We start from the raw sequence: 274,658 nt of genomic DNA, 5'->3' as shown, positions 1-274,658 counted from the left end.
ACCATTGCATTTTTCTCCCAAACGAAGGACACTAGAAAGAACATTTTAAAGCCTCCTGTTAGGCCATCATCTACACGACATAGCCCTGAATTTTCCAATGCGCAGCTCTTTGCAAAAGAGAGATATTGGCAAGGAAAAGCTGTCTTGTACCTTTGCATTTTTCTCCCAAACGAAGGTCACTAGAAAGAAAATTTTAAAGCCTCCTGTTAGGCCATCATCTACACGACATAGCCCTGAATTTTCCAATGAGTAGCTCTTTGCAAAAGAGAGATATTGGCAAGGAAAAGCTGTCTTGTACCTTTGCATTTTTCTCCCAAACGAAGGACACTAGAAAGAAAATTTTAAAGCCTCCTGTTAGGCCATCATCTACACGACATAGCCCTGAATTTTCCAATGCGTAGCTCTTTGCAAAAGAGAGATATTGGCAAGGAAAAGCTGTCTTGTACCTTTGCATTTTTCTCCCAAACGAAGGACACTAGAAAGAAAATTTTAAAGCCTCCTGTTAGGCCATCATCTACACGACATAGCCCTGAATTTTCCAATGCGTAGCTCTTTGCAAAAGAGAGATATTGGCAAGGAAAAGCTGTCTTGTACCTTTGCATTTTTCTCCCAAACGAAGGACACTAGAAAGAAAATTTTAAAGCCTCCTGTTAGGCCATCATCTACACGACATAGCCCTGAATTTTCCAATGCGTAGCTCTTTGCAAAAGAGAGATATTGGCAAGGAAAAGCTGTCTTGTACCTTTGCATTTTTCTCCCAAACGAAGGACACTAGAAAGAAAATTTTAAAGCCTCCTGTTAGGCCATCATCTACACGACATAGCCCTGAATTTTCCAATGCGCAGCTCTTTGCAAAAGAGAGATATTGGCAAGGAAAAGCTGTCTTGTACCATTGCATTTTTCTCCCAAACGAAGGACACTAGAAAGAAAATTTTAAAGCCTCCTGTTAGGCCATCATCTACACGACATAGCCCTGAATTTTCCAATGCGCAGCTCTTTGCAAAAGAGAGATATTAGCAAGGAAAAGCTGTCTTGTACCTTTGCATTTTTCTCCCAAACGAAGGTCACTAGAAAGAAAATTTTAAAGCCTCCTGTTAGGCCATCATCTACACGACATAGCCCTGAATTTTCCAATGCGTAGCTCTTTGCAAAAGAGAGATATTGGCAAGGAAAAGCTGTCTTGTACCTTTGCATTTTTCTCCCAAACGAAGGACACTAGAAAGAAAATTTTAAAGCCTCCTGTTAGGCCATCATCTACACGACATAGCCCTGAATTTTCCAATGCGCAGCTCTTTGCAAAAGAGAGATATTGGCAAGGAAAAGCTGTCTTGTACCATTGCATTTTTCTCCCAAACGAAGGTCACTAGAAAGAAAATTTTAAAGCCTCCTGTTATGCCATCATCTACACGACATAGCCCTGAATTTTCCAATGCGTAGCTCTTTGCAAAAGAGAGATATTGGCAAGGAAAAGCTGTCTTGTACCTTTGCATTTTTCTCCCAAACGAAGGACACTAGAAAGAAAATTTTAAAGCCTCCTGTTAGGCCATCATCTACACGACATAGCCCTGAATTTTCCAATGCGTAGCTCTTTGCAAAAGAGAGATATTGGCAAGGAAAAGCTGTCTTGTACCTTTGCATTTTTCTCCCAAACGAAGGACACTAGAAAGAAAATTTTAAAGCCTCCTGTTAGGCCATCATCTACACGACATAGCCCTGGATTTTCCAATGCGCAGCTCTTTGCAAAAGAGAGATATTGGCAAGGAAAAGCTGTCTTGTACCATTGCATTTTTCTCCCAAACGAAGGACACTAGAAAGAAAATTTTAAAGCCTCCTGTTAGGCCATCATCTACACGACATAGCCCTGAATTTTCCAATGCGCAGCTCTTTGCAAAAGAGAGATATTGGCAAGGAAAAGCTGTCTTGTACCTTTGCATTTTTCTCCCAAACGAAGGTCACTAGAAAGAAAATTTTAAAGCCTCCTGTTAGGCCATCATCTACACGACATAGCCCTGAATTTTCCAATGAGTAGCTCTTTGCAAAAGAGAGATATTGGCAAGGAAAAGCTGTCTTGTACCTTTGCATTTTTCTCCCAAACGAAGGACACTAGAAAGAAAATTTTAAAGCCTCCTGTTAGGCCATCATCTACACGACATAGCCCTGAATTTTCCAATGCGTAGCTCTTTGCAAAAGAGAGATATTGGCAAGGAAAAGCTGTCTTGTACCTTTGCATTTTTCTCCCAAACGAAGGACACTAGAAAGAAAATTTTAAAGCCTCCTGTTAGGCCATCATCTACACGACATAGCCCTGGATTTTCCAATGCGCAGCTCTTTGCAAAAGAGAGATATTGGCAAGGAAAAGCTGTCTTGTACCATTGCATTTTTCTCCCAAACGAAGGACACTAGAAAGAAAATTTTAAAGCCTCCTGTTAGGCCATCATCTACACGACATAGCCCTGAATTTTCCAATGCGCAGCTCTTTGCAAAAGAGAGATATTGGCAAGGAAAAGCTGTCTTGTACCTTTGCATTTTTCTCCCAAACGAAGGTCACTAGAAAGAAAATTTTAAAGCCTCCTGTTAGGCCATCATCTACACGACATAGCCCTGAATTTTCCAATGAGTAGCTCTTTGCAAAAGAGAGATATTGGCAAGGAAAAGCTGTCTTGTACCTTTGCATTTTTCTCCCAAACGAAGGACACTAGAAAGAAAATTTTAAAGCCTCCTGTTAGGCCATCATCTACACGACATAGCCCTGAATTTTCCAATGCGCAGCTCTTTGCAAAAGAGAGATATTAGCAAGGAAAAGCTGTCTTGTACCTTTGCATTTTTCTCCCAAACGAAGGTCACTAGAAAGAAAATTTTAAAGCCTCCTGTTAGGCCATCATCTACACGACATAGCCCTGAATTTTCCAATGCGTAGCTCTTTGCAAAAGAGAGATATTGGCAAGGAAAAGCTGTCTTGTACCTTTGCATTTTTCTCCCAAACGAAGGACACTAGAAAGAAAATTTTAAAGCCTCCTGTTAGGCCATCATCTACACGACATAGCCCTGAATTTTCCAATGCGTAGCTCTTTGCAAAAGAGAGATATTGGCAAGGAAAAGCTGTCTTGTACCTTTGCATTTTTCTCCCAAACGAAGGACACTAGAAAGAAAATCTTAAAGCCTCCTGTTAGACCATCATCTACACGACATAGCCCTGAATTTTCCAATGCGCAGCTCTTTGCAAAAGAGAGATATTGGCAAGGAAAAGCTGTCTTGTACCATTGCATTTTTCTCCCAAACGAAGGACACTAGAAAGAAAATTTTAAAGCCTCCTGTTAGGCCATCATCTACACGACATAGCCCTGAATTTTCCAATGCGCAGCTCTTTGCAAAAGAGAGATATTAGCAAGGAAAAGCTGTCTTGTACCTTTGCATTTTTCTCCCAAACGAAGGTCACTAGAAAGAAAATTTTAAAGCCTCCTGTTAGGCCATCATCTACACGACATAGCCCTGAATTTTCCAATGCGTAGCTCTTTGCAAAAGAGAGATATTGGCAAGGAAAAGCTGTCTTGTACCTTTGCATTTTTCTCCCAAACGAAGGACACTAGAAAGAAAATTGTAAAGCCTCCTGTTAGGCCATCATCTACACGACATAGCCCTGAATTTTCCAATGCGTAGCTCTTTGCAAAAGAGAGATATTGGCAAGGAAAAGCTGTCTTGTACCTTTGCATTTTTCTCCCAAACGAAGGACACTAGAAAGAAAATTTTAAAGCCTCCTGTTAGGCCATCATCTACACGACATAGCACTGCATTTTCCAATGCGCAGCTCTTTGCAAAAGAGAGATATTGGCAAGGAAAAGCTGTCTTGTACCATTGCATTTTTCTCCCAAACGAATGACACTAGAAAGAAAATTTTAAAGCCTCCTGTTAGGCCATCATCTACACGACATAGCCCTGAATTTTCCAATGCGTAGCTCTTTGCAAAAGAGAGATATTGGCAAGGAAAAGCTGTCTTGTACCTTTGCATTTTTCTCCCAAACGAAGGACACTAGAAAGAAAATTTTAAAGCCTCCTGTTAGGCAATCATCTACACGACATAGCCCTGAATTTTCCAATGCGCAGCTCTTTGCAAAAGAGAGATATTAGCAAGGAAAAGCTGTCTTGTACCTTTGCATTTTTCTCCCAAACGAAGGTCACTAGAAAGAAAATTTTAAAGCCTCCTGTTAGGCCATCATCTACACGACATAGCCCTGAATTTTCCAATGCGTAGCTCTTTGCAAAAGAGAGATATTGGCAAGGAAAAGCTGTCTTGTACCTTTGCATTTTTCTCCCAAACGAAGGACACTAGAAAGAAAATTTTAAAGCCTCCTGTTAAGCCATCATCTACACGACATAGCCCTGAATTTTCCAATGCGTAGCTCTTTGCAAAAGAGAGATATTGGCAAGGAAAAGCTGTCTTGTACCTTTGCATTTTTCTCCCAAACGAAGGACACTAGAAAGAAAATTTTAAAGCCTCCTGTTAGGCCATCATCTACACGACATAGCCCTGAATTTTCCAATGCGCAGCTCTTTGCAAAAGAGAGATATTGGCAAGGAAAAGCTGTCTTGTACCATTGCATTTTTCTCCCAAACGAAGGACACTAGAAAGAAAATTTTAAAGCCTCCTGTTAGGCCATCATCTACACGACATAGCCCTGAATTTTCCAATGCGCAGCTCTTTGCAAAAGAGAGATATTGGCAAGGAAAAGCTGTCTTGTACCTTTGCATTTTTCTCCCAAACGAAGGACACTAGAAAGGAAATTTTAAAGCCTCCTGTTAGGCCATCATCTACACGACATAGCCCTGAATTTTCCAATGCGTAGCTCTTTGCAAAAGAGAGATATTGGCAAGGAAAAGCTGTCTTGTACCTTTGCATTTTTCTCCCAAACGAAGGACACTAGAAAGAAAATTTTAAAGCCTCCTGTTAGGCCATCATCTACACGACATAGCCCTGAATTTTCCAATGCGCAGCTCTTTGCACAAGAGAGATATTGGCAAGGAAAAGCTGTCTTGTACCATTGCATTTTTCTCCCAAACGAAGGACACTAAAAAGAACATTTTAAAGCCTCCTGTTAGGCCATCATCTACACGACATAGCCCTGAATTTTCCAATGCGCAGCTCTTTGCAAAAGAGAGATATTGGCAAAGAAAAGCTGTCTTGTACCTTTGCATTTTTCTCCCAAACGAAGGTCACTAGAAAGAAAATTTTAAAGCCTCCTGTTAGGCCATCATCTACACGACATAGCCCTGAATTTTCCAATGCGTAGCTCTTTGCAAAAGAGAGATATTGGCAAGGAAAAGCTGTCTTGTACCTTTGCATTTTTCTCCCAAACGAAGGACACTAGAAAGAAAATTTTAAAGCCTCCTGTTAGGCCATCATCTACACGACATAGCCCTGAATTTCCAATGCGCAGCTCTTTGCAAAAGAGAGATATTGGCAAGGAAAAGCTGTCTTGTACCATTGCATTTTTCTCCCAAACGAAGGACACTAGAAAGAACATTTTAAAGCCTCCTGTTAGGCCATCATCTACACGACATAGCCCTGAATTTTCCAATGCGCAGCTCTTTGCAAAAGAGAGATATTGGCAAGGAAAAGCTGTCTTGTACCTTTGCATTTTTCTCCCAAACGAAGGTCACTAGAAAGAAAATTTTAAAGCCTCCTGTTAGGCCATCATCTACACGACATAGCCCTGAATTTTCCAATGAGTAGCTCTTTGCAAAAGAGAGATATTGGCAAGGAAAAGCTGTCTTGTACCTTTGCATTTTTCTCCCAAACGAAGGACACTAGAAAGAAAATTTTAAAGCCTCCTGTTAGGCCATCATCTACACGACATAGCCCTGAATTTTCCAATGCGTAGCTCTTTGCAAAAGAGAGATATTGGCAAGGAAAAGCTGTCTTGTACCTTTGCATTTTTCTCCCAAACGAAGGACACTAGAAAGAAAATTTTAAAGCCTCCTGTTAGGCCATCATCTACACGACATAGCCCTGAATTTTCCAATGCGTAGCTCTTTGCAAAAGAGAGATATTGGCAAGGAAAAGCTGTCTTGTACCTTTGCATTTTTCTCCCAAACGAAGGACACTAGAAAGAAAATTTTAAAGCCTCCTGTTAGGCCATCATCTACACGACATAGCCCTGAATTTTCCAATGCGTAGCTCTTTGCAAAAGAGAGATATTGGCAAGGAAAAGCTGTCTTGTACCTTTGCATTTTTCTCCCAAACGAAGGACACTAGAAAGAAAATTTTAAAGCCTCCTGTTAGGCCATCATCTACACGACATAGCCCTGAATTTTCCAATGCGCAGCTCTTTGCAAAAGAGAGATATTGGCAAGGAAAAGCTGTCTTGTACCATTGCATTTTTCTCCCAAACGAAGGACACTAGAAAGAAAATTTTAAAGCCTCCTGTTAGGCCATCATCTACACGACATAGCCCTGAATTTTCCAATGCGCAGCTCTTTGCAAAAGAGAGATATTAGCAAGGAAAAGCTGTCTTGTACCTTTGCATTTTTCTCCCAAACGAAGGTCACTAGAAAGAAAATTTTAAAGCCTCCTGTTAGGCCATCATCTACACGACATAGCCCTGAATTTTCCAATGCGTAGCTCTTTGCAAAAGAGAGATATTGGCAAGGAAAAGCTGTCTTGTACCTTTGCATTTTTCTCCCAAACGAAGGACACTAGAAAGAAAATTTTAAAGCCTCCTGTTAGGCCATCATCTACACGACATAGCCCTGAATTTTCCAATGCGTAGCTCTTTGCAAAAGAGAGATATTGGCAAGGAAAAGCTGTCTTGTACCTTTGCATTTTTCTCCCAAACGAAGGACACTAGAAAGAAAATTTTAAAGCCTCCTGTTAGGCCATCATCTACACGACATAGCCCTGAATTTTCCAATGCGCAGCTCTTTGCACAAGAGAGATATTGGCAAGGAAAAGCTGTCTTGTACCATTGCATTTTTCTCCCAAACGAAGGACACTAAAAAGAACATTTTAAAGCCTCCTGTTAGGCCATCATCTACACGACATAGCCCTGAATTTTCCAATGCGCAGCTCTTTGCAAAAGAGAGATATTGGCAAAGAAAAGCTGTCTTGTACCTTTGCATTTTTCTCCCAAACGAAGGTCACTAGAAAGAAAATTTTAAAGCCTCCTGTTAGGCCATCATCTACACGACATAGCCCTGAATTTTCCAATGCGTAGCTCTTTGCAAAAGAGAGATATTGGCAAGGAAAAGCTGTCTTGTACCTTTGCATTTTTCTCCCAAACGAAGGACACTAGAAAGAAAATTTTAAAGCCTCCTGTTAGGCCATCATCTACACGACATAGCCCTGAATTTCCAATGCGCAGCTCTTTGCAAAAGAGAGATATTGGCAAGGAAAAGCTGTCTTGTACCATTGCATTTTTCTCCCAAACGAAGGACACTAGAAAGAACATTTTAAAGCCTCCTGTTAGGCCATCATCTACACGACATAGCCCTGAATTTTCCAATGCGCAGCTCTTTGCAAAAGAGAGATATTGGCAAGGAAAAGCTGTCTTGTACCTTTGCATTTTTCTCCCAAACGAAGGTCACTAGAAAGAAAATTTTAAAGCCTCCTGTTAGGCCATCATCTACACGACATAGCCCTGAATTTTCCAATGAGTAGCTCTTTGCAAAAGAGAGATATTGGCAAGGAAAAGCTGTCTTGTACCTTTGCATTTTTCTCCCAAACGAAGGACACTAGAAAGAAAATTTTAAAGCCTCCTGTTAGGCCATCATCTACACGACATAGCCCTGAATTTTCCAATGCGTAGCTCTTTGCAAAAGAGAGATATTGGCAAGGAAAAGCTGTCTTGTACCTTTGCATTTTTCTCCCAAACGAAGGACACTAGAAAGAAAATTTTAAAGCCTCCTGTTAGGCCATCATCTACACGACATAGCCCTGAATTTTCCAATGCGTAGCTCTTTGCAAAAGAGAGATATTGGCAAGGAAAAGCTGTCTTGTACCTTTGCATTTTTCTCCCAAACGAAGGACACTAGAAAGAAAATTTTAAAGCCTCCTGTTAGGCCATCATCTACACGACATAGCCCTGAATTTTCCAATGCGTAGCTCTTTGCAAAAGAGAGATATTGGCAAGGAAAAGCTGTCTTGTACCTTTGCATTTTTCTCCCAAACGAAGGACACTAGAAAGAAAATTTTAAAGCCTCCTGTTAGGCCATCATCTACACGACATAGCCCTGAATTTTCCAATGCGCAGCTCTTTGCAAAAGAGAGATATTGGCAAGGAAAAGCTGTCTTGTACCATTGCATTTTTCTCCCAAACGAAGGACACTAGAAAGAAAATTTTAAAGCCTCCTGTTAGGCCATCATCTACACGACATAGCCCTGAATTTTCCAATGCGCAGCTCTTTGCAAAAGAGAGATATTAGCAAGGAAAAGCTGTCTTGTACCTTTGCATTTTTCTCCAAAACGAAGGTCACTAGAAAGAAAATTTTAAAGCCTCCTGTTAGGCCATCATCTACACGACATAGCCCTGAATTTTCCAATGCGTAGCTCTTTGCAAAAGAGAGATATTGGCAAGGAAAAGCTGTCTTGTACCTTTGCATTTTTCTCCCAAACGAAGGACACTAGAAAGAAAATTTTAAAGCCTCCTGTTAGGCCATCATCTACACGACATAGCCCTGAATTTTCCAATGCGTAGCTCTTTGCAAAAGAGAGATATTGGCAAGGAAAAGCTGTCTTGTACCTTTGCATTTTTCTCCCAAACGAAGGACACTAGAAAGAAAATTTTAAAGCCTCCTGTTAGGCCATCATCTACACGACATAGCCCTGAATTTTCCAATGCGCAGCTCTTTGCAAAAGAGAGATATTGGCAAGGAAAAGCTGTCTTGTACCATTGCATTTTTCTCCCAAACGAAGGTCACTAGAAAGAAAATTTTAAAGCCTCCTGTTATGCCATCATCTACACGACATAGCCCTGAATTTTCCAATGCGTAGCTCTTTGCAAAAGAGAGATATTGGCAAGGAAAAGCTGTCTTGTACCTTTGCATTTTTCTCCCAAACGAAGGACACTAGAAAGAAAATTTTAAAGCCTCCTGTTAGGCCATCATCTACACGACATAGCCCTGAATTTTCCAATGCGCAGCTCTTTGCAAAAGAGAGATATTGGCAAGGAAAAGCTGTCTTGTACCATTGCATTTTTCTCCCAAACGAAGGACACTAGAAAGAACATTTTAAAGCCTCCTGTTAGGCCATCATCTACACGACATAGCCCTGAATTTTCCAATGCGCAGCTCTTTGCAAAAGAGAGATATTGGCAAGGAAAAGCTGTCTTGTACCTTTGCATTTTTCTCCCAAACGAAGGTCACTAGAAAGAAAATTTTAAAGCCTCCTGTTAGGCCATCATCTACACGACATAGCCCTGAATTTTCCAATGAGTAGCTCTTTGCAAAAGAGAGATATTGGCAAGGAAAAGCTGTCTTGTACCTTTGCATTTTTCTCCCAAACGAAGGACACTAGAAAGAAAATTTTAAAGCCTCCTGTTAGGCCATCATCTACACGACATAGCCCTGAATTTTCCAATGCGCAGCTCTTTGCAAAAGAGAGATATTAGCAAGGAAAAGCTGTCTTGTACCTTTGCATTTTTCTCCCAAACGAAGGTCACTAGAAAGAAAATTTTAAAGCCTCCTGTTAGGCCATCATCTACACGACATAGCCCTGAATTTTCCAATGCGTAGCTCTTTGCAAAAGAGAGATATTGGCAAGGAAAAGCTGTCTTGTACCTTTGCATTTTTCTCCCAAACGAAGGACACTAGAAAGAAAATTTTAAAGCCTCCTGTTAGGCCATCATCTACACGACATAGCCCTGAATTTTCCAATGCGTAGCTCTTTGCAAAAGAGAGATATTGGCAAGGAAAAGCTGTCTTGTACCTTTGCATTTTTCTCCCAAACGAAGGACACTAGAAAGAAAATTTTAAAGCCTCCTGTTAGGCCATCATCTACACGACATAGCCCTGAATTTTCCAATGCGCAGCTCTTTGCAAAAGAGAGATATTGGCAAGGAAAAGCTGTCTTGTACCATTGCATTTTTCTCCCAAACGAAGGACACTAGAAAGAAAATTTTAAAGCCTCCTGTTAGGCCATCATCTACACGACATAGCCCTGGATTTTCCAATGCGCAGCTCTTTGCAAAAGAGAGATATTAGCAAGGAAAAGCTGTCTTGTACCTTTGCATTTTTCTCCCAAACGAAGGTCACTAGAAAGAAAATTTTAAAGCCTCCTGTTAGGCCATCATCTACACGACATAGCCCTGAATTTTCCAATGCGTAGCTCTTTGCAAAAGAGAGATATTGGCAAGGAAAAGCTGTCTTGTACCTTTGCATTTTTCTCCCAAACGAAGGACACTAGAAAGAAAATTTTAAAGCCTCCTGTTAGGCCATCATCTACACGACATAGCCCTGAATTTTCCAATGCGTAGCTCTTTGCAAAAGAGAGATATTGGCAAGGAAAAGCTGTCTTGTACCTTTGCATTTTTCTCCCAAACGAAGGACACTAGAAAGAAAATTTTAAAGCCTCCTGTTTAGGCCATCATCTACACGATATAGCCCTGAATTTTCCAATGCGCAGCTCTTTGCAAAAGAGAGATATTGGCAAGGAAAAGCTGTCTTGTACCATTGCATTTTTCTCCCAAACGAAGGACACTAGAAAGAAAATTTTAAAGCCTCCTGTTAGGCCATCATCTACACGACATAGCCCTGAATTTTCCAATGCGTAGCTCTTTGCAAAAGAGAGATATTGGCAAGGAAAAGCTGTCTTGTACCTTTGCATTTTTCTCCCAAACGAAGGACACTAGAAAGAAAATTTTAAAGCCTCCTGTTAGGCCATCATCTACACGACATAGCCCTGAATTTTCCAATGCGCAGCTCTTTGCAAAAGAGAGATATTGGCAAGGAAAAGCTGTCTTGTACCATTGCATTTTTCTCCCAAACGAAGGACACTAGAAAGAAAATTTTAAAGCCTCCTGTTAGGCCATCATCTACACGACATAGCCCTGAATTTTCCAATGCGTAGCTCTTTGCAAAAGAGAGATATTGGCAAGGAAAAGCTGTCTTGTACCTTTGCATTTTTCTCCCAAACGAAGGACACTAGAAAGAAAATTTTAAAGCCTCCTGTTAGGCCATCATCTACACGACATAGCCCTGAATTTTCCAATCCGTAGCTCTTTGCAAAAGAGAGATATTGGCAAGGAAAAGCTGTCTTGTACCTTTGCATTTTTCTCCCAAACGAAGGACACTAGAAAGAAAATTTTAAAGCCTCCTGTTAGGCCATCATCTACACGACATAGCCCTGAATTTTCCAATGCGCAGCTCTTTGCAAAAGAGATATATTGGCAAGGAAAAGCTGTCTTGTACCATTGCATTTTTCTCCCAAACGAAGGACACTAGAAAGAAAATTTTAAAGCCTCCTGTTAGGCCATCATCTACACTACATAGCCCTGAATTTTCCAATGCGTAGCTCTTTGCAAAAGAGAGATATTGGCAAGGAAAAGCTGTCTTGTACCTTTGCATTTTTCTCCCAAACGAAGGACACTAGAAAGACAATTTTAAAGCCTCCTGTTAGGCCATCATCTACACGACATAGCCCTGAATTTTCCAATGCGCAGCTCTTTGCAAAAGAGAGATATTGGCAAGGAAAAGCTGTCTTGTACCATTGCATTTTTCTCCCAAACGAAGGACACTAGAAAGAACATTTTAAAGCCTCCTGTTAGGCCATCATCTACACGACATAGCCCTGAATTTTCCAATGCGCAGCTCTTTGCAAAAGAGAGATATTGGCAAGGAAAAGCTGTCTTGTACCTTTGCATTTTTCTCCCAAACGAAGGTCACTAGAAAGAAAATTTTAAAGCCTCCTGTTAGGCCATCATCTACACGACATAGCCCTGAATTTTCCAATGCGTAGCTCTTTGCAAAAGAGAGATATTGGCAAGGAAAAGCTGTCTTGTACCTTTGCATTTTTCTCCCAAACGAAGGACACTAGAAAGAAAATTTTAAAGCCTCCTGTTAGGCCATCATCTACACGACATAGCCCTGAATTTTCCAATGCGCAGCTCTTTGCAAAAGAGAGATATTGGCAAGGAAAAGCTGTCTTGTACCATTGCATTTTTCTCCCAAACGAAGGACACTAGAAAGAAAATTTTAAAGCCTCCTGTTAGGCCATCATCTACACGACATAGCCCTGAATTTTCCAATGCGCAGCTCTTTGCAAAAGAGAGATATTGGCAAGGAAAAGCTGTCTTGTACCTTTGCATTTTTCTCCCAAACGAAGGACACTAGAAAGAAAATTTTAAAGCCTCCTGTTAGGCCATCATCTACACGACATAGCCCTGAATTTTCCAATGCGTAGCTCTTTGCAAAAGAGAGATATTGGCAAGGAAAAGCTGTCTTGTACCTTTGCATTTTTCTCCCAAACGAAGGACACTAGAAAGAAAATTTTAAAGCCTCCTGTTAGGCCATCATCTACACGACATAGCCCTGAATTTTCCAATGCGCAGCTCTTTGCAAAAGAGAGATATTAGCAAGGAAAAGCTTTCTTGTACCTTTGCATTTTTCTCCCAAACGAAGGTCACTAGAAAGAAAATTTTAAAGCCTCCTGTTAGGCCATCATCTACACGACATAGCCCTGAATTTTCCAATGCGCAGCTCTTTGCAAAAGAGAGATATTGGCAAGGAAAAGCTGTTTTGTACCTTTGCATTTTTCTCCCAAACGAAGGTCACTAGAAAGAAAATTTTAAAGCCTCCTGTTAGGCCATCATCTACACGACATAGCCCTGAATTTTCCAATGAGTAGCTCTTTGCAAAAGAGAGATATTGGCAAGGAAAAGCTGTCTTGTACCTTTGCATTTTTCTCCCAAACGAAGGACACTAGAAAGAAAATTTTAAAGCCTCCTGTTAGGCCATCATCTACACGACATAGCCCTGAATTTTCCAATGCGCAGCTCTTTGCAAAAGAGAGATATTAGCAAGGAAAAGCTGTCTTGTACCTTTGCATTTTTCTCCCAAACGAAGGTCACTAGAAAGAAAATTTTAAAGCCTCCTGTTAGGCCATCATCTACACGACATAGCCCTGAATTTTCCAATGCGTAGCTCTTTGCAAAAAAGAGATATTGGCAAGGAAAAGCTGTCTTGTACCTTTGCATTTTTCTCCCAAACGAAGGACACTAGAAAGAAAATTTTAAAGCCTCCTGTTAGGCCATCATCTACACGACATAGCCCTGAATTTTCCAATGCGTAGCTCTTTGCAAAAGAGAGATATTGGCAAGGAAAAGCTGTCTTGTACCTTTGCATTTTTCTCCCAAACGAAGGACACTAGAAAGAAAATTTTAAAGCCTCCTGTTAGGCCATCATCTACACGACATAGCCCTGAATTTTCCAATGCGCAGCTCTTTGCAAAAGAGAGATATTGGCAAGGAAAAGCTGTCTTGTACCATTGCATTTTTCTCCCAAACGAAGGACACTAGAAAGAAAATTTTAAAGCCTCCTGTTAGGCCATCATCTACACGACATAGCCCTGAATTTTCCAATGCGCAGCTCTTTGCAAAAGAGAGATATTAGCAAGGAAAAGCTTTCTTGTACCTTTGCATTTTTCTCCCAAACGAAGGTCACTAGAAAGAAAATTTTAAAGCCTCCTGTTAGGCCATCATCTACACGACATAGCCCTGAATTTTCCAATGCGCAGCTCTTTGCAAAAGAGAGATTTTGGCAAGGAAAAGCTGTCTTGTACCATTGCATTTTTCTCCCAAACGAAGGACACTAGAAAGAAAATTTTAAAGCCTCCTGTTAGGCCATCATCTACACGACATAGCCCTGAATTTTCCAATGCGCAGCTCTTTGCAAAAGAGAGATATTAGCAAGGAAAAGCTTTCTTGTACCTTTGCATTTTTCTCCCAAACGAAGGTCACTAGAAAGAAAATTTTAAAGCCTCCTGTTAGGCCATCATCTACACGACATAGCCCTGAATTTTCCAATGCGTAGCTCTTTGCAAAAGAGAGATATTGGCAAGGAAAAGCTGTCTTGTACCTTTGCATTTTTCTCCCAAACGAAGGACACTAGAAAGAAAATTTTAAAGCCTCCTGTTAGGCCATCATCTACACGACATAGCCCTGAATTTTCCAATGCGCAGCTCTTTGCAAAAGAGAGATATTGGCAAGGAAAAGCTGTCTTGTACCATTGCATTTTTCTCCCAAACGAAGGACACTAGAAAGAAAATTTTAAAGCCTCCTGTTAGGCCATCATCTATACGACATAGCCCTGAATTTTCCAATGCGTAGCTCTTTGCAAAAGAGAGATATTGGCAAGGAAAAGCTGTCTTGTACCTTTGCATTTTTCTCCCAAACGAAGGACACTAGAAAGAAAAATTTAAAGCCTCCTGTTAGGCCATCATCTACACGACATAGCCCTGAATTTTCCAATCCGTAGCTCTTTGCAAAAGAGAGATATTGGCAAGGAAAAGCTGTCTTGTACCTTTGCATTTTTCTCCCAAACGAAGGACACTAGAAAGAAAATTTTAAAGCCTCCTGTTAGGCCATCATCTACACGACATAGCCCTGAATTTTCCAATGCGCAGCTCTTTGCAAAAGAGAGATATTGGCAAGGAAAAGCTGTCTTGTACCATTGCATTTTTCTCTCAAACGAAGGACACTAGAAAGAAAATTTTAAAGCCTCCTGTTAGGCCATCATCTACACGACATAGCCCTGAATTTTCCAATGCGTAGCTCTTTGCAAAAGAGAGATATTGGCAAGGAAAAGCTGTCTTGTACCTTTGCATTTTTCTCCCAAACGAAGGACACTAGAAAGAAAATTTTAAAGCCTCCTGTTAGGCCATCATCTACACGACATAGCCCTGAATTTTCCAATGCGCAGCTCTTTGCAAAAGAGAGATATTGGCAAGGAAAAGCTGTCTTGTACCATTGCATTTTTCTCCCAAACGAAGGACACTAGAAAGAACATTTTAAAGCCTCCTGATAGGCCATCATCTACACGACATAGCCCTGAATTTTCCAATGCGCAGCTCTTTGCAAAAGAGAGATATTGGCAAGGAAAAGCTGTCTTGTACCTTTGCATTTTTCTCCCAAACGAAGGTCACTAGAAAGATAATTTTAAAGCCTCCTGTTAGGCCATCATCTACACGACATAGCCCTGAATTTTCCAATGCGTAGCTCTTTGCAAAAGAGAGATATTGGCAAGGAAAAGCTGTCTTGTACCTTTGCATTTTTCTCCCAAACGAAGGACACTAGAAAGAAAATTTTAAAGCCTCCTGTTAGGCCATCATCTACACGACATAGCCCTGAATTTTCCAATGCGCAGCTCTTTGCAAAAGAGAGATATTGGCAAGGAAAAGCTGTCTTGTACCATTGCATTTTTCTCCCAAACGAAGGACACTAGAAAGAACATTTTAAAGCCTCCTGTTAGGCCATCATCTACACGACATAGCCCTGAATTTTCCAATGCGCAGCTCTTTGCAAAAGAGAGATATTGGCAAGGAAAAGCTGTCTTGTACCTTTGCATTTTTCTCCCAAACGAAGGTCACTAGAAAGATAATTTTAAAGCCTCCTGTTAGGCCATCATCTACACGACATAGCCCTGAATTTTCCAATGCGTAGCTCTTTGCAAAAGAGAGATATTGGCAAGGAAAAGCTGTCTTGTACCTTTGCATTTTTCTCCCAAACGAAGGACACTAGAAAGAAAATTTTAAAGCCTCCTGTTAGGCCATCATCTACACGACAGAGCCCTGAATTTTCCAATGCGCAGCTCTTTGCAAAAGAGAGATATTGGCAAGGAAAAGCTGTCTTGTACCATTGCATTTTTCTCCCAAACGAAGGACACTAGAAAGAAAATTTTAAAGCCTCCTGTTAGGCCATCATCTACACGACATAGCCCTGAATTTTCCAATGCGCAGCTCTTTGCAAAAGAGAGATATTGGCAAGGAAAAGCTGTCTTGTACCATTGCATTTTTCTCCTAAACGAAGGACACTAGAAAGAAAAATTTAAAGCCTCTTGTTAGGCCATCATCTACACGACATAGCCCTGAATTTTCCAATGCGCAGCTCTTTGCAAAAGAGAGATATTGGCAAGGAAAAGCTGTCTTGTACCATTGCATTTTTCTCCCAAACGAAGGACACTAGAAAGAAAATTTTAAAGCCTCCTGTTAGGCCATCATCTACACGACATAGCCCTGAATTTTCCAATGCGTAGCTCTTTGCAAAAGAGAGATATTGGCAAGGAAAAGCTGTCTTGTACCTTTGCATTTTTCTCCCAAACGAAGGACACTAGAAAGAAAATTTTAAAGCCTCCTGTTAGGCCATCATCTACACGACATAGCCCTGAATTTTCCAATGCGCAGCTCTTTGCAAAAGAGAGATATTGGCAAGGAAAAGCTGTCTTGTACCATTGCATTTTTCTCCTAAACGAAGGACACTAGAAAGAAAAATTTAAAGCCTCCTGTTAGGCCATCATCTACACGACATAGCCCTGAATTTTCCAATCCGTAGCTCTTTGCAAAAGAGAGATATTGGCAAGGAAAAGCTGTCTTGTACCTTTGCATTTTTCTTCCAAACGAAGGACACTAGAAAGAAAATTTTAAAGCCTCCTGTTAGGCCATCATCTACACGACATAGCCCTGAATTTTCCAATGCGCAGCTCTTTGCAAAAGAGAGATATTGGCAAGGAAAAGCTGTCTTGTACCATTGCATTTTTCTCTCAAACGAAGGACACTAGAAAGAAAATTTTAAAGCCTCCTGTTAGGCCATCATCTACACGACATAGCCCTGAATTTTCCAATGCGTAGCTCTTTGCAAAAGAGAGATATTGGCAAGGAAAAGCTGTCTTGTACCTTTGCATTTTTCTCCCAAACGAAGGACACTAGAAAGAAAATTTTAAAGCCTCCTGTTAGGCCATCATCTACACGACATAGCCCTGAATTTTCCAATGCGCAGCTCTTTGCAAAAGAGAGATATTGGCAAGGAAAAGCTGTCTTGTACCATTGCATTTTTCTCCCAAACGAAGGACACTAGAAAGAACATTTTAAAGCCTCCTGTTAGGCCATCATCTACACGACATAGCCCTGAATTTTCCAATGCGCAGCTCTTTGCAAAAGAGAGATATTGGCAAGGAAAAGCTGTCTTGTACCTTTGCATTTTTCTCCCAAACGAAGGTCACTAGAAAGATAATTTTAAAGCCTCCTGTTAGGCCATCATCTACACGACATAGCCCTAAATTTTCCAATGCGTAGCTCTTTGCAAAAGAGAGATATTGGCAAGGAAAAGCTGTCTTGTACCTTTGCATTTTTCTCCCAAACGAAGGACACTAGAAAGAAAATTTTAAAGCCTCCTGTTAGGCCATCATCTACACGACATAGCCCTGAATTTTCCAATGCGCAGCTCTTTGCAAAAGAGAGATATTGGCAAGGAAAAGCTGTCTTGTACCATTGCATTTTTCTCCCAAACGAAGGACACTAGAAAGAACATTTTAAAGCCTCCTGTTAGGCCATCATCTACACGACATAGCCCTGAATTTTCCAATGCGCAGCTCTTTGCAAAAGAGAGATATTGGCAAGGAAAAGCTGTCTTGTACCTTTGCATTTTTCTCCCAAACGAAGGTCACTAGAAAGATAATTTTAAAGCCTCCTGTTAGGCCATCATCTACACGACATAGCCCTGAATTTTCCAATGCGTAGCTCTTTGCAAAAGAGAGATATTGGCAAGGAAAAGCTGTCTTGTACCTTTGCATTTTTCTCCCAAACGAAGGACACTAGAAAGAAAATTTTAAAGCCTCCTGTTAGGCCATCATCTACACGACATAGCCCTGAATTTTCCAATGCGCAGCTCTTTGCAAAAGAGAGATATTGGCAAGGAAAAGCTGTCTTGTACCATTGCATTTTTCTCCCAAACGAAGGACACTAGAAAGAAAATTTTAAAGCCTCCTGTTAGGCCATCATCTACACGACATAGCCCTGAATTTTCCAATGCGTAGCTCTTTGCAAAAGAGAGATATTGGCAAGGAAAAGCTGTCTTGTACCTTTGCATTTTTCTCCCAAACGAAGGACACTAGAAAGAAAATTTTAAAGCCTCCTGTTAGGCCATCATCTACACGACATAGCCCTGAATTTTCCAATCCGTAGCTCTTTGCAAAAGAGAGATATTGGCAAGGAAAAGCTGTCTTGTACCTTTGCATTTTTCTCCCAAACGAAGGACACTAGAAAGAAAATTTTAAAGCCTCCTGTTAGGCCATCATCTACACGACATAGCCCTGAATTTTCCAATGCGCAGCTCTTTGCAAAAGAGATATATTGGCAAGGAAAAGCTGTCTTGTACCATTGCATTTTTCTCCCAAACGAAGGACAATAGAAAGAACATTTTAAAGCCTCCTGTTAGGCCATCATCTACACGACATAGCCCTGAATTTTCCAATGCGCAGCTCTTTGCAAAAGAGAGATATTGGCAAGGAAAAGCTGTCTTGTACCATTGCATTTTTCTCCCAAACGAAGGACACTAGAAAGAAAATTTTAAAGCCTCCTGTTAGGCCATCGTCTACACGACATAGCCCTGAATTTTCCAATGCGCAGCTCTTTGCAAAAGAGAGATATTGGCAAGGAAAAGCTGTCTTGTACCTTTGCATTTTTCTCCCAAACGAAGGACACTAGAAAGAAAATTTTAAAGCCTCCTGTTAGGCCATCATCTACACGACATAGCCCTGAATTTTCCAATGCGTAGCTCTTTGCAAAAGAGAGATATTGGCAAGGAAAAGCTGTCTTGTACCTTTGCATTTTTCTCCCAAACGAAGGACACTAGAAAGAAAATTTTAAAGCCTCCTGTTAGGCCATCATCTACACGACATAGCCCTGAATTTTCCAATGCGCAGCTCTTTGCAAAAGAGAGATATTAGCAAGGAAAAGCTTTCTTGTACCTTTGCATTTTTCTCCCAAACGAAGGTCACTAGAAAGAAAATTTTAAAGCCTCCTGTTAGGCCATCATCTACACGACATAGCCCTGAATTTTCCAATGCGCAGCTCTTTGCAAAAGAGAGATATTGGCAAGGAAAAGCTGTTTTGTACCTTTGCATTTTTCTCCCAAACGAAGGACACTAGAAAGAACATTTTAAAGCCTCCTGTTAGGCCATCATCTACACGACATAGCCCTGAATTTTCCAATGAGTAGCTCTTTGCAAAAGAGAGATATTGGCAAGGAAAAGCTGTCTTGTACCTTTGCATTTTTCTCCCAAACGAAGGACACTAGAAAGAAAATTTTAAAGCCTCCTGTTAGGCCATCATCTACACGACATAGCCCTGAATTTTCCAATGCGCAGCTCTTTGCAAAAGAGAGATATTAGCAAGGAAAAGCTGTCTTGTACCTTTGCATTTTTCTCCCAAACGAAGGTCACTAGAAAGAAAATTTTAAAGCCTCCTGTTAGGCCATCATCTACACGACATAGCCCTGAATTTTCCAATGCGTAGCTCTTTGCAAAAAAGAGATATTGGCAAGGAAAAGCTGTCTTGTACCTTTGCATTTTTCTCCCAAACGAAGGACACTAGAAAGAAAATTTTAAAGCCTCCTGTTAGGCCATCATCTACACGACATAGCCCTGAATTTTCCAATGCGTAGCTCTTTGCAAAAGAGAGATATTGGCAAGGAAAAGCTGTCTTGTACCTTTGCATTTTTCTCCCAAACGAAGGACACTAGAAAGAAAATTTTAAAGCCTCCTGTTAGGCCATCATCTACACGACATAGCCCTGAATTTTCCAATGCGCAGCTCTTTGCAAAAGAGAGATATTGGCAAGGAAAAGCTGTCTTGTACCATTGCATTTTTCTCCCAAACGAAGGACACTAGAAAGAAAATTTTAAAGCCTCCTGTTAGGCCATCATCTACACGACATAGCCCTGAATTTTCCAATGCGCAGCTCTTTGCAAAAGAGAGATATTAGCAAGGAAAAGCTTTCTTGTACCTTTGCATTTTTTCTCCCAAACGAAGGTCACTAGAAAGAAAATTTTAAAGCCTCCTGTTAGGCCATCATCTACACGACATAGCCCTGAATTTTCCAATGCGCAGCTCTTTGCAAAAGAGAGATTTTGGCAAGGAAAAGCTGTCTTGTACCATTGCATTTTTCTCCCAAACGAAGGACACTAGAAAGAAAATTTTAAAGCCTCCTGTTAGGCCATCATCTACACGACATAGCCCTGAATTTTCCAATGCGCAGCTCTTTGCAAAAGAGAGATATTAGCAAGGAAAAGCTTTCTTGTACCTTTGCATTTTTCTCCCAAACGAAGGTCACTAGAAAGAAAATTTTAAAGCCTCCTGTTAGGCCATCATCTACACGACATAGCCCTGAATTTTCCAATGCGTAGCTCTTTGCAAAAGAGAGATATTGGCAAGGAAAAGCTGTCTTGTACCTTTGCATTTTTCTCCCAAACGAAGGACACTAGAAAGAAAATTTTAAAGCCTCCTGTTAGGCCATCATCTACACGACATAGCCCTGAATTTTCCAATGCGCAGCTCTTTGCAAAAGAGAGATATTGGCAAGGAAAAGCTGTCTTGTACCATTGCATTTTTCTCCCAAACGAAGGACACTAGAAAGAAAATTTTAAAGCCTCCTGTTAGGCCATCATCTACACGACATAGCCCTGAATTTTCCAATGCGCAGCTCTTTGCAAAAGAGAGATATTGGCAAGGAAAAGCTGTCTTGTACCTTTGCATTTTTCTCCCAAACGAAGGACACTAGAAAGAAAATTTTAAAGCCTCCTGTTAGGCCATCATCTACACGACATAGCCCTGAATTTTCCAATGCGTAGCTCTTTGCAAAAGAGAGATATTGGCAAGGAAAAGCTGTCTTGTACCTTTGCATTTTTCTCCCAAACGAAGGACACTAGAAAGAAAATTTTAAAGCCTCCTGTTAGGCCATCATCTACACGACATAGCCCTGAATTTTCCAATGCGCAGCTCTTTGCAAAAGAGAGATATTAGCAAGGAAAAGCTTTCTTGTACCTTTGCATTTTTCTCCCAAACGAAGGTCACTAGAAAGAAAATTTTAAAGCCTCCTGTTAGGCCATCATCTACACGACATAGCCCTGAATTTTCCAATGCGCAGCTCTTTGCAAAAGAGAGATATTGGCAAGGAAAAGCTGTTTTGTACCTTTGCATTTTTCTCCCAAACGAAGGTCACTAGAAAGAAAATTTTAAAGCCTCCTGTTAGGCCATCATCTACACGACATAGCCCTGAATTTTCCAATGAGTAGCTCTTTGCAAAAGAGAGATATTGGCAAGGAAAAGCTGTCTTGTACCTTTGCATTTTTCTCCCAAACGAAGGACACTAGAAAGAAAATTTTAAAGCCTCCTGTTAGGCCATCATCTACACGACATAGCCCTGAATTTTCCAATGCGCAGCTCTTTGCAAAAGAGAGATATTAGCAAGGAAAAGCTGTCTTGTACCTTTGCATTTTTCTCCCAAACGAAGGTCACTAGAAAGAAAATTTTAAAGCCTCCTGTTAGGCCATCATCTACACGACATAGCCCTGAATTTTCCAATGCGTAGCTCTTTGCAAAAAAGAGATATTGGCAAGGAAAAGCTGTCTTGTACCTTTGCATTTTTCTCCCAAACGAAGGACACTAGAAAGAAAATTTTAAAGCCTCCTGTTAGGCCATCATCTACACGACATAGCCCTGAATTTTCCAATGCGTAGCTCTTTGCAAAAGAGAGATATTGGCAAGGAAAAGCTGTCTTGTACCTTTGCATTTTTCTCCCAAACGAAGGACACTAGAAAGAAAATTTTAAAGCCTCCTGTTAGGCCATCATCTACACGACATAGCCCTGAATTTTCCAATGCGCAGCTCTTTGCAAAAGAGAGATATTGGCAAGGAAAAGCTGTCTTGTACCATTGCATTTTTCTCCCAAACGAAGGACACTAGAAAGAAAATTTTAAAGCCTCCTGTTAGGCCATCATCTACACGACATAGCCCTGAATTTTCCAATGCGCAGCTCTTTGCAAAAGAGAGATATTAGCAAGGAAAAGCTTTCTTGTACCTTTGCATTTTTCTCCCAAACGAAGGTCACTAGAAAGAAAATTTTAAAGCCTCCTGTTAGGCCATCATCTACACGACATAGCCCTGAATTTTCCAATGCGCAGCTCTTTGCAAAAGAGAGATTTTGGCAAGGAAAAGCTGTCTTGTACCATTGCATTTTTCTCCCAAACGAAGGACACTAGAAAGAAAATTTTAAAGCCTCCTGTTAGGCCATCATCTACACGACATAGCCCTGAATTTTCCAATGCGCAGCTCTTTGCAAAAGAGAGATATTAGCAAGGAAAAGCTTTCTTGTACCTTTGCATTTTTCTCCCAAACGAAGGTCACTAGAAAGAAAATTTTAAAGCCTCCTGTTAGGCCATCATCTACACGACATAGCCCTGAATTTTCCAATGCGTAGCTCTTTGCAAAAGAGAGATATTGGCAAGGAAAAGCTGTCTTGTACCTTTGCATTTTTCTCCCAAACGAAGGACACTAGAAAGAAAATTTTAAAGCCTCCTGTTAGGCCATCATCTACACGACATAGCCCTGAATTTTCCAATGCGCAGCTCTTTGCAAAAGAGAGATATTGGCAAGGAAAAGCTGTCTTGTACCATTGCATTTTTCTCCCAAACGAAGGACACTAGAAAGAAAATTTTAAAGCCTCCTGTTAGGCCATCATCTATACGACATAGCCCTGAATTTTCCAATGCGTAGCTCTTTGCAAAAGAGAGATATTGGCAAGGAAAAGCTGTCTTGTACCTTTGCATTTTTCTCCCAAACGAAGGACACTAGAAAGAAAAATTTAAAGCCTCCTGTTAGGCCATCATCTACACGACATAGCCCTGAATTTTCCAATCCGTAGCTCTTTGCAAAAGAGAGATATTGGCAAGGAAAAGCTGTCTTGTACCTTTGCATTTTTCTCCCAAACGAAGGACCCTAGAAAGAAAATTTTAAAGCCTCCTGTTAGGCCATCATCTACACGACATAGCCCTGAATTTTCCAATGCGCAGCTCTTTGCAAAAGAGAGATATTGGCAAGGAAAAGCTGTCTTGTACCATTGCATTTTTCTCTCAAACGAAGGACACTAGAAAGAAAATTTTAAAGCCTCCTGTTAGGCCATCATCTACACGACATAGCCCTGAATTTTCCAATGCGTAGCTCTTTGCAAAAGAGAGATATTGGCAAGGAAAAGCTGTCTTGTACCTTTGCATTTTTCTCCCAAACGAAGGACACTAGAAAGAAAATTTTAAAGCCTCCTGTTAGGCCATCATCTACACGACATAGCCCTGAATTTTCCAATGCGCAGCTCTTTGCAAAAGAGAGATATTGGCAAGGAAAAGCTGTCTTGTACCATTGCATTTTTCTCCCAAACGAAGGACACTAGAAAGAACATTTTAAAGCCTCCTGTTAGGCCATCATCTACACGACATAGCCCTGAATTTTCCAATGCGCAGCTCTTTGCAAAAGAGAGATATTGGCAAGGAAAAGCTGTCTTGTACCTTTGCATTTTTCTCCCAAACGAAGGTCACTAGAAAGATAATTTTAAAGCCTCCTGTTAGGCCATCATCTACACGACATAGCCCTGAATTTTCCAATGCGTAGCTCTTTGCAAAAGAGAGATATTGGCAAGGAAAAGCTGTCTTGTACCTTTGCATTTTTCTCCCAAACGAAGGACACTAGAAAGAAAATTTTAAAGCCTCCTGTTAGGCCATCATCTACACGACATAGCCCTGAATTTTCCAATGCGCAGCTCTTTGCAAAAGAGAGATATTGGCAAGGAAAAGCTGTCTTGTACCATTGCATTTTTCTCCCAAACGAAGGACACTAGAAAGAACATTTTAAAGCCTCCTGTTAGGCCATCATCTACACGACATAGCCCTGAATTTTCCAATGCGCAGCTCTTTGCAAAAGAGAGATATTGGCAAGGAAAAGCTGTCTTGTACCTTTGCATTTTTCTCCCAAACGAAGGTCACTAGAAAGATAATTTTAAAGCCTCCTGTTAGGCCATCATCTACACGACATAGCCCTGAATTTTCCAATGCGTAGCTCTTTGCAAAAGAGAGATATTGGCAAGGAAAAGCTGTCTTGTACCTTTGCATTTTTCTCCCAAACGAAGGACACTAGAAAGAAAATTTTAAAGCCTCCTGTTAGGCCATCATCTACACGACAGAGCCCTGAATTTTCCAATGCGCAGCTCTTTGCAAAAGAGAGATATCGGCAAGGAAAAGCTGTCTTGTACCATTGCATTTTTCTCCCAAACGAAGGACACTAGAAAGAAAATTTTAAAGCCTCCTGTTAGGCCATCATCTACACGACATAGCCCTGAATTTTCCAATGCGTAGCTCTTTGCAAAAGAGAGATATTGGCAAGGAAAAGCTGTCTTGTACCTTTGCATTTTTCTCCCAAACGAAGGTCACTAGAAAGAAAATTTTAAAGCCTCCTGTTAGGCCATCATCTACACGACATAGCCCTGAATTTTCCAATGCGCAGCTCTTTGCAAAAGAGAGATATTGGCAAGGAAAAGCTGTCTTGTACCATTGCATTTTTCTCCTAAACGAAGGACACTAGAAAGAAAATTTTAAAGCCTCCTGTTAGGCCATCATCTACACGACATAGCCCTGAATTTTCCAATGCGCAGCTCTTTGCAAAAGAGAGATATTAGCAAGGAAAAGCTTTCTTGTACCTTTGCATTTTTCTCCCAAACGAAGGTCACTAGAAAGAAAATTTTAAAGCCTCCTGTTAGGCCATCATCTACACGACATAGCCCTGAATTTTCCAATGCGCAGCTCTTTGCAAAAGAGAGATTTTGGCAAGGAAAAGCTGTCTTGTACCATTGCATTTTTCTCCCAAACGAAGGACACTAGAAAGAAAATTTTAAAGCCTCCTGTTAGGCCATCATCTACACGACATAGCCCTGAATTTTCCAATGCGCAGCTCTTTGCAAAAGAGAGATATTAGCAAGGAAAAGCTTTCTTGTACCTTTGCATTTTTCTCCCAAACGAAGGTCACTAGAAAGAAAATTTTAAAGCCTCCTGTTAGGCCATCATCTACACGACATAGCCCTGAATTTTCCAATGCGTAGCTCTTTGCAAAAGAGAGATATTGGCAAGGAAAAGCTGTCTTGTACCTTTGCATTTTTCTCCCAAACGAAGGACACTAGAAAGAAAATTTTAAAGCCTCCTGTTAGGCCATCATCTACACGACATAGCCCTGAATTTTCCAATGCGCAGCTCTTTGCAAAAGAGAGATATTGGCAAGGAAAAGCTGTCTTGTACCATTGCATTTTTCTCCCAAACGAAGGACACTAGAAAGAAAATTTTAAAGCCTCCTGTTAGGCCATCATCTATACGACATAGCCCTGAATTTTCCAATGCGTAGCTCTTTGCAAAAGAGAGATATTGGCAAGGAAAAGCTGTCTTGTACCTTTGCATTTTTCTCCCAAACGAAGGACACTAGAAAGAAAAATTTAAAGCCTCCTGTTAGGCCATCATCTACACGACATAGCCCTGAATTTTCCAATCCGTAGCTCTTTGCAAAAGAGAGATATTGGCAAGGAAAAGCTGTCTTGTACCTTTGCATTTTTCTCCCAAACGAAGGACACTAGAAAGAAAATTTTAAAGCCTCCATCATCTACACGACATAGCCCTGAATTTTCCAATGCGCAGCTCTTTGCAAAAGAGAGATATTGGCAAGGAAAAGCTGTCTTGTACCATTGCATTTTTCTCTCAAACGAAGGACACTAGAAAGAAAATTTTAAAGCCTCCTGTTAGGCCATCATCTACACGACATAGCCCTGAATTTTCCAATGCGTAGCTCTTTGCAAAAGAGAGATATTGGCAAGGAAAAGCTGTCTTGTACCTTTGCATTTTTCTCCCAAACGAAGGACACTAGAAAGAAAATTTAAAAGCCTCCTGTTAGGCCATCATCTACACGACATAGCCCTGAATTTTCCAATGCGCAGCTCTTTGCAAAAGAGAGATATTGGCAAGGAAAAGCTGTCTTGTACCTTTGCATTTTTCTCCCAAACGAAGGTCACTAGAAAGATAATTTTAAAGCCTCCTGTTAGGCCATCATCTACACGACATAGCCCTGAATTTTCCAATGCGTAGCTCTTTGCAAAAGAGAGATATTGGCAAGGAAAAGCTGTCTTGTACCTTTGCATTTTTCTCCCAAACGAAGGACACTAGAAAGAAAATTTTAAAGCCTCCTGTTAGGCCATCATCTACACGACATAGCCCTGAATTTTCCAATGCGCAGCTCTTTGCAAAAGAGAGATATTGGCAAGGAAAAGCTGTCTTGTACCATTGCATTTTTCTCCCAAACGAAGGACACTAGAAAGAACATTTTAAAGCCTCCTGTTAGGCCATCATCTACACGACATAGCCCTGAATTTTCCAATGCGCAGCTCTTTGCAAAAGAGAGATATTGGCAAGGAAAAGCTGTCTTGTACCTTTGCATTTTTCTCCCAAACGAAGGTCACTAGAAAGATAATTTTAAAGCCTCCTGTTAGGCCATCATCTACACACATAGCCCTGAATTTTCCAATGCGTAGCTCTTTGCAAAAGAGAGATATTGGCAAGGAAAAGCTGTCTTGTACCTTTGCATTTTTCTCCCAAACGAAGGACACTAGAAAGAAAATTTTAAAGCCTCCTGTTAGGCCATCATCTACACGACAGAGCCCTGAATTTTCCAATGCGCAGCTCTTTGCAAAAGAGAGATATTGGCAAGGAAAAGCTGTCTTGTACCATTGCATTTTTCTCCCAAACGAAGGACACTAGAAAGAAAATTTTAAAGCCTCCTGTTAGGCCATCATCTACACGACATAGCCCTGAATTTTCCAATGCGTAGCTCTTTGCAAAAGAGAGATATTGGCAAGGAAAAGCTGTCTTGTACCTTTGCATTTTTCTCCCAAACGAAGGACACTAGAAAGAAAATTTTAAAGCCTCCTGTTAGGCCATCATCTACACGACATAGCCCTGAATTTTCCAATGCGCAGCTCTTTGCAAAAGAGAGATATTGGCAAGGAAAAGCTGTCTTGTACCATTGCATTTTTCTCCTAAACGAAGGACACTAGAAAGAAAAATTTAAAGCCTCCTGTTAGGCCATCATCTACACGACATAGCCCTGAATTTTCCAATGCGCAGCTCTTTGCAAAAGAGAGATATTGGCAAGGAAAAGCTGTCTTGTACCATTGCATTTTTCTCCCAAACGAAGGACACTAGAAAGAAAATTTTAAAGCCTCCTGTTAGGCCATCATCTACACGACATAGCCCTGAATTTTCCAATGCGTAGCTCTTTGCAAAAGAGAGATATTGGCAAGGAAAAGCTGTCTTGTACCTTTGCATTTTTCTCCCAAACGAAGGACACTAGAAAGAAAATTTTAAAGCCTCCTGTTAGGCCATCATCTACACGACATAGCCCTGAATTTTCCAATGCGCAGCTCTTTGCAAAAGAGAGATATTGGCAAGGAAAAGCTGTCTTGTACCATTGCATTTTTCTCCTAAACGAAGGACACTAGAAAGAAAAATTTAAAGCCTCCTGTTAGGCCATCATCTACACGACATAGCCCTGAATTTTCCAATCCGTAGCTCTTTGCAAAAGAGAGATATTGGCAAGGAAAAGCTGTCTTGTACCTTTGCATTTTTCTTCCAAACGAAGGACACTAGAAAGAAAATTTTAAAGCCTCCTGTTAGGCCATCATCTACACGACATAGCCCTGAATTTTCCAATGCGCAGCTCTTTGCAAAAGAGAGATATTGGCAAGGAAAAGCTGTCTTGTACCATTGCATTTTTCTCTCAAACGAAGGACACTAGAAAGAAAATTTTAAAGCCTCCTGTTAGGCCATCATCTACACGACATAGCCCTGAATTTTCCAATGCGTAGCTCTTTGCAAAAGAGAGATATTGGCAAGGAAAAGCTGTCTTGTACCTTTGCATTTTTCTCCCAAACGAAGGACACTAGAAAGAAAATTTTAAAGCCTCCTGTTAGGCCATCATCTACACGACATAGCCCTGAATTTTCCAATGCGCAGCTCTTTGCAAAAGAGAGATATTGGCAAGGAAAAGCTGTCTTGTACCATTGCATTTTTCTCCCAAACGAAGGACACTAGAAAGAACATTTTAAAGCCTCCTGTTAGGCCATCATCTACACGACATAGCCCTGAATTTTCCAATGCGCAGCTCTTTGCAAAAGAGAGATATTGGCAAGGAAAAGCTGTCTTGTACCATTGCATTTTTCTCTCAAACGAAGGACACTAGAAAGAAAATTTTAAAGCCTCCTGTTAGGCCATCATCTACACGACATAGCCCTGAATTTTCCAATGCGTAGCTCTTTGCAAAAGAGAGATATTGGCAAGGAAAAGCTGTCTTGTACCTTTGCATTTTTCTCCCAAACGAAGGACACTAGAAAGAAAATTTTAAAGCCTCCTGTTAGGCCATCATCTACACGACATAGCCCTGAATTTTCCAATGCGCAGCTCTTTGCAAAAGAGAGATATTGGCAAGGAAAAGCTGTCTTGTACCATTGCATTTTTCTCCCAAACGAAGGACACTAGAAAGAACATTTTAAAGCCTCCTGATAGGCCATCATCTACACGACATAGCCCTGAATTTTCCAATGCGCAGCTCTTTGCAAAAGAGAGATATTGGCAAGGAAAAGCTGTCTTGTACCTTTGCATTTTTCTCCCAAACGAAGGTCACTAGAAAGATAATTTTAAAGCCTCCTGTTAGGCCATCATCTACACGACATAGCCCTGAATTTTCCAATGCGTAGCTCTTTGCAAAAGAGAGATATTGGCAAGGAAAAGCTGTCTTGTACCTTTGCATTTTTCTCCCAAACGAAGGACACTAGAAAGAAAATTTTAAAGCCTCCTGTTAGGCCATCATCTACACGACATAGCCCTGAATTTTCCAATGCGCAGCTCTTTGCAAAAGAGAGATATTGGCAAGGAAAAGCTGTCTTGTACCATTGCATTTTTCTCCCAAACGAAGGACACTAGAAAGAACATTTTAAAGCCTCCTGTTAGGCCATCATCTACACGACATAGCCCTGAATTTTCCAATGCGCAGCTCTTTGCAAAAGAGAGATATTGGCAAGGAAAAGCTGTCTTGTACCTTTGCATTTTTCTCCCAAACGAAGGTCACTAGAAAGATAATTTTAAAGCCTCCTGTTAGGCCATCATCTACACGACATAGCCCTGAATTTTCCAATGCGTAGCTCTTTGCAAAAGAGAGATATTGGCAAGGAAAAGCTGTCTTGTACCTTTGCATTTTTCTCCCAAACGAAGGACACTAGAAAGAAAATTTTAAAGCCTCCTGTTAGGCCATCATCTACACGACAGAGCCCTGAATTTTCCAATGCGCAGCTCTTTGCAAAAGAGAGATATTGGCAAGGAAAAGCTGTCTTGTACCATTGCATTTTTCTCCCAAACGAAGGACACTAGAAAGAAAATTTTAAAGCCTCCTGTTAGGCCATCATCTACACGACATAGCCCTGAATTTTCCAATGCGTAGCTCTTTGCAAAAGAGAGATATTGGCAAGGAAAAGCTGTCTTGTACCTTTGCATTTTTCTCCCAAACGAAGGACACTAGAAAGAAAATTTTAAAGCCTCCTGTTAGGCCATCATCTACACGACATAGCCCTGAATTTTCCAATGCGCAGCTCTTTGCAAAAGAGAGATATTGGCAAGGAAAAGCTGTCTTGTACCATTGCATTTTTCTCCTAAACGAAGGACACTAGAAAGAAAAATTTAAAGCCTCTTGTTAGGCCATCATCTACACGACATAGCCCTGAATTTTCCAATGCGTAGCTCTTTGCAAAAGAGAGATATTGGCAAGGAAAAGCTGTCTTGTACCATTGCATTTTTCTCCCAAACGAAGGACACTAGAAAGAAAATTTTAAAGCCTCCTGTTAGGCCATCATCTACACGACATAGCCCTGAATTTTCCAATGCGCAGCTCTTTGCAAAAGAGAGATATTGGCAAGGAAAAGCTGTCTTGTACCATTGCATTTTTCTCCCAAACGAAGGACACTAGAAAGAAAATTTTAAAGCCTCCTGTTAGGCCATCATCTACACGACATAGCCCTGAATTTTCCAATGCGTAGCTCTTTGCAAAAGAGAGATATTGGCAAGGAAAAGCTGTCTTGTACCTTTGCATTTTTCTCCCAAACGAAGGACACTAGAAAGAAAATTTTAAAGCCTCCTGTTAGGCCATCATCTACACGACATAGCCCTGAATTTTCCAATGCGCAGCTCTTTGCAAAAGAGAGATATTGGCAAGGAAAAGCTGTCTTGTACCATTGCATTTTTCTCCTAAACGAAGGACACTAGAAAGAAAAATTTAAAGCCTCCTGTTAGGCCATCATCTACACGACATAGCCCTGAATTTTCCAATCCGTAGCTCTTTGCAAAAGAGAGATATTGGCAAGGAAAAGCTGTCTTGTACCTTTGCATTTTTCTTCCAAACGAAGGACACTAGAAAGAAAATTTTAAAGCCTCCTGTTAGGCCATCATCTACACGACATAGCCCTGAATTTTCCAATGCGCAGCTCTTTGCAAAAGAGAGATATTGGCAAGGAAAAGCTGTCTTGTACCATTGCATTTTTCTCTCAAACGAAGGACACTAGAAAGAAAATTTTAAAGCCTCCTGTTAGGCCATCATCTACACGACATAGCCCTGAATTTTCCAATGCGTAGCTCTTTGCAAAAGAGAGATATTGGCAAGGAAAAGCTGTCTTGTACCTTTGCATTTTTCTCCCAAACGAAGGACACTAGAAAGAAAATTTTAAAGCCTCCATCATCTACACGACATAGCCCTGAATTTTCCAATGCGCAGCTCTTTGCAAAAGAGAGATATTGGCAAGGAAAAGCTGTCTTGTACCATTGCATTTTTCTCTCAAACGAAGGACACTAGAAAGAAAATTTTAAAGCCTCCTGTTAGGCCATCATCTACACGACATAGCCCTGAATTTTCCAATGCGTAGCTCTTTGCAAAAGAGAGATATTGGCAAGGAAAAGCTGTCTTGTACCTTTGCATTTTTCTCCCAAACGAAGGACACTAGAAAGAAAATTTAAAAGCCTCCTGTTAGGCCATCATCTACACGACATAGCCCTGAATTTTCCAATGCGCAGCTCTTTGCAAAAGAGAGATATTGGCAAGGAAAAGCTGTCTTGTACCTTTGCATTTTTCTCCCAAACGAAGGTCACTAGAAAGATAATTTTAAAGCCTCCTGTTAGGCCATCATCTACACGACATAGCCCTGAATTTTCCAATGCGTAGCTCTTTGCAAAAGAGAGATATTGGCAAGGAAAAGCTGTCTTGTACCTTTGCATTTTTCTCCCAAACGAAGGACACTAGAAAGAAAATTTTAAAGCCTCCTGTTAGGCCATCATCTACACGACATAGCCCTGAATTTTCCAATGCGCAGCTCTTTGCAAAAGAGAGATATTGGCAAGGAAAAGCTGTCTTGTACCATTGCATTTTTCTCCCAAACGAAGGACACTAGAAAGAACATTTTAAAGCCTCCTGTTAGGCCATCATCTACACGACATAGCCCTGAATTTTCCAATGCGCAGCTCTTTGCAAAAGAGAGATATTGGCAAGGAAAAGCTGTCTTGTACCTTTGCATTTTTCTCCCAAACGAAGGTCACTAGAAAGATAATTTTAAAGCCTCCTGTTAGGCCATCATCTACACACATAGCCCTGAATTTTCCAATGCGTAGCTCTTTGCAAAAGAGAGATATTGGCAAGGAAAAGCTGTCTTGTACCTTTGCATTTTTCTCCCAAACGAAGGACACTAGAAAGAAAATTTTAAAGCCTCCTGTTAGGCCATCATCTACACGACAGAGCCCTGAATTTTCCAATGCGCAGCTCTTTGCAAAAGAGAGATATTGGCAAGGAAAAGCTGTCTTGTACCTTTGCATTTTTCTCCCAAACGAAGGTCACTAGAAAGATAATTTTAAAGCCTCCTGTTAGGCCATCATCTACACGACATAGCCCTGAATTTTCCAATGCGCAGCTCTTTGCAAAAGAGAGATATTGGCAAGGAAAAGCTGTCTTGTACCATTGCATTTTTCTCTCAAACGAAGGACACTAGAAAGAAAATTTTAAAGCCTCCTGTTAGGCCATCATCTACACGACATAGCCCTGAATTTTCCAATGCGTAGCTCTTTGCAAAAGAGAGATATTGGCAAGGAAAAGCTGTCTTGTACCTTTGCATTTTTCTCCCAAACGAAGGACACTAGAAAGAAAATTTTAAAGCCTCCTGTTAGGCCATCATCTACACGACATAGCCCTGAATTTTCCAATGCGCAGCTCTTTGCAAAAGAGAGATATTGGCAAGGAAAAGCTGTCTTGTACCATTGCATTTTTCTCCCAAACGAAGGACACTAGAAAGAACATTTTAAAGCCTCCTGATAGGCCATCATCTACACGACATAGCCCTGAATTTTCCAATGCGCAGCTCTTTGCAAAAGAGAGATATTGGCAAGGAAAAGCTGTCTTGTACCTTTGCATTTTTCTCCCAAACGAAGGTCACTAGAAAGATAATTTTAAAGCCTCCTGTTAGGCCATCATCTACACGACATAGCCCTGAATTTTCCAATGCGTAGCTCTTTGCAAAAGAGAGATATTGGCAAGGAAAAGCTGTCTTGTACCTTTGCATTTTTCTCCCAAACGAAGGACACTAGAAAGAAAATTTTAAAGCCTCCTGTTAGGCCATCATCTACACGACATAGCCCTGAATTTTCCAATGCGCAGCTCTTTGCAAAAGAGAGATATTGGCAAGGAAAAGCTGTCTTGTACCATTGCATTTTTCTCCCAAACGAAGGACACTAGAAAGAACATTTTAAAGCCTCCTGTTAGGCCATCATCTACACGACATAGCCCTGAATTTTCCAATGCGCAGCTCTTTGCAAAAGAGAGATATTGGCAAGGAAAAGCTGTCTTGTACCTTTGCATTTTTCTCCCAAACGAAGGTCACTAGAAAGATAATTTTAAAGCCTCCTGTTAGGCCATCATCTACACGACATAGCCCTGAATTTTCCAATGCGTAGCTCTTTGCAAAAGAGAGATATTGGCAAGGAAAAGCTGTCTTGTACCTTTGCATTTTTCTCCCAAACGAAGGACACTAGAAAGAAAATTTTAAAGCCTCCTGTTAGGCCATCATCTACACGACAGAGCCCTGAATTTTCCAATGCGCAGCTCTTTGCAAAAGAGAGATATTGGCAAGGAAAAGCTGTCTTGTACCATTGCATTTTTCTCCCAAACGAAGGACACTAGAAAGAAAATTTTAAAGCCTCCTGTTAGGCCATCATCTACACGACATAGCCCTGAATTTTCCAATGCGTAGCTCTTTGCAAAAGAGAGATATTGGCAAGGAAAAGCTGTCTTGTACCTTTGCATTTTTCTCCCAAACGAAGGACACTAGAAAGAAAATTTTAAAGCCTCCTGTTAGGCCATCATCTACACGACATAGCCCTGAATTTTCCAATGCGCAGCTCTTTGCAAAAGAGAGATATTGGCAAGGAAAAGCTGTCTTGTACCATTGCATTTTTCTCCTAAACGAAGGACACTAGAAAGAAAAATTTAAAGCCTCTTGTTAGGCCATCATCTACACGACATAGCCCTGAATTTTCCAATGCGCAGCTCTTTGCAAAAGAGAGATATTGGCAAGGAAAAGCTGTCTTGTACCATTGCATTTTTCTCCCAAACGAAGGACACTAGAAAGAAAATTTTAAAGCCTCCTGTTAGGCCATCATCTACACGACATAGCCCTGAATTTTCCAATGCGTAGCTCTTTGCAAAAGAGAGATATTGGCAAGGAAAAGCTGTCTTGTACCTTTGCATTTTTCTCCCAAACGAAGGACACTAGAAAGAAAATTTTAAAGCCTCCTGTTAGGCCATCATCTACACGACATAGCCCTGAATTTTCCAATGCGCAGCTCTTTGCAAAAGAGAGATATTGGCAAGGAAAAGCTGTCTTGTACCATTGCATTTTTCTCCTAAACGAAGGACACTAGAAAGAAAAATTTAAAGCCTCCTGTTAGGCCATCATCTACACGACATAGCCCTGAATTTTCCAATCCGTAGCTCTTTGCAAAAGAGAGATATTGGCAAGGAAAAGCTGTCTTGTACCTTTGCATTTTTCTTCCAAACGAAGGACACTAGAAAGAAAATTTTAAAGCCTCCTGTTAGGCCATCATCTACACGACATAGCCCTGAATTTTCCAATGCGCAGCTCTTTGCAAAAGAGAGATATTGGCAAGGAAAAGCTGTCTTGTACCATTGCATTTTTCTCTCAAACGAAGGACACTAGAAAGAAAATTTTAAAGCCTCCTGTTAGGCCATCATCTACACGACATAGCCCTGAATTTTCCAATGCGTAGCTCTTTGCAAAAGAGAGATATTGGCAAGGAAAAGCTGTCTTGTACCTTTGCATTTTTCTCCCAAACGAAGGACACTAGAAAGAAAATTTTAAAGCCTCCATCATCTACACGACATAGCCCTGAATTTTCCAATGCGCAGCTCTTTGCAAAAGAGAGATATTGGCAAGGAAAAGCTGTCTTGTACCATTGCATTTTTCTCTCAAACGAAGGACACTAGAAAGAAAATTTTAAAGCCTCCTGTTAGGCCATCATCTACACGACATAGCCCTGAATTTTCCAATGCGTAGCTCTTTGCAAAAGAGAGATATTGGCAAGGAAAAGCTGTCTTGTACCTTTGCATTTTTCTCCCAAACGAAGGACACTAGAAAGAAAATTTAAAAGCCTCCTGTTAGGCCATCATCTACACGACATAGCCCTGAATTTTCCAATGCGCAGCTCTTTGCAAAAGAGAGATATTGGCAAGGAAAAGCTGTCTTGTACCTTTGCATTTTTCTCCCAAACGAAGGTCACTAGAAAGATAATTTTAAAGCCTCCTGTTAGGCCATCATCTACACGACATAGCCCTGAATTTTCCAATGCGTAGCTCTTTGCAAAAGAGAGATATTGGCAAGGAAAAGCTGTCTTGTACCTTTGCATTTTTCTCCCAAACGAAGGACACTAGAAAGAAAATTTTAAAGCCTCCTGTTAGGCCATCATCTACACGACATAGCCCTGAATTTTCCAATGCGCAGCTCTTTGCAAAAGAGAGATATTGGCAAGGAAAAGCTGTCTTGTACCATTGCATTTTTCTCCCAAACGAAGGACACTAGAAAGAACATTTTAAAGCCTCCTGTTAGGCCATCATCTACACGACATAGCCCTGAATTTTCCAATGCGCAGCTCTTTGCAAAAGAGAGATATTGGCAAGGAAAAGCTGTCTTGTACCTTTGCATTTTTCTCCCAAACGAAGGTCACTAGAAAGATAATTTTAAAGCCTCCTGTTAGGCCATCATCTACACACATAGCCCTGAATTTTCCAATGCGTAGCTCTTTGCAAAAGAGAGATATTGGCAAGGAAAAGCTGTCTTGTACCTTTGCATTTTTCTCCCAAACGAAGGACACTAGAAAGAAAATTTTAAAGCCTCCTGTTAGGCCATCATCTACACGACAGAGCCCTGAATTTTCCAATGCGCAGCTCTTTGCAAAAGAGAGATATTGGCAAGGAAAAGCTGTCTTGTACCATTGCATTTTTCTCCCAAACGAAGGACACTAGAAAGAAAATTTTAAAGCCTCCTGTTAGGCCATCATCTACACGACATAGCCCTGAATTTTCCAATGCGTAGCTCTTTGCAAAAGAGAGATATTGGCAAGGAAAAGCTGTCTTGTACCTTTGCATTTTTCTCCCAAACGAAGGACACTAGAAAGAAAATTTTAAAGCCTCCTGTTAGGCCATCATCTACACGACATAGCCCTGAATTTTCCAATGCGCAGCTCTTTGCAAAAGAGAGATATTGGCAAGGAAAAGCTGTCTTGTACCATTGCATTTTTCTCCTAAACGAAGGACACTAGAAAGAAAAATTTAAAGCCTCCTGTTAGGCCATCATCTACACGACATAGCCCTGAATTTTCCAATGCGCAGCTCTTTGCAAAAGAGAGATATTGGCAAGGAAAAGCTGTCTTGTACCATTGCATTTTTCTCCCAAACGAAGGACACTAGAAAGAAAATTTTAAAGCCTCCTGTTAGGCCATCATCTACACGACATAGCCCTGAATTTTCCAATGCGTAGCTCTTTGCAAAAGAGAGATATTGGCAAGGAAAAGCTGTCTTGTACCTTTGCATTTTTCTCCCAAACGAAGGACACTAGAAAGAAAATTTTAAAGCCTCCTGTTAGGCCATCATCTACACGACATAGCCCTGAATTTTCCAATGCGCAGCTCTTTGCAAAAGAGAGATATTGGCAAGGAAAAGCTGTCTTGTACCATTGCATTTTTCTCCTAAACGAAGGACACTAGAAAGAAAAATTTAAAGCCTCCTGTTAGGCCATCATCTACACGACATAGCCCTGAATTTTCCAATCCGTAGCTCTTTGCAAAAGAGAGATATTGGCAAGGAAAAGCTGTCTTGTACCTTTGCATTTTTCTTCCAAACGAAGGACACTAGAAAGAAAATTTTAAAGCCTCCTGTTAGGCCATCATCTACACGACATAGCCCTGAATTTTCCAATGCGCAGCTCTTTGCAAAAGAGAGATATTGGCAAGGAAAAGCTGTCTTGTACCATTGCATTTTTCTCTCAAACGAAGGACACTAGAAAGAAAATTTTAAAGCCTCCTGTTAGGCCATCATCTACACGACATAGCCCTGAATTTTCCAATGCGTAGCTCTTTGCAAAAGAGAGATATTGGCAAGGAAAAGCTGTCTTGTACCTTTGCATTTTTCTCCCAAACGAAGGACACTAGAAAGAAAATTTTAAAGCCTCCTGTTAGGCCATCATCTACACGACATAGCCCTGAATTTTCCAATGCGCAGCTCTTTGCAAAAGAGAGATATTGGCAAGGAAAAGCTGTCTTGTACCATTGCATTTTTCTCCCAAACGAAGGACACTAGAAAGAACATTTTAAAGCCTCCTGTTAGGCCATCATCTACACGACATAGCCCTGAATTTTCCAATGCGCAGCTCTTTGCAAAAGAGAGATATTGGCAAGGAAAAGCTGTCTTGTACCATTGCATTTTTCTCTCAAACGAAGGACACTAGAAAGAAAATTTTAAAGCCTCCTGTTAGGCCATCATCTACACGACATAGCCCTGAATTTTCCAATGCGTAGCTCTTTGCAAAAGAGAGATATTGGCAAGGAAAAGCTGTCTTGTACCTTTGCATTTTTCTCCCAAACGAAGGACACTAGAAAGAAAATTTTAAAGCCTCCTGTTAGGCCATCATCTACACGACATAGCCCTGAATTTTCCAATGCGCAGCTCTTTGCAAAAGAGAGATATTGGCAAGGAAAAGCTGTCTTGTACCATTGCATTTTTCTCCCAAACGAAGGACACTAGAAAGAACATTTTAAAGCCTCCTGATAGGCCATCATCTACACGACATAGCCCTGAATTTTCCAATGCGCAGCTCTTTGCAAAAGAGAGATATTGGCAAGGAAAAGCTGTCTTGTACCTTTGCATTTTTCTCCCAAACGAAGGTCACTAGAAAGATAATTTTAAAGCCTCCTGTTAGGCCATCATCTACACGACATAGCCCTGAATTTTCCAATGCGTAGCTCTTTGCAAAAGAGAGATATTGGCAAGGAAAAGCTGTCTTGTACCTTTGCATTTTTCTCCCAAACGAAGGACACTAGAAAGAAAATTTTAAAGCCTCCTGTTAGGCCATCATCTACACGACATAGCCCTGAATTTTCCAATGCGCAGCTCTTTGCAAAAGAGAGATATTGGCAAGGAAAAGCTGTCTTGTACCATTGCATTTTTCTCCCAAACGAAGGACACTAGAAAGAACATTTTAAAGCCTCCTGTTAGGCCATCATCTACACGACATAGCCCTGAATTTTCCAATGCGCAGCTCTTTGCAAAAGAGAGATATTGGCAAGGAAAAGCTGTCTTGTACCTTTGCATTTTTCTCCCAAACGAAGGTCACTAGAAAGATAATTTTAAAGCCTCCTGTTAGGCCATCATCTACACGACATAGCCCTGAATTTTCCAATGCGTAGCTCTTTGCAAAAGAGAGATATTGGCAAGGAAAAGCTGTCTTGTACCTTTGCATTTTTCTCCCAAACGAAGGACACTAGAAAGAAAATTTTAAAGCCTCCTGTTAGGCCATCATCTACACGACAGAGCCCTGAATTTTCCAATGCGCAGCTCTTTGCAAAAGAGAGATATTGGCAAGGAAAAGCTGTCTTGTACCATTGCATTTTTCTCCCAAACGAAGGACACTAGAAAGAAAATTTTAAAGCCTCCTGTTAGGCCATCATCTACACGACATAGCCCTGAATTTTCCAATGCGTAGCTCTTTGCAAAAGAGAGATATTGGCAAGGAAAAGCTGTCTTGTACCTTTGCATTTTTCTCCCAAACGAAGGACACTAGAAAGAAAATTTTAAAGCCTCCTGTTAGGCCATCATCTACACGACATAGCCCTGAATTTTCCAATGCGCAGCTCTTTGCAAAAGAGAGATATTGGCAAGGAAAAGCTGTCTTGTACCATTGCATTTTTCTCCTAAACGAAGGACACTAGAAAGAAAAATTTAAAGCCTCTTGTTAGGCCATCATCTACACGACATAGCCCTGAATTTTCCAATGCGCAGCTCTTTGCAAAAGAGAGATATTGGCAAGGAAAAGCTGTCTTGTACCATTGCATTTTTCTCCCAAACGAAGGACACTAGAAAGAAAATTTTAAAGCCTCCTGTTAGGCCATCATCTACACGACATAGCCCTGAATTTTCCAATGCGTAGCTCTTTGCAAAAGAGAGATATTGGCAAGGAAAAGCTGTCTTGTACCTTTGCATTTTTCTCCCAAACGAAGGACACTAGAAAGAAAATTTTAAAGCCTCCTGTTAGGCCATCATCTACACGACATAGCCCTGAATTTTCCAATGCGCAGCTCTTTGCAAAAGAGAGATATTGGCAAGGAAAAGCTGTCTTGTACCATTGCATTTTTCTCCTAAACGAAGGACACTAGAAAGAAAAATTTAAAGCCTCCTGTTAGGCCATCATCTACACGACATAGCCCTGAATTTTCCAATCCGTAGCTCTTTGCAAAAGAGAGATATTGGCAAGGAAAAGCTGTCTTGTACCTTTGCATTTTTCTTCCAAACGAAGGACACTAGAAAGAAAATTTTAAAGCCTCCTGTTAGGCCATCATCTACACGACATAGCCCTGAATTTTCCAATGCGCAGCTCTTTGCAAAAGAGAGATATTGGCAAGGAAAAGCTGTCTTGTACCATTGCATTTTTCTCTCAAACGAAGGACACTAGAAAGAAAATTTTAAAGCCTCCTGTTAGGCCATCATCTACACGACATAGCCCTGAATTTTCCAATGCGTAGCTCTTTGCAAAAGAGAGATATTGGCAAGGAAAAGCTGTCTTGTACCTTTGCATTTTTCTCCCAAACGAAGGACACTAGAAAGAAAATTTTAAAGCCTCCTGTTAGGCCATCATCTACACGACATAGCCCTGAATTTTCCAATGCGCAGCTCTTTGCAAAAGAGAGATATTGGCAAGGAAAAGCTGTCTTGTACCATTGCATTTTTCTCCCAAACGAAGGACACTAGAAAGAACATTTTAAAGCCTCCTGTTAGGCCATCATCTACACGACATAGCCCTGAATTTTCCAATGCGCAGCTCTTTGCAAAAGAGAGATATTGGCAAGGAAAAGCTGTCTTGTACCTTTGCATTTTTCTCCCAAACGAAGGTCACTAGAAAGATAATTTTAAAGCCTCCTGTTAGGCCATCATCTACACGACATAGCCCTAAATTTTCCAATGCGTAGCTCTTTGCAAAAGAGAGATATTGGCAAGGAAAAGCTGTCTTGTACCTTTGCATTTTTCTCCCAAACGAAGGACACTAGAAAGAAAATTTTAAAGCCTCCTGTTAGGCCATCATCTACACGACATAGCCCTGAATTTTCCAATGCGCAGCTCTTTGCAAAAGAGAGATATTGGCAAGGAAAAGCTGTCTTGTACCATTGCATTTTTCTCCCAAACGAAGGACACTAGAAAGAACATTTTAAAGCCTCCTGTTAGGCCATCATCTACACGACATAGCCCTGAATTTTCCAATGCGCAGCTCTTTGCAAAAGAGAGATATTGGCAAGGAAAAGCTGTCTTGTACCTTTGCATTTTTCTCCCAAACGAAGGTCACTAGAAAGATAATTTTAAAGCCTCCTGTTAGGCCATCATCTACACGACATAGCCCTGAATTTTCCAATGCGTAGCTCTTTGCAAAAGAGAGATATTGGCAAGGAAAAGCTGTCTTGTACCTTTGCATTTTTCTCCCAAACGAAGGACACTAGAAAGAAAATTTTAAAGCCTCCTGTTAGGCCATCATCTACACGACATAGCCCTGAATTTTCCAATGCGCAGCTCTTTGCAAAAGAGAGATATTGGCAAGGAAAAGCTGTCTTGTACCATTGCATTTTTCTCCCAAACGAAGGACACTAGAAAGAAAATTTTAAAGCCTCCTGTTAGGCCATCATCTACACGACATAGCCCTGAATTTTCCAATGCGTAGCTCTTTGCAAAAGAGAGATATTGGCAAGGAAAAGCTGTCTTGTACCTTTGCATTTTTCTCCCAAACGAAGGACACTAGAAAGAAAATTTTAAAGCCTCCTGTTAGGCCATCATCTACACGACATAGCCCTGAATTTTCCAATCCGTAGCTCTTTGCAAAAGAGAGATATTGGCAAGGAAAAGCTGTCTTGTACCTTTGCATTTTTCTCCCAAACGAAGGACACTAGAAAGAAAATTTTAAAGCCTCCTGTTAGGCCATCATCTACACGACATAGCCCTGAATTTTCCAATGCGCAGCTCTTTGCAAAAGAGATATATTGGCAAGGAAAAGCTGTCTTGTACCATTGCATTTTTCTCCCAAACGAAGGACAATAGAAAGAACATTTTAAAGCCTCCTGTTAGGCCATCATCTACACGACATAGCCCTGAATTTTCCAATGCGCAGCTCTTTGCAAAAGAGAGATATTGGCAAGGAAAAGCTGTCTTGTACCATTGCATTTTTCTCCCAAACGAAGGACACTAGAAAGAAAATTTTAAAGCCTCCTGTTAGGCCATCGTCTACACGACATAGCCCTGAATTTTCCAATGCGCAGCTCTTTGCAAAAGAGAGATATTGGCAAGGAAAAGCTGTCTTGTACCTTTGCATTTTTCTCCCAAACGAAGGACACTAGAAAGAAAATTTTAAAGCCTCCTGTTAGGCCATCATCTACACGACATAGCCCTGAATTTTCCAATGCGTAGCTCTTTGCAAAAGAGAGATATTGGCAAGGAAAAGCTGTCTTGTACCTTTGCATTTTTCTCCCAAACGAAGGACACTAGAAAGAAAATTTTAAAGCCTCCTGTTAGGCCATCATCTACACGACATAGCCCTGAATTTTCCAATGCGCAGCTCTTTGCAAAAGAGAGATATTAGCAAGGAAAAGCTTTCTTGTACCTTTGCATTTTTCTCCCAAACGAAGGTCACTAGAAAGAAAATTTTAAAGCCTCCTGTTAGGCCATCATCTACACGACATAGCCCTGAATTTTCCAATGCGCAGCTCTTTGCAAAAGAGAGATATTGGCAAGGAAAAGCTGTTTTGTACCTTTGCATTTTTCTCCCAAACGAAGGACACTAGAAAGAACATTTTAAAGCCTCCTGTTAGGCCATCATCTACACGACATAGCCCTGAATTTTCCAATGAGTAGCTCTTTGCAAAAGAGAGATATTGGCAAGGAAAAGCTGTCTTGTACCTTTGCATTTTTCTCCCAAACGAAGGACACTAGAAAGAAAATTTTAAAGCCTCCTGTTAGGCCATCATCTACACGACATAGCCCTGAATTTTCCAATGCGCAGCTCTTTGCAAAAGAGAGATATTAGCAAGGAAAAGCTGTCTTGTACCTTTGCATTTTTCTCCCAAACGAAGGTCACTAGAAAGAAAATTTTAAAGCCTCCTGTTAGGCCATCATCTACACGACATAGCCCTGAATTTTCCAATGCGTAGCTCTTTGCAAAAAAGAGATATTGGCAAGGAAAAGCTGTCTTGTACCTTTGCATTTTTCTCCCAAACGAAGGACACTAGAAAGAAAATTTTAAAGCCTCCTGTTAGGCCATCATCTACACGACATAGCCCTGAATTTTCCAATGCGCAGCTCTTTGCAAAAGAGAGATATTGGCAAGGAAAAGCTGTCTTGTACCATTGCATTTTTCTCCCAAACGAAGGACACTAGAAAGAAAATTTTAAAGCCTCCTGTTAGGCCATCATCTACACGACATAGCCCTGAATTTTCCAATGCGCAGCTCTTTGCAAAAGAGAGATATTAGCAAGGAAAAGCTTTCTTGTACCTTTGCATTTTTTCTCCCAAACGAAGGTCACTAGAAAGAAAATTTTAAAGCCTCCTGTTAGGCCATCATCTACACGACATAGCCCTGAATTTTCCAATGCGCAGCTCTTTGCAAAAGAGAGATTTTGGCAAGGAAAAGCTGTCTTGTACCATTGCATTTTTCTCCCAAACGAAGGACACTAGAAAGAAAATTTTAAAGCCTCCTGTTAGGCCATCATCTACACGACATAGCCCTGAATTTTCCAATGCGCAGCTCTTTGCAAAAGAGAGATATTAGCAAGGAAAAGCTTTCTTGTACCTTTGCATTTTTCTCCCAAACGAAGGTCACTAGAAAGAAAATTTTAAAGCCTCCTGTTAGGCCATCATCTACACGACATAGTCCTGAATTTTCCAATGCGTAGCTCTTTGCAAAAGAGAGATATTGGCAAGGAAAAGCTGTCTTGTACCTTTGCATTTTTCTCCCAAACGAAGGACACTAGAAAGAAAATTTTAAAGCCTCCTGTTAGGCCATCATCTACACGACATAGCCCTGAATTTTCCAATGCGCAGCTCTTTGCAAAAGAGAGATATTGGCAAGGAAAAGCTGTCTTGTACCATTGCATTTTTCTCCCAAACGAAGGACACTAGAAAGAAAATTTTAAAGCCTCCTGTTAGGCCATCATCTACACGACATAGCCCTGAATTTTCCAATGCGCAGCTCTTTGCAAAAGAGAGATATTGGCAAGGAAAAGCTGTCTTGTACCTTTGCATTTTTCTCCCAAACGAAGGACACTAGAAAGAAAATTTTAAAGCCTCCTGTTAGGCCATCATCTACACGACATAGCCCTGAATTTTCCAATGCGTAGCTCTTTGCAAAAGAGAGATATTGGCAAGGAAAAGCTGTCTTGTACCTTTGCATTTTTCTCCCAAACGAAGGACACTAGAAAGAAAATTTTAAAGCCTCCTGTTAGGCCATCATCTACACGACATAGCCCTGAATTTTCCAATGCGCAGCTCTTTGCAAAAGAGAGATATTAGCAAGGAAAAGCTTTCTTGTACCTTTGCATTTTTCTCCCAAACGAAGGTCACTAGAAAGAAAATTTTAAAGCCTCCTGTTAGGCCATCATCTACACGACATAGCCCTGAATTTTCCAATGCGCAGCTCTTTGCAAAAGAGAGATATTGGCAAGGAAAAGCTGTTTTGTACCTTTGCATTTTTCTCCCAAACGAAGGTCACTAGAAAGAAAATTTTAAAGCCTCCTGTTAGGCCATCATCTACACGACATAGCCCTGAATTTTCCAATGAGTAGCTCTTTGCAAAAGAGAGATATTGGCAAGGAAAAGCTGTCTTGTACCTTTGCATTTTTCTCCCAAACGAAGGACACTAGAAAGAAAATTTTAAAGCCTCCTGTTAGGCCATCATCTACACGACATAGCCCTGAATTTTCCAATGCGCAGCTCTTTGCAAAAGAGAGATATTAGCAAGGAAAAGCTGTCTTGTACCTTTGCATTTTTCTCCCAAACGAAGGTCACTAGAAAGAAAATTTTAAAGCCTCCTGTTAGGCCATCATCTACACGACATAGCCCTGAATTTTCCAATGCGTAGCTCTTTGCAAAAAAGAGATATTGGCAAGGAAAAGCTGTCTTGTACCTTTGCATTTTTCTCCCAAACGAAGGACACTAGAAAGAAAATTTTAAAGCCTCCTGTTAGGCCATCATCTACACGACATAGCCCTGAATTTTCCAATGCGTAGCTCTTTGCAAAAGAGAGATATTGGCAAGGAAAAGCTGTCTTGTACCTTTGCATTTTTCTCCCAAACGAAGGACACTAGAAAGAAAATTTTAAAGCCTCCTGTTAGGCCATCATCTACACGACATAGCCCTGAATTTTCCAATGCGCAGCTCTTTGCAAAAGAGAGATATTGGCAAGGAAAAGCTGTCTTGTACCATTGCATTTTTCTCCCAAACGAAGGACACTAGAAAGAAAATTTTAAAGCCTCCTGTTAGGCCATCATCTACACGACATAGCCCTGAATTTTCCAATGCGCAGCTCTTTGCAAAAGAGAGATATTAGCAAGGAAAAGCTTTCTTGTACCTTTGCATTTTTCTCCCAAACGAAGGTCACTAGAAAGAAAATTTTAAAGCCTCCTGTTAGGCCATCATCTACACGACATAGCCCTGAATTTTCCAATGCGCAGCTCTTTGCAAAAGAGAGATTTTGGCAAGGAAAAGCTGTCTTGTACCATTGCATTTTTCTCCCAAACGAAGGACACTAGAAAGAAAATTTTAAAGCCTCCTGTTAGGCCATCATCTACACGACATAGCCCTGAATTTTCCAATGCGCAGCTCTTTGCAAAAGAGAGATATTAGCAAGGAAAAGCTTTCTTGTACCTTTGCATTTTTCTCCCAAACGAAGGTCACTAGAAAGAAAATTTTAAAGCCTCCTGTTAGGCCATCATCTACACGACATAGCCCTGAATTTTCCAATGCGTAGCTCTTTGCAAAAGAGAGATATTGGCAAGGAAAAGCTGTCTTGTACCTTTGCATTTTTCTCCCAAACGAAGGACACTAGAAAGAAAATTTTAAAGCCTCCTGTTAGGCCATCACCTACACGACATAGCCCTGAATTTTCCAATGCGCAGCTCTTTGCAAAAGAGAGATATTGGCAAGGAAAAGCTGTCTTGTACCATTGCATTTTTCTCCCAAACGAAGGACACTAGAAAGAAAATTTTAAAGCCTCCTGTTAGGCCATCATCTATACGACATAGCCCTGAATTTTCCAATGCGTAGCTCTTTGCAAAAGAGAGATATTGGCAAGGAAAAGCTGTCTTGTACCTTTGCATTTTTCTCCCAAACGAAGGACACTAGAAAGAAAAATTTAAAGCCTCCTGTTAGGCAATCATCTACACGACATAGCCCTGAATTTTCCAATCCGTAGCTCTTTGCAAAAGAGAGATATTGGCAAGGAAAAGCTGTCTTGTACCTTTGCATTTTTCTCCCAAACGAAGGACCCTAGAAAGAAAATTTTAAAGCCTCCTGTTAGGCCATCATCTACACGACATAGCCCTGAATTTTCCAATGCGCAGCTCTTTGCAAAAGAGAGATATTGGCAAGGAAAAGCTGTCTTGTACCATTGCATTTTTCTCTCAAACGAAGGACACTAGAAAGAAAATTTTAAAGCCTCCTGTTAGGCCATCATCTACACGACATAGCCCTGAATTTTCCAATGCGTAGCTCTTTGCAAAAGAGAGATATTGGCAAGGAAAAGCTGTCTTGTACCTTTGCATTTTTCTCCCAAACGAAGGACACTAGAAAGAAAATTTTAAAGCCTCCTGTTAGGCCATCATCTACACGACATAGCCCTGAATTTTCCAATGCGCAGCTCTTTGCAAAAGAGAGATATTGGCAAGGAAAAGCTGTCTTGTACCATTGCATTTTTCTCCCAAACGAAGGACACTAGAAAGAACATTTTAAAGCCTCCTGTTAGGCCATCATCTACACGACATAGCCCTGAATTTTCCAATGCGCAGCTCTTTGCAAAAGAGAGATATTGGCAAGGAAAAGCTGTCTTGTACCTTTGCATTTTTCTCCCAAACGAAGGTCACTAGAAAGATAATTTTAAAGCCTCCTGTTAGGCCATCATCTACACGACATAGCCCTGAATTTTCCAATGCGTAGCTCTTTGCAAAAGAGAGATATTGGCAAGGAAAAGCTGTCTTGTACCTTTGCATTTTTCTCCCAAACGAAGGACACTAGAAAGAAAATTTTAAAGCCTCCTGTTAGGCCATCATCTACACGACATAGCCCTGAATTTTCCAATGCGCAGCTCTTTGCAAAAGAGAGATATTGGCAAGGAAAAGCTGTCTTGTACCATTGCATTTTTCTCCCAAACGAAGGACACTAGAAAGAACATTTTAAAGCCTCCTGTTAGGCCATCATCTACACGACATAGCCCTGAATTTTCCAATGCGCAGCTCTTTGCAAAAGAGAGATATTGGCAAGGAAAAGCTGTCTTGTACCTTTGCATTTTTCTCCCAAACGAAGGTCACTAGAAAGATAATTTTAAAGCCTCCTGTTAGGCCATCATCTACACGACATAGCCCTGAATTTTCCAATGCGTAGCTCTTTGCAAAAGAGAGATATTGGCAAGGAAAAGCTGTCTTGTACCTTTGCATTTTTCTCCCAAACGAAGGACACTAGAAAGAAAATTTTAAAGCCTCCTGTTAGGCCATCATCTACACGACAGAGCCCTGAATTTTCCAATGCGCAGCTCTTTGCAAAAGAGAGATATCGGCAAGGAAAAGCTGTCTTGTACCATTGCATTTTTCTCCCAAACGAAGGACACTAGAAAGAAAATTTTAAAGCCTCCTGTTAGGCCATCATCTACACGACATAGCCCTGAATTTTCCAATGCGTAGCTCTTTGCAAAAGAGAGATATTGGCAAGGAAAAGCTGTCTTGTACCTTTGCATTTTTCTCCCAAACGAAGGACACTAGAAAGAAAATTTTAAAGCCTCCTGTTAGGCCATCATCTACACGACATAGCCCTGAATTTTCCAATGCGCAGCTCTTTGCAAAAGAGAGATATTGGCAAGGAAAAGCTGTCTTGTACCATTGCATTTTTCTCCTAAACGAAGGACACTAGAAAGAAAATTTTAAAGCCTCCTGTTAGGCCATCATCTACACGACATAGCCCTGAATTTTCCAATGCGCAGCTCTTTGCAAAAGAGAGATATTAGCAAGGAAAAGCTTTCTTGTACCTTTGCATTTTTCTCCCAAACGAAGGTCACTAGAAAGAAAATTTTAAAGCCTCCTGTTAGGCCATCATCTACACGACATAGCCCTGAATTTTCCAATGCGCAGCTCTTTGCAAAAGAGAGATTTTGGCAAGGAAAAGCTGTCTTGTACCATTGCATTTTTCTCCCAAACGAAGGACACTAGAAAGAAAATTTTAAAGCCTCCTGTTAGGCCATCATCTACACGACATAGCCCTGAATTTTCCAATGCGCAGCTCTTTGCAAAAGAGAGATATTAGCAAGGAAAAGCTTTCTTGTACCTTTGCATTTTTCTCCCAAACGAAGGTCACTAGAAAGAAAATTTTAAAGCCTCCTGTTAGGCCATCATCTACACGACATAGCCCTGAATTTTCCAATGCGTAGCTCTTTGCAAAAGAGAGATATTGGCAAGGAAAAGCTGTCTTGTACCTTTGCATTTTTCTCCCAAACGAAGGACACTAGAAAGAAAATTTTAAAGCCTCCTGTTAGGCCATCATCTACACGACATAGCCCTGAATTTTCCAATGCGCAGCTCTTTGCAAAAGAGAGATATTGGCAAGGAAAAGCTGTCTTGTACCATTGCATTTTTCTCCCAAACGAAGGACACTAGAAAGAAAATTTTAAAGCCTCCTGTTAGGCCATCATCTATACGACATAGCCCTGAATTTTCCAATGCGTAGCTCTTTGCAAAAGAGAGATATTGGCAAGGAAAAGCTGTCTTGTACCTTTGCATTTTTCTCCCAAACGAAGGACACTAGAAAGAAAAATTTAAAGCCTCCTGTTAGGCCATCATCTACACGACATAGCCCTGAATTTTCCAATCCGTAGCTCTTTGCAAAAGAGAGATATTGGCAAGGAAAAGCTGTCTTGTACCTTTGCATTTTTCTCCCAAACGAAGGACACTAGAAAGAAAATTTTAAAGCCTCCATCATCTACACGACATAGCCCTGAATTTTCCAATGCGCAGCTCTTTGCAAAAGAGAGATATTGGCAAGGAAAAGCTGTCTTGTACCATTGCATTTTTCTCTCAAACGAAGGACACTAGAAAGAAAATTTTAAAGCCTCCTGTTAGGCCATCATCTACACGACATAGCCCTGAATTTTCCAATGCGTAGCTCTTTGCAAAAGAGAGATATTGGCAAGGAAAAGCTGTCTTGTACCTTTGCATTTTTCTCCCAAACGAAGGACACTAGAAAGAAAATTTAAAAGCCTCCTGTTAGGCCATCATCTACACGACATAGCCCTGAATTTTCCAATGCGCAGCTCTTTGCAAAAGAGAGATATTGGCAAGGAAAAGCTGTCTTGTACCTTTGCATTTTTCTCCCAAACGAAGGTCACTAGAAAGATAATTTTAAAGCCTCCTGTTAGGCCATCATCTACACGACATAGCCCTGAATTTTCCAATGCGTAGCTCTTTGCAAAAGAGAGATATTGGCAAGGAAAAGCTGTCTTGTACCTTTGCATTTTTCTCCCAAACGAAGGACACTAGAAAGAAAATTTTAAAGCCTCCTGTTAGGCCATCATCTACACGACATAGCCCTGAATTTTCCAATGCGCAGCTCTTTGCAAAAGAGAGATATTGGCAAGGAAAAGCTGTCTTGTACCATTGCATTTTTCTCCCAAACGAAGGACACTAGAAAGAACATTTTAAAGCCTCCTGTTAGGCCATCATCTACACGACATAGCCCTGAATTTTCCAATGCGCAGCTCTTTGCAAAAGAGAGATATTGGCAAGGAAAAGCTGTCTTGTACCTTTGCATTTTTCTCCCAAACGAAGGTCACTAGAAAGATAATTTTAAAGCCTCCTGTTAGGCCATCATCTACACACATAGCCCTGAATTTTCCAATGCGTAGCTCTTTGCAAAAGAGAGATATTGGCAAGGAAAAGCTGTCTTGTACCTTTGCATTTTTCTCCCAAACGAAGGACACTAGAAAGAAAATTTTAAAGCCTCCTGTTAGGCCATCATCTACACGACAGAGCCCTGAATTTTCCAATGCGCAGCTCTTTGCAAAAGAGAGATATTGGCAAGGAAAAGCTGTCTTGTACCATTGCATTTTTCTCCCAAACGAAGGACACTAGAAAGAAAATTTTAAAGCCTCCTGTTAGGCCATCATCTACACGACATAGCCCTGAATTTTCCAATGCGTAGCTCTTTGCAAAAGAGAGATATTGGCAAGGAAAAGCTGTCTTGTACCTTTGCATTTTTCTCCCAAACGAAGGACACTAGAAAGAAAATTTTAAAGCCTCCTGTTAGGCCATCATCTACACGACATAGCCCTGAATTTTCCAATGCGCAGCTCTTTGCAAAAGAGAGATATTGGCAAGGAAAAGCTGTCTTGTACCATTGCATTTTTCTCCTAAACGAAGGACACTAGAAAGAAAAATTTAAAGCCTCCTGTTAGGCCATCATCTACACGACATAGCCCTGAATTTTCCAATGCGCAGCTCTTTGCAAAAGAGAGATATTGGCAAGGAAAAGCTGTCTTGTACCATTGCATTTTTCTCCCAAACGAAGGACACTAGAAAGAAAATTTTAAAGCCTCCTGTTAGGCCATCATCTACACGACATAGCCCTGAATTTTCCAATGCGTAGCTCTTTGCAAAAGAGAGATATTGGCAAGGAAAAGCTGTCTTGTACCTTTGCATTTTTCTCCCAAACGAAGGACACTAGAAAGAAAATTTTAAAGCCTCCTGTTAGGCCATCATCTACACGACATAGCCCTGAATTTTCCAATGCGCAGCTCTTTGCAAAAGAGAGATATTGGCAAGGAAAAGCTGTCTTGTACCATTGCATTTTTCTCCTAAACGAAGGACACTAGAAAGAAAAATTTAAAGCCTCCTGTTAGGCCATCATCTACACGACATAGCCCTGAATTTTCCAATCCGTAGCTCTTTGCAAAAGAGAGATATTGGCAAGGAAAAGCTGTCTTGTACCTTTGCATTTTTCTTCCAAACGAAGGACACTAGAAAGAAAATTTTAAAGCCTCCTGTTAGGCCATCATCTACACGACATAGCCCTGAATTTTCCAATGCGCAGCTCTTTGCAAAAGAGAGATATTGGCAAGGAAAAGCTGTCTTGTACCATTGCATTTTTCTCTCAAACGAAGGACACTAGAAAGAAAATTTTAAAGCCTCCTGTTAGGCCATCATCTACACGACATAGCCCTGAATTTTCCAATGCGTAGCTCTTTGCAAAAGAGAGATATTGGCAAGGAAAAGCTGTCTTGTACCTTTGCATTTTTCTCCCAAACGAAGGACACTAGAAAGAAAATTTTAAAGCCTCCTGTTAGGCCATCATCTACACGACATAGCCCTGAATTTTCCAATGCGCAGCTCTTTGCAAAAGAGAGATATTGGCAAGGAAAAGCTGTCTTGTACCATTGCATTTTTCTCCCAAACGAAGGACACTAGAAAGAACATTTTAAAGCCTCCTGTTAGGCCATCATCTACACGACATAGCCCTGAATTTTCCAATGCGCAGCTCTTTGCAAAAGAGAGATATTGGCAAGGAAAAGCTGTCTTGTACCTTTGCATTTTTCTCCCAAACGAAGGACACTAGAAAGAAAATTTTAAAGCCTCCTGTTAGGCCATCATCTACACGACATAGCCCTGAATTTTCCAATGCGCAGCTCTTTGCAAAAGAGAGATATTGGCAAGGAAAAGCTGTCTTGTACCATTGCATTTTTCTCCCAAACGAAGGACACTAGAAAGAACATTTTAAAGCCTCCTGTTAGGCCATCATCTACACGACATAGCCCTGAATTTTCCAATGCGCAGCTCTTTGCAAAAGAGAGATATTGGCAAGGAAAAGCTGTCTTGTACCTTTGCATTTTTCTCCCAAACGAAGGTCACTAGAAAGATAATTTTAAAGCCTCCTGTTAGGCCATCATCTACACGACATAGCCCTGAATTTTCCAATGCGTAGCTCTTTGCAAAAGAGAGATATTGGCAAGGAAAAGCTGTCTTGTACCTTTGCATTTTTCTCCCAAACGAAGGACACTAGAAAGAAAATTTTAAAGCCTCCTGTTTGGCCATCATCTACACGACATAGCCCTGAATTTTCCAATGCGCAGCTCTTTGCAAAAGAGAGATATTGGCAAGGAAAAGCTGTCTTGTACCATTGCATTTTTCTCCCAAACGAAGGACACTAGAAAGAAAATTTTAAAGCCTCCTGTTAGGCCATCATCTACACGACATAGCCCTGAATTTTCCAATGCGTAGCTCTTTGCAAAAGAGAGATATTGGCAAGGAAAAGCTGTCTTGTACCTTTGCATTTTTCTCCCAAACGAAGGACACTAGAAAGAAAATTTTAAAGCCTCCTGTTAGGCCATCATCTACACGACATAGCCCTGAATTTTCCAATGCGCAGCTCTTTGCAAAAGAGAGATATTGGCAAGGAAAAGCTGTCTTGTACCATTGCATTTTTCTCCTAAACGAAGGACACTAGAAAGAAAAATTTAAAGCCTCCTGTTAGGCCATCATCTACACGACATAGCCCTGAATTTTCCAATGCGCAGCTCTTTGCAAAAGAGAGATATTGGCAAGGAAAAGCTGTCTTGTACCATTGCATTTTTCTCCCAAACGAAGGACACTAGAAAGAAAATTTTAAAGCCTCCTGTTAGGCCATCATCTACACGACATAGCCCTGAATTTTCCAATGCGTAGCTCTTTGCAAAAGAGAGATATTGGCAAGGAAAAGCTGTCTTGTACCTTTGCATTTTTCTCCCAAACGAAGGACACTAGAAAGAAAATTTTAAAGCCTCCTGTTAGGCCATCACCTACACGACATAGCCCTGAATTTTCCAATGCGCAGCTCTTTGCAAAAGAGAGATATTGGCAAGGAAAAGCTGTCTTGTACCATTGCATTTTTCTCCTAAACGAAGGACACTAGAAAGAAAAATTTAAAGCCTCCTGTTAGGCCATCATCTACACGACATAGCCCTGAATTTTCCAATGCGCAGCTCTTTGCAAAAGAGAGATATTGGCAAGGAAAAGCTGTCTTGTACCATTGCATTTTTCTCCCAAACGAAGGACACTAGAAAGAAAATTTTAAAGCCTCCTGTTAGGCCATCATCTACACGACATAGCCCTGAATTTTCCAATGCGTAGCTCTTTGCAAAAGAGAGATATTGGCAAGGAAAAGCTGTCTTGTACCTTTGCATTTTTCTCCCAAACGAAGGACACTAGAAAGAAAATTTTAAAGCCTCCTGTTAGGCCATCATCTACACGACATAGCCCTGAATTTTCCAATGCGCAGCTCTTTGCAAAAGAGAGATATTGGCAAGGAAAAGCTGTCTTGTACCATTGCATTTTTCTCCTAAACGAAGGACACTAGAAAGAAAAATTTAAAGCCTCCTGTTAGGCCATCATCTACACGACATAGCCCTGAATTTTCCAATCCGTAGCTCTTTGCAAAAGAGAGATATTGGCAAGGAAAAGCTGTCTTGTACCTTTGCATTTTTCTTCCAAACGAAGGACACTAGAAAGAAAATTTTAAAGCCTCCTGTTAGGCCATCATCTACACGACATAGCCCTGAATTTTCCAATGCGCAGCTCTTTGCAAAAGAGAGATATTGGCAAGGAAAAGCTGTCTTGTACCATTGCATTTTTCTCTCAAACGAAGGACACTAGAAAGAAAATTTTAAAGCCTCCTGTTAGGCCATCATCTACACGACATAGCCCTGAATTTTCCAATGCGTAGCTCTTTGCAAAAGAGAGATATTGGCAAGGAAAAGCTGTCTTGTACCTTTGCATTTTTCTCCCAAACGAAGGACACTAGAAAGAAAATTTTAAAGCCTCCTGTTAGGCCATCATCTACACGACATAGCCCTGAATTTTCCAATGCGCAGCTCTTTGCAAAAGAGAGATATTGGCAAGGAAAAGCTGTCTTGTACCATTGCATTTTTCTCCCAAACGAAGGACACTAGAAAGAACATTTTAAAGCCTCCTGTTAGGCCATCATCTACACGACATAGCCCTGAATTTTCCAATGCGCAGCTCTTTGCAAAAGAGAGATATTGGCAAGGAAAAGCTGTCTTGTACCTTTGCATTTTTCTCCCAAACGAAGGTCACTAGAAAGATAATTTTAAAGCCTCCTGTTAGGCCATCATCTACACGACATAGCCCTGAATTTTCCAATGCGTAGCTCTTTGCAAAAGAGAGATATTGGCAAGGAAAAGCTGTCTTGTACCTTTGCATTTTTCTCCCAAACGAAGGACACTAGAAAGAAAATTTTAAAGCCTCCTGTTAGGCCATCATCTACACGACATAGCCCTGAATTTTCCAATGCGCAGCTCTTTGCAAAAGAGAGATATTGGCAAGGAAAAGCTGTCTTGTACCATTGCATTTTTCTCCCAAACGAAGGACACTAGAAAGAACATTTTAAAGCCTCCTGTTAGGCCATCATCTACACGACATAGCCCTGAATTTTCCAATGCGCAGCTCTTTGCAAAAGAGAGATATTGGCAAGGAAAAGCTGTCTTGTACCTTTGCATTTTTCTCCCAAACGAAGGTCACTAGAAAGATAATTTTAAAGCCTCCTGTTAGGCCATCATCTACACGACATAGCCCTGAATTTTCCAATGCGTAGCTCTTTGCAAAAGAGAGATATTGGCAAGGAAAAGCTGTCTTGTACCTTTGCATTTTTCTCCCAAACGAAGGACACTAGAAAGAAAATTTTAAAGCCTCCTGTTAGGCCATCATCTACACGACATAGCCCTGAATTTTCCAATGCGCAGCTCTTTGCAAAAGAGAGATATTGGCAAGGAAAAGCTGTCTTGTACCATTGCATTTTTCTCCCAAACGAAGGACACTAGAAAGAAAATTTTAAAGCCTCCTGTTAGGCCATCATCTACACGACATAGCCCTGAATTTTCCAATGCGCAGCTCTTTGCAAAAGAGAGATATTGGCAAGGAAAAGCTGTCTTGTACCATTGCATTTTTCTCTCAAACGAAGGACACTAGAAAGAAAATTTTAAAGCCTCCTGTTAGGCCATCATCTACACGACATAGCCCTGAATTTTCCAATGCGTAGCTCTTTGCAAAAGAGAGATATTGGCAAGGAAAAGCTGTCTTGTACCTTTGCATTTTTCTCCCAAACGAAGGACACTAGAAAGAAAATTTTAAAGCCTCCTGTTAGGCCATCATCTACACGACATAGCCCTGAATTTTCCAATGCGCAGCTCTTTGCAAAAGAGAGATATTGGCAAGGAAAAGCTGTCTTGTACCATTGCATTTTTCTCCCAAACGAAGGACACTAGAAAGAACATTTTAAAGCCTCCTGTTAGGCCATCATCTACACGACATAGCCCTGAATTTTCCAATGCGCAGCTCTTTGCAAAAGAGAGATATTGGCAAGGAAAAGCTGTCTTGTACCTTTGCATTTTTCTCCCAAACGAAGGACACTAGAAAGAAAATTTTAAAGCCTCCTGTTAGGCCATCATCTACACGACATAGCCCTGAATTTTCCAATGCGCAGCTCTTTGCAAAAGAGAGATATTGGCAAGGAAAAGCTGTCTTGTACCATTGCATTTTTCTCCCAAACGAAGGACACTAGAAAGAACATTTTAAAGCCTCCTGTTAGGCCATCATCTACACGACATAGCCCTGAATTTTCCAATGCGCAGCTCTTTGCAAAAGAGAGATATTGGCAAGGAAAAGCTGTCTTGTACCTTTGCATTTTTCTCCCAAACGAAGGTCACTAGAAAGATAATTTTAAAGCCTCCTGTTAGGCCATCATCTACACGACATAGCCCTGAATTTTCCAATGCGTAGCTCTTTGCAAAAGAGAGATATTGGCAAGGAAAAGCTGTCTTGTACCTTTGCATTTTTCTCCCAAACGAAGGACACTAGAAAGAAAATTTTAAAGCCTCCTGTTTGGCCATCATCTACACGACATAGCCCTGAATTTTCCAATGCGCAGCTCTTTGCAAAAGAGAGATATTGGCAAGGAAAAGCTGTCTTGTACCATTGCATTTTTCTCCCAAACGAAGGACACTAGAAAGAAAATTTTAAAGCCTCCTGTTAGGCCATCATCTACACGACATAGCCCTGAATTTTCCAATGCGTAGCTCTTTGCAAAAGAGAGATATTGGCAAGGAAAAGCTGTCTTGTACCTTTGCATTTTTCTCCCAAACGAAGGACACTAGAAAGAAAATTTTAAAGCCTCCTGTTAGGCCATCATCTACACGACATAGCCCTGAATTTTCCAATGCGCAGCTCTTTGCAAAAGAGAGATATTGGCAAGGAAAAGCTGTCTTGTACCATTGCATTTTTCTCCTAAACGAAGGACACTAGAAAGAAAAATTTAAAGCCTCCTGTTAGGCCATCATCTACACGACATAGCCCTGAATTTTCCAATGCGCAGCTCTTTGCAAAAGAGAGATATTGGCAAGGAAAAGCTGTCTTGTACCATTGCATTTTTCTCCCAAACGAAGGACACTAGAAAGAAAATTTTAAAGCCTCCTGTTAGGCCATCATCTACACGACATAGCCCTGAATTTTCCAATGCGTAGCTCTTTGCAAAAGAGAGATATTGGCAAGGAAAAGCTGTCTTGTACCTTTGCATTTTTCTCCCAAACGAAGGACACTAGAAAGAAAATTTTAAAGCCTCCTGTTAGGCCATCACCTACACGACATAGCCCTGAATTTTCCAATGCGCAGCTCTTTGCAAAAGAGAGATATTGGCAAGGAAAAGCTGTCTTGTACCATTGCATTTTTCTCCTAAACGAAGGACACTAGAAAGAAAAATTTAAAGCCTCCTGTTAGGCCATCATCTACACGACATAGCCCTGAATTTTCCAATGCGCAGCTCTTTGCAAAAGAGAGATATTGGCAAGGAAAAGCTGTCTTGTACCATTGCATTTTTCTCCCAAACGAAGGACACTAGAAAGAAAATTTTAAAGCCTCCTGTTAGGCCATCATCTACACGACATAGCCGTGAATTTTCCAATGCGTAGCTCTTTGCAAAAGAGAGATATTGGCAAGGAAAAGCTGTCTTGTACCTTTGCATTTTTCTCCCAAACGAAGGACACTAGAAAGAAAATTTTAAAGCCTCCTGTTAGGCCATCATCTACACGACATAGCCCTGAATTTTCCAATGCGCAGCTCTTTGCAAAAGAGAGATATTGGCAAGGAAAAGCTGTCTTGTACCATTGCATTTTTCTCCTAAACGAAGGACACTAGAAAGAAAAATTTAAAGCCTCCTGTTAGGCCATCATCTACACGACATAGCCCTGAATTTTCCAATCCGTAGCTCTTTGCAAAAGAGAGATATTGGCAAGGAAAAGCTGTCTTGTACCTTTGCATTTTTCTTCCAAACGAAGGACACTAGAAAGAAAATTTTAAAGCCTCCTGTTAGGCCATCATCTACACGACATAGCCCTGAATTTTCCAATGCGCAGCTCTTTGCAAAAGAGAGATATTGGCAAGGAAAAGCTGTCTTGTACCATTGCATTTTTCTCTCAAACGAAGGACACTAGAAAGAAAATTTTAAAGCCTCCTGTTAGGCCATCATCTACACGACATAGCCCTGAATTTTCCAATGCGTAGCTCTTTGCAAAAGAGAGATATTGGCAAGGAAAAGCTGTCTTGTACCTTTGCATTTTTCTCCCAAACGAAGGACACTAGAAAGAAAATTTTAAAGCCTCCTGTTAGGCCATCATCTACACGACATAGCCCTGAATTTTCCAATGCGCAGCTCTTTGCAAAAGAGAGATATTGGCAAGGAAAAGCTGTCTTGTACCATTGCATTTTTCTCCCAAACGAAGGACACTAGAAAGAACATTTTAAAGCCTCCTGTTAGGCCATCATCTACACGACATAGCCCTGAATTTTCCAATGCGCAGCTCTTTGCAAAAGAGAGATATTGGCAAGGAAAAGCTGTCTTGTACCTTTGCATTTTTCTCCCAAACGAAGGTCACTAGAAAGATAATTTTAAAGCCTCCTGTTAGGCCATCATCTACACGACATAGCCCTGAATTTTCCAATGCGTAGCTCTTTGCAAAAGAGAGATATTGGCAAGGAAAAGCTGTCTTGTACCTTTGCATTTTTCTCCCAAACGAAGGACACTAGAAAGAAAATTTTAAAGCCTCCTGTTAGGCCATCATCTACACGACATAGCCCTGAATTTTCCAATGCGCAGCTCTTTGCAAAAGAGAGATATTGGCAAGGAAAAGCTGTCTTGTACCATTGCATTTTTCTCCCAAACGAAGGACACTAGAAAGAACATTTTAAAGCCTCCTGTTAGGCCATCATCTACACGACATAGCCCTGAATTTTCCAATGCGCAGCTCTTTGCAAAAGAGAGATATTGGCAAGGAAAAGCTGTCTTGTACCTTTGCATTTTTCTCCCAAACGAAGGTCACTAGAAAGATAATTTTAAAGCCTCCTGTTAGGCCATCATCTACACGACATAGCCCTGAATTTTCCAATGCGTAGCTCTTTGCAAAAGAGAGATATTGGCAAGGAAAAGCTGTCTTGTACCTTTGCATTTTTCTCCCAAACGAAGGACACTAGAAAGAAAATTTTAAAGCCTCCTGTTAGGCCATCATCTACACGACATAGCCCTGAATTTTCCAATGCGCAGCTCTTTGCAAAAGAGAGATATTGGCAAGGAAAAGCTGTCTTGTACCATTGCATTTTTCTCCCAAACGAAGGACACTAGAAAGAAAATTTTAAAGCCTCCTGTTAGGCCATCATCTACACGACATAGCCCTGAATTTTCCAATGCGTAGCTCTTTGCAAAAGAGAGATATTGGCAAGGAAAAGCTGTCTTGTACCTTTGCATTTTTCTCCCAAACGAAGGACACTAGAACGAAAATTTTAAAGCCTCCTGTTAGGCCATCATCTACACGACATAGCCCTGAATTTTCCAATGCGCAGCTCTTTGCAAAAGAGAGATATTGGCAAGGAAAAGCTGTCTTGTACCATTGCATTTTTCTCCTAAACGAAGGACACTAGAAAGAAAAATTTAAAGCCTCCTGTTAGGCCATCATCTACACGACATAGCCCTGAATTTTCCAATGCGCAGCTCTTTGCAAAAGAGAGATATTGGCAAGGAAAAGCTGTCTTGTACCATTGCATTTTTCTCCCAAACGAAGGACACTAGAAAGAAAATTTTAAAGCCTCCTGTTAGGCCATCATCTACACGACATAGCCCTGAATTTTCCAATGCGTAGCTCTTTGCAAAAGAGAGATATTGGCAAGGAAAAGCTGTCTTGTACCTTTGCATTTTTCTCCCAAACGAAGGACACTAGAAAGAAAATTTTAAAGCCTCCTGTTAGGCCATCATCTACACGACATAGCCCTGAATTTTCCAATGCGCAGCTCTTTGCAAAAGAGAGATATTGGCAAGGAAAAACTGTCTTGTACCATTGCATTTTTCTCCTAAACGAAGGACACTAGAAAGAAAAATTTAAAGCCTCCTGTTAGGCCATCATCTACACGACATAGCCCTGAATTTTCCAATGCGCAGCTCTTTGCAAAAGAGAGATATTGGCAAGGAAAAGCTGTCTTGTACCATTGCATTTTTCTCCCAAACGAAGGACACTAGAAAGAAAATTTTAAAGCCTCCTGTTAGGCCATCATCTACACGACATAGCCCTGAATTTTCCAATGCGTAGCTCTTTGCAAAAGAGAGATATTGGCAAGGAAAAGCTGTCTTGTACCTTTGCATTTTTCTCCCAAACGAAGGACACTAGAAAGAAAATTTTAAAGCCTCCTGTTAAGCCATCATCTACATGACATAGCCCTGAATTTTCCAATGCGCAGCTCTTTGCAAAAGAGAGATATTGGCAAGGAAAAGCTGTCTTGTACCATTGCATTTTTCTCCCAAACGAAGGACACTAGAAAGAACATTTTAAAGCCTCCTGTTAGGCCATCATCTACACGACATAGCCCTGAATTTTCCAATGCGCAGCTCTTTGCAAAAGAGAGATATTGGCAAGGAAAAGCTGTCTTGTACCTTTGCATTTTTCTCCCAAACGAAGGTCACTAGAAAGAAAATTTTAAAGCCTCCTGTTAGGCCATCATCTACACGACATAGCCCTGAATTTTCCAATGCGTAGCTCTTTGCAAAAGAGAGATATTGGCAAGGAAAAGCTGTCTTGTACCTTTGCATTTTTCTCCCAAACGAAGGACACTAGAAAGAAAATTTTAAAGCCTCCTGTTAGGCCATCATCTACACGACATAGCCCTGAATTTTCCAATGCGCAGCTCTTTGCAAAAGAGAGATATTGGCAAGGAAAAGCTGTCTTGTACCATTGCATTTTTCTCCCAAACGAAGGACACTAGAAAGAAAATTTTAAAGCCTCCTTTTAGGCCATCATCTACACGACATAGCCCTTAATTTTCCAATGCGCAGCTCTTTGCAAAAGAGAGATATTGGCAAGGAAAAGCTGTCTTGTACCATTGCATTTTTCTCCCAAACGAAGGACACTAGAAAGAACATTTTAAAGCACATTTTACCGCTTGGATATAGACGCCTAAAAAAACATTAGCATGGGGATTCCAACCACATCACCACTGGAGCAAATGGTGAGATGATGGCCTAACAGGAGGCTTTAAAATTTTCTTTCTAGTGTCCTTCGTTTGGGAGAAAAATGCAAAGGTACAAGACAGCTTTTCCTTGCCAATATCTCTCTTTTGCAAAGAGCTACGCATTGGAAAATTCAGGGCTATGTCGTGTAGATGATGGCCTAACAGGAGGCTTTAAAATTTTCTTTCTAGTGTCCTTCGTTTGGGAGAAAAATGCAATGGTACAAGACAGCTTTTCCTTGCCAATATATCTCTTTTGCAAAGAGCTGCGCATTGGAAAATTCAGGGCTATGTCGTGTAGATGATGGCCTAACAGGAGGCTTTAAAATTTTCTTTCTAGTGTCCTTCGTTTGGGAGAAAAATGCAAAGGTACAAGACAGCTTTTCCTTGCCAATATCTCTCTTTTGCAAAGAGCTACGGATTGGAATATTCAGGGCTATGTCGTGTAGATGAAGGCCTAACAGGAGGCTTTAAAATTTTCTTTCTAGTGTCCTTCGTTTGGGAGAAAAATGCAAAGGTACAAGACAGCTTTTCCTTGCCAATATCTCTCTTTTGCAAAGAGCTACGCATTGGAAAATTCAGGGCTATGTCGTGTAGATGATGGCCTAACAGGAGGCTTTAAAAATTTCTTTCTAGTGTCCTTCGTTTGGGAGAAAAATGCAATGGTACAAGACAGCTTTTCCTTGCCAATATCTCTCTTTTGCAAAGAGCTGCGCATTGGAAAATTCAGGGCTATGTCGTGTAGATGATGGCCTAACAGGAGGCTTTAAAATTTTCTTTCTAGTGTCCTTCGTTTGGGAGAAAAATGCAAAGGTACAAGACAGCTTTTCCTTGCCAATATCTCTCTTTTGCAAAGAGCTACGCATTGGAAAATTCAGGGCTATGTCGTGTAGATGATGGCCTAACAGGAGGCTTTAAAATTTTCTTTCTAGTGTCCTTCGTTTGGGAGAAAAATCCAAAGGTACAAGACAGCTTTTCCTTGCCAATATCTCTCTTTTGCAAAGAGCTGCGCATTGGAAAATTCAGGGCTATGTCGTGTAGATGATGGCCTAACAGGAGGCTTTAAAATTTTCTTTCTAGTGTCCTTCGTTTGGGAGAAAAATGCAATGGTACAAGACAGCTTTTCCTTGCCAATATCTCTCTTTTGCAAAGAGCTGCGCATTGGAAAATTCAGGGCTATGTCGTGTAGATGATGGCCTAACAGGAGGCTTTAAAATTTTATTTCTAGTGACCTTCGTTTGGGAGAAAAATGCAAAGGTACAAGACAGCTTTTCCTTGCCAATATCTCTCTTTTGCAAAGAGCTGCGCATTGGAAAATTCAGGGCTATGTCGTGTAGATGATGGCCTAACAGGAGGCTTTAAAATGTTCTTTCTAGTGTCCTTCGTTTGGGAGAAAAATGCAATGGTACAAGACAGCTTTTCCTTGCCAATATCTCTCTTTTGCAAAGAGCTGCGCATTGGAAAATTCAGGGCTATGTCGTGTAGATGATGGCCTAACAGGAGGCTTTAAAATTTTCATTCTAGTGTCCTTCGTTTGGGAGAAAAATGCAATGGTACAAGACAGCTTTTCCTTGCCAATATCTCTCTTTTGCAAAGAGCTGCGCATTGGAAAATTCAGGGCTATGTCGTGTAGATGATGGCCTAACAGGAGGCTTTAAAATTTTATTTCTAGTGACCTTCGTTTGGGAGAAAAATGCAAAGGTACAAGACAGCTTTTCCTTGCCAATATCTCTCTTTTGCAAAGAGCTGCGCATTGGAAAATTCAGGGCTATGTCGTGTAGATGATGGCCTAACAGGAGGCTTTAAAATGTTCTTTCTAGTGTCCTTCGTTTGGGAGAAAAATGCAATGGTACAAGACAGCTTTTCCTTGCCAATATCTCTCTTTTGCAAAGAGCTGCGCATTGGAAAATTCAGGGCTATGTCGTGTAGATGATGGCCTAACAGGAGGCTTTAAAATTTTATTTCTAGTGTCCTTCGTTTGGGAGAAAAATGCAAAGGTACAATACAGCTTTTCCTTGCCGATATCTCTCTTTTGCAAAGAGATAGGCATTGGAAAATGCAGGGCTATAACGTGTAGATGAAGCACTAAAAGGAGGCTTTAAAATTTTCATTCTAGTGTCTTTCGTTTGGGAGAAAAATGCAAAGGTACAATACAGCTTTTCCTTGCCGATATCTCTCTTTTGCAAAGAGATAGGCATTGGAAAATTCTGGGCTATAACGTGTAGATGAAGCACTAACAGGAGGCTTTAAAATTTTCATTCTAGTGTCCTTCGTTTGGGAGAAAAATGCAAAGGTACAACACAGCTTTTCCTTGCCGATATCTCTCTTTTGCAAAGAGATAGGCATTGGAAAATTCAGGGCTATAACGTGTAGATGAAGCACTAATAGGAGGCTTTAAAATTTTCATTCTAGTGTCCTTCGTTTGGGAGAAAAATGCAAAGGTACAATACAGCTTTTCCTTGCCGATATCTCTCTTTTGCAAAGAGCTAGGCATTGGAAAATTCAGGGCATTAACGTGTAGATGAAGCACTAACAGTAGGCTTTAAAATTTTCATTCTAGTGTCTTTCGTTTGGGAGAAAAATGCAAAGGTACAATACAGCTTTTCCTTGCCAATATCTCTCTTTTGCAAAGAGCTAGGCATTGGAAAATTCAGGGCTATAACGTGTAGATGAAGCACTAACAGGAGGCTTTAAAATTTTCATTCTAGTGTCTTTCGTTTGGGAGAAAAATGCAAAGGTACAATACAGTTTTTCCTTGCCGATATCTCTCTTTTGCAAAGAGATAGGCATTGGAAAATTCAGGGCTATAACGTGTAGATGAAGCACTAACAGGAGGCTTTAAAATTTTCATTCTAGTGTCCTTCGTTTGGGAGAAAAATGCAAAGGTACAATACAGCTTTTCCTTGCCAATATCTATCTTTTGCAAAGAGCTAGGCATTGGAAAATTCAGGGCTATACCGTGTAGATGAAGCACTAACAGGAGGCTTTACAATTTTCATTCTAGTGTCCTTCGTTTGGGAGAAAAATGCAAAGGTACAATACAGCTTTTCCTTGCCGATATCTCTCTTTTGCAAAGAGATAGGCATTGGAAAATTCAGGGCTATAACGTGTAGATGAAGCACTAACAGGAGGCTTTAAAATTTTCATTCTAGTGTCCTTCGTTTGGGAGAAAACTGCAAAGGTACAATACAGCTTTTCCTTGCCGATATCTCTCTTTTGCAAAGAGATAGGCATTGGAAAATTCATGGCTATAACGTGTAGATGAAGCACTAATAGGAGGTTTTAAAATTTTCATTCTAGTGTCCTTCGTTTGGGAGAAAAATGCAAAGGTACAATACAGCTTTTCCTTGCCGATATCTCTCTTTTGCAAAGAGATAGGCATTGGAAAATTCAGGGCTATAACGTGTAGATGAAGCACTGACAGGAGGCTTTAAAATTTTCATTCTAGTGTATTTCGTTTGGGAGAAAAATGCAAAGGTACAATACCGCTTTTCCTTGCCGATATCTCTCTTTTGCAAAGAGCTAGGCATTGGAAAATTCAGGGCTATAACGTGTAGATGAAGCACTAATAGGAGGCTTTAAAATTTTCAATCTAGTGTCCTTCGTTTGGGAGAAAAATGCAAAGGTACAATACAGCTTTTCCTTGCCAATATCTCTCTTTTGCAAAGAGCTAGGCATTGGAAAATTCAGGGCTATAACGTGTAGATGAAGCACTAACAGGAGGCTTTAAAATTTTCATTCTAGTGTCTTTCGTTTGGGAGAAAAATGCAAAGGTACAATACAGCTTTTCCTTGCCGATATCTCTCTTTTGCAAAGAGATAGGCATTGGAAAATTCTGGGCTATAACGTGTAGATGAAGCACTAACAGGAGGCTTTTAAATTTTCATTCTAGTGTCCTTCGTTTGGTAGAAAAATGCAAAGGTACAATACAGCTTTTCCTTGCCGATATCTCTCTTTTGCAAAGAGATAGGCATTGGAAAATTCAGGGCTATAACGTGTAGATGAAGCACTAACAGGAGGCTTTAAACTTTTCATTCTAGTGTCCTTCGTTTGGGAGAAAAATGCAAAGGTACAATACAGCTTTTCCTTGCCAATATCTCTCTTTTGCAAAGAGCTAGGCATTGGAAAATTCAGGGCTATACCGTGTAGATGAAGCACTAACAGGAGGCTTTTAAATTTTCATTCTAGTGTCCTTCGTTTGGTAGAAAAATGCAAAGGTACAATACAGCTTTTCCTTGCCAATATCTCTCTTTTGCAAAGAGCTGCGCATTGGAAAATTCAGGGCTATGTCGTGTAGATGATGGCCTAACAGGAGGCTTTAAAATTTTCTTTCTAGTGTCCTTCGTTTGGGAGAAAAATGCAAAGGTACAAGACAGCTTTTCCTTGCCAATATCTCTCTTTTGCAAAGAGCTACGCATTGGAAAATTCAGGGCTATGTCGTGTAGATGATGGCCTAACAGGAGGCTTTAAAATTTTCTTTCTAGTGACCTTCGTTTGGGAGAAAAATGCAAAGGTACAAGACAGCTTTTCCTTGCCAATATCTCTCTTTTGCAAAGAGCTGCGCATTGGAAAATTCAGGGCTATGTCGTGTAGATGATGGCCTAACAGGAGGCTTTAAAATGTTCTTTCTAGTGTCCTTCGTTTGGGAGAAAAATGCAATGGTACAAGACAGCTTTTCCTTGCCAATATCTCTCTTTTGCAAAGAGCTGCGCATTGGAAAATTCAGGGCTATGTCGTGTAGATGATGGCCTAACAGGAGGCTTTAAAATTGTCTTTCTAGTGTCCTTCGTTTGGGAGAAAAATGCAAAGGTACAAGACAGCTTTTCCTTGCCAATATCTCTCTTTTGCAAAGAGCTACGCATTGGAAAATTCAGGGCTATGTAGTGTAGATGATGGCCTAACAGGAGGCTTTAAAATTTTCTTTCTAGTGTCCTTCGTTTGGGAGAAAAATGCAATGGTACAAGACAGCTTTTCCTTGCCAATATATCTCTTTTGCAAAGAGCTGCGCATTGGAAAATTCAGGGCTATGTCGTGTAGATGATGGCCTAACAGGAGGCTTTAAAATTTTCTTTCTAGTGTCCTTCGTTTGGGAGAAAAATGCAAAGGTACAAGACAGCTTTTCCTTGCCAATATCTCTCTTTTGCAAAGAGCTACGGATTGGAAAATTCAGGGCTATGTCGTGTAGATGATGGCCTAACAGGAGGCTTTAAAATTTTCTTTCTAGTGTCCTTCGTTTGGGAGAAAAATGCAAAGGTACAAGACAGCTTTTCCTTGCCAATATCTCTCTTTTGCAAAGAGCTACGCATTGGAAAATTCAGGGCTATGTCGTGTAGATGATGGCCTAACAGGAGGCTTTAAAATTTTCTTTCTAGTGTCCTTCGTTTGGGAGAAAAATGCAATGGTACAAGACAGCTTTTCCTTGCCAATATCTCTCTTTTGCAAAGAGCTGCGCATTGGAAAATTCAGGGCTATGTCGTGTAGATGATGGCCTAACAGGAGGCTTTAAAATTTTCTTTCTAGTGTCCTTCGTTTGGGAGAAAAATGCAAAGGTACAAGACAGCTTTTCCTTGCCAATATCTCTCTTTTGCAAAGAGCTACGCATTGGAAAATTCAGGGCTATGTCGTGTAGATGATGGCCTAACAGGAGGCTTTAAAATTTTCTTTCTAGTGTCCTTCGTTTGGGAGAAAAATGCAATGGTACAAGACAGCTTTTCCTTGCCAATATCTCTCTTTTGCAAAGAGCTGCGCATTGGAAAATTCAGGGCTATATCGTGTAGATGATGGCCTAACAGGAGGCTTTAAAATTTTCTTTCTAGTGTCCTTCGTTTGGGAGAAAAATGCAAAGGTACAAGACAGCTTTTCCTTGCCAATATCTCTCTTTTGCAAAGAGCTACGCATTGGAAAATTCAGGGCTATGTCGTGTAGATGATGGCCTAACAGGAGGCTTTAAAATTTTCTTTCTAGTGTCCTTCGTTTGGGAGAAAAATGCAAAGGTACAAGACAGCTTTTCCTTGCCAATATCTCTCTTTTGCAAAGAGCTACGCATTGGAAAATTCAGGGCTATGTCGTGTAGATGATGGCCTAACAGGAGGCTTTAAAATTTTCTTTCTAGTGACCTTCGTTTGGGAGAAAAATGCAAAGGTACAAGACAGCTTTTCCTTGCTAATATCTCTCTTTTGCAAAGAGCTGCGCATTGGAAAATTCAGGGCTATGTCGTGTAGATGATGGCCTAACAGGAGGCTTTAAAATTTTCTTTCTAGTGTCCTTCGTTTGGGAGAAAAATGCAATGGTACAAGACAGCTTTTCCTTGCCAATATCTCTCTTTTGCAAAGAGCTGCGCATTGGAAAATTCAGGGCTATGTCGTGTAGATGATGGCCTAACAGGAGGCTTTAAAATTTTCTTTCTAGTGTCCTTCGTTTGGGAGAAAAATGCAAAGGTACAAGACAGCTTTTCCTTGCCAATATCTCTCTTTTGCAAAGAGCTACGCATTGGAAAATTCAGGGCTATGTCGTGTAGATGATGGCCTAACAGGAGGCTTTAAAATTTTCTTTCTAGTGTCCTTCGTTTGGGAGAAAAATGCAAAGGTACAAGACAGCTTTTCCTTGCCAATATCTCTCTTTTGCAAAGAGCTACGCATTGGAAAATTCAGGGCTATGTCGTGTAGATGATGGCTTAACAGGAGGCTTTAAAATTTTCTTTCTAGTGTCCTTCGTTTGGGAGAAAAATGCAAAGGTACAAGACAGCTTTTCCTTGCCAATATCTCTCTTTTGCAAAGAGCTACGCATTGGAAAATTCAGGGCTATGTCGTGTAGATGATGGCCTAACAGGAGGCTTTAAAATTTTCTTTCTAGTGACCTTCGTTTGGGAGAAAAATGCAAAGGTACAAGACAGCTTTTCCTTGCTAATATCTCTCTTTTGCAAAGAGCTGCGCATTGGAAAATTCAGGGCTATGTCGTGTAAATGATTGCCTAACAGGAGGCTTTAAAATTTTCTTTCTAGTGTCGTTCGTTTGGGAGAAAAATGCAAAGGTACAAGACAGCTTTTCCTTGCCAATATCTCTCTTTTGCAAAGAGCTACTCATTGGAAAATTCAGGGCTATGTCGTGTAGATGATGGCCTAACAGGAGGCTTTAAAATTTTCTTTCTAGTGACCTTCGTTTGGGAGAAAAATGCAAAGGTACAAGACAGCTTTTCCTTGCCAATATCTCTCTTTTGCAAAGAGCTGCGCATTGGAAAATTCAGGGCTATGTCGTGTAGATGATGGCCTAACAGGAGGCTTTAAAATTTTCTTTCTAGTGTCCTTCGTTTGGGAGAAAAATGCAATGGTACAAGACAGCTTTTCCTTGCCAATATCTCTCTTTTGCAAAGAGCTGCGCATTGGAAAATTCAGGGCTATGTCGTGTAGATGATGGCCTAACAGGAGGCTTTAAAATTTTCTTTCTAGTGTCCTTCGTTTGGGAGAAAAATGCAAAGGTACAAGACAGCTTTTCCTTGCCAATATCTCTCTTTTGCAAAGAGCTACGCATTGGAAAATTCAGGGCTATGTCGTGTAGATGATGGCCTAACAGGAGGCTTTAAAATTTTCTTTCTAGTGACCTTCGTTTGGGAGAAAAATGCAAAGGTACAAGACAGCTTTTCCTTGCCAATATCTCTCTTTTGCAAAGAGCTGCGCATTGGAAAATTCAGGGCTATGTCGTGTAGATGATGGCCTAACAGGAGGCTTTAAAATTTTCTTTCTAGTGTCCTTCGTTTGGGAGAAAAATGCAAAGGTACAAGACAGCTTTTCCTTGCCAATATCTCTCTTTTGCAAAGAGCTACGGATTGGAAAATTCAGGGCTATGTCGTGTAGATGATGGCCTAACAGGAGGCTTTAAAATTTTCTTTCTAGTGTCCTTCGTTTGGGAGAAAAATGCAAAGGTACAAGACAGCTTTTCCTTGCCAATATCTCTCTTTTGCAAAGAGCTACGCATTGGAAAATTCAGGGCTATGTCGTGTAGATGATGGCCTAACAGGAGGCTTTAAAATTTTCTTTCTAGTGTCCTTCGTTTGGGAGAAAAATGCAATGGTACAAGACAGCTTTTCCTTGCCAATATCTCTCTTTTGCAAAGAGCTGCGCATTGGAAAATGCAGTGCTATGTCGTGTAGATGATGGCCTAACAGGAGGCTTTAAAATTTTCTTTCTAGTGTCCTTCGTTTGGGAGAAAAATGCAAAGGTACAAGACAGCTTTTCCTTGCCAATATCTCTCTTTTGCAAAGAGCTACGCATTGGAAAATTCAGGGCTATGTCGTGTAGATGATGGCCTAACAGGAGGCTTTAAAATTTTCTTTCTAGTGACCTTCGTTTGGGAGAAAAATGCAAAGGTACAAGACAGCTTTTCCTTGCTAATATCTCTCTTTTGCAAAGAGCTGCGCATTGGAAAATTCAGGGCTATGTCGTGTAGATGATGGCCTAACAGGAGGCTTTAAAATTTTCTTTCTAGTGTCCTTCGTTTGGGAGAAAAATGCAATGGTACAAGACAGCTTTTCCTTGCCAATATCTCTCTTTTGCAAAGAGCTGCGCATTGGAAAATTCAGGGCTATGTCGTGTAGATGATGGCCTAACAGGAGGCTTTAAGATTTTCTTTCTAGTGTCCTTCGTTTGGGAGAAAAATGCAAAGGTACAAGACAGCTTTTCCTTGCCAATATCTCTCTTTTGCAAAGAGCTACGCATTGGAAAATTCAGGGCTATGTCGTGTAGATGATGGCCTAACAGGAGGCTTTAAAATTTTCTTTCTAGTGTCCTTCGTTTGGGAGAAAAATGCAAAGGTACAAGACAGCTTTTCCTTGCCAATATCTCTCTTTTGCAAAGAGCTACGCATTGGAAAATTCAGGGCTATGTCGTGTAGATGATGGCCTAACAGGAGGCTTTAAAATTTTCTTTCTAGTGACCTTCGTTTGGGAGAAAAATGCAAAGGTACAAGACAGCTTTTCCTTGCTAATATCTCTCTTTTGCAAAGAGCTGCGCATTGGAAAATTCAGGGCTATGTCGTGTAGATGATGGCCTAACAGGAGGCTTTAAAATTTTCTTTCTAGTGTCCTTCGTTTGGGAGAAAAATGCAAAGGTACAAGACAGCTTTTCCTTGCCAATATCTCTCTTTTGCAAAGAGCTACTCATTGGAAAATTCAGGGCTATGTCGTGTAGATGATGGCCTAACACAGCGGTGGCCAACCTGTGGCTCTTGAGCCTCATGCGGCTCTTTCTTTATTCAAATGTGGCTCCCGACACTCAAAGTCACGTGACCACAACAGATTCGTAAACTGCTGCACTCCAGTCAGACAGGCAGCAGCAGCAGCACTACGGAGACTGAGAACTGAGAGAGCCAGATAGTAGAGGTGAGATAACCACTGGCAAACAGAGGACACATAAGGGGCTGTTGCAATGGCGCAAGGTGTGTGTGTGTGTGTGTGGGGGGGGGGCTGTAGTGACACATGAGGGCGCTGGCTGGAATGACACAGCAGGGTACTGGCTGGAGTGACCCATGAGGGAGCTGAAGTGTATTATGTGAATCTGGCTTTTTCAATATATTTTATGTGGATCTTTCTTTCTCAATTATTTTACGTGGAAGTGGCTTTTTAATTGTATTTTATGTTAGATCTGGCTTTAAAAATGTCTTTTACGTGGATCTGGGTTTTTAAATGTTTTTTTTTACCAGGGGCATGACCTAGCAGGCACAGGGGCGCACCCCATTTTTGCATGTGCGCTTTCGGCTCAGTGTCGGCTCTTTGACGTGCCTAACAAGATTTTTTGGCTCTTTGACTCTGACTGGTTGGCCACCCCTGGCCTAACAGGAGGCTTTAAAATTTTCTTTCTAGTGACCTTCGTTTGGGAGAAAAATGCAAAGGTACAAGACAGCTTTTCCTTGCCAATATCTCTCTTTTGCAAAGAGCTGCGCATTGGAAAATTCAGGGCTATGTCGTGTAGATGATGGCCTAACAGGAGGCTTTAAAATTTTCTTTCTAGTGTCCTTCGTTTGGGAGAAAAATGCAATGGTACAAGACAGCTTTTCCTTGCCAATATCTCTCTTTTGCAAAGAGCTACGCATTGGAAAATTCAGGGCTATGTCGTGTAGATGATGGCCTAACAGGAGGCTTTAAAATTTTCTTTCTAGTGACCTTCGTTTGGGAGAAAAATGCAAAGGTACAAGACAGCTTTTCCTTGCCAATATCTCTCTTTTGCAAAGAGCTGCGCATTGGAAAATTCAGGGCTATGTCGTGTAGATGATGGCCTAACAGGAGGCTTTAAAATTTTCTTTCTAGTGTCCTTCGTTTGGGAGAAAAATGCAAAGGTACAAGACAGCTTTTCCTTGCCAATATCTCTCTTTTGCAAAGAGCTACGGATTGGAAAATTCAGGGCTATGTCGTGTAGATGATGGCCTAACAGGAGGCTTTAAAATTTTCTTTCTAGTGTCCTTCGTTTGGGAGAAAAATGCAAAGGTACAAGACAGCTTTTCCTTGCCAATATCTCTCTTTTGCAAAGAGCTACGCATTGGAAAATTCAGGGCTATGTCGTGTAGATGATGGCCTAACAGGAGGCTTTAAAATTTTCTTTCTAGTGTCCTTCGTTTGGGAGAAAAATGCAATGGTACAAGACAGCTTTTCCTTGCCAATATCTCTCTTTTGCAAAGAGCTGCGCATTGGAAAATGCAGTGCTATGTCGTGTAGATGATGGCCTAACAGGAGGCTTTAAAATTTTCTTTCTAGTGTCCTTCGTTTGGGAGAAAAATGCAAAGGTACAAGACAGCTTTTCCTTGCCAATATCTCTCTTTTGCAAAGAGCTACGCATTGGAAAATTCAGGGCTATGTCGTGTAGATGATGGCCTAACAGGAGGCTTTAAAATTTTCTTTCTAGTGACCTTCGTTTGGGAGAAAAATGCAAAGGTACAAGACAGCTTTTCCTTGCTAATATCTCTCTTTTGCAAAGAGCTGCGCATTGGAAAATTCAGGGCTATGTCGTGTAGATGATGGCCTAACAGGAGGCTTTAAAATTTTCTTTCTAGTGTCCTTCGTTTGGGAGAAAAATGCAAAGGTACAAGACAGCTTTTCCTTGCCAATATCTCTCTTTTGCAAAGAGCTACTCATTGGAAAATTCAGGGCTATGTCGTGTAGATGATGGCCTAACACAGCGGTGGCCAACCTGTGGCTCTTGAGCCTCATGCGGCTCTTTCTTTATTCAAATGTGGCTCCCGACACTCAAAGTCACGTGACCACAACAGATTCGTAAACTGCTGCACTCCAGTCAGACAGGCAGCAGCAGCAGCACTACGGAGACTGAGAACTGAGAGAGCCAGATAGTAGAGGTGAGATAACCACTGGCAAACAGAGGACACATAAGGGGCTGTTGCAATGGCGCAAGGTGTGTGTGTGTGTGTGTGGGGGGGGGGCTGTAGTGACACATGAGGGCGCTGGCTGGAATGACACAGCAGGGTACTGGCTGGAGTGACCCATGAGGGAGCTGAAGTGTATTATGTGAATCTGGCTTTTTCAATATATTTTATGTGGATCTTTCTTTCTCAATTATTTTACGTGGAAGTGGCTTTTTAATTGTATTTTATGTTAGATCTGGCTTTAAAAATGTCTTTTACGTGGATCTGGGTTTTTAAATGTTTTTTTTTACCAGGGGCATGACCTAGCAGGCACAGGGGCGCACCCCATTTTTGCATGTGCGCTTTCGGCTCAGTGTCGGCTCTTTGACGTGCCTAACAAGATTTTTTGGCTCTTTGACTCTGACTGGTTGGCCACCCCTGGCCTAACAGGAGGCTTTAAAATTTTCTTTCTAGTGACCTTCGTTTGGGAGAAAAATGCAAAGGTACAAGACAGCTTTTCCTTGCCAATATCTCTCTTTTGCAAAGAGCTGCGCATTGGAAAATTCAGGGCTATGTCGTGTAGATGATGGCCTAACAGGAGGCTTTAAAATTTTCTTTCTAGTGTCCTTCGTTTGGGAGAAAAATGCAATGGTACAAGACAGCTTTTCCTTGCCAATATCTCTCTTTTGCAAAGAGCTGCGCATTGGAAAATTCAGGGCTATGTCGTGTAGATGATGGCCTAACAGGAGGCTTTAAAATTTTCTTTCTAGTGTCCTTCGTTTGGGAGAAAAATGCAAAGGTACAAGACAGCTTTTCCTTGCCAATATCTCTCTTTTGCAAAGAGCTACGCATTGGAAAATTCAGGGCTATGTCGTGTAGATGATGGCCTAACAGGAGGCTTTAAAATTTTCTTTCTAGTGACCTTCGTTTGGGAGAAAAATGCAAAGGTACAAGACAGCTTTTCCTTGCCAATATCTCTCTTTTGCAAAGAGCTGCGCATTGGAAAATTCAGGGCTATGTCGTGTAGATGATGGCCTAACAGGAGGCTTTAAAATTTTCTTTCTAGTGTCCTTCGTTTGGGAGAAAAATGCAAAGGTACAAGACAGCTTTTCCTTGCCAATATCTCTCTTTTGCAAAGAGCTACGGATTGGAAAATTCAGGGCTATGTCGTGTAGATGATGGCCTAACAGGAGGCTTTAAAATTTTCTTTCTAGTGTCCTTCGTTTGGGAGAAAAATGCAAAGGTACAAGACAGCTTTTCCTTGCCAATATCTCTCTTTTGCAAAGAGCTACGCATTGGAAAATTCAGGGCTATGTCGTGTAGATGATGGCCTAACAGGAGGCTTTAAAATTTTCTTTCTAGTGTCCTTCGTTTGGGTGAAAAATGCAAAGGTACAAGACAGCTTTTCCTTGCCAATATCTCTCTTTTGCAAAGAGCTACGCATTGGAAAATTCAGGGCTATGTCGTGTAGATGATGGCCTAACAGGAGGCTTTAAAATTTTCTTTCTAGTGACCTTCGTTTGGGAGAAAAATGCAAAGGTACAAGACAGCTTTTCCTTGCTAATATCTCTCTTTTGCAAAGAGCTGCGCATTGGAAAATTCAGGGCTATGTCGTGTAGATGATGGCCTAACAGGAGGCTTTAAAATTTTCTTTCTAGTGTCCTTCGTTTGGGAGAAAAATGCAAAAGTACAATGCTGCTTTTCCTTGCCGATATCTCTCCTTTGCAAAGAGATAAGCATTGGAAAATTCAGGGCTATAACGTGTAGATGAAGCACTAACAGGAGGCTTTAAAATTTTCATTCTAGTGTCTTTCGTTTGGGAGAAAAATGCAAAGGTACAATACAGCTTTTCCTTGCCAATATCTCTCTTTTGCAAAGAGCTAGGCATTGGAAAATGCAGGGCTATAACGTGTAGATGAAGCACTAACAGGAGGCTTTAAAATTTTCTTTCTAGTGTCTTTCGTTTGGGAGAAAAATGCAAAGGTACAATGCTGCTTTTCCTTGCCGATAACTCTCTTTTGCAAAGAGATAGGCATTGGAAAATGCAGGGCTATAACGTGTAGATGAAGCACTAACAGGAGGCTTTAACATTTTCATTCTAGTGTCTTTCGTTTGGGAGAAAAATGCAAAGGTACAATACAGCTTTTCCTTGCCGATATCTCTCTTTTGCAAAGAGCTACGCATTGGAAAATTCAGGGCTATGTCGTGTAGATGATGGCCTAACAGGAGGCTTTAAAATTTTCTTTCTAGTGTCCTTCGTTTGGGAGAAAAATGCAATGGTACAAGACAGCTTTTCAATGCCAATATATCTCTTTTGCAAAGAGCTGCGCATTGGAAAATTCAGGGCTATGTCGTGTAGATGATGGCCTAACAGGAGGCTTTAAAATTTTCTTTCTAGTGTCCTTCGTTTGGGAGAAAAATGCAAAGGTACAAGACAGCTTTTCCTTGCCAATATCTCTCTTTTGCAAAGAGCTACGGATTGGAAAATTCAGGGCTATGTCGTGTAGATGATGGCCTAACAGGAGGCTTTAAAATTTTCTTTCTAGTGTCCTTCGTTTGGGAGAAAAATGCAAAGGTACAAGACAGCTTTTCCTTGCCAATATCTCTCTTTTGCAAAGAGCTACGCATTGGAAAATTCAGGGCTATCAAATCTAACTACATCAGAGAAGGCCAGGTACCCTACACCATAACAGGGGGTTTGAAATTTTGACTTGTCTACTTAAAGATCAACAAAATCTGATAACAAGGTCAATTAAGTCCCTGGGTGGGATTGAACCACCAACCATTTGGTTAATAGCCTTACACACTAACTGATTGCGCCACAGCGACACTTTGCAAAAGTACATACTGACAAAGGCTAATAAGCATTCATCTAGAACGATTCCTAGAAACATTTTAAAAAGTCAATAATGTGGAGAGTTTTTGTAAGATGTTACTTCCATCAACAAATTAAGAAACATATTGGTACTTTCCCATGACGAGTGAGTGCTTCAGGATCTTTTGCACTTACATGTGCAGCAGAGTACTGTAATGGAAGCATGCTGGGTCCATAACCCAGAGGTAGGTAGATTGAAACTATCCTCTGCTATATGCATTTTTTTTGTTCATTAAAGTAATCCAAAACTGGGATTGATATTTTAGCTTTTATTTTTACTTAAAGTACAATAACTTTTACCATTTTAATTTGTTTTAATAGTATATTGACAGTATTGTTTTCTTTCAAAAATCCAATTAATTTTCTTTACCCGATTATTAAAATGGTAACTGACAAAAACAAACTGCATTGTCACCAGAAGAGCAATACAAAATGTACAAGTGATATATTAAAATCATCTTTCCAGCTTGAATTTCAATGATGCATTGGGGCAACGATTTTGTGAGAAACATCTTCACCCTTAAATAAAGATTTTCTTAATTCCTTACCTGTGTGCTAATTAGATATCACCTTGTTTTCACATTAAACAGACTTCCACGTGAGAAAGCAGCAAGGATGCAGTGGCGTTAATGTTTCCTGGTGTCAACCTGTATTATTTCAGTAGAATTTGAAATGAGGATGCATCTTGCTGCCTTTCCAATGAAGCAAGTTTAATTTAGTAATAGGTGAAAAACCATCCCTACAAAGGTGTTAATCAGAGACTTGGCTTTGTGGACACTTTTCAGAGAACAAATTTGTTAGCATAAAAATAAAGCCAGAAAATGAAGAGCTGTTAAATCACTCAATTGGATTTTTTTGCCAGCATATTTCTTTTTCTCTGCAACCCACTGCTAAATTGTGCTTCCTAGCTGTTTTTATAAAATCACTGAATCAAATCTAACTCTGATTACATCAGAGAAGGCCAGGTACCCTACACCATAACAGGGGTTTTCGAAATTTTGACTTGTCTACTTAAAGATCAACAAAATCTGATAACAAGGTCAATTATGTCCCTGGGTGGGATTGAACCACCAACCTTTTGGTTAATAGCTGTACACACTAACTGATTGCGCCACAGCGACACTTTGCAAAAGTATATACTGACAAAGGATAATAAGCATTCATCTAGAACGTTTCCTATAAAAACTTTAAATAGTCAATAATCTGGAGAGTTTTTGTAAGATGTTTCTTCCATCAACCAATGAAGAAACACATTGGTACTTTCCCATGATGAGTGAGTGCTTCAGGATCTCTTGCACTTACATGTGCAGCAGAGTACTGTTATGAAAGCATGCTGGGTCCATAACCCAGAGGTAGGCAGATTGAAACTATCCTCTGCTATATGCATTTTTTTTTGTTAATTAAAGTAATCCAAAACTGGGATTGATATTTTTGCTCTTTTATTTTTACTTAAAGTACAATAACTTTTACCATTTTAATTTGTTTTAATAGTATATTGACAGTATTGTTTTCTTTCAAAAATCCAATTAATTTTCTTTACCCGATTATTAAAATGGTAATTGACAAAAACAAACTACATTGTCACCAGAAGAGCAATACAAAATGTACAAGTGATATATTAAAATCATCTTTCCAGCTTGAATTTCAATGATGCATTGGGGCAACGATTTTGTGAGAAACATCTTCACCCTTAAATAAAGATTTTCTTAATTCCTTACCTGTGTGCTAATTAGATATCACTTTGTTTTCACATTAAACAGACTTCCACATGAGAAAACAGCAAAGATGCAGTGGCGTTAATGTTTCCTGGTGTCAACCTGTATTATTTCCGTAGATATTGAAATGAGGATGCATCTTGCTGCCTTTCCAATGAAGCAAGTTTAATTTAGTAATAGGTGAAAAACCATCCCTACAAAGATGTTAATCAGATACTTGGCTTTGTGGACACTTTTCAGAGAACAAATTTGTTATCATAAAAATAAAGCCAGAAAATGAAGAGCTGTTTAATCACTCAATTGGATTTTTCTGCCAGCATTTTTCTTTTTCTCTGCAACCCACTGCTAAATTGTGCTTCCTAGCTGTTTTTTTTATAAAATCACTTAATCAAATCTAACTCTGATTACATCAGATAAGGCCAGGTACCCTACACCATAAGAGGGGTTTTGCAATTTTGACTTGTCTACTTAAATATTACCAAAATCTGATCACAAGGTCAATTACGTCCCTGGGTGGGATTGAACCACCAACCTTTTGATTAATAGCTGAACACACTAACCGATTGCGCCACAGAGACACTTTGCAAAAAGTACATACTGACAAAGACTAATAAGCATTCATCTAGAACGTTTCCTAGAAAAACTTTAAAAAGTCAATAATCTGGAGAGTTTTTGTAAGATGTTTCTTCCAGCAACCAATGAAGAAACACATTGGTACTTTCGCATGATGAGTGAGTGCTTCAGGATCTCTTGCACTTACATGTGCAGCAGAGTACTGCACTGGAAGCATGCTGGGCCCATAACCCAGAGGTAGGCAGATTGAAACTATCCTCTGCTATATGCATTTTTTTTTGTTCATTAAAGTAATCCAAAACTGGGATTGATATTTTAGCTTTTATTTTTACTTAAAGTACAATAACTTTTACCATTTTAATTTGTTTTAATAGTATATTGACAGTATTGTTTTCTTTCAAAAATCCAATTAATTTTCTTTACCCGATTATTAAAATGGTAATTGACAAAAACAAACTACATTGTCACCAGAAGAGCAATACAAAATGTACAAGTGATATATTAAAATCATCTTTCCAGCTTGAATTTCAATGATGCATTGGGGCAACGATTTTGTGAGAAACATCTTCACCCTTAAATAAAGATTTTCTTTATTCCTTACCTGTGTGCTAATTAGATATTACCTTGTTTTCACATTAAACAGACTTCCACATGAGAAAGCAGCAAGGATGCAGTGGCGTTAATGTTTCCTGGTGTCAACCTGTATTATTTCCGTAGATATTGAAATGAGGATGCATCTTGCTGCCTTTCCAATGAAGCAAGTTTAATTTAGTAATAGGTGAAAAACCATCCCTACAAAGATGTTAATCAGATACTTGGCTTTGTGGACACTTTTCAGAGAACAAATTTGTTATCATAAAAATAAAGCCAGAAAATGAAGAGCTGTTTAATCACTCAATTGGATTTTTCTGCCAGCATTTTTCTTTTTCTCTGCAACCCACTGCTAAATTGTGCTTCCTAGCTGTTTTTTTTATAAAATCACTTAATCAAATCTAACTCTGATTACATCAGATAAGGCCAGGTACCCTACACCATAAGAGGGGTTTTGCAATTTTGACTTGTCTACTTAAATATTACCAAAATCTGATCATAAGGTCAATTACGTCCCTGGGTGGGATTGAACCACCAACCTTTTGATTAATAGCTGAACACACTAACCGATTGCGCCACAGAGACACTTTGCAAAAAGTACATACTGACAAAGACTAATAAGCATTCATCTAGAACGTTTCCTAGAAAAACTTTAAAAAGTCAATAATCTGGAGAGTTTTTGTAAGATGTTTCTTCCAGCAACCAATGAAGAAACACATTGGTACTTTCGCATGATGAGTGAGTGCTTCAGGATCTCTTGCACTTACATGTGCAGCAGAGTACTGCACTGGAAGCATGCTGGGCCCATAACCCAGAGGTAGGCAGATTGAAACTATCCTTTGCTATATGCATTTTTTTTTGTTCATTAAAGTAATCCAAAACTGGGATTGATATTTTAGCTTTTATTTTTACTTAAAGTACAATAACTTTTACCATTTTAATTTGTTTTAATAGTATATTGACAGTATTGTTTTCTTTCAAAAATCCAATTAATTTTCTTTACCCGATTATTAAAATGGTAATTGACAAAAACAAACTACATTGTCACCAGAAGAGCAATACAAAATGTACAAGTGATATATTAAAATCATCTTTCCAGCTTGAATTTCAATGATGCATTGGGGCAACGATTTTGTGAGAAACATCTTCACCCTTAAATAAAGATTTTCTTTATTCCTTACCTGTGTGCTAATTAGATATCACCTTGTTTTCACATTAAACAGACTTCCACATGAGAAAGCAGCAAGGATGCAGTGGCGTTAATGTTTCCTGGTGTCAACCTGTATTATTTCAGTAGATATTGAAATGAGGATGCATCTTGCTGCCTTTCCAATGAAGCAAGTTTAATTTAGTAATAGATGAAAAACCATCCCTACAAATATGTTAATCAGATACTTGGCTTTGTGGACACTTTTCAGAGAACAAATTAGTTAGCATAAAAATAAAGCCAGAAAATGAAGAGCTGTTTAATCACTCAATTGGATTTTTCTGCCAGCATATTTCTTTTTCTCTGCAACCCACTGCTAAATTGTGCTTCCTAGCTGTTTTTATAAAATCACTGAATCAAATCTAACTACATCAGAGAAGGCCAGGTACCCTACACCATAACAGGGGGTTTGAAATTTTGACTTGTCTACTTAAAGATCACCAAAATCTGATAACAAGGTCAATTAAGTCCCTGGGTGGGATTGAACCACCAACCTTTTGGTTAATAGCCTTACACACTAACTGATTGCGCCACAGCGACACTTTGCAAAAGTACATACTGACAAAGGCTAATAAGCATTCATCTAGAACGATTCCTAGAAACATTTTAAAAAGTCAATAATGTGGAGAGTTTTTGTAAGATGTTACTTCCATCAACCAATGAAGAAACACATTGGTACTTTCCCATGACGAGTGAGTGCTTCAGGATCTTTTGCACTTACATGTGCAGCAGAGTACTGTAATGGAAGCATGCTGGGTCCATAACCCAGAGGTAGGCAGATTGAAACTATCCTCTGCTATATGCATTTTTTTTTGTTCATTAAAGTAATCCAAAACTGGGATTGATATTTTAGCTTTTATTTTTACTTAAAGTACAATAACTTTTACCATTTTAATTTGTTTTAATAGTATATTGACAGTATTGTTTTCTTTCAAAAATCCAATTAATTTTCTTTACCCGATTATTAAAATGGTAACTGACAAAAACAAACTACATTGTCACCAGAAGAGCAATACAAAATGTACAAGTGATATATTAAAATCATCTTTCCAGCTTGAATTTCAATGATGCATTGGGGCAACGATTTTGTGAGAAACATCTTCACCCTTAAATAAAGATTTTCTTAATTCCTTACCTGTGTGCTAATTAGATATCACCTTGTTTTCACATTAAACAGACTTCCACATGAGAAAGCAGCAAGGATGCAGTGGTGTTAATGTTTCCTGGTGTCAACCTGTATTATTTCAGTAGATATTGAAATGAGGATGCATCTTGCTGCCTTTCCAATGAAGCAAGTTTAATTTAGTAATAGGTGAAAAACCATCCCTACAAAGGTGTTAATCAGAGACTTGGCTTTGTGGACACTTTTCAGAGAACAAATTTGTTAGCATAAAAATAAAGCCAGAAAATGAAGAGCTGTTTAATCACTCAATTGGATTTTTTTGCCAGCATATTTCTTTTTCTCTGCAACCCACTGCTATATTGTGCTTCCTAGCTGTTTTTATAAAATCACTGAATCAAATCTAACTCTGATTACATCAGAGAAGGCCAGGTACCCTACACCATAACAGGGGTTTTCGAAATTTTGACTTGTCTACTTAAAGATCAACAAAATCTGATAACAAGGTCAATTACGTCCCTGGGTGGGATTGAACCACCAACCTTTTGGTTAATAGCTGTACACACTAACTGATTGCGCCACAGCGACACTTTGCAAAAGTACATACTGACAAAGGCTAATAAGCATTCATCTAGAACGTTTCCTATAAAAACTTTAAATAGTCAATAATCTGGAGAGTTTTTGTAAGATGTTTCTTCCATCAACCAATGAAGAAACACATTGGTACTTTCCCATGATGAGTGAGTGCTTCAGGATCTCTTGCACTTACATGTGCAGCAGAGTACTGTTATGAAAGCATGCTGGGTCCATAACCCAGAGGTAGGCAGATTGAAACTATCCTCTGCTATATGCATTTTTTTTTGTTAATTAAAGTAATCCAAAACTGGGATTGATATTTTTGCTCTTTTATTTTTACTTAAAGTACAATAACTTTTACCATTTTAATTTGTTTTAATAGTATATTGACAGTATTGTTTTCTTTCAAAAATCCAATTAATTTTCTTTACCCGATTATTAAAATGGTAATTGACAAAAACAAACTACATTGTCACCAGAAGAGCAATACAAAATGTACAAGTGATATATTAAAATCATCTTTCCAGCTTGAATTTCAATGATGCATTGGGGCAACGATTTTGTGAGAAACATCTTCACCCTTAAATAAAGATTTTCTTAATTCCTTACCTGTGTGCTAATTAGATATCACTTTGTTTTCACATTAAACAGACTTCCACATGAGAAAACAGCAAAGATGCAGTGGCGTTAATGTTTCCTGGTGTCAACCTGTATTATTTCCGTAGATATTGAAATGAGGATGCATCTTGCTGCCTTTCCAATGAAGCAAGTTTAATTTAGTAATAGGTGAAAAACCATCCCTACAAAGATGTTAATCAGATACTTGGCTTTGTGGACACTTTTCAGAGAACAAATTTGTTATCATAAAAATAAAGCCAGAAAATGAAGAGCTGTTTAATCACTCAATTGGATTTTTCTGCCAGCATTTTTCTTTTTCTCTGCAACCCACTGCTAAATTGTGCTTCCTAGCTGTTTTTATAAAATCACTGAATCAAATCTAACTACATCAGAGAAGGCCAGGTACCCTACACCATAACAGGGGGTTTGAAATTTTGACTTGTCTACTTAAAGATCACCAAAATCTGATAACAAGGTCAATTAAGTCCCTGGGTGGGATTGAACCACCAACCTTTTGGTTAATAGCCTTACACACTAATTGATTGCGCCACAGCGACACTTTGCAAAAGTACATACTGACAAAGGCTAATAAGCATTCATCTAGAACGATTCCTAGAAACATTTTAAAAAGTCAATAATGTGGAGAGTTTTTGTAAGATGTTTCTTCCATCAACCAATGAAGAAACACATTGGTACTTTCCCATGATGAGTGAGTGCTTCAGGATCTTTTGCACTTACATGTGCAGCAGAGTACTGTAATGGAAGCATGCTGGGTCCATAACCCAGAGGTAGGCAGATTGAAACTATCCTCTGCTATATGCATTTTTTTTTGTTAATTAAAGTAATCCAAAACTGGGATTGATATTTTTGCTCTTTTATTTTTACTTAAAGTACAATAACTTTTACCATTTTAATTTGTTTTAATAGTATATTGACAGTATTGTTTTCTTTCAAAAATCCACTTAATTTTCTTTACCCGATTATTAAAATGGTAATTGACAAAAACAAACTACATTGTCACCAGAAGAGCAATACAAAATGTACAAGTGATATATTAAAATCATCTTTCCAGCTTGAATTTCAATGATGCATTGGGGCAACGATTTTGTGAGAAACATCTTCACCCTTAAATAAAGATTTTCTTAATTCCTTACCTGTGTGCTAATTAGATATCACCTTGTTTTCACATTAAACAGACTTCCACATGAGAAAACAGCAAAGATGCAGTGGCGTTAATGTTTCCTGGTGTCAACCTGTATTATTTCCGTAGATATTGAAATGAGGATGCATCTTGCTGCCTTTCCAATGAAGCAAGTTTAATTTAGTAATAGGTGAAAAACCATCCCTACAAAGATGTTAATCAGATACTTGGCTTTGTGGACACTTTTCAGAGAACAAATTTGTTATCATAAAAATAAAGCCAGAAAATGAAGAGCTGTTTAATCACGCAATTGGATTTTTCTGCCAGCATTTTTCTTTTTCTCTGCAACCCACTGCTAAATTGTGCTTCCTAGCTGTTTTTTTTATAAAATCACTTAATCAAATCTAACTCTGATTACATCAGAGAAGGCCAGGTACCCTACACCATAACAGGGGGTTTGAAATTTTGACTTGTATACTTAAAGATCACCAAAATCTGATAACAAGGTCCATTAAGTCCCTGGGTGGGATTGAACCACCAACCTTTTGGTTAATAGCCTTACACACTAACTGATTGCGCCACAGCGACACTTTGTGAAAGTACATACTGACAAAGGCTAATAAGCATTCATCTAGAACGATTCCTAGAAACATTTTAAAAAGTCAATAATGTGGAGAGTTTTTGTAAGATGTTTCTTCCATCAACCAATGAAGAAACACATTGGTACTTTCCCATGATGAGTGAGTGCTTCAGGATCTCTTGCACTTACATGTGCAGCAGAGTACTCTAATGGAAGCATGCTGGGTCCATAACCCAGAGGTAGGCAGATTGAAACTATCCTCTGCTATATGCATTTTTTTTTGTTAATTAAAGTAATCCAAAACTGGGATTGATATTTTTGCTCTTTTATTTTTACTTAAAGTACAATAACTTTTACCATTTTAATTTGTTTTAATAGTATATTGACAGTATTGTTTTCTTTCAAAAATCCAATTAATTTTCTTTACCCGATTATTAAAATGGTAATTGACAAAAACAAACTACATTGTCACCAGAAGAGCAATACAAAATGTACAAGTGATATATTAAAATCATCTTTCCAGCTTGAATTTCAATGATGCATTGGGGCAACGATTTTGTGAGAAACATCTTCACCCTTAAATAAAGATTTTCTTAATTCCTTACCTGTGTGCTAATTAGATATCACCTTGTTTTCACATTAAACAGACTTCCACATGAGAAAACAGCAAAGATGCAGTGGCGTTAATGTTTCCTGGTGTCAACCTGTATTATTTCCGTAGATATTGAAATGAGGATGCATCTTGCTGCCTTTCCAATGAAGCAAGTTTAATTTAGTAATAGGTGAAAAAACATCCCTACAAAGATGTGAATCAGATACTTGGCTTTGTGGACACTTTTCAGAGAACAAATTTGTTATCATAAAAAATAAAGCCAGAAAATGAAGAGCTGTTTAATCACTCAATTGGATTTTTCTGCCAGCATTTTTCTTTTTCTCTGCAACCCACTGCTAAATTGTGCTTCCTAGCTGTTTTTTTATAAAATCACTTAATCAAATCTAACTCTGATTACATCAGAGAAGGCCAGGTACCCTACACCATAAGAGGGGGTTTGCAATTTTGACTTGTCTACTTAAATATCACCAAAATCTGATCACAAGATCAATTATGTCCCTGGGTGGGATTGAACCACCAACCTTTTGATTAATAGCTGAACACACTAACCGATTGCGCCACAGAGACACTTTGCAAAAAGTACATACTGACAAAGACTAATAAGCATTCATCTAGAACGTTTCCTAGAAAAACTTTAAAAAATCAATAATCTGGAGAGTTTTTGTAAGATGTTTCTTCCAGCAACCAATGAAGAAACACATTGGTACTTTCGCATGATGAGTGAGTGCTTCAGGATCTCTTGCACTTACATGTGCAGCAGAGTACTGCAATGAAAGCATGCTGGGCCCATAACCCAGAGGTAGGCAGATTGAAACTATCCTTTGCTATATGCATTTTTTTCTTTTGTTCATTAAAGTAATCCAAAACTGGGATTGATATTTTAGCTTTTATTTTTACTTAAAGTACAATAACTTTTACCATTTTAATTTGTTTTAATAGTATATTGACAGTATTGTTTTCTTTCAAAAATCCACTTAATTTTCTTTACCCGATTATTAAAATGGTAATTGACAAAAACAAACTACATTGTCACCAGAAGAGCAATACAAAATGTACAAGTGATATATTAAAATCATCTTTCCAGCTTGAATTTCAATGATGCATTGGGGCAACGATTTTGTGAGAAACATCTTCACCCTTAAATAAAGATTTTCTTAATTCCTTACCTGTGTGCTAATTAGATATCACCTTGTTTTCACATTAAACAGACTTCCACATGAGAAAGCAGCAAGGATGCAGTGGCGTTAATGTTTCCTGGTGTCAACCTGTATTATTTCAGTAGATATTGAAATGAGGATGCATCTTGCTGCCTTTCCAATGAAGCAAGTTTAATTTAGTAATAGGTGAAAAACCATCCCTACAAATATGTTAATCAGATACTTGGCTTTGTGGACACTTTTCAGAGAACAAATTAGTTAGCATAAAAATAAAGCCAGAAAATGAAGAGCTGTTTAATCACTCAATTGGATTTTTCTGCCAGCATATTTCTTTTTCTCTGCAACCCACTGCTAAATTGTGCTTCCTAGCTGTTTTTATAAAATCACTGAATCAAATCTAACTCTGATTACATCAGAGAAGGCCAGGTACCCTACACCATAACAGGGGGTTTGAAATTTTGACTTGTCTACTTAAAGATCACCAAAATCTGATAACAAGGTCAATTAAGTTTCTGGGTGGGATTGAACCACCAACTTTTTGGTTAATAGCCTTACACACTAACTGATTGCGCCACAGTGACACTTTGCAAAAGTACTTACTGACAAAGGCTAATAAGCATTCATCTAGAACGATTCCTAGAAACATTTTAAAAAGTCAATAATGTGGAGAGTTTTTGTAAGATGTTTCTTCCATCAACCAATGAAGAAACACATTGGTACTTTCCCATGATGAGTGAGTGCTTCAGGATCTCTTGCACTTACATGTGCAGCAGAGTACTGTAATGGAAGCATGCTGGGTCCATAACCCAGAGGTAGGCAGATTGAAACTATCCTCTGCTATATGCATTTTTTTTTGTTAATTAAAGTAATCCAAAACTGGGATTGATATTTTTGCTCTTTTATTTTTACTTAAAGTACATTAACTTTAACATTTTAATTTGTTTTAATAGTATATTGACAGTATTGTTTTCTTTCAAAAATCCAATTAATTTTCTTTACCCGATTATTAAAATGGTAATTGACAAAAGCAAACTACATTGTCACCAGAAGAGCAATACAAAATGTACAAGTGATATATTAAAATCATCTTTCCAGCTTGAATTTCAATGATGCATTGGGGCAACGATTTTGTGAGAAACATCTTCACCCTTAAATAAAGATTTTCTTAATTCCTTACCTGTGTGCTAATTAGATATCACCTTGTTTTCACATTAAACAGACTTCCACATGAGAAAGCAGCAAGGATGCCGTGGCGTTAATGTTTCCTGGTGTCAACCTGTATTATTTCAGTAGATATTGAAATGAGGATGCATCTTGCTGCCTTTCCAATGAAGCAAGTTTAATTTAGTAATAGGTGAAAAACCATCCCTACAAAGATGTTAATCAGATACTTGGCTTTGTGGACACTTTTCAGAGAACAAATTTGTTAGCATAAAAATAAAGCCAGAAAATGAAGAGCTGTTTAATCACTCAATTGGATTTTTTTGCCAGCATATTTCTTTTTCTCTGCAACCCACTGCTAAATTGTGCTTCCTAGCTGTTTTTATAAAATCACTGAATCAAATCTAACTCTGATTACATCAGAGAAGGCCAGGTACCCTACACCATAACAGGGGTTTTCGAAATTTTGACTTGTCTACTTAAAGATCAACAAAATCTGATAACAAGGTCAATTACGTCCCTGGGTGGGATTGAACCACCAACATTTTGGTTAATAGCCGTACACACTAACTGATTGCGCCACAGCGACACTTTGCAAAAGTACTTACTGACAAAGGCTAATAAGCATTCATCTAGAACGTTTCCTTTAAAAACTTTAAATAGTCAATAATCTGGAGAGTTTTTGTAAGATGTTTCTTCCATCAACCAATGAAGAAACACATTGGTACTTTCCCATGATGAGTGAGTGCTTCAGGATCTCTTGCACTTACATGTGCAGCAGAGTACTGTAATGGAAGCATGCTGGGTCCATAACCCAGAGGTAGGCAGATTGAAACTATCCTCTGCTATATGCATTTTTTTTGTTAATTAAAGTAATCCAAAACATGGGATTGATATTTGTGCTCTTTTATTTTTACTTAAAGTACAATAACTTTTACCATTTTAATTTGTTTTAATAGTATATTGACAGTATTGTTTTCTTTCAAAAATCCAATTAATTTTCTTTACCCGATTATTAAAATGGTAATTGACAAAAACAAACTACATTGTCACCAGAAGAGCAATACAAAATGTACAAGTGATATATTAAAATCATCTTTCCAGCTTGAATTTCAATGATGCATTGGGGCAACGATTTTGTGAGAAACATCTTCACCCTTAAATAAAGATTTTCTTAATTCCTTACCTGTGTGCTAATTAGATATCACCTTGTTTTCACATTAAACAGACTTCCACATGAGAAAACAGCAAAGATGCAGTGGCGTTAATGTTTCCTGGTGTCAATCTGTATTATTTCCGTAGATATTGAAATGAGGATGCATCTTGCTGCCTTTCCAATGAAGCAAGTTTAATTTAGTAATAGGTGAAAAACCATCCCTACAAAGATGTTAATCAGACACTTGGCTTTGTGGACACTTTTCAGAGAACAAATTAGTTAGCATAAAAATAAAGCCAGAAAATGAAGAGCTGTTTAATCACTCAATTGGATTTTTCTGCCAGCATATTTCTTTTTCTCTGCAACCCACTGCTAAATTGTGCTTCCTAGCTGTTTTTTTATAAAATCACTTAATCAAATCTAACTCTGATTACATCAGAGAAGGCCAGGTACCCTACACCATAACAGGGGGTTTGCAATTTTGACTTGTCTACTTAAATATCACCAAAATCTGATCACAAGATCAATTATGTCCCTGGGTGGGATTGAACCACCAACCTTTTGATTAATAGCTGAACACACTAACCGATTGCACCACAGAGACACTTTGCAAAAAGTACATACTGACAAAGACTAATAAGCATTCATCTAGAACGTTTCCTAGAAAAACTTTAAAAAATCAATAATCTGGAGAGTTTTTGTAAGATGTTTCTTCCAGCAACCAATGAAGAAACACATTGGTACTTTCGCATGATGAGTGAGTGCTTCAGGATCTCTTGCACTTACATGTGCAGCAGAGTACTGCAATGAAAGCATGCTGGGCCCATAACCCAGAGGTAGGCAGATTGAAACTATCCTTTGCTATATGCATTTTTGTTTTTGTTCATTAAAGTAATCCAAAACTGGGATTGATATTTTAGCTTTTATTTTTACTTAAAGTACAATAACTTTTACCATTTTAATTTGTTTTAATAGTATATTGACAGTATTGTTTTCTTTCAAAAATCCAATTAATTTTCTTTACCCGATTATTAAAATGGTAATTGACAAAAACAAACTACATTGTCACCAGAAGAGCAATACAAAATGTACAAGTGATATATTAAAATCATCTTTCCAGCTTGAATTTCAATGATGCATTGGGGCAACGATTTTGTGAGAAACATCTTCACCCTTAAATAAAGATTTTCTTAATTCCTTACCTGTGTGCTAATTAGATATCACCTTGTTTTCACATTAAACAGACTTCCACATGAGAAAGCAGCAAGGATGCAGTGGCGTTAATGTTTCCTGGTGTCAACCTGTATTATTTCAGTAGATATTGAAATGAGGATGCATCTTGCTGCCTTTCCAATGAAGCAAGTTTAATTTAGTAATAGGTGAAAAACCATCCCTACAAATATGTTAATCAGATACTTGGCTTTGTGGACACTTTTCAGAGAACAAATTAGTTAGCATAAAAATAAAGCCAGAAAATGAAGAGCTGTTTAATCACTCAATTGGATTTTTCTGCCAGCATATTTATTTTTCTCTGCAACCCACTGCTAAATTGTGCTTCCTAGCTGTTTTTATAAAATCACTGAATCAAATCTAACTCTGATTACATCAGAGAAGGCCAGGTACCCTGCACCATAACAGGGGGTTTGAAATTTTGACTTGTCTACTTAAAGATCACCAAAATCTTATAACAAGGTCAATTAAGTCCCTGGGTGGGATTGAACTACCAACTTTTTGGTTAATATCCTTTCACACTAACTGATTGCGCCACAGTGACACTTTGCAAAAGTACTTACTGACAAAGGCTAATAAGCATTCATCTAGAACGATTCCTAGAAACATTTTAAAAAGTCAATAATGTGGAGAGTTTTTGTAAGATGTTTCTTCCATCAACCAATGAAGAAACACATTGGTACTTTCCCATGATGAGTGAGTGCTTCAGGATCTCTTGCACTTACATGTGCAGCAGAGTACTGCAATTAAAACAAATTAAAATGGTAAAAGGATAGTTTCAATCTGCCTACCTCTGGGTTATGGACCCAGCATGCTTCCATTACAGTACTCTGTATATATATATAGCGCTCTGGTGTGTGCTGGCATACTCTCCCTCTGTCTCCCCAAAGGGCTAGTGGGGTCCTGTCCTCTATCAGAGCATTCCCTGTGTGTGTGCTGTGTGTCGGTACGATTGTGTCGACATGTATGAGGAGGAAAATGGTGTGGAGGCGGAGCAATTGCCTGTAATGGAGTTGTCACCCCCTAGTAGTTTGTTTTTGTCAATTACCATTTTAATAATCGGGTAAAGAAAATTAATTGGATTTTTGAAAGAAAACAATACTGTCAATATACTATTAAACTTTAAAGCCTCCTGTTATGGTGTAGGGTACCTGGCCTACTCTGATGTAATCAGAGTTAGATTTGATTAAGTGATTTTATAAAAAAAACAGCTAGGAAGCACAATTTAGCAGTGGGTTGCAGAGAAAAAGAAATATGCTGGCAGAAAAATCCAATTGAGTGATTAAACAGCTCTTCATTTTCTGACTTTATTTTTATGCTAACAAATTTGTTCTCTGAAAAGAGTCCACAAAGACAAGTATCTGATTAACACCTTTGTAGGGATGGTTTTTCACCTATTACTAAATTAAAAATGCTTCATTGGAAAGGCAGCAAGATGCATCCTCATTTCAAGATCTACTGAAATAATACAGGTTGACACCAGGAAACATTAACGCCACTGCATCCTTGCTGCTTTCTCATGTGGAAGTCTGTTTAATGTGAAAACAAGGTGATATCTAATTAGCACACAGGTAAGGAATTAAGAAATTCTTTATTTAATGGTAAGATGTTTCTCACAAAATCGTTGCCCCAATGCATCATTGAAATTCAAGCTGGAAAGATGATTTTAATATATCACTTGTACATTTTGTATTGCTCTTCTGGTGACAATGTAGTTTGTTTTTGTCAATTACCATTTTAATAATCGGGTAAAGAAAATTAAGTGGATTTTTGAAAGAAAACAATACTGTCTATATACTATTAAAACAAATTAAAAAGGTAAAAGTTATTGTACTTTAAGTAAAATAAAAAGAGCAAAAATATCAATCCCAGTTTTGGATTACTTTAATTAACAAAAAAAAATGCATATAGCAGAGGATAATTTCAATCTGCCTACCTCTGGGTTATGGACCCAGCATGCTTCCATTACAGTACTCTGCTGCACATGTAAGTGCAAGAGATCCTGAAGCACTCACTCATCATGGGAAAGTACCAATGTGTTTCTTCATTGGTTGATGGAAGAGACATCTTACAAAAACTCTCCAGATTATTGACTATTTAAAGTTTTTCTAGGAAACGTTCTAGATGAATGCTTATTAGCCTTTGTCAGTATGTACTTTTGCAAAGTGTCGCTGTAGCGCAATCAGTTAGTGTGTACGGCTATTAACCAAAAAGTTGGTGGTTCAATCCCACCCAGGGACGTAATTGATCTTGTGATCAGATTTTGGTGATATTTAAGTAGACAAGTCAAAATTTCAAACCCTCTCTTATGGTGTAGGGTACCTGGCCTACTCTGATGTAATCAGAGTTAGATTTGATTAAGTGATTTTATAAAAAAAAACAGCTAGGAAGCACAATTTAGCAGTGGGTTGCAGAGAAAAAGAAATATGCTGGCAGAAAAATCCAATTGAGTGATTAAACAGCTCTTCATTTTCTGGCTTTATTTTTATGCTAACAAATTTGTTCTCTGAAAAGAGTCCACAAAGCCAAGTATCTGATTAACACCTTTGTAGGGATGGTTTTTCACCTATTACTAAATTAAACATGCTTCATTGGAAAGGCAGCAAGATGCATCCTCATTTCAATATCTACTGAAATAATACAGGTTGACACCAGGAAACATTAACGCCACTGCATCCTTGCTGCTTTCTCATGTGGAAGTCTGTTTAATGTGAAAACAAGGTGATATCTAATTAGCACACAGGTAAGGAATTAAGAAAATCTTTATTTAAGGGTGAAGAGGTTTCTCACAAAATCGTTGCCCCAATGCATCATTGAAATTCAAGCTGGAAAGATGATTTTAATATATCACTTGTACATTTTGTATTGCTCTTCTGGTGACAATGTAGTTTGTTTTTGTCAATTACCATTTGAATAATAGGGTAAAGAAAATTAAGTGGATTTTTGAAAGAAAACAATACTGTCAATATACTATTAAAACAAATTAAAATAATAAAAGTTATTGTACTTTAAGTAAAAATAAAAGAGCAAAAATATCAATCCCAGTTTTGGATTACTTTAATTAACAAAAAAAAAATGCATATAGCAGAGGATAGTTTCAATCTGCCTACCTCTGGGTTATGGGCCCAGCATGCTTCCATTGCAGTACTCTGCTGCACATGTAAGTGCAAGAGATCCTGAAGCACTCACTCATCATGGGAAAGTACCAATGTGTTTCTTCATTGGTTGATGGAAGAAACATCTTACAAAAACTCTCCAGATTATTGACTTTTTAAAGTTTTTCTAGGAAACGTTCTAGATGAATGCTTATTAGCCTTTGTCAGTATATACTTTTGCAATGTGTCTCTGTGGCGCAATCAGTTAGCGTGTTCGGTTATTAACCAAAAGGTTGGTGGTTCAATCCTACCCAGGGACGTAATTTACCTTGTTATCAGATTCTGGTGATCTTTAAGTAGACAAGTCAAAATTTCAAACCCCCTCTTATGGTGTAGGGTACCTGGCCTTCTCTGATGTAATCAGAGTTAGATTTGATTAAGTGATTTTATAAAAGAACAGCTAGGAAGCACAACTTAGCAGTGGGTTGCAGAGAAAAAGAAATACGCTTGCAGAAAAATCCAATTGAGTGATTAAACAGCTCTTCATTTTCTGGCTTTATTTTTATGCTAACAAATTTGTTCTCTGAAAAGTGTCCACAAAGCCAAGTATCTGATTAACACCTTTGTAGGGATGGTTTTTCACCTATTACTAAATTAAACTTGCTTCATTGGAAAGGCAGCAAGTGATGTCATCCAAGCAGTGGGTCAAAGTTGGCTTCAACCCTCGTCTGCTTATGAAAAGAGAAAAGGGATATGCAGGGCATGGCGGCCTTTTGCGACGCTTGGATGACCCCTAGTTCGCATTAAACACCCCCACCCTCCTTCGGTGTGGGGCTCATGTTGGCCATGCCCCAGCCCCTGAAGCATTCAAGCTGATTTCTTGCAGCAGCTGGGTACTGTAACAGCTCCAGAGCTGCTCTGTAAGGCAAGTAAAAGGGTGTGGGCCCTGCAGCACTACCTGTAGTTTGCATTGTGCATTGGAAGGCACAAAGTAAGCAGACGGGAGGAGAAGTCAGGATAGTTCACAAGGTTATAGAAGGGAGGGGCTCAAGAAAAGAGAAGTGGAAACAGACAGCATACTAGGCTGGAGAGAGACCTGAGACAAAGAGATCTGAATTATACGAGAGCCGTCCAGGGGAAACACAAATTATGCAGTCAAGTTTCCCACATTTGGGGAAATCGCAAGGGACAGCACTCCCAGAGTGCAATGGGTGAGCCTTGCCCTGGGAGAAGCACCTTCATGATCATAGTATCTCACCTGGCAGGTTAGTAGGAGTTGGGCTAGAGCTGGGGAGGGTCGCTGCTCGGGCACTACCTTTCAAGTGAAGGAGATCCAACTGAGGCAGCACAAGGGAACTCTCAAAAGAAGAACAAGGCTAGAGGAAGATCTGAGACAAAGAAATCTGACTTTTACCAGAGCTGACCAGAGGAAAGCACAAACACAGTCCACCACTACCACAAATAATGCAGTCGAGTTTCCCACATTTGGGGAAATCACAGGGGTCAGCATACCCAGAATGCAATGAATGAACCTCACCCTGGGAGAACAATCTTCATGACAATAGTATCTCCTATGCAAAATAAGTATGATTTGGGATAGGGCTGGGGAGGGCCGCTGCTCAGGCACATCTCTGTCAAGTAAAGGAGATTCAACTGAGGCAGCACAAGGGAACTCTCATCTGGGGACAACAACTGCAGGGAGAACACATATTTTCAGATGAACATGGGGTGGCAGAAGGCTGCCTAATACTGAAGCACCCCCAAACAACAAACCAAATGCAACAACTAGTGCAAGCATTCCTGGGGGATGGCCTGCAGCAGATGGATTTGAATATGGTGATGTCATCCAAGCAGTGGGTCAAAGTTGGCTTCAACCCTCGTCTGCATATGAAAAGAGAAAAGGAGCGTGCAGGGCATGGAGGCCTTTTGTGGTGCTTGGATGACCCCTAGTTCGCATAAAGCACCCCCACCCTCCTTCGGTGTGGGGCTCATGTTGGCCATTCCCCAGCCCCTGAAGCATTCAAGCTGATTTCTTGCTGCAGCTGGGCACTGTAACAGCTCCAGAGCTGCTCTGTAAAGCAAGTAAAAGGGTGTGGGCCCTGCAGCACTACCCGTAGTTTGCATTGTGCATTGGGAGGCACAAAGTAAGCAGACGGGAGGAGAAGTCAGGATAGTGCACAAGGGTATAGAAGGGAGGGGCTCAAGAAAAAAGAAGTGGAACCAGACAGCAAACTAGGCTGGAGAGAGACCTGAGACAAAGAGATCTGAATTACATGAGAGCTGACCAGGGAAAACTCAAATTATGCAGTCAAGTTTCCCACATTTGGGGAAATCGCAGGGGCAGCACACCCAGAGTGCAATGGGTGAGCCTTGCCCTGGGAGAAGCACCTTCATGATCATAGTATCTCACCTGGCAGGTAAGTAGGAGTTGGGCTAGAGCTGGGGAGGGTCGCTGCTCGGGCACCCCCCTGTCAAGTGAAGGAGATCCAACTGAGGCAGCACAAGGGAACTCTCGAAAGAAGAACAAGGCTAGAGGAAGATCTGAGACAAAGAAATCTGACTTTTACCAGAGCTGACCAGAGGAAAGCACAAACACAGTCCCCCACTACCACAAATAATGCAGTCGAGTTTCCCACATTTGGGGAAATCACAGGGGTCAGCATACCCAGAATGCAATGAATGAACCTCACCCTGGGAGAACAATCTTCATGACCATGGTATCTCCTATGCAAAATAAGTATGATTTGGGATAGGGCTGGGGAGGGCCGTTGCTCAGGCACATCTCTGTCAAGTAAGTTGCATTTGATTTGTTGTTTGGGGGTGCTTCAGTATTAGGCAGCCTTCTGCCCTACCATGTTCATCTGAAAATATGTGTTCTCCCTGCAGTTGTTGTCCCCAGATGAGAGTTCCCTTGTGCTGCCTCAGTTGAATCTCCTTTTGGAGAAGACCTCAATAAGATTGTAGCTGATCTGGCTACTGCTAAAACAGCTTGCCTACCTAGTATGACTCCTACCACGCAGAAGGCTAAAAGTACTTTTCTTGGCCCTTTCATCCTCCAGGTAAAGCGTACCCAAGGTCAGGCATACCCAAAGCAAGCTCATGTTTCCAGACCTGCCAAGCCCAGACTGAAGCAATCCTGGGCTGCCCATCAGCCTGCTTCCAAAACGGACAAGCCTGCCGCATGACGGTGCAGGCCTCCCTCTGGGGGATCCCAGGGTGGGGGGCCCGACTTCTAGGTTTGGCAAAGAAAGGTATAATTCTAAGCTAGAGAATTCTGTTTGGAGCTCACCTTGTACTTTGTGAAGAAATAATCAGCATTGTGGCTGAGCAGATACATGTAGTGTGTGGCTGCAAACTGCATGGATCTGCTGCGTTGTAATGCTGATTCTTTTTTTTTGCAAAGTACCAATAGCTTCATATAATGTTCACAATTTTTATGCAGGATCAAATAGCTCAATAGGTAGGGTGTTTGATTAGAATTCAACAGGTTATAGGTTTGAATCCTGGGTATGGTAGTTTGAGATGTGTTATTTAATAAAGTATGTTGTTCTGACTGCCGGCATCCTATCACCTGGGATATCATACTAAATAAATGGAGTTGATAAAAAAATTTTTTTTTTTTTTAACTAGGGACAATTTCCAGATACTTCTCTTTATAACTGAGATTGCCCCCTGGAACTTCACATCAGTTGACAACTATGCATGAGTGGGCAGTGCTTGCCCTGGATCTGTCCACCCATTTATGTGCCGCCATAAAATAAAGCATGACTAACAGTTATCCTGGGCGTACACTACACAATTATCTGTCAGGCTATCTATCCAGTCTGGATGGATGGAATGAAAATCTGGTAATGTATAGGAGCAAATGTCAATTAACCATTTGCTCCCAAACACTAGAAAAGTGGTCAAAAATGGTCATTACACAAATTGGTTAAACCCAAAATTTAACCAATTTGTTTAGGGGACCATTTTTGTCCATTTTTTAGTGTTTGAGAGTAAATCGTTGATGGTCATTTGCTCACATAGATAACCGGATTTCTATTCCAACCAGCCAGTGTTGGAGAGATGGTCTGCCAGATTACATAATGCATACCAGAGCCATAACTAGACTTTTTGGTGCCCTGTGACAGAGAATTATATGCCCTCCCCCCCCATTTTTGCAATATGGACAAAAGGCGCATGCCTTGTGGGGAAGGGGCATAACAAGATTGGTCTCAGAGAAAGCACATGAGATATGAAGATATATCTAGTATACTTGACACTCAATGGTTTGTGGTATTGCAGGGGTGCCCTCCTTAAATGCATATACAGTCACACATGGCATGTTTGTGTAAATGGCATATCAGCAGTCAGCACTAACTGGTGACATGCCATTTGTACAAGTAAGCCATGTGTGACTAATATATAAACATACTTTATTAAATAACACCTCAAACTATCATACCCAGGATTCAAACCTATAACCTGTTAAATTCTAATCAAACACCCTACCCATTGAGCTACTTGATCCTGCATCTATTCTAACCTCCAATAACAGATTCAGTTGCATTTTCCAGCGTGTTTTGTTTGCGCCTTTGCAAATGTCTTACATCGACAAACTAATTTAGTACTATTTTGCAAATAGGGTTACATTGTCGCAACATTGTGTTCCCTAATTGCTTGATTTTTTAAATGCAAAAATTGATAAAGACACCTGATAATTGCTCTGTGGAGTCTTTTTTTGTGTCTACTTCTTATCTACATTTAATTCCCTACCTATAATCAAGGCATTTTTAAATGCTGGGTGCTGCCAGGACGTGAGGCCTACCTAGTCTTTAGATCTGAATTTGAATGTACTTGTGAACTAACTTAATTTCCTACTTCTAAATTCATTCCTAAATTCACTACTTACATTAATCCTGTAGTTGGGCATTTTGAGCCTTCAATTGTGGGCATTGTTTTGTGTCCAGACCAGCAGCTGGTGGTGTGCATTTGCTGGAAAGGCATCGAAGACCTCCGATATGCTGCATCTCCTGATGTGTGTCTGCCTCAAGTGGCTGTCAGCATATGCATGCTAGACACCCCATTCCAAGCTGATTGTGACATCACGGAACATGCATCATAGAACAGGCATGCTAGAACATGGGTCTTCAACCTGCGACCCTCCAGCTGCTGTGGAACTACATATCCCAGCATGCCCTGCCTCAGTTTTAGCATACCTTAATAGCAAAACTGTGGCAGGGCATGCTGGGATGTGTAGTTTCACAGCAGCTGGAGGGCCACAGGATGAAGACCCATGTGCTAGAACCAAACCGCAGGTACATTGAATGCTAGCAAGCTGAATGTTTAAATCCTTTTTGTTCCGCAGCATTCCAATGCGGAAGATTCCATGGAACCAGAGATTATTCCATTGAGAAGGACATGCTGCCTGGATGACTGCACTGTGCAAATTAAATCACGGAGCCAGTTGGCTTGTGGGTGGCTCTGGTGACTGGGTGGTTGGGTGGGCGGTGTGTCGGAGGTGGAGCACATGCAAATGAATGTGTATCATCCAGCTAGTGAGAGAGAAAACTCATGCAGGAGTGTGCCTGTTTGTCAGTGAGTTATGCACCTTGCCAGACGTCAAATCTACATGGAGCAACTGGAGGGGACAAGAGCAGGTTTGGAAAATATAGACAGAAGAGCATATATGCTGGCGCATTCTCCATGATTGTGTCAGCTTATGTTTTGGTGCACTGCACTTTCCTCCACTAAGTTTTAGCCATTTTGTTTAAACGCAAGTGTAGTTGCTTCTCGCTCTTTTGGCTGTGATATTGTATTGTGGTTGAAGAGTCTGCTGGAGGGATTGTTTTCTTCATTGGCGAGAGACTGAAGATATTCCAGGATGGAAGGCTTGGGAACACTATCCGTTTTTCAGTTGTGGAAGAGTTGAAAGACCGGATTGGACTACATTCTATAGTAAAGGGTATCTTTGTATTTATTAATCCTCCCTTTATATGTGTCTGTCTTTCAATAAAGCTTTGGGCTTGTGATTCCGTCACCCTCTTACACTCCACACCCATAGCCTTATTAACTATTGTATTGTTTAAATGTATAGTGCAGTTCATGATTTATAGTGTAGGCTGACCTGTACTGTAGTTCTTGAACTGTACTATACCGACAGCATTTGTATTGTGATTTGGCTGTGCTGCAACACAGTACTTATGTGTGTAATGTTTATATATGTTTTTTTGCTTCTTTATGTCAATAAAGACTGCTTTTTCAATCCAATATCTGAAAACAATCAATGTTTATCTTTGATGGCAATAGAAGTGGTATGATATTTGCTGCTTTTGAAAGGCAATATCTGATATGTCCCCTATCTGGGAACCATATATTAAATGGCTTTTCAGAAAAGGGAGATGGGAGAAGAGCTTTCAGTACTTGTAGGACCGATGCACATTTCCTATTCTAGCCTCCAAAAACAGATTCAGTTGCATTTTCCAGCGTGTTTTGGATGCGCCTTTGCAAATGTCTTACATCGACAAACTTATTTAGTACTATTTTGCAAATAGGGTTACATTGTTGCAACATTGTGTTCCCTAATTGCTTGATTTTTTAAATGCAACAATTGATAAAAACACCTGATAACTGCTCTGCGGAGTCTTATTTTGTGTCTACTTCTTATCTACATTTAATTCCGTACCTCTAATCAAGGCATTTTTAAATGCTGGCGGCTGCCAGGACGTGAGGCCTACCTAGACTTTAGATCTGAATTTGAATGTACTTGTGAACTAACTTAATTTCCTACTTCTAAATTCATTCCTAAATTCACTACTTACATGAATCCTGTAGTTGGGCATTTTGGGACTTCGATTGTGGGCATTGTTTTGTGTCCAGACCAGCAGCAGGTGGTGTGCATTTGCTGGAAAGGCATCGAAGACCTCCGATATGCTGCATCTCCTGATGTGTGTCTCCCTCAAGTGGCTGTCAGCAAATGCCAGCTAGACACCCCATTCCAAGCTGATTGTGACATCACGGAACATGCATCATAGAACAGGCATGCTAAAACATGGGTCTTCAACCTGCGACCCTCCAGCTGCTGTAGAATTACACATCCCAGCATGCCCTGCCTCAGTTTTAGCATACCTTATAGCAAAACTGTGGCAGGGCGTGCTGGGATGTGTAGTTTCACAGCAGCTGGAGGGCCACAGGATGAAGACCCATGTGCTAGAGCCAAGCCGCAGGTACATTGAATGCTAGCAAGCTGAATATTTAAATCCTTTTTGTTCCGCAGCATTCCAATGCGGAAGATTCCATGGAACCAGAGATCCTTCCATTGAGAAGGACATGCTGCCTGGATGACTACACTGTGCAAATTAAATCACGGAGCCAGTTGGTTTGTGGGTGGCTCTGGTGACTGGGTGGTTGGGTGGGTGGTGTGTCGGAGGTGGAGCACATGCAAATGATTGTGTATCATCCAGCTAGTGAGAGTGAAAACTCATGCAGGAGTGTGCCTGCTTGTCAGTGGGTTATGCACCTTGCCAGACGTTAAATCTACATAGAGCAGCTGGAGGGGACAAGAGCATGTTTGCAAAATATAGATAGAAGAGCATATATGCTGGCGCATTCTCCATGATTGTGTCAGCTTATGTTTTGGTGCACTGCACTTTCCTCCACTAAGTTTTAGCCATTTTTGTTAAGCTCAAGTGTAGTTGCTTCTCGGCCTTTTGGCTGTGATCTTGTATTGTGGTTGAAGGGTCTGCTGGAGGGAGGGATTGCTTTCTTCATTGGCGAAAGACCAAAGATATTCCAGGATGGAAGGCTTGGGAACACTATCCGTTTTTCAATTGTGGAAGAGTTGAAAGACCGGATTGGACTACATTCTATAGTAAAGGATGTCTTTCTATTTATTAATCCTCCCTTTATATGTGTCAGTCTTTCAATAAAGCTTCGGGCTTGTGATTCCCTCACCCTCTTACACTCCACACCCATAGCCTTATTAACTGTTGTATTATTGTACAGTTTAAATGTATAGTGCAGTTCATGATTTATAGTGTAGGCTGGCCTGTGCTGTAGTTCTTGAACTGTACTATACCATCAGCATTTCTATTGTGTTTTGGCTGTGCCGCAACGCGGTACTTATGTGTGTAATGTTTATGTATGTTTTTTTGCTTCTTTATGTGCATCGGTCCTACAAGTACTGAAAGCTCTTCTCCCATCTCCCTTTTCTGAAAAGCCATTTAATATATGGTTCCCAGATAGGGGACATATCAGATATTGGATTTCAAAAGCATCAAATATCATACCACTTTTATTGCCATCAAAGATAAACATTGATTGTTTTCAGATATTGGCTTGAAAAAGCAGTCTTTATTGACATAAAAAAAAACATACATAAACATTGCACACATAAATACAGTGTTGCAGCACAGCCAAAACACAATACAAATGCTGACGGTATAGTACAGTTCAAGAACTACAGCACAGGCCAGTCTACACTATAAATCATGAACTGCACTATACATTTAAACTATACAATAATACAACAGTTAATAAGGCTATGGGTGTGGAGTGTAAGAGGGTGAGGGATTCACAAAACCGAAGCTTTATTGTAACACAGACACATATAAGGGGAGGGTCAATAAATAGAAAGATATCCTTTACTATAGAATGTAGTCCAATCCGACCTCTGTGCTCTTCCACAACTGAAAAACAGATAGTGTTCCCAAGCCTTCCATCCTGGAATATCTTTGGTTTTTCGCCAATGAAGAAAACAATCCCTCCCTCCAGCAGACCCTTCAACCACGATACAAGATCACAGCCAAAAGGCCGAGAAGCAACTACACTTGAGCTTAACAAAAATGGCTAAAACTTAGTGGAGGAAAGTGCAGTGCACCAAAACATAAGCTGACACAATCATGGAGAATGCGCCAGCATATATGCTCTTCTATCTATATTTTGCAAACCTGCTCTTGTCCCCTCCAGCTGCTCTATGTAGATTTAACGTCTGGCAAGGTGCATAACCCACTGACAAGCAGGCACACTCCTGCATGAGTTTTCTCTCTCACTAGCTGGATGATACACAATCATTTGCATGCGCTCCACTTCCGACACACCACCCACCCAACCACCCAGTCACCAGAGCCACCCACAAGCCAACTGGCTCCGTGATTTAATTTGCACAGTGTAGTCATCCAGGCAGCATGTCCTTCTCAATGGAAGGATCTCTGGTTCCATGGAATCTTCCGCATTGGAATGCTGCGGAACAAAAAGGATTTAAATATTCAGCTTGCTAGCATTCAATGTACCTGCGGCTTGGCTCTAGCACATGGGTCTTCATCCTGTGGCCCTCCAGCTGCTGTGAAACTACACATCCCAGCATGCCCTGCCACAGTTTTGCTATTAAGGTATGCTAAAACTGAGGCAGGGCATGCTGGGATGTGTAGTTCCACAGCAGCTGGAGGGTCGCAGGTTGAAGACCAATGTTTTAGCATGCCTGTTCTATGATGCATGTTCCATGATGTCACAATCAGCTTGGAATGGGGTGTCTAGCAGGCATTTGCTGACAGCCACTTGAGGGAGACACACATCAGGAGATGCAGCATATCGGAGGTCTTCGATGCCTTTCCAGCAAATGCACACCACCTGCTGCTGGTCTGGACACAAAACAATGCCCACAATCGAAGTCCCAAAATGCCCAACTACAGGATTCATGTAAGTAGTGAATTTAGGAATGAATTTAGAAGTAGGAAATTAAGTTAGTTCACAAGTACATTCAAATTCAGATCTAAAGACTAAACACAAAACACAAAATAAGACTCCACAGAGCAATTATCAGGTGTCTTTATCAATTGTTGCATTTAAAAAATCAAGCAATTAGGGAACACAATGTTGCGACAATGTAACCCTATTTGCAAAATAGTACTAAATAAGTTTGTCGATGTAAGACATTTGCAAAGGCGCAAACAAAACACGCTGGAAAATGCAACTGAATCTGTTTTTGGAGGTTAGAAAAGATGCAGGATCAAGTAGCTCCATGGGTAGGGTGTTTGATTAGAATTCAACAGGTTATAGGTTTGAATCCTGGGTATGATAGTTTGAGATGTTATTTAATAAAGCATGTTTATATATTAGTCACACATTGCTTACTTGTACAAATGGCATGTCACCAGTTAGTGCTGACTGCTGATATGCCATTTGCACTAAAACAAATTAAAATGGTAAAAGTTATTGTACTTTAAGTAAAAATAAAAGCTAAAATATCAATCCCAGTTTTGGATTACTTTAATGAACAAAAAAAAAATGCATATAGCAAAGGATAGTTTCAATCTGCCTACCTCTGGGTTATGGACCCAGCATGCTTCCATTACAGTACTCTGCTGCACATGTAAGTGCAAGAGATCCTGAAGCACTCACTCATCATGGGAAAGTACCAATGTGTTTCTTCATTGGTTGATGGAAGAAACATCTTACAAAAACTCTCCACATTATTGACTTTTTAAAATGTTTCTAGGAATCGTTCTAGATGAATGCTTATTAGCCTTTGTCAGTATGGACTTTTACAAAGTGTTGCTGTGGCGCAATCAGTTACTGTGTAAGGCTATTAACCAAAAGGTTGGTGGTTCAATCCCACCCAGGGACGTAATTGACCTTGTTATCAGATTTTGGTGATCTTTATGTAGACAAGTCAAAATTTCAAACCCCCTCTTATGGTGTAGGGTACCTGGCCTTCTCTGATGTAATCAGAGTTAGATTTGATTCAGTGATTTTATAACAACAGCTAGGAAGCACAATTTAGCAGTGGGTTGCAGAGAAAAAGAAATATGCTGGCAAAAAAATCCAATTGAGTGATTAAACTGCTCTTCATTTTCTGGCTTTATTTTTATGCTAACAAATTTGTTCTCTGAAAAGTGTCCACAAAGCCAAGTTTCTGATTAACACCTTTGTAGGGATGGTTTTTAACCTATTACTAAATTAAACTTGCTTCATTGGAAAGGCAGCAAGATGCATCCTCATTTCAATATCTACTGAAATAATACAGGTTGACACCAGGAAACATTAACGCCACTGCATCCTTTGTGCTTTCTCATGTGGAAGTCTGTTTAATGTGAAAACAAGGTGATATCTAATTAGCACACAGGTAAGGAATTAAGAAAATCTTTATTTAATGGTAAGATGTTTCTCACAAAATCGTTGCCCCAATGCATCATTGAAATTCAAGCTGGAAAGATGATTTTAATATATCACTTGTACATTTTGTATTGCTCTTCTGGTGACAATGTAGTTTGTTTTTGTCAATTACCATTTTAATAATCGGGTAAAGAAAATTAAGTGGATTTTTGAAAGAAAACAATACTGTCAATATACTATTAAAACAAATTAAAATGGTAAAAGTTATTGTACTTTAAGTAAAAATAAAAGAGCAAAAATATCAATCCCAGTTTTGGATTACTTTAATTAACAAAAAAAAAATGCATATAGCAGAGGATAGTTTCAATCTGCCTACCTCTGGGTTAAGGGGCCCAGCATGCTTCCATTGCAGTACTCTGCTGCACATGTAAGTGCAAGAGATCCTGAAGCACTCACTCATCATGGGAAAGTACCAATGCGTTTCTTCATTGGTTGATGGAAGAAACATCTTACAAAAACTCTCCAGATTATTGACTTTTTAAAGTTTTCTAGGAAACGTTCTAGATGAATGCTTATTAGCCTTTGTCAGTATGTACTTTTGCAAAGTGTCTCGGTGGTGCAATCGGTTAGTGTGTTTGGTTATTAACCAAAGGGTTGGTGGTTCAATCCCACCCAGGGATGTTATTGACCATGTCATCAGATTTTGGTGATCTTTAAGTAGACAAGTCAAAATTTCAAACCCCCTCTTATGGTGTAGGGTACCTGGCCTACTCTGATGTAATCAGAGTTAGATTTGATTAAGTGATTTTATAAAAGAACAGCTAGGAAGCACAACTTAGCAGTGGGTTGCAGAGAAAAAGAAATACGCTTGCAGAAAAATCCAATTGAGTGATTAAACAGCTCTTCATTTTCTGGCTTTATTTTTATGCTAACTAATTTGTTCTCTGAAAAGTGTCCACAAAGCCAAGTATCTGATTAACACCTTTGTAGGGATGGTTTTTCACCTATTACTAAATTTAAACTTGCTTCATTGGAAAGGCAGCAAGTGATGTCATCCAAGCAGTGGGTCAAAGTTGGCTTCAACCCTCGTCTGCTTATGAAAAGAGAAAAGGGATATGCAGGGCATGGCGGCCTTTTGCGACGCTTGGATGACCCCTAGTTCGCATTAAACACCCCCACCCTCCTTCGGTGTGGGGCTCATGTTGGCCATGCCCCAGCCCCTGAAGCATTCAAGCTGATTTCTTGCAGCAGCTAGGTACTGTAACAGCTCCAGAGCTGCTCTGTAAGGCAAGTAAAAGGGTGTGGGCCCTGCAGCACTACCTGTAGTTTGCATTGTGCATTGGAAGGCACAAAGTAAGCAGACGGGAGGAGAAGTCAGGATAGTGCACAAGGTTATAGAAGGGAGGGGCTCAAGAAAAGAGAAGTGGAAACAGACAGCATACTAGGCTGGAGAGAGACCTGAGACAAAGAGATCTGAATTATACGAGAGCCGTCCAGGGGAAACACAAATTATGCAGTCAAGTTTCCCACATTTGGGGAAATCGCAAGGGGCAGCACACCCAGAGTGCAATGGGTGAGCCTTGCCCTGGGAGAAGCACCTTCATGATCATAGTATCTCACCTGGCAGGTTAGTAGGAGTTGGGCTAGAGCTGGGGAGGGTCGCTGCTCGGGCACTACCTTTCAAGTGAAGGAGATCCAACTGAGGCAGCACAAGGGAACTCTCAAAAGAAGAACAAGGCTAGAGGAAGATCTGAGACAAAGAAATCTGACTTTACCAGAGCTGACCAGAGGAAAGCACAAACACAGTCCACCACTACCACAAATAATGCAGTCGAGTTTCCCACATTTGGGGAAATCACAGGGGTCAGCATACCCAGAATGCAATGAATGAACCTCACCCTGGGAAAACAATCTTCATGACAATAGTATCTCCTATGCAAAATAAGTATGATTTGGGATAGGGCTGGGGAGGGCCGCTGCTCAGGCACATCTCTGTCAAGTAAAGGAGATTCAACTGAGGCAGCACAAGGGAACTCTCATCTGGGGACAACAACTGCAGGGAGAACACATATTTTCAGATGAACATGGGGTGGCAGAAGGCTGCCTAATACTGAAGCACCGCCAAACAACAAACCAAATGCAACAACTAGTGCAAGCATTCCTGGGGGATGGCCTGCAGCAGATGGATTTGAATATGGTGATGTCATCCAAGCAGTGGGTCAAAGTTGGCTTCAACCCTCGTCTGCATATGAAAAGAGAAAAGGAGCGTGCAGGGCATGGAGGCCTTTTGTGGTGCTTGGATGACCCCTAGTTCGCATTAAGCACCCCCACCCTCCTTCGGTGTGGGGCTCATGTTGGCCATTCCCCAGCCCCTGAAGCATTCAAGCTGATTTCTTGCAGCAGCTGGGCACTGTAACAGCTCCAGAGCTGCTCTGTAAAGCAAGTAAAAGGGTGTGGGCCCTGCAGCACTACCCGTAGTTTGCATTGTGCATTGGGAGGCACAAAGTAAGCAGACGGGAGGAGAAGTCAGGATAGTGCACAAGGGTATAGAAGGGAGGGGCTCAAGAAAAAAGAAGTGGAACCAGACAGCAAACTAGGCTGGAGAGAGACCTGAGACAAAGAGATCTGAATTACATGAGAGCCGACCAGGGAAAACTCAAATTATGCAGTCAAGTTTCCCACATTTGGGGAAATCGCAGGGGCAGCACACCCAGAGTGCAATGGGTGAGCCTTGCCCTGGGAGAAGCAACTTCATGATCATAGTATCTCACCTGGCAGGTAAGTAGGAGTTGGGCTAGAGCTGGGGAGGGTCGCTGCTCGGGCACCCCCCTGTCGAGTGAAGGAGATCCAACTGAGGCAGCACAAGGGAACTCTCGAAAGAAGAACAAGGCTAGAGGAAGATCTGAGACAAAGAAATCTGAATTTTACCAGAGCTGACCAGAGGAAAGCACAAACACAGTCCCCCACTACCACAAATAATGCAGTCGAGTTTCCCACATTTGGGGAAATCACAGGGGTCAGCATACCCAGAATGCAATGAATGAACCTAACCCTGGGAGAACAATCTTCATGACCATGGTATCTCCTATGCAAAATAAGTATGATTTGGGATAGGGCTGGGGAGGGCCGTTGCTCAGGCACATCTCTGTCAAGTAAGTTGCATTTGATTTGTTGTTTGGGGGTGCTTCAGTATTAGGCAGCCTTCTGCCCTACCATGTTCATCTGAAAATATGTGTTCTCCCTGCAGTTGTTGTCCCCAGATGAGAGTTCCCTTGTGCTGCCTCAGTTGAATCTCCTTTTGGAGAAGACCTCAATAAGATTGTAGCTGATCTGGCTACTGCTAAAACAGCTTGCCTACCTAGTATGACTCCTACCACGCAGAAGGCTAAAAGTACTTTTCTTGGCCCTTTCATCCTCCAGGTAAAGCGTACCCAAGGTCAGGCATACCCAAAGCAAGCTCATGTTTCCAGACCTGCCAAGCCCAGACTGAAGCAATCCTGGGCTGCCCATCAGCCTGCTTCCAAAACGGACAAGCCTGCCGCATGACGGTGCAGGCCTCCCTCTGGGGGATCCCAGGGTGGGGGGCCCGACTTCTAGGTTTGGCAAAGAAAGGTATAATTCTAAGCTAGAGAATTCTGTTTGGAGCTCACCTTGTACTTTGTGAAGAAATAATCAGCATTGTGGCTGAGCAGATACATGTAGTGTGTGGCTGCAAACTGCATGGATCTGCTGCGTTGTAATGCTGATTCTTTTTTTTTGCAAAGTACCAATAGCTTCATATAATGTTCACAATTTTTATGCAGGATCAAATAGCTCAATAGGTAGGGTGTTTGATTAGAATTCAACAGGTTATAGGTTTGAATCCTGGGTATGGTAGTTTGAGATGTGTTATTTAATAAAGTATGTTGTTCTGACTGCCGGCATCCTATCACCTGGGATATCATACTAAATAAATGGAGTTGATCAAATTTTTTTTTTTTAACTAGGGACAATTTCCAGATACTTCTCTTTATAACTGAGATTGCCCCCTGGAACTTCACATCAGTTGACAACTATGCATGAGTGGGCAGTGCTTGCCCTGGATCTGTCCACCCATTTATGTGCCGCCATAAAATAAAGCATGACTAACAGTTATCCTGGGCGTACACTACACAATTATCTGTCAGGCTATCTATCCAGTCTGGATGGATGGAATGAAAATCTGGTAATGTATAGGAGCAAATGTCAATTAACCATTTGCTCCCAAACACTAGAAAAGTGGTCAAAAATGGTCATTACACAAATTGGTTAAACCCAAAATTTAACCAATTTGTTTAGGGGACCATTTTTGTCCATTTTTTAGTGTTTGAGAGTAAATCGTTGATGGTCATTTGCTCACATAGATAACCGGATTTCTATTCCAACCAGCCAGTGTTGGAGAGATGGTCTGCCAGATTACATAATGCATACCAGAGCCATAACTAGACTTTTTGGTGCCCTGTGACAGAGAATTATATGCCCTCCCCCCCATTTTTGCAATATGGACAAAAGGCGCATGCCTTGTGGGGAAGGGGCATAACAAGATTGGTCTCAGAGAAAGCACATGAGATATGAAGATATATCTAGTATACTTGACACTCAATGGTTTGTGGTTTTGCAGGGGTGCCCTCCTTAAATGCATATACAGTCACACATGGCATGTTTGTGTAAATGGCATATCAGCAGTCAGCACTAACTGGTGACATGCCATTTGTACAAGTAAGCCATGTGTGACTAATATATAAACATACTTTATTAAATAACACCTCAAACTATCATACCCAGGATTCAAACCTATAACCTGTTAAATTCTAATCAAACACCCTACCCATTGAGCTACTTGATCCTGCATCTATTCTAACCTCCAAAAACAGATTCAGTTGCATTTTCCAGCGTGTTTTGTTTGCGCCTTTGCAAATGTCTTACATCGACAAACTTATTTAGTACTATTTTGCAAATAGGGTTACATTGTCGCAACATTGTGTTCCCTAATTGCTTGATTTTTTAAATGCAAAAATTGATAAAGACACCTGATAATTGCTCTGTGGAGTCTTCTTTTGTGTCTACTTCTTATCTACATTTAATTCCCTACCTATAATCAAGGCATTTTTAAATGCTGGGTGCTGCCAGGACGTGAGGCCTACCTAGTCTTTAGATCTGAATTTGAATGTACTTGTGAACTAACTTAATTTCCTACTTCTAAATTCATTCCTAAATTCACTACTTACATTAATCCTGTAGTTGGGCATTATGAGCCTTCAATTGTGGGCATTGTTTTGTGTCCAGACCAGCAGCTGGTGGTGTGCATTTGCTGGAAAGGCATCGAAGACCTCCGATATGCTGCATCTCCTGATGTGTGTCTGCCTCAAGTGGCTGTCAGCAAATGCATGCTAGACACCCCATTCCAAGCTGATTGTGACATCACGGAACATGCATCATAGAACAGGCATGCTAGAACATGGGTCTTCAAACCTGCGACCCTCCAGCTGCTGTGGAACTACATATCCCAGCATGCCCTGCCTCAGTTTTAGCATACCTTAAAAGCAAAACTGTAGCAGGGCATGCTGGGATGTGTAGTTTCACAGCAGCTGGAGGGCAACAGGATGAAGACCCATGTGCTAGAACCAAACCGCAGGTACATTGAATGCTAGCAAGCTGAATGTTTAAATCCTTTTTGTTCCGCAGCATTCCAATGCGGAAGATTCCATGGAACCAGAGATTATTCCATTGAGAAGGACATGCTGCCTGGATGACTGCACTGTGCAAATTAAATCACGGAGCCAGTTGGCTTGTGGGTGGCTCTGGTGACTGGGTGGTTGGGTGGGCGGTGTGTCGGAGGTGGAGCACATGCAAATGAATGTGTATCATCCAGCTAGTGAGAGAGAAAACTCATGCAGGAGTGTGCCTGCTTGTCAGTGAGTTATGCACCTTGCCAGACGTCAAATCTACATGGAGCAACTGGAGGGGACAAGAGCAGGTTTGGAAAATATAGACAGAAGAGCATATATGCTGGCGCATTCTCCATGATTGTGTCAGCTTATGTTTTGGTGCACTGCACTTTCACTAAGTTTTAGCCATTTTGTTTAAACGCAAGTGTAGTTGCTTCTCGCTCTTTTGGCTGTGATATTGTATTGTGGTTGAAGAGTCTGCTGGAGGGATTGTTTTCTTCATTGGCGAGAGACTGGAGATATTCCAGGATGGAAGGCTTGGGAACACTATCCGTTTTTCAGTTGTGGAAGAGTTGAAAGACCGGATTGGACTACATTCTATAGTAAAGGGTATCTTTGTATTTATTAATCCTCCCTTTATATGTGTCTGTCTTTCAATAAAGCTTTGGGCTTGTGATTCCGTCACCCTCTTACACTCCACACCCATAGCCTTATTAACTATTGTATTGTTTAAATGTATAGTGCAGTTCATGATTTATAGTGTAGGCTGACCTGTGCTGTAGTTCTTGAACTGTACTATACCGACAGCATTTGTATTGTGTTTTGGCTGTGCTGCAACACAGTACTTATGTGTGTAATGTTTATGTATGTTTTTTTGCTTCTTTATGTCAATAAAGACTGCTTTTTCAATCCAATATCTGAAAACAATCAATGTTTATCTTTGATGGCAATAGAAGTGGTATGATATTTGCTGCTTTTGAAAGGCAATATCTGATATGTCCCCTATCTGGGAACCATATATTAAATGGCTTTTCAGAAAAGGGAGATGGGAGAAGAGCTTTCAGTACTTGTAGGACCGATGCACATTTCCTATTCTAGCCTCCAAAAACAGATTCAGTAGCATTTTCCAGCGTGTTTTGGATGCGCCTTTGCAAATGTCTTACATCGACAAACTTATTTAGTACTATTTTGCAAATAGGGTTACATTGTTGCAACATTGTGTTCCCTAATTGCTTGATTTTTTAAATGCAACAATTGATAAAAACACCTGATAACTGCTCTGCGGAGTCTTATTTTGTGTCTACTTCTTATCTACATTTAATTCCGTACCTCTAATCAAGGCATTTTTAAATGCTGGCGGCTGCCAGGACGTGAGGCCTACCTAGACTTTAGATCTGAATTTGAATGTACTTGTGAACTAACTTAATTTCCTACTTCTAAATTCATTCCTAAATTCACTACTTACATGAATCCTGTAGTTGGGCATTTTGGGACTTCGATTGTGGGCATTGTTTTGTGTCCAGACCAGCAGCAGGTGGTGTGCATTTGCTGGAAAGGCATCGAAGACCTCCGATATGCTGCATCTCCTGATGTGTGTCTCCCTCAAGTGGCTGTCAGCAAATGCCTGCTAGACACCCCATTCCAAGCTGATTGTGACATCACGGAACATGCATCATAGAACAGGCATGCTAAAACATGGGTCTTCAACCTGCGACCCTCCAGCTGCTGTGGAACTACACATCCCAGCATGCCCTGCCTCAGTTTTAGCATACCTTATAGCAAAACTGTGGCAGGGCATGCTGGGATGTGTAGTTTCACAGCAGCTGGAGGGCCACAGGATGAAGACCCATGTGCTAGAGCCAAGCCGCAGGTACATTGAATGCTAGCAAGCTGAATATTTAAATCCTTTTTGTTCCGCAGCATTCCAATGCGGAAGATTCCATGGAACCAGAGATCCTTCCATTGAGAAGGACATGCTGCCTGGATGACTACACTGTGCAAATTAAATCACGGAGCCAGTTGGTTTGTGGGTGGCTCTGGTGACTGGGTGGTTGGGTGGGTGGTGTGTCGGAGGTGGAGCACATGCAAATGATTGTGTATCATCCAGCTAGTGAGAGTGAAAACTCATGCAGGAGTGTGCCTGCTTGTCAGTGGGTTATGCACCTTGCCAGACGTTAAATCTACATAGAGCAGCTGGAGGGGACAAGAGCATGTTTGCAAAATATAGATAGAAGAGCATATATGCTGGCGCATTCTCCATGATTGTGTCAGCTTATGTTTTGGTGCACTGCACTTTCCTCCACTAAGTTTTAGCCATTTTTGTTAAGCTCAAGTGTAGTTGCTTCTCGGCCTTTTGGCTGTGATCTTGTATTGTGGTTGAAGGGTCTGCTGGAGGGAGGGATTGCTTTCTTCATTGGCGAAAGACCAAAGATATTCCAGGATGGAAGGCTTGGGAACACTATCCGTTTTTCAATTGTGGAAGAGTTGAAAGACCGGATTGGACTACATTCTATAGTAAAGGATGTCTTTCTATTTATTAATCCTCCCCTTATATGTGTCAGTCTTTCAATAAAGCTTCGGGCTTGTGATTCCCTCACCCTCTTACACTCCACACCCATAGCCTTATTAACTGTTGTATTATTGTACAGTTTAAATGTATAGTGCAGTTCATGATTTATAGTGTAGGCTGGCCTGTGCTGTAGTTCTTGAACTGTACTATACCATCAGCATTTCTATTGTGTTTTGGCTGTGCCGCAACGCGGTACTTATGTGTGTAATGTTTATGTATGTTTTTTTGCTTCTTTATGTGCATCGGTCCTACAAGTACTGAAAGCTCTTCTCCCATCTCCCTTTTCTGAAAAGCCATTTAATATATGGTTCCCAGATAGGGGACATATCAGATATTGGATTTCAAAAGCATCAAATATCATACCACTTTTATTGCCATCAAAGATAAACATTGATTGTTTTCAGATATTGGCTTGAAAAAGCAGTCTTTATTGACATAAAAAAAAACATACATAAACATTGCACACATAAATACAGTGTTGCAGCACAGCCAAAACACAATACAAATGCTGACGGTATAGTACAGTTCAAGAACTACAGCACAGGCCAGTCTACACTATAAATCATGAACTGCACTATACATTTAAACTATACAATAATACAACAGTTAATAAGGCTATGGGTGTGGAGTGTAAGAGGGTGAGGGATTCACAAAACCGAAGCTTTATTGTAACACAGACACATATAAGGGGAGGGTCAATAAATAGAAAGATATCCTTTACTATAGAATGTAGTCCAATCCGACCTCTGTGCTCTTCCACAACTGAAAAACAGATAGTGTTCCCAAGCCTTCCATCCTGGAATATCTTTGGTCTTTCGCCAATGAAGAAAACAATCCCTCCCTCCAGCAGACCCTTCAACCACGATACAAGATCACAGCCAAAAGGCCGAGAAGCAACTACACTTGAGCTTAACAAAAATGGCTAAAACTTAGTGGAGGAAAGTGCAGTGCACCAAAACATAAGCTGACACAATCATGGAGAATGCGCCAGCATATATGCTCTTCTATCTATATTTTGCAAACCTGCTCTTGTCCCCTCCAGCTGCTCTATGTAGATTTAACGTCTGGCAAGGTGCATAACCCACTGACAAGCAGGCACACTCCTGCATGAGTTTTCTCTCTCACTAGCTGGATGATACACAATCATTTGCATGCGCTCCACTTCCGACACACCACCCACCCAACCACCCAGTCACCAGAGCCACCCACAAGCCAACTGGCTCCGTGATTTAATTTGCACAGTGTAGTCATCCAGGCAGCATGTCCTTCTCAATGGAAGGATCTCTGGTTCCATGGAATCTTCCGCATTGGAATGCTGCGGAACAAAAAGGATTTAAATATTCAGCTTGCTAGCATTCAATGTACCTGCGGCTTGGCTCTAGCACATGGGTCTTCATCCTGTGGCCCTCCAGCTGCTGTGAAACTACACATCCCAGCATGCCCTGCCACAGTTTTGCTATTAAGGTATGCTAAAACTGAGGCAGGGCATGCTGGGATGTGTAGTTCCACAGCAGCTGGAGGGTCGCAGGTTGAAGACCCATGTTTTAGCATGCCTGTTCTATGATGCATGTTCCATGATGTCACAATCAGCTTGGAATGGGGTGTCTAGCAGGCATTTGCTGACAGCCACTTGAGGGAGACACACATCAGGAGATGCAGCATATCGGAGGTCTTCGATGCCTTTCCAGCAAATGCACACCACCTGCTGCTGGTCTGGACACAAAACAATGCCCACAATCGAAGTCCCAAAATGCCCAACTACAGGATTCATGTAAGTAGTGAATTTAGGAATGAATTTAGAAGTAGGAAATTAAGTTAGTTCACAAGTACATTCAAATTCAGATCTAAAGACTAAACACAAAACACAAAATAAGACTCCACAGAGCAATTATCAGGTGTCTGCATTGTTGCATTTAAAAAATCAAGCAATTAGGGAACACAATGTTGCGACAATGTAACCCTATTTGCAAAATAGTACTAAATAAGTTTGTCGATGTAAGACATTTGCAAAGGCGCAAACAAAACACGCTGGAAAATGCAACTGAATCTGTTTTTGGAGGTTAGAAAAGATGCAGGATCAAGTAGCTCCATGGGTAGGGTGTTTGATTAGAATTCAACAGGTTATAGGTTTGAATCCTGGGTATGATAGTTTGAGGTGTTATTTAATAAAGTATGTTTATATATTAGTCACACATGGCTTACTTGTACAAATGGCATGTCACCAGTTAGTGCTGACTGCTGATATGCCATTTGCACTAAAACAAATTAAAATGGTAAAAGTTATTGTACTTTAAGTAAAAATAAAAGCTAAAATATCAACCCCAGTTTTGGATTACTTTAATGAACAAAAAAAAAATGCATATAGCAAAGGATAGTTTCAATCTGCCTACCTCTGGGTTATGGGCCCAGCATGCTTCCATTGCAGTACTCTGCTGCACATGTAAGTGCAAGAGATCCTGAAGCACTCACTCATCATGCGAAAGTACCAATGTGTTTCTTCATTGGTTGCTGGAAGAAACATCTTACAAAAACTCTCCAGATTATTGACTTTTTAAAGTTTTTCTAGGAAACGTTCTAGATGAATGCTTATTAATCTTTGTCAGTATGTACTTTTCGCAAAGTGTCTCTGTGGCGCAATCGGATAGTGTGTTCAGCTATGAATCAAAAGGTTGGTGGTTCAATCCCACCCAGGGACGTAATTGACCTTGTAATCAGATTTTGGTGATATTTAAGTAGACAAGTCAAAATTGCAAACCCCCTCTTATGGTGTAGGGTACCTGGCCTTCTCTGATGTAATCAGATTTGATTAAGTGATTTTATAAAAAAACAGCTAGGAAGCACAATTTAGCAGTGGGTTGCAGAGAAAAAGAAAAATGCTGGCAGAAAAATCCAATTGAGTGATTAAACAGCTCTTCATTTTCTGGCTTTATTTTTATGATAACAAATTTGTTCTCTGAAAAGTGTCCACAAAGCCAAGTATCTGATTAACATCTTTGTAGGGATGTTTTTTCACCTATTACTAAATTAAACTTGCTTCATTGGAAAGGCAGCAAGATGCATCCTCATTTCAATATCTACGGAAATAATACAGGTTGACACCAGGAAACATTAACGCCACTGCATCTTTGCTGTTTTCTCATGTGGAAGTCTGTTTAATGTGAAAACAAGGTGATATCTAATTAGCACACAGGTAAGGAATTAAGAAAATCTTTATTTAAGGGTGAAGATGTTTCTCACAAAATCGTTGCCCCAATGCATCATTGAAATTCAAGCTGGAAAGATGATTTTAATATATCACTTGTACATTTTGTATTGCTCTTCTGGTGACAATGTAGTTTGTTTTTGTCAATTACCATTTTAATAATAGGGTAAAGAAAATTAAGTGGATTTTTGAAAGAAAACAATACTGTCAATATACTATTAAAACAAATTAAAATGGTAAAAGTTATTGTACTTTAAGTAAAAATAAAAGCTAAAATATCAATCCCAGTTTTGGATTACTTTAATGAACAAAAAAAAAATGCATATAGCAGAGGATAGTGCTGCCGCAACACTACCTGAGATAGTGCTACCCCGACTACCAACTGTTCCCTGGATCTTGCCCTTATCCGGAGATCGTCCAAGTAAGGGATAATTAAAACTCCCTTCCTTCGAAGGAGTATCATCATTTCGGCCATTACTTTGGTAAAGACCCGGGGTGCCGTGGACAAACCAAACGGCAGCGTCTGAAACTGATAGTGACAGTTCTGTACCACAAACCTGAGGTACCCTTGGTGAGAAGGGTAATTTGGGACATGGAGATAAGCATCCTTGATGTCCAGAGACACCATATAATCCCCTTCTTCCCGGTTTGCCATCACCGCTCTGAGTGACTCCATCTTGAATTTGAACCTTTGTATGTAAGTGTTCAAGGATTTCAGATTTAAATTAGGTCTCACCGAGCCGTCCGGCTTCGGTACCACAAACAGCGTGGAATAATACCCCTTTCCCTGTTGTAGGAGGGGTACCTTGATTATCACCTGCTGGGAATACAGCTTGTGAATGGCTTCCCATACCGCCTCCCTGTCGGAGGGAGACGTCGGTAAAGCAGACTTTAGGAAAACGGCGAAGGGGAGACGTCTCAAATTCCAATTTGTACCCCTGAGATACCACCTGAAGGATCCAGGGGTCCACCTGTGAGTGAGCCCACTGCACGCTGAAATTTATGAGACGGGCCCCCACCGTTTCTGTTCCTGGGAACTGGCTGTTTGCTGCAGCCTTTTTCCTCTCCCTCTGCCACGGGGCAGAAATGAGGAGCCTTTTGCCCGCTTGCCCTTATGGGGCCCAAAGGACTGCGCCTGATAATACGGCGTCTTCTTATGTTGAGAGGCTACCTGGGGTAAAAATGTGGATTTCCCAGCCGTTGCCGTGGCCACCAGGTCTGTTAGACCTACCCCAAATAACTCTTCCCTTTTATAAGGCGATACTTCCATATGCCTTTTGGAATCAGCATCACCTGACCACTGTCTTGTCCATAACCCTCTTCTGGCAGAAATGGACAGCGCACTTACTCTTGATGCCAGTCGGCAAATATCCCTCTGTGCACAACGCATATATAGAAAGCATCTTTTAAATGCTCTATAGTCAGTAATATACTGTCCCTATCTAGGGTATCAATATTGTCAGTCAGGGAATCCGACCAAGCCACCCCAGCACTGCACATCCAGGCTGAGGCGATTGCTGGTCGCAGTATCACACCCGTGTGAGTGTATATACATTTTAGGATATTTTACTGCTTTCTGTCAGCAGGTTCCTTAAGGGCGGCCGTATCCGGGGACGGTAGTGCCACCTGTTTAGACAAGCGTGTGAGCGCTTTATTCACCCTAGGGGGTGTTTCCCAATGTGCCCTATCCTCTGGCGGGAAGGGGTATGATGCTAATAACTTTTTAGGAATTAACAGTTTTTATCGGGGGAAACCCACGCATCATCACACACTTCATTTAATTCCTCAGATGCAGGAAAAACTACAGGCAGTTTTTTCTCACCCAACATAATACCCTTTTTAGTGGTACTGGTATTATCAGAAATGTGTAAAAACATTTTCCATAGCCTCAATCATGTAACGTGTGGCCCTACTGGAAGTCACATTCGTCTCTTAATCGTCGACACTGGAATCAGTATCCGTGTCGGCGTCTGTATCTGCCATCTGCGGTAACGGGCGTTTTAGAGCCCCTGATGGCTTTTGAGACACCTGGACAGGCACAGGCTGATATTTTTGCTCTTTTATTTTTACTTAAAGTACAATAACTTTTACCATTTTAATTTGTTTTAATAGTATATTGACAGTATTGTTTTCTTTCAAAAATCCACTTAATTTTCTTTACCCGATTATTAAAATGGTAATTGACAAAAACAAACTACATTGTCACCAGAAGAGCAATACAAAATGTACAAGTGATATATTAAAATCATCTTTCCAGCTTGAATTTCAATGATGCATTGGGGCAACGATTTTGTGAGAAACATCTTCACCCTTAAATAAAGATTTTCTTAATTCCTTACCTGTGTGCTAATTAGATATCACCTTGTTTTCACATTAAACAGACTTCCACATGAGAAAACAGCAAAGATGCAGTGGTGTTAATGTTTCCTGGTGTCAACCTGTATTATTTCTGTAGATATTGAAATGAGGATGCATCTTGCTGCCTTTTTAATGAAGCAAGTTTAATTTAGTAATAGGTGAAAAACCATCCCTACAAAGATGTTAATCAGATACTTGGCTTTGTGGACACTTTTCAGAGAACAAATTTGTTATCATAAAAATAAAGCCAGAAAATGAAGAGCTGTTTAATCACTCAATTGGATTTTTCTGCCAGCATTTTTCTTTTTCTCTGCAACCCACTGCTAAATTGTGCTTCCTAGCTGTTTTTTTTATAAAATCACTTAATCAAATCTAACTCTGATTACATCAGAGAAGGCCAGGTACCCTACACCATAAGAGAAGGTTTGCAATTTTGACTTGTCTACTTAAATATCACCAAAATCTGATAACAAGGTCAATTACGTCCCTGGGTGGGATTGAACCACCAACCTTTTGATTAATAGCTGAACACACTAACAGATTGCGCCACAGAGACACTTTGCAAAAAGTCCATACTGACAAAGACTAATAAGCATTCATCTAGAACGTTTCCTAGAAAAACTTTAAAAAGTCAATAATCTGGAGAGTTTTTGTAAGATGTTTCTTCCAGCAACCAATGAAGAAACACATTGGTACTTTCGCATGATGAGTGAGTGCTTCAGGATCTCTTGCACTTAAATGTGCAGCAGAGTACTGCAATGGAAGCATGCTGGGCCCATAACCCAGAGGTAGCAGATTGAAACTATCCTTTGCTATATGCATTTTTTTTTTGTTCATTAAAATGATCCAAAACTGGGATTGATATTTTAGCTTTTATTTTTACTTAAAGTACAATAACTTTTACCATTTTAATTTGTTTTAATAGTATATTGACAGTATTGTTTTCTTTCAAAAATCCACTTAATTTTCTTTACCCTATTATTAAAATGGTAATTGACAAAAACAAACTACATTGTCACCAGAAGAGCAATACAAAATGTACAAGTGATACATTAAAATCATCTTTCCAGCTTGAATTTCAATGATGCATTGGGGCAACGATTTTGTGAGAAACATCTTCACCCTTAAATAAAGATTTTCTTAATTCCTTACCTGTGTGCTAATTAGATATCACCTTGTTTTTACATTAAACAGACTTCCACATGAGAAAGCAGCAAGGATGCAGTGGCGTTAATGTTTCCTGGTGTCAACCTGTATTATTTCAGTAGATATTGAAATGAGGATGCGTCTTGCTGCCTTTCCAATGAAGCAAGTTTAATTTAGTAATAGATGAAAAACCATCCCTACAAATATGTTAATCAGATACTTGGCTTTGTGGACACTTTTCAGAGAACAAATTAGTTAGCATAAAAATAAAGCCAGAAAATGAAGAGCTGTTTAATCACTCAATTGGATTTTTCTGCCAGCATATTTCTTTTTCTCTGCAACCCACTGCTAAATTGTGCTTCCTAGCTGTTTTTATAAAATCACTGAATCAAATCTAACTACATCAGAGAAGGCCAGGTACCCTACACCATAACAGGGGGTTTGAAATTTTGACTTGTCTACTTAAAGATCACCAAAATCTGATAACAAGGTCAATTAAGTCCCTGGGTGGGATTGAACCACCAACCTTTTGGTTAATAGCCTTACACACTAACTGATTGCGCCACAGCGACACTTTGCAAAAGTACATACTGACAAAGGCTAATAAGCATTCATCTAGAACGATTCCTAGAAACATTTTAAAAAGTCAATAATGTGGAGAGTTTTTGTAAGATGTTTCTTCCATCAACCAATGAAGAAACACATTGGTACTTTCCCATGATGAGTGAGTGCTTCAGGATCTTTTGCACTTACATGTGCAGCAGAGTACTGTAATGGAAGCATGCTGGGTCCATAACCCAGAGGTAGGCAGATTGAAACTATCCTCTGCTATATGCATTTTTTTTTGTTAATTAAAGTAATCCAAAACTGGGATTGATATTTTTGCTCTTTTATTTTTACTTAAAGTACAATAACTTTTACCATTTTAATTTGTTTTAATAGTATATTGACAGTATTGTTTTCTTTCAAAAATCCACTTAATTTTCTTTACCCGATTATTAAAATGGTAATTGACAAAAACAAACTACATTGTCACCAGAAGAGCAATACAAAATGTACAAGTGATATATTAAAATCATCTTTCCAGCTTGAATTTCAATGATGCATTGGGGCAACGATTTTGTGAGAAACAGCTTCACCCTTAAATAAAGATTTTCTTAATTCCTTACCTGTGTGCTAATTAGATATCACCTTGTTTTCACATTAAACAGACTTCCACATGAGAAAACAGCAAAGATGCAGTGGCGTTAATGTTTCCTGGTGTCAACCTGTATTATTTCCGTAGATATTGAAATGAGGATGCATCTTGCTGCCTTTCCAATGAAGCAAGTTTAATTTAGTAATAGGTGAAAAACCATCCCTACAAAGATGTTAATCAGATACTTGGCTTTGTGGACACTTTTCAGAGAACAAATTTGTTATCATAAAAATAAAGCCAGAAAATGAAGAGCTGTTTAATCACGCAATTGGATTTTTCTGCCAGCATTTTTCTTTTTCTCTGCAACCCACTGCTAAATTGTGCTTCCTAGCTGTTTTTTTATAAAATCACTTAATCAAATCTAACTCTGATTACATCAGAGAAGGCCAGGTACCCTACACCATAACAGGGGGTTTGAAATTTTGACTTGTCTACTTAAAGATCACCAAAATCTGATAACAAGGTCCATTAAGTCCCTGGGTGGGATTGAACCACCAACCTTTTGGTTAATAGCCTTACACACTAACTGATTGCGCCACAGCGACACTTTGTGAAAGTACATACTGACAAAGGCTAATAAGCATTCATCTAGAACGATTCCTAGAAACATTTTAAAAAGTCAATAATGTGGAGAGTTTTTGTAAGATGTTTCTTCCATCAACCAATGAAGAAACACATTGGTACTTTCCCATGATGAGTGAGTGCTTCAGGATCTCTTGCACTTACATGTGCAGCAGAGTACTCTAATGGAAGCATGCTGGGTCCATAACCCAGAGGTAGGCAGATTGAAACTATCCTCTGCTATATGCATTTTTTTTTGTTAATTAAAGTAATCCAAAACTGGGATTGATATTTTTGCTCTTTTATTTTTACTTAAAGTACAATAACTTTTACCATTTTAATTTGTTTTAATAGTATATTGACAGTATTGTTTTCTTTCAAAAATCCAATTAATTTTCTTTACCCGATTATTAAAATGGTAATTGACAAAAACAAACTACATTGTCACCAGAAGAGCAATACAAAATGTACAAGTGATATATTAAAATCATCTTTCCAGCTTGAATTTCAATGATGCATTGGGGCAACGATTTTGTGAGAAACATCTTCACCCTTAAATAAAGATTTTCTTAATTCCTTACCTGTGTGCTAATTAGATATCACCTTGTTTTCACATTAAACAGACTTCCACATGAGAAAACAGCAAAGATGCAGTGGCGTTAATGTTTCCTGGTGTCAACCTGTATTATTTCCGTAGATATTGAAATGAGGATGCATCTTGCTGCCTTTCCAATGAAGCAAGTTTAATTTAGTAATAGGTGAAAAAACATCCCTACAAAGATGTGAATCAGATACTTGGCTTTGTGGACACTTTTCAGAGAACAAATTTGTTATCATAAAAAATAAAGCCAGAAAATGAAGAGCTGTTTAATCACTCAATTGGATTTTTCTGCCAGCATTTTTCTTTTTCTCTGCAACCCACTGCTAAATTGTGCTTCCTAGCTGTTTTTTTATAAAATCACTTAATCAAATCTAACTCTGATTACATCAGAGAAGGCCAGGTACCCTACACCATAAGAGGGGGTTTGCAATTTTGACTTGTCTACTTAAATATCACCAAAATCTGATCACAAGATCAATTATGTCCCTGGGTGGGATTGAACCACCAACCTTTTGATTAATAGCTGAACACACTAACCGATTGCGCCACAGAGACACTTTGCAAAAAGTACATACTGACAAAGACTAATAAGCATTCATCTAGAACGTTTCCTAGAAAAACTTTAAAAAATCAATAATCTGGAGAGTTTTTGTAAGATGTTTCTTCCAGCAACCAATGAAGAAACACATTGGTACTTTCGCATGATGAGTGAGTGCTTCAGGATCTCTTGCACTTACATGTGCAGCAGAGTACTGCAATGAAAGCATGCTGGGCCCATAACCCAGAGGTAGGCAGATTGAAACTATCCTTTGCTATATGCATTTTTTTCTTTTGTTCATTAAAGTAATCCAAAACTGGGATTGATATTTTAGCTTTTATTTTTACTTAAAGTACAATAACTTTTACCATTTTAATTTGTTTTAATAGTATATTGACAGTATTGTTTTCTTTCAAAAATCCACTTAATTTTCTTTACCCTATTATTCAAATGGTAATTGACAAAAACAAACTACATTGTCACCAGAAGAGCAATACAAAATGTACAAGTGATATATTAAAATCATCTTTCCAGCTTGAATTTCAATGATGCATTGGGGCAACGATTTTGTGAGAAACATCTTCACCCTTAAATAAAGATTTTCTTAATTCCTTACCTGTGTGCTAATTAGATATCACCTTGTTTTCACATTAAACAGACTTCCACATGAGAAAGCAGCAAGGATGCAGTGGCGTTAATGTTTCCTGGTGTCAACCTGTATTATTTCAGTAGATATTGAAATGAGGATGCATCTTGCTGCCTTTCCAATGAAGCAAGTTTAATTTAGTAATAGGTGAAAAACCATCCCTACAAATATGTTAATCAGATACTTGGCTTTGTGGACACTTTTCAGAGAACAAATTAGTTAGCATAAAAATAAAGCCAGAAAATGAAGAGCTGTTTAATCACTCAATTGGATTTTTCTGCCAGCATATTTCTTTTTCTCTGCAACCCACTGCTAAATTGTGCTTCCTAGCTGTTTTTATAAAATCACTGAATCAAATCTAACTCTGATTACATCAGAGAAGGCCAGGTACCCTACACCATAACAGGGGGTTTGAAATTTTGACTTGTCTACTTAAAGATCACCAAAATCTGATAACAAGGTCAATTAAGTTTCTGGGTGGGATTGAACCACCAACTTTTTGGTTAATAGCCTTACACACTAACTGATTGCGCCACAGTGACACTTTGCAAAAGTACTTACTGACAAAGGCTAATAAGCATTCATCTAGAACGATTCCTAGAAACATTTTAAAAAGTCAATAATGTGGAGAGTTTTTGTAAGATGTTTCTTCCATCAACCAATGAAGAAACACATTGGTACTTTCCCATGATGAGTGAGTGCTTCAGGATCTCTTGCACTTACATGTGCAGCAGAGTACCGTAATGGAAGCATGCTGGGTCCATAACCCAGAGGTAGGCAGATTGAAACTATCCTCTGCTATATGCATTTTTTTTTGTTAATTAAAGTAATCCAAAACTGGGATTGATATTTTTGCTCTTTTATTTTTACTTAAAGTACATTAACTTTAACATTTTAATTTGTTTTAATAGTATATTGACAGTATTGTTTTCTTTCAAAAATCCAATTAATTTTCTTTACCCGATTATTAAAATGGTAATTGACAAAAGCAAACTACATTGTCACCAGAAGAGCAATACAAAATGTACAAGTGATATATTAAAATCATCTTTCCAGCTTGAATTTCAATGATGCATTGGGGCAACGATTTTGTGAGAAACATCTTCACCCTTAAATAAAGATTTTCTTAATTCCTTACCTGTGTGCTAATTAGATATCACCTTGTTTTCACATTAAACAGACTTCCACATGAGAAAGCAGCAAGGATGCCGTGGCGTTAATGTTTCCTGGTGTCAACCTGTATTATTTCAGTAGATATTGAAATGAGGATGCATCTTGCTGCCTTTCCAATGAAGCAAGTTTAATTTAGTAATAGGTGAAAAACCATCCCTACAAAGATGTTAATCAGATACTTGGCTTTGTGGACACTTTTCAGAGAACAAATTTGTTAGCATAAAAATAAAGCCAGAAAATGAAGAGCTGTTTAATCACTCAATTGGATTTTTTTGCCAGCATATTTCTTTTTCTCTGCAACCCACTGCTAAATTGTGCTTCCTAGCTGTTTTTATAAAATCACTGAATCAAATCTAACTCTGATTACATCAGAGAAGGCCAGGTACCCTACACCATAACAGGGGTTTTCGAAATTTTGACTTGTCTACTTAAAGATCAACAAAATCTGATAACAAGGTCAATTACGTCCCTGGGTGGGATTGAACCACCAACATTTTGGTTAATAGCCGTACACACTAACTGATTGCGCCACAGCGACACTTTGCAAAAGTACTTACTGACAAAGGCTAATAAGCATTCATCTAGAACGTTTCCTATAAAAACTTTAAATAGTCAATAATCTGGAGAGTTTTTGTAAGATGTTTCTTCCATCAACCAATGAAGAAACACATTGGTACTTTCCCATGATGAGTGAGTGCTTCAGGATCTCTTGCACTTACATGTGCAGCAGAGTACTGTAATGGAAGCATGCTGGGTCCATAACCCAGAGGTAGGCAGATTGAAACTATCCTCTGCTATATGCATTTTTTTTGTTAATTAAAGTAATCCAAAACTGGGATTGATATTTGTGCTCTTTTATTTTTACTTAAAGTACAATAACTTTTACCATTTTAATTTGTTTTAATAGTATATTGACAGTATTGTTTTCTTTCAAAAATCCAATTAATTTTCTTTACCCGATTATTAAAATGGTAATTGACAAAAACAAACTACATTGTCACCAGAAGAGCAATACAAAATGTACAAGTGATATATTAAAATCATCTTTCCAGCTTGAATTTCAATGATGCATTGGGGCAACGATTTTGTGAGAAACATCTTCACCCTTAAATAAAGATTTTCTTAATTCCTTACCTGTGTGCTAATTAGATATCACCTTGTTTTCACATTAAACAGACTTCCACATGAGAAAACAGCAAAGATGCAGTGGCGTTAATGTTTCCTGGTGTCAATCTGTATTATTTCCGTAGATATTGAAATGAGGATGCATCTTGCTGCCTTTCCAATGAAGCAAGTTTAATTTAGTAATAGGTGAAAAACCATCCCTACAAAGATGTTAATCAGACACTTGGCTTTGTGGACACTTTTCAGAGAACAAATTAGTTAGCATAAAAATAAAGCCAGAAAATGAAGAGCTGTTTAATCACTCAATTGGATTTTTCTGCCAGCATATTTCTTTTTCTCTGCAACCCACTGCTAAATTGTGCTTCCTAGCTGTTTTTTTATAAAATCACTTAATCAAATCTAACTCTGATTACATCAGAGAAGGCCAGGTACCCTACACCATAAGAGGGGGTTTGCAATTTTGACTTGTCTACTTAAATATCACCAAAATCTGATCACAAGATCAATTATGTCCCTGGGTGGGATTGAACCACCAACCTTTTGATTAATAGCTGAACACACTAACCGATTGCACCACAGAGACACTTTGCAAAAAGTACATACTGACAAAGACTAATAAGCATTCATCTAGAACGTTTCCTAGAAAAACTTTAAAAAATCAATAATCTGGAGAGTTTTTGTAAGATGTTTCTTCCAGCAACCAATGAAGAAACACATTGGTACTTTCGCATGATGAGTGAGTGCTTCAGGATCTCTTGCACTTACATGTGCAGCAGAGTACTGCAATGAAAGCATGCTGGGCCCATAACCCAGAGGTAGGCAGATTGAAACTATCCTTTACTATATGCATTTTTTTTTTTGTTCATTAAAGTAATCCAAAACTGGGATTGATATTTTAGCTTTTATTTTTACTTAAAGTACAATAACTTTCACCATTTTAATTTGTTTTAATAGTATATTGACAGTATTGTTTTCTTTCAAAAATCCAATTAATTTTCTTTACCCGATTATTAAAATGGTAATTGACAAAAACAAACTACATTGTCACCAGAAGAGCAATACAAAATGTACAAGTGATATATTAAAATCATCTTTCCAGCTTGAATTTCAATGATGCATTGGGGCAACGATTTTGTGAGAAACATCTTCACCCTTAAATAAAGATTTTCTTAATTCCTTACCTGTGTGCTAATTAGATATCACCTTGTTTTCACATTAAACAGACTTCCACATGAGAAAGCAGCAAGGATGCAGTGGCGTTAATGTTTCCTGGTGTCAACCTGTATTATTTCAGTAGATATTGAAATGAGGATGCATCTTGCTGCCTTTCCAATGAAGCAAGTTTAATTTAGTAATAGGTGAAAAACCATCCCTACAAATATGTTAATCAGATACTTGGCTTTGTGGACACTTTTCAGAGAACAAATTAGTTAGCATAAAAATAAAGCCAGAAAATGAAGAGCTGTTTAATCACTCAATTGGATTTTTCTGCCAGCATATTTATTTTTCTCTGCAACCCACTGCTAAATTGTGCTTCCTAGCTGTTTTTATAAAATCACTGAATCAAATCTAACTCTGATTACATCAGAGAAGGCCAGGTACCCTGCACCATAACAGGGGGTTTGAAATTTTGACTTGTCTACTTAAAGATCACCAAAATCTTATAACAAGGTCAATTAAGTCCCTGGGTGGGATTGAACCACCAACTTTTTGGTTAATATCCTTACACACTAACTGATTGCGCCACAGTGACACTTTGCAAAAGTACTTACTGACAAAGGCTAATAAGCATTCATCTAGAACGATTCCTAGAAACATTTTAAAAAGTCAATAATGTGGAGAGTTTTTGTAAGATGTTTCTTCCATCAACCAATGAAGAAACACATTGGTACTTTCCCATGATGAGTGAGTGCTTCAGGATCTCTTGCACTTACATGTGCAGCAGAGTACTGTAATGGAAGCATGCTGGGTCCATAACCCAGAGGTAGGCAGATTGAAACTGTCCTCTGCTATATGCATTTTTTTTTGTTAATTAAAGTAATCCAAAACTGGGATTGATATTTTTGCTCTTTTATTTTTACTTAAAGTACATTAACTTTTACCATTTTAATTTGTTTTAATAGTATATTGACAGTATTGTTTTCTTTCAAAAATCCAATTAATTTTCTTTACCCGATTATTAAAATGGTAATTGACAAAAGCAAACTACATTGTCACCAGAAGAGCAATACAAAATGTACAAGTGATATATTAAAATCATCTTTCCAGCTTGAATTTCAATGATGCATTGGGGCAACGATTTTGTGAGAAACATCTTCACCCTTAAATAAAGATTTTCTTAATTCCTTACCTGTGTGCTAATTAGATATCACCTTGTTTTCACATTAAACAGACTTCCACATGAGAAAGTAGCAAGGATGCAGTGGCATTAATGTTTCCTGGTGTCAACCTGTATTATTTCAGTAGATATTAAAATGAGGATGCATCTTGCTGCCTTTCCAATGAAGCAAGTATAATTTAGTAATAGGTGAAAAACCATCCCTACAAAGATGTTAATCAGATACTTGGCTTTGTGGACACTTTTCAGAGAACAAATTTGTTAGCATAAAAATAAAGCCAGAAAATTAAGAGCTGTTTAATCACTCAATTGGATTTTTTTGCCAGCATATTTCTTTTTCTCTGCAACCCACTGCTAAATTGTGCTTCCTAGCTGTTTTTATAAAATCACTGAATCAAATCTAACTCTGATTACATCAGAGAAGGCCAGGTACCCTACACCATAACAGGGGTTTTCGAAATTTTGACTTGTCTACTTAAAGATCAACAAAATCTGATAACAAGGTCAATTACGTCCCTGGGTGGGATTGAACCACCAACCTTTTGGTTAATAGCCGTACACACTAACTGATTGCGCCACAGCGACACTTTGCAAAAGTCCTTACTGACAAAGGCTAATAAGCATTCATCTAGAACGTTTCCTATAAAAACTTTAAATAGTCAATAATCTGGAGAGTTTTTGTAAGATGTTTCTTCCATCAACCAATGAAGAAACACATTGGTACTTTCCCATGAGGAGTGAGTGCTTCAGGATCTCTTGCACTTACATGTGCAGCAGAGTACTGTAATGGAAGCATGCTGGGTCCATAACCCAGAGGTAGGCAGATTGAAACTATCCTCTGCTATATGCATTTTTTTTGTTAATTAAAGTAATCCAAAACTGGGATTGATATTTGTGCTCTTTTATTTTTACTTAAAGTACAATAACTTTTACCATTTTAATTTGTTTTAATAGTATATTGACAGTATTGTTTTCTTTCAAAAATCCAATTAATTTTCTTTACCCGATTATTAAAATGGTAATTGACAAAAACAAACTACATTGTCACCAGAAGAGCAATACAAAATGTACACGTGATATATTAAAATCATCTTTCCAGCTTGAATTTCAATGATGCATTGGGGCAACGATTTTGTGAGAAACATCTTCACCCTTAAATAAAGATTTTCTTAATTCCTTACCTGTGTGCTAATTAGATATCACCTTGTTTTCACATTAAACAGACTTCCACATGAGAAAACAGCAAAGATGCAGTGGCGTTAATGTTTCCTGGTGTCAACCTGTATTATTTCCGTAGATATTGAAATGAGGATGCATCTTGCTGCCTTTCCAATGAAGCAAGTTTAATTTAGTAATAGGTGAAAAACCATCCCTGCAAAGGTACAAGACAGCTTTTCCTTGCCAATATCTCTCTTTTGCAAAGAGCTACGCATTGGAAAATTCAGGGCTATGTCGTGTAGATGATGGCCTAACAGGAGGCTTTAAAATTTTCTTTCTAGTGTCGCAGGGGCAGCACACCCAGAGTGCAATGGGTGAGCCTTGCCCTGGGAGAAGCAACTTCATGATCATAGTATCTCACCTGGCAGGTAAGTAGGAGTTGGGCTAGAGCTGGGGAGGGTCGCTGCTCGGGCACCCCCCTGTCAAGTGAAGGAGATCCAACTGAGGCAGCACAAGGGAACTCTCGAAAGAAGAACAAGGCTAGAGGAAGATCTGAGACAAAGAAATCTGAATTTTACCAGAGCTGACCAGAGGAAAGCACAAACACAGTCCCCCACTACCACAAATAATGCAGTCGAGTTTCCCACATTTGGGGAAATCACAGGGGTCAGCATACCCAGAATGCAATGAATGAACCTAACCCTGGGAGAACAATCTTCATGACCATGGTATCTCCTATGCAAAATAAGTATGATTTGGGATAGGGCTGGGGAGGGCCGTTGCTCAGGCACATCTCTGTCAAGTAAGTTGCATTTGATTTGTTGTTTGGGGGTGCTTCAGTATTAGGCAGCCTTCTGCCCTACCATGTTCATCTGAAAATATGTGTTCTCCCTGCAGTTGTTGTCCCCAGATGAGAGTTCCCTTGTGCTGCCTCAGTTGAATCTCCTTTTGGAGAAGACCTCAATAAGATTGTAGCTGATCTGGCTACTGCTAAAACAGCTTGCCTACCTAGTATGACTCCTACCACGCAGAAGGCTAAAAGTACTTTTCTTGGCCCTTTCATCCTCCAGGTAAAGCGTACCCAAGGTCAGGCATACCCAAAGCAAGCTCATGTTTCCAGACCTGCCAAGCCCAGACTGAAGCAATCCTGGGCTGCCCATCAGCCTGCTTCCAAAACGGACAAGCCTGCCGCATGACGGTGCAGGCCTCCCTCTGGGGGATCCCAGGGTGGGGGGCCCGACTTCTAGGTTTGGCAAAGAAAGGTATAATTCTAAGCTAGAGAATTCTGTTTGGAGCTCACCTTGTACTTTGTGAAGAAATAATCAGCATTGTGGCTGAGCAGATACATGTAGTGTGTGGCTGCAAACTGCATGGATCTGCTGCGTTGTAATGCTGATTCTTTTTTTTTGCAAAGTACCAATAGCTTCATATAATGTTCACAATTTTTATGCAGGATCAAATAGCTCAATAGGTAGGGTGTTTGATTAGAATTCAACAGGTTATAGGTTTGAATCCTGGGTATGGTAGTTTGAGATGTGTTATTTAATAAAGTATGTTGTTCTGACTGCCGGCATCCTATCACCTGGGATATCATACTAAATAAATGGAGTTGATCAAATTTTTTTTTTTTAACTAGGGACAATTTCCAGATACTTCTCTTTATAACTGAGATTGCCCCCTGGAACTTCACATCAGTTGACAACTATGCATGAGTGGGCAGTGCTTGCCCTGGATCTGTCCACCCATTTATGTGCCGCCATAAAATAAAGCATGACTAACAGTTATCCTGGGCGTACACTACACAATTATCTGTCAGGCTATCTATCCAGTCTGGATGGATGGAATGAAAATCTGGTAATGTATAGGAGCAAATGTCAATTAACCATTTGCTCCCAAACACTAGAAAAGTGGTCAAAAATGGTCATTACACAAATTGGTTAAACCCAAAATTTAACCAATTTGTTTAGGGGACCATTTTTGTCCATTTTTTAGTGTTTGAGAGTAAATCGTTGATGGTCATTTGCTCACATAGATAACCGGATTTCTATTCCAACCAGCCAGTGTTGGAGAGATGGTCTGCCAGATTACATAATGCATACCAGAGCCATAACTAGACTTTTTGGTGCCCTGTGACAGAGAATTATATGCCCTCCCCCCCATTTTTGCAATATGGACAAAAGGCGCATGCCTTGTGGGGAAGGGGCATAACAAGATTGGTCTCAGAGAAAGCACATGAGATATGAAGATATATCTAGTATACTTGACACTCAATGGTTTGTGGTTTTGCAGGGGTGCCCTCCTTAAATGCATATACAGTCACACATGGCATGTTTGTGTAAATGGCATATCAGCAGTCAGCACTAACTGGTGACATGCCATTTGTACAAGTAAGCCATGTGTGACTAATATATAAACATACTTTATTAAATAACACCTCAAACTATCATACCCAGGATTCAAACCTATAACCTGTTAAATTCTAATCAAACACCCTACCCATTGAGCTACTTGATCCTGCATCTATTCTAACCTCCAAAAACAGATTCAGTTGCATTTTCCAGCGTGTTTTGTTTGCGCCTTTGCAAATGTCTTACATCGACAAACTTATTTAGTACTATTTTGCAAATAGGGTTACATTGTCGCAACATTGTGTTCCCTAATTGCTTGATTTTTTAAATGCAAAAATTGATAAAGACACCTGATAATTGCTCTGTGGAGTCTTCTTTTGTGTCTACTTCTTATCTACATTTAATTCCCTACCTATAATCAAGGCATTTTTAAATGCTGGGTGCTGCCAGGACGTGAGGCCTACCTAGTCTTTAGATCTGAATTTGAATGTACTTGTGAACTAACTTAATTTCCTACTTCTAAATTCATTCCTAAATTCACTACTTACATTAATCCTGTAGTTGGGCATTATGAGCCTTCAATTGTGGGCATTGTTTTGTGTCCAGACCAGCAGCTGGTGGTGTGCATTTGCTGGAAAGGCATCGAAGACCTCCGATATGCTGCATCTCCTGATGTGTGTCTGCCTCAAGTGGCTGTCAGCAAATGCATGCTAGACACCCCATTCCAAGCTGATTGTGACATCACGGAACATGCATCATAGAACAGGCATGCTAGAACATGGGTCTTCAAACCTGCGACCCTCCAGCTGCTGTGGAACTACATATCCCAGCATGCCCTGCCTCAGTTTTAGCATACCTTAAAAGCAAAACTGTAGCAGGGCATGCTGGGATGTGTAGTTTCACAGCAGCTGGAGGGCAACAGGATGAAGACCCATGTGCTAGAACCAAACCGCAGGTACATTGAATGCTAGCAAGCTGAATGTTTAAATCCTTTTTGTTCCGCAGCATTCCAATGCGGAAGATTCCATGGAACCAGAGATTATTCCATTGAGAAGGACATGCTGCCTGGATGACTGCACTGTGCAAATTAAATCACGGAGCCAGTTGGCTTGTGGGTGGCTCTGGTGACTGGGTGGTTGGGTGGGCGGTGTGTCGGAGGTGGAGCACATGCAAATGAATGTGTATCATCCAGCTAGTGAGAGAGAAAACTCATGCAGGAGTGTGCCTGCTTGTCAGTGAGTTATGCACCTTGCCAGACGTCAAATCTACATGGAGCAACTGGAGGGGACAAGAGCAGGTTTGGAAAATATAGACAGAAGAGCATATATGCTGGCGCATTCTCCATGATTGTGTCAGCTTATGTTTTGGTGCACTGCACTTTCACTAAGTTTTAGCCATTTTGTTTAAACGCAAGTGTAGTTGCTTCTCGCTCTTTTGGCTGTGATATTGTATTGTGGTTGAAGAGTCTGCTGGAGGGATTGTTTTCTTCATTGGCGAGAGACTGGAGATATTCCAGGATGGAAGGCTTGGGAACACTATCCGTTTTTCAGTTGTGGAAGAGTTGAAAGACCGGATTGGACTACATTCTATAGTAAAGGGTATCTTTGTATTTATTAATCCTCCCTTTATATGTGTCTGTCTTTCAATAAAGCTTTGGGCTTGTGATTCCGTCACCCTCTTACACTCCACACCCATAGCCTTATTAACTATTGTATTGTTTAAATGTATAGTGCAGTTCATGATTTATAGTGTAGGCTGACCTGTGCTGTAGTTCTTGAACTGTACTATACCGACAGCATTTGTATTGTGTTTTGGCTGTGCTGCAACACAGTACTTATGTGTGTAATGTTTATGTATGTTTTTTTGCTTCTTTATGTCAATAAAGACTGCTTTTTCAATCCAATATCTGAAAACAATCAATGTTTATCTTTGATGGCAATAGAAGTGGTATGATATTTGCTGCTTTTGAAAGGCAATATCTGATATGTCCCCTATCTGGGAACCATATATTAAATGGCTTTTCAGAAAAGGGAGATGGGAGAAGAGCTTTCAGTACTTGTAGGACCGATGCACATTTCCTATTCTAGCCTCCAAAAACAGATTCAGTAGCATTTTCCAGCGTGTTTTGGATGCGCCTTTGCAAATGTCTTACATCGACAAACTTATTTAGTACTATTTTGCAAATAGGGTTACATTGTTGCAACATTGTGTTCCCTAATTGCTTGATTTTTTAAATGCAACAATTGATAAAAACACCTGATAACTGCTCTGCGGAGTCTTATTTTGTGTCTACTTCTTATCTACATTTAATTCCGTACCTCTAATCAAGGCATTTTTAAATGCTGGCGGCTGCCAGGACGTGAGGCCTACCTAGACTTTAGATCTGAATTTGAATGTACTTGTGAACTAACTTAATTTCCTACTTCTAAATTCATTCCTAAATTCACTACTTACATGAATCCTGTAGTTGGGCATTTTGGGACTTCGATTGTGGGCATTGTTTTGTGTCCAGACCAGCAGCAGGTGGTGTGCATTTGCTGGAAAGGCATCGAAGACCTCCGATATGCTGCATCTCCTGATGTGTGTCTCCCTCAAGTGGCTGTCAGCAAATGCCTGCTAGACACCCCATTCCAAGCTGATTGTGACATCACGGAACATGCATCATAGAACAGGCATGCTAAAACATGGGTCTTCAACCTGCGACCCTCCAGCTGCTGTGGAACTACACATCCCAGCATGCCCTGCCTCAGTTTTAGCATACCTTATAGCAAAACTGTGGCAGGGCATGCTGGGATGTGTAGTTTCACAGCAGCTGGAGGGCCACAGGATGAAGACCCATGTGCTAGAGCCAAGCCGCAGGTACATTGAATGCTAGCAAGCTGAATATTTAAATCCTTTTTGTTCCGCAGCATTCCAATGCGGAAGATTCCATGGAACCAGAGATCCTTCCATTGAGAAGGACATGCTGCCTGGATGACTACACTGTGCAAATTAAATCACGGAGCCAGTTGGTTTGTGGGTGGCTCTGGTGACTGGGTGGTTGGGTGGGTGGTGTGTCGGAGGTGGAGCACATGCAAATGATTGTGTATCATCCAGCTAGTGAGAGTGAAAACTCATGCAGGAGTGTGCCTGCTTGTCAGTGGGTTATGCACCTTGCCAGACGTTAAATCTACATAGAGCAGCTGGAGGGGACAAGAGCATGTTTGCAAAATATAGATAGAAGAGCATATATGCTGGCGCATTCTCCATGATTGTGTCAGCTTATGTTTTGGTGCACTGCACTTTCCTCCACTAAGTTTTAGCCATTTTTGTTAAGCTCAAGTGTAGTTGCTTCTCGGCCTTTTGGCTGTGATCTTGTATTGTGGTTGAAGGGTCTGCTGGAGGGAGGGATTGCTTTCTTCATTGGCGAAAGACCAAAGATATTCCAGGATGGAAGGCTTGGGAACACTATCCGTTTTTCAATTGTGGAAGAGTTGAAAGACCGGATTGGACTACATTCTATAGTAAAGGATGTCTTTCTATTTATTAATCCTCCCCTTATATGTGTCAGTCTTTCAATAAAGCTTCGGGCTTGTGATTCCCTCACCCTCTTACACTCCACACCCATAGCCTTATTAACTGTTGTATTATTGTACAGTTTAAATGTATAGTGCAGTTCATGATTTATAGTGTAGGCTGGCCTGTGCTGTAGTTCTTGAACTGTACTATACCATCAGCATTTCTATTGTGTTTTGGCTGTGCCGCAACGCGGTACTTATGTGTGTAATGTTTATGTATGTTTTTTTGCTTCTTTATGTGCATCGGTCCTACAAGTACTGAAAGCTCTTCTCCCATCTCCCTTTTCTGAAAAGCCATTTAATATATGGTTCCCAGATAGGGGACATATCAGATATTGGATTTCAAAAGCATCAAATATCATACCACTTTTATTGCCATCAAAGATAAACATTGATTGTTTTCAGATATTGGCTTGAAAAAGCAGTCTTTATTGACATAAAAAAAACATACATAAACATTGCACACATAAATACAGTGTTGCAGCACAGCCAAAACACAATACAAATGCTGACGGTATAGTACAGTTCAAGAACTACAGCACAGGCCAGTCTACACTATAAATCATGAACTGCACTATACATTTAAACTATACAATAATACAACAGTTAATAAGGCTATGGGTGTGGAGTGTAAGAGGGTGAGGGATTCACAAAACCGAAGCTTTATTGTAACACAGACACATATAAGGGGAGGGTCAATAAATAGAAAGATATCCTTTACTATAGAATGTAGTCCAATCCGACCTCTGTGCTCTTCCACAACTGAAAAACAGATAGTGTTCCCAAGCCTTCCATCCTGGAATATCTTTGGTCTTTCGCCAATGAAGAAAACAATCCCTCCCTCCAGCAGACCCTTCAACCACGATACAAGATCACAGCCAAAAGGCCGAGAAGCAACTACACTTGAGCTTAACAAAAATGGCTAAAACTTAGTGGAGGAAAGTGCAGTGCACCAAAACATAAGCTGACACAATCATGGAGAATGCGCCAGCATATATGCTCTTCTATCTATATTTTGCAAACCTGCTCTTGTCCCCTCCAGCTGCTCTATGTAGATTTAACGTCTGGCAAGGTGCATAACCCACTGACAAGCAGGCACACTCCTGCATGAGTTTTCTCTCTCACTAGCTGGATGATACACAATCATTTGCATGCGCTCCACTTCCGACACACCACCCACCCAACCACCCAGTCACCAGAGCCACCCACAAGCCAACTGGCTCCGTGATTTAATTTGCACAGTGTAGTCATCCAGGCAGCATGTCCTTCTCAATGGAAGGATCTCTGGTTCCATGGAATCTTCCGCATTGGAATGCTGCGGAACAAAAAGGATTTAAATATTCAGCTTGCTAGCATTCAATGTACCTGCGGCTTGGCTCTAGCACATGGGTCTTCATCCTGTGGCCCTCCAGCTGCTGTGAAACTACACATCCCAGCATGCCCTGCCACAGTTTTGCTATTAAGGTATACTAAAACTGAGGCAGGGCATGCTGGGATGTGTAGTTCCACAGCAGCTGGAGGGTCGCAGGTTGAAGACCCATGTTTTAGCATGCCTGTTCTATGATGCATGTTCCATGATGTCACAATCAGCTTGGAATGGGGTGTCTAGCAGGCATTTGCTGACAGCCACTTGAGGGAGACACACATCAGGAGATGCAGCATATCGGAGGTCTTCGATGCCTTTCCAGCAAATGCACACCACCTGCTGCTGGTCTGGACACAAAACAATGCCCACAATCGAAGTCCCAAAATGCCCAACTACAGGATTCATGTAAGTAGTGAATTTAGGAATGAATTTAGAAGTAGGAAATTAAGTTAGTTCACAAGTACATTCAAATTCAGATCTAAAGACTAAACACAAAACACAAAATAAGACTCCACAGAGCAATTATCAGGTGTCTGCATTGTTGCATTTAAAAAATCAAGCAATTAGGGAACACAATGTTGCGACAATGTAACCCTATTTGCAAAATAGTACTAAATAAGTTTGTCGATGTAAGACATTTGCAAAGGCGCAAACAAAACACGCTGGAAAATGCAACTGAATCTGTTTTTGGAGGTTAGAAAAGATGCAGGATCAAGTAGCTCCATGGGTAGGGTGTTTGATTAGAATTCAACAGGTTATAGGTTTGAATCCTGGGTATGATAGTTTGAGGTGTTATTTAATAAAGTATGTTTATATATTAGTCACACATGGCTTACTTGTACAAATGGCATGTCACCAGTTAGTGCTGACTGCTGATATGCCATTTGCACTAAAACAAATTAAAATGGTAAAAGTTATTGTACTTTAAGTAAAAATAAAAGCTAAAATATCAACCCCAGTTTTGGATTACTTTAATGAACAAAAAAAAAATGCATATAGCAAAGGATAGTTTCAATCTGCCTACCTCTGGGTTATGGGCCCAGCATGCTTCCATTGCAGTACTCTGCTGCACATGTAAGTGCAAGAGATCCTGAAGCACTCACTCATCATGCGAAAGTACCAATGTGTTTCTTCATTGGTTGCTGGAAGAAACATCTTACAAAAACTCTCCAGATTATTGACTTTTTAAAGTTTTTCTAGGAAACGTTCTAGATGAATGCTTATTAATCTTTGTCAGTATGTACTTTTCGCAAAGTGTCTCTGTGGCGCAATCGGATAGTGTGTTCAGCTATGAATCAAAAGGTTGGTGGTTCAATCCCACCCAGGGACGTAATTGACCTTGTAATCAGATTTTGGTGATATTTAAGTAGACAAGTCAAAATTGCAAACCCCCTCTTATGGTGTAGGGTACCTGGCCTTCTCTGATGTAATCAGATTTGATTAAGTGATTTTATAAAAAAACAGCTAGGAAGCACAATTTAGCAGTGGGTTGCAGAGAAAAAGAAAAATGCTGGCAGAAAAATCCAATTGAGTGATTAAACAGCTCTTCATTTTCTGGCTTTATTTTTATGATAACAAATTTGTTCTCTGAAAAGTGTCCACAAAGCCAAGTATCTGATTAACATCTTTGTAGGGATGTTTTTTCACCTATGACTAAATTAAACTTGCTTCATTGGAAAGGCAGCAAGATGCATCCTCATTTCAATATCTACGGAAATAATACAGGTTGACACCAGGAAACATTAACGCCACTGCATCTTTGCTGTTTTCTCATGTGGAAGTCTGTTTAATGTGAAAACAAGGTGATATCTAATTAGCACACAGGTAAGGAATTAAGAAAATCTTTATTTAAGGGTGAAGATGTTTCTCACAAAATCGTTGCCCCAATGCATCATTGAAATTCAAGCTGGAAAGATGATTTTAATATATCACTTGTACATTTTGTATTGCTCTTCTGGTGACAATGTAGTTTGTTTTTGTCAATTACCATTTTAATAATAGGGTAAAGAAAATTAAGTGGATTTTTGAAAGAAAACAATACTGTCAATATACTATTAAAACAAATTAAAATGGTAAAAGTTATTGTACTTTAAGTAAAAATAAAAGCTAAAATATCAATCCCAGTTTTGGATTACTTTAATGAACAAAAAAAAATGCATATAGCAAAGGATAGTTTCAATCTGCCTACCTCTGGGTTATGGGCCCAGCATGCTTCCATTGCAGTACTCTGCTGCACATGTAAGTGCAAGAGATCCTGAAGCACTCACTCATCATGCGAAAGTACCAATGTGTTTCTTCATTGGTTGCTGGAAGAAACATCTTACAAAAACTCTCCAGATTATTGACTTTTTAAAGTTTTTCTAGGAAACGTTCTAGATGAATGCTTATTAGTCTTTGTCAGTATGTACTTTTTGCAAAGTGTCTCTGTGGCGCAATCGGTTAGTGTGTTCAGCTATTAATCAAAAGGTTGGTGGTTCAATCCCACCCAGGGACGTAATTGACCTTGTGATCAGATTTTGGTGATATTTAAGTAGACAAGTCAAAATTGCAAACCCCCTCTTATGGTGTAGGGTACCTGGCCTTCTCTGATGTAATCAGAGTTAGATTTGTTTAAGTGATTTTATAAAAAATCAGCTAGGAAGCACAATTTAGCAGTGGGTTGCAGAGAAAAAGAAAAATGCTGGCAGAAAAATCCAATTGAGTGATTAAACAGCTCTTCATTTTCTGGCTTTATTTTTATGATAACAAATTTGTTCTCTGAAAAGTGTCCACAAAGCCAAGTATCTGATTAACATCTTTGTAGGGATGGTTTTTCACCTATTACTAAATTAAACTTGCTTCATTGGAAAGGCAGCAAGATGCATCCTCATTTCAATATCTACGGAAATAATACAGGTTGACACCAGGAAACATTAACGCCACTGCATCTTTGCTGTTTTCTCATGTGGAAGTCTGTTTAATGTGAAAACAAGGTGATATCTAATTAGCACACAGGTAAGGAATTAAGAAAATCTTTATTTAAGGGTGAAGATGTTTCTCACAAAATCGTTGCCCCAATGCATCATTGAAATTCAAGCTGGAAAGATGATTTTAATATATCACTTGTACATTTTGTATTGCTCTTCTGGTGACAATGTAGTTTGTTTTTGTCAATTACCATTTTAATAATCGGGTAAAGAAAATTAATTGGATTTTTGAAAGAAAACAATACTGTCAATATACTATTAAAACAAATTAAAATGGTAAAAGTTATTGTACTTTAAGTAAAAATAAAAGAGCAAAAATATCAATCCCAGTTTTGGATTACTTTAATTAACAAAAAAAATTGCATATAGCAGAGGATAGTTTCAATCTGCCTACCTCTGGGTTATGGACCCAGCATGCTTCCATTACAGTACTCTGCTGCACATGTAAGTGCAAGAGATCCTGAAGCACTCACTCATCATGGGAAAGTACCAATGTGTTTCTTCATTGGTTGATGGAAGAAACATCTTACAAAAACTCTCCACATTATTGACTTTTTAAAATGTTTCTAGGAATCGTTCTAGATGAATGCTTATTAGCCTTTGTCAGTATGTACTTTTGCAAAGTGTCGCTGTGGCGCAATCAGTTAGTGTGTAAGGCTATTAACCAAAAGGTTGGTGGTTCAATCCCACCCAGGGACTTAATTGACCTTGTTATCAGATTTTGGTGATCTTTAAGTAGACAAGTCAAAATTTCAAACCCCCTGTTATGGTGTAGGGTACCTGGCCTTCTCTGATGTAATCAGAGTTAGATTTGATTCAGTAATTTTATAAAAACAGCTAGGAAGCACAATTTAGCAGTGGGTTGCAGAGAAAAAGAAATATGCTGGCAGAAAAATCCAATTGAGTGATTAAACAGCTCTTCATTTTCTGGCTTTATTTTTATGCTAACTAATTTGTTCTCTGAAAAGTGTCCACAAAGCCAAGTATCTGATTAACATCTTTGTAGGGATGGTTTTTCACCTATTACTAAATTAAACTTGCTTCATTGGAAAGGCAGCAAGATGCATCCTCATTTCAATATCTACTGAAATAATACAGGTTGACACCAGGAAACATTAACGCCACTGCATCCTTGCTGCTTTCTCATGTGGAAGTCTGTTTAATGTGAAAACAAGGTGATATCTAATTAGCACACAGGTAAGGAATTAAGAAAATCTTTATTTAAGGGTGAAGATGTTTCTCACAAAATCGTTGCCCCAATGCATCATTGAAATTCAAGCTGGAAAGATGATTTTAATATATCACTTGTACATTTTGTATTGCTCTTCTGGTGACAATGTAGTTTGCTTTTGTCAATTACCATTTTAATAATCGGGTAAAGAAAATTAATTGGATTTTTGAAAGAAAACAATACTGTCAATATACTATTAAAACAAATTAAAATGGTAAAAGTTATTGTACTTTAAGTAAAAATAAAAGAGCAAAAATATCAATCCCAGTTTTGGATTACTTTAATTAACAAAAAAAAATGCATATAGCAGAGGATAGTTTCAATCTGCCTACCTCTGGGTTATGGACCCAGCATGCTTCCATTACAGTACTCTGCTGCACATGTAAGTGCAAGAGATCCTGAAGCACTCACTCATCATGGGAAAGTACCAATGTGTTTCTTCATTGGTTGATGGAAGAAACATCATACAAAAACTCTCCACATTATTGACTTTTTAAAATGTTTCTAGGAATCGTTCTAGATGAATGCTTATTAGCCTTTGTCAGTATGTACTTTTGCAAAGTGTCGCTGTGGCGCAATCAGTTAGTGTGTAAGGCTATTAACCAAAAGGTTGGTGGTTCAATCCCACCCAGGGACTTAATTGACCTTGTTATCAGATTTTGGTGATCTTTAAGTAGACAAGTCAAAATTTCAAACCCCCTGTTATGGTGTAGGGTACCTGGCCTTCTCTGATGTAATCAGAGTTAGATTTGATTCAGTGATTTTATAAAAACAGCTAGGAAGCACAATTTAGCAGTGGGTTGCAGAGAAAAAGAAATATGCTGGCAGAAAAATCCAATTGAGTGATTAAACAGCTCTTCATTTTCTGGCTTTATTTTTATGCTAACTAATTTGTTCTCTGAAAAGTGTCCACAAAGCCAAGTATCTGATTAACATATTTGTAGGGATGGTTTTTCACCTATTACTAAATTAAACTTGCTTCATTGGAAAGGCAGCAAGATGCATCCTCATTTCAATATCTACTGAAATAATACAGGTTGACACCAGGAAACATTAACGCCACTGCATCCTTGCTGCTTTCTCATGTGGAAGTCTGTTTAATGTGAAAACAAGGTGATATCTAATTAGCACACAGGTAAGGAATTAAGAAAATCTTTATTTAAGGGTGAAGATGTTTCTCACAAAATCGTTGCCCCAATGCATCATTGAAATTCAAGCTGGAAAGATGATTTTAATATATCACTTGTACATTTTGTATTGCTCTTCTGGTGACAATGTAGTTTGTTTTTGTCAATTACCATTTTAATAATCGGGTAAAGAAAATTAATTGGATTTTTGAAAGAAAACAATACTGTCAATATACTATTAAAACAAATTAAAATGGTAAAAGTTATTGTACTTTAAGTAAAAATAAAAGAGCAAAAATATCAATCCCAGTTTTGGATTACTTTAATTAACAAAAAAAAATGCATATAGCAGAGGATAGTTTCAATCTGCCTACCTCTGGGTTATGGACCCAGCATGCTTCCATTACAGTACTCTGCTGCACATGTAAGTGCAAGAGATCCTGAAGCACTCACTCATCATGGGAAAGTACCAATGTGTTTCTTCATTGGTTGATGGAAGAAACATCTTACAAAAACTCTCCAGATTATTGACTATTTAAAGTTTTTCTAGGAAACGTTCTAGATGAATGCTTATTAGTCTTTGTCAGTATGTACTTTTTGCAAAGTGTCTCTGTGGCGCAATCGGTTAGTGTGTTCAGCTATTAATCAAAAGGTTGGTGGTTCAATCCCACCCAGGGACGTAATTGACCTTGTGATCAGATTTTGGTGATATTTAAGTAGACAAGTCAAAATTTCGAAAACCCCTGTTATGGTGTAGGGTACCTGGCCTTCTCTGCTGTAATCAGAGTTAGATTTGATTCAGTGATTTTATAAAAACAGCTAGGAAGCACAATTTAGCAGTGGGTTGCAGAGAAAAAGAAATATGCTGGCAAAAAAATCCAATTGACTGATTAAACAGCTCTTCATTTTCTGGCTTTATTTTTATGCTAACAAATTTGTTCTCTGAAAAGTGTCCACAAAGCCAAGTATCTGATTAACATCTTTGTAGGGATGGTTTTTCACCTATTACTAAATTAAACTTGCTTCATTGGAAAGGCAGCAAGATGCATCCTCATTTCAATATCTACTGAAATAATACAGGTTGACACCAGGAAACATTAACGCCACTGCATCCTTGCTGCTTTCTCATGTGGAAGTCTGTTTAATGTGAAAACAAGGTGATATCTAATTAGCACACAGGTAAGGAATTAAGAAAATCTTTATTTAAGGGTGAAGATGTTTCTCACAAAATCGTTGCCCCAATGCATCATTGAAATTCAAGCTGGAAAGATGATTTTAATATATCACTTGTACATTTTGTATTGCTCTTCTGGTGACAATGTAGTTTGCTTTTGTCAATTACCATTTTAATAATCGGGTAAAGAAAATTAATTGGATTTTTGAAAGAAAACAATACTGTCAATATACTATTAAAACAAATTAAAATGGTAAAAGTTATTGTACTTTAAGTAAAAATAAAAGAGCAAAAATATCAATCCCAGTTTTGGATTACTTTAATTAACAAAAAAAAATGCATATAGCAGAGGATAGTTTCAATCTGCCTACCTCTGGGTTATGGACCCAGCATGCTTCCATTACAGTACTCTGCTGCACATGTAAGTGCAAGAGATCCTGAAGCACTCACTCATCATGGGAAAGTACCAATGTGTTTCTTCATTGGTTGATGGAAGAAACATCATACAAAAACTCTCCACATTATTGACTTTTTAAAATGTTTCTAGGAATCGTTCTAGATGAATGCTTATTAGCCTTTGTCAGTATGTACTTTTGCAAAGTGTCACTGTGGCGCAATCAGTTAGTGTGTAAGGCTATTAACCAAAAGGTTGGTGGTTCAATCCCACCCAGGGACTTAATTGACATTGTTATCAGATTTTGGTGATCTTTAAGTAGACAAGTCAAAATTTCAAACCCCCTGTTATGGTGTAGGGTACCTGGCCTTCTCTGATGTAATCAGAGTTAGATTTGATTCAGTGATTTTATAAAAACAGCTAGGAAGCACAATTTAGCAGTGGGTTGCAGAGAAAAAGAAATATGCTGGCAGAAAAATCCAATTGAGTGATTAAACAGCTCTTCATTTTCTGGCTTTATTTTTATGCTAACTAATTTGTTCTCTGAAAAGTGTCCACAAAGCCAAGTATCTGATTAACATATTTGTAGGGATGGTTTTTCACCTATTACTAAATTAAACTTGCTTCATTGGAAAGGCAGCAAGATGCATCCTCATTTCAATATCTACTGAAATAATACAGGTTGACACCAGGAAACATTAACGCCACTGCATCCTTGCTGCTTTCTCATGTGGAAGTCTGTTTAATGTGAAAACAAGGTGATATCTAATTAGCACACAGGTAAGGAATTAAGAAAATCTTTATTTAAGGGTGAAGATGTTTCTCACAAAATCGTTGCCCCAATGCATCATTGAAATTCAAGCTGGAAAGATGATTTTAATATATCACTTGTACATTTTGTATTGCTCTTCTGGTGACAATGTAGTTTGTTTTTGTCAATTACCATTTTAATAATAGGGTAAAGAAAATTAAGTGGATTTTTGAAAGAAAACAATACTGTCAATATACTATTAAAACAAATTAAAATGGTAAAAGTTATTGTACTTTAAGTAAAAATAAAAGCTAAAATATCAATCCCAGTTTTGGATTACTTTAATGAACAAAAAAAAAATGCATATAGCAAAGGATAGTTTCAATCTGCCTACCTCTGGGTTATGGACCCAGCATGCTTCCATTGCAGTACTCTGCTGCACATGTAAGTGCAAGAGATCCTGAAGCACTCACTCATCATGCGAAAGTACCAATGTGTTTCTTCATTGGTTGCTGGAAGAAACATCTTACAAACACTCTCCAGATTATTGACTTTTTAAAGTTTTTCTAGGAAACGTTCTAGATGAATGCTTATTAGTCTTTGTCAGTATATACTTTTTGCAAAGTGTCTCTGTGGCGCAATCGGTTAGTGTGTTCAGCTATTAATCAAAAGGTTGGTGGTTCAATCCCACCCAGGGACGTAATTGACCTTGTGATCAGATTTTGGTGATATTTAAGTAGACAAGTCAAAATTGCAAACCCCCTCTTATGGTGTAGGGTACCTGGCCTACTCTGATGTAATCAGAGTTAGATTTGATTAAGTGATTTTATAAAAAAAACAGCTAGGAAGCACAATTTAGCAGTGGGTTGCAGAGAAAAAGAAAAATGCTGGCAGAAAAATCCAATTGAGTGATTAAACAGCTCTTCATTTTCTGGCTTTATTTTTATGATAACAAATTTGTTCTCTGAAAAGTGTCCACAAAGCCAAGTATCTGATTAACATCTTTGTAGGGATGGTTTTTCACCTATTACTAAATTAAACTTGCTTCATTGGAAAGGCAGCAAGATGCATCCTCATTTCAATATCTACGGAAATAATACAGGTTGACACCAGGAAACATTAACGCCACTGCATCTTTGCTGTTTTCTCATGTGGAAGTCTGTTTAATGTGAAAACAAGGTGATATCTAATTAGCACACAGGTAAGGAATTAAGAAAATCTTTATTTAAGGGTGAAGATGTTTCTCACAAAATCGTTGCCCCAATGCATCATTGAAATTTAAGCTGGAAAGATGATTTTAATATATCACTTGTACATTTTGTATTGCTCTTCTGGTGACAATGTAGTTTGTTTTTGTCAATTACCATTTTAATAATCGGGTAAAGAAAATTAATTGGATTTTTGAAAGAAAACAATACTGTCAATATACTATTAAAACAAATTAAAATGGTAAAAGTTATTGTACTTTAAGTAAAAATAAAAGAGCAAAAATATCAATCCCAGTTTTGGATTACTTGAATTAACAAAAAAAAATGCATATAGCAGAGGATAGTTTCAATCTGCCTACCTCTGGGTTATGGACCCAGCATGCTTCCATTACAGTACTCTGCTGCACATGTAAGTGCAAGAGATCCTGAAGCACTCACTCATCATGGGAAAGTACCAATGTGTTTCTTCATTGGTTGATGGAAGAAACATCTTACAAAAACTCTCCAGATTATTGACTATTTAAAGTTTTTATAGGAAACGTTCTAGATGAATGCTTATTAGCCTTTGTCAGTATGTACTTTTGCAAAGTGTCGCTGTGGCGCAATCACTTAGTGTGTACGGCTATTAACCAAAAGGTTGGTGGTTCAATCCCACCCAGGGATGTAATTGACCTTGTTATCAGATTTTTTTGATCTTTAAGTAGACAAGTCAAAATTTCGAAAACCCCTGTTATGGTGTAGGGTACCTGGCCTTCTCTGATGTAATCAGAGTTAGATTTGATTCAGTGATTTTATAAAAACAGCTAGGAAGCACAATTTAGCAGTGGGTTGCAGAGAAAAAGAAATATGCTGGCAGAAAAATCCAATTGAGTGATTAAACAGCTCTTCATTTTCTGGCTTTATTTTTATGATAACAAATTTGTTCTCTGAAAAGTGTCCACAAAGCCAAGTATCTGATTAACATCTTTGTAGGGATGGTTTTTCACCTATTACTAAATTAAACTTGCTTCATTGGAAAGGCAGCAAGATGCATCCTCATTTCAATGTCTACGGAAATAATACAGGTTGACACCAGGAAACATTAACGCCACTGCATCTTTGCTGTTTTCTCATGTGGAAGTCTGTTTAATGTGAAAACAAGGTGATATCTAATTAGCACACAGGTAAGGAATTAAGAAAATCTTTATTTAAGGGTGAAGATGTTTCTCACAAAATCGTTGCCCCAATGCATCATTGAAATTCAAGCTGGAAAGATGATTTTAATATATCACTTGTACATTTTGTATTGCTCTTCTGGTGACAATGTAGTTTGTTTTTTGTCAATTACCATTTTAATAATCGGGTAAAGAAAATTAAGTGGATTTTTGAAAGAAAACAATACTGTCAATTATAAGGGCACGGTCGTGCCCTTATATTAAGGCTGAATCGAACAAACGGAATTCTCCCATAGGGAACTTCTGAGATGGGGGCATGGTGTTTGAGGGGCTACACCTCAAAACTGATAGGACGTACTGAGCTGAAATTTGGCAAGGACGCGTAGAATCGTCACCCGCTGCTGCAGGCCAAATTTCAGGGCAAAATAATAAAAAATGAGGAATTGGGAGTAAGCTAAAGTTCCAACTGTCAGTTTTTTTCTGCCACTCCCTCTGTGGCTTTTTGACAACGTTTTCCTATAGAGTGAATGAAGATTTTTTTGGGAAGGCATAACTCAATATAGAGGACGAATTAAGACTTGGGGTTTGTTTTACTAGATAGAGTATGCCCCAGTGTAGTGCCTTTTGGGGTTGTGGTTTTTCAGAAAGTTATAGGGTTTTTTTAATTAAGAGAAATATGCCCCATTATAGAGATAGGGCATTTCAATTTATTGCGCCTGCGCAGTGACCGCCAGCAGGGGGTGTACAGAGAGTAGCTCTGGCAGTTGGGCACGAGGAGACAGAGCGGGAAGGAGTCACGTGGAGCTGCAGGAGGACAGCCAGCGGTTCCCGGCGTGTGAGTTCATTGAGGTCCATGAAGCGGGAGGAGATCGCCGGAGCTGCGTAGCACTGGGTGAGTTCTGTCAGGCAGCCCACCGCTGTGTACCCAGCTTCCACTTCTCCCCCGCGTGTCCGGCCACCCTCCCCTCTCGCCCGCCCGGCCACCCTCCCCTCCCGCCCGCCCGCCCGCCCGCTCGCCCGCTCGCCCGCCCGCTTGCCCGCTGTGTGCCCGGCCGCCCGCCGGACCTTCCCTGGTGGCTGCCTGCATCTCCTCCCCGCGTCTGTGGTGCGGCTGGCAGTAGGAGGCGTCTCGGGCAGCTGTGTCCGGCCACTCCTCCCTCCTCCTCCTCCCGCTGTGTCCGGCCCTCCCTCCCTGCAGTATGCGGTATTTATCAAGGTCTCTATGGTCACCAGTCACCCCCCCTTCCCCCTCTCGCCCTCCCTGCTGTGTGTCCGTCTCCCCCCCCTGCTGTGTGTCAGTCGCCCCCCCCCCTTGCCCTCCCTGCTGTGTGTCCCCCCCTCCTCCCTGCAGTGTGTTCCCCCCCGCGCCCTCCCTGCTGTGTGTCCGGCCACCCTCCCCTCCTCCCGCTGTGTCCGGCCACCCTCCCCTCCTCCCGCTGTGTCCGGCCACCCCCCCTCCCGCTGTGTCCGGCCACCCCCCCCTCTCGCTGTGTCCGTCCACCCCCTACCTCCCGCTGTGTCCGGCCACCCCCCCCTCCCGCTGTGACCGGCCACCCCCCCCACTCCCGCTGTGTCTGGCCACCCCCCCCCTCCCGCTGTGTCCGGCCACCCTCCCCTCCTCCCGCTGTGTCCGGCCACCCTCCCCTCCTTCCGCTGTGTCCGGCCACCCCCCCCTCCCGCTGTGTCCGGCCACCCCCCCTCCCGCTGTGTCCGTCCACCCCCCCCTCCCGCTGTGTCCGTCCACCCCCCCCTCCCGCTGTGTCCGGCCACCCCCCCCTCCTCCCGCTGTGTCCGGCCACCCCCCCTCCTCCCGCTGTGTCCGGCCACCCCCCCTCCTCCCGCTGTGTCCGTCCACCCCCCCTCCTCCTCTCTGCTGTGTGTCCGTTCTCCCCCCGCCCTCCCTGCTGTGTGTCCGTCCCCCCCCGCCCTCCCTGCAGCGCCTGACACACGCACACACAGCGCCTGACACACACGCACACACGCAGCACCTGACACACACACACAGACGCAGCACCGGACACTCACACGGACCTGACACACACGCACACACTCACATGCAGCGCCTGACACACACAGACACGCAGCGCCTGACACACACAGACACGCAGCGCCTGACACACACACACACTCACGCACCTGACACACACACTCACGCACCTGACACACACACACACACTCACGCACCTGACACACACACACTCACGCACCTGACACACGCACACTCACGCACCTGACACACGCACACGGCACGCAGCACCTGACACACACACAGCACCTGACACACACACACACACGCAGCACCTGACACACAGACATGCAGCGCCTGACACACACACGCAGACACGCAGCACCTGACACACACACGCAGACACGCAGCACCTGACACACACACACACACGCAGCACCTGACACACACACGCAGACATGCAGCACCTGACACACACACGCAGACACGCAGCACCTGACACACACACGCAGACACGCAGCACCTGACACAGACACGCAGCACCTGACACACACACACATACGCAGCACCTGACACACACACACAGCACCTGACACACACACACGCAGCACCTGACACAGACATGCAGCGCCTGACACACACACGCAGACATGCAGCACCTGACACACACATGCAGCACCTGACAGACACACACACACACACACACACACATGCAGCACCTGACACACCCACACACACAGACATGCAGCACCTGACACACCCACACACACACGCAGCACCTGACACACATACATACATGTGGCATTTAACGCACACACGCACAGCACCTGACACACAATCATATACACTCAGAGCACCTAACACACACATACACTCGCAGCACCTCACACACACTCGTATACACACGCAGCACCTGCCACTCACACATATATACACATGTAGCACCTGCCACTCCCACATACATGAACAGCACCTAACACACACATATATACATGCAGCACCTGACACACACATACACGTGCAGCACCTGACAGTCACACACATACAGATGCGACACAAACACATACACGCTCAACACCTGACACCCACGTGGCAGCTGACACATACAAATGCAGCACCTGAGATACACACATATACACGTGCAGCACCTGAGACACACACATACACGTACAGCACCTGACACACACACACATGTATGTACACGCGCGGCTCCAGGCACACACATACGTACGTACACACGCGGAATTTAAAACACACACACACTTACACGTGCGGCACCTGACACACATGTACGAACACGCGTGGCTCCTGACACACACACACGCGTGGCTCCTGACACACACACACACACACACACACACACACATGTACGAACACGCTCGGCTCCTGACACACACACGTATATACGTATACGCACGGCACCTGACACCTACACGTATGTACGTATACGCACGGCTCCTGACACCCACACGCATGTACACGCGCGGCTCCTGGCACACACACACACACACACGTACGTACACGCGCGGCACCTGACACACGCCTGTACGTACACACATGCACAGCACCTGACATACACACATGTAGGTACGCGCCACCTGACACACACACACACACACACGTACACGCACGACACTTGACACACACGTACGTACACGCACGGCACTGACACGTATGTACGCGCACGGCACCTGACAATCACGTACATACTAGTGATGAGTGGGTTCGGTTCGTCGGAATCCGAACCCCCCGAACTTCACCCATTTTACACGGGTCCGAGGCAGGTTCGAACCTTCCCGCCTTGCTCGGCTAGCCCGAGCGCGCACGAACGTCATCATCCCGCTGTCGGATTCTCGCGAGATTCGGATGTCTGCATTCGTGGAAAGGGATCCCATGTGTAAACATGGGACCCCTTTCAGTCCGTCTGGTCCGGGTGTTCGGTTTGTTGTTTTGCCAAGTACGTGGATTTAATCTGGAACCTGGATCAGGTGAGTATAATTATCTTTTATTTTCAGGTACCCGTGGATTCTACTTGGAGAAGAGGACCGACTGCTTCATGTCAACATAGGTAAGTATGTGTGTGTCGGCAGGTGGGAAATAAAGTTATACTTTCACGGTGTCTGTGTCCTGTTTTTATTTGGGTATTTTTCCCCCAGTAGAACTACAGGTACCAGCGGGCCCGTTTTTCTCCTGCATGCTGGTACTTGTGGTTCTCCAAGTACCAGCTTGCGGGGGAGGCTTGCTGGGACTTGTAGTACTACTAGAAAAAACAATATTCTTTAAATTTTCTCAAGGCTATCAGCCTCCCATCCGCAGCCCTTGGATGGGGGGGACAGCCTCGGGCTTCACCCCTGGCCCTTAGGTGGCTGGGGGGGGGACCCCTTGATTGAAGGGGTCCCCACTCCCCCAGGGTACCCCGGCCAGGAGTGACTAGTTGGATATTTAATGCCACGGCAGCAGGGCACTGTATAAAAGTGACCCCCGGCTGTGGCATTATCTGTCCAGCTAGTGGAGCCCGATGCTGGTGTAAAAAATACGGGGGACCCCTACTCTTTTTGTCCCCCGTATTTTTTGCACCAGCACCAGGCGCAGAGCCCGGTGCTGGTTTTAAAAATACGGGGGATCCCCTGTCCGTTTTTCCCCCGGATTTTTAGAACCAGGACCGGCTCGAAGAGCCCGAGGCTGGTTATGCTTTGGAGGGGGGACCCACGCAATTTTTTTTCCGGGTTTTTCACATTCCATTTAAAAAATAAATAATATTTTAAAAAATATATAAATAATACTTGTGCCTCCAAAAAAGACAAACCAAGTACCTAATCCCTTCTAATATAAATAGATATGCTATTACCAAAAAAAAAAAACTGCATAAAAAAAAACATGTTTTTAAAAATTTTTTATTAGATTCCGCCAGCAAAGTGTGGCGGATTGAAAATGACGAATTTACTGTTTAAAAGCACTGTTGTCGAATTTACAAACTTCAATTGAATATACTTTTGTCGAATTGCCGCATTTGTACCATTGCAGAAAAGTCGAATTTGTCAAATGTCGAATTTTAAAGTCGAATTTTGAAAGCCTGTAAGAATAGGCTCCGTCCCCTTCTACCCCTGTACCTTGCTCTCTCCTGTCTGTGCTCTCTCCCGTCTGTAGGACTAGGCCCCGCCCCCTTCTTACCCTCCTGTGACTGCTCTCTCCTGACAAGTGGACCAGGCCTGCCCCCTACACGCTGCTGGTGTCTTCATTGTTACTTGGTCTGGAGCTCCGTTGGGGAGAGAACTCACGTGAGCTCATTAAGAATGAGGAACTGGGATGTTTTAATTTTATTGTGAGTAGTGTAGTGTGGTGATGTAGTATGTTGTATGGGGGGTATAGTGTAATTATGAAGTGCAGCATATGGGAGGGCTGTAGCATAGTGATGTAGTGTGGCATATGGGGGGTGGTAGCGCATAGGCGCGCGTACAGGGGGTGCCTGGTGCGCACAGGCACTCCCTAATGTCCAGCACCGCTGCACGCCACGCTTGAGTAGCACAGTGATCGCTGAGTGTGTGATCGGTGGAGCCTAGCCTGCAGCTCATTTCCGTACCTCCCACCACCGCTGCACCCGACCCCCCTCTGCCTGCTGCTAATACTATGCTGAGTGCATTCGTCGGCGGCCTCACTGGGGGGACTGGCGTCACCTTGCAATGTGACGTGGTGATGTCCGCCCATGCTCTCCTCCCGCCCACCTGTGCTTTCCTCCTGCTGCGGTCTCTCAGTCCTAGTGTGCCGCGGCCGCCACACCACTGGCAGTGTTCCTCTAGGAGGGACTGGGAGCTGCTGGCAGACACATTCTGCTGAGACTTACTTGTCAGTGCGGGTTCCGGACGGCAGGCGGCGGGTGGGAGGGCAGACGGGGAGCAGGTGTCACAAGGAGTGTGTGGGTAACTAATTAACAATACTTCCGCTCAACGTGGCACTGCTGGTCCTTCATCTCCCATGTCTCTTCCCCAGGTGGCGGGCGGCCCGGAAATTAAGTGATGTGTTGTGCAGCAGTCAGTGTGAAGTGACTGTGAGTAACACTGGTGGTGCTGATGATGCTGCTGCAGAATCTGGAAGCAATTAATTCATAAATATAATGTACTCTATCAGTGTTTCTCTGACGTCCTAGTGGATGCTGGGAACTCCGTAAGGACCATGGGGATTAGCGGCTCCGCAGGATACTGGGCACAAAAGTAAAGCTTTAGGACTACCTGGTGTGCACTGGCTCCTCCCCCTATGACAATCCTCCAAGCCTCAGTTAGATTTTTGTGCCCGGCCGAGAAGGGTGCACACTAGGGGCTCTCCTGAGCTTCTTAGTGAAAGTTTTGTTTTAGGTTTTTTATTTTCAGTGAGACCTGCTGGCAACAGGCTCACTGCATCGAGGGACTAAGGGGAGAAGAAGCGAACTCACCTGCGTGCAGAGTGGATTGGGCTTCTTAGGCTACTGGACACCATTAGCTCCAGAGGGACCGAACACAGGCCCAGCCTCGGAGCTCGGTCCCAGAGCCGCGCCGCCGGCCCCCTTACAGAGCCAGAAGCAAGAAGAGGTCCGGAAAATCGGCGGCAGAAGACATCCTGTCTTCACCAAGGTAGCGCACAGCACTGCAGCTGTGCGCCATTGCTCCTCAGCACACTTCACACTTCGGTCACTGAGGGTGCAGGGCGCTAGGGGGGGGCGCCCTGAGCAGCAATAGAAACACCTTGGCTGGCGAAAATACATCACATATAGCCCCCAGGGCTATATGGATGAATTTTAACCCCTGGCAGATTCCACAGAAAAACGTGAGAAAAGGCCGCCGAGAAGGGGGCGGAGCCTATCTCCTCAGCACACTGGCGCCATTTTCTCTCACAGCGCCGTTGGAGGGAAACTCCCTGGCTCTCCCCTGCAGTTACTACACTACAGAAAGGGGTTAAAAAAGAGAGGGGGGCACTAATTAGGCGTAGTATAACAATACAGCAGCTATAAGGGGAAAAACACTTATATAAGGTTATCCCTGTATATATATATATATATATAGCGCTCTGGTGTGTGCTGGCATACTCTCCCTCTGTCTCCCCAAAGGGCTAGTGGGGTCCTGTCCTCTATCAGAGCATTCCCTGTGTGTGTGCTGTGTGTCGGTACGATTGTGTCGACATGTATGAGGAGGAAAATGGTGTGGAGGCGGAGCAATTGCCTGTAATGGAGTTGTCACCCCCTAGGGAGTCGACACCTGAGTGGCTGAGCTTATGGAAGGAATTACGTGACAGTGTCAGCTCTTTACAAAAGATTGATGACATGAGACAGCCGGCTACTCAGCCTGTGCCTGTCCAGGTGTCTCAAAAGCCATCAGGGGCTCTAAAACGCCCGTTACCGCAGATGGCAGATACAGACGCCGACACGGATACTGATTCCAGTGTCGACGATTAAGAGACGAATGTGACTTCCAGTAGGGCCACACGTTACATGATTGAGGCTATGGAAAATGTTTTTACACATTTCTGATAATACCAGTACCACTAAAAAGGGTATTATGTTGGGTGAGAAAAAACTGCCTGTAGTTTTTCCTGCATCTGAGGAATTAAATGAAGTGTGTGATGATGCGTGGGTTTCCCCCAATAAAAACTGTTAATTCCTAAAAAGTTATTAGCATCATACCCCTTCCCGCCAGAGGATAGGGCACATTGGGAAACACCCCCTAGGGTGAATAAAGCGCTCACACGCTTGTCTAAACAGGTGGCACTACCGTCCCCGGATACGGCCGCCCTTAAGGAACCTGCTGACAGAAAGCAGTAAAATATCCTAAAATGTATATACACTCACACGGGTGTGATACTGCGACCAGCAATCGCCTCAGCCTGGATGTGCAGTGCTGGGGTGGCTTGGTCGGATTCCCTGACTGACAATATTGATACCCTAGATAGGGACAGTATATTACTGACTATAGAGCATTTAAAAGATGCTTTCTATATATGCGTTGTGCACAGAGGGATATTTGCCGACTGGCATCAAGAGTAAGTGCGCTGTCCATTTCTGCCAGAAGAGGGTTATGGACAAGACAGTGGTCAGGTGATGCTGATTCCAAAAGGCATATGGAAGTATCGCCTTATAAAAGGGAGGAGTTATTTGGGGTAGGTCTAACAGACCTGGTGGCCACGGCAACGGCTGGGAAATCCACATTTTTACCCCAGGTAGCCTCTCAACATAAGAAGACGCCGTATTATCAGGCGCAGTCCTTTGGGCCCCATAAGGGCAAGCGGGCAAAAGGCTCCTCATTTCTGCCCCGTGGCAGAGGGAGAGGAAAAAGGCTGCAGCAAACAGCCAGTTCCCAGGAACAGAAACGGTGGGGGCCCGTCTCATAAATTTCAGCGTGCAGTGGGCTCACTCACAGGTGGACCCCTGGATCCTTCAGGTGGTATCTCAGGGGTACAAATTGGAATTTGAGACGTCTCCCCTTCGCCGTTTTCCTAAAGTCTGCTTTACCGACGTCTCCCTCCGACAGGGAGGCGGTATGGGAAGCCATTCACAAGCTGTATTCCCAGCAGGTGATAATCAAGGTACCCCTCCTACAACAGGGAAAGGGGTATTATTCCACGCTGTTTGTGGTACCGAAGCCGGACGGCTCGGTGAGACCTAATTTAAATCTGAAATCCTTGAACACTTACATACAAAGGTTCAAATTCAAGATGGAGTCACTCAGAGCGGTGATGGCAAACCGGGAAGAAGGGGATTATATGGTGTCTCTGGACATCAAGGATGCTTATCTCCATGTCCCAAATTACCCTTCTCACCAAGGGTACCTCAGGTTTGTGGTACAGAACTGTCACTATCAGTTTCAGACGCTGCCGTTTGGTTTGTCCACGGCACCCCGGGTCTTTACCAAAGTAATGGCCGAAATGATGATACTCCTTCGAAGGAAGGGAGTTTTAATTATCCCTTACTTGGACGATCTCCGGATAAGGGCAAGATCCAGGGAACAGTTGGTAGTCGGGGTAGCACTATCTCAGGTAGTGTTGCGGCAGCACGGTTGGATTCTTAATATTCCAAAATCGCAGCTGATTCCGACGACACGTCTTCTATTCCTAAGGATGATCCTGGACACAGTCCAGAAAATAAGAATTTACTTACCGATAATTCTATTTCTCATAGTCCGTAGTGGATGCTGGGGACTCCGAAAGGACCATGGGGAATAGCGGCTCCGCAGGAGACTGGGCACAAAGTAAAAGCTTTAGGACTAGCTGGTGTGCACTGGCTCCTCCCCCTATGACCCTCCTCCAAGCCTCAGTTAGGATACTGTGCCCGGACGAGCGTACACAATAAGGAAGGATTTTGAATCCCGGGTAAGACTCATACCAGCCACACCAATCACACCGTACAACTTGTGATCTGAACCCAGTTAACAGCATGATAACAGAAGGAGCCTCTGAAAAGATGGCTCACAACAACAATAACCCGATTTTTGTAACAATAACTATGTACAAGTAATGCAGACAATCCGCACTTGGGATGGGCGCCCAGCATCCACTACAGACTATGAGAAATAGAATTATCGGTAAGTAAATTCTTATTTTCTCTAACGTCCTAGTGGATGCTGGGGACTCCGAAAGGACCATGGGGATTATACCAAAGCTCCCAACCGGGTGGGAGAGTGCGGATGACTCTGCAGCACCGAATGAGAGAACTCCAGGTCCTCCTCAGCCAGGGTATCAAATTTGTAGAATTTAGCAAACATGTTTTCCCCTGACCAAGTAGCTGCTCGGCAAAGTTGTAAAGCCGAGACCCCTCGGGCAGCCGCCCAAGATGAGCCCACTTTCCGTGTGGAATGGGCTTTTACAGATTTTGGCTGTGGCAGGCCTGCCACAGAATGTGCAAGCTGAATTGTACTACAAATCCAACGAGCAATCGTCTGCTTAGAAGCAGGAGCACCCAGCTTGCTGGGTGCATACAGGATAAACAGCGAATCAGATTTTCTGACTCCAGCCGTCCTGGAAACATATATTTTCAGGGCCCTGACTACGTCCAGCAACTTGGAATCCTCCAAGTCCCTAGTAGCCGCAGGCACCACATATGAAAAATTAGGTAAGGGCTTTTATAGGATAAAGCCGCCAATTCTGAGACACGATGTACAGAGAGCCAACGTAAAAAATAACAATGTTTATTAATAAAACATATAAAAAGATTAATTGTCAAATAACCGGTGAAAAATATATATAAATATATATAAGAACATTCTACCTTTGAGAAAGTCACGTGAACGTGACGAAACGCGTCAGGACCCGCCCCTATCCACACTCAGCTCAGGTGAAATCTTCCAGGTGTTCCTTGGTCCCCGCTGCACCCTCCTTCTACAGCATCCGACATCAGCGGCTTCAGCGCACACGCCGCCACGACCGGGTTGTGAGAGAGACGATCCATTCCTTTCCGCTGCACAGCGTATATGGGCATTGCAGGACATTGAAGCCGAGGACGCTCGGCTCTTACCAGCCCATTTTGGAAAGGTATTGAATATCAATTTCAACTGAGGGACTTTTTTATTCATTAGGATCCTACCAACACACCTGGTATTTATCAACTATCTAACAAGTGAATCACGGAACTTTTCACCCCAATAAGCTGAGTCATTACAATATACCACTAGTTCACGTCTAGTGACTGTTCTTATATATATTTGTATATATTTTTCACCGGTTATTTGACAATTAATCTTTTTATATGTTTTATTAATAAACATTGTTATTTTTTACGTTGGCTCTCTGTACATCATGTTTCGTTCCTGATATTCAGCGCAGCCGTTTGTTCTTTTTCTATGCTATCACCACAATACTACACATAGTATTCCGGCAAGCGCAGACTATCAGGAACATAAAATTGTGATTATTTAATTCTATGAAACACGTATTGGTTTTCACTTTTTATTTTGATGATTAGGCACTCGTTTGTTGCAGTTTTTTGTTTTGGTCAATTCTGAGACACGCCTGGCTGAAGCCAGGGCTAACAGCATTACCACTTTCCATGTGAGATATTTTAAGTCCACAGTGGTGAGTGGTTCAAACCAATGTGATTTTAGGAATCCCAAAACTACATTGAGATCCCAAGGTGCCACTGGAGGCACAAAAGGAGGCTGTATATGCAGTACTCCCTTGACAAACGTCTGAACTTCAGGAACAGAAGCCAGTTCTTTTTGGAAGAATATTGACAGGGCCGAAATTTGAACCTTAATGGACCCTAATTTGAAGCCCATAGACAGTCCTGTTTGCAGGAAATGCGGGAAACGACCCAGTTGAAATTCCTCTGTAGGGGCCTTCCTGGCCTCGCACCACGCAACATATTTACGCCAAATACGGTGATAATGTTGTATGGTTACATCCTTCATGGCTTTGATCAGGGTAGGGATGACTTCATCCGGAATGCCTTTTTCCTTCAGGATCCGGCGTTCAACCGCCATGCCGTCAAACGCAGCCGCGGTAAGTCTTGGAACAGACATGGTCCCTGCTGGAGCAGGTCCTTTCTTAGAGGTAGAGGCCACGGGTCTTCCGTGAGCATCTCTTGAATTTCCGGGTACCAAGTCCTTCTTGGCCAATCCGGAGCCACGAGTATAGTCTTTACTCCTCTCCTTCTTATGATTCTCAGTACTTTTGGTATGAGAGGAAGAGGAGGGAACACATACACTGACTGGTACACCCACGGTGTTACCAGAGAGTCCACAGCTATTGCCTGAGGGTCCCTTGACCTGGCGCAATATCTGTCCAGTTTTTTGTTGAGGCGGGACGCCATCATGTCCACCCTTTGGTTTTTCCCAACGGTTCACAATCATGTGGAAGACTTCTGGGTGAAGTCCCCACTCCCCCGGGTGAAGATCGTGTCTGCTGAGGAAGTCTGCTTCCCAGTTGTCCACTCCCGGAATGAACACTGCTGACAGTGCTATCACATGATTCTCCGCCCAGCGAAGAATCCTTGCCACTTCCATCATTGCCCTCCTGCTTCTTGTGCCGCCCTGTCTGTTTACGTGGGCGACTGCCGTGATGTTGTCCGACTGGATCAACACCGGCTGACCCTGAAGCAGAGGTCTTGCCTGACTTAGGGCATTGTAAATGGCCCTTAGTTCCAGGATATTTATGTGAAGTGACGTTTCCATGCTTGACCACAAGCCCTGGAAATTTCTTCCCTGTGTGACTGCTCCCCAGCCTCTCAGGCTGGCATCCGTGGTCACCAGGACCCAATCCTGAATGCCGAATCTGCGGCCCTCTAGGAGATGAGCACTCTGTAACCACCACAGGAGAGACACCCTTGTCCTTGGAGACAGGGTTATCCGCTGATGCATTTGAAGATGCGATCCGGACCATTTGTCCAGCAGATCCCACTGAAAAGTTCTTGCGTGGAATCTGCCGAATGGAATCGCTTCGTAAGAAGCCACCATCTTTCCCAGGACCATTGTGCATTGATGTACTGACACTTGGCCTGGTCTTAGGAGGTTCCTGACTATGTCGGATAACTCCTTGGCTTTCTCCTCCGGGAGAAACACCTTTTTCTGTACTGTGTCCAGAATCATCCCTAGGAACAGCAGACGTGTCGTCGGAATCAGCTGCGATTTTGGAATATTTAGAATCCATCCGTGCTGTCGTAGTACTACTTGAGATAGTGCTACTCCGACCTCTAACTGTTCTCTGGACCTTGCCTGCTTACTTTGTGCCTTCCAATGCACAATGCAAACTACAGGTAGTGCTGCAGGGCCCACACCCTTTTACTTGCCGTACAGAGCAGCTCTGGAGCTGTTACAGTGCCCAGCTGCTGTAAGAAATCAGCTTGAATGCTTCAGGGGCTGGGGCATAGCCAACATGAGCCCCACACCGAAGGAGGGTGGAGGTGTTTAATGCGAACTAGGGGTCATCCAAGCGCCGCAAAAGGCCGCCATGCCCTGCACGCCCCTTTTCTCTTTTCATATGCAGACGAGGGTTGAAGCCAACTTTGACCCACTGCTTGGATGACATCACCGTATGCAAATCCATCTGCTGCAGGCCTTCCCCCAGGAATGCTTGCACTAGTTGTTGCATTTGGTTTGTTGTTTGGGGGTGCTTCATTATTAGGCAGCCTTCTGCCCTCCCATGTTCATCTGAAAATTTGTGTTCTCCCTGCAGTTGTTGTCCCCAGATGAGAGTTCCCTTGTGCTGCCTCAGTTGAATCTCCTTTACTTGACAGAGATGTGCCTGAGCAGCGGCCCTCCCCAGCCCTATCCCAAATCATACTTATTTTGCATAGGAGATACCATGGTCATGAAGATTGTTCTCCCAGGGTGAGGCTCATTCATTGCATTCTGGGTATGCTGACCCCTGTGATTTCCCCAAATGTGGGAAACTCGACTGCATTATTTGTGGTAGTGGGGGACTGTGTTTGTGCTTTCCTCTGGTCAGCTCTGGTAAAAGTCAGATTTATTTGTCTCAGATCTTCCTCTAGCCTTGTTCTTCTTTCGAGAGTTCCCTTGTGCTGCCTCAGTTGGATCTCCTTCACTTGACAGGGGGGTACCCGAGCAGCGACCCTCCCCAGCTCTAGCCCAACTTCTACTTACCTGGCAGGTGAGATACTATGATCATGTAGGTGCTTCTCCCAGGGCAAGGCTCACCCATTGCACTCTGGGTGTGCTGCTCCTGCGATTTCCCCAAATGTGGGAAACTTGACTGCATAATTTGTGTTTCCCCTGGTCGGCTCTCATATAATTCAGATCTCTTTGTCTCAGGTCTCTCTCCAGCCTAGTTTGCTGTCTGTTTCAACTTCTCTTTTCTTGAGCCACTCCCTTCTATGCCCTTGCGCACTATCCTGACTTCTCCCGTCTGCTTACTTTGTGCCTTCCAATGCACAATGCAAACTACAGGTAGTGCTGCAGGGCCCACACCCTTTTACTTGCCGTTCAGAGCAGCTCTGGAGCTGTTACAGTGCCCAGCTGCTGCAAGAAATCAGCTTGAATGCTTCAGGGGCTGGGGCATAGCCAACATGAGCCCCACACCGAAGGAGGGTGGAGGTGTTTAATGCGAACTAGGGGTCATCCAAGCGCCGCAAAAGGCCGCCATGCCCTGCACGCCCCTTTTCTCTTTTCATATGCAGACGAGGGTTGAAGCCAACTTTGACCCACTGCTTGGATGACATCACCATATGCAAATCCATCTGCTGCTGGCCTTCCCCCAGGAATGCTTGTACTAGTTGTTGCATTTGGTTTGTTGTTTGGGGGTGCTTCAGTATTAGGCAGCCTTCTGCCCTCCCATGTTTATCTGGAAATATGTGTTCTCCCTGCAGTTGTTGTCCCCAGATGAGAGTTCCCTTGTGCTGCCTCAGTTGAATCTCCTTTACTTGACAGAGATGTGCCTGAGCAGCGGCCCTCCCCAGCCCTATCCCAAATCATACTTATTTTGCATAGGCGATACCATGGTCATGAAGATTGTTCTCCCAGGGTGAGGTTCATTCATTGCATTCTGGGTATGCTGACCCCTGTGATTTCCCCAAATGTGGGAAACACGACTGCATTATTTGTGGTAGTGGGGGACTGTGTTTGTGCTTTCCTCTGGACAGCTCTGGTAAAAGTCAGATTTATTTGTCTCAGATCTTCCTCTAGCCTTGTTCTTCTTTCGAGAGTTCCCTTGTGCTGCCTCAGTTGGATCTCTTTCACTTGACAGGGGGGTGCCAGAGCAGCGACCCTCCCCAGCTCTAGCCCAACTCCTACTTACCTGCCAGGTGAGATACTTTGATCATGAAGGTGCTTCTCCCAGGGCAAGGCTCACCCATTGCACTCTGCGTGTGGTGCCCCTGCGATTTCCCCAAATGTGGGAAGCTTGACTGCATAATTTGTGTTTCCCCTGGTCAGCTCTCGTATAATTCAGATCTCTTTGTCTCAGGTCTCTCTCCACCCTAGTTTGCTGTCTGTTTCCACTTCTTTTTTCATGAGCCCCTCCCTTTTATACGCTTGTGCACTATCCTGACTTCTCCTCCTGTCTGCTTACTTTGTGCCTTCCAATGCACAATGCAAACTACAGGTAGTGCTGCAGGGCCCACACCCTTTTACTTGCCGTACAGAGCAGCTCTGGAGCTGTTACAGTGCCCAGCTGCTGCAAGAAATCAGCTTGAATGCTTCAGGGGCTGGGGCATAGCCAACATGAGCCCCACACCGAAGGAGGGTGGAGGTGTTTAATGTGAACTAGGGGTCATCCAAGCGCCGCAAAAGGCCGCCATGCCCTGCACGCCCCTTTTCTCTTTTCATATGCAGACGAGGGTTGAAGCCAACTTTGACCCACTGCTTGGATGACATCACCGTATGCAAATCCATCTGCTGCAGGCCTTCCCCCAGGAATGCTTGCACTAGTTGTTGCATTTGGTTTGTTGTTTGGGGGTGCTTCAGTATTAGGCAGCCTTCTGCCCTCCCATGTTCATCTGAAAATATGTGTTCTCCCTGCAGTTGTTGTCCCCAGATGAGAGTTCCCTTGTGCTGCCTCAGTTGAATCTCCTTTACTTGACAGAGATGTGCCTGAGCAGCGGCCCTCCCCAGCCCTATCCCAAATCATACTTATTTTGCATAGGAGATACCATGGTCATGAAGATTGTTCTCCCAGGGTGAGGTTCATTCATTGTATTCTGGGTATGCTGACCCCTGTGATTTCCCCAAATGTGGGAAACTCGACTGCATTATTTGTGGTAGTGGGGGACTGTGTTTGTGCTTTCCTCTGGTCAGCTCTGGTAAAAGTCAGATTTATTTGTCTCAGATCTTCCTCTAGCCTAGTTCTTCTTTCGAGAGTTCCCTTGTGCTGCCTCAGTTGGATCTCTTTCACTTGACAGGGGGGTGCCCGAGCAGCGACCCTCCCCAGCTCTAGCCCAACTCCTACTTACCTGCCAGGTGAGATACTATGATCATGAAGGTGCTTCTCCCAGGGCAAGGCTCACCCATTGCACTCTGATTTCCCCAAATGTGGGAAGCTTGACTGCATAATTTGTGTTTCCCCTGGTCGGCTCTCGTATAATTCAGATCTCTTTGTCTCAGGTCTCTCTCCAGCCTAGTTTGCTGTCTGTTTCCACTTCTTTTTTCATGAGCCCCTCCCTTTTATACCCTTGTGCACTATCCTGACTTGTCCTCCTGTCTGCTTACTTTGTGCCTTCCAATGCACAATGCAAACTACAGGTAGTGCTGCAGGGCCCACACCCTTTTACTTGCCGTACAGAGCAGCTCTGGAGCTGTTACAGTGCCCAGCTGCTGCAAGAAATCAGCTTGAATGCTTCAGGGGCTGGGGCATAGCCAACATGAGCCCCACACCGAAGGAGGGTGGAGGTGTTTAATGCGAACTAGGGGTCATCCAAGCGCCGCAAAAGGCCGCCATGCCCTGCACGCCCCTTTTCTCTTTTCATATGCAGACGAGGGTTGAAGCCAACTTTGACCCACTACTTGGATGACATCACCGTATGCAAATCCATCTGCTGCAGGCCTTCCCCCAGGAATGCTTGCACTAGTTGTTGCATTTGTTTTGTTGTTTGGGGGTGCTTCAGTATTAGGCAGCCTTCTGCCCTCCCATGTTCATCTGAAAATATGTGTTCTCCCTGCAGTTGTTGTCCCCAGATGAGAGTTCCCTTGTGCTGCCTCAGTTGAATCTCCTTTACTTGACAGAGATGTGCCTGAGCAGCGGCCCTCCCCAGCCCTATCCCAAATCATACTTATTTTGCATAGGAGATACCATGGTCATGAAGATTGTTCTCCCAGGGTGAGGTTCATTCATTGCATTCTGGGTATGCTGACCCCTGTGATTTTCCCAAATTTGGGAAACTCGACTGCATTATTTGTGGTAGTGGGGGACTGTGTTTGTGCTTTCCTCTGGTCAGCTCTGGTAAAAGTCAGATTTCTTTGTCTCAGATCTTCCTCTAGCCTTGTTCTTCTTTCGAGAGTTTCCTTGTGCTGCCTCAGTTGGATCTCCTTCACTTGACAGGGGGGTGCCCGAGCAGCGACCCTCCCAAGCTCTAGCCCAACTCCTACTTACCTGCCAGGTGAGATACTATAATCAGGAAGGTGCTTCTCCCAGGGCAAGGCTCACCCATTGCACTCTGGGTGTGCTGCTCCTGCGATTTCCCCAAATGTGGGAAACTTGACTGCATAATTTGTGTTTCCCCTGGTCGGCTCTCGTATAATTCAGATCTCTTTGTCTCAGGTCTCTCTCCAGCCTAGTTTGCTGTCTGTTTCAACTTCTCTTTTCTTGAGCCGCTCCCTTCTATGCCCTTGCGCACTATCCTGACTTCTCCCGTCTGCTTACTTTGTGCCTTCCAATGCACAATGCAAACTACAGGTAGTGCTGCAGGGCCCACACCCTTTTACTTGCCGTTCATAGCAGCTCTGGAGCTGTTACAGTGCCCAGCTGCTGCAATAAATCAGCTTGAATGCTTCAGGGGATGGGGCATGGCCAACATGAGCCCCACACCAAAGGAGGGTGGGGGTGTTTAATGCGAACTAGGGTCATCCAAGCACCGCAAAAGGCCGCCATGCCCTGCACGCCCCTTTTCTCTTTTCATATGCAGATGAGGGTTGAAGCCAACTTTGACCCACTGCTTGGATGACATCACCGTATGCAAATCCGTCTTCTGCAGAACTTCCCCCAGGAATGCTTGCACTAGTTGTTGCATTTGGTTTGTTGTTTGGGGGTGCTTCAGTATTAGGCAGCCTTCTGCCCTCCCATGTTCATCTGAAAATATGTGTTCTCCCTGCAGTTGTTGTCCCCAGATGAGAGTTCCCTTGTGCTGCCTCAGTTGAATCTCCTTTACTTGACAGAGATGTGCATGAGCAGCGGCCCTCCCCAGCCCTATCCCAAATCATACTTATTTTGCATAGGAGATACCATGGTCATGAAGATTACTCTCCCAGGGTGAGGTTCATTCATTGCATTCTGGGTATGCTGACCCCTGTGATTTCCCCAAATGTGGGAAATGCGACTGCTTTATTTGTTGGTAGTGGGGGACTGTGTTTGTGTTTTCCTCTGGTCAGCTCTGGTAAAAGTCAAATTTCTTTGTTTCAGATCTTCCTCTAGCCTTGTTCTTCTTTCGAGAGTTTCCTTGTGCTGCCTCAGTTGGATCTCCTTCACTTGACAGGGGGGTGCCCGAGCAGCGACCCTCCCCAGCTCTAGCCCAACTCCTACTTACCTGCCAGGTGAGATACTATGATCATGAAGGTGCTTCTCCCAGGGCAAGGCTCACCCATTGCACTCTGGGTGTGCTGCTCCTGCGATTTCCCCAAATGTGGGAAACTTGACTGCATAATTTGTGTTTCCCCTGGTCAGGTCTCGTATAATTCAGATCTCTTTGTCTCAGGTCTCTCTCCAGCCTAGTTTGCTGTCTGTTTCAACTTCTCTTTTCTTGAGCCGCTCCCTTTTATACCCTTGTGCACTATCCTGACTTCTCCTCCTGTCTGCTTACTTTGTGCCTTCCAATGCGCAATGCAAACTACAGGTAGTGCTGCAGGGCCCACACCCTTTTACTTGCCTTACTGAACAGCTCTGGAGCTGTTACAGTGCCAAGCTGCTGCAAGAAATCAGCTTGAATGCTTCAGGGGATGGGGCATGGCCAACATGAGCCCCACACCGAAGGAGGGTGGAGGTGTTTAATGCGAACTAAGGGTCATCCAAGCGCCGCAAAAGGCCGCCATGCCCTGCATACCCCTTTTCTCTTTTCATATGCAGATGAGGGTTCCAGCCAACTTTGGCCCACTGCTTGGATGACATCACCGTATGCAATTCCGTCTTCTGCAGAACTTCCCCCAGGAATGCTTGTACTAGTTGTTGCATTTGGTTTGTTGTTTGGGGGTGCTTCAGTATTAGGCAGCCTTCTGCCCTCCCATGTTCATCTGAAAATATGTGTTCTCCCTGCAGTTGTTGTCCCCAGATGAGAGTTTCCTTGTGCTGCCTCAGTTGAATCTCCTTTACTTGACAGAGATGTGCATGAGCAGCGGCCCTCCCCAGCCCTATCCCAAATCATACTTATTTTGCATAGGAGATACCATGGTCATGAAGATTGTTCTCCCAGGGTGAGGTTCATTCATTGCATTTTGGGTATGCTGACCCCTGTGATTTCCCCAAATGTGGGAAACTCGACTGCATTATTTGTGGTAGTGGGGACTGTGTTTGTGCTTTCCTCTGGTCAGCTCTGGAAAAAGTCAGATTTCTTTGTCTCAGATCTTCCTCTAGCCTTGTTCTTCTTTCGAGAGTTCCCTTGTGCTGCCTCAGTTGGATCTCTTTCACTTGACAGGGGGGTGCCCGAACAGCGACTTTCCCCAGCTCTAGCCCAACTCCTACTTACCTGCCAGGTGAGATACTATGATCATGAAGGTGCTTCTCCCAGGGCAAGGCTCACCCATTGCACTCTGGGTGTGCTGCCCCTGCGATTTCCCCAAATGTGGGAAACTTGACTGCATAATTTGTGTTTCCCCTGGTCGGCTCTCGTATAATTCAGATCTCTTTGTCTCAGGTCTCTCTCCAGCCTAGTTTGCTGTCTGTTTCCACTTCTCTTTTCTTCAGCCGCTCCCTTCTATACCCTTGTGCACTATCCTGACTTCTCCTCCCGTCTGCTTACTTTGTGCCTTCCAATGCACAATGCAAACTACAGGTAGTGCTGCAGGGCCCACACCCTTTTACTTGCCTTACAGAGCAGCTCTGGAGCTGTTACAGTGCCCAGCTGCTGCAAGAAATCAGCTTGAATGCTTCAGGGGATGGGGCATGGCCAACATGAGCCCCACACCAAAGGAGGGTGGAGGTGTTTAATGCGAACTAGGGGTCATCCAAGCACCGCAAAAGGCCGCCATGCCCTGCACGCCCCTTTTCTCTTTTCATATGCAGATGAGGGTTGAAGCCAACTTTGACCCACTGCTTGGATGACATCACCGTATGCAAATCCGTCTTCTGCAGAACTTCCCCCAGGAATGCTTGCACTAGTTGTTGCATTTGGTTTGTTGTTTGGGGGTGCTTCAGTATTAGGCAGCCTTTTGCCCTCCCATGTTCATCTGAAAATATGTGTTCTCCCTGCAGTTGTTGTCCCAAGATGAGAGTTCCCTTGTGCTGCCTCAGTTGAATCTCCTTTACTTGACAGAGATGTGCATGAGCAGCGGCCCTCCCCAGCCCTATTCCAAATCATACTTATTTTGCATAGGAGATACCATGGTCATGAAGATTTTTCTCCCAGGGTGAGGTTCATTCATTGCATTTTGGGTATGCTGACCCCTGTGATTTCCCCAAATGTGGGAAACTTGACTGCATTATTTGTGGTAGTGGGAGACTGTGTTTGTGCTTTCCTCTGGTCAGCTCTGGTAAAAGTCAGATTTCTTTGTCTCAGATTTTCCTTTAGCCTTGTTCTTCTTTCGAGAGTTCCCTTGTGCTGCCTCAGTTGGATCTCCTTCACTTTACAGGGGGGTACCCGAGCAGCGACCCTCCCCAGCTCTAGCCCAACTCCTACTTACCTGCCAGGTGAGATACTATGATCATGAAGGTGCTTCTCCCAGGGCAAGGCTCACCCATTGTACTCTGGGTGTGCTGCTCCTGCGATTTCCCCAAATGTGGGAAACTTGACTGCATAATTTGTGTTTCCCCTGGTCGGCTCTCGTATAATTCAGATCTCTTTGTCTCAGGTCTCTCTCCAGCCTAGTTTGCTGTCTGTTTCCACTTCTCTTTTCTTCAGCCGCTCCCTTCTATACCCTTGTGCACTATCCTGACTTCTCCTCCCGTCTGCTTACTTTGTGCCTTCCAATGCACAATGCAAACTACAGGTAGTGCTGCAGGGCCCACACCCTTTTACTTGCCTTACAGAGCAGCTCTGGAGCTGTTACAGTGCCCAGCTGCTGCAAGAAATCAGCTTGAATGCTTCAGGGGCTGGGGCATAGCCAACATGAGCCCCACACCGAAGGAGGGTGGAGGTGTTTAATGCAAACTAGGGGTCAGACAAGCGCCGCAAAAGGCCACCATGCCCTGCACGCCCCTTTTCTGTTTTCATATGCAGACGAGGGTTGAAGCCAACTTTGACCCACTGCTTGGATGACATCACCATATGCAAATCCATCTGCGGCAGGCCTTCCCCCAGGAATGCTTGCACTAGTTGTTGCATTTGGTTTGTTGTTTGGAGGTGCTTCAGTATTAGGCAGCCTTCTGCCCTCCCATGTTCATCTGAAAATATGTGTTCTCCCTGCAGTTGTTGTCCCAAGATGAGAGTTCCCTTGTGCTGCCTCAGTTGAATCTCCTTTACTTGACAGAGATGTGCATGAGCAGCGGCCCTCCCAAGCCCTATTCCAAATCATACTTATTTTGCATAGGAGATACCATGGTCATGAAGATTTTTCTCCCAGGGTGAGGTTCATTCATTGCATTTTGGGTATGCTGACCCCTGTGATTTCCCCAAATGTGGGAAACTTGACTGCATTATTTGTGGTAGTGGGAGACTGTGTTTGTGCTTTCCTCTGGTCAGCTCTGGTAAAAGTCAGATTTCTTTGTCTCAGATTTTCCTTTAGCCTTGTTCTTCTTTCGAGAGTTCCCTTGTGCTGCCTCAGTTGGATCTCCTTCACTTTACAGGGGGGTACCCGAGCAGCGACCCTCCCCAGCTCTAGCCCAACTCCTACTTACCTGCCAGGTGAGATACTATGATCATGAAGGTGCTTCTCCCAGGGCAAGGCTCACCCATTGTACTCTGGGTGTGCTGCTCCTGCGATTTCCCCAAATGTGGGAAACTTGACTGCATAATTTGTGTTTCCCCTGGTCGGCTCTCGTATAATTCAGATCTCTTTGTCTCAGGTCTCTCTCCAGCCTAGTTTGCTGTCTGTTTCCACTTCTCTTTTCTTCAGCCGCTCCCTTCTATACCCTTGTGCACTATCCTGACTTCTCCTCCCGTCTGCTTACTTTGTGCCTTCCAATGCACAATGCAAACTACAGGTAGTGCTGCAGGGCCCACACCCTTTTACTTGCCTTACAGAGCAGCTCTGGAGCTGTTACAGTGCCCAGCTGCTGCAAGAAATCAGCTTGAATGCTTCAGGGGCTGGGGCATAGCCAACATGAGCCCCACACCGAAGGAGGGTGGAGGTGTTTAATGCAAACTAGGGGTCAGACAAGCGCCGCAAAAGGCCACCATGCCCTGCACGCCCCTTTTCTGTTTTCATATGCAGACGAGGGTTGAAGCCAACTTTGACCCACTGCTTGGATGACATCACCATATGCAAATCCATCTGCGGCAGGCCTTCCCCCAGGAATGCTTGCACTAGTTGTTGCATTTGGTTTGTTGTTTGGAGGTGCTTCAGTATTAGGCAGCCTTCTGCCCTCCCATGTTCATCTGAAAATATGTGTTCTCCCTGCAGTTGTTGTCCCAAGATGAGAGTTCCCTTGTGCTGCCTCAGTTGAATCTCCTTTACTTGACAGAGATGTGCATGAGCAGCGGCCCTCCCCAGCCCTATTCCAAATCATACTTATTTTGCATAGGAGATACCATGGTCATGAAGATTTTTCTCCCAGGGTGAGGTTCATTCATTGCATTTTGGGTATGCTGACCCCTGTGATTTCCCCAAATGTGGGAAACTTGACTGCATTATTTGTGGTAGTGGGAGACTGTGTTTGTGCTTTCCTCTGGTCAGCTCTGGTAAAAGTCAGATTTCTTTGTCTCAGATTTTCCTTTAGCCTTGTTCTTCTTTCGAGAGTTCCCTTGTGCTGCCTCAGTTGGATCTCCTTCACTTTACAGGGGGGTACCCGAGCAGCGACCCTCCCCAGCTCTAGCCCAACTCCAACTTACCTGCCAGGTGAGATACTATGATCATGAAGGTGCTTCTCCCAGGGCAAGGCTCACCCATTGTACTCTGGGTGTGCTGCTCCTGCGATTTCCCCAAATGTGGGAAACTTGACTGCATAATTTGTGTTTCCCCTGGTCGGCTCTCGTATAATTCAGATCTCTTTGTCTCAGGTCTCTCTCCAGCCTAGTTTGCTGTCTGTTTCCACTTCTCTTTTCTTCAGCCACTCCCTTCTATACCCTTGTGCACTATCCTGACTTCTCCTCCCGTCTGCTTACTTTGTGCCTTCCAATGCACAATGCAAACTACAGGTAGTGCTGCAGGGCCCACACCCTTTTACTTGCCTTACAGAGCAGCTCTGGAGCTGTTACAGTGCCCAGCTGCTGCAAGAAATCAGCTTGAATGCTTCAGGGGATGGGGCATGGCCAACATGAGCCCCACACCAAAGGAGGGTGGAGGTGTTTAATGCGAACTAGGGGTCATCCAAGCACCGCAAAAGGCCGCCATGCCCTGCACGCCCCTTTTCTCTTTTCATATGCAGATGAGGGTTGAAGCCAACTTTGACCCACTGCTTGGATGACATCACCGTATGCAAATCCGTCTTCTGCAGAACTTCCCCCAGGAATGCTTGCACTAGTTGTTGCATTTGGTTTGTTGTTTGGGGGTGCTTCAGTATTAGGCAGCCTTCTGCCCTCCCATGTTCATCTGAAAATATGTGTTCTCCCTGCAGTTGTTGTCCCAAGATGAGAGTTCCCTTGTGCTGCCTCAGTTGAATCTCCTTTACTTGACAGAGATGTGCCTGAGCAGCGGCCCACCCCAGCTCTATCCCAAATCATACTTATTTTGCATAGGACATACCATGGTCATGAAGATTATTCTCCCAGGGTGAGGTTCATTCATTGCATTCTGGGTATGCTGACCCCTGTGATTTCCCCAAATGTGGGAAACTCGACTGCTTTATTTGTGGTAGTGGGGGACTGTGTTTGTGTTTTCCTCTGGTCAGCTCTGGTAAAAGTCAGATTTCTTTGTTTCAGATCTTCCTCTAGCCTTGTTCTTCTTTTGAGAGTTCCCTTGTGCTTCCTCAGTTGGATCTCCTTCACTTGACAGGGGGGTGCCCGAGCAGAGACCCTCCCCAGCTCTAGCCCAACTCCTACTTACCTGCCAGGTGAGATACTATGATCATGATGGTGCTTCTCCCAGGGCAAGGCTCACCCATTGCACTCTGGGTGTGCTGCCCCTGCGATTTCCCCAAATGTGGGAAACTTGACTGCATAATTTGTGTTTCCCCTGGTCGGCTCTCGTATAATTCAGATCTCTTTGTCTCAGGTCTCTCTCCAGCCTAGTTTGCTGTCTGTTTCCACTTCTCTTTTCTTCAGCCGCTCCCTTCTATAACCTTGTGCACTATCCTGACTTCTCCTCCCGTCTGCTTACTTTGTGCCTTCCAATGCACAATGCAAACTACAGGTAGTGCTGCAGGGCCCACACCCTTTTACTTGCCTTACAGAGCAGCTCTGGAGCTGTTACAGTGCCCAGCTGCTGCAAGAAATCTGCTTGAATGCTTCAGGGGATGGGGCATGGCCAACATGAGCCCCACACCAAAAGAGGGTGGAGGTGTTTAATGCGAACTAGGGGTCATCCAAGCACCGCAAAAGGCCGCCATGCCCTGCACGCCCCTTTTCTCTTTTCATATGCAAACGAGGGTTGAAGCCAACTTTGACCCACTGCTTGGATGACATCACCATATGCAAATCCATCTGCGGCAGGCCTTCCCCCAGGAATGCTTGCACTAGTTGTTGCATTTGGTTTGTTGTTTGGGGGTGCTTCAGTATTAGGCAGCCTTCTGCCCTCCCATGTTCATCTGAAAATATATGTTCTCCCTGCAGTTGTTGTCCCCAGATGAGAGTTCCCTTGTGTTGCCTCAGTTAAATCTCCTTTACTTGACAGAGATGTGCATGAGCAGCGGCCCTCCCCTGCCCTATTCCAAATCATACTTATTTTGCATAGGAGATACCATGGTCATGAAGATTTTTCTCCCAGGGTGAGGTTTATTCATTGCATTTTGGGTATGCTGACCCCTGTGATTTCCCCAAATGTGGGAAACTTGACTGCATTATTTGTGGTAGTGGGAGGCTGTGTTTGTGATTTCTTCTGGTCAGCTCTGGTAAAAGTCAGATTTCTTTGTCTCAGATTTTCCTTTAGCCTTGTTCTTCTTTCGAGAGTTCCCTTGTGCTGCCTCAGTTGGATCTCCTTCACTTTACAGGGGGGTACCCGAGCAGCGACCCTCCCCAGCTCTAGCCCAACTCCTACTTACCTGCCAGGTGAGATACTATGATCATGAAGGTGCTTCTCCCAGGGCAAGGCTCACCCATTGTACTCTGGGTGTGCTGCTCCTGCGATTTCCCCAAATGTGGGAAACTTGACTGCATAATTTGTGTTTCCCCTGGTCGGCTCTCGTATAATTCAGATCTCTTTGTCTCAGGTCTCTCTCCAGCCTAGTTTGCTGTCTGTTTCCACTTCTCTTTTCTTCAGCCGCTCCCTTCTATACCCTTGTGCACTATCCTGACTTCTCCTCCCGTCTGCTTACTTTGTGCCTTCCAATGCACAATGCAAACTACAGGTAGTGCTGCAGGGCCCACACCCTTTTACTTGCCTTACAGAGCAGCTCTGGAGCTGTTACAGTGGCCAGCTGCTGCAAGAAATCAGCTTGAATGCTTCAGGGGCTGGGGCATAGCCAACATGAGCCCCACACCGAAGGAGGGTGGAGGTGTTTAATGCAAACTAGGGGTCAGTCAAGCGCCGCAAAAGGCCACCATGCCCTGCACGCCCCTTTTCTGTTTTTATATGCAGACGAGGGTTGAAGCCACCTTTGACCCACTGCTTGGATGACATCACCATATGCAAATCCATCTGCGGCAGGCCTTCCCCCAGGAATGCTTGCACTAGTTGTTGCATTTGGTTTGTTGTTTGGGGGTGCTTCAGTATTAGGCAGCCTTCTGCTCCACCCTCCTTTGGTGTGGGGCTCATGTTGGCCATGTCCCATCCCCTGAAGCATTCAAGCAGATTTCTTGCAGCAGCTGGGCACTGTAACAGCTCCAGAGACGCTCTGTAAGGCAAGTAAAAGGGTGTGGGCCCTGCAGCACTACCTGTAGTTTGCATTGTGCATTGGAAGGCACAAAGTAAGCAGACGGGAGGAGAAGTCAGGATAGTGCACAAGGGTATAGAAGGGAGCGGCTGAAGAAAAGAGAAGTGGAAACAGACAGCAAACTAGGCTGGAGAGAGATCTGAGACAAAGAGATCTGAATTATACGAGAGCCGACCAGGGGAAACACAAATTATGCAGTCAAGTTTCCCACATTTAGGGAAATCGCAGGGGCAGCACACCCAGAGTGCAATGGGTGAGCCTTGCCCTGGGAGAAGCACCTTCATGATCATAGTATCTCACCTGGCAGGTAAGTAGGAGTTGGGCTAGAGCTAGGGAGGGTCGCTGCTTGGACACCCCCCTGTTAAGTGAAGGAGATCCAACTGAGGCAGCACAAGGGAACTCTCGAAAGAAGAACAAGGCTAAAGGAAAATCTGAAACAAAGAAATCTGACTTTTACTAGAGCTGACCAGAAGAAATCACAAACACAGCCTCCCACTACCACAAATAATGCAGTCGAGTTTCCCACATTTGGGGAAATCACAGGGGTCAGCATACCCAAAATGCAATGAATGAACCTCACCCTGGGAGAAAAATCTTCATGACCATGGTATCTCCTATGCAAAATAAGTATGATTTGGAAGAGGGCTGGGGAGGGCCGCTGCTCATGCACATCTCTGTCAAGTAAAGGAGATTCAACTGAGGCAGCACAAGGGAACTCTCATCTTGGGACAACAACTGCAGGGAGAACATATATTTTCAGATGAACATGGGAGGGCAGAAGGCTGCCTAATACTGAAGCACCCCCAAACAACAAACCAAATGCAACAACTAGTGCAAGCATTCCTGGGGGAAGGCCTGCCGCAGATGGATTTGCATATGGTGATGTCATCCAAGCAGTTGGTCAAAGTTGGCTTCAACCCTCGTCTGCATATGAAAAGAGAAAAGGGGCGTGCAGGGCATGGTGGCCTTTTGCGGCGCTTGGCTGACCCCTAGTTTGCATTAAACACCTCCACCCTCCTTTGGTGTGGGGCTCATGTTGGCTATGCCCCAGCCCCTGAAGCATTCAAGCTGAATTCTTGCAGCAGCTGGGCACTGTAACAGCTCCAGAGCTGCTCTGTAAGGCAAGTAAAAGGGTGTGGGCCCTGCAGCACTACCTGTAGTTCGCATTGTGCGTTGGAAGGCACAAAGTAAGCAGACAGGAGGAGAAGTCAGGATAGTGCGCAAGGGCATAGAAGGGAGCGGCTCAAGAAAAGAGAAGTGGAAACAGACAGCAAACTAGGCTGGAGAGAGACCTGAGACAAAGAGATCTGAATTATACGAGAGCCGACCAGGGGAAACACAAATTATGCAGTCAAGTTTCCCACATTTGGGGAAATCGCAGGAGCAGCACACCCAGAGTGCAATGGGTGAGCCTTGCCCTGGGAGAAGCACCTTCATGATCATAGTATCTCACCTGGCAGGTAAGTAGGAGTTGGGCTAGAGCTGGGGAGGGTCGCTGCTCGCGTACCCCCCTGTAAAGTGAAGGAGATCCAACTGAGGCAGCACAAGGGAACTCTCGAAAGAAGAACAAGGCTAGAGGAAAATCTGAGACAAAGAAATCTGACTTTTACCAGAGCTGACCAGAGGAAAGCACAAACACAGTCCCCCACTACCACAAATAATGCAGTCAAGTTTCCCACATTTGGGGAAATCACAATGGTCAGCATACCCAAAATGCAATGAATGAACCTCACCCTGGGAGAACAATCTTCATGACCATGGTATCTCCTATGCAAAATAAGTATGATTTGGAATAGGGCTGGGAAGGGCCGCTGCTCATGCACATCTCTGTCAAGTAAAGGAGATTCAACTGAGGCAGCACAAGGGAACTCTCATCTGGGGACAACAACTGCAGGGAGAACACATATTTTCAGATGAACATGGGAGGGCAGAAGGCTGCCTAATACTGAAGCACCCCCAAACAACAAACCAAATGCAACAACTAGTGCAAGCATTCCTGGGGGAAGTTCTGCAGAAGATGGATTTGCATACGGTGATGTCATCCAAGCAGTGGGTCAAAGTTGGCTTCAACCCTCATCTGCATATGAAAAGAGAAAAGGGGCGTGCAGGGCATGGCGGCCTTTTGCGGTGCTTGGATGACCCCTAGTTCGCATTAAACACCTCCACCCTCCTTCGGTGTGGGGCTCATGTTGGCTATGCCCCAGCCCCTGAAGCATTCAAGCTGATTTCTTGCAGCAGCTGGGCACTGTAACAGCTCCAGAGCTGCTCTGTAAGGCAAGTAAAAGGGTGTGGGCCCTGCAGCACTACCTGTAGTTTGCATTGTGCATTGGAAGGCACAAAGTAAGCAGATGGGAGGAGAAGTCAGGATAGTGCACAAGGGTATAGAAGGGAGCGGCTGAAGAAAAGAGAAGTGGAAACAGACAGAAAACTAGGCTGGAGAGAGACCTGAGACAAAGAGATCTGAATTATACGTGAGCCGACCAGGGGAAACACAAATTATGCAGTCAAGATTCCCACATTTGGGGAAATCGCAGGAGCATCACACCCAGAGTACAATGGGTGAGCCTTGCCCTGGGAGAAGCACCTTCATGATCATAGTATCTCACCTGGCAGGTAAGTAGGAGTTGGGCTAGAGCTGGGGAGGGTCGCTGCTCGGGTACCCCCCTGTAAAGTGAAGGAGATCCAACTGAGGCAGCACAAGGGAACTCTCGAAAGAAGAACAAGGCTAAAGGAAAATCTGAGACAAAGAAATCTGACTTTTACCAGAGCTGACCAGAGGAAAGCACAAACACAGTCTCCCACTACCACAAATAATGCAGTCAAGTTTCCGACATTTGGGGAAATCACAGGGGTCAGCATACCCAAAATGCAATGAATGAACCTCACCCTGGGAGAAAAATCTTCATGACCATGGTATCTCCTATGCAAAATAAGTATGATTTGGAATAGGGCTGGGGAGGGCCGCTGCTCATGCACATCTCTGTCAAGTAAAGGAGATTCAACTGAGGCAGCACAAGGGAACTCTCATCTTGGGACAACAACTGCAGGGAGAACATATATTTTCAGATGAACATGGGAGGGCAGAAGGCTGCCTAATACTGAAGCACCCCCAAACAACAAACCAAATGCAACAACTAGTGCAAGCATTCCTGGGGGAAGGCCTGCCGCAGATGGATTTGCATATGGTGATGTCATCCAAGCAGTGGGTCAAAGTTGGCTTCAACCCTCGTCTGCATATGAAAAGAGAAAAGGGGCGTGCAGGGCATGGTGGCCTTTTGCGGCGCTTGGCTGACCCCTAGTTTGCATTAAACACCTCCACCCTCCTTTGGTGTGGGGCTCATGTTGGCTATGCCCCAGCCCCTGAAGCATTCAAGCTGATTTCTTGCAGCAGCTGGGCACTGTAACAGCTCCAGAGCTGCTCTGTAAGGCAAGTAAAAGGGTGTGGGCCCTGCAGCACTACCTGTAGTTCGCATTGTGCATTGGAAGGCACAAAGTAAGCAGACGGGAGGAGAAGTCAGGATAGTGCACAAGGGTATAGAAGGGAGCGGCTGAAGAAAAGAGAAGTGGAAACAGACAGCAAACTAGGCTGGAGAGAGACCTGAGACAAAGAGATCTGAATTATACGAGAGCCGACCAGGGGAAACACAAATTATGCAGTCAAGTTTCCCACATTTGGGGAAATCGCAGGGGCAGCACACCCAGAGTGCAATGGGTGAGCCTTGCCCTGGGAGAAGCACCTTCATGATCATAGTATCTTACCTGGCAGGTAAGTAGGAGTTGGGCTAGAGCTGGGGAGGGTCGCTGCTCGGGTTCCCCCCTGTGAAGTGAAGGAGATCCAACTGAGGCAGCACCAGGGAACTCTCGAAAGAAGAACAAGGCTAGAGGAAGATCTGAGACAAAGAAATCTGACTTTTACCAGAGCTGACCAGAGGAAAGCACAAACACAGTCCCCCACTACCACAAATAATGCAGTCGAGTTTCCCACATTTGGGAAAATCACAGGGGTCAGCATACCCAGAATGCAATGAATGAACCTCACCCTGGGAGAACAATCTTCATGACCATGGTATCTCCTATGCAAAATAAGTATGATTTGGGATAGGGCTGGTGAGGGCCGCTGCTCAGGCACATCTCTGTCAAGCAAAGGAGATTCAACTGAGGCAGCACAAGGGAACTCTCATCTGGGGACAACAACTGCAGGGAGACCACATCTTTTCAGATGAACATGGGAGGGCGGAAGGCTGCCTAATACTGAAGCACCATCAAATATCAAACCATATGCAACAACTAGTACAAGCACTCCTGGGGGAAGGTCTGCAGCAGACGGATTTGCATATGGTGATGTTATCCAAGCAGTGGGCCAAAGTTGACTGGAACCCTCATCTGCATATGAAAAGAGAAAAGGGGCATGCAGGGCATGGCGGCCTTTTGCAGTGCTTGGATGACCCCTAGTTCGCATTAAACACCCCCACCCTCCTTTGGTGTGGGGCTCATGTTGGCCATGCCCCATCCCCTGAAGCATTCAAGCTGATTTCTTGCAGCAGCTGGGCACTGTAACAGCTCCAGAGCTGCTCTGTAAGGCAAGTAAAAGGGTGTGGGCCCTGAAGCACTACCTGTAGTTTGCATTGTGCATTGGAAGGCACAAAGTAAGCAGACGGGAGGAGAAGTCAGGATAGTGCACAAGGGTATAGAAGGGAGCGGCTGAAGAAAAGAGAAGTGGAAACAGACAGCAAACTAGGCTGGAGAGAGACCTGAGACAAAGAGATCTGAATTATACGAGAGCCGACCAAGGGAAACACAAATTATGCAGTCAAGTTTCCCACATTTGGGGAAATCGCAGGGGCAGCACACCCAGAGTGCAATGGGTGAGCCTTTCCCTGGGAGAAGCACCTTCATGATCATAGTATCTCACCTGGCAGGTAAGTAGGAGTTGGGCTAGAGCTGGGGAGGGTCGCTGCTCGGGTACCCCCCTGTAAAGTGAAGGAGATCCAACTGAGGCAGCACAAGGGAACTCTCGAAAGAAGAACAAGGCTAGAGGAAAATCTGAGACAAAGAAATCTGACTTTTACCAGAGCTGACCAGAGGAAAGCACAAACACAGTCCCCCACTACCACAAATAATGCAGTCAAGTTTCCCACATTTGGGGAAATCACAGGGGTCAGCATACCCAAAATGCAATGAATGAACCTCACCCTGGGAGAACAATCTTCATGACCATGGTATCTCCTATGCAAAATAAGTATGATTTGGAATAGGGCTGGGGAGGGCCGCTGCTCATGCACATCTCTGTCAAGTAAAGGAGATTCAACTGAGGCAGCACAAGGGAACTCTCATCTTGGGACAACAACTGCAGGGAGTACATATATTTTCAGATGAACATGGGAGGGCAGAAGGCTGCCTAATACTGAAGCACCCCCAAACAACAAACCAAATGCAACAACTAGTGCAAGCATTCCTGGGGGAAGGCCTGCCGCAGATGGATTTGCATATGGTGATGTCATCCAAGCAGTTGGTCAAAGTTGGCTTCAACCCTCGTCTGCATATGAAAAGAGAAAAGGGGCGTGCAGGGCATGGTGGCCTTTTGCGGCGCTTGGCTGACCCCTAGTTTGCATTAAACACCTCCACCCTCCTTTGGTGTGGGGCTCATGTTGGCTATGCCCCAGCCCCTGAAGCATTCAAGCTGAATTCTTGCAGCAGCTGGGCACTGTAACAGCTCCAGAGCTGCTCTGTAAGGCAAGTAAAAGGGTGTGGGCCCTGCAGCACTACCTGTAGTTCGCATTGTGCGTTGGAAGGCACAAAGTAAGCAGACAGGAGGAGAAGTCAGGATAGTGCGCAAGGGCATAGAAGGGAGCGGCTGAAGAAAAGAGAAGTGGAAACAGACAGAAAACTAGGCTGGAGAGAGACCTGAGACAAAGAGATCTGAATTATACGTGAGCCGACCAGGGGAAACACAAATTATGCAGTCAAGATTCCCACATTTGGGGAAATCGCAGGAGCATCACACCCAGAGTACAATGGGTGAGCCTTGCCCTGGGAGAAGCACCTTCATGATCATAGTATCTCACCTGGCAGGTAAGTAGGAGTTGGGCTAGAGCTGGGGAGGGTCGCTGCTCGGGTACCCCCCTGTAAAGTGAAGGAGATCCAACTGAGGCAGCACAAGGGAACTCTCGAAAGAAGAACAAGGCTAAAGGAAAATCTGAGACAAAGAAATCTGACTTTTACCAGAGCTGACCAGAGGAAAGCACAAACACAGTCTCCCACTACCACAAATAATGCAGTCAAGTTTCCGACATTTGGGGAAATCACAGGGGTCAGCATACCCAAAATGCAATGAATGAACCTCACCCTGGGAGAAAAATCTTCATGACCATGGTATCTCCTATGCAAAATAAGTATGATTTGGAATAGGGCTGGGGAGGGCCGCTGCTCATGCACATCTCTGTCAAGTAAAGGAGATTCAACTGAGGCAGCACAAGGGAACTCTCATCTTGGGACAACAACTGCAGGGAGAACATATATTTTCAGATGAACATGGGAGGGCAGAAGGCTGCCTAATACTGAAGCACCCCCAAACAACAAACCAAATGCAACAACTAGTGCAAGCATTCCTGGGGGAAGGCCTGCCGCAGATGGATTTGCATATGGTGATGTCATCCAAGCAGTGGGTCAAAGTTGGCTTCAACCCTCGTCTGCATATGAAAAGACAAAAGGGGCGTGCAGGGCATGGTGGCCTTTTGCGGCGCTTGGCTGACCCCTAGTTTGCATTAAACACCTCCACCCTCCTTTGGTGTGGGGCTCATGTTGGCTATGCCCCAGCCCCTGAAGCATTCAAGCTGATTTCTTGCAGCAGCTGGGCACTGTAACAGCTCCAGAGCTGCTCTGTAAGGCAAGTAAAAGGGTGTGGGCCCTGCAGCACTACCTGTAGTTCGCATTGTGCATTGGAAGGCACAAAGTAAGCAGACGGGAGGAGAAGTCAGGATAGTGCACAAGGGTATAGAAGGGAGCGGCTGAAGAAAAGAGAAGTGGAAACAGACAGCAAACTAGGCTGGAGAGAGACCTGAGACAAAGAGATCTGAATTATACGAGAGCCGACCAGGGGAAACACAAATTATGCAGTCAAGTTTCCCACATTTGGGGAAATCGCAGGGGCAGCACACCCAGAGTGCAATGGGTGAGCCTTGCCCTGGGAGAAGCACCTTCATGATCATAGTATCTCACCTGGCAGGTAAGTAGGAGTTGGGCTAGAGCTGGGGAGGGTCGCTGCTCGGGTTCCCCCCTGTGAAGTGAAGGAGATCCAACTGAGGCAGCACCAGGGAACTCTCGAAAGAAGAACAAGGCTAGAGGAAGATCTGAGACAAAGAAATCTGACTTTTACCAGAGCTGACCAGAGGAAAGCACAAACACAGTCCCCCACTACCACAAATAATGCAGTCGAGTTTCCCACATTTGGGAAAATCACAGGGGTCAGCATACCCAGAATGCAATGAATGAACCTCACCCTGGGAGAACAATCTTCATGACCATGGTATCTCCTATGCAAAATAAGTATGATTTGGGATAGGGCTGGTGAGGGCCGCTGCTCAGGCACATCTCTGTCAAGCAAAGGAGATTCAACTGAGGCAGCACAAGGGAACTCTCATCTGGGGACAACAACTGCAGGGAGACCACATCTTTTCAGATGAACATGGGAGGGCGGAAGGCTGCCTAATACTGAAGCACCATCAAATATCAAACCATATGCAACAACTAGTACAAGCACTCCTGGGGGAAGGTCTGCAGCAGACGGATTTGCATATGGTGATGTTATCCAAGCAGTGGGCCAAAGTTGACTGGAACCCTCATCTGCATATGAAAAGAGAAAAGGGGCATGCAGGGCATGGCGGCCTTTTGCAGTGCTTGGATGACCCCTAGTTCGCATTAAACACCCCCACCCTCCTTTGGTGTGGGGCTCATGTTGGCCATGCCCCATCCCCTGAAGCATTCAAGCTGATTTCTTGCAGCAGCTGGGCACTGTAACAGCTCCAGAGCTGCTCTGTAAGGCAAGTAAAAGGGTGTGGGCCCTGAAGCACTACCTGTAGTTTGCATTGTGCATTGGAAGGCACAAAGTAAGCAGACGGGAGGAGAAGTCAGGATAGTGCACAAGGGTATAGAAGGGAGCGGCTGAAGAAAAGAGAAGTGGAAACAGACAGCAAACTAGGCTGGAGAGAGACCTGAGACAAAGAGATCTGAATTATACGAGAGCCGACCAAGGGAAACACAAATTATGCAGTCAAGTTTCCCACATTTGGGGAAATCGCAGGGGCAGCACACCCAGAGTGCAATGGGTGAGCCTTTCCCTGGGAGAAGCACCTTCATGATCATAGTATCTCACCTGGCAGGTAAGTAGGAGTTGGGCTAGAGCTGGGGAGGGTCGCTGCTCGGGTACCCCCCTGTAAAGTGAAGGAGATCCAACTGAGGCAGCACAAGGGAACTCTCGAAAGAAGAACAAGGCTAGAGGAAAATCTGAGACAAAGAAATCTGACTTTTACCAGAGCTGACCAGAGGAAAGCACAAACACAGTCCCCCACTACCACAAATAATGCAGTCAAGTTTCCCACATTTGGGGAAATCACAGGGGTCAGCATACCCAAAATGCAATGAATGAACCTCACCCTGGGAGAACAATCTTCATGACCATGGTATCTCCTATGCAAAATAAGTATGATTTGGAATAGGGCTGGGGAGGGCCGCTGCTCATGCACATCTCTGTCAAGTAAAGGAGATTCAACTGAGGCAGCACAAGGGAACTCTCATCTGGGGACAACAACTGCAGGGAGAACACATATTTTCAGATGAACATGGGAGGGCAGAAGGCTGCCTAATACTGAAGCACCCCCAAACAACAAACCAAATGCAACAACTAGTGCAAGCATTCCTGGGGGAAGTTCTGCAGAAGACGGATTTGCATACGGTGATGTCATCCAAGCAGTGGGTCAAAGTTGGCTTCAACCCTCATCTGCATATGAAAAGAGAAAATGGGCGTGCAGGGCATGGCGGCCTTTTGCGGTGCTTGGATGACCCCTAGTTCGCATTAAACACCTCCACCCTCCTTTGGTGTGGGGCTCATGTTGGCCATGCCCCATCCCCTGAAGCATTCAAGCTGATTTCTTGCAGCAGCTGGGCACTGTAACAGCTCCAGAGCTGCTCTGTAAGGCAAGTAAAAGGGTGTGGGCCCTGCAGCACTTCCTGTAGTTTGCATTGTGCATTGGAAGGCACAAAGTAAGCAGACTGGAGGAGAAGTCAGGATAGTGCACAAGGGTATAGAAGGGAGCGGCTGAAGAAAAGAGAAGTGGAAACAGACAGCAAACTAGGCTGGAGAGAGACCTGAGACAAAGAGATCTGAATTATACGAGAGCCGACCAGGGGAAACACAAATTATGCAGTCAAGTTTCCCACATTTGGGGAAATCGCAGGGGCAGCACACCCAGAGTGCAATGGGTGAGCCTTGCCCTGGGAGAAACACCTTCATGATCATAGTATCTCACCTGGCAGGTAAGTAGGAGTTGGGCTAGAGCTGGGGAGGGTCGCTGCTCGGGTTCCCCCCTGTGAAGTGAAGGAGATCCAACTGAGGCAGCACCAGGGAACTCTCGAAAGAAGAACAAGGCTAGAGGAAGATCTGAGACAAAGAAATCTGACTTTTACCAGAGCTGACCAGAGGAAAGCACAAACACAGTCCCCCACTACCACAAATAATGCAGTCGAGTTTCCCACATTTGGGAAAATCACAGGGGTCAGCATACCCAGAATGCAATGAATGAACCTCACCCTGGGAGAACAATCTTCATGACCATGGTATCTCCTATGCAAAATAAGTATGATTTGGGATAGGGCTGGTGAGGGCCGCTGCTCAGGCACATCTCTGTCAAGTAAAGGAGATTCAACTGAGGCAGCACAAGGGAACTCTCATCTGGGGACAACAACTGCAGGGAGACCACATCTTTTCAGATGAACATGGGAGGGCGGAAGGCTGCCTAATACTGAAGCACCATCAAATATCAAACCATATGCAACAACTAGTACAAGCACTCTTGGGGGAAGGTCTGCAGCAGACGGATTTGCATATGGTGATGTTATCCAAGCAGTGGGCCAAAGTTGACTGGAACCCTCATCTGCATATGAAAAGAGAAAAGGGGCATGCAGGGCATGGCGGCCTTTTGCAGTGCTTGGATGACCCCTAGTTCGCATTAAACACCCCCACCCTCCTTTGGTGTGGGGCTCATGTTGGCCATGCCCCATCCCCTGAAGCATTCAAGCTGATTTCTTGCAGCAGCTGGGCACTGTAACAGCTCCAGAGCTGTTCTGTAAGGCAAGTAAAAGAGTGTGGGCCCTGCAGCACCACCTGTTGTTCGCATTGTGCGTTGGAAGGCACAAATTAAGCAGACGGGAGGAGAAGTCAGGATAGTGCGCAAGGGCATTCTTTTCTCTTAGTCCGGGGGCAAGGCTTCAAAATGGGGTCTGCAACGGAGGAGACACAGGGGGCGTGGTCACAGCAGCTTTTCTCTACAGTCTGCACCAGCAGGAGCCTACACCATTTTTTATGATCACGCTGAACTGCAGTGCGACTGCAATTACAGCATGGTCAAGAAGGGAGGCGTCATGCTGGGTGGCCATGCCCTGTCACTGTGCAGGAGCCAGCACCGCTCACACACTAGTCCCCGGGTGCAGCCCCCAACCCCCGGGACTCCCGGAGCAACAAAATGTAGATTCAGGCCACCAGGCCACGCCCCTACCTATGAAACCATGCCTCCTTTTTACCATTGCGCTGTTTATCTGCGCGCACTGCATTACAATCTCCCTCGCCACCTCTCTGGGTCTCACCAGTGATAGTGACACCTCTGCCATGCTTGTAGCAGCTGGTCCTAAGATCTACGCCTCAAGCCCTGAGTGTTTGCCCTTGTGACTTGTTGATCATCATAGCGAAGCAGATGCTTACAGAAAACTGCAGGGGCTTAGACTGAAAATAAAAAAATTGATGGGTATAAGGTAGAGAGGAGCGGGTTCGGTTCTCCGAGAACCGAATTCCCCACGAACTCCACGTGGTTAACACTGGTCCGAGGCAGGCTCGGTTGTTCCCGCCTGACTCGGAAAACCTGAACAAGGGAAAATGTCATCATCCCGCTGTCGGATTCTCGCGAGATTCGGATTCCATATAAAGAGCTGCGCGTTGCTGCCATTTTTACTCGTGCATTGAAGAGAGAGCGGAGAGGACGTGGCTATGTTCTCTCAGTGGAAATCTCAATATCAGTGCTCAGTATCAGTGGTTACTTATTGCTGCTCAGTAATACTAGTAGTGTGTCTCTCCTGCTCAGTGTCAGTTCTCAGTAGTATCCTCATCAGTGCTCAGTATCACTGCTCATTGTCTTGTGCTGCATTGTGGTGCTCAGCATACTACAGTACATTACTAATAGTCCAGTGCTGCATCTTGCTGCTCAGTGTCAGTTCTAGTATCCTCATCAGTGCTCACTATCACTGCTCATTGCATTGTGGTGTTCTGTATACTACAGTAACATAGTAATATAGTATATATAGAGGAGCGGGTTCGGTTCTCCGAGAACCGAATTCCCGACGAACTCCACGTGGTTTACACTGGTCCGAGGCAGGCTCGGTTGTTCCCGCCTGACTCGGAAAACCTGAACAAGGGAAAATGTCATCATCCCGCTGTCGGATTCTCGCGAGATTCGGATTCCATATAAAGAGCTGCGCGTTGCCGCCATTTTTACTCGTGCATTGAAGAGAGAGCGGAGAGGACGTGGCTATGTTCTCTCAGTGGAAATCTCCATATCAGTGCTCAGTATCAGTGGTTACTTATTGCTGCTCAGTAATACTAGTAGTGTGTCTCTCCTGCTCAGTGTCAGTTCTCAGTAGTATCCTCATCAGTGCTCAGTATCACTGCTCATTGTCTTGTGCTGCATTGTGGTGCTCAGCATACTACAGTACATTACTAATAGTCCAGTGCTGCATCTTGCTGCTCAGTGTCAGTTTTAGTATCCTCATCAGTGCTCACTATCACTGCTCATTACATTGTGGTGTTCTGTATACTACAGTAACATAGTAATATAGTAACATATAGTAACATAGTTTTTGAGGTTGAATAGAGGCAAATTGCCCATCGTGTTCAACCTGTTTTAAGTTGTGATGATTCTACATACTTGCTGAATAATGTTTTATGACTAGTTAGCTACTATAACTCATGTTACCCCCGGATTAACCATGTTGATATTTTAAGTATTATAACCTTGGATAGCTTTTTCATTCAGAAATGTATCCATTCCTTTTTTAAATCCAATTACAGAGTCCGCCATTACCACCTTCCCTGGCAGGGAATTCCACATCCTGATTGCCCTAACAGTGAAGATCATAGTATCTCACCTGGCAGGTAAGTAGGAGTTGGGCTAGAGCTGTGGAGGATTGCTGCTCGGGCACCCCCTGTCAAGTGAAGGAGATCCAACTGAGGCAGCACAAGGGAACTCTCGAAAGAAGAACAAGGCTAGAGGAAGATCTGAGACAAAGAAATCTGACTTTTACCAGAGCTGACCAGAGGAAAGCACAAACACAGTCCCCCACTACCACAAATAATGCAGTCGAGTTTCCCACATTTGGGGAAATCACAGGGGTCAGCATACCCAGAATGCAATGAATGAACCTCACCCTGGGAGAACAATCTTCATGACCATGGTATCTCCTATGCAAAATAAGTATGATTTGGGATAGGGCTGGGGAGGGCCGCTGCTCAGGCACATCTCTGTCAAGTAAAGGAGATTCAACTGAGGCAGCACAAGGGAACTCTCATCTGGGGACAACAACTGCAGGGAGAACACATATTTTCAGATGAACATGGGAGGGCAGAAGGCTGCCTAATACTGAAGCACCCCCAAAAAACAAACCAAATGCAACTACTAGTGCAAGCATTCCTGGGGGAAGGCCTGCAGCAGATGGATTTGCATATGGTGATGTCATCCAAGCAGTGGGTCAAAGTTGGCTTCAACCCTCGTCTGCATATGAAAATAAAAAAGGGGTGTGCAGGGCATGGCGGCCTTTTGCGGCGCTTGGATGACCCCTAGTTCGCATTAAACACCTCCACCCTCCTTCGGTGTGGGGCTCATGTTGGCTATGCCCAAGCCCCTGAAGCATTCAAGCTGATTTCTTGCAGCAGCTGGGCACTGTAACAGCTCCAGAGCTGCTCTGTAAAGCAAGTAAAAGGGTGTGGGCCCTGCAGCACTACCTGTATTTTGCATTGTGCGTTGGAAGGCACAAAGTAAGCAGACGGGGAAGTCAGGATAGTGCACAAGGGCATAGAAGGGAGCGGCTCAAGAAAAGAGAAGTGGAAACAGGCAGCAAACTAGGCTGTAGAGGGACCTGAGACAAAGAGATCTAAATTATATGAGAGCCGACCAGGGGAAACACAAATTATGCAGTCAAGTGTCCCACATTTGGGGAAATCGCAGGAGCAGCACACCCAGAGTGCAATGGGTGAGCCTTGCCCTGGGAGAAGCACCTTCATGATCATAGTATCTCACCTGGCAGGTAAGTAGGAGTTGGGCTAGAGCTGGGGAGGGTTGCTGCTCGGGTACCCCCCTGTCAAGTGAAGGAGATCCAACTGAGGCAGCACAAGGGAACTCTCGAAAGAAGAACAAGGCTAGAGGAAAATCTGAGACAAAGAAATCTGACTTTTACCAGAGCTGACCAGAGGAAAGCACAAACACAGTCCCCCACTACCACAAATAATGCAGTCGAGTTTCCCACATTTGGGGAAATCACAGGGGTCAGCATACCCAAAATGCAATGAATGAACCTCACCCTCGGAGAACAATCTTCATGACCATGGTATCTCCTATGCAAAATAAGTATGATTTGGGATAGGGCTGGGGAGGGCCGCTGCTCAGGCACATCTCTGTCAAGTAAAGGAGATTCAACTGAGGCAGCACAAGGGAACTCCCATCTGGGGACAACAACTGCAGGGAGAACACATATTTTCAGATGAACATGGGAGGGCAGAAGGCTGCCTAATACTGAAGCACCCCCAAACAACAAACCAAATGCAACAACTAGTACAAGCATTCCTGGGGGAAGTTCTGCAGAAGACGGATTTGCATACGGTGATGTCATCCAAGCAGTGGGCCAAAGTTGGCTGGAACCCTCATCTGCATATGAAAAGAGAAAAGGGGTATGCAGGGCATGGCGGCCTTTTGCGGCGTTGGATGACCCTTAGTTCGCATTAAACACCCCCACCCTCCTTCGGTGTGGGGCTCATGTTGGCTATGCCCCAGCCCCTGAAGCATTCAAGCTGATTTCTTGCAGCAGCTTGGCACTGTAACAGCTCCAGAGCTGCTCTGTACGGCAAGTAAAAGGGTGTGGGCCCTGCAGCACTACCTGTAGTTTGCATTGTGCATTGGAAGGCACTTAAGAAAAGAGAAGTGGAAACAGACAGCAAACTAGGCTGGAGAGAGACCTGAGACAAAGAGATCTGAAGTATACGAGAGCCGACCAGGGGAAACACAAATTATGCAGTCAAGTTTCCCACATTTGGGGAAATCGCAGGAGCAGCACACCCAGAGTGCAATGGGTGAGCCTTGCCCTGGGAGAAGCACCTACGTGATCATAGTATCTCACCTGGCAGGTAAGTAGGAGTTGGGCTAGAACTGGGGAGGGTCGCTGCTCGGGTACCCCCCTGTCAAGTGAAGGAGATCCAACTGAGGCAGCACAAGGGAATTCTCGAAAGAAGAACAAGGCTAGAGGAAGATCTGAGACAAAGAAATCTGACTTTTACCAGAGCTGACCAGAGGAAAACACAAACACAGTCCCCCACTACCACAAATAATGCTGTCGAGTTTCCCACATTTGGGGAAATCACAGGGGTCAGCATACCCAGAATGCAATGAATGAACCTCACACTGGGAGAATAATCTTCATGACCATGGTATCTCCTATGCAAAATAAGTATGATTTGGGATAGGGCTGGGGAGGGCCGCTGCTCAGGCACATCTCTGTCAATTAAAGGAGATTCAACTGAGGCAGCATAAGGGAACTCTCACTGGGGACAACAACTGCAGGGAGAACACATATTTTCAGATGAACATGGGAGGGCAGAAGGCTGCCTAATACTGAAGCACCCCCAAACAACAAACCAAATGCAACAACTAGTGCAAGCATTCCTGGGGGAAGGCCTGCAGCAGATGGATTTGCATATGGTGATGTCATCCAAGCAGTGGGTCAAAGTTGGCTTCAACCCTTGTCTGCATATGAAAAGAGAAAAGGGGCGTGCAGGGCATGGCGGCCTTTTGCGGCGCTTGGATGACCCCTAGTTCGCATTAAACACCTCCACCCTCCTTCGGTGTGGGGCTCATGTTGGCTATGCCCCAGCCCCTGAAGCATTCAAGCTGATTTCTTGCAGTAGCTGGGCACTGTAACAGCTCCAGAGCTGCTCTGTACGGCAAGTAAAAGGGTGTGGGCCCTGCAGCACTACCTGTAGTTTGCATTGTGCATTGGAAGGCACAAAGTAAGCAGACGGGAGAAGTAAGGATAGTGCGCAAGGCCATAGAATGGAGCGGCTTAAGAAAAGAGAAGTGGAAACAGACAGCAAACTAGGCTGGAGAGAGACCTGAGACAAAGAGATCTGAATTATACGAGAGCCGACCAGGGGAAACACAAATTATGCAGTCAAGTTTCCCACATTTGGGGAAATCGCAGGAGCAGCACACCCAGAGTGCAATGGGTGAGCCTTGCCCTGGGAGAAGCACCTACGTGATCATAGTATCTCACCTGGCAGGTAAGTAGGAGTTGGGCTAGAGCTGGGGAGGGTCGCTGCTCGGGTACCCCCCTGTCAAGTGAAGGAGATCCAACTGAGGCAGCACAAGGGAATTCTCGAAAGAAGAACAAGGCTAGAGGAAGATCTGAGACAAAGAAATCTGACTTTTACCAGAGCTGACCAGAGGAAAACACAAACACAGTCCCCCACTACCACAAATAATGCTGTCGAGTTTCCCACATTTGGGGAAATCACAGGGGTCAGCATACCCAGAATGCAATGAATGAACCTCACACTGGGAGAATAATCTTCATGACCATGGTATTTCCTATGCAAAATAAGTATGATTTGGGATAGGGCTGGGGAGGGCCGCTGCTCAGGCACATCTCTGTCAAGTAAAGGAGATTCAACTGAGGCAGCATAAGGGAACTCTCATCTGGGGACAACAACTGCAGGGAGAACACATATTTTCAGATGAACATGGGAGGGCAGAAGGCTGCCTAATACTGAAGCACCCCCAAACAACAAACCAAATGCAACAACTAGTGCAAGCATTCCTGGGGGAAGGCCTGCAGCAGATGGATTTGCATATGGTGATGTCATCCAAGCAGTGGGTCAAAGTTGGCTTCAACCCTCGTCTGCATATGAAAAGAGAAAAGGGGCGTGCAGGGCATGGCGGCCTTTTGCGGCGCTTGGATGACCCCTAGTTCGCATTAAACACCTCCATTCTCCTTCGGTGTGGGGCTCATGTTGGCTATGCCCCAGCCCCTGAAGCATTCAAGCTGATTTCTTGCAGTAGCTGGGCACTGTAACAGCTCCAGAGCTGCTCTGTACGGCAAGTAAAAGGGTGTGGGCCCTGCAGCACTACCTGTAGTTTGCATTGTGTATTGGAAGGCACAAAGTAAGCAGACGGGAGAAGTAAGGATAGTGCGCAAGGCCATAGAATGGAGCGGCTTAAGAAAAGAGAAGTGGAAACAGACAGCAAACTAGGCTGGAGAGAGACCTGAGACAAAGAGATCTGAATTATACGAGAGCCGACCAGGGGAAACACAAATTATGCAGTCAAGTTTCCCACATTTGGGGAAATCGCAGGGGCAGCACATCCAGAGTGCAATGGGTGAGCCTTGCCCTGGGAGAAGCACCTTCATGATTATAGTATCTCACCTGGCAGGTAAGTAGAAGTTGGGCTAGAGCTGGGGAGGGTCGCTGCTCGGGCACACCCCTGTCAAGTGAAGGAGATCCAACTGAGGCAGCACAAGGGAACTCTCGAAAGAAGAACAAGGCTAGAGGAAGATCTGAAACAAATAAATCTGACTTTTACCAGAGCTGACCAGAGGAAAGCACAAACACAGTCCCCCACTACCACAAATAATGCAGTTGAGTTTCCCACATTTGGGGAAATCACAGGGGTCAGCATACCCAGAATGCAATGAATGAACCTCACCCTGGGAGAACAATCTTCAAGACCATGGTCTCTCCTATGCAAAATAAGTATGATTTGGGATAGGGCTGGGGAGGGCCGCTGCTCAGGCGCATCTCTGTCAAGTAAAGGAGATTCAACTGAGGCAGCACAAGGGAACTCTCATCTGGGGACAACAACTGCAGGGAGAACACATATTTTCAGATGAACATGGGAGGGCAGAAGGCTGCCTAATACTGAAGCACCCCCAAACAACAAACCAAATGCAACAACTAGTGCAAGCATTCCTGGGGGAAGGCCTGCAGCAGATGGATTTGCATATGGTGATGCCATCCAAGCAGTGGGTCAAAGTTGGCTTCAACCCTCGTCTGCATATGAAAAGAGAAAAGGGGCGTGCAGGGCATGGCGGCCTTTTGCGGCGCTTGGCTGACCCCTAGTTCGCATTACACACCTCCACCCTCCTTCGGTGTGGGGCTCATGTTGGCTATGCCCCAGCCCCTGAAGCATTCAAGCTGATTTCTTGCAGCAGCTGGGCACTGTAACTGCTCCAGAGCTGCTCTGTACGGCAAGTAAAAGGGTGTGGGCCCTGCAGCACTACCTGTAGTTTGCATTGTGCGTTGGAAGGCACGAAGTAAGCAGACGGGAGAAGTCAGGATAGTGCGCAAGGGCATAGAAGGGAGCGGCTCAAGAAAAGAGAAGTGGAAACAGACAGCAAACTAGGCTGGAGAGAGACCTGAGACAAAGAGATCTGAATTATACGAGAGCCGACCAAGGGAAACACAAATTATGCAGTCAAGTTTCCCACATTTGGGGAAATCGCAGGGGCAGCACAACCAGAGTGCAATGGGTGAGCCTTGCCCTGGGAGAAGCACCTTCATGATCATAGTATCTCACCTGGCAGGTAAGTAGGAGTTGGGCTAGAGCTGGGGAGGGTCGCTGCTCGGGTACCCCCCTGTCAAGTGAAAGAGATCCAACTGAGGCAGCACAAGGGAACTCTCGAAAGAAGAACAAGGCTAGAGGAAGATCTGAGATAAAGAAATCTGATTTTTACCAGAGCTGACCAGAGGAAAGCACAAACACAGTCCCCCACTACCACAAATAATGCAGTCGAGTTTCCCACATTTGGGGAAATCACAGGGGTCAGCATACCCAGAATGCAATGAATGAACCTCACACTGGGAGAACAATCTTCATGACCATGGTATCGCCTATGCAAAATAAGTATGATTTGGGATAGGGCTGGGGAGGGCCGCTGCTCAGGCACATCTCTGTCAAGTAAAGGAGATTCAACTGAGGCAGCACAAGGGAACTCTCATCTGGGGACAACAACTGCAGGGAGAACACATATTTTCAGATGAACATGGGAGGGCAGAAGGCTGCCTAATACTGAAGCACCCCCAAACAACAAACCAAATGCAACAACTAGTGCAAGCATTCCTGGGGGAAGGCCTGCAGCAGATGGATTTGCATATGGTGATGTCATCCAAACAGTGGGTCAAAGTTGGCTTCAACCCTCGTCTGCATATGAAAAGAGACAAGGGGCGTGCAGGGCATGGCGGCCTTTTGCGGCGCTTGGATGACCCCTAGTTCGCATTACACACCTCCACCCTCCTTCGGTGTGGGGCTCATGTTGGCTATGCCCCAGCCCCTGAAGCATTCAAGCTGATTTCTTGCAGCAGCTGGGCACTGTAACTGCTCCAGAGACGCTCTGTAAGGCAAGTAAAAGGGTGTGGGCCCTGCAGCACTACCTGTAGTTTGCATTGTGCGTTGGAAGGCACGAAGTAAGCAGACGGGAGAAGTCAGGATAGTGCGCAAGGGCATAGAAGGGAGCGGCTCAAGAAAAGAGAAGTGGAAACAGACAGCAAACTAGGCTGGAGAGAGACCTGAGACAAAGAGATCTGAATTATACGAGAGCCGACCAGGGGAAACACAAATTATGCAGTCAAGTTTCCCACATTTGGGGAAATCGCAGAAGCAGCACACCCAGAGTGCAATGGGTGAGCCTTGCCCTGGGAGAAGCACCTTCATGATCATAGTATCTCACCTGGCAGGTAAGTAGGAGTTGGGCTAGAGCTGGGGAGGGTCGCTGCTCGAGCATCCCCCTGTCAAGTAAAGGAGATTCAACTGAGTCAGCACAAAGGAACTCTCATCTGGGGACAACAACTGCAGGGAGAACACATATTTTCAGATAAAAATCTTGGTCATGCTCTGGTTTCTCTTCAGAACGAACAAATCTTTCGCCTTTTACTAAAGATTTCCGTGGAGAGGAGCAAAACCGAGTTTTATCTCAATTTTTGCATGCCCCATCTTTTTGGGGTTTCTTTTATCGGTTTAAAGATAGAATGAGTGTGCTTTAATGTAAGCTCATTTGCATAGAAATGACAGTAAATGTTTGTTTCTTTTCAAACAGAACTTTCTTGACCATGCTACTTGATTGAAAGATCTGGGAGCACATGGAATACAGTACAAACCATGCTTATAGCAAGGAGAAGACAGGTGAGAAATCTGCTTTCTTTCAAATTGGGCGCTCACTTTGATCTGAATGAGGACTGCTGGCACGGCACTCAGGCGACAGGTGGAATCTTGGTCATGCTCTGGTTTCTCTTCAGAACGAACAAATCTTTCGCCTTTTACTAAAGATTTCTGTGGAGAGGAGCAAAACTGAGCTTTATCTCAATTTTTGCATGCCCCATATTATTGGGGTTTCTTTTATCAGATTAAAGACAGAACGAGTGTGCTTTCTTGTTAGCTTTAATGTAAGTTTATTTGCATAACAATGACAATAAATGTCTGTTTCTTTTCAAGCAGAACTTTCTTGACCATACTAATTGCTTGAAAGATCTGGGAGCACATGGAAAAGAGTACAAACCATGCTTATAGCAAGGGGAAGTCTGGTGAGAAATCTGCTTTCTTTCTTTCAAATTGGGTGCTCATTTTGAGCTGAATGAGGACTGCTGGCATGGCACTCAGGCGACAGGTGGAATCTTAGTCATGCTCTGGTTTCTCTTCAGAACGAACAAATCTATCGCCTTTTATTAAAGATTTCCGTGGAGAGGAGCAAAACTGAGTTTTATCTCAATTTTTGCATGCCCCATCTTATTGGGGTTTCTTTTATCAGTTTAAAGATAGAACGAGTGTGCTTTAATGTAAGCTCATTTGCATAGAAATGACAGTAAATGTTTGTTTCTTTTCAAACAGAACTTTCTTGACTATACTAATTGCTTGAAAGATCTGGGAGCACATGGAAAAGAGTACAAACCATGTTTATAGCAAGGGGAAGCCTGGTGAGAAATCTGCTTTCTTTCTTTCAAATTGGGTGCTCACTTTGAGCTGAATGAGGACTGCTGGCATGGCACTCAGGCGACAGGTAGAATCTTGGTCATGCTCTGGTTTCTCTTCAGAACGAACAAATCTTTCGCCTTTTACTAAAGATTTCCGTGGAGAGGAGCAAAACTGAGTTTTATCTCAATTTTTGCATGCCCCATCTTATTGGGGTTTTATTTTATCGGTTTAAAGATAGAACGAGTGTGCTTTAATGTAAGCTCATTTGCATAGAAATGACAGTAAATGTTTGTTTCTTTTCAAACAGAACTTTCTTGACCACACTAATTGTTTGAAAGATCTGGGAGCACATGGAAAAGAGTACAAACCATGTTTATAGCAAGGGGAAGCCTGGTGAGAAATCTGCTTTCTTTCATTCAAATTGGGTGCTCACTTTGAGCTGAATGAGAACTGCTGGCATAGCACTCAGGCGACAGGTGGAATCTTGGTCATGCTCTGGTTTCTCTTCAGAACTAACAAATATTTCGCCTTTTATTAAAGATTTCCGTGGAGAGGAGCAAAACTGAGTTTTATCTCAATTTTTGCATGCCCCATATTATTGGGGTTTCTTTTATCAGTTTAAAGACAGAACGAGTGTGCTTTCTTGTTAGCTTTAATGTAAGTTTATTTGCATAACAATGACAGTAAATGTTTGTTTCTTTTCAAACAGAACTTTCTTGACCATGCTACTTGCTTGAAAGATCTGGGAGCACATGGAAAACAGTACAAACCATGCAGTATCACAAGAGCCTTTATTTGATCTTTCATGAAGATAGAGCAGAATTGAGGACACGTCAACAATTTCTGCCAAAGGTGGTTCATCTTTCCACATGGTGTCTTTGGCCACTGACACCTTCGTTGAGTCAAAGTCTCTGGCTGTGGTCAGAACTTTGAAAATTTATGTCACCAGAACGGTTCAGATTAGGAAAACAGAGGCTCTGTTTGTCCTGTATGCTCCCAACAGGATTGGGTGTCCTGCTTCCATGCAGACCATTATGCGCTGGATCTGTGGTAAGATTCAGCATGCTCATTCCACGGCAGGATTGCCGTTACTGAATTAGGTGAAGACCCATTCTACTAGAAAGGTGGGTTCATCCTGGGCAGCTGGTCGGGGAGTCTCGGCATTGCAACTTTGTAGAGCAGCTATTTAGTAAACACTTTTGCTAAGTTTTACAAGTTTGATACCTTGGCTGATGATAACCTCAAGTTGGGTCATTCGGTGCTGCAGAGTCGTACGCACTCTCCCACCCGTTCAAGAGCTTTGGTATAACCCCATGGTTCTTAATGTGACCCCAGCATCCTCTAGGTCGTATGAGAAAATAGGATTTTAATACCTACCGGTAAATCCTTTTCTCTTAGTACGTAGAGGATGCTGGGCACCCGTCCCAGTCCATACTGTGTCTGCAGTTATTACTTGTGGTTATACACATGTTGTGTTACGGTTCTGGTCAGCTTTTTGCTGCAATTGTTCATGCCGTTGGCTTGTGTTCTGTTGAATGCCACGTTCTGCGGCATGCTTAAGGTGTGAGCTGGTAAGATGCTCACCTTAGTTTAACAATAAATCCTTTCCTCGAAATGTCCGTCTCCCTGGGCACAGTTCCTATAACTGGATTCTGGAGGAGGGGCAAAGAGGGAGGAGCCAGTTCACACCCTTTGAAAGTCTTAAAGTGCCCATGTCTCTTGCGGATCCCGTCTATACCCCATGGTTCTTAATGTGACCCCAGCATCCTCTATGGACTAAGAAAAAAGGATGCCCTTGTGTACTATCCTGACTTCTCCTCCCGTCTGCTTACTTTGTGCCTTCCAACGCACAATGCGAACTACAGGTGGTGCTGCAGGGCCCACACCCTTTTACTTGCCTTACAGAGCAGCTCTGGAGCTGTTACAGTGCCCAGCTGTTGCAAGAAATCAGCATGAATGCTTCAGGGGATGGGGCATGGCCAACATGAGCCCCACACCAAAGGAGGGTGGGGGTGTTTAATGCGAACTAGGGGTCATCCAAGCACTGCAAAAGGCCGCCATGCCCTGCATGCCCCTTTTCTCTTTTTATATGCAGATGAGGGTTCCAGCCAACTTTGGCCCACTGCTTGGATGACATCACCGTATGCAAATCCGTCTGCTGCAGACCTTCCCCCAGGAATGCTTGTACTAGTTGTTGGATATGGTTTGATATTTGATGGTGCTTAAGTATTAGGCAGCCTTCCGCCCTCCCATGTTCATCTGAAAAGATGTGGTCTCCCTGCAGTTGTTGTCCCCAGACGAGAGTTCCCTTGTGCTTCCTCAGTTGAATCTCCTTAACTTGACGGGGGAGGGGCTGCCCGAGCTGCCACCCTCCCCAGCCCTATCCCAACTCATACTTATTTTACATATTAGATCTCTTGATCATGAAGATTGTTCTCACAGGGTGAGGTTCATCCATTATATTTTAAAATAGGAAGGTACAAATTACATATTTGAATTGCATCTATGTGCTGGATTCAAATGCCCCCCCCCCCCCTTCCTTTCTCAATTGTGCCCGTCAGCAGCTATTCTCAGGTTGCTGCCAATGGGTGTGACACATTAATTTCTTCTGTGGGGTACACTGGACTCCACAAGGATTCACATTGGGGTGTAGAGTAGGATCTTGATCTGAGGCACCAACCGGCTCAAAGCTTTTGACTGTTCCCAAGATGCTCAGCGCATCCTCCTCTATAACCCCGCTTCCATGAACAGGGAGCTCAGTTTGTAGTTGGTGCCTTCAGTAGCAGGCCACTTAACAGGGGCCTGCCTCAGGCAGCCTATTCTTAGCTATTAATTTTGACAAGAAAAGAAGAACTTGTTTTATGATAATCTACAAGGGCTGCAGCAGGCTAGGTCTAATAGACATCTTTACTGCAGCTTCATCACTCCCAGCGGCGCTGTATACTCCCGTGCCCTGGTTGCTGGGTCACTGCAGCGGAGGCTCCGGTTTCTTCCTAAGGTCAGTCACACACACACACCGCCCTTCCGGATCACGAGGCCGCTGATAAAGGGGAGCGTGGCCGTAGGGGGTGGGCCGTGTGCGCACTGGGGTGGACACTGATTACTGGGCAGCCGCTCCACTAGCCACCAGGTACAGTTAAGGAGCACAGGTCTGGGGGTTTTTCTCCTATATTAACCCAATTTTGTACTGCCCGCAGCGCATTGTGATAGGTAATAGGGCCTGATTCAGGTTGGATTGCAATCACAATAAGCGATCCAACTGCAAAAATTGCTAAGAGCATATGCATGTGCCTGCATGCGATCGCCTCTGCCTGTCAATCGGGGCAGGGGGGGAGAGTGGGGTCAGCAACACTCCATTTCCAAGTCAGGGATGGAGCAGTGCGGGGGCAAGGCTTCAAAATGGGGTCTGCAATGGAGGAGACACAGGGGGCGTGGTCACAGCGGCTGTATGACATCACATTCAGCCGCTGTGATCACAAAAATGGTGGCGGCTTCCTGCGCGCACATACAGTCTGCACCAGCAGGAGGCTACACCATTGTTTATGATCACGCTGAACTGCAGTGCGACTGCAATTACAGCATGGTCAAGAAGGGAGGTGTCATACTGGGTGGCCATGCCCTGTCACTGTGCAGGAGCCAGCACCGCTTACACACTAGTCCCCGGGTGCAGCCCCCAACCCCCGGGACACCCGGAGCAACAAAATGTAGATTCAGGCCACCAGGCCACGCCCCTACCTATGAAATCATGCCTCCTTTTTACCATTGCGCTGCTTATTTGCACGCACTGCATTACAATCTCCCTCGCCACCTCTCTGGGTGTCACCAGTGATAGTGACACCTCTGCCATGCTTGTAGCAGCTGGTCCAAAGATCTATGCCTCAAGCCCTGAGTGTTTGCCCTTGTGACTTGTTGATCATGATAGCGAAGCAGATGCTTACAGAAAACTGCAGGGGCTTAGATTGAAAATAAAAAAAATTGATGGGTATAAGGTAGAGAGGAGCGGGTTCGGTTCTCCGAGAACCGAATTCCCCACGAACTCCACGTTGTTTACACTGGTCTGAGGCAGGCTCGGTTGTTCCCGCCTGACTCGGAAAACCTGAACAAGGGAAAATGTCATCATCCCGCTGTCGGATTCTCGCGAGATTCGGATATTATATATAGAGCTGCGCGTTGCCGCCATTTTTACTCGTGCATTGAAGAGAGAGCGGAGAGGACGTGGCTATGTTCTCTCAGTGGAAATCTCAATATCAGTGCTCAGTATCAGTGGTTACTTATTGCTGCTCAGTAATACTAGTAGTGTGTCTCTCCTGCTCAGTGTCAGTTCTCAGTAGTATCCTCATCAGTGCTCAGTATCACTGCTCATTGTCTTGTGCTGCATTGTGGTGCTCAGCATACTACAGTACATTACTAATAGTCCAGTGCTGCATCTTGCTGCTCAGTGTCAGTTCTAGTATCCTCATCAGTGCTCACTATCACTGCTCATTGCATTGTGGTGTTCTGTATACTACAGTAATATAGTAACATATAGTAACATAGTTTTTGAGGTTGAATAGAGGCAAATTGCCCATCGTGTTCAACCTGTTTTAAGTTGTGATGATTCTACATACTTGCTGAATAATGTTTTATGACTAGTTAGCTACTATAACTCATGTTACCCCCGGATTAACCTTGTTGATATTTTAAGTATTATAACCTTGGATAGCTTTTTCATTCAGAAATGTATCCATTCCTTTTTTAAATCCAATTACAGAGTCCGCCATTACCACCTTCCCTGGCAGGGAATTCCACATCCTGATTGCCCTAACAGTTAAGAACCCTTTCCTCCATTGCGTTCTGAACTTTCCTCCAGTCGCAGCGCGTGACCACGTGTTCTTTTAATAAATAATTCCTCTGATAACTCTTTGTTATGTATCTTTACATATTTGAAGATATTAATAATATCTCCTCTTAGGCACCTCTTTTCTAGTGTATACATATTCAGCCTAGTAAGTCTTTCCTTATAGTCCAGTACTTTTAGGCCTTTAATCAATTTAGTCTTCAGGATCTCTCGGACTTCCATGAGCAGCAGAGTAGTGCAATGGAAGGATGCTAGGCCCATAACCCAGAGGTCGATTGATCGAAACTATCCTCTGCTATGTGCATTTTTTTTTTATAATTAAAGTAATCAAAAACTGGGATTGATATTTTGGCTCTTTTATTTTTACTTAAAGTACAATAACTTTTATCATTTTAATTTGTTTTAATAGTATATTGACAGCATTGTTTTCTTTAAAAAATGCACTTAATTTTCTTTACCCTATTACTGAAATGGTAATTGACAAAAACAAACTACATTGTCACCAGAAGAGCAATGCAAAATGTACAAGTGATATATTAAAATCATCTTCCATCTTGAATTTCAATGATGCATTGGGACAACAATTTTGTGAGAAACATCTTCACCCATAAAGAAAGATTTTCTTAATTCCTTACCTGTGTGCTGATTAGATATTACCTTGTTTTCACATTAAACAGACTTCCACATGAGAAAGCAGCAAGGATGCAGTAACGTTTATGTTTCCTGGTGTCAACCTGTATTATTTCAGTAGACATTGAAATGAGGATGCATCTTGCTGCCTTTCCAATGTAGCAAGTTTAATTCAGTAATAGGTGAAAAAACATTCCTACAAAGGTGTTAATCAGAGACTTGGCTTTGTGGACACTTTTCAGAGAGCAAATTTGTTAGCATAAAAATAAAGTCAGAAAATGAAGAGCTGTTTAATCACTCAATTGGACTTTTCTGCCAGCATAATTTTTTTTTCTCTGCAACCCACTGCTAAATTGTGCTTCCTAGCTGTTTTTTATAAAATCACTTAATCAAATCTAACTCTGATTACATCAGAGAAGGCCAGGTACCCTACATCATAAGAGGGGGTTTGAAATTTTGACTTGTCTACTTAAAGATCACCAAAATCTGATCACAAGGTCAATTACATCCCTGGGTGGGATTGAACCACCAACCTTTTGGTTAATAGCCAAACATGCTAACCGATTGCACCACAGAGACACCTCGTAAAAGTTTATTCTGACAAAGGCTAATAAGCATCAATCTAGAACGTTTCCTAGAAAAACTTTAAAAAGTCAATAATCTGGAGAGTTTTTGTAAGAAACACATTGCTACTTTCCCATGATGAGTGAGTGCTTCAGGATCTCTTGCACTTACATAAGCAGCAGAGTACTGCAACGGAAGCATGCTGGGCCCATAACCCAGAGGTAGGCAGATTGAAACTATCTTCTGCTATATGCATTGTTTTTTGTTAATTAAAGTAATCCAAAACTGGGATTGATATTTTGGCTCTTTTATTTTTACTTAAAGTACAATAACTTTTACCATTTTAATTTGTTTTAATAGTATATTGACAGTATTGTTTTCTTTCAAAAATCCACTTAATTTTCTTTACCCTATTATTAAAATGGTAATTGACAAAAACAAACTACATTGTCACCAGAAGAGCAGTACAAAATGTACAAGTGATATATTAAAATCATCTTTCCACTTGAATTTCAATGATGCTTTGGTGCAACAATTTTTTGAGAAACATCTTCACCCATAAAGAAAGATTTTCTTAATTCCTTACCTGTGTGCTGATTAGATATCACCTTGTTTTCACATTAAACAGACTTCCACATGAGGAAGCAGCAAGGATGCAGTGACGTTTATGTTTCCTGGTGTCAACCTGTATTATTTCAGTAGACATTGAAATGAGGATGCATCTTGCTGCCTTTCCAATGAAGCAAGTTTAATTCAGTAATAGGTGAAAAACCATTCCTACAAAGGTGTTAATCAGAGACTTGGCTTTGTGGACACTTTTCAGAGAGCAAATTTGTTAGCATAAACATAAAATCAGAAAATGAAGAGCTGTTTAATCACTCAATTGGACTTTTCTGCCAGCATAATTTTTTTTCTCTGCAACCCACTGCTAAATTGTGCTTCCTAGCTGTTTTTTATAAAATCACTTAATCAAATCTAACTCTGATTACATCAGAGAAGGCCAGGTACCCTACACCATAAGAGGGGGTTTGAAATTTTGACTTGTCTACTTAAAGATCACCAAAATCTGATTACAAGGTCAAATACATCCCTGGGTGGGATTGAACCACCAACCTTTTGGTTAAAAGCCAAACATGCTAACCGATTGCGCCACATAGACACCTTGCAAAAGTAGATACTGACAAAGGCTAATAAGCATTCATCTAGAACGTTTCCTAGAAAAACTTTAAAAAGTCAATAATCTGGAGAATTTTTGTAAGAAACACATTGGTACTTTCCCATGATGAGTGAGTGCTTCAGGATCTCTTTCACTTACATGGGCTATTAACCAAAAGGTTGGTGGTTCAATCCCACCCAGGGATGTAATTGACCTTGTGATCAGATTTTGGTGATCTTTAAGTAGACAAGTCAAAATTTCAAACCCCCTCTTATGGTGTAGGGTACCTGGCCTTCTCTGACATAATCAGAGTTAGATTTAATTAAGTGATTTTATAAAAAACAGCTAGGAAGCACAATTTAGCAGTGGGTTGCAGAGAAAAAAATAACATTTTAAACCTACCGGTAAAATTTTTTTCTCGTAGTCCGTAGAGGATGATGGGGACTCCGTAAGGACCATGGGGGATAGACGGGCTCCGCAGCAGACATGGGCACTTTAAGAAAGACTTTAGATCTGGGTGTGCACTGGCTCCTCCCTCTATGCCCCTCCTCCATACCTCAGTTAGAGAAACTGTGCCCAGAGGAGACGGACAGTACGAGGAAAGGATTTTTGTTAATCCAAGGTCAAGATTCATACCAGCCACACCAATCACACCGTATAACTTGTGATATACTACCCAGTTAACAGTATGAAAACAACATAGCATCAGTCCAAGACCGATGAAAACTAACATATAACCCTTATGTAAGCAATAACTATATACAAGTCTTGCAGAAGTAGTCCGCACTTGGGACGGGCACCCAGCATCCTCTACGGACTACGAGAAAAAGATTTACCGGTAGGTTTAAAATCTTATTTTCTCTTACGTCCTAGAGGATGCTGGGGACTCCGTAAGGACCATGGGGATTATACCAAAGCTCCCAAACGGGCTCCTGCGGATGACTCTGCAGCACCGATTGAGCAAACAGGAGGTCCTCCTCAGCCAGGGTATCAAACTTATAGAACTTTGCAAAGGTGTTTGAACCCGACCAAGTAGCAGCTCGGCACAGCTGTAGTGCCGAGACCCCTCGGGCAGCTGCCCAAGAAGAGCCCACCTTCCTAGTGGAATGGGCCTTGACTGAATTAGGCAACGGCAATCCCGCCATAGAATGCGCCTGCTGAATCGTGTTACAGATCCAGAGAGCAATAGTCTGCTTTGAAGCAGGGGTGCCAATCTTGTTGGCTGCATACAGGACAAACAGTGCTTCTGTTTTTCTGACTCTAGCCGTTCTGGCCACGTAAATTTTCAAAGCCCTGACCACATCAAGGGACTCGGAATCCTCCAAGTCACGCGTAGCCACAGGCATCACGATAGGTTGGTTCATATGAAAGGATGAGTCCACTTTTAGCAGGAATTGAGGACGGGTCTGCAATTCCGCTCTATCCATATGGAAAACCAGATAGGGGATTTTATGTGATAAAGCTGCTAATTCCGACACTCGCCTAGCGGAAGCCAAGGCTAATAACATGACCACCTTCCAAGTGAGATATTTAAACTCCACCATTTTAAGTGGTTCAAACCATAACCTTAACACCACGTTAAGGTCCCAAGGGACCACCGGAGGTACAAAAGGAGGCTGAATATGCAGTACTCCCTTCACAAAAGTTTGTACTTACTTCAGGAAGAGAGGCCAATTCCTTTTGAAAGAAAATGGATAAGGCCAAAATCTGAACCTTAATAGAGCCTAATTTTAGGCCCAAATTCACTCCAGTTTGTAGGAAGTGAAGGAAGTGGCCCAGGTGGAATTCTTCCGTATGAGCATTCCTGGCCTCACACCAAGAAACATATTTTCGCCATATACAGTGATAATGTTTAGATGTCACGTCCTTCCTAGCCTTTATTAGCGTAGGAATGACCTCATCTGGAATACCCTTTTCCGCTAGGATCCGGCGTTCAACCGCCATGCCGTCAAACGCAGCCGCGGTAAGTCTTGGAACAGACAGGGCCCCTGTTGCAACAGGTCCTGTCTTAGAGGAAGTGGCCACGGATCTTCTGTGAGCATTTCCTGCAGATCTGGATACCAGGTCCTTCGCGGCCAATCTGAAACAATGAGAATTGTTCTTACTCCTCTTTTTCTTACTATTATCAACACCTTGGGTATGAGAGGTAGAGGAGGAAATACATAGACCGACCGGAACACCCACGGTGTCACTAGGGCGTCTACAGCTACTGCCTGAGGGTCTCTTGACCTGGTGCAATACCTCTGTAGCTTTTTGTTGAGGCGGGACGCCATCATGTCTATCTGGAACAGTCCCCACCGACTTGCAATCTGTGCGAAGACTTCCTGATGGAGTCCCCACTCTCCTGGATGTAGGTTGTGTCTGCTGAGGAAGTCTGCTTCCCAGTTGTCCACTCCCGGAATGAACACTGCTGACAGTGCGCTTACATGATTCTCCGCCCAGCGAAGAATTCTGGTGGCTTCCGCCATCGCCACTCTGCTCCTTGTGCCGCCTTGGCGGTTTACATGAACTACTGCGGTGACGTTGTCTGACTGGATCAGAACTGGTTGGTCGCGAAGTAAGGTCTCCGCTTGACATAGGGCGTTGTATATGGCCCTTAGCTCCAGGATGTTGATGTGAAGACAAGTCTCCTGACTTGACCAAAGACCTTGGAAATTTCTTCCCTGTGTGGCTGCTCCCCAACCTCGGAGGCTCGCGTTCGTGGTCACCAGGATCCAGTCCTGAATGCCGAACCTGCGGCCCTCTAGAAGGTGAGCACTCTGCAGCCACCACAGGAGAGATACCCTGGCCCTGGGGGACAGGGTGATCAACTGATGAATCTGTAGATGTGACCCGGACCACTTGTCCAGTAGGTCCCATTGCAAGATCCTCACATAGAACCTGCCGAAGGGAATGGCCTCGTATGATGCCACCATCATTCCCAGGACTCGAGTGCAGTGATGCACTGACACCTGTTTTGGTTTCAATAGGTTCCTGACCAGAGTCATGAGTTCCTGGGCCTTTTCTATCGGAAGATAAACCCTTTTCTGGTCCGTATCCAGAATAATGCCCAAGCAAAGTCAGACGAGTCGTAGGAACCAACTGCGACTTCGGGATATTGAGAATCCAGCCGTGTTGCTGTAACACCTTCAGTGAAAGTTATACGCTGTTCAGCAACTGCTCTCTTGATCTCGCTTTTATGAGGAGATCGTTCAAGTACGGGATAATTGTGACACCTTGCTTTCGCAGGAGCACCATAATTTCCGTCATTACCTTGGTGAAAATTCTTGGAGAAAATTCTGGAGAGACCAAACGGCAACGTCTGAAATTGGTAATGACAATACTGTACCGCAAATCTTAGGTACGCCTGATGAGGTGGATAAATGAGTACATGAAGGTATGCATCCTTTATGTCCAGAGATATCATAAAATCCCCCCCTTCTAGGCTGGCGATGACCGCTCTTAGCGATTCCATCTTGAACTTGAACCTTTTCAAGTATAGGTTCAGGGATTTTAAATTTAATATGGGTCTGACCAAACCGTCCGGTTTTGGGACTACAAACAGGGTCGAATAATTTCCCTTTCCTTGTTGAAGCAGGGGAACCTTGACCACCACCTGTTGAAGATACAATTTGTGAATTGCATTTAACACTATCTCCCTTTCCTGGGGAGAAGATGGTAGGGCCGATTTGAAAAACCGGCGAGGAGGCACCTCTTCGAATTTCAGCTTGTAACCCTGAGAAACAATTTCTATTGCCTAGGGATCCACCTGCGAATGAACCCAGATGTGGCTGAAAACTCGAAGACGTGCCCCCAACTGGGCGGACTCCTTTAGCGGAGCCCCAGCGTCATGCAGTGGATTTTGTAGAGGCCGGGGAGGACTTCTGTTCCTGGGAACTAGCTGTGTTGTGCAGCTTCTTCCCTCTGCCCTTACCTCTGGCAAGAAACGACGCACCTCGTACTTTCTTGTTTCTCTGTGATCGAAAGGACTGCATTTGATAATGTGGTGCTTTCTTAGGCTGTGAGGGAATATAAGGCAAAAAATTTGATTTACCAGCTGTAGCTGTGGAGACTAGGTCCGAGAGACCTTCCCCAAACAATTCCTCACCCCTGTAAGGTAAAACCTCCATATGCCTTTTTGAGTCGGCATCACCTGTCCATTGCCGGGTCCATAGGACTCATCTAGCAGAAATCGACATAGCGTTTATTCTAGAACCCAGTAGACTAATGTCACTTTGAGCATCTCTCATATATAGGACAGCATCTTTTATATGCCCTATGGTCAATAACATAGCATCCTTATCTAGGGTCTCAATCTCTGCTGATAAGGTATCTGTCCATGCTGCCACCGCGCTACAACCCCGGCCGACGCAATTGCCGGTCTGAGTAAGGTACCAGAATGTGTGTAAATGGACTTTAGGGTAACCTCCTGCTTGCGGTCAGCAGGGTCCCTGATGGTAGCCGTATCCTGGGATGGCAGCGCTACCTTTTTGGATAAGCGTGTCAATGCTTTATCCACCCTAGGGGAGGATTCCCACCGTATCCTGTCCATTGGCGGGAAAGGATACGCCATAAGAATCCTTTTGGGAATCTGCAGCTTTTTGTCTGGAGATTCCCAAGCTTTTTCACATAATTCATTCAACTCATGTGAGGGGGGAAAGGTTATCTCAGGTTTCTTTCCCTTATACATGTGTACCCTCGTGTCAGGGACAGGGGACTCTGTGATGTGCAAAACATCTTTTAGTGCAATAATCATATATCGAATACATTTAGCCAATTTTGGCTGTAACTTTGCATCATAGTAGTTGACACTGGAGTCAGAATCCGTGTCGGTATCTGTGTCAACTATTTGGGATAGTGGGCGCTTTTGAGACCCGAAGGTCCCTGCGACATAGGGACAGGCATGGGTTGACTCCCTGACTGTTCCCTAGCTTCAGCTTTGTCTAATCTCTTGTGTAATAAGTTTACATTAGCACTTAAAACATTCCACATATCCATCCAGTCAGGTGTCGGCGTTGTCGATGGAGACACCACATTAATTTGCTCCTGCTCCTCTCTAGGAGAGCCTTCTACCTCAGACATGTCGACACACGTGTACCGACACACCATACACTCAGGGAATCCTCTTATCTGAGGACAGTTCCCCAACAAGGCCCTTTGGAGAGACAGAGAGAGAGAGTATGCCAGCACACACCCCAGCGCTATATGACCCAGGAAAAAAACACAATAATTTTATGTTTACCCAGTAGCGCTGTATTTCCATATATATATGCGCCTAATTATGTGCCCCCCTCTTCTTTAAGACCCTCTTTCTACCGTGGTATAAGCAGGGGAGAGTCCGTGGAGCTTCCCCTCAGCGGTGCCGTGGAGAAAATGGCGCTGGTGAGTGCTGAGGGAGAAGCCCCACCCCCTCAGCGACGGGCTTCTGTCCCGCTCAAATATAGTAAAAAAATGGCGGGGGCTCTTATATATATATATACAGTGCCTAGCTGCATATATATTTAATTTGCCAAAGAGAGGTCTATATTGCTGCCCAGGGCGTCCCCCCTGCGCCCTTCACCCTTACACTGACTGCCGTGTGAGAGGTGTATGGGAGCAATGGAGCACAGCTTTACTGCTGTGCGTTACCTCAGTGAAGATCATGAAGTCTTCCGCCGCCTCTGAAGTCTTCTTTTCTTCTCATACTCACCCGGCTTCTATCTTCCGGCTCTGCGAGGGGGACGGCGGCGCGGCGCTGGGACGGACGGCGAGGGTGAGACCTGCGTACCGATCCCTCTGGAGCTAATGCTGTACAGTAGCCTAAGAAGCAGAGCCTATCAACTCACAGAAGTAGGTGTGCATCTCTCCCCTCCGCCCCTCGATGCAGAGAGTCTGTTGCCAGCAGGCTCCCTGAAAATAAAAAAATCTAACAAATATACTTTCTGTCAGGAAACTCAGGAGAGCTCCCTGAAAAGCACCCAGTCTCCTCTGGGCACAGTAGTAAACTGAGGTCTGGAGGAGGGGCATAGAGGGAGGAGCCAGTGCACACCCAGATCTAAAGTCTTTCTTAAAGTGCCCATGTCTCCTGCGGAGCCCGTCTATCCCCCATGGTCCTTACGGAGTCCCCAGCATCCTCTAGGACGTAAGAGAAAAATTATGCTGGCAGAAAAATCCAATTGAGTGATTAAACAGCTCCAGAGCTGCTCTGTAAGGCAAGTAAAAGGGTGTGGGCCCTGCAGCACTACCTGTAGTTTGCATTGTGCATTGGAAGCCTAGTTTGCTGTCTGTTTCCACTTCTTTTTTCTTGAGCCCCTCCCGTCTATACCCTTGTGCACTATCCTGACTTCTCCTCCCGTCTGCTTACTTTGTGCCTTCCAAAGCACAATGCAAACTACAGGTAGTGCTGCAGGGCCCACACCCTTTTACTTGCCTTACAGAGCAGCTCTTGAGCTGTTACAGTGCCCAGCTGCTGCAAGAAATCAGCGTGAATGCTTCAGGGGCTGGGGCATGGCCAACATGAGCCCCACACCGAAGGAGGGTGGGGGTGTTTAATGCGAACTAGGGGTCTCGCACAATGCGAACTACAGGTAGTGCTGCAGGGCCCACACCCTTTTACTTGCCATACAGAGCAGCTCTGGAGCTGTTACAGTGCCCAGCTGCTGCAAGAAATGTGAACTAGGGGTCATCCAAGTGCCGCAAAAGGCCGCCATGCCCTGCACGCCCCTTTTCTCTTTTCATATGCAGACGAGGGTTGAAGCCAACTTTGACCCACTGCTTGGATGACATCGCCATATGCAAATCCATCTGCTGCAGGCCTTCCCCCAGGAATGCTTGCACTAGTTGTTGCATTTGGTTTGTTGTTTGGGGGTGCTTCAGTATTAGGCAGCCTTCTGCCCTCCCATGTTCATCTGAAAATATGTGTTCTCCCTGCAGTTGTTGTCCCCAGATGAGAGTTCCCTTGTGCTGCCTCAGTTGAATCTCCTTTACTTGACAGAGATGTGCCTGAGCAGAGGCCCTCCCCAGCCCTATCCCAAATCATACTTATTTTGCATAGGAGATACCATGGTCATGAAGACTGTTCTCCCAGGGAGCGGTTCATTCATTGCATTCTGGGTATGCTGACCCCTGTGATTTCCCCAAATGTGGGAAACTCGACTGCATTATTTAATGCGAACTAGGGGTCATCCAAGCACCGCAAAAGGCCGCCATGCCCTGCATACCCCTTTTCTCTTTTCATAAGCAGACGAGGTTTGAAGCCAACTTTGACCCACTGCTTGGATGACATCACTTGCTGCCTTTCCAATGAAGCAAGTTTAATTTAATAATAGGTGAAAAACCATCCCTACAAAGGTGTTAATCAGATACTTGGCTTTGTGGACACTTTTCAGAGCACAAATTAGTTAGCATAAAAGAAAATTAAGTGGATTTTTGAAAGAAAACAATACTGTCAATATACTATTAAAACAAATTAAAATGGTAAAAGTTATTGTACTTTAAGTAAAAATAAAAGCTAAAATATCAATCCCAGTTTTGGATTACTTTAATGAACAAAAAAAAAATGCATATAGCAAAGGATAGTTTCAATCTGCCTACCTCTGGGTTATGGGCCCAGCATGCTTCCATTGCAGTACTCTGCTGCACATGTAAGTGCAAGAGATCCTGAAGCACTCACTCATCATGCGAAAGTACCAATGTGTTTCTTCATTGGTTGCTGGAAGAAACATCTTACAAAAACTCTCCAGATTATTGACTTTTTAAAGTTTTTCTAGGAAACGTTCTAGATGAATGCTTATTAGTCTTTGTCAGTATGTACTTTTTGCAAAGTGTCTCTGTGGCGCAATCGGTTAGTGTGTTCAGCTATTAATCAAAAGGTTGGTGGTTCAATCCCACCCAGGGACGTAATTGACCTTGTGATCAGATTTTGGTGATATTTAAGTAGACAAGTCAAAATTGCAAACCCCCTCTTATGGTGTAGGGTACCTGGGGAGGGCAGAAGGCTGCCTAATACTGAAGCACCCCCAAACAACAAACCAAATGCAACAACTAGTGCAAGCATTCCTGGGGGAAGGCCTGCAGCAGATGGATTTGCATATGGCGATGTCATCCAAGCAGTGGGTCAAAGTTGGCTTCAACCCTCGTCTGCATATGAAAAGAGAAAAGGGGCGTGCAGGGCATGGCGGCCTTTTGCGGCACTTGGATGACCCCTAGTTCACATTTCTTGCAGCAGCTGGGCACTGTAACAGCTCCAGAGCTGCTCTGTATGGCAAGTAAAAGGGTGTGGGCCCTGCAGCACTACCTGTAGTTCGCATTGTGCGAGACCCCTAGTTCGCATTAAACACCCCCACCCTCCTTCGGTGTGGGGCTCATGTTGGCCATGCCCCAGCCCCTGAAGCATTCACGCTGATTTCTTGCAGCAGCTGGGCACTGTAACAGCTCAAGAGCTGTTACAGGTAGTGCTGCAGGGCCCACACCCTTTTACTTGCCTTACAGAGCAGCTCTGGAGCTGTTTAATCACTCAATTGGATTTTTCTGCCAGCATAATTTTTCTCTTACGTCCTAGAGGATGCTGGGGACTCCGTAAGGACCATGGGGGATAGACGGGCTCCGCAGGAGACATGGGCACTTTAAGAAAGACTTTAGATCTGGGTGTGCACTGGCTCCTCCCTCTATGCCCCTCCTCCAGACCTCAGTTTACTACTGTGCCCAGAGGAGACTGGGTGCTTTTCAGGGAGCTCTCCTGAGTTTCCTGACAGAAAGTATATTTGTTAGATTTTTTTATTTTCAGGGAGCCTGCTGGCAACAGACTCTCTGCATCGAGGGGCGGAGGGGAGAGATGCACACCTACTTCTGTGAGTTGATAGGCTCTGCTTCTTAGGCTACTGTACAGCATTAGCTCCAGAGGGATCGGTACGCAGGTCTCACCCTCGCCGTCCGTCCCAGCGCCGCGCCGCCGTCCCCCTCGCAGAGCCGGAAGATAGAAGCCGGGTGAGTATGAGAAGAAAAGAAGACTTCAGAGGCGGCGGAAGACTTCATGATCTTCACTGAGGTAACGCACAGCAGTAAAGCTGTGCTCCATTGCTCCCATACACCTCTCACACGGCAGTCAGTGTAAGGGTGAAGGGCGCAGGGGGGACGCCCTGGGCAGCAATATAGACCTCTCTTTGGCAAATTAAATATATATGCAGCTAGGCACTGTATATATATATATAAGAGCCCCCGCCATTTTTTTACTATATTTGAGCGGGACAGAAGCCCGTCGCTGAGGGGGTGGGGCTTCTCCCTCAGCACTCACCAGCGCCATTTTCTCCACGGCACCGCTGAGGGGAAGCTCCACGGACTCTCCCCTGCTTATACCACGGTAGAAAGAGGGTCTTAAAGAAGAGGGGGGCACATAATTAGGCGCATATATATATGGAAATACAGCGCTACTGGGTAAACATAAAATTATTGTGTTTTTTTCCTGGGTCATATAGCGCTGGGGTGTGTGCTGGCATACTCTCTCTCTCTGTCTCTCCAAAGGGCCTTGTTGGGGAACTGTCCTCAGATAAGAGGATTCCCTGAGTGTATGGTGTGTCGGTACACGTGTGTCGACATGTCTGAGGTAGAAGGCTCTCCTAGAGAGGAGCAGGAGCAAATTAATGTGGTGTCTCCATCGACAACGCCGACACCTGACTGGATGGATATGTGGAATGTTTTAAGTGCTAATGTAAACTTATTACACAAGAGATTAGACAAAGCTGAAGCTAGGGAACAGTCAGGGAGTCAACCCATGCCTGTCCCTATGTCGCAGGGACCTTCGGGTCTCAAAAGCGCCCACTATCCCAAATAGTTGACACAGATACCGACACGGATTCTGACTCCAGTGTCGACTACTATGATGCAAAGTTACAGCCAAAATTGGCTAAATGTATTCGATATATGATTATTGCACTAAAAGATGTTTTGCACATCACAGAGTCCCCTGTCCCTGACACGAGGGTACACATGTATAAGGGAAAGAAACCTGAGATAACCTTTCCCCCCTCACATGAGTTGAACGAATTATGTGAAAAAGCTTGGGAATCTCCAGACAAAAAGCTGCAGATTCCCAAAAGGATTCTTATGGCGTATCCTTTCCCGCCAATGGACAGGATACGGTGGGAATCCTCCCCTAGGGTGGATAAAGCATTGACACGCTTATCCAAAAAGGTAGCGCTGCCATCCCAGGATACGGCTACCATCAGGGACCCTGCTGACCGCAAGCAGGAGGTTACCCTAAAGTCCATTTACACACATTCTGGTACCTTACTCAGACCGGCAATTGCGTCGGCCGGGGTTGTAGCGCGGTGGCAGCATGGACAGATACCTTATCAGCAGAGATTGAGACCCTAGATAAGGATGCTATGTTATTGACCATAGGGCATATAAAAGATGCTGTCCTATATATGAGAGATGCTCAAAGTGACATTAGTCTACTGGGTTCTAGAATAAACGCTATGTCGATTTCTGCTAGATGAGTCCTATGGACCCGGCAATGGACAGGTGATGCCGACTCAAAAAGGCATATGGAGGTTTTACCTTACAGGGGTGAGGAATTGTTTGGGGAAGGTCTCTCGGACCTAGTCTCCACAGCTACAGCTGGTAAATCAAATTTTTTGCCTTATATTCCCTCACAGCCTAAGAAAGCACCACATTATCAAATGCAGTCCTTTCGATCACAGAGAAACAAGAAAGTACGAGGTGCGTCGTTTCTTGCCAGAGGTAAGGGCAGAGGGAAGAAGCTGCACAACACAGCTAGTTCCCAGGAACAGAAGTCCTCCCCGGCCTCTACAAAATCCACTGCATGACGCTGGGGCTCCGCTAAAGGAGTCCGCCCAGTTGGGGGCACGTCTTCGAGTTTTCAGCCACATCTGGGTTCATTCGCAGGTGGATCCCTAGGCAATAGAAATTGTTTCTCAGGGTTACAAGCTGAAATTCGAAGAGGTGCCTCCTCGCCGGTTTTTCAAATCGGCCCTACCATCTTCTCCCCAGGAAAGGGAGATAGTGTTAAATGCAATTCACAAATTGTATCTTCAACAGGTGGTGGTCAAGGTTCCCCTGCTTCAACAAGGAAAGGGAAATTATTCGACCCTGTTTGTAGTCCCAAAACCGGACGGTTTGGTCAGACCCATATTAAATTTAAAATCCCTGAACCTATACTTGAAAAGGTTCAAGTTCAAGATGGAATCGCTAAGAGCGGTCATCGCCAGCCTAGAAGGGGGGGATTTTATGATATCTCTGGACATAAAGGATGCATACCTTCATGTACTCATTTATCCACCTCATCAGGCGTACCTAAGATTTGCGGTACAGTATTGTCATTACCAATTTCAGACGTTGCCGTTTGGTCTCTCCAGAATTTTCTCCAAGAATTTTCACCAAGGTAATGACGGAAATTATGGTGCTCCTGCGAAAGCAAGGTGTCACAATTATCCCGTACTTGAACGATCTCCTCATAAAAGCGAGATCAAGAGAGCAGTTGCTGAACAGCGTATAACTTTCACTGAAGGTGTTACAGCAACACGGCTGGATTCTCAATATCCCGAAGTCGCAGTTGGTTCCTACGACTCGTCTGACTTTGCTTGGGCATTATTCTGGATACGGACCAGAAAAGGGTTTATCTTCCGATAGAAAAGGCCCAGGAACTCATGACTCTGGTCAGGAACCTATTGAAACCAAAACAGGTGTCAGTGCATCACTGCACTCGAGTCCTGGGAATGATGGTGGCATCATACGAGGCCATTCCCTTCGGCAGGTTCTATGTGAGGATCTTGCAATGGGACCTACTGGACAAGTGGTCCGGGTCACATCTACAGATTCATCAGTTGATCACCCTGTCCCCCAGGGCCAGGGTATCTCTCCTGTGGTGGCTGCAGAGTGCTCACCTTCTAGAGGGCCGCAGGTTCGGCATTCAGGACTGGATCCTGGTGACCACGAACGCGAGCCTCCGAGGTTGGGGAGCAGCCACACAGGGAAGAAATTTCCAAGGTCTTTGGTCAAGTCAGGAGACTTGTCTTCACATCAACATCCTGGAGCTAAGGGCCATATACAACGCCCTATGTCAAGCGGAGACCTTACTTCGCGACCAACCAGTTCTGATCCAGTCAGACAACGTCACCGCAGTAGTTCATGTAAACCGCCAAGGCGGCACAAGGAGCAGAGTGGCGATGGCGGAAGCCACCAGAATTCTTCGCTGGGCGGAGAATCATGTAAGCGCACTGTCAGCAGTGTTCATTCCGGGAGTGGACAACTGGGAAGCAGACTTCCTCAGCAGACACAACCTACATCCAGGAGAGTGGGGACTCCATCAGGAAGTCTTCGCACAGATTGCAAGTCGGTGGGGACTGTTCCAGATAGACATGATGGCGTCCCGCCTCAACAAAAAGCTACAGAGGTATTGCACCAGGTCAAGAGACCCTCAGGCAGTAGCTGTAGACGCCCTAGTGACACCGTGGGTGTTCCGGTCGGTCTATGTATTTCCTCCTCTACCTCTCATACCCAAGGTGTTGATAATAGTAAGAAAAAGAGGAGTAAGAACAATTCTCATTGTTTCAGATTGGCCGCGAAGGACCTGGTATCCAGATCTGCAGGAAATGCTCACAGAAGATCCGTGGCCACTTCCTCTAAGACAGGACCTGTTGCAACAGGGGCCCTGTCTGTTCCAAGACTTACCGCGGCTGCGTTTGACGGCATGGCGGTTGAACGCCGGATCCTAGCGGAAAAGGGTATTCCAGATGAGGTCATTCCTACGCTAATAAAGGCTAGGAAGGACGTGACATCTAAACATTATCACTGTATATGGCGAAAATATGTTTCTTGGTGTGAGGCCAGGAATGCTCATACGGAAGAATTCCACCTGGGCCACTTCCTTCACTTCCTACAAACTGGAGTGAATTTGGGCCTAAAATTAGGCTCTATTAAGGTTCAGATTTTGGCCTTATCCATTTTCTTTCAAAAGGAATTGGCCTCTCTTCCTGAAGTAAGTACAAACTTTTGTGAAGGGAGTACTGCATATTCAGCCTCCTTTTGTACCTCCGGTGGTCCCTTGGGACCTTAACGTGGTGTTAAGGTTATGGTTTGAACCACTTAAAATGGTGGAGTTTAAATATCTCACTTGGAAGGTGGTCATGTTATTAGCCTTGGCTTCCGCTAGGCGAGTGTCGGAATTAGCAGCTTTATCACATAAAATCCCCTATCTGGTTTTCCATATGGATAGAGCGGAATTGCAGACCCGTCCTCAATTCCTGCTAAAAGTGGACTCATCCTTTCATATGAACCAACCTATCGTGATGCCTGTGGCTACGCGTGACTTGGAGGATTCCGAGTCCCTTGATGTGGTCAGGGCTTTGAAAATTTACGTGGCCAGAACGGCTAGAGTCAGAAAAACAGAAGCACTGTTTGTCCTGTATGCAGCCAACAAGATTGGCACCCCTGCTTCAAAGCAGACTATTGCTCTCTGGATCTGTAACACGATTCAGCAGGCGCATTCTATGGCGGGATTGCCGTTGCCTAATTCAGTCAAGGCCCATTCCACTAGGAAGGTGGGCTCTTCTTGGGCAGCTGCCCGAGGGGTCTCGGCACTACAGCTGTGCCGAGCTGCTACTTGGTCGGGTTCAAACACCTTTGCAAAGTTCTATAAGTTTGATACCCTGGCTGAGGAGGACCTCCTGTTTGCTCAATCGGTGCTGCAGAGTCATCCGCAGGAGCCCGTTTGGGAGCTTTGGTATAATCCCCATGGTCCTTACGGAGTCCCCAGCATCCTCTAGGACGTAAGAGAAAATAAGATTTTAAACCTACCGGTAAATCTTTTTCTCGTAGTCCGTAGAGGATGCTGGGTGCCCGTCCCAAGTGCGGACTACTTCTGCAAGACTTGTATATAGTTATTGCTTACATAAGGGTTATATGTTAGTTTTCATCGGTCTTGGACTGATGCTATGTTGTTTTCATACTGTTAACTGGGTAGTATATCACAAGTTATACGGTGTGATTGGTGTGGCTGGTATGAATCTTGACCTTGGATTAACAAAAATCCTTTCCTCGTACTGTCCGTCTCCTCTGGGCACAGTTTCTCTAACTGAGGTATGGAGGAGGGGCATAGAGGGAGGAGCCAGTGCACACCCAGATCTAAAGTCTTTCTTAAAGTGCCCATGTCTGCTGCGGAGCCCGTCTATCCCCCATGGTCCTTACGGAGTCCCCATCATCCTCTACGGACTACGAGAAAAAAATTTTACCGGTAGGTTTAAAATGTTATTTTTTTCTCTGCAACCCACTGCTAAATTGTGCTTCCTAGCTGTTTTTTATAAAATCACTTAATTAAATCTAACTCTGATTATGTCAGAGAAGGCCAGGTACCCTACACCATAAGAGGGGGTTTGAAATTTTGACTTGTCTACTTAAAGATCACCAAAATCTGATCACAAGGTCAATTACATCCCTGGGTGGGATTGAACCACCAACCTTTTGGTTAATAGCCCATGTAAGTGAAAGAGATCCTGAAGCACTCACTCATCATGGGAAAGTACCAATGTGTTTCTTACAAAAATTCTCCAGATTATTGACTTTTTAAAGTTTTTCTAGGAAACGTTCTAGATGAATGCTTATTAGCCTTTGTCAGTATCTACTTTTGCAAGGTGTCTATGTGGCGCAATCGGTTAGCATGTTTGGCTTTTAACCAAAAGGTTGGTGGTTCAATCCCACCCAGGGATGTATTTGACCTTGTAATCAGATTTTGGTGATCTTTAAGTAGACAAGTCAAAATTTCAAACCCCCTCTTATGGTGTAGGGTACCTGGCCTTCTCTGATGTAATCAGAGTTAGATTTGATTAAGTGATTTTATAAAAAACAGCTAGGAAGCACAATTTAGCAGTGGGTTGCAGAGAAAAAAAATTATGCTGGCAGAAAAGTCCAATTGAGTGATTAAACAGCTCTTCATTTTCTGATTTTATGTTTATGCTAACAAATTTGCTCTCTGAAAAGTGTCCACAAAGCCAAGTCTCTGATTAACACCTTTGTAGGAATGGTTTTTCACCTATTACTGAATTAAACTTGCTTCATTGGAAAGGCAGCAAGATGCATCCTCATTTCAATGTCTACTGAAATAATACAGGTTGACACCAGGAAACATAAACGTCACTGCATCCTTGCTGCTTCCTCATGTGGAAGTCTGTTTAATGTGAAAACAAGGTGATATCTAATCAGCACACAGGTAAGGAATTAAGAAAATCTTTCTTTATGGGTGAAGATGTTTCTCAAAAAATTGTTGCACCAAAGCATCATTGAAATTCAAGTGGAAAGATGATTTTAATATATCACTTGTACATTTTGTACTGCTCTTCTGGTGACAATGTAGTTTGTTTTTGTCAATTACCATTTTAATAATAGGGTAAAGAAAATTAAGTGGATTTTTGAAAGAAAACAATACTGTCAATATACTATTAAAACAAATTAAAATGGTAAAAGTTATTGTACTTTAAGTAAAAATAAAAGAGCCAAAATATCAATCCCAGTTTTGGATTACTTTAATTAACAAAAAACAATGCATATAGCAGAAGATAGTTTCAATCTGCCTACCTCTGGGTTATGGGCCCAGCATGCTTCCGTTGCAGTACTCTGCTGCTTATGTAAGTGCAAGAGATCCTGAAGCACTCACTCATCATGGGAAAGTAGCAATGTGTTTCTTACAAAAACTCTCCAGATTATTGACTTTTTAAAGTTTTTCTAGGAAACGTTCTAGATTGATGCTTATTAGCCTTTGTCAGAATAAACTTTTACGAGGTGTCTCTGTGGTGCAATCGGTTAGCATGTTTGGCTATTAACCAAAAGGTTGGTGGTTCAATCCCACCCAGGGATGTAATTGACCTTGTGATCAGATTTTGGTGATCTTTAAGTAGACAAGTCAAAATTTCAAACCCCCTCTTATGATGTAGGGTACCTGGCCTTCTCTGATGTAATCAGAGTTAGATTTGATTAAGTGATTTTATAAAAAACAGCTAGGAAGCACAATTTAGCAGTGGGTTGCAGAGAAAAAAAAATTATGCTGGCAGAAAAGTCCAATTGAGTGATTAAACAGCTCTTCATTTTCTGACTTTATTTTTATGCTAACAAATTTGCTCTCTGAAAAGTGTCCACAAAGCCAAGTCTCTGATTAACACCTTTGTAGGAATGTTTTTTCACCTATTACTGAATTAAACTTGCTACATTGGAAAGGCAGCAAGATGCATCCTCATTTCAATGTCTACTGAAATAATACAGGTTGACACCAGGAAACATAAACGTTACTGCATCCTTGCTGCTTTCTCATGTGGAAGTCTGTTTAATGTGAAAACAAGGTAATATCTAATCAGCACACAGGTAAGGAATTAAGAAAATCTTTCTTTATGGGTGAAGATGTTTCTCACAAAATTGTTGTCCCAATGCATCATTGAAATTCAAGATGGAAGATGATTTTAATATATCACTTGTACATTTTGCATTGCTCTTCTGGTGACAATGTAGTTTGTTTTTGTCAATTACCATTTCAGTAATAGGGTAAAGAAAATTAAGTGCATTTTTTAAAGAAAACAATGCTGTCAATATACTATTAAAACAAATTAAAATGATAAAAGTTATTGTACTTTAAGTAAAAATAAAAGAGCCAAAATATCAATCCCAGTTTTTGATTACTTTAATTATAAAAAAAAAATGCACATAGCAGAGGATAGTTTCGATCAATCGACCTCTGGGTTATGGGCCTAGCATCCTTCCATTGCACTACTCTGCTGCTCATGGAAGTCCGAGAGATCCTGAAGACTAAATTGATTAAAGGCCTAAAAGTACTGGACTATAAGGAAAGACTTACTAGGCTGAATATGTATACACTAGAAAAGAGGTGCCTAAGAGGAGATATTATTAATATCTTCAAATATGTAAAGATACATAACAAAGAGTTATCAGAGGAATTATTTATTAAAAGAACACGTGGTCACGCGCTGCGACTGGAGGAAAGTTCAGAACGCAATGGAGGAAAGGGTTCTTAACTGTTAGGGCAATCAGGATGTGGAATTCCCTGCCAGGGAAGGTGGTAATGGCGGACTCTGTAATTGGATTTAAAAAAGGAATGGATACATTTCTGAATGAAAAAGCTATCCAAGGTTATAATACTTAAAATATCAACAAGGTTAATCCGGGGGTAACATGAGTTATAGTAGCTAACTAGTCATAAAACATTATTCAGCAAGTATGTAGAATCATCACAACTTAAAACAGGTTGAACACGATGGGCAATTTGCCTCTATTCAACCTCAAAAACTATGTTACTATATGTTACTATATTACTGTAGTATACAGAACACCACAATGCAATGAGCAGTGATAGTGAGCACTGATGAGGATACTAGAACTGACACTGAGCAGCAAGATGCAGCACTGGACTATTAGTAATGTACTGTAGTATGCTGAGCACCACAATGCAGCACAAGACAATGAGCAGTGATACTGAGCACTGATGAGGATACTACTGAGAACTGACACTGAGCAGGAGAGACACACTACTAGTATTACTGAGCAGCAATAAGTAACCACTGATACTGAGCACTGATATTGAGATTTCCACTGAGAGAACATAGCCACGTCCTCTCCGCTCTCTCTTCAATGCACGAGTAAAAATGGCGGCAACGCGCAGCTCTATATATAATATCCGAATCTCGCGAGAATCCGACAGCGGGATGATGACATTTTCCCTTGTTCAGGTTTTCCGAGTCAGGCGGGAACAACCGAGCCTGCCTCAGACCAGTGTAAACAACGTGGAGTTCGTGGGGAATTCGGTTCTCGGAGAACCGAACCCGCTCCTCTCTACCTTATACCCATCAATTTTTTTTATTTTCAATCTAAGCCCCTGCAGTTTTCTGTAAGCATCTGCTTCGCTATCATGATCAACAAGTCACAAGGGCAAACACTCAGGGCTTGAGGCATAGATCTTTGGACCAGCTGCTACAAGCATGGCAGAGGTGTCACTATCACTGGTGACACCCAGAGAGGTGGCGAGGGAGATTGTAATGCAGTGCGTGCAAATAAGCAGCGCAATGGTAAAAAGGAGGCATGATTTCATAGGTAGGGGCGTGGCCTGGTGGCCTGAATCTACATTTTGTTGCTCCGGGTGTCCCGGGGGTTGGGGGCTGCACCCGGGGACTAGTGTGTAAGCGGTGCTGGCTCCTGCACAGTGACAGGGCATGGCCACCCAGTATGACACCTCCCTTCTTGACCATGCTGTAATTGCAGTCGCACTGCAGTTCAGCGTGATCATAAACAATGGTGTAGCCTCCTGCTGGTGCAGACTGTATGTGCGCGCAGGAAGCCGCCACCATTTTTGTGATCACAGCGGCTGAATGTGATGTCATACAGCCGCTGTGACCACGCCCCCTGTGTCTCCTCCATTGCAGACCCCATTTTGAAGCCTTGCCCCCGCACTGCTCCATCCCTGACTTGGAAATGGAGTGTTGCTGACCCCACTCTCCCCCCCTGCCCCGATTGACAGGCAGAGGCGATCGCATGCAGGCACATGCATATGCTCTTAGCAATTTTTGCAGTTGGATCGCTTATTGTGATTGCAATCCAACCTGAATCAGGCCCTATTACCTATCACAATGCGCTGCGGGCAGTACAAAATTGGGTTAATATAGGAGAAAAACCCCCAGACCTGTGCTCCTTAACTGTACCTGGTGGCTAGTGGAGCGGCTGCCCAGTAATCAGTGTCCACCCCAGTGCGCACACGGCCCACCCCCTACGGCCACGCTCCCCTTTATCAGCGGCCTCGTGATCCGGAAGGGCGGTGTGTGTGTGTGACTGACCTTAGGAAGAAACCGGAGCCTCCGCTGCAGTGACCCAGCAACCAGGGCACGGGAGTATACAGCGCCGCTGGGAGTGATGAAGCTGCAGTAAAGATGTCTATTAGACCTAGCCTGCTGCAGCCCTTGTAGATTATCATAAAACAAGTTCTTCTTTTCTTGTCAAAATTAATAGCTAAGAATAGGCTGCCTGAGGCAGGCCCCTGTTAAGTGGCCTGCTACTGAAGGCACCAACTACAAACTGAGCTCCCTGTTCATGGAAGCGGGGTTATAGAGGAGGATGCGCTGAGCATCTTGGGAACAGTCAAAAGCTTTGAGCCGGTTGGTGCCTCAGATCAAGATCCTACTCTACACCCCAATGTGAATCCTTGTGGAGTCCAGTGTACCCCACAGAAGAAATTAATGTGTCACACCCATTGGCAGCAACCTGAGAATAGCTGCTGACGGGCACAATTGAGAAAGGAAGGGGGGGGGGGGGCATTTGAATCCAGCACATAGATGCAATTCAAATATGTAATTTGTACCTTCCTATTTTAAAATATAATGGATGAACCTCACCCTGTGAGAACAATCTTCATGATCAAGAGATCTAATATGTAAAATAAGTATGAGTTGGGATAGGGCTGGGGAGGGTGGCAGCTCGGGCAGCCCCTCCCCCGTCAAGTTAAGGAGATTCAACTGAGGAAGCACAAGGGAACTCTCGTCTGGGGACAACAACTGCAGGGAGACCACATCTTTTCAGATGAACATGGGAGGGCGGAAGGCTGCCTAATACTTAAGCACCATCAAATATCAAACCATATCCAACAACTAGTACAAGCATTCCTGGGGGAAGGTCTGCAGCAGACGGATTTGCATACGGTGATGTCATCCAAGCAGTGGGCCAAAGTTGGCTGGAACCCTCATCTGCATATAAAAAGAGAAAAGGGGCATGCAGGGCATGGCGGCCTTTTGCAGTGCTTGGATGACCCCTAGTTCGCATTAAACACCCCCACCCTCCTTTGGTGTGGGGCTCATGTTGGCCATGCCCCATCCCCTGAAGCATTCATGCTGATTTCTTGCAACAGCTGGGCACTGTAACAGCTCCAGAGCTGCTCTGTAAGGCAAGTAAAAGGGTGTGGGCCCTGCAGCACCACCTGTAGTTCGCATTGTGCGTTGGAAGGCACAAAGTAAGCAGACGGGAGGAGAAGTCAGGATAGTACACAAGGGCATCCTTTTTTCTTAGTCCATAGAGGATGCTGGGGTCACATTAAGAACCATGGGGTATAGACGGGATCCGCAAGAGACATGGGCACTTTAAGACTTTCAAAGGGTGTGAACTGGCTCCTCCCTCTTTGCCCCTCCTCCAGAATCCAGTTATAGGAACTGTGCCCAGGGAGACGGACATTTCGAGGAAAGGATTTATTGTTAAACTAAGGTGAGCATCTTACCAGCTCACACCTTAAGCATGCCGCAGAACGTGGCATTCAACAGAACACAAGCCAACGGCATGAACAATTGCAGCAAAAAGCTGACCAGAACCGTAACACAACATGTGTATAACCACAAGTAATAACTGCAGACACAGTATGGACTGGGACGGGTGCCCAGCATCCTCTACGTACTAAGAGAAAAGGATTTACCGGTAGGTATTAAAATCCTATTTTCTCATACGACCTAGAGGATGCTGGGGTCACATTAAGAACCATGGGGTTATACCAAAGCTCTTGAACGGGTGGGAGAGTGCGTACGACTCTGCAGCACCGAATGACCCAACTTGAGGTTATCATCAGCCAAGGTATCAAACTTGTAAAACTTAGCAAAAGTGTTTACTAAATAGCTGCTCTACAAAGTTGCAATGCCGAGACTCCCCGACCAGCTGCCCAGGATGAACCCACCTTTCTAGTAGAATGGGTCTTCACCTAATTCAGTAACGGCAATCCTGCCGTGGAATGAGCATGCTGAATCTTACCACAGATCCAGCGCATAATGGTCTGCATGGAAGCAGGACACCCAATCCTGTTGGGAGCATACAGGACAAACAGAGCCTCTGTTTTCCTAATCTGAACCGTTCTGGTGACATAAATTTTCAAAGTTCTGACCACAGCCAGAGACTTTGACTCAACGAAGGTGTCAGTGGCCAAAGACACCATGTGGAAAGATGAACCACCTTTGGCAGAAATTGTTGACGTGTCCTCAATTCTGCTCTATCTTCATGAAAGATCAAATAAAGGCTCTTGTGATACTGCATGGTTTGTACTGTTTTCCATGTGCTCCCAGATCTTTCAAGCAAGTAGCATGGTCAAGAAAGTTCTGTTTGAAAAGAAACAAACATTTACTGTCATTGTTATGCAAATAAACTTACATTAAAGCTAACAAGAAAGCACACTCGTTCTGTCTTTAAACTGATAAAAGAAACCCCAATAATATGGGGCATGCAAAAATTGAGATAAAACTCAGTTTTGCTCCTCTCCACGGAAATCTTTAATAAAAGGCGAAATATTTGTTAGTTCTGAAGAGAAACCAGAGCATGACCAAGATTCCACCTGTCGCCTGAGTGCTATGCCAGCAGTTCTCATTCAGCTCAAAGTGAGCACCCAATTTGAATGAAAGAAAGCAGATTTCTCACCAGGCTTCCCCTTGCTATAAACATGGTTTGTACTCTTTTCCATGTGCTCCCAGATCTTTCAAACAATTAGTGTGGTCAAGAAAGTTCTGTTTGAAAAGAAACAAACATTTACTGTCATTTCTATGCAAATGAGCTTACATTAAAGCACACTCGTTCTATCTTTAAACCGATAAAATAAAACCCCAATAAGATGGGGCATGCAAAAATTGAGATAAAACTCAGTTTTGCTCCTCTCCACGGAAATCTTTAGTAAAAGGCGAAAGATTTGTTCGTTCTGAAGAGAAACCAGAGCATGACCAAGATTCTACCTGTCGCCTGAGTGCCATGCCAGCAGTCCTCATTCAGCTCAAAGTGAGCACCCAATTTGAAAGAAAGAAAGCAGATTTCTCACCAGGCTTCCCCTTGCTATAAACATGGTTTGTACTCTTTTCCATGTGCTCCCAGATCTTTCAAGCAATTAGTATAGTCAAGAAAGTTCTGTTTGAAAAGAAACAAACATTTACTGTCATTTCTATGCAAATGAGCTTACATTAAAGCACACTCGTTCTATCTTTAAACTGATAAAAGAAACCCCAATAAGATGGGGCATGCAAAAATTGAGATAAAACTCAGTTTTGCTCCTCTCCACGGAAATCTTTAATAAAAGGCGATAGATTTGTTCGTTCTGAAGAGAAACCAGAGCATGACTAAGATTCCACCTGTCGCCTGAGTGCCATGCCAGCAGTCCTCATTCAGCTCAAAATGAGCACCCAATTTGAAAGAAAGAAAGCAGATTTCTCACCAGACTTCCCCTTGCTATAAGCATGGTTTGTACTCTTTTCCATGTGCTCCCAGATCTTTCAAGCAATTAGTATGGTCAAGAAAGTTCTGCTTGAAAAGAAACAGACATTTATTGTCATTGTTATGCAAATAAACTTACATTAAAGCTAACAAGAAAGCACACTCGTTCTGTCTTTAATCTGATAAAAGAAACCCCAATAATATGGGGCATGCAAAAATTGAGATAAAGCTCAGTTTTGCTCCTCTCCACAGAAATCTTTAGTAAAAGGCGAAAGATTTGTTCGTTCTGAAGAGAAACCAGAGCATGACCAAGATTCCACCTGTCGCCTGAGTGCCGTGCCAGCAGTCCTCATTCAGATCAAAGTGAGCGCCCAATTTGAAAGAAAGCAGATTTCTCACCTGTCTTCTCCTTGCTATAAGCATGGTTTGTACTGTATTCCATGTGCTCCCAGATCTTTCAATCAAGTAGCATGGTCAAGAAAGTTCTGTTTGAAAAGAAACAAACATTTACTGTCATTTCTATGCAAATGAGCTTACATTAAAGCACACTCATTCTATCTTTAAACCGATAAAAGAAACCCCAAAAAGATGGGGCATGCAAAAATTGAGATAAAACTCGGTTTTGCTCCTCTCCACGGAAATCTTTAGTAAAAGGCGAAAGATTTGTTCGTTCTGAAGAGAAACCAGAGCATGACCAAGATTTTTATCTGAAAATATGTGTTCTCCCTGCAGTTGTTGTCCCCAGATGAGAGTTCCTTTGTGCTGACTCAGTTGAATCTCCTTTACTTGACAGGGGGATGCTCGAGCAGCGACCCTCCCCAGCTCTAGCCCAACTCCTACTTACCTGCCAGGTGAGATACTATGATCATGAAGGTGCTTCTCCCAGGGCAAGGCTCACCCATTGCACTCTGGGTGTGCTGCTTCTGCGATTTCCCCAAATGTGGGAAACTTGACTGCATAATTTGTGTTTCCCCTGGTCGGCTCTCGTATAATTCAGATCTCTTTGTCTCAGGTCTCTCTCCAGCCTAGTTTGCTGTCTGTTTCCACTTCTCTTTTCTTGAGCCGCTCCCTTCTATGCCCTTGCGCACTATCCTGACTTCTCCCGTCTGCTTACTTCGTGCCTTCCAACGCACAATGCAAACTACAGGTAGTGCTGCAGGGCCCACACCCTTTTACTTGCCTTACAGAGCGTCTCTGGAGCAGTTACAGTGCCCAGCTGCTGCAAGAAATCAGCTTGAATGCTTCAGGGGCTGGGGCATAGCCAACATGAGCCCCACACCGAAGGAGGGTGGAGGTGTGTAATGCGAACTAGGGGTCATCCAAGCGCCGCAAAAGGCCGCCATGCCCTGCACGCCCCTTGTCTCTTTTCATATGCAGACGAGGGTTGAAGCCAACTTTGACCCACTGTTTGGATGACATCACCATATGCAAATCCATCTGCTGCAGGCCTTCCCCCAGGAATGCTTGCACTAGTTGTTGCATTTGGTTTGTTGTTTGGGGGTGCTTCAGTATTAGGCAGCCTTCTGCCCTCCCATGTTCATCTGAAAATATGTGTTCTCCCTGCAGTTGTTGTCCCCAGATGAGAGTTCCCTTGTGCTGCCTCAGTTGAATCTCCTTTACTTGACAGAGATGTGCCTGAGCAGCGGCCCTCCCCAGCCCTATCCCAAATCATACTTATTTTGCATAGGCGATACCATGGTCATGAAGATTGTTCTCCCAGTGTGAGGTTCATTCATTGCATTCTGGGTATGCTGACCCCTGTGATTTCCCCAAATGTGGGAAACTCGACTGCATTATTTGTGGTAGTGGGGGACTGTGTTTGTGCTTTCCTCTGGTCAGCTCTGGTAAAAATCAGATTTCTTTATCTCAGATCTTCCTCTAGCCTTGTTCTTCTTTCGAGAGTTCCCTTGTGCTGCCTCAGTTGGATCTCTTTCACTTGACAGGGGGGTACCCGAGCAGCGACCCTCCCCAGCTCTAGCCCAACTCCTACTTACCTGCCAGGTGAGATACTATGATCATGAAGGTGCTTCTCCCAGGGCAAGGCTCACCCATTGCACTCTGGTTGTGCTGCCCCTGCGATTTCCCCAAATGTGGGAAACTTGACTGCATAATTTGTGTTTCCCTTGGTCGGCTCTCGTATAATTCAGATCTCTTTGTCTCAGGTCTCTCTCCAGCCTAGTTTGCTGTCTGTTTCCACTTCTCTTTTCTTGAGCCGCTCCCTTCTATGCCCTTGCGCACTATCCTGACTTCTCCCGTCTGCTTACTTCGTGCCTTCCAACGCACAATGCAAACTACAGGTAGTGCTGCAGGGCCCACACCCTTTTACTTGCCGTACAGAGCAGCTCTGGAGCAGTTACAGTGCCCAGCTGCTGCAAGAAATCAGCTTGAATGCTTCAGGGGCTGGGGCATAGCCAACATGAGCCCCACACCGAAGGAGGGTGGAGGTGTGTAATGCGAACTAGGGGTCAGCCAAGCGCCGCAAAAGGCCGCCATGCCCTGCACGCCCCTTTTCTCTTTTCATATGCAGACGAGGGTTGAAGCCAACTTTGACCCACTGCTTGGATGGCATCACCATATGCAAATCCATCTGCTGCAGGCCTTCCCCCAGGAATGCTTGCACTAGTTGTTGCATTTGGTTTGTTGTTTGGGGGTGCTTCAGTATTAGGCAGCCTTCTGCCCTCCCATGTTCATCTGAAAATATGTGTTCTCCCTGCAGTTGTTGTCCCCAGATGAGAGTTCCCTTGTGCTGCCTCAGTTGAATCTCCTTTACTTGACAGAGATGCGCCTGAGCAGCGGCCCTCCCCAGCCCTATCCCAAATCATACTTATTTTGCATAGGAGAGACCATGGTCTTGAAGATTGTTCTCCCAGGGTGAGGTTCATTCATTGCATTCTGGGTATGCTGACCCCTGTGATTTCCCCAAATGTGGGAAACTCAACTGCATTATTTGTGGTAGTGGGGGACTGTGTTTGTGCTTTCCTCTGGTCAGCTCTGGTAAAAGTCAGATTTATTTGTTTCAGATCTTCCTCTAGCCTTGTTCTTCTTTCGAGAGTTCCCTTGTGCTGCCTCAGTTGGATCTCCTTCACTTGACAGGGGTGTGCCCGAGCAGCGACCCTCCCCAGCTCTAGCCCAACTTCTACTTACCTGCCAGGTGAGATACTATAATCATGAAGGTGCTTCTCCCAGGGCAAGGCTCACCCATTGCACTCTGGATGTGCTGCCCCTGCGATTTCCCCAAATGTGGGAAACTTGACTGCATAATTTGTGTTTCCCCTGGTCGGCTCTCGTATAATTCAGATCTCTTTGTCTCAGGTCTCTCTCCAGCCTAGTTTGCTGTCTGTTTCCACTTCTCTTTTCTTAAGCCGCTCCATTCTATGGCCTTGCGCACTATCCTTACTTCTCCCGTCTGCTTACTTTGTGCCTTCCAATACACAATGCAAACTACAGGTAGTGCTGCAGGGCCCACACCCTTTTACTTGCCGTACAGAGCAGCTCTGGAGCTGTTACAGTGCCCAGCTACTGCAAGAAATCAGCTTGAATGCTTCAGGGGCTGGGGCATAGCCAACATGAGCCCCACACCGAAGGAGAATGGAGGTGTTTAATGCGAACTAGGGGTCATCCAAGCGCCGCAAAAGGCCGCCATGCCCTGCACGCCCCTTTTCTCTTTTCATATGCAGACGAGGGTTGAAGCCAACTTTGACCCACTGCTTGGATGACATCACCATATGCAAATCCATCTGCTGCAGGCCTTCCCCCAGGAATGCTTGCACTAGTTGTTGCATTTGGTTTGTTGTTTGGGGGTGCTTCAGTATTAGGCAGCCTTCTGCCCTCCCATGTTCATCTGAAAATATGTGTTCTCCCTGCAGTTGTTGTCCCCAGATGAGAGTTCCCTTATGCTGCCTCAGTTGAATCTCCTTTACTTGACAGAGATGTGCCTGAGCAGCGGCCCTCCCCAGCCCTATCCCAAATCATACTTATTTTGCATAGGAAATACCATGGTCATGAAGATTATTCTCCCAGTGTGAGGTTCATTCATTGCATTCTGGGTATGCTGACCCCTGTGATTTCCCCAAATGTGGGAAACTCGACAGCATTATTTGTGGTAGTGGGGGACTGTGTTTGTGTTTTCCTCTGGTCAGCTCTGGTAAAAGTCAGATTTCTTTGTCTCAGATCTTCCTCTAGCCTTGTTCTTCTTTCGAGAATTCCCTTGTGCTGCCTCAGTTGGATCTCCTTCACTTGACAGGGGGGTACCCGAGCAGCGACCCTCCCCAGCTCTAGCCCAACTCCTACTTACCTGCCAGGTGAGATACTATGATCACGTAGGTGCTTCTCCCAGGGCAAGGCTCACCCATTGCACTCTGGGTGTGCTGCTCCTGCGATTTCCCCAAATGTGGGAAACTTGACTGCATAATTTGTGTTTCCCCTGGTCGGCTCTCGTATAATTCAGATCTCTTTGTCTCAGGTCTCTCTCCAGCCTAGTTTGCTGTCTGTTTCCACTTCTCTTTTCTTAAGCAGCTCCATTCTATGGCCTTGCGCACTATCCTTACTTCTCCCGTCTGCTTACTTTGTGCCTTCCAATGCACAATGCAAACTACAGGTAGTGCTGCAGGGCCCACACCCTTTTACTTGCCGTACAGAGCAGCTCTGGAGCTGTTACAGTGCCCAGCTACTGCAAGAAATCAGCTTGAATGCTTCAGGGGCTGGGGCATAGCCAACATGAGCCCCACACCGAAGGAGGGTGGAGGTGTTTAATGCGAACTAGGGGTCATCCAAGCGCCGCAAAAGGCCGCCATGCCCTGCACGCCCCTTTTCTCTTTTCATATGCAGACAAGGGTTGAAGCCAACTTTGACCCACTGCTTGGATGACATCACCATATGCAAATCCATCTGCTGCAGGCCTTCCCCCAGGAATGCTTGCACTAGTTGTTGCATTTGGTTTGTTGTTTGGGGGTGCTTCAGTATTAGGCAGCCTTCTGCCCTCCCATGTTCATCTGAAAATATGTGTTCTCCCTGCAGTTGTTGTCCCCAGTGAGAGTTCCCTTATGCTGCCTCAGTTGAATCTCCTTTAATTGACAGAGATGTGCCTGAGCAGCGGCCCTCCCCAGCCCTATCCCAAATCATACTTATTTTGCATAGGAGATACCATGGTCATGAAGATTATTCTCCCAGTGTGAGGTTCATTCATTGCATTCTGGGTATGCTGACCCCTGTGATTTCCCCAAATGTGGGAAACTCGACAGCATTATTTGTGGTAGTGGGGGACTGTGTTTGTGTTTTCCTCTGGTCAGCTCTGGTAAAAGTCAGATTTCTTTGTCTCAGATCTTCCTCTAGCCTTTTTCTTCTTTCGAGAATTCCCTTGTGCTGCCTCAGTTGGATCTCCTTCACTTGACAGGGGGGTACCCGAGCAGCGACCCTCCCCAGTTCTAGCCCAACTCCTACTTACCTGCCAGGTGAGATACTATGATCACGTAGGTGCTTCTCCCAGGGCAAGGCTCACCCATTGCACTCTGGGTGTGCTGCTCCTGCGATTTCCCCAAATGTGGGAAACTTGACTGCATAATTTGTGTTTCCCCTGGTCGGCTCTCGTATACTTCAGATCTCTTTGTCTCAGGTCTCTCTCCAGCCTAGTTTGCTGTCTGTTTCCACTTCTCTTTTCTTAAGTGCCTTCCAATGCACAATGCAAACTACAGGTAGTGCTGCAGGGCCCACACCCTTTTACTTGCCGTACAGAGCAGCTCTGGAGCTGTTACAGTGCCAAGCTGCTGCAAGAAATCAGCTTGAATGCTTCAGGGGCTGGGGCATAGCCAACATGAGCCCCACACCGAAGGAGGGTGGGGGTGTTTAATGCGAACTAAGGGTCATCCAACGCCGCAAAAGGCCGCCATGCCCTGCATACCCCTTTTCTCTTTTCATATGCAGATGAGGGTTCCAGCCAACTTTGGCCCACTGCTTGGATGACATCACCGTATGCAAATCCGTCTTCTGCAGAACTTCCCCCAGGAATGCTTGTACTAGTTGTTGCATTTGGTTTGTTGTTTGGGGGTGCTTCAGTATTAGGCAGCCTTCTGCCCTCCCATGTTCATCTGAAAATATGTGTTCTCCCTGCAGTTGTTGTCCCCAGATGGGAGTTCCCTTGTGCTGCCTCAGTTGAATCTCCTTTACTTGACAGAGATGTGCCTGAGCAGCGGCCCTCCCCAGCCCTATCCCAAATCATACTTATTTTGCATAGGAGATACCATGGTCATGAAGATTGTTCTCCGAGGGTGAGGTTCATTCATTGCATTTTGGGTATGCTGACCCCTGTGATTTCCCCAAATGTGGGAAACTCGACTGCATTATTTGTGGTAGTGGGGGACTGTGTTTGTGCTTTCCTCTGGTCAGCTCTGGTAAAAGTCAGATTTCTTTGTCTCAGATTTTCCTCTAGCCTTGTTCTTCTTTCGAGAGTTCCCTTGTGCTGCCTCAGTTGGATCTCCTTCACTTGACAGGGGGGTACCCGAGCAGCAACCCTCCCCAGCTCTAGCCCAACTCCTACTTACCTGCCAGGTGAGATACTATGATCATGAAGGTGCTTCTCCCAGGGCAAGGCTCACCCATTGCACTCTGGGTGTGCTGCTCCTGCGATTTCCCCAAATGTGGGACACTTGACTGCATAATTTGTGTTTCCCCTGGTCGGCTCTCATATAATTTAGATCTCTTTGTCTCAGGTCCCTCTACAGCCTAGTTTGCTGCCTGTTTCCACTTCTCTTTTCTTGAGCCGCTCCCTTCTATGCCCTTGTGCACTATCCTGACTTCCCCGTCTGCTTACTTTGTGCCTTCCAACGCACAATGCAAAATACAGGTAGTGCTGCAGGGCCCACACCCTTTTACTTGCTTTACAGAGCAGCTCTGGAGCTGTTACAGTGCCCAGCTGCTGCAAGAAATCAGCTTGAATGCTTCAGGGGCTTGGGCATAGCCAACATGAGCCCCACACCGAAGGAGGGTGGAGGTGTTTAATGCGAACTAGGGGTCATCCAAGCGCCGCAAAAGGCCGCCATGCCCTGCACACCCCTTTTTTATTTTCATATGCAGACGAGGGTTGAAGCCAACTTTGACCCACTGCTTGGATGACATCACCATATGCAAATCCATCTGCTGCAGGCCTTCCCCCAGGAATGCTTGCACTAGTAGTTGCATTTGGTTTGTTTTTTGGGGGTGCTTCAGTATTAGGCAGCCTTCTGCCCTCCCATGTTCATCTGAAAATATGTGTTCTCCCTGCAGTTGTTGTCCCCAGATGAGAGTTCCCTTGTGCTGCCTCAGTTGAATCTCCTTTACTTGACAGAGATGTGCCTGAGCAGCGGCCCTCCCCAGCCCTATCCCAAATCATACTTATTTTGCATAGGAGATACCATGGTCATGAAGATTGTTCTCCCAGGGTGAGGTTCATTCATTGCATTCTGGGTATGCTGACCCCTGTGATTTCCCCAAATGTGGGAAACTCGACTGCATTATTTGTGGTAGTGGGGGACTGTGTTTGTGCTTTCCTCTGGTCAGCTCTGGTAAAAGTCAGATTTCTTTGTCTCAGATCTTCCTCTAGCCTTGTTCTTCTTTCGAGAGTTCCCTTGTGCTGCCTCAGTTGGATCTCCTTCACTTGACAGGGGGTGCCCGAGCAGCAATCCTCCACAGCTCTAGCCCAACTCCTACTTACCTGCCAGGTGAGATACTATGATCTTCACTGTTAGGGCAATCAGGATGTGGAATTCCCTGCCAGGGAAGGTGGTAATGGCGGACTCTGTAATTGGATTTAAAAAAGGAATGGATACATTTCTGAATGAAAAAGCTATCCAAGGTTATAATACTTAAAATATCAACATGGTTAATCCGGGGGTAACATGAGTTATAGTAGCTAACTAGTCATAAAACATTATTCAGCAAGTATGTAGAATCATCACAACTTAAAACAGGTTGAACACGATGGGCAATTTGCCTCTATTCAACCTCAAAAACTATGTTACTATATGTTACTATATTACTATGTTACTGTAGTATACAGAACACCACAATGTAATGAGCAGTGATAGTGAGCACTGATGAGGATACTAAAACTGACACTGAGCAGCAAGATGCAGCACTGGACTATTAGTAATGTACTGTAGTATGCTGAGCACCACAATGCAGCACAAGACAATGAGCAGTGATACTGAGCACTGATGAGGATACTACTGAGAACTGACACTGAGCAGGAGAGACACACTACTAGTATTACTGAGCAGCAATAAGTAACCACTGATACTGAGCACTGATATGGAGATTTCCACTGAGAGAACATAGCCACGTCCTCTCCGCTCTCTCTTCAATGCACGAGTAAAAATGGCGGCAACGCGCAGCTCTTTATATGGAATCCGAATCTCGCGAGAATCCGACAGCGGGATGATGACATTTTCCCTTGTTCAGGTTTTCCGAGTCAGGCGGGAACAACCGAGCCTGCCTCGGACCAGTGTAAACCACGTGGAGTTCGTCGGGAATTCGGTTCTCGGAGAACCGAACCCGCTCCTCTATATATACTATATTACTATGTTACTGTAGTATACAGAACACCACAATGCAATGAGCAGTGATAGTGAGCACTGATGAGGATACTAGAACTGACACTGAGCAGCAAGATGCAGCACTGGACTATTAGTAATGTACTGTAGTATGCTGAGCACCACAATGCAGCACAAGACAATGAGCAGTGATACTGAGCACTGATGAGGATACTACTGAGAACTGACACTGAGCAGGAGAGACACACTACTAGTATTACTGAGCAGCAATAAGTAACCACTGATACTGAGCACTGATATTGAGATTTCCACTGAGAGAACATAGCCACGTCCTCTCCGCTCTCTCTTCAATGCACGAGTAAAAATGGCAGCAACGCGCAGCTCTTTATATGGAATCCGAATCTCGCGAGAATCCGACAGCGGGATGATGACATTTTCCCTTGTTTAGGTTTTCCGAGTCAGGCGGGAACAACCGAGCCTGCCTCGGACCAGTGTTAACCACGTGGAGTTCGTGGGGAATTCGGTTCTCGGAGAACCGAACCCGCTCCTCTCTACCTTATACCCATCAATTTTTTTATTTTCAGTCTAAGCCCCTGCAGTTTTCTGTAAGCATCTGCTTCGCTATGATGATCAACAAGTCACAAGGGCAAACACTCAGGGCTTGAGGCGTAGATCTTAGGACCAGCTGCTACAAGCATGGCAGAGGTGTCACTATCACTGGTGAGACCCAGAGAGGTGGCGAGGGAGATTGTAATGCAGTGCGCGCAGATAAACAGCGCAATGGTAAAAAGGAGGCATGGTTTCATAGGTAGGGGCGTGGCCTGGTGGCCTGAATCTACATTTTGTTGCTCCGGGAGTCCCGGGGGTTGGGGGCTGCACCCGGGGACTAGTGTGTGAGCGGTGCTGGCTCCTGCACAGTGACAGGGCATGGCCACCCAGCATGACGCCTCCCTTCTTGACCATGCTGTAATTGCAGTCGCACTGCAGTTCAGCGTGATCATAAAAAATGGTGTAGGCTCCTGCTGGTGCAGACTGTAGAGAAAAGCTGCTGTGACCACGCCCCCTGTGTCTCCTCCGTTGCAGACCCCATTTTGAAGCCTTGCCCCCGGACTAAGAGAAAAGAATGCCCTTGCGCACTATCCTGACTTCTCCTCCCGTCTGCTTAATTTGTGCCTTCCAACGCACAATGCGAACAACAGGTGGTGCTGCAGGGCCCACACTCTTTTACTTGCCTTACAGAACAGCTCTGGAGCTGTTACAGTGCCCAGCTGCTGCAAGAAATCAGCTTGAATGCTTCAGGGGATGGGGCATGGCCAACATGAGCCCCACACCAAAGGAGGGTGGGGGTGTTTAATGCGAACTAGGGGTCATCCAAGCACTGCAAAAGGCCGCCATGCCCTGCATGCCCCTTTTCTCTTTTCATATGCAGATGAGGGTTCCAGTCAACTTTGGCCCACTGCTTGGATAACATCACCATATGCAAATCCGTCTGCTGCAGACCTTCCCCCAAGAGTGCTTGTACTAGTTGTTGCATATGGTTTGATATTTGATGGTGCTTCAGTATTAGGCAGCCTTCCGCCCTCCCATGTTCATCTGAAAAGATGTGGTCTCCCTGCAGTTGTTGTCCCCAGATGAGAGTTCCCTTGTGCTGCCTCAGTTGAATCTCCTTTACTTGACAGAGATGTGCCTGAGCAGCGGCCCTCACCAGCCCTATCCCAAATCATACTTATTTTGCATAGGAGATACCATGGTCATGAAGATTGTTCTCCCAGGGTGAGGTTCATTCATTGCATTCTGGGTATGCTGACCCCTGTGATTTTCCCAAATGTGGGAAACTCGACTGCATTATTTGTGGTAGTGGGGGACTGTGTTTGTGCTTTCCTCTGGTCAGCTCTGGTAAAAGTCAGATTTCTTTGTCTCAGATCTTCCTCTAGCCTTGTTCTTCTTTCGAGAGTTCCCTGGTGCTGCCTCAGTTGGATCTCCTTCACTTCACAGGGGGGAACCCGAGCAGCGACCCTCCCCAGCTCTAGCCCAACTCCTACTTACCTGCCAGGTGAGATACTATGATCATGAAGGTGTTTCTCCCAGGGCAAGGCTCACCCATTGCACTCTGGGTGTGCTGCCCCTGCGATTTCCCCAAATGTGGGAAACTTGACTGCATAATTTGTGTTTCCCCTGGTCGGCTCTCGTATAATTCAGATCTCTTTGTCTCAGGTCTCTCTCCAGCCTAGTTTGCTGTCTGTTTCCACTTCTCTTTTCTTCAGCCGCTCCCTTCTATACCCTTGTGCACTATCCTGACTTCTCCTCCAGTCTGCTTACTTTGTGCCTTCCAATGCACAATGCAAACTACAGGAAGTGCTGCAGGGCCCACACCCTTTTACTTGCCTTACAGAGCAGCTCTGGAGCTGTTACAGTGCCCAGCTGCTGCAAGAAATCAGCTTGAATGCTTCAGGGGATGGGGCATGGCCAACATGAGCCCCACACCAAAGGAGGGTGGAGGTGTTTAATGCGAACTAGGGGTCATCCAAGCACCGCAAAAGGCCGCCATGCCCTGCACGCCCATTTTCTCTTTTCATATGCAGATGAGGGTTGAAGCCAACTTTGACCCACTGCTTGGATGACATCACCGTATGCAAATCCGTCTTCTGCAGAACTTCCCCCAGGAATGCTTGCACTAGTTGTTGCATTTGGTTTGTTGTTTGGGGGTGCTTCAGTATTAGGCAGCCTTCTGCCCTCCCATGTTCATCTGAAAATATGTGTTCTCCCTGCAGTTGTTGTCCCCAGATGAGAGTTCCCTTGTGCTGCCTCAGTTGAATCTCCTTTACTTGACAGAGATGTGCATGAGCAGCGGCCCTCCCCAGCCCTATTCCAAATCATACTTATTTTGCATAGGAGATACCATGGTCATGAAGATTGTTCTCCCAGGGTGAGGTTCATTCATTGCATTTTGGGTATGCTGACCCCTGTGATTTCCCCAAATGTGGGAAACTTGACTGCATTATTTGTGGTAGTGGGGGACTGTGTTTGTGCTTTCCTCTGGTCAGCTCTGGTAAAAGTCAGATTTCTTTGTCTCAGATTTTCCTCTAGCCTTGTTCTTCTTTCGAGAGTTCCCTTGTGCTGCCTCAGTTGGATCTCCTTCACTTTACAGGGGGGTACCCGAGCAGCGACCCTCCCCAGCTCTAGCCCAACTCCTACTTACCTGCCAGGTGAGATACTATGATCATGAAGGTGCTTCTCCCAGGGAAAGGCTCACCCATTGCACTCTGGGTGTGCTGCCCCTGCGATTTCCCCAAATGTGGGAAACTTGACTGCATAATTTGTGTTTCCCTTGGTCGGCTCTCGTATAATTCAGATCTCTTTGTCTCAGGTCTCTCTCCAGCCTAGTTTGCTGTCTGTTTCCACTTCTCTTTTCTTCAGCCGCTCCCTTCTATACCCTTGTGCACTATCCTGACTTCTCCTCCCGTCTGCTTACTTTGTGCCTTCCAATGCACAATGCAAACTACAGGTAGTGCTTCAGGGCCCACACCCTTTTACTTGCCTTACAGAGCAGCTCTGGAGCTGTTACAGTGCCCAGCTGCTGCAAGAAATCCGCTTGAATGCTTCAGGGGATGGGGCATGGCCAACATGAGCCCCACACCAAAGGAGGGTGGGGGTGTTTAATGCGAACTAGGGGTCATCCAAGCACTGCAAAAGGCCGCCATGCCCTGCATGCCCCTTTTCTCTTTTCATATGCAGATGAGGGTTCCAGTCAACTTTGGCCCACTGCTTGGATAACATCACCATATGCAAATCCGTCTGCTGCAGACCTTCCCCCAGGAGTGCTTGTACTAGTTGTTGCATATGGTTTGATATTTGATGGTGCTTCAGTATTAGGCAGCCTTCCGCCCTCCCATGTTCATCTGAAAAGATGTGGTCTCCCTGCAGTTGTTGTCCCCAGATGAGAGTTCCCTTGTGCTGCCTCAGTTGAATCTCCTTTGCTTGACAGAGATGTGCCTGAGCAGCGGCCCTCACCAGCCCTATCCCAAATCATACTTATTTTGCATAGGAGATACCATGGTCATGAAGATTGTTCTCCCAGGGTGAGGTTCATTCATTGCATTCTGGGTATGCTGACCCCTGTGATTTTCCCAAATGTGGGAAACTCGACTGCATTATTTGTGGTAGTGGGGGACTGTGTTTGTGCTTTCCTCTGGTCAGCTCTGGTAAAAGTCAGATTTCTTTGTCTCAGATCTTCCTCTAGCCTTGTTCTTCTTTCGAGAGTTCCCTGGTGCTGCCTCAGTTGGATCTCCTTCACTTCACAGGGGGGAACCCGAGCAGCGACCCTCCCCAGCTCTAGCCCAACTCCTACTTACCTGCCAGGTGAGATACTATGATCATGAAGGTGCTTCTCCCAGGGCAAGGCTCACCCATTGCACTCTGGGTGTGCTGCCCCTGCGATTTCCCCAAATGTGGGAAACTTGACTGCATAATTTGTGTTTCCCCTGGTCGGCTCTCGTATAATTCAGATCTCTTTGTCTCAGGTCTCTCTCCAGCCTAGTTTGCTGTCTGTTTCCACTTCTCTTTTCTTCAGCCGCTCCCTTCTATACCCTTGTGCACTATCCTGACTTCTTCTCCCGTCTGCTTACTTTGTGCCTTCCAATGCACAATGCGAACTACAGGTAGTGCTGCAGGGCCCACACCCTTTTACTTGCCTTACAGAGCAGCTCTGGAGCTGTTACAGTGCCCAGCTGCTGCAAGAAATCAGCTTGAATGCTTCAGGGGCTGGGGCATAGCCAACATGAGCCCCACACCAAAGGAGGGTGGAGGTGTTTAATGCAAACTAGGGGTCAGCCAAGCGCCGCAAAAGGCCACCATGCCCTGCACGCCCCTTTTGTCTTTTCATATGCAGACGAGGGTTGAAGCCAACTTTGACCCACTGCTTGGATGACATCACCATATGCAAATCCATCTGCGGCAGGCCTTCCCCCAGGAATGCTTGCACTAGTTGTTGCATTTGGTTTGTTGTTTGGGGGTGCTTCAGTATTAGGCAGCCTTCTGCCCTCCCATGTTCATCTGAAAATATATGTTCTCCCTGCAGTTGTTGTCCCAAGATGAGAGTTCCCTTGTGCTGCCTCAGTTGAATCTCCTTTACTTGACAGAGATGTGCATGAGCAGCGGCCCTCCCCAGCCCTATTCCAAATCATACTTATTTTGCATAGGAGATACCATGGTCATGAAGATTTTTCTCCCAGGGTGAGGTTCATTCATTGCATTTTGGGTATGCTGACCCCTGTGATTTCCCCAAATGTCGGAAACTTGACTGCATTATTTGTGGTAGTGGGAGACTGTGTTTGTGCTTTCCTCTGGTCAGCTCTGGTAAAAGTCAGATTTCTTTGTCTCAGATTTTCCTTTAGCCTTGTTCTTCTTTCGAGAGTTCCCTTGTGCTGCCTCAGTTGGATCTCCTTCACTTTACAGGGGGGTACCCGAGCAGCGACCCTCCCCAGCTCTAGCCCAACTCCTACTTACCTGCCAGGTGAGATACTATGATCATGAAGGTGCTTCTCCCAGGGCAAGGCTCACCCATTGTACTCTGGGTGTGATGCTCCTGCGATTTCCCCAAATGTGGGAATCTTGACTGCATAATTTGTGTTTCCCCTGGTCGGCTCACGTATAATTCAGATCTCTTTGTCTCAGGTCTCTCTCCAGCCTAGTTTTCTGTCTGTTTCCACTTCTCTTTTCTTCAGCCGCTCCCTTCTATGCCCTTGCGCACTATCCTGACTTCTCCTCCTGTCTGCTTACTTTGTGCCTTCCAACGCACAATGCGAACTACAGGTAGTGCTGCAGGGCCCACACCCTTTTACTTGCCTTACAGAGCAGCTCTGGAGCTGTTACAGTGCCCAGCTGCTGCAAGAATTCAGCTTGAATGCTTCAGGGGCTGGGGCATAGCCAACATGAGCCCCACACCAAAGGAGGGTGGAGGTGTTTAATGCAAACTAGGGGTCAGCCAAGCGCCGCAAAAGGCCACCATGCCCTGCACGCCCCTTTTCTCTTTTCATATGCAGACGAGGGTTGAAGCCAACTTTGACCAACTGCTTGGATGACATCACCATATGCAAATCCATCTGCGGCAGGCCTTCCCCCAGGAATGCTTGCACTAGTTGTTGCATTTGGTTTGTTGTTTGGGGGTGCTTCAGTATTAGGCAGCCTTCTGCCCTCCCATGTTCATCTGAAAATATATGTTCTCCCTGCAGTTGTTGTCCCAAGATGAGAGTTCCCTTGTGCTGCCTCAGTTGAATCTCCTTTACTTGACAGAGATGTGCATGAGCAGCGGCCCTCCCCAGCCCTCTTCCAAATCATACTTATTTTGCATAGGAGATACCATGGTCATGAAGATTTTTCTCCCAGGGTGAGGTTCATTCATTGCATTTTGGGTATGCTGACCCCTGTGATTTCCCCAAATGTGGGAAACTCGACTGCATTATTTGTGGTAGTGGGAGGCTGTGTTTGTGATTTCTTCTGGTCAGCTCTAGTAAAAGTCAGATTTCTTTGTTTCAGATTTTCCTTTAGCCTTGTTCTTCTTTCGAGAGTTCCCTTGTGCTGCCTCAGTTGGATCTCCTTCACTTTACAGGGGGGTACCCGAGCAGCGACCCTCCCCAGCTCTAGCCCAACTCCTACTTACCTGCCAGGTGAGATACTATGATCATGAAGGTGCTTCTCCCAGGGCAAGGCTCACCCATTGTACTCTGGGTGTGCTGCTCCTGCGATTTCCCCAAATGTGGGAAACTTGACTGCATAATTTGTGTTTCCCCTGGTCGGCTCTCGTATAATTCAGATCTCTTTGTCTCAGGTCTCTCTCCAGCCTAGTTTGCTGTCTGTTTCCACTTCTCTTTTCTTCAGCCGCTCCCTTCTATACCCTTGTGCACTATCCTGACTTCTCCTCCAGTCTGCTTACTTTGTGCCTTCCAATGCACAATGCAAACTACAGGAAGTGCTGCAGGGCCCACACCCTTTTACTTGCCTTACAGAGCAGCTCTGGAGCTGTTACAGTGCCCAGCTGCTGCAAGAAATCAGCTTGAATGCTTCAGGGGATGGGGCATGGCCAACATGAGCCCCACACCAAAGGAGGGTGGAGGTGTTTAATGCGAACTAGGGGTCATCCAAGCACCGCAAAAGGCCGCCATGCCCTGCACGCCCATTTTCTCTTTTCATATGCAGATGAGGGTTGAAGCCAACTTTGACCCACTGCTTGGATGACATCACCGTATGCAAATCCGTCTTCTGCAGAACTTCCCCCAGGAATGCTTGCACTAGTTGTTGCATTTGGTTTGTTGTTTGGGGGTGCTTCAGTATTAGGCAGCCTTCTGCCCTCCCATGTTCATCTGAAAATATGTGTTCTCCCTGCAGTTGTTGTCCCCAGATGAGAGTTCCCTTGTGCTGCCTCAGTTGAATCTCCTTTACTTGACAGAGATGTGCATGAGCAGCGGCCCTCCCCAGCCCTATTCCAAATCATACTTATTTTGCATAGGAGATACCATGGTCATGAAGATTGTTCTCCCAGGGTGAGGTTCATTCATTGCATTTTGGGTATGCTGACCCCTGTGATTTCCCCAAATGTGGGAAACTTGACTGCATTATTTGTGGTAGTGGGGGACTGTGTTTGTGCTTTCCTCTGGTCAGCTCTGGTAAAAGTCAGATTTCTTTGTCTCAGATTTTCCTCTAGCCTTGTTCTTCTTTCGAGAGTTCCCTTGTGCTGCCTCAGTTGGATCTCCTTCACTTTACAGGGGGGTACCCGAGCAGCGACCCTCCCCAGCTCTAGCCCAACTCCTACTTACCTGCCAGGTGAGATACTATGATCATGAAGGTGCTTCTCCCAGGGAAAGGCTCACCCATTGCACTCTGGGTGTGCTGCCCCTGCGATTTCCCCAAATGTGGGAAACTTGACTGCATAATTTGTGTTTCCCTTGGTCGGCTCTCGTATAATTCAGATCTCTTTGTCTCAGGTCTCTCTCCAGCCTAGTTTGCTGTCTGTTTCCACTTCTCTTTTCTTCAGCCGCTCCCTTCTATACCCTTGTGCACTATCCTGACTTCTCCTCCCGTCTGCTTACTTTGTGCCTTCCAATGCACAATGCAAACTACAGGTAGTGCTTCAGGGCCCACACCCTTTTACTTGCCTTACAGAGCAGCTCTGGAGCTGTTACAGTGCCCAGCTGCTGCAAGAAATCAGCTTGAATGCTTCAGGGGATGGGGCATGGCCAACATGAGCCCCACACCAAAGGAGGGTGGGGGTGTTTAATGCGAACTAGGGGTCATCCAAGCACTGCAAAAGGCCGCCATGCCCTGCATGCCCCTTTTCTCTTTTCATATGCAGATGAGGGTTCCAGTCAACTTTGGCCCACTGCTTGGATAACATCACCATATGCAAATCCGTCTGCTGCAGACCTTCCCCCAGGAGTGCTTGTACTAGTTGTTGCATATGGTTTGATATTTGATGGTGCTTCAGTATTAGGCAGCCTTCCGCCCTCCCATGTTCATCTGAAAAGATGTGGTCTCCCTGCAGTTGTTGTCCCCAGATGAGAGTTCCCTTGTGCTGCCTCAGTTGAATCTCCTTTGCTTGACAGAGATGTGCCTGAGCAGCGGCCCTCACCAGCCCTATCCCAAATCATACTTATTTTGCATAGGAGATACCATGGTCATGAAGATTGTTCTCCCAGGGTGAGGTTCATTCATTGCATTCTGGGTATGCTGACCCCTGTGATTTTCCCAAATGTGGGAAACTCGACTGCATTATTTGTGGTAGTGGGGGACTGTGTTTGTGCTTTCCTCTGGTCAGCTCTGGTAAAAGTCAGATTTCTTTGTCTCAGATCTTCCTCTAGCCTTGTTCTTCTTTCGAGAGTTCCCTGGTGCTGCCTCAGTTGGATCTCCTTCACTTCACAGGGGGGAACCCGAGCAGCGACCCTCCCCAGCTCTAGCCCAACTCCTACTTACCTGCCAGGTGAGATACTATGATCATGAAGGTGCTTCTCCCAGGGCAAGGCTCACCCATTGCACTCTGGGTGTGCTGCCCCTGCGATTTCCCCAAATGTGGGAAACTTGACTGCATAATTTGTGTTTCCCCTGGTCGGCTCTCGTATAATTCAGATCTCTTTGTCTCAGGTCTCTCTCCAGCCTAGTTTGCTGTCTGTTTCCACTTCTCTTTTCTTCAGCCGCTCCCTTCTATACCCTTGTGCACTATCCTGACTTCTCCTCCCGTCTGCTTACTTTGTGCCTTCCAATGCACAATGCGAACTACAGGTAGTGCTGCAGGGCCCACACCCTTTTACTTGCCTTACAGAGCAGCTCTGGAGCTGTTACAGTGCCCAGCTGCTGCAAGAAATCAGCTTGAATGCTTCAGTTGCTGGGGCATAGCCAACATGAGCCCCACACCAAAGGAGGGTGGAGGTGTTTAATGCAAACTAGGGGTCAGCCAAGCGCCGCAAAAGGCCACCATGCCCTGCACGCCCCTTTTCTCTTTTCATATGCAGACGAGGGTTGAAGCCAACTTTGACCCACTGCTTGGATGACATCACCATATGCAAATCCATCTGCGGCAGGCCTTCCCCCAGGAATGCTTGCACTAGTTGTTGCATTTGGTTTGTTGTTTGGGGGTGCTTCAGTATTAGGCAGCCTTCTGCCCTCCCATGTTCATCTGAAAATATATGTTCTCCCTGCAGTTGTTGTCCCAAGATGAGAGTTCCCTTGTGCTGCCTCAGTTGAATCTCCTTTACTTGACAGAGATGTGCATGAGCAGCGGCCCTCCCCAGCCCTATTCCAAATCATACTTATTTTGCATAGGAGATACCATGGTCATGAAGATTTTTCTCCCAGGGTGAGGTTCATTCATTGCATTTTGGGTATGCTGACCCCTGTGATTTCCCCAAATGTCGGAAACTTGACTGCATTATTTGTGGTAGTGGGAGACTGTGTTTGTGCTTTCCTCTGGTCAGCTCTGGTAAAAGTCAGATTTCTTTGTCTCAGATTTTCCTTTAGCCTTGTTCTTCTTTCGAGAGTTCCCTTGTGCTGCCTCAGTTGGATCTCCTTCACTTTACAGGGGGGTACCCGAGCAGCGACCCTCCCCAGCTCTAGCCCAACTCCTACTTACCTGCCAGGTGAGATACTATGATCATGAAGGTGCTTCTCCCAGGGCAAGGCTCACCCATTGTACTCTGGGTGTGATGCTCCTGCGATTTCCCCAAATGTGGGAATCTTGACTGCATAATTTGTGTTTCCCCTGGTCGGCTCACGTATAATTCAGATCTCTTTGTCTCAGGTCTCTCTCCAGCCTAGTTTTCTGTCTGTTTCCACTTCTCTTTTCTTCAGCCGCTCCCTTCTATACCCTTGTGCACTATCCTGACTTCTCCTCCCATCTGCTTACTTTGTGCCTTCCAATGCACAATGCAAACTACAGGTAGTGCTGCAGGGCCCACACCCTTTTACTTGCCTTACAGAGCAGCTCTGGAGCTGTTACAGTGCCCAGCTGCTGCAAGAAATCAGCTTGAATGCTTCAGGGGCTGGGGCATAGCCAACATGAGCCCCACACCGAAGGAGGGTGGAGGTGTTTAATGCGAACTAGGGGTCATCCAAGCACCGCAAAAGGCCGCCATGCCCTGCACGCCCCTTTTCTCTTTTCATATGCAGATGAGGGTTGAAGCCAACTTTGACCCACTGCTTGGATGACATCACCGTATGCAAATCCATCTTCTGCAGAACTTCCCCCAGGAATGCTTGCACTAGTTGTTGCATTTGGTTTGTTGTTTGGGGGTGCTTCAGTATTAGGCAGCCTTCTGCCCTCCCATGTTCATCTGAAAATATGTGTTCTCCCTGCAGTTGTTGTCCCCAGATGAGAGTTCCCTTGTGCTGCCTCAGTTGAATCTCCTTTACTTGACAGAGATGTGCATGAGCAGCGGCCCTTCCCAGCCCTATTCCAAATCATACTTATTTTGCATAGGAGATACCATGGTCATGAAGATTGTTCTCCCAGGGTGAGGTTCATTCATTGCATTTTGGGTATGCTGACCATTGTGATTTCCCCAAATGTGGGAAACTTGACTGCATTATTTGTGGTAGTGGGGGACTGTGTTTGTGCTTTCCTCTGGTCAGCTCTGGTAAAAGTCAGATTTCTTTGTCTCAGATTTTCCTCTAGCCTTGTTCTTCTTTCGAGAGTTCCCTTGTGCTGCCTCAGTTGGATCTCCTTCACTTTACAGGGGGGTACCCGAGCAGCGACCCTCCCCAGCTCTAGCCCAACTCCTACTTACCTGCCAGGTGAGATACTATGATCATGAAGGTGCTTCTCCCAGGGCAAGGCTCACCCATTGCACTCTGGGTGTGCTGCTCCTGCGATTTCCCCAAATGTGGGAAACTTGACTGCATAATTTGTGTTTCCCCTGGTCGGCTCTCGTATAATTCAGATCTCTTTGTCTCAGGTCTCTCTCCAGCCTAGTTTGCTGTCTGTTTCCACTTCTCTTTTCTTGAGCCGCTCCCTTCTATGCCCTTGCGCACTATCCTGACTTCTCCTCCTGTCTGCTTACTTTGTGCCTTCCAACGCACAATGCGAACTACAGGTAGTGCTGCAGGGCCCACACCCTTTTACTTGCCTTACAGAGCAGCTCTGGAGCTGTTACAGTGCCCAGCTGCTGCAAGAATTCAGCTTGAATGCTTCAGGGGCTGGGGCATAGCCAACATGAGCCCCACACCAAAGGAGGGTGGAGGTGTTTAATGCAAACTAGGGGTCAGCCAAGCGCCGCAAAAGGCCACCATGCCCTGCACGCCCCTTTTCTCTTTTCATATGCAGACGAGGGTTGAAGCCAACTTTGACCAACTGCTTGGATGACATCACCATATGCAAATCCATCTGCGGCAGGCCTTCCCCCAGGAATGCTTGCACTAGTTGTTGCATTTGGTTTGTTGTTTGGGGGTGCTTCAGTATTAGGCAGCCTTCTGCCCTCCCATGTTCATCTGAAAATATATGTTCTCCCTGCAGTTGTTGTCCCAAGATGAGAGTTCCCTTGTGCTGCCTCAGTTGAATCTCCTTTACTTGACAGAGATGTGCATGAGCAGCGGCCCTCCCCAGCCCTCTTCCAAATCATACTTATTTTGCATAGGAGATACCATGGTCATGAAGATTTTTCTCCCAGGGTGAGGTTCATTCATTGCATTTTGGGTATGCTGACCCCTGTGATTTCCCCAAATGTGGGAAACTCGACTGCATTATTTGTGGTAGTGGGAGGCTGTGTTTGTGATTTCTTCTGGTCAGCTCTAGTAAAAGTCAGATTTCTTTGTTTCAGATTTTCCTTTAGCCTTGTTCTTCTTTCGAGAGTTCCCTTGTGCTGCCTCAGTTGGATCTCCTTCACTTAACAGGGGGGTGTCCAAGCAGCGACCCTCCCTAGCTCTAGCCCAACTCCTACTTACCTGCCAGGTGAGATACTATGATCATGAAGGTGCTTCTCCCAGGGCAAGGCTCACCCATTGCACTCTGGGTGTGCTGCCCCTGCGATTTCCCTAAATGTGGGAAACTTGACTGCATAATTTGTGTTTCCCCTGGTCGGCTCTCGTATAATTCAGATCTCTTTGTCTCAGATCTCTCTCCAGCCTAGTTTGCTGTCTGTTTCCACTTCTCTTTTCTTCAGCCGCTCCCTTCTATACCCTTGTGCACTATCCTGACTTCTCCTCCCGTCTGCTTACTTTGTGCCTTCCAATGCACAATGCAAACTACAGGTAGTGCTGCAGGGCCCACACCCTTTTACTTGCCTTACAGAGCGTCTCTGGAGCTGTTACAGTGCCCAGCTGCTGCAAGAAATCTGCTTGAATGCTTCAGGGGATGGGACATGGCCAACATGAGCCCCACACCAAAGGAGGGTGGAGCAGAAGGCTGCCTAATACTGAAGCACCCCCAAACAACAAACCAAATGCAACAACTAGTGCAAGCATTCCTGGGGGAAGGCCTGCCGCAGATGGATTTGCATATGGTGATGTCATCCAAGCAGTGGGTCAAAGGTGGCTTCAACCCTCGTCTGCATATAAAAACAGAAAAGGGGCGTGCAGGGCATGGTGGCCTTTTGCGGCGCTTGACTGACCCCTAGTTTGCATTAAACACCTCCACCCTCCTTCGGTGTGGGGCTCATGTTGGCTATGCCCCAGCCCCTGAAGCATTCAAGCTGATTTCTTGCAGCAGCTGGCCACTGTAACAGCTCCAGAGCTGCTCTGTAAGGCAAGTAAAAGGGTGTGGGCCCTGCAGCACTACCTGTAGTTTGCATTGTGCATTGGAAGGCACAAAGTAAGCAGACGGGAGGAGAAGTCAGGATAGTGCACAAGGGTATAGAAGGGAGCGGCTGAAGAAAAGAGAAGTGGAAACAGACAGCAAACTAGGCTGGAGAGAGACCTGAGACAAAGAGATCTGAATTATACGAGAGCCGACCAGGGGAAACACAAATTATGCAGTCAAGTTTCCCACATTTGGGGAAATCGCAGGAGCAGCACACCCAGAGTACAATGGGTGAGCCTTGCCCTGGGAGAAGCACCTTCATGATCATAGTATCTCACCTGGCAGGTAAGTAGGAGTTGGGCTAGAGCTGGGGAGGGTCGCTGCTCGGGTACCCCCCTGTAAAGTGAAGGAGATCCAACTGAGGCAGCACAAGGGAACTCTCGAAAGAAGAACAAGGCTAAAGGAAAATCTGAGACAAAGAAATCTGACTTTTACCAGAGCTGACCAGAAGAAATCACAAACACAGCCTCCCACTACCACAAATAATGCAGTCAAGTTTCCCACATTTGGGGAAATCACAGGGGTCAGCATACCCAAAATGCAATGAATAAACCTCACCCTGGGAGAAAAATCTTCATGACCATGGTATCTCCTATGCAAAATAAGTGTGATTTGGAATAGGGCAGGGGAGGGCCGCTGCTCATGCACATCTCTGTCAAGTAAAGGAGATTTAACTGAGGCAACACAAGGGAACTCTCATCTGGGGACAACAACTGCAGGGAGAACATATATTTTCAGATGAACATGGGAGGGCAGAAGGCTGCCTAATACTGAAGCACCCCCAAACAACAAACCAAATGCAACAACTAGTGCAAGCATTCCTGGGGGAAGGCCTGCCGCAGATGGATTTGCATATGGTGATGTCATCCAAGCAGTGGGTCAAAGTTGGCTTCAACCCTCGTCTGCATATGAAAAGAGAAAAGGGGCGTGCAGGGCATGGCGGCCTTTTGCGGTGCTTGGATGACCCCTAGTTCGCATTAAACACCTCCACCCTCTTTTGGTGTGGGGCTCATGTTGGCCATGCCCCATCCCCTGAAGCATTCAAGCAGATTTCTTGCAGCAGCTGGGCACTGTAACAGCTCCAGAGCTGCTCTGTAAGGCAAGTAAAAGGGTGTGGGCCCTGCAGCACTACCTGTAGTTTGCATTGTGCATTGGAAGGCACAAAGTAAGCAGACGGGAGGAGAAGTCAGGATAGTGCACAAGGTTATAGAAGGGAGCGGCTGAAGAAAAGAGAAGTGGAAACAGACAGCAAACTAGGCTGGAGAGAGACCTGAGACAAAGAGATCTGAATTATACGAGAGCCGACCAGGGGAAACACAAATTATGCAGTCAAGTTTCCCACATTTGGGGAAATCGCAGGGGCAGCACACCCAGAGTGCAATGGGTGAGCCTTGCCCTGGGAGAAGCACCATCATGATCATAGTATCTCACCTGGCAGGTAAGTAGGAGTTGGGCTAGAGCTGGGGAGGGTCTCTGCTCGGGCACCCCCCTGTCAAGTGAAGGAGATCCAACTGAGGAAGCACAAGGGAACTCTCAAAAGAAGAACAAGGCTAGAGGAAGATCTGAAACAAAGAAATCTGACTTTTACCAGAGCTGACCAGAGGAAAACACAAACACAGTCCCCCACTACCACAAATAAAGCAGTCGAGTTTCCCACATTTGGGGAAATCACAGGGGTCAGCATACCCAGAATGCAATGAATGAACCTCACCCTGGGAGAATAATCTTCATGACCATGGTATGTCCTATGCAAAATAAGTATGATTTGGGATAGAGCTGGGGTGGGCCGCTGCTCAGGCACATCTCTGTCAAGTTAAGGAGATTCAACTGAGGCAGCACAAGGGAACTCTCATCTGGGGACAACAACTGCAGGGAGAACACATATTTTCAGATGAACATGGGAGGGCAGAAGGCTGCCTAATACTGAAGCACCCCCAAACAACAAACCAAATGCAACAACTAGTGCAAGCATTCCTGGGGGAAGTTCTGCAGAAGACGGATTTGCATACGGTGATGTCATCCAAGCAGTGGGTCAAAGTTGGCTTCAACCCTCATCTGCATATGAAAAGAGAAAAGGGGCGTGCAGGGCATGGCGGCTTTTTGCGGTGCTTGGATGACCCCTAGTTCGCATTAAACACCTCCACCTTCCTTTGGTGTGGGGCTCATGTTGGCCATGCCCCATCCCCTGAAGCATTCAAGCTGATTTCTTGCAGCAGCTGGGCACTGTAACAGCTCCAGAGCTGCTCTGTAAGGCAAGTAAAAGGGTGTGGGCCCTGCAGCACTACCTGTAGTTTGCATTGTGCATTGGAAGGCACAAAGTAAGCAGACGGGAGGAGAAGTCAGGATAGTGCACAAGGGTATAGAAGGGAGCGGCTGAAGAAAAGAGAAGTGGAAACAGACAGCAAACTAGGCTGGAGAGAGACCTGAGACAAAGAGATCTGAATTATACGAGAGCCGACCAGGGGAAACACGAATTATGCAGTCAAGTTTCCCACATTTGGGGAAATCGCAGGAGCAGCACACCCAGAGTACAATGGGTGAGCCTTGCCCTGGGAGAAGCACCTTCATGATCATAGTATCTCACCTGGCAGGTAAGTAGGAGTTGGGCTAGAGCTGGGGAGGGTCGCTGCTCGGGTACCCCCCTGTAAAGTGAAGGAGATCCAACTGAGGCAGCACAAGGGAACTCTCGAAAGAAGAACAAGGCTAAAGGAAAATCTGAGACAAAGAAATCTGACTTTTACCAGAGCTGACCAGAGGAAAGCACAAACACAGTCTCCCACTACCACAAATAATGCAGTCAAGTTTCCCACATTTGGGGAAATCACAGGGGTCAGCATACCCAAAATGCAATGAATGAACCTCACCCTGGGAGAAAAATCTTCATGACCATGGTATCTCCTATGCAAAATAAGTATGATTTGGAATAGGGCTGGGGAGGGCCGCTGCTCATGCACATCTCTGTCAAGTAAAGGAGATTCAACTGAGGCAGCACAAGGGAACTCTCATCTTGGGACAACAACTGCAGGGAGAACACATATTTTCAGATGAACATGGGAGGGCAGAAGGCTGCCTAATACTGAAGCACCCCCAAACAACAAACCAAATGCAACAACTAGTGCAAGCATTCCTGGGGGAAGTTCTGCAGAAGACGGATTTGCATACGGTGATGTCATCCAAGCAGTGGGTCAAAGTTGGCTTCAACCCTCATCTGCATATGAAAAGAGAAAAGGGGCGTGCAGGGCATGGCGGCCTTTTGCGGTGCTTGGATGACCCCTAGTTCGCATTAAACACCTCCACCCTCCTTTGGTGTGGGGCTCATGTTGGCCATGCCCCATCCCCTGAAGCATTCAAGCTGATTTCTTGCAGCAGCTGGGCACTGTAACAGCTCCAGAGCTGCTCTGTAAGGCAAGTAAAAGGGTGTGGGCCCTGCAGCACTACCTGTAGTTTGCATTGTGCATTGGAAGGCACAAAGTAAGCAGACGGGAGGAGAAGTCAGGATAGTGCACAAGGGTATAGAAGGGAGTGGCTGAAGAAAAGAGAAGTGGAAACAGACAGCAAACTAGGCTGGAGAGAGACCTGAGACAAAGAGATCTGAATTATACGAGAGCCGACCAGGGGAAACACAAATTATGCAGTCAAGTTTCCCACATTTGGGGAAATCGCAGGAGCAGCACACCCAGAGTACAATGGGTGAGCCTTGCCCTGGGAGAAGCACCTTCATGATCATAGTATCTCACCTGGCAGGTAAGTTGGAGTTGGGCTAGAGCTGGGGAGGGTCGCTGCTCGGGTACCCCCCTGTAAAGTGAAGGAGATCCAACTGAGGCAGCACAAGGGAACTCTCGAAAGAAGAACAAGGCTAAAGGAAAATCTGAGACAAAGAAATCTGACTTTTACCAGAGCTGACCAGAGGAAAGCACAAACACAGTCTCCCACTACCACAAATAATGCAGTCAAGTTTCCCACATTTGGGGAAATCACAGGGGTCAGCATACCCAAAATGCAATGAATGAACCTCACCCTGGGAGAAAAATCTTCATGACCATGGTATCTCCTATGCAAAATAAGTATGATTTGGAATAGGGCTGGGGAGGGCCGCTGCTCATGCACATCTCTGTCAAGTAAAGGAGATTCAACTGAGGCAGCACAAGGGAACTCTCATCTTGGGACAACAACTGCAGGGAGAACACATATTTTCAGATGAACATGGGAGGGCAGAAGGCTGCCTAATACTGAAGCACCTCCAAACAACAAACCAAATGCAACAACTAGTGCAAGCATTCCTGGGGGAAGGCCTGCCGCAGATGGATTTGCATATGGTGATGTCATCCAAGCAGTGGGTCAAAGTTGGCTTCAACCCTCGTCTGCATATGAAAACAGAAAAGGGGCGTGCAGGGCATGGTGGCCTTTTGCGGCGCTTGTCTGACCCCTAGTTTGCATTAAACACCTCCACCCTCCTTCGGTGTGGGGCTCATGTTGGCTATGCCCCAGCCCCTGAAGCATTCAAGCTGATTTCTTGCAGCAGCTGGGCACTGTAACAGCTCCAGAGCTGCTCTGTAAGGCAAGTAAAAGGGTGTGGGCCCTGCAGCACTACCTGTAGTTTGCATTGTGCATTGGAAGGCACAAAGTAAGCAGACGGGAGGAGAAGTCAGGATAGTGCACAAGGGTATAGAAGGGAGCGGCTGAAGAAAAGAGAAGTGGAAACAGACAGCAAACTAGGCTGGAGAGAGACCTGAGACAAAGAGATCTGAATTATACGAGAGCCGACCAGGGGAAACACAAATTATGCAGTCAAGTTTCCCACATTTGGGGAAATCGCAGGAGCAGCACACCCAGAGTACAATGGGTGAGCCTTGCCCTGGGAGAAGCACCTTCATGATCATAGTATCTCACCTGGCAGGTAAGTAGGAGTTGGGCTAGAGCTGGGGAGGGTCGCTGCTCGGGTACCCCCCTGTAAAGTGAAGGAGATCCAACTGAGGCAGCACAAGGGAACTCTCGAAAGAAGAACAAGGCTAAAGGAAAATCTGAGACAAAGAAATCTGACTTTTACCAGAGCTGACCAGAGGAAAGCACAAACACAGTCTCCCACTACCACAAATAATGCAGTCAAGTTTCCCACATTTGGGGAAATCACAGGGGTCAGCATACCCAAAATGCAATGAATGAACCTCACCCTGGGAGAAAAATCTTCATGACCATGGTATCTCCTATGCAAAATAAGTATGATTTGGAATAGGGCAGGGGAGGGCCGCTGCTCATGCACATCTCTGTCAAGTAAAGGAGATTCAACTGAGGCAGCACAAGGGAACTCTCATCTTGGGACAACAACTGCAGGGAGAACACATATTTTCAGATGAACATGGGAGGGCAGAAGGCTGCCTAATACTGAAGCACCTCCAAACAACAAACCAAATGCAACAACTAGTGCAAGCATTCCTGGGGGAAGGCCTGCCGCAGATGGATTTGCATATGGTGATGTCATCCAAGCAGTGGGTCAAAGTTGGCTTCAACCCTCGTCTGCATATGAAAACAGAAAAGGGGCGTGCAGGGCATGGTGGCCTTTTGCGGCGTTTGTCTGACCCCTAGTTTGCATTAAACACCTCCACCCTCCTTCGGTGTGGGGCTCATGTTGGCTATGCCCCAGCCCCTGAAGCATTCAAGCTGATTTCTTGCAGCAGCTGGGCACTGTAACAGCTCCAGAGCTGCTCTGTAAGGCAAGTAAAAGGGTGTGGGCCCTGCAGCACTACCTGTAGTTTGCATTGTGCATTGGAAGGCACAAAGTAAGCAGACGGGAGGAGAAGTCAGGATAGTGCACAAGGGTATAGAAGGGAGCGGCTGAAGAAAAGAGAAGTGGAAACAGACAGCAAACTAGGCTGGAGAGAGACCTGAGACAAAGAGATCTGAATTATACGAGAGCCGACCAGGGGAAACACAAATTATGCAGTCAAGTTTCCCACATTTGGGGAAATCGCAGGAGCAGCACACCCAGAGTACAATGGGTGAGCCTTGCCCTGGGAGAAGCACCTTCATGATCATAGTATCTCACCTGGCAGGTAAGTAGGAGTTGGGCTAGAGCTGGGGAGGGTCGCTGCTCGGGTACCCCCCTGTAAAGTGAAGGAGATCCAACTGAGGCAGCACAAGGGAACTCTCGAAAGAAGAACAAGGCTAAAGGAAAATCTGAGACAAAGAAATCTGACTTTTACCAGAGCTGACCAGAGGAAAGCACAAACACAGTCTCCCACTACCACAAATAATGCAGTCAAGTTTCCCACATTTGGGGAAATCACAGGGGTCAGCATACCCAAAATGCAATGAATGAACCTCACCCTGGGAGAAAAATCTTCATGACCATGGTATCTCCTATGCAAAATAAGTATGATTTGGAATAGGGCTGGGGAGGGCCGCTGCTCATGCACATCTCTGTCAAGTAAAGGAGATTCAACTGAGGCAGCACAAGGGAACTCTCATCTTGGGACAACAACTGCAGGGAGAACACATATTTTCAGATGAACATGGGAGGGCAAAAGGCTGCCTAATACTGAAGCACCCCCAAACAACAAACCAAATGCAACAACTAGTGCAAGCATTCCTGGGGGAAGTTCTGCAGAAGACGGATTTGCATACGGTGATGTCATCCAAGCAGTGGGTCAAAGTTGGCTTCAACCCTCATCTGCATATGAAAAGAGAAAAGGGGCGTGCAGGGCATGGCGGCCTTTTGCGGTGCTTGGATGACCCCTAGTTCGCATTAAACACCTCCACCCTCCTTTGGTGTGGGGCTCATGTTGGCCATGCCCCATCCCCTGAAGCATTCAAGCTGATTTCTTGCAGCAGCTGGGCACTGTAACAGCTCCAGAGCTGCTCTGTAAGGCAAGTAAAAGGGTGTGGGCCCTGCAGCACTACCTGTAGTTTGCATTGTGCATTGGAAGGCACAAAGTAAGCAGACGGGAGGAGAAGTCAGGATAGTGCACAAGGGTATAGAAGGGAGCGGCTGAAGAAAAGAGAAGTGGAAACAGACAGCAAACTAGGCTGGAGAGAGACCTGAGACAAAGAGATCTGAATTATACGAGAGCCGACCAGGGGAAACACAAATTATGCAGTCAAGTTTCCCACATTTGGGGAAATCGCAGGGGCAGCACACCCAGAGTGCAATGGGTGAGCCTTGCCCTGGGAGAAGCACCTTCATGATCATAGTATCTCACCTGGCAGGTAAGTAGGAGTTGGGCTAGAGCTGGGGAAAGTCGCTGTTCGGGCACCCCCCTGTCAAGTGAAAGAGATCCAACTGAGGCAGCACAAGGGAACTCTCGAAAGAAGAACAAGGCTAGAGGAAGATCTGAGACAAAGAAATCTGACTTTTTCCAGAGCTGACCAGAGGAAAGCACAAACACAGTCCCCACTACCACAAATAATGCAGTCGAGTTTCCCACATTTGGGGAAATCACAGGGGTCAGCATACCCAAAATGCAATGAATGAACCTCACCCTGGGAGAACAATCTTCATGACCATGGTATCTCCTATGCAAAATAAGTATGATTTGGGATAGGGCTGGGGAGGGCCGCTGCTCATGCACATCTCTGTCAAGTAAAGGAGATTCAACTGAGGCAGCACAAGGAAACTCTCATCTGGGGACAACAACTGCAGGGAGAACACATATTTTCAGATGAACATGGGAGGGCAGAAGGCTGCCTAATACTGAAGCACCCCCAAACAACAAACCAAATGCAACAACTAGTACAAGCATTCCTGGGGGAAGTTCTGCAGAAGACGGAATTGCATACGGTGATGTCATCCAAGCAGTGGGCCAAAGTTGGCTGGAACCCTCATCTGCATATGAAAAGAGAAAAGGGGTATGCAGGGCATGGCGGCCTTTTGCGGCGCTTGGATGACCCTTAGTTCGCATTAAACACCTCCACCCTCCTTCGGTGTGGGGCTCATGTTGGCCATGCCCCATCCCCTGAAGCATTCAAGCTGATTTCTTGCAGCAGCTTGGCACTGTAACAGCTCCAGAGCTGTTCAGTAAGGCAAGTAAAAGGGTGTGGGCCCTGCAGCACTACCTGTAGTTTGCATTGCGCATTGGATGGCACAAAGTAAGCAGACAGGAGGAGAAGTCAGGATAGTGCACAAGGGTATAAAAGGGAGCGGCTCAAGAAAAGAGAAGTTGAAACAGACAGCAAACTAGGCTGGAGAGAGACCTGAGACAAAGAGATCTGAATTATACGAGACCTGACCAGGGGAAACACAAATTATGCAGTCAAGTTTCCCACATTTGGGGAAATCGCAGGGGCAGCACACCCAGAGTGCAATGGGTGAGCCTTGCCCTGGGAGAAGCACCTTCATGATCATAGTATCTCACCTGGCAGGTAAGTAGGAGTTGGGCTAGAGCTGGGGAGGGTCGCTGCTCGGGCACCCCCCTGTCAAGTGAAGGAGATCCAACTGAGGCAGCACAAGGAAACTCTCGAAAGAAGAACAAGGCTAGAGGAAGATCTGAAACAAAGAAATTTGACTTTTACCAGAGCTGACCAGAGGAAAACACAAACACAGTCCCCCACTACCAACAAATAAAGCAGTCGCGTTTCCCACATTTGGGGAAATCACAGGGGTCAGCATACCCAGAATGCAATGAATGAACCTCACCCTGGGAGAGTAATCTTCATGACTATGGTATCTCCTATGCAAAATAAGTATGATTTGGGATAGGGCTGGGGAGGGCCGCTGCTCATGCACATCTCTGTCAAGTAAAGGAGATTCAACTGAGGCAGCACAAGGGAACTCTCATCTGGGGACAACAACTGCAGGGAGAACACATATTTTCAGATGAACATGGGAGGGCAGAAGGCTGCCTAATACTGAAGCACCCCCAAACAACAAACCAAATGCAACAACTAGTGCAAGCATTCCTGGGGGAAGTTCTGCAGAAGACGGATTTGCATACGGTGATGTCATCCAAGCAGTGGGTCAAAGTTGGCTTCAACCCTCATCTGCATATGAAAAGAGAAAAGGGGCGTGCAGGGCATGGCGGCCTTTTGCGGTGCTTGGATGACCCTAGTTCGCATTAAACACCCCCACCCTCCTTTGGTGTGGGGCTCATGTTGGCCATGCCCCATCCCCTGAAGCATTCAAGCTGATTTATTGCAGCAGCTGGGCACTGTAACAGCTCCAGAGCTGCTATGAACGGCAAGTAAAAGGGTGTGGGCCCTGCAGCACTACCTGTAGTTTGCATTGTGCATTGGAAGGCACAAAGTAAGCAGACGGGAGAAGTCAGGATAGTGCGCAAGGGCATAGAAGGGAGCGGCTCAAGAAAAGAGAAGTTGAAACAGACAGCAAACTAGGCTGGAGAGAGACCTGAGACAAAGAGATCTGAATTATACGAGAGCCGACCAGGGGAAACACAAATTATGCAGTCAAGTTTCCCACATTTGGGGAAATCGCAGGAGCAGCACACCCAGAGTGCAATGGGTGAGCCTTGCCCTGGGAGAAGCACCTTCCTGATTATAGTATCTCACCTGGCAGGTAAGTAGGAGTTGGGCTAGAGCTTGGGAGGGTCGCTGCTCGGGCACCCCCCTGTCAAGTGAAGGAGATCCAACTGAGGCAGCACAAGGAAACTCTCGAAAGAAGAACAAGGCTAGAGGAAGATCTGAGACAAAGAAATCTGACTTTTACCAGAGCTGACCAGAGGAAAGCACAAACACAGTCCCCCACTACCACAAATAATGCAGTCGAGTTTCCCAAATTTGGGAAAATCACAGGGGTCAGCATACCCAGAATGCAATGAATGAACCTCACCCTGGGAGAACAATCTTCATGACCATGGTATCTCCTATGCAAAATAAGTATGATTTGGGATAGGGCTGGGGAGGGCCGCTGCTCAGGCACATCTCTGTCAAGTAAAGGAGATTCAACTGAGGCAGCACAAGGGAACTCTCATCTGGGGACAACAACTGCAGGGAGAACACATATTTTCAGATGAACATGGGAGGGCAGAAGGCTGCCTAATACTGAAGCACCCCCAAACAACAAAACAAATGCAACAACTAGTGCAAGCATTCCTGGGGGAAGGCCTGCAGCAGATGGATTTGCATACGGTGATGTCATCCAAGTAGTGGGTCAAAGTTGGCTTCAACCCTCGTCTGCATATGAAAAGAGAAAAGGGGCGTGCAGGGCATGGCGGCCTTTTGCGGCGCTTGGATGACCCCTAGTTCGCATTAAACACCTCCACCCTCCTTCGGTGTGGGGCTCATGTTGGCTATGCCCCAGCCCCTGAAGCATTCAAGCTGATTTCTTGCAGCAGCTGGGCACTGTAACAGCTCCAGAGCTGCTCTGTACGGCAAGTAAAAGGGTGTGGGCCCTGCAGCACTACCTGTAGTTTGCATTGTGCATTGGAAGGCACAAAGTAAGCAGACAGGAGGAGAAGTCAGGATAGTGCACAAGGGTATAAAAGGGAGGGGCTCATGAAAAAAGAAGTGGAAACAGACAGCAAACTAGGCTGGAGAGAGACCTGAGACAAAGAGATCTGAATTATACGAGAGCCGACCAGGGGAAACACAAATTATGCAGTCAAGCTTCCCACATTTGGGGAAATCAGAGTGCAATGGGTGAGCCTTGCCCTGGGAGAAGCACCTTCATGATCATAGTATCTCACCTGGCAGGTAAGTAGGAGTTGGGCTAGAGCTGGGGAGGGTCGCTGCTCGGGCACCCCCCTGTCAAGTGAAAGAGATCCAACTGAGGCAGCACAAGGGAACTCTCGAAAGAAGAACAAGGCTAGAGGAAGATCTGAGACAAATAAATCTGACTTTTACCAGAGCTGACCAGAGGAAAGCACAAACACAGTCCCCCACTACCACAAATAATGCAGTCGAGTTTCCCACATTTGGGGAAATCACAGGGGTCAGCATACCCAGAATACAATGAATGAACCTCACCCTGGGAGAACAATCTTCATGACCATGGTATCTCCTATGCAAAATAAGTATGATTTGGGATAGGGCTGGGGAGGGCCGCTGCTCAGGCACATCTCTGTCAAGTAAAGGAGATTCAACTGAGGCAGCACAAGGGAACTCTCATCTGGGGACAACAACTGCAGGGAGAACACATATTTTCAGATGAACATGGGAGGGCAGAAGGCTGCCTAATACTGAAGCACCCCCAAACAACAAACCAAATGCAACAACTAGTGCAAGCATTCCTGGGGGAAGGCCTGCAGCAGATGGATTTGCATACGGTGATGTCATCCAAGCAGTGGGTCAAAGTTGGCTTCAACCCTCGTCTGCATATGAAAAGAGAAAAGGGGCGTGCAGGGCATGGCGGCCTTTTGCGGCGCTTGGATGACCCCTAGTTCACATTAAACACCTCCACCCTCCTTCGGTGTGGGGCTCATGTTGGCTATGCCCCAGCCCCTGAAGCATTCAAGCTGATTTCTTGCAGCAGCTGGGCACTGTAACAGCTCCAGAGCTGCTCTGTACGGCAAGTAAAAGGGTGTGGGCCCTGCAGCACTACCTGTAGTTTGCATTGTGCATTGGAAGGCACAAAGTAAGCAGACAGGAGGAGAAGTCAGGATAGTGCACAAGGGTATAAAAGGGAGGGGCTCATGAAAAAAGAAGTGGAAACAGACAGCAAACTAGGGTGGAGAGAGACCTGAGACAAAGAGATCTGAATTATACGAGAGCTGACCAGGGGAAACACAAATTATGCAGTCAAGCTTCCCACATTTGGGGAAATCGCAGGGGCACCACACGCAGAGTGCAATGGGTGAGCCTTGCCCTGGGAGAAGCACCTTCATGATCAAAGTATCTCACCTGGCAGGTAAGTAGGAGTTGGGCTAGAGCTGGGGAGGGTCGCTGCTCTGGCACCCCCCTGTCAAGTGAAAGAGATCCAACTGAGGCAGCACAAGGGAACTCTCGAAAGAAGAACAAGGCTAGAGGAAGATCTGAGACAAATAAATCTGACTTTTACCAGAGCTGTCCAGAGGAAAGCACAAACACAGTCCCCCACTACCACAAATAATGCAGTCGTGTTTCCCACATTTGGGGAAATCACAGGGGTCAGCATACCCAGAATGCAATGAATGAACCTCACCCTGGGAGAACAATCTTCATGACCATGGTATCGCCTATGCAAAATAAGTATGATTTGGGATAGGGCTGGGGAGGGCCGCTGCTCAGGCACATCTCTGTCAAGTAAAGGAGATTCAACTGAGGCAGCACAAGGGAACTCTCATCTGGGGACAACAACTGCAGGGAGAACACATATTTCCAGATAAACATGGGAGGGCAGAAGGCTGCCTAATACTGAAGCACCCCCAAACAACAAACCAAATGCAACAACTAGTACAAGCATTCCTGGGGGAAGGCCAGCAGCAGATGGATTTGCATATGGTGATGTCATCCAAGCAGTGGGTCAAAGTTGGCTTCAACCCTCGTCTGCATATGAAAAGAGAAAAGGGGCGTGCAGGGCATGGCGGCCTTTTGCGGCGCTTGGATGACCCCTAGTTCGCATTAAACACCTCCACCCTCCTTCGGTGTGGGGCTCATGTTGGCTATGCCCCAGCCCCTGAAGCATTCAAGCTGATTTCTTGCAGCAGCTGGGCACTGTAACAGCTCCAGAGCTGCTCTGAACGGCAAGTAAAAGGGTGTGGGCCCTGCAGCACTACCTGTAGTTTGCATTGTGCATTGGAAGGCACAAAGTAAGCAGACGGGAGAAGTCAGGATAGTGCGCAAGGGCATAGAAGGGAGCGGCTCAAGAAAAGAGAAGTTGAAACAGACAGCAAACTAGGCTGGAGAGAGACCTGAGACAAAGAGATCTGAATTATATGAGAGCCGACCAGGGGAAACACAAATTATGCAGTCAAGTTTCCCACATTTGGGGAAATCGCAGGAGCAGCACACCCAGAGTGCAATGGGTGAGCCTTGCCCTGGGAGAAGCACCTACATGATCATAGTATCTCACCTGCCAGGTAAGTAGAAGTTGGGCTAGAGCTGGGGAGGGTCGCTGCTCGGGTACCCCCCTGTCAAGTGAAGGAGATCCAACTGAGGCAGCACAAGGGAACTCTCGAAAGAAGAACAAGGCTAGAGGAAGATCTGAGACAAATAAATCTGACTTTTACCAGAGCTGACCAGAGGAAAGCACAAACACAGTCCCCCACTACCACAAATAATGCAGTCGAGTTTCCCACATTTGGGGAAATCACAGGGGTCAGCATACCCAGAATGCAATGAATGAGCCTCACCCTGGGAGAACAATCTTCATGACCATGGTATCTCCTATGCAAAATAAGTATGATTTGGGATAGGGCTGGGGAGGGCCGCTGCTCAGGCACATCTCTGTCAAGTAAAGGAGATTCAACTGAGGCAGCACAAGGGAACTCTCATCTGGGGACAACAACTGCAGGGAGAACACAAATTTTCAGATGAACATGGGAGGGCAGAAGGCTGCCTAATAATGAAGCACCCCCAAACAACAAACCAAATGCAACAACTAGTGCAAGCATTCCTGGGGGAAGGCCTGCAGCAGATGGATTTGCATACGGTGATGTCATCCAAGCAGTGGGTCAAAGTTGGCTTCAACCCTCGTCTGCATATGAAAAGAGAAAAGGGGCGTGCAGGGCATGGCGGCCTTTTGCGGCGCTTGGATGACCCCTAGTTCGCATTAAACACCTCCACCCTCCTTCGGTGTGGGGCTCATGTTGGCTATGCCCCAGCCCCTGAAGCATTCAAGCTGATTTCTTACAGCAGCTGGGCACTGTAACAGCTCCAGAGCTGCTCTGTACGGCAAGTAAAAGGGTGTGGGCCCTGCAGCACTACCTGTAGTTTGCATTGTGCATTGGAAGGCACAAAGTAAGCAGGCAAGGTCCAGAGAACAGTTAGAGGTCGGAGTAGCACTATCTCAAGTAGTACTACGACAGCACGGATGGATTCTAAATATTCCAAAATCGCAGCTGATTCCGACGACACGTCTGCTGTTCCTAGGGATGATTCTGGACACAGTACAGAAAAAGGTGTTTCTCCCGGAGGAGAAAGCCAAGGAGTTATCCGACATAGTCAGGAACCTCCTAAGACCAGGACAAGTGTCAGTACATCAATGCACAATGGTCCTGGGAAAGATGGTGGCTTCTTACGAAGCGATTCCATTCGGCAGATTCCACGCAAGAACTTTTCAGTGGGATCTGCTGGACAAATGGTCCGGATCGCATCTTCAAATGCATCAGCGGATAACCCTGTCTCCAAGGACAAGGGTGTCTCTCCTGTGGTGGTTACAGAGTGCTCATCTCCTAGAGGGCCGCAGATTCGGCATTCAGGATTGGGTCCTGGTGACCACGGATGCCAGCCTGAGAGGCTGGGGAGCAGTCACACAGGGAAGAAATTTCCAGGGCTTGTGGTCAAGCATGGAAACGTCACTTCACATAAATATCCTGGAACTAAGGGCCATTTACAATGCCCTAAGTCAGGCAAGACCTCTGCTTCAGGGTCAGCCGGTGTTGATCCAGTCGGACAACATCACGGCAGTCGCCCACGTAAACAGACAGGGCGGCACAAGAAGCAGGAGGGCAATGATGGAAGTGGCAAGGATTCTTCGCTGGGCGGAGAATCATGTGATAGCACTGTCAGCAGTGTTCATTCCGGGAGTGGACAACTGGGAAGCAGACTTCCTCAGCAGACACGATCTTCACCCGGGGGAGTGGGGACTTCACCCAGAAGTCTTCCACATGATTGTGAACCGTTGGGAAAAACCAAAGGGTGGACATGATGGCGTCCCGCCTCAACAAAAAACTGGACAGATATTGCGCCAGGTCAAGGGACCCTCAGGCAATAGCTGTGGACTCTCTGGTAACACCGTGGGTGTACCAGTCAGTGTATGTGTTCCCTCCTCTTCCTCTCATACCAAAAGTACTGAGAATCATAAGAAGGAGAGGAGTAAAGACTATACTCGTGGCTCCGGATTGGCCAAGAAGGACTTGGTACCCGGAAATTCAAGAGATGCTCACGGAAGACCCGTGGCCTCTACCTCTAAGAAAGGACCTGCTCCAGCAGGGACCATGTCTGTTCCAAGACTTACCGCGGCTGCGTTTGACGGCATGGCGGTTGAACGCCGGATCCTGAAGGAAAAAGGCATTCCGGATGAAGTCATCCCTACCCTGATCAAAGCCATGAAGGATGTAACCATACAACATTATCACCGTATTTGGCGTAAATATGTTGCGTGGTGCGAGGCCAGGAAGGCCCCTACAGAGGAATTTCAACTGGGTCGTTTCCCGCATTTCCTGCAAACAGGACTGTCTATGGGCTTCAAATTAGGGTCCATTAAGGTTCAAATTTCGGCCCTGTCAATATTCTTCCAAAAAGAACTGGCTTCTGTTCCTGAAGTTCAGACGTTTGTCAAGGGAGTACTGCATATACAGCCTCCTTTTGTGCCTCCAGTGGCACCTTGGGATCTCAATGTAGTTTTGGGATTCCTAAAATCACATTGGTTTGAACCACTCACCACTGTGGACTTAAAATATCTCACATGGAAAGTGGTAATGCTGTTAGCCCTGGCTTCAGCCAGGCGTGTCTCAGAATTGACCAAAACAAAAAACTGCAACAAACGAGTGCCTAATCATCAAAATAAAAAGTGAAAACCAATACGTGTTTCATAGAATTAAATAATCACAATTTTATGTTCCTGATAGTCTGCGCTTGCCGGAATACTATGTGTAGTATTGTGGTGATAGCATAGAAAAAGAACAAACGGCTGCGCTGAATATCAGGAACGAAACATGATGTACAGAGAGCCAACGTAAAAAATAACAATGTTTATTAATAAAACATATAAAAAGATTAATTGTCAAATAACCGGTGAAAAATATATACAAATATATATAAGAACAGTCACTAGACGTGAACTAGTGGTATATTGTAATGACTCAGCTTATTGGGGTGAAAAGTTCCGTGATTCACTTGTTAGATAGTTGATAAATACCAGGTGTGTTGGTAGGATCCTAATGAATAAAAAAGTCCCTCAGTTGAAATTGATATTCAATACCTTTCCAAAATGGGCTGGTAAGAGCCGAGCGTCCTCGGCTTCAATGTCCTGCAATGCCCATATACGCTGTGCAGCGGAAAGGAATGGATCGTCTCTCTCACAACCCGGTCGTGGCGGCGTGTGCGCTGAAGCCGCTGATGTCGGATGCTGTAGAAGGAGGGTGCAGCGGGGACCAAGGAACACCTGGAAGATTTCACCTGAGCTGAGTGTGGATAGGGGCGGGTCCTGACGCGTTTCGTCACGTTCACGTGACTTTCTCAAAGGTAGAATGTTCTTATATATATTTATATATATTTTTCACCGGTTATTTGACAATTAATCTTTTTATATGTTTTATTAATAAACATTGTTATTTTTTACGTTGGCTCTCTGTACATCGTGTCTCAGAATTGGCGGCTTTATCCTATAAAAGCCCTTACCTAATTTTTCATATGTGGTGCCTGCGGCTACTAGGGACTTGGAGGATTCCAAGTTGCTGGACGTAGTCAGGGCCCTGAAAATATATGTTTCCAGGACGGCTGGAGTCAGAAAATCTGATTCGCTGTTTATCCTGTATGCACCCAGCAAGCTGGGTGCTCCTGCTTCTAAGCAGACGATTGCTCGTTGGATTTGTAGTACAATTCAGCTTGCACATTCTGTGGCAGGCCTGCCACAGCCAAAATCTGTAAAAGCCCATTCCACACGGAAAGTGGGCTCATCTTGGGCGGCTGCCCGAGGGGTCTCGGCTTTACAACTTTGCCGAGCAGCTACTTGGTCAGGGGAAAACATGTTTGCTAAATTCTACAAATTTGATACCCTGGCTGAGGAGGACCTGGAGTTCTCTCATTCGGTGCTGCAGAGTCATCCGCACTCTCCCACCCGGTTGGGAGCTTTGGTATAATCCCCATGGTCCTTTCGGAGTCCCCAGCATCCACTAGGACGTTAGAGAAAATAAGAATTTACTTACCGATAATTCTATTTCTCATAGTCTGTAGTGGATGCTGGGCGCCCATCCCAAGTGCGGATTGTCTGCATTACTTGTACATAGTTATTGTTACAAAAATCGGGTTATTGTTGTTGTGAGCCATCTTTTCAGAGGCTCCTTCTGTTATCATGCTGTTAACTGGGTTCAGATCACAAGTTGTACGGTGTGATTGGTGTGGCTGGTATGAGTCTTACCCGGGATTCAAAATCCTTCCTTATTGTGTACGCTCGTCCGGGCACAGTATCCTAACTGAGGCTTGGAGGAGGGTCATAGGGGGAGGAGCCAGTGCACACCAGCTAGTCCTAAAGCTTTTACTTTGTGCCCAGTCTCCTGCGGAGCCGCTATTCCCCATGGTCCTTTCGGAGTCCCCAGCATCCACTACGGACTATGAGAAATAGAATTATCGGTAAGTAAATTCTTATTTTCTGGACTGTGTCCAGGATCATCCTTAGGAATAGAAGACGTGTCGTCGGAATCAGCTGCGATTTTGGAATATTAAGAATCCAACCGTGCTGCCGCAACACTACCTGAGATAGTGCTACCCCGACTACCAACTGTTCCCTGGATCTTGCCCTTATCCGGAGATCGTCCAAGTAAGGGATAATTAAAACTCCCTTCCTTCGAAGGAGTATCATCATTTCGGCCATTACTTTGGTAAAGACCCGGGGTGCCGTGGACAAACCAAACGGCAGCGTCTGAAACTGATAGTGACAGTTCTGTACCACAAACCTGAGGTACCCTTGGTGAGAAGGGTAATTTGGGACATGGAGATAAGCATCCTTGATGTCCAGAGACACCATATAATCCCCTTCTTCCCGGTTTGCCATCACCGCTCTGAGTGACTCCATCTTGAATTTGAACCTTTGTATGTAAGTGTTCAAGGATTTCAGATTTAAATTAGGTCTCACCGAGCCGTCCGGCTTCGGTACCACAAACAGCGTGGAATAATACCCCTTTCCCTGTTGTAGGAGGGGTACCTTGATTATCACCTGCTGGGAATACAGCTTGTGAATGGCTTCCCATACCGCCTCCCTGTCGGAGGGAGACGTCGGTAAAGCAGACTTTAGGAAAACGGCGAAGGGGAGACGTCTCAAATTCCAATTTGTACCCCTGAGATACCACCTGAAGGATCCAGGGGTCCACCTGTGAGTGAGCCCACTGCACGCTGAAATTTATGAGACGGGCCCCCACCGTTTCTGTTCCTGGGAACTGGCTGTTTGCTGCAGCCTTTTTCCTCTCCCTCTGCCACGGGGCAGAAATGAGGAGCCTTTTGCCCGCTTGCCCTTATGGGGCCCAAAGGACTGCGCCTGATAATACGGCGTCTTCTTATGTTGAGAGGCTACCTGGGGTAAAAATGTGGATTTCCCAGCCGTTGCCGTGGCCACCAGGTCTGTTAGACCTACCCCAAATAACTCCTCCCTTTTATAAGGCGATACTTCCATATGCCTTTTGGAATCAGCATCACCTGACCACTGTCTTGTCCATAACCCTCTTCTGGCAGAAATGGACAGCGCACTTACTCTTGATGCCAGTCGGCAAATATCCCTCTGTGCACAACGCATATATAGAAAGCATCTTTTAAATGCTCTATAGTCAGTAATATACTGTCCCTATCTAGGGTATCAATATTGTCAGTCAGGGAATCCGACCAAGCCACCCCAGCACTGCACATCCAGGCTGAGGCGATTGCTGGTCGCAGTATCACACCCGTGTGAGTGTATATACATTTTAGGATATTTTACTGCTTTCTGTCAGCAGGTTCCTTAAGGGCGGCCGTATCCGGGGACGGTAGTGCCACCTGTTTAGACAAGCGTGTGAGCGCTTTATTCACCCTAGGGGGTGTTTCCCAATGTGCCCTATCCTCTGGCGGGAAGGGGTATGATGCTAATAACTTTTTAGGAATTAACAGTTTTTATCGGGGGAAACCCACGCATCATCACACACTTCATTTAATTCCTCAGATGCAGGAAAAACTACAGGCAGTTTTTTCTCACCCAACATAATACCCTTTTTAGTGGTACTGGTATTATCAGAAATGTGTAAAAACATTTTCCATAGCCTCAATCATGTAACGTGTGGCCCTACTGGAAGTCACATTCGTCTCTTAATCGTCGACACTGGAATCAGTATCCGTGTCGGCGTCTGTATCTGCCATCTGCGGTAACGGGCGTTTTAGAGCCCCTGATGGCTTTTGAGACACCTGGACAGGCACAGGCTGAGTAGCCGGCTGTCTCATGTCATCAATCTTTTGTAAAGAGCTGACACTGTCACGTAATTCCTTCCATAAGCTCAGCCACTCAGGTGTCGACTCCCTAGGGGGTGACAACTCCATTACAGGCAATTGCTCCGCCTCCACACCATTTTCCTCCTCATACATGTCGACACAATCGTACCGACACACAGCACACACACAGGGAATGCTCTGATAGAGGACAGGACCCCACTAGCCCTTTGGGGAGACAGAGGGAGAGTATGCCAGCACACACCAGAGCGCTATATATATATATATATATACAGGGATAACCTTATATAAGTGTTTTTCCCCTTATAGCTGCTGTATTGTTATACTACGCCTAATTAGTGCCCCCCTCTCTTTTTTAACCCCTTTCTGTAGTGTAGTAACTGCAGGGGAGAGCCAGGGAGTTTCCCTCCAACGGCGCTGTGAGAGAAAATGGCGCCAGTGTGCTGAGGAGATAGGCTCCGCCCCCTTCTCGGCGGCCTTTTCTCACGTTTTTCTGTGGAATCTGCCAGGGGTTAAAATTCATCCATATAGCCCTGGGGGCTATATGTGATGTATTTTCGCCAGCCAAGGTGTTTCTATTGCTGCTCAGGGCGCCCCCCCCTAGCGCCCTGCACCCTCAGTGACCGAAGTGTGAAGTGTGCTGAGGAGCAATGGCGCACAGCTGCAGTGCTGTGCGCTACCTTGGTGAAGACAGGATGTCTTCTGCCGCCGATTTTCCGGACCTCTTCTTGCTTCTGGCTCTGTAAGGGGGCCGGCGGCGCGGCTCTGGGACCGAGCTCCGAGGCTGGGCCTGTGTTCGGTCCCTCTGGAGCTAATGGTGTCCAGTAGCCTAAGAAGCCCAATCCACTCTGCACGCAGGTGAGTTCGCTTCTTCTCCCCTTAGTCCCTCGATGCAGTGAGCCTGTTGCCAGCAGGTCTCACTGAAAATAAAAAACCTAAAACAAAACTTTCACTAAGAAGCTCAGGAGAGCCCCTAGTGTGCACCCTTCTCGGCCGGGCACAAAAATCTAACTGAGGCTTGGAGGATTGTCATAGGGGGAGGAGCCAGTGCACACCAGGTAGTCCTAAAGCTTTACTTTTGTGCCCAGTATCCTGCGGAGCCGCTAATCCCCATGGTCCTTACGGAGTTCCCAGCATCCACTAGGACGTCAGAGAAACACTGATAGAGTACATTATATTTATGAATTAATTGCTTCCAGATTCTGCAGCAGCATCATCAGCACCACCAGTGTTACTCACAGTCACTTCACACTGACTGCTGCACAACACATCACTTAATTTCCGGGCCGCCCGCCACCTGGGGAAGAGACATGGGAGATGAAGGACCAGCAGTGCCACGTTGAGCGGAAGTATTGTTAATTAGTTACCCACACACTCCTTGTGACACCTGCTCCCCGTCTGCCCTCCCACCCGCCGCCTGCCGTCCGGAACCCGCACTGACAAGTAAGTCTCAGCAGAATGTGTCTGCCAGCAGCTCCCAGTCCCTCCTAGAGGAACACTGCCAGTGGTGTGGCGGCCGCGGCACACTAGGACTGAGAGACCGCAGCAGGAGGAAAGCACAGGTGGGCGGGAGGAGAGCATGGGCGGACATCACCACGTCACATTGCAAGGTGACGCCAGTCCCCCCAGTGAGGCCGCCGACGAATGCACTCAGCATAGTATTAGCAGCAGGCAGAGGGGGGTCGGGTGCAGCGGTGGTGGGAGGTACGGAAATGAGCTGCAGGCTAGGCTCCACCGATCACACACTCAGCGATCACTGTGCTACTCAAGCGTGGCGTGCAGCGGTGCTGGACATTAGGGAGTGCCTGTGCGCACCAGGCACCCCCTGTACGCGCGCCTATGCGCTACCACCCCCCATATGCCACACTACATCACTATGCTACAGCCCTCCCATATGCTGCACTTCATAATTACACTATACCCCCCATACAACATACTACATCACCACACTACACTACTCACAATAAAATTAAAACATCCCAGTTCCTCATTCTTAATGAGCTCACGTGAGTTCTCTCCCCAACGGAGCTCCAGACCAAGTAACAATGAAGACACCAGCAGCGTGTAGGGGGCAGGCCTGGTCCACTTGTCAGGAGAGAGCAGTCACAGGAGGGTAAGAAGGGGGCGGGGCCTAGTCCTACAGACGGGAGAGAGCACAGACAGGAGAGAGCAAGGTACAGGGGTAGAAGGGGACGGAGCCTATTCTTACAGGCTTTCAAAATTCGACTTTAAAATTCGACATTTGACAAATTCGACTTTTCTGCAATGGTACAAATGCGGCAATTCGACAAAAGTATATTCAATTGAAGTTTGTAAATTCGACAACAGTGCTTTTAAACAGTAAATTCGTCATTTTCAATCCGCCACACTTTGCTGGCGGAATCTAATAAAAAATTTTTAAAAACATGTTTTTTTTTATGCAGTTTTTTTTTTTTGGTAATAGCATATCTATTTATATTAGAAGGGATTAGGTACTTGGTTTGTCTTTTTTGGAGGCACAAGTATTATTTATATATTTTTTAAAATATTATTTATTTTTTAAATGGAATGTGAAAAACCCGAAAAAAAAATTGCGTGGGTCCCCCCTCCAAAGCATAACCAGCCTCGGGCTCTTCGAGCCGGTCCTGGTTCTAAAAATCCGGGGGAAAAACGGACAGGGGATCCCCCGTATTTTTAAAACCAGCACCGGGCTCTGCGCCTGGTGCTGGTGCAAAAAATACGGGGGACAAAAAGAGTAGGGGTCCCCCGTATTTTTTACACCAGCATCGGGCTCCACTAGCTGGACAGATAATGCCACAGCCGGGGGTCACTTTTATACAGTGCCCTGCGGCCGTGGCATTAAATATCCAACTAGTCACTCCTGGCCGGGGTACCCTGGGGGAGTGGGGACCCCTTCAATCAAGGGGTCCCCCCCCCAGCCACCTAAGGGCCAGGGGTGAAGCCCGAGGCTGTCCCCCCCATCCAAGGGCTGCGGATGGGAGGCTGATAGCCTTGAGAAAATTTAAAGAATATTGTTTTTTCTAGTAGTACTACAAGTCCCAGCAAGCCTCCCCCGCAAGCTGGTACTTGGAGAACCACAAGTACCAGCATGCAGGAGAAAAACGGGCCCGCTGGTACCTGTAGTTCTACTGGGGGAAAAATACCCAAATAAAAACAGGACACAGACACCGTGAAAGTATAACTTTATTTCCCACCTGCCGACACACACATACTTACCTATGTTGACATGAAGCAGTCGGTCCTCTTCTCCAAGTAGAATCCACGGGTACCTGAAAATAAAAGATAATTATACTCACCTGATCCAGGTTCCAGATTAAATCCACGTACTTGGCAAAACAACAAACCGAACACCCGGACCAGACGGACTGAAAGGGGTCCCATGTTTACACATGGGATCCCTTTCCACGAATGCAGACATCCGAATCTCGCGAGAATCCGACAGCGGGATGATGACGTTCGTGCGCGCTCGGGCTAGCCGAGCAAGGCGGGAAGGTTCGAACCTGCCTCGGACCCGTGTAAAATGGGTGAAGTTCGGGGGGTTCGGATTCCGACGAACCGAACCCACTCATCACTAGTATGTACGTGATTGTCAGGTGCCGTGCGCGTACATACGTGTCAGTGCCGTGCGTGTACGTACGTGTGTGTCAAGTGTCGTGCGTGTACGTGTGTGTGTGTGTGTGTGTCAGGTGGCGCGTACCTACATGTGTGTATGTCAGGTGCTGTGCATGTGTGTACGTACAGGCGTGTGTCAGGTGCCGCGCGTGTACGTACGTGTGTGTGTGTGTGTGTGCCAGGAGCCGTGCGTGTACATGCGTGTGGGTGTCAGGAGCCGTGCGTATACGTACATACGTGTAGGTGTCAGGTGCCGTGCGTATACGTATATACGTGTGTGTGTCAGGAGCCGAGCGTGTTCGTACATGTGTGTGTGTGTGTGTGTGTGTGTGTCAGGAGCCACGCGTGTGTGTGTGTCAGGAGCCACGCGTGTTCGTACATGTGTGTCAGGTGCCGCACGTGTAAGTGTGTGTGTGTTTTAAATTCCGCGTGTGTACGTACGTATGTGTGTGCCTGGAGCCGCGCGTGTACATACATGTGTGTGTGTGTCAGGTGCTGTACGTGTATGTGTGTGTCTCAGGTGCTGCACGTGTATATGTGTGTATCTCAGGTGCTGCATTTGTATGTGTCAGCTGCCACGTGGGTGTCAGGTGTTGAGCGTGTATGTGTTTGTGTCGCATCTGTATGTGTGTGACTGTCAGGTGCTGCACGTGTATGTGTGTGTCAGGTGCTGCATGTATATATGTGTGTGTTAGGTGCTGTTCATGTATGTGGGAGTGGCAGGTGCTACATGTGTATATATGTGTGAGTGGCAGGTGCTGCGTGTGTATACGAGTGTGTGTGAGGTGCTGCGAGTGTATGTGTGTGTTAGGTGCTCTGAGTGTATATGATTGTGTGTCAGGTGCTGTGCGTGTGTGCGTTAAATGCCACATGTATGTATGTGTGTCAGGTGCTGCGTGTGTGTGTGGGTGTGTCAGGTGCTGCATGTCTGTGTGTGTGGGTGTGTCAGGTGCTGCATGTGTGTGTGTGTGTGTGTGTCTGTCAGGTGCTGCATGTGTGTGTCAGGTGCTGCATGTCTGCGTGTGTGTGTCAGGCGCTGCATGTCTGTGTCAGGTGCTGCGTGTGTGTGTGTCAGGTGCTGTGTGTGTGTGTCAGGTGCTGCGTATGTGTGTGTGTGTCAGGTGCTGCGTGTCTGTGTCAGGTGCTGCGTGTCTGCGTGTGTGTGTCAGGTGCTGCGTGTCTGCGTGTGTGTGTCAGGTGCTGCATGTCTGCGTGTGTGTGTCAGGTGCTGCGTGTGTGTGTGTGTGTCAGGTGCTGCGTGTCTGCGTGTGTGTGTCAGGTGCTGCGTGTCTGCGTGTGTGTGTCAGGCGCTGCATGTCTGTGTGTCAGGTGCTGCGTGTGTGTGTGTGTGTCAGGTGCTGTGTGTGTGTCAGGTGCTGCGTGCCGTGTGCGTGTGTCAGGTGCGTGAGTGTGCGTGTGTCAGGTGCGTGAGTGTGTGTGTGTCAGGTGCGTGAGTGTGTGTGTGTGTGTCAGGTGCGTGAGTGTGTGTGTCAGGTGCGTGAGTGTGTGTGTGTGTCAGGCGCTGCGTGTCTGTGTGTGTCAGGCGCTGCGTGTCTGTGTGTGTCAGGCGCTGCGTGTGAGTGTGTGCGTGTGTGTCAGGTCCGTGTGAGTGTCCGGTGCTGCGTCTGTGTGTGTGTGTCAGGTGCTGCGTGTGTGCGTGTGTGTCAGGCGCTGTGTGTGCGTGTGTCAGGCGCTGCAGGGAGGGCGGGGGGGGACGGACACACAGCAGGGAGGGCGGGGGGAGAATGGACACACAGCAGAGAGGAGGAGGGGGGGTGGACGGACACAGCGGGAGGAGGGGGGGTGGACGGACACAGCGGGAGGAGGGGGGGTGGCCGGACACAGCGGGAGGAGGGGGGGGTGGCCGGACACAGCGGGAGGGGGGGGTGGACGGACACAGCGGGAGGGGGGGGTGGACGGACACAGCGGGAGGGGGGGTGGCCGGACACAGCGGGAGGGGGGGGTGGCCGGACACAGCGGAAGGAGGGGAGGGTGGCCGGACACAGCGGGAGGAGGGGAGGGTGGCCGGACACAGCGGGAGGGGGGGGGGTGGCCAGACACAGCGGGAGTGGGGGGGGTGGCCGGTCACAGCGGGAGGGGGGGGTGGCCGGACACAGCGGGAGGTAGGGGGTGGACGGACACAGCGAGAGGGGGGGGTGGCCGGACACAGCGGGAGGGGGGGTGGCCGGACACAGCGGGAGGAGGGGAGGGTGGCCGGACACAGCGGGAGGAGGGGAGGGTGGCCGGACACACAGCAGGGAGGGCGCGGGGGGGAACACACTGCAGGGAGGAGGGGGGGACACACAGCAGGGAGGGCAAGGGGGGGGCGACTGACACACAGCAGGGGGGGGAGACGGACACACAGCAGGGAGGGCGAGAGGGGGAAGGGGGGGTGACTGGTGACCATAGAGACCTTGATAAATACCGCATACTGCAGGGAGGGAGGGCCGGACACAGCGGGAGGAGGAGGAGGGAGGAGTGGCCGGACACAGCTGCCCGAGACGCCTCCTACTGCCAGCCGCACCACAGACGCGGGGAGGAGATGCAGGCAGCCACCAGGGAAGGTCCGGCGGGCGGCCGGGCACACAGCGGGCAAGCGGGCGGGCGAGCGGGCGAGCGGGCGGGCGGGCGGGAGGGGAGGGTGGCCGGGCGGGCGAGAGGGGAGGGTGGCCGGACACGCGGGGGAGAAGTGGAAGCTGGGTACACAGCGGTGGGCTGCCTGACAGAACTCACCCAGTGCTACGCAGCTCCGGCGATCTCCTCCCGCTTCATGGACCTCAATGAACTCACACGCCGGGAACCGCTGGCTGTCCTCCTGCAGCTCCACGTGACTCCTTCCCGCTCTGTCTCCTCGTGCCCAACTGCCAGAGCTACTCTCTGTACACCCCCTGCTGGCGGTCACTGCGCAGGCGCAATAAATTGAAATGCCCTATCTCTATAATGGGGCATATTTCTCTTAATTAAAAAAACCCTATAACTTTCTGAAAAACCACAACCCCAAAAGGCACTACACTGGGGCATACTCTATCTAGTAAAACAAACCCCAAGTCTTAATTCGTCCTCTATATTGAGTTATGCCTTCCCAAAAAAATCTTCATTCACTCTATAGGAAAACGTTGTCAAAAAGCCACAGAGGGAGTGGCAGAAAAAAACTGACAGTTGGAACTTTAGCTTACTCCCAATTCCTCATTTTTTATTATTTTGCCCTGAAATTTGGCCTGCAGCAGCGGGTGACGATTCTACGCGTCCATGCCAAATTTCAGCTCAGTACGTCCTATCAGTTTTGAGGTGTAGCCCCTCAAACACCATGCCCCCATCTCAGAAGTTCCCTATGGGAGAATTCCGTTTGTTCGATTCAGCCTTAATATAAGGGCACGACCGTGCCCTTATAATTGACAGTATTGTTTTCTTTCAAAAATCCACTTAATTTTCTTTACCCGATTATTAAAATGGTAATTGACAAAAAACAAACTACATTGTCACCAGAAGAGCAATACAAAATGTACAAGTGATATATTAAAATCATCTTTCCAGCTTGAATTTCAATGATGCATTGGGGCAACGATTTTGTGAGAAACATCTTCACCCTTAAATAAAGATTTTCTTAATTCCTTACCTGTGTGCTAATTAGATATCACCTTGTTTTCACATTAAACAGACTTCCACATGAGAAAACAGCAAAGATGCAGTGGCGTTAATGTTTCCTGGTGTCAACCTGTATTATTTCCGTAGACATTGAAATGAGGATGCATCTTGCTGCCTTTCCAATGAAGCAAGTTTAATTTAGTAATAGGTGAAAAACCATCCCTACAAAGATGTTAATCAGATACTTGGCTTTGTGGACACTTTTCAGAGAACAAATTTGTTATCATAAAAATAAAGCCAGAAAATGAAGAGCTGTTTAATCACTCAATTGGATTTTTCTGCCAGCATATTTCTTTTTCTCTGCAACCCACTGCTAAATTGTGCTTCCTAGCTGTTTTTATAAAATCACTGAATCAAATCTAACTCTGATTACATCAGAGAAGGCCAGGTACCCTACACCATAACAGGGGTTTTCGAAATTTTGACTTGTCTACTTAAAGATCAAAAAAATCTGATAACAAGGTCAATTACATCCCTGGGTGGGATTGAACCACCAACCTTTTGGTCAATAGCCGTACACACTAAGTGATTGCGCCACAGCGACACTTTGCAAAAGTACATACTGACAAAGGCTAATAAGCATTCATCTAGAACGTTTCCTATAAAAACTTTAAATAGTCAATAATCTGGAGAGTTTTTGTAAGATGTTTCTTCCATCAACCAATGAAGAAACACATTGGTACTTTCCCATGATGAGTGAGTGCTTCAGGATCTCTTGCACTTACATGTGCAGCAGAGTACTGTAATGGAAGCATGCTGGGTCCATAACCCAGAGGTAGGCAGATTGAAACTATCCTCTGCTATATGCATTTTTTTTTGTTAATTCAAGTAATCCAAAACTGGGATTGATATTTTTGCTCTTTTATTTTTACTTAAAGTACAATAACTTTTACCATTTTAATTTGTTTTAATAGTATATTGACAGTATTGTTTTCTTTCAAAAATCCAATTAATTTTCTTTACCCGATTATTAAAATGGTAATTGACAAAAACAAACTACATTGTCACCAGAAGAGCAATACAAAATGTACAAGTGATATATTAAAATCATCTTTCCAGCTTAAATTTCAATGATGCATTGGGGCAACGATTTTGTGAGAAACATCTTCACCCTTAAATAAAGATTTTCTTAATTCCTTACCTGTGTGCTAATTAGATATCACCTTGTTTTCACATTAAACAGACTTCCACATGAGAAAACAGCAAAGATGCAGTGGCGTTAATGTTTCCTGGTGTCAACCTGTATTATTTCCGTAGATATTGAAATGAGGATGCATCTTGCTGCCTTTCCAATGAAGCAAGTTTAATTTAGTAATAGGTGAAAAACCATCCCTACAAAGATGTTAATCAGATACTTGGCTTTGTGGACACTTTTCAGAGAACAAATTTGTTATCATAAAAATAAAGCCAGAAAATGAAGAGCTGTTTAATCACTCAATTGGATTTTTCTGCCAGCATTTTTCTTTTTCTCTGCAACCCACTGCTAAATTGTGCTTCCTAGCTGTTTTTTTTATAAAATCACTTAATCAAATCTAACTCTGATTACATCAGAGTAGGCCAGGTACCCTACACCATAAGAGGGGGTTTGCAATTTTGACTTGTCTACTTAAATATCACCAAAATCTGATCACAAGGTCAATTACGTCCCTGGGTGGGATTGAACCACCAACCTTTTGATTAATAGCTGAACACACTAACCGATTGCGCCACAGAGACACTTTGCAAAAAGTATATACTGACAAAGACTAATAAGCATTCATCTAGAACGTTTCCTAGAAAAACTTTAAAAAGTCAATAATCTGGAGAGTGTTTGTAAGATGTTTCTTCCAGCAACCAATGAAGAAACACATTGGTACTTTCGCATGATGAGTGAGTGCTTCAGGATCTCTTGCACTTACATGTGCAGCAGAGTACTGCAATGGAAGCATGCTGGGTCCATAACCCAGAGGTAGGCAGATTGAAACTATCCTTTGCTATATGCATTTTTTTTTTGTTCATTAAAGTAATCCAAAACTGGGATTGATATTTTAGCTTTTATTTTTACTTAAAGTACAATAACTTTTACCATTTTAATTTGTTTTAATAGTATATTGACAGTATTGTTTTCTTTCAAAAATCCACTTAATTTTCTTTACCCTATTATTAAAATGGTAATTGACAAAAACAAACTACATTGTCACCAGAAGAGCAATACAAAATGTACAAGTGATATATTAAAATCATCTTTCCAGCTTGAATTTCAATGATGCATTGGGGCAACGATTTTGTGAGAAACATCTTCACCCTTAAATAAAGATTTTCTTAATTCCTTACCTGTGTGCTAATTAGATATCACCTTGTTTTCACATTAAACAGACTTCCACATGAGAAAGCAGCAAGGATGCAGTGGCGTTAATGTTTCCTGGTGTCAACCTGTATTATTTCAGTAGATATTGAAATGAGGATGCATCTTGCTGCCTTTCCAATGAAGCAAGTTTAATTTAGTAATAGGTGAAAAACCATCCCTACAAATATGTTAATCAGATACTTGGCTTTGTGGACACTTTTCAGAGAACAAATTAGTTAGCATAAAAATAAAGCCAGAAAATGAAGAGCTGTTTAATCACTCAATTGGATTTTTCTGCCAGCATATTTCTTTTTCTCTGCAACCCACTGCTAAATTGTGCTTCCTAGCTGTTTTTATAAAATCACTGAATCAAATCTAACTCTGATTACATCAGAGAAGGCCAGGTACCCTACACCATAACAGGGGGTTTGAAATTTTGACTTGTCTACTTAAAGATCACCAAAATCTGATAACAATGTCAATTAAGTCCCTGGGTGGGATTGAACCACCAACCTTTTGGTTAATAGCCTTACACACTAACTGATTGCGCCACAGTGACACTTTGCAAAAGTACATACTGACAAAGGCTAATAAGCATTCATCTAGAACGATTCCTAGAAACATTTTAAAAAGTCAATAATGTGGAGAGTTTTTGTATGATGTTTCTTCCATCAACCAATGAAGAAACACATTGGTACTTTCCCATGATGAGTGAGTGCTTCAGGATCTCTTGCACTTACATGTGCAGCAGAGTACTGTAATGGAAGCATGCTGGGTCCATAACCCAGAGGTAGGCAGATTGAAACTATCCTCTGCTATATGCATTTTTTTTTGTTAATTAAAGTAATCCAAAACTGGGATTGATATTTTTGCTCTTTTATTTTTACTTAAAGTACAATAACTTTTACCATTTTAATTTGTTTTAATAGTATATTGACAGTATTGTTTTCTTTCAAAAATCCAATTAATTTTCTTTACCCGATTATTAAAATGGTAATTGACAAAAGCAAACTACATTGTCACCAGAAGAGCAATACAAAATGTACAAGTGATATATTAAAATCATCTTTCCAGCTTGAATTTCAATGATGCATTGGGGCAACGATTTTGTGAGAAACATCTTCACCCTTAAATAAAGATTTTCTTAATTCCTTACCTGTGTGCTAATTAGATATCACCTTGTTTTCACATTAAACAGACTTCCACATGAGAAAGCAGCAAGGATGCAGTGGCGTTAATGTTTCCTGGTGTCAACCTGTATTATTTCAGTAGATATTGAAATGAGGATGCATCTTGCTGCCTTTCCAATGAAGCAAGTTTAATTTAGTAATAGGTGAAAAACCATCCCTACAAAGATGTTAATCAGATACTTGGCTTTGTGGACACTTTTCAGAGAACAAATTTGTTAGCATAAAAATAAAGCCAGAAAATGAAGAGCTGTTTAATCAGTCAATTGGATTTTTTTGCCAGCATATTTCTTTTTCTCTGCAACCCACTGCTAAATTGTGCTTCCTAGCTGTTTTTATAAAATCACTGAATCAAATCTAACTCTGATTACAGCAGAGAAGGCCAGGTACCCTACACCATAACAGGGGTTTTCGAAATTTTGACTTGTCTACTTAAATATCACCAAAATCTGATCACAAGGTCAATTACGTCCCTGGGTGGGATTGAACCACCAACCTTTTGATTAATAGCTGAACACACTAACCGATTGCGCCACAGAGACACTTTGCAAAAAGTACATACTGACAAAGACTAATAAGCATTCATCTAGAACGTTTCCTAGAAAAACTTTAAATAGTCAATAATCTGGAGAGTTTTTGTAAGATGTTTCTTCCATCAACCAATGAAGAAACACATTGGTACTTTCCCATGATGAGTGAGTGCTTCAGGATCTCTTGCACTTACATGTGCAGCAGAGTACTGTAATGGAAGCATGCTGGGTCCATAACCCAGAGGTAGGCAGATTGAAACTATCCTCTGCTATATGCATTTTTTTTTGTTAATTAAAGTAATCCAAAACTGGGATTGATATTTTTGCTCTTTTATTTTTACTTAAAGTACAATAACTTTTACCATTTTAATTTGTTTTAATAGTATATTGACAGTATTGTTTTCTTTCAAAAATCCAATTAATTTTCTTTACCCGATTATTAAAATGGTAATTGACAAAAACAAACTACATTGTCACCAGAAGAGCAATACAAAATGTACAAGTGATATATTAAAATCATCTTTCCAGCTTGAATTTCAATGATGCATTGGGGCAACGATTTTGTGAGAAACATCTTCACCCTTAAATAAAGATTTTCTTAATTCCTTACCTGTGTGCTAATTAGATATCACCTTGTTTTCACATTAAACAGACTTCCACATGAGAAAGCAGCAAGGATGCAGTGGCGTTAATGTTTCCTGGTGTCAACCTGTATTATTTCAGTAGATATTGAAATGAGGATGCATCTTGCTGCCTTTCCAATGAAGCAAGTTTAATTTAGTAATAGGTGAAAAACCATCCCTACAAATATGTTAATCAGATACTTGGCTTTGTGGACACTTTTCAGAGAACAAATTAGTTAGCATAAAAATAAAGCCAGAAAATGAAGAGCTGTTTAATCACTCAATTGGATTTTTCTGCCAGCATATTTCTTTTTCTCTGCAACCCACTGCTAAATTGTGCTTCCTAGCTGTTTTTATAAAATCACTGAATCAAATCTAACTCTGATTACATCAGAGAAGGCCAGGTACCCTACACCATAACAGGGGGTTTGAAATTTTGACTTGTCTACTTAAAGATCACCAAAATCTGATAACAAGGTCAATTAAGTCCCTGGGTGGGATTGAACCACCAACCTTTTGGTTAATAGCCTTACACACTAACTGATTGCGCCACAGCGACACTTTGCAAAAGTACATACTGACAAAGGCTAATAAGCATTCATCTAGAACGATTCCTAGAAACATTTTAAAAAGTCAATAATGTGGAGAGTTTTTGTATGATGTTTCTTCCATCAACCAATGAAGAAACACATTGGTACTTTCCCATGATGAGTGAGTGCTTCAGGATCTCTTGCACTTACATGTGCAGCAGAGTACTGTAATGGAAGCATGCTGGGTCCATAACCCAGAGGTAGGCAGATTGAAACTATCCTCTGCTATATGCATTTTTTTTTGTTAATTAAAGTAATCCAAAACTGGGATTGATATTTTTGCTCTTTTATTTTTACTTAAAGTACAATAACTTTTACCATTTTAATTTGTTTTAATAGTATATTGACAGTATTGTTTTCTTTCAAAAATCCAATTAATTTTCTTTACCCGATTATTAAAATGGTAATTGACAAAAGCAAACTACATTGTCACCAGAAGAGCAATACAAAATGTACAAGTGATATATTAAAATCATCTTTCCAGCTTGAATTTCAATGATGCATTGGGGCAACGATTTTGTGAGAAACATCTTCACCCTTAAATAAAGATTTTCTTAATTCCTTACCTGTGTGCTAATTAGATATCACCTTGTTTTCACATTAAACAGACTTCCACATGAGAAAGCAGCAAGGATGCAGTGGCGTTAATGTTTCCTGGTGTCAACCTGTATTATTTCAGTAGATATTGAAATGAGGATGCATCTTGCTGCCTTTCCAATGAAGCAAGTTTAATTTAGTAATAGGTGAAAAACCATCCCTACAAAGATGTTAATCAGATACTTGGCTTTGTGGACACTTTTCAGAGAACAAATTAGTTAGCATAAAAATAAAGCCAGAAAATGAAGAGCTGTTTAATCACTCAATTGGATTTTTCTGCCAGCATATTTCTTTTTCTCTGCAACCCACTGCTAAATTGTGCTTCCTAGCTGTTTTTTATAAAATCACTTAATCAAATCTAATTCTGATTACATCAGAGAAGGCCAGGTACCCTACACCATAACAGGGGGTTTGAAATTTTGACTTGTCTACTTAAAGATCACCAAAATCTGATAACAAGGTCTATTACGTCCCTGGGTGGGATTGAATCACCAACCTTTAGGTTAATAGCCATACACACTAACTGATTGCGCCACAGCGACACTTTGCAAAAGTACATACTGACAAAGGCTAATAAGCATTCATCTAGAACGTTTCCTAGAAAAACTTTAAAAAGTCAATAATCTGGAGAATTTTTGTAAGAAACACATTGGTACATTCCCATGATGAGTGAGTGCTTCAGGATCTCTTGCACTTACATAGGCTATTAACCAAAAGGTTCCCACCCAGTGATGTAATTGACCTTGTGATCAGATTTTGGTGATCTTTAAGTAGACAAGTCAAAATTTCAAACCCCCTCTTATGGTGTAGGGTACCTAGCCTTCTCTGACGTAATCAGAGTTAGATTTAATTAAGGTGCGCAAGGGCATAGAAGGGAGCGGTTTAAGAAAAGAGAAGTGGAAACAGACAGCAAACTAGGCTGGAGAGAGACCTGAGACAAAGAGATCTGAATTATACGAGAGCCGACCAGGGGAAACACAAATTATGCAGTCAAGTTTCCCACATTTGGGGAAATCGCAGGAGCAGCACACCCAGAGTGCAATGGGTGAGCCTTTCCCTGGGAGAAGCACCTTCATGATCATAGTATCTCACCTGGCAGGTAAGTAGGAGTTGGGCTAGTGCTGGGGAGGGTCGCTGCTCGGGTACCCCCCTGTCAAGTGAAGGAGATCCAACTGAGGCAGCACAAGGGAACTCTCGAAAGAAGAACAAGGCTAGAGGAAGATCTGAGACAAAGAAATCTGACTTTTACCAGAGCTGACCAGAGGAAAGCACAAACACAGTCCCCCACTACCACCAGGAAACATTAACGCCACTGCATCCTTGCTGCTTTCTCATGTGGAAGTCTATTTAATGTGAAAACAAGGTGATATCTAATTAGCACACAAAAAAGAAAATTAAGTGAATTTTTGAAAGAAAACAATACTGTCAATATACTATTAAAACAAATTAAAATGGTAAAAGTTATTGTACTTTAAGTAAAAATAAAAGAGCAAAAATATCAATCCCAGTTTTGGATTACTTTAATTAACAAAAAAAATGCATATAGCAGAGGATAGTTTCAATCTTTCTACCTCTGGGTTATGGGCCCAGCATGCTTCCATTGCAGTACTCTGCTGCACATGTAAGTGCAAGAGATCCTGAAGCACTCACTCATCATGGGAAAGTAC

General features: G+C 43.7%; 120 non-coding genes and 9 pseudogenes across 120 annotated transcripts; 60 read left to right on the top strand and 69 right to left on the bottom strand.

Moving 5' to 3' along the window:
* Positions 1-91,594: 91,594 nt before the first annotated feature.
* LOC135018934 (U1 spliceosomal RNA) lies at positions 91,595-91,758 on the bottom strand. Its single transcript, XR_010216561.1, has one exon. It is a non-coding gene; the product is annotated as a U1 spliceosomal RNA (small nuclear RNA).
* A 151-nt stretch (positions 91,759-91,909) lies between these two features.
* Positions 91,910-92,073, bottom strand: LOC135018794 (U1 spliceosomal RNA). Its single transcript, XR_010216428.1, has one exon. It is a non-coding gene; the product is annotated as a U1 spliceosomal RNA (small nuclear RNA).
* A 674-nt stretch (positions 92,074-92,747) lies between these two features.
* Positions 92,748-92,910, bottom strand: LOC135018931 (U1 spliceosomal RNA). The gene has a single exon (XR_010216558.1). It is a non-coding gene; the product is annotated as a U1 spliceosomal RNA (small nuclear RNA).
* A 152-nt stretch (positions 92,911-93,062) lies between these two features.
* Positions 93,063-93,226, bottom strand: LOC135018891 (U1 spliceosomal RNA). The gene has a single exon (XR_010216520.1). It is a non-coding gene; the product is annotated as a U1 spliceosomal RNA (small nuclear RNA).
* Positions 93,227-103,047: 9,821 nt separating this feature from the next.
* On the bottom strand, positions 103,048-103,211 carry LOC135018896 (U1 spliceosomal RNA). The gene has a single exon (XR_010216525.1). It is a non-coding gene; the product is annotated as a U1 spliceosomal RNA (small nuclear RNA).
* A 150-nt stretch (positions 103,212-103,361) lies between these two features.
* Positions 103,362-103,525, bottom strand: LOC135018803 (U1 spliceosomal RNA). Its single transcript, XR_010216437.1, has one exon. It is a non-coding gene; the product is annotated as a U1 spliceosomal RNA (small nuclear RNA).
* A 674-nt stretch (positions 103,526-104,199) lies between these two features.
* LOC135019002 (U1 spliceosomal RNA) lies at positions 104,200-104,362 on the bottom strand. Its single transcript, XR_010216621.1, has one exon. It is a non-coding gene; the product is annotated as a U1 spliceosomal RNA (small nuclear RNA).
* Positions 104,363-104,514: 152 nt separating this feature from the next.
* LOC135018771 (U1 spliceosomal RNA) lies at positions 104,515-104,678 on the bottom strand. The gene has a single exon (XR_010216405.1). It is a non-coding gene; the product is annotated as a U1 spliceosomal RNA (small nuclear RNA).
* A 21,786-nt stretch (positions 104,679-126,464) lies between these two features.
* Positions 126,465-126,628, bottom strand: LOC135018770 (U1 spliceosomal RNA). Its single transcript, XR_010216404.1, has one exon. It is a non-coding gene; the product is annotated as a U1 spliceosomal RNA (small nuclear RNA).
* Positions 126,629-156,349: 29,721 nt separating this feature from the next.
* On the top strand, positions 156,350-156,513 carry LOC135019103 (U1 spliceosomal RNA). The gene has a single exon (XR_010216702.1). It is a non-coding gene; the product is annotated as a U1 spliceosomal RNA (small nuclear RNA).
* Positions 156,514-156,665: 152 nt separating this feature from the next.
* On the top strand, positions 156,666-156,807 carry LOC135018887 (U1 spliceosomal RNA; annotated as a pseudogene).
* Positions 156,808-157,499: 692 nt separating this feature from the next.
* LOC135018818 (U1 spliceosomal RNA) lies at positions 157,500-157,663 on the top strand. The gene has a single exon (XR_010216452.1). It is a non-coding gene; the product is annotated as a U1 spliceosomal RNA (small nuclear RNA).
* A 152-nt stretch (positions 157,664-157,815) lies between these two features.
* Positions 157,816-157,978, top strand: LOC135019052 (U1 spliceosomal RNA). Its single transcript, XR_010216656.1, has one exon. It is a non-coding gene; the product is annotated as a U1 spliceosomal RNA (small nuclear RNA).
* A 674-nt stretch (positions 157,979-158,652) lies between these two features.
* On the top strand, positions 158,653-158,816 carry LOC135019121 (U1 spliceosomal RNA). Its single transcript, XR_010216720.1, has one exon. It is a non-coding gene; the product is annotated as a U1 spliceosomal RNA (small nuclear RNA).
* Positions 158,817-159,788: 972 nt separating this feature from the next.
* Positions 159,789-159,952, top strand: LOC135019118 (U1 spliceosomal RNA). The gene has a single exon (XR_010216717.1). It is a non-coding gene; the product is annotated as a U1 spliceosomal RNA (small nuclear RNA).
* A 152-nt stretch (positions 159,953-160,104) lies between these two features.
* LOC135018996 (U1 spliceosomal RNA) lies at positions 160,105-160,267 on the top strand. The gene has a single exon (XR_010216615.1). It is a non-coding gene; the product is annotated as a U1 spliceosomal RNA (small nuclear RNA).
* A 670-nt stretch (positions 160,268-160,937) lies between these two features.
* On the top strand, positions 160,938-161,102 carry LOC135018944 (U1 spliceosomal RNA). Its single transcript, XR_010216570.1, has one exon. It is a non-coding gene; the product is annotated as a U1 spliceosomal RNA (small nuclear RNA).
* Positions 161,103-161,254: 152 nt separating this feature from the next.
* Positions 161,255-161,417, top strand: LOC135018925 (U1 spliceosomal RNA). The gene has a single exon (XR_010216552.1). It is a non-coding gene; the product is annotated as a U1 spliceosomal RNA (small nuclear RNA).
* A 674-nt stretch (positions 161,418-162,091) lies between these two features.
* LOC135018761 (U1 spliceosomal RNA) lies at positions 162,092-162,253 on the top strand. The gene has a single exon (XR_010216395.1). It is a non-coding gene; the product is annotated as a U1 spliceosomal RNA (small nuclear RNA).
* A 153-nt stretch (positions 162,254-162,406) lies between these two features.
* On the top strand, positions 162,407-162,569 carry LOC135018905 (U1 spliceosomal RNA). The gene has a single exon (XR_010216534.1). It is a non-coding gene; the product is annotated as a U1 spliceosomal RNA (small nuclear RNA).
* A 674-nt stretch (positions 162,570-163,243) lies between these two features.
* On the top strand, positions 163,244-163,407 carry LOC135018843 (U1 spliceosomal RNA). Its single transcript, XR_010216475.1, has one exon. It is a non-coding gene; the product is annotated as a U1 spliceosomal RNA (small nuclear RNA).
* Positions 163,408-163,559: 152 nt separating this feature from the next.
* LOC135018968 (U1 spliceosomal RNA) lies at positions 163,560-163,722 on the top strand. The gene has a single exon (XR_010216588.1). It is a non-coding gene; the product is annotated as a U1 spliceosomal RNA (small nuclear RNA).
* A 674-nt stretch (positions 163,723-164,396) lies between these two features.
* Positions 164,397-164,560, top strand: LOC135018842 (U1 spliceosomal RNA). The gene has a single exon (XR_010216474.1). It is a non-coding gene; the product is annotated as a U1 spliceosomal RNA (small nuclear RNA).
* Positions 164,561-164,712: 152 nt separating this feature from the next.
* Positions 164,713-164,875, top strand: LOC135018967 (U1 spliceosomal RNA). The gene has a single exon (XR_010216587.1). It is a non-coding gene; the product is annotated as a U1 spliceosomal RNA (small nuclear RNA).
* Positions 164,876-165,549: 674 nt separating this feature from the next.
* Positions 165,550-165,713, top strand: LOC135018841 (U1 spliceosomal RNA). The gene has a single exon (XR_010216473.1). It is a non-coding gene; the product is annotated as a U1 spliceosomal RNA (small nuclear RNA).
* Positions 165,714-165,865: 152 nt separating this feature from the next.
* Positions 165,866-166,028, top strand: LOC135018998 (U1 spliceosomal RNA). The gene has a single exon (XR_010216617.1). It is a non-coding gene; the product is annotated as a U1 spliceosomal RNA (small nuclear RNA).
* Positions 166,029-166,702: 674 nt separating this feature from the next.
* Positions 166,703-166,866, top strand: LOC135018859 (U1 spliceosomal RNA). The gene has a single exon (XR_010216491.1). It is a non-coding gene; the product is annotated as a U1 spliceosomal RNA (small nuclear RNA).
* Positions 166,867-167,018: 152 nt separating this feature from the next.
* On the top strand, positions 167,019-167,181 carry LOC135018950 (U1 spliceosomal RNA). The gene has a single exon (XR_010216576.1). It is a non-coding gene; the product is annotated as a U1 spliceosomal RNA (small nuclear RNA).
* Positions 167,182-167,855: 674 nt separating this feature from the next.
* On the top strand, positions 167,856-168,019 carry LOC135018847 (U1 spliceosomal RNA). The gene has a single exon (XR_010216479.1). It is a non-coding gene; the product is annotated as a U1 spliceosomal RNA (small nuclear RNA).
* Positions 168,020-168,171: 152 nt separating this feature from the next.
* LOC135018966 (U1 spliceosomal RNA) lies at positions 168,172-168,334 on the top strand. Its single transcript, XR_010216586.1, has one exon. It is a non-coding gene; the product is annotated as a U1 spliceosomal RNA (small nuclear RNA).
* An 828-nt stretch (positions 168,335-169,162) lies between these two features.
* LOC135018946 (U1 spliceosomal RNA) lies at positions 169,163-169,325 on the bottom strand. The gene has a single exon (XR_010216572.1). It is a non-coding gene; the product is annotated as a U1 spliceosomal RNA (small nuclear RNA).
* A 152-nt stretch (positions 169,326-169,477) lies between these two features.
* LOC135018851 (U1 spliceosomal RNA) lies at positions 169,478-169,641 on the bottom strand. Its single transcript, XR_010216483.1, has one exon. It is a non-coding gene; the product is annotated as a U1 spliceosomal RNA (small nuclear RNA).
* Positions 169,642-170,315: 674 nt separating this feature from the next.
* LOC135018917 (U1 spliceosomal RNA) lies at positions 170,316-170,478 on the bottom strand. The gene has a single exon (XR_010216545.1). It is a non-coding gene; the product is annotated as a U1 spliceosomal RNA (small nuclear RNA).
* A 152-nt stretch (positions 170,479-170,630) lies between these two features.
* Positions 170,631-170,794, bottom strand: LOC135018825 (U1 spliceosomal RNA). Its single transcript, XR_010216458.1, has one exon. It is a non-coding gene; the product is annotated as a U1 spliceosomal RNA (small nuclear RNA).
* Positions 170,795-171,479: 685 nt separating this feature from the next.
* Positions 171,480-171,631, bottom strand: LOC135019043 (U1 spliceosomal RNA; annotated as a pseudogene).
* Positions 171,632-171,783: 152 nt separating this feature from the next.
* LOC135018876 (U1 spliceosomal RNA) lies at positions 171,784-171,947 on the bottom strand. Its single transcript, XR_010216507.1, has one exon. It is a non-coding gene; the product is annotated as a U1 spliceosomal RNA (small nuclear RNA).
* Positions 171,948-172,621: 674 nt separating this feature from the next.
* Positions 172,622-172,784, bottom strand: LOC135019012 (U1 spliceosomal RNA). Its single transcript, XR_010216628.1, has one exon. It is a non-coding gene; the product is annotated as a U1 spliceosomal RNA (small nuclear RNA).
* A 152-nt stretch (positions 172,785-172,936) lies between these two features.
* On the bottom strand, positions 172,937-173,100 carry LOC135018994 (U1 spliceosomal RNA). The gene has a single exon (XR_010216613.1). It is a non-coding gene; the product is annotated as a U1 spliceosomal RNA (small nuclear RNA).
* A 674-nt stretch (positions 173,101-173,774) lies between these two features.
* Positions 173,775-173,937, bottom strand: LOC135018940 (U1 spliceosomal RNA). The gene has a single exon (XR_010216567.1). It is a non-coding gene; the product is annotated as a U1 spliceosomal RNA (small nuclear RNA).
* A 152-nt stretch (positions 173,938-174,089) lies between these two features.
* On the bottom strand, positions 174,090-174,253 carry LOC135019127 (U1 spliceosomal RNA). Its single transcript, XR_010216726.1, has one exon. It is a non-coding gene; the product is annotated as a U1 spliceosomal RNA (small nuclear RNA).
* A 685-nt stretch (positions 174,254-174,938) lies between these two features.
* On the bottom strand, positions 174,939-175,090 carry LOC135019042 (U1 spliceosomal RNA; annotated as a pseudogene).
* Positions 175,091-175,242: 152 nt separating this feature from the next.
* On the bottom strand, positions 175,243-175,406 carry LOC135018875 (U1 spliceosomal RNA). The gene has a single exon (XR_010216506.1). It is a non-coding gene; the product is annotated as a U1 spliceosomal RNA (small nuclear RNA).
* Positions 175,407-176,080: 674 nt separating this feature from the next.
* On the bottom strand, positions 176,081-176,243 carry LOC135018904 (U1 spliceosomal RNA). Its single transcript, XR_010216533.1, has one exon. It is a non-coding gene; the product is annotated as a U1 spliceosomal RNA (small nuclear RNA).
* Positions 176,244-176,395: 152 nt separating this feature from the next.
* LOC135018981 (U1 spliceosomal RNA) lies at positions 176,396-176,559 on the bottom strand. The gene has a single exon (XR_010216601.1). It is a non-coding gene; the product is annotated as a U1 spliceosomal RNA (small nuclear RNA).
* A 674-nt stretch (positions 176,560-177,233) lies between these two features.
* On the bottom strand, positions 177,234-177,396 carry LOC135018939 (U1 spliceosomal RNA). The gene has a single exon (XR_010216566.1). It is a non-coding gene; the product is annotated as a U1 spliceosomal RNA (small nuclear RNA).
* A 152-nt stretch (positions 177,397-177,548) lies between these two features.
* On the bottom strand, positions 177,549-177,712 carry LOC135019126 (U1 spliceosomal RNA). The gene has a single exon (XR_010216725.1). It is a non-coding gene; the product is annotated as a U1 spliceosomal RNA (small nuclear RNA).
* Positions 177,713-178,386: 674 nt separating this feature from the next.
* On the bottom strand, positions 178,387-178,549 carry LOC135018892 (U1 spliceosomal RNA). The gene has a single exon (XR_010216521.1). It is a non-coding gene; the product is annotated as a U1 spliceosomal RNA (small nuclear RNA).
* A 152-nt stretch (positions 178,550-178,701) lies between these two features.
* LOC135018970 (U1 spliceosomal RNA) lies at positions 178,702-178,865 on the bottom strand. Its single transcript, XR_010216590.1, has one exon. It is a non-coding gene; the product is annotated as a U1 spliceosomal RNA (small nuclear RNA).
* Positions 178,866-181,584: 2,719 nt separating this feature from the next.
* Positions 181,585-181,748, bottom strand: LOC135018880 (U1 spliceosomal RNA). The gene has a single exon (XR_010216511.1). It is a non-coding gene; the product is annotated as a U1 spliceosomal RNA (small nuclear RNA).
* A 691-nt stretch (positions 181,749-182,439) lies between these two features.
* On the bottom strand, positions 182,440-182,581 carry LOC135019004 (U1 spliceosomal RNA; annotated as a pseudogene).
* Positions 182,582-182,733: 152 nt separating this feature from the next.
* LOC135019097 (U1 spliceosomal RNA) lies at positions 182,734-182,897 on the bottom strand. Its single transcript, XR_010216696.1, has one exon. It is a non-coding gene; the product is annotated as a U1 spliceosomal RNA (small nuclear RNA).
* A 614-nt stretch (positions 182,898-183,511) lies between these two features.
* LOC135018986 (U1 spliceosomal RNA) lies at positions 183,512-183,674 on the bottom strand. Its single transcript, XR_010216606.1, has one exon. It is a non-coding gene; the product is annotated as a U1 spliceosomal RNA (small nuclear RNA).
* Positions 183,675-183,826: 152 nt separating this feature from the next.
* Positions 183,827-183,990, bottom strand: LOC135018869 (U1 spliceosomal RNA). The gene has a single exon (XR_010216500.1). It is a non-coding gene; the product is annotated as a U1 spliceosomal RNA (small nuclear RNA).
* A 670-nt stretch (positions 183,991-184,660) lies between these two features.
* LOC135018983 (U1 spliceosomal RNA) lies at positions 184,661-184,823 on the bottom strand. Its single transcript, XR_010216603.1, has one exon. It is a non-coding gene; the product is annotated as a U1 spliceosomal RNA (small nuclear RNA).
* Positions 184,824-184,975: 152 nt separating this feature from the next.
* LOC135018884 (U1 spliceosomal RNA) lies at positions 184,976-185,139 on the bottom strand. Its single transcript, XR_010216515.1, has one exon. It is a non-coding gene; the product is annotated as a U1 spliceosomal RNA (small nuclear RNA).
* A 671-nt stretch (positions 185,140-185,810) lies between these two features.
* Positions 185,811-185,973, bottom strand: LOC135019021 (U1 spliceosomal RNA). Its single transcript, XR_010216635.1, has one exon. It is a non-coding gene; the product is annotated as a U1 spliceosomal RNA (small nuclear RNA).
* Positions 185,974-186,125: 152 nt separating this feature from the next.
* Positions 186,126-186,289, bottom strand: LOC135019116 (U1 spliceosomal RNA). Its single transcript, XR_010216715.1, has one exon. It is a non-coding gene; the product is annotated as a U1 spliceosomal RNA (small nuclear RNA).
* Positions 186,290-186,960: 671 nt separating this feature from the next.
* On the bottom strand, positions 186,961-187,123 carry LOC135018992 (U1 spliceosomal RNA). Its single transcript, XR_010216611.1, has one exon. It is a non-coding gene; the product is annotated as a U1 spliceosomal RNA (small nuclear RNA).
* A 152-nt stretch (positions 187,124-187,275) lies between these two features.
* Positions 187,276-187,439, bottom strand: LOC135018828 (U1 spliceosomal RNA). Its single transcript, XR_010216461.1, has one exon. It is a non-coding gene; the product is annotated as a U1 spliceosomal RNA (small nuclear RNA).
* A 671-nt stretch (positions 187,440-188,110) lies between these two features.
* Positions 188,111-188,273, bottom strand: LOC135018979 (U1 spliceosomal RNA). Its single transcript, XR_010216599.1, has one exon. It is a non-coding gene; the product is annotated as a U1 spliceosomal RNA (small nuclear RNA).
* Positions 188,274-188,417: 144 nt separating this feature from the next.
* Positions 188,418-188,533, top strand: LOC135019060 (U5 spliceosomal RNA). Its single transcript, XR_010216661.1, has one exon. It is a non-coding gene; the product is annotated as a U5 spliceosomal RNA (small nuclear RNA).
* Positions 188,534-188,803: 270 nt separating this feature from the next.
* Positions 188,804-188,919, top strand: LOC135019067 (U5 spliceosomal RNA). Its single transcript, XR_010216667.1, has one exon. It is a non-coding gene; the product is annotated as a U5 spliceosomal RNA (small nuclear RNA).
* A 286-nt stretch (positions 188,920-189,205) lies between these two features.
* On the top strand, positions 189,206-189,321 carry LOC135019099 (U5 spliceosomal RNA). Its single transcript, XR_010216698.1, has one exon. It is a non-coding gene; the product is annotated as a U5 spliceosomal RNA (small nuclear RNA).
* Positions 189,322-189,595: 274 nt separating this feature from the next.
* LOC135019058 (U5 spliceosomal RNA) lies at positions 189,596-189,711 on the top strand. Its single transcript, XR_010216659.1, has one exon. It is a non-coding gene; the product is annotated as a U5 spliceosomal RNA (small nuclear RNA).
* Positions 189,712-189,986: 275 nt separating this feature from the next.
* Positions 189,987-190,102, top strand: LOC135019106 (U5 spliceosomal RNA). The gene has a single exon (XR_010216705.1). It is a non-coding gene; the product is annotated as a U5 spliceosomal RNA (small nuclear RNA).
* A 5,366-nt stretch (positions 190,103-195,468) lies between these two features.
* TRNAN-AUU (transfer RNA asparagine (anticodon AUU)) lies at positions 195,469-195,542 on the bottom strand. The gene has a single exon. It is a non-coding gene; the product is annotated as a tRNA-Asn (tRNA).
* An 8,136-nt stretch (positions 195,543-203,678) lies between these two features.
* Positions 203,679-203,857, top strand: LOC135019048 (U1 spliceosomal RNA; annotated as a pseudogene).
* An 8,578-nt stretch (positions 203,858-212,435) lies between these two features.
* TRNAN-AUU (transfer RNA asparagine (anticodon AUU)) lies at positions 212,436-212,509 on the top strand. Its single transcript has one exon. It is a non-coding gene; the product is annotated as a tRNA-Asn (tRNA).
* A 5,366-nt stretch (positions 212,510-217,875) lies between these two features.
* LOC135019105 (U5 spliceosomal RNA) lies at positions 217,876-217,991 on the bottom strand. Its single transcript, XR_010216704.1, has one exon. It is a non-coding gene; the product is annotated as a U5 spliceosomal RNA (small nuclear RNA).
* Positions 217,992-218,266: 275 nt separating this feature from the next.
* Positions 218,267-218,382, bottom strand: LOC135019057 (U5 spliceosomal RNA). Its single transcript, XR_010216658.1, has one exon. It is a non-coding gene; the product is annotated as a U5 spliceosomal RNA (small nuclear RNA).
* Positions 218,383-218,656: 274 nt separating this feature from the next.
* On the bottom strand, positions 218,657-218,772 carry LOC135019098 (U5 spliceosomal RNA). Its single transcript, XR_010216697.1, has one exon. It is a non-coding gene; the product is annotated as a U5 spliceosomal RNA (small nuclear RNA).
* A 286-nt stretch (positions 218,773-219,058) lies between these two features.
* Positions 219,059-219,174, bottom strand: LOC135019065 (U5 spliceosomal RNA). Its single transcript, XR_010216666.1, has one exon. It is a non-coding gene; the product is annotated as a U5 spliceosomal RNA (small nuclear RNA).
* Positions 219,175-219,444: 270 nt separating this feature from the next.
* Positions 219,445-219,560, bottom strand: LOC135019059 (U5 spliceosomal RNA). Its single transcript, XR_010216660.1, has one exon. It is a non-coding gene; the product is annotated as a U5 spliceosomal RNA (small nuclear RNA).
* Positions 219,561-219,704: 144 nt separating this feature from the next.
* Positions 219,705-219,867, top strand: LOC135018978 (U1 spliceosomal RNA). Its single transcript, XR_010216598.1, has one exon. It is a non-coding gene; the product is annotated as a U1 spliceosomal RNA (small nuclear RNA).
* A 671-nt stretch (positions 219,868-220,538) lies between these two features.
* On the top strand, positions 220,539-220,702 carry LOC135018827 (U1 spliceosomal RNA). Its single transcript, XR_010216460.1, has one exon. It is a non-coding gene; the product is annotated as a U1 spliceosomal RNA (small nuclear RNA).
* Positions 220,703-220,854: 152 nt separating this feature from the next.
* Positions 220,855-221,017, top strand: LOC135018991 (U1 spliceosomal RNA). The gene has a single exon (XR_010216610.1). It is a non-coding gene; the product is annotated as a U1 spliceosomal RNA (small nuclear RNA).
* A 671-nt stretch (positions 221,018-221,688) lies between these two features.
* LOC135019115 (U1 spliceosomal RNA) lies at positions 221,689-221,852 on the top strand. Its single transcript, XR_010216714.1, has one exon. It is a non-coding gene; the product is annotated as a U1 spliceosomal RNA (small nuclear RNA).
* Positions 221,853-222,004: 152 nt separating this feature from the next.
* Positions 222,005-222,167, top strand: LOC135019020 (U1 spliceosomal RNA). Its single transcript, XR_010216634.1, has one exon. It is a non-coding gene; the product is annotated as a U1 spliceosomal RNA (small nuclear RNA).
* A 671-nt stretch (positions 222,168-222,838) lies between these two features.
* Positions 222,839-223,002, top strand: LOC135018883 (U1 spliceosomal RNA). The gene has a single exon (XR_010216514.1). It is a non-coding gene; the product is annotated as a U1 spliceosomal RNA (small nuclear RNA).
* Positions 223,003-223,154: 152 nt separating this feature from the next.
* On the top strand, positions 223,155-223,317 carry LOC135018982 (U1 spliceosomal RNA). The gene has a single exon (XR_010216602.1). It is a non-coding gene; the product is annotated as a U1 spliceosomal RNA (small nuclear RNA).
* A 670-nt stretch (positions 223,318-223,987) lies between these two features.
* Positions 223,988-224,151, top strand: LOC135018867 (U1 spliceosomal RNA). The gene has a single exon (XR_010216498.1). It is a non-coding gene; the product is annotated as a U1 spliceosomal RNA (small nuclear RNA).
* Positions 224,152-224,303: 152 nt separating this feature from the next.
* On the top strand, positions 224,304-224,466 carry LOC135018985 (U1 spliceosomal RNA). The gene has a single exon (XR_010216605.1). It is a non-coding gene; the product is annotated as a U1 spliceosomal RNA (small nuclear RNA).
* Positions 224,467-225,080: 614 nt separating this feature from the next.
* Positions 225,081-225,244, top strand: LOC135019085 (U1 spliceosomal RNA). Its single transcript, XR_010216685.1, has one exon. It is a non-coding gene; the product is annotated as a U1 spliceosomal RNA (small nuclear RNA).
* A 152-nt stretch (positions 225,245-225,396) lies between these two features.
* Positions 225,397-225,538, top strand: LOC135019003 (U1 spliceosomal RNA; annotated as a pseudogene).
* Positions 225,539-226,229: 691 nt separating this feature from the next.
* Positions 226,230-226,393, top strand: LOC135018868 (U1 spliceosomal RNA). Its single transcript, XR_010216499.1, has one exon. It is a non-coding gene; the product is annotated as a U1 spliceosomal RNA (small nuclear RNA).
* A 2,719-nt stretch (positions 226,394-229,112) lies between these two features.
* LOC135018959 (U1 spliceosomal RNA) lies at positions 229,113-229,276 on the top strand. The gene has a single exon (XR_010216579.1). It is a non-coding gene; the product is annotated as a U1 spliceosomal RNA (small nuclear RNA).
* Positions 229,277-229,428: 152 nt separating this feature from the next.
* On the top strand, positions 229,429-229,591 carry LOC135018890 (U1 spliceosomal RNA). The gene has a single exon (XR_010216519.1). It is a non-coding gene; the product is annotated as a U1 spliceosomal RNA (small nuclear RNA).
* A 674-nt stretch (positions 229,592-230,265) lies between these two features.
* On the top strand, positions 230,266-230,429 carry LOC135019125 (U1 spliceosomal RNA). The gene has a single exon (XR_010216724.1). It is a non-coding gene; the product is annotated as a U1 spliceosomal RNA (small nuclear RNA).
* A 152-nt stretch (positions 230,430-230,581) lies between these two features.
* Positions 230,582-230,744, top strand: LOC135018938 (U1 spliceosomal RNA). Its single transcript, XR_010216565.1, has one exon. It is a non-coding gene; the product is annotated as a U1 spliceosomal RNA (small nuclear RNA).
* A 674-nt stretch (positions 230,745-231,418) lies between these two features.
* On the top strand, positions 231,419-231,582 carry LOC135018948 (U1 spliceosomal RNA). The gene has a single exon (XR_010216574.1). It is a non-coding gene; the product is annotated as a U1 spliceosomal RNA (small nuclear RNA).
* Positions 231,583-231,734: 152 nt separating this feature from the next.
* LOC135018903 (U1 spliceosomal RNA) lies at positions 231,735-231,897 on the top strand. Its single transcript, XR_010216532.1, has one exon. It is a non-coding gene; the product is annotated as a U1 spliceosomal RNA (small nuclear RNA).
* Positions 231,898-232,571: 674 nt separating this feature from the next.
* Positions 232,572-232,735, top strand: LOC135018873 (U1 spliceosomal RNA). Its single transcript, XR_010216504.1, has one exon. It is a non-coding gene; the product is annotated as a U1 spliceosomal RNA (small nuclear RNA).
* Positions 232,736-232,887: 152 nt separating this feature from the next.
* On the top strand, positions 232,888-233,039 carry LOC135019041 (U1 spliceosomal RNA; annotated as a pseudogene).
* A 685-nt stretch (positions 233,040-233,724) lies between these two features.
* On the top strand, positions 233,725-233,888 carry LOC135018850 (U1 spliceosomal RNA). The gene has a single exon (XR_010216482.1). It is a non-coding gene; the product is annotated as a U1 spliceosomal RNA (small nuclear RNA).
* Positions 233,889-234,040: 152 nt separating this feature from the next.
* LOC135018965 (U1 spliceosomal RNA) lies at positions 234,041-234,203 on the top strand. Its single transcript, XR_010216585.1, has one exon. It is a non-coding gene; the product is annotated as a U1 spliceosomal RNA (small nuclear RNA).
* A 674-nt stretch (positions 234,204-234,877) lies between these two features.
* LOC135019123 (U1 spliceosomal RNA) lies at positions 234,878-235,041 on the top strand. Its single transcript, XR_010216722.1, has one exon. It is a non-coding gene; the product is annotated as a U1 spliceosomal RNA (small nuclear RNA).
* Positions 235,042-235,193: 152 nt separating this feature from the next.
* LOC135018936 (U1 spliceosomal RNA) lies at positions 235,194-235,356 on the top strand. The gene has a single exon (XR_010216563.1). It is a non-coding gene; the product is annotated as a U1 spliceosomal RNA (small nuclear RNA).
* A 674-nt stretch (positions 235,357-236,030) lies between these two features.
* LOC135018937 (U1 spliceosomal RNA) lies at positions 236,031-236,194 on the top strand. The gene has a single exon (XR_010216564.1). It is a non-coding gene; the product is annotated as a U1 spliceosomal RNA (small nuclear RNA).
* A 152-nt stretch (positions 236,195-236,346) lies between these two features.
* On the top strand, positions 236,347-236,509 carry LOC135018901 (U1 spliceosomal RNA). The gene has a single exon (XR_010216530.1). It is a non-coding gene; the product is annotated as a U1 spliceosomal RNA (small nuclear RNA).
* A 674-nt stretch (positions 236,510-237,183) lies between these two features.
* Positions 237,184-237,347, top strand: LOC135018872 (U1 spliceosomal RNA). Its single transcript, XR_010216503.1, has one exon. It is a non-coding gene; the product is annotated as a U1 spliceosomal RNA (small nuclear RNA).
* A 152-nt stretch (positions 237,348-237,499) lies between these two features.
* On the top strand, positions 237,500-237,651 carry LOC135019039 (U1 spliceosomal RNA; annotated as a pseudogene).
* A 685-nt stretch (positions 237,652-238,336) lies between these two features.
* LOC135018824 (U1 spliceosomal RNA) lies at positions 238,337-238,500 on the top strand. The gene has a single exon (XR_010216457.1). It is a non-coding gene; the product is annotated as a U1 spliceosomal RNA (small nuclear RNA).
* Positions 238,501-238,652: 152 nt separating this feature from the next.
* On the top strand, positions 238,653-238,815 carry LOC135018916 (U1 spliceosomal RNA). Its single transcript, XR_010216544.1, has one exon. It is a non-coding gene; the product is annotated as a U1 spliceosomal RNA (small nuclear RNA).
* A 674-nt stretch (positions 238,816-239,489) lies between these two features.
* LOC135018849 (U1 spliceosomal RNA) lies at positions 239,490-239,653 on the top strand. Its single transcript, XR_010216481.1, has one exon. It is a non-coding gene; the product is annotated as a U1 spliceosomal RNA (small nuclear RNA).
* Positions 239,654-239,805: 152 nt separating this feature from the next.
* Positions 239,806-239,968, top strand: LOC135018945 (U1 spliceosomal RNA). The gene has a single exon (XR_010216571.1). It is a non-coding gene; the product is annotated as a U1 spliceosomal RNA (small nuclear RNA).
* Positions 239,969-240,796: 828 nt separating this feature from the next.
* LOC135018964 (U1 spliceosomal RNA) lies at positions 240,797-240,959 on the bottom strand. Its single transcript, XR_010216584.1, has one exon. It is a non-coding gene; the product is annotated as a U1 spliceosomal RNA (small nuclear RNA).
* A 152-nt stretch (positions 240,960-241,111) lies between these two features.
* On the bottom strand, positions 241,112-241,275 carry LOC135018860 (U1 spliceosomal RNA). The gene has a single exon (XR_010216492.1). It is a non-coding gene; the product is annotated as a U1 spliceosomal RNA (small nuclear RNA).
* Positions 241,276-241,949: 674 nt separating this feature from the next.
* LOC135018949 (U1 spliceosomal RNA) lies at positions 241,950-242,112 on the bottom strand. The gene has a single exon (XR_010216575.1). It is a non-coding gene; the product is annotated as a U1 spliceosomal RNA (small nuclear RNA).
* A 152-nt stretch (positions 242,113-242,264) lies between these two features.
* On the bottom strand, positions 242,265-242,428 carry LOC135018858 (U1 spliceosomal RNA). Its single transcript, XR_010216490.1, has one exon. It is a non-coding gene; the product is annotated as a U1 spliceosomal RNA (small nuclear RNA).
* Positions 242,429-243,102: 674 nt separating this feature from the next.
* Positions 243,103-243,265, bottom strand: LOC135019024 (U1 spliceosomal RNA). The gene has a single exon (XR_010216638.1). It is a non-coding gene; the product is annotated as a U1 spliceosomal RNA (small nuclear RNA).
* A 152-nt stretch (positions 243,266-243,417) lies between these two features.
* On the bottom strand, positions 243,418-243,581 carry LOC135018840 (U1 spliceosomal RNA). Its single transcript, XR_010216472.1, has one exon. It is a non-coding gene; the product is annotated as a U1 spliceosomal RNA (small nuclear RNA).
* A 674-nt stretch (positions 243,582-244,255) lies between these two features.
* On the bottom strand, positions 244,256-244,418 carry LOC135018997 (U1 spliceosomal RNA). Its single transcript, XR_010216616.1, has one exon. It is a non-coding gene; the product is annotated as a U1 spliceosomal RNA (small nuclear RNA).
* Positions 244,419-244,570: 152 nt separating this feature from the next.
* Positions 244,571-244,734, bottom strand: LOC135018838 (U1 spliceosomal RNA). Its single transcript, XR_010216471.1, has one exon. It is a non-coding gene; the product is annotated as a U1 spliceosomal RNA (small nuclear RNA).
* Positions 244,735-245,408: 674 nt separating this feature from the next.
* Positions 245,409-245,571, bottom strand: LOC135018963 (U1 spliceosomal RNA). The gene has a single exon (XR_010216583.1). It is a non-coding gene; the product is annotated as a U1 spliceosomal RNA (small nuclear RNA).
* A 152-nt stretch (positions 245,572-245,723) lies between these two features.
* Positions 245,724-245,887, bottom strand: LOC135018837 (U1 spliceosomal RNA). Its single transcript, XR_010216470.1, has one exon. It is a non-coding gene; the product is annotated as a U1 spliceosomal RNA (small nuclear RNA).
* Positions 245,888-246,561: 674 nt separating this feature from the next.
* LOC135018962 (U1 spliceosomal RNA) lies at positions 246,562-246,724 on the bottom strand. Its single transcript, XR_010216582.1, has one exon. It is a non-coding gene; the product is annotated as a U1 spliceosomal RNA (small nuclear RNA).
* Positions 246,725-246,876: 152 nt separating this feature from the next.
* Positions 246,877-247,040, bottom strand: LOC135018836 (U1 spliceosomal RNA). The gene has a single exon (XR_010216469.1). It is a non-coding gene; the product is annotated as a U1 spliceosomal RNA (small nuclear RNA).
* Positions 247,041-247,714: 674 nt separating this feature from the next.
* Positions 247,715-247,877, bottom strand: LOC135018900 (U1 spliceosomal RNA). The gene has a single exon (XR_010216529.1). It is a non-coding gene; the product is annotated as a U1 spliceosomal RNA (small nuclear RNA).
* Positions 247,878-248,030: 153 nt separating this feature from the next.
* LOC135019129 (U1 spliceosomal RNA) lies at positions 248,031-248,192 on the bottom strand. The gene has a single exon (XR_010216728.1). It is a non-coding gene; the product is annotated as a U1 spliceosomal RNA (small nuclear RNA).
* Positions 248,193-248,866: 674 nt separating this feature from the next.
* Positions 248,867-249,029, bottom strand: LOC135018913 (U1 spliceosomal RNA). The gene has a single exon (XR_010216541.1). It is a non-coding gene; the product is annotated as a U1 spliceosomal RNA (small nuclear RNA).
* A 152-nt stretch (positions 249,030-249,181) lies between these two features.
* LOC135018989 (U1 spliceosomal RNA) lies at positions 249,182-249,346 on the bottom strand. Its single transcript, XR_010216608.1, has one exon. It is a non-coding gene; the product is annotated as a U1 spliceosomal RNA (small nuclear RNA).
* Positions 249,347-250,016: 670 nt separating this feature from the next.
* Positions 250,017-250,179, bottom strand: LOC135018995 (U1 spliceosomal RNA). The gene has a single exon (XR_010216614.1). It is a non-coding gene; the product is annotated as a U1 spliceosomal RNA (small nuclear RNA).
* A 152-nt stretch (positions 250,180-250,331) lies between these two features.
* On the bottom strand, positions 250,332-250,495 carry LOC135019117 (U1 spliceosomal RNA). Its single transcript, XR_010216716.1, has one exon. It is a non-coding gene; the product is annotated as a U1 spliceosomal RNA (small nuclear RNA).
* A 972-nt stretch (positions 250,496-251,467) lies between these two features.
* On the bottom strand, positions 251,468-251,631 carry LOC135019120 (U1 spliceosomal RNA). Its single transcript, XR_010216719.1, has one exon. It is a non-coding gene; the product is annotated as a U1 spliceosomal RNA (small nuclear RNA).
* A 674-nt stretch (positions 251,632-252,305) lies between these two features.
* Positions 252,306-252,468, bottom strand: LOC135019050 (U1 spliceosomal RNA). The gene has a single exon (XR_010216654.1). It is a non-coding gene; the product is annotated as a U1 spliceosomal RNA (small nuclear RNA).
* Positions 252,469-252,620: 152 nt separating this feature from the next.
* Positions 252,621-252,784, bottom strand: LOC135018817 (U1 spliceosomal RNA). Its single transcript, XR_010216451.1, has one exon. It is a non-coding gene; the product is annotated as a U1 spliceosomal RNA (small nuclear RNA).
* A 692-nt stretch (positions 252,785-253,476) lies between these two features.
* On the bottom strand, positions 253,477-253,618 carry LOC135018886 (U1 spliceosomal RNA; annotated as a pseudogene).
* A 152-nt stretch (positions 253,619-253,770) lies between these two features.
* On the bottom strand, positions 253,771-253,934 carry LOC135018987 (U1 spliceosomal RNA). Its single transcript, XR_010216607.1, has one exon. It is a non-coding gene; the product is annotated as a U1 spliceosomal RNA (small nuclear RNA).
* Positions 253,935-273,935: 20,001 nt separating this feature from the next.
* LOC135018927 (U1 spliceosomal RNA) lies at positions 273,936-274,098 on the bottom strand. Its single transcript, XR_010216554.1, has one exon. It is a non-coding gene; the product is annotated as a U1 spliceosomal RNA (small nuclear RNA).
* Between the last annotated feature and the right edge of the window lie 560 nt (positions 274,099-274,658).

The sequence above is a fragment of the Pseudophryne corroboree genome, unplaced genomic scaffold (genome assembly GCF_028390025.1).
Source record: "Pseudophryne corroboree isolate aPseCor3 unplaced genomic scaffold, aPseCor3.hap2 scaffold_330, whole genome shotgun sequence".
Taxonomy (NCBI): Eukaryota; Metazoa; Chordata; class Amphibia; order Anura; family Myobatrachidae; genus Pseudophryne; species Pseudophryne corroboree.
This window is presented reverse-complemented; position numbering and strand designations above follow the sequence as displayed.